At 42.8% G+C, this 288,358-nt stretch overlaps 2 protein-coding genes across 11 annotated transcripts; both read right to left on the reverse strand.

Moving 5' to 3' along the window:
- Positions 1–15,682: 15,682 nt before the first annotated feature.
- Positions 15,683–229,662, reverse strand: LOC109868451 (voltage-dependent N-type calcium channel subunit alpha-1B). Of its 2 annotated transcripts, XM_031802801.1 has the most exons (52): positions 229,486–229,662; positions 226,852–226,938; positions 225,467–225,767; positions 220,236–220,514; positions 218,603–218,708; positions 213,950–214,089; positions 143,361–143,452; positions 142,983–143,135; positions 141,854–142,041; positions 105,859–105,962; positions 104,036–104,151; positions 102,960–103,016; positions 94,001–94,090; positions 91,039–91,257; positions 90,771–90,883; positions 88,275–88,387; positions 87,804–87,935; positions 80,803–80,875; positions 80,359–80,476; positions 79,968–80,035; positions 79,754–79,860; positions 77,551–77,613; positions 71,889–72,602; positions 71,568–71,770; positions 70,346–70,472; positions 70,060–70,189; positions 69,325–69,384; positions 67,016–67,122; positions 57,787–57,883; positions 56,696–56,856; positions 54,468–54,605; positions 52,967–53,168; positions 51,985–52,149; positions 49,168–49,278; positions 46,134–46,217; positions 44,104–44,106; positions 43,788–43,904; positions 42,916–42,981; positions 37,770–37,861; positions 37,386–37,536; positions 37,142–37,269; positions 35,331–35,427; positions 33,006–33,111; positions 32,426–32,533; positions 30,268–30,428; positions 29,692–29,855; positions 29,358–29,487; positions 29,122–29,232; positions 27,841–27,879; positions 23,847–24,105; positions 19,096–19,319; positions 15,683–18,962 (listed from the first exon to the last, which is right to left on the reverse strand). In XM_031802801.1, the coding sequence occupies exons 2-52, from the start codon at positions 226,910–226,912 to the stop codon at positions 18,474–18,476; spliced, it is 7,437 nt and encodes a 2,478-aa protein (XP_031658661.1). In that variant the 5' UTR covers positions 226,913–226,938; positions 229,486–229,662; the 3' UTR covers positions 15,683–18,473. The 2 variants fall into 2 exon arrangements, with proteins under 2 accessions (XP_031658661.1, XP_020313616.1); XM_020458027.2 differs by lacking the exons at positions 225,467–225,767; positions 226,852–226,938; positions 229,486–229,662 and adding an exon at positions 221,026–221,189 and having other exon boundaries at positions 18,474–18,962.
- A 4,334-nt stretch (positions 229,663–233,996) lies between these two features.
- LOC109868032 (histone-lysine N-methyltransferase EHMT1-like) lies at positions 233,997–259,844 on the reverse strand. 9 transcript variants are annotated; one of them, XM_031802552.1, is made up of 28 exons: positions 259,705–259,755; positions 255,765–255,941; positions 249,188–249,269; positions 248,089–248,627; positions 247,750–247,906; positions 247,400–247,524; positions 247,135–247,293; positions 246,857–246,934; positions 246,519–246,630; positions 246,302–246,409; positions 244,374–244,510; positions 244,044–244,187; positions 243,523–243,758; positions 242,556–242,765; positions 242,223–242,305; positions 241,953–242,059; positions 241,555–241,677; positions 241,197–241,298; positions 240,241–240,345; positions 239,946–240,100; positions 239,611–239,772; positions 239,260–239,404; positions 238,803–238,880; positions 238,608–238,723; positions 238,260–238,346; positions 238,031–238,109; positions 237,621–237,796; positions 234,085–235,833 (listed from the first exon to the last, which is right to left on the reverse strand). In XM_031802552.1, exons 3-28 carry the CDS (start codon positions 249,231–249,233, stop codon positions 235,656–235,658), a joined length of 3,747 nt encoding a protein of 1,248 aa, XP_031658412.1. In that variant the 5' UTR covers positions 249,234–249,269; positions 255,765–255,941; positions 259,705–259,755; the 3' UTR covers positions 234,085–235,655. The 9 variants fall into 9 exon arrangements, with proteins under 9 accessions (XP_020312993.1, XP_031658412.1, XP_020312994.1 ...); XM_020457404.2 differs by lacking the exons at positions 255,765–255,941; positions 259,705–259,755 and adding an exon at positions 252,910–253,123 and having other exon boundaries at positions 233,997–235,833; XM_020457405.2 differs by lacking the exons at positions 255,765–255,941; positions 259,705–259,755 and adding an exon at positions 259,760–259,844.
- Positions 259,845–288,358: the final 28,514 nt, after the last annotated feature.

The raw sequence follows: 288,358 nt of genomic DNA on the forward strand, positions 1-288,358 counted from the left end.
TGCTGGGGGTATTCTCCACAGAGCTAGTGGTTATCAGTGGTAACCACAGGGGAAGCTATTAGTCATTAACCCTAAGTCTTAAATAAACCTTCACCTCCGCACTCCCTGGTCTGGACCACCTCCAGACTCCCTAATCAGGGGAAGTGGAGCCGCCTGCCGCGTCAGCCTTCCCTGGGATCACATTAATGTAATAGGCCGGGATGGGCCAGCGGATACCCCAATTACTCTAGTCCAATTACTGGCCTCTGCCAGGGAAGGAAGGAGCCTTAATAGGAACATGATTAAAGACTTCCAACTGGCCCAATGAAAAAGCAGCGGACTGACCGGCAGAGATAAATGGAGAAAGCAAGAGAGAAAGAAGAGAGGAGGACATTTCTCTATTCTCTTCTCCAGATCATCCACTTCCCCTTTGGATGTTAAGCTGACCTGAATGGTATGACAGACACATTTAGGGTTCGCCTGCAGATTTGGAAGAATGTACAGCACAAGCAAGAAACACTCACATGTACAGTATAAGCAATAATGTTTTAAAGCCAACAGATATCTGAAAGACAAATGACATTCATTGATCAGGTGTAAATAAAGTCATTGAAAGGTGAAAGAATGGGAATGTCCTTTTAGAGATCAACACATTTGGCAAACTTCTCTGACATCCTTGTTAACTGTTTAACTGGGGCTGCATTCAGTGAGGACCCCGACTGGGATTTGAATGGACTGAATGGGTATAACAGCAGTGTTACAGACCCACCCTGCAGACTCATAAGGAACCAGCCCCACAGCCCACAGGCCAGCTTGTGGCTTGGCAGAAAAAGACAGATCTGTACTTCTAATAATGTAGCAAATAGCAAAGAATGATGTTGGGTTGACATTCTGCAATGTGCAGTGCCATTCACCCTGATATTGTGGACAGTAATCCTCCCCTGTGTCTTGGTTGTCTTGTGGCTGATTCGGTCTAACAACCCAGACTCCAGGCCCTGCATAATTTCCCTATTTAATGGCCAATTAAGCCTCCCTCCCAGCATATGCTGTTCTTATCCAGAGGGGCTAATCACAGTTAGGAGGGTTAGGGTGGGCATAAAAACTTCCTGCACTGTTTTCCTCTCACTTAATGGTGGGTTTAATCCGTCACAGTTGAACAAAGAACACTGTAATCCCTCATCGGCAAAATATGGGATATACATGAGGGGGTTGAAAGCAGATTCAATAACTACAGCCTCTGTGCACACGTGCATGTCCCTGTACAGTGCTTACTGCTCACTGCAGCACAGCATGCCCTCCATCTGCAGGTTTCCAAATCAACTCTGACGGCTGCATTTATATCCCGTAGACTAAAGGCAATTGTTGGCAACAATGTGATCTAAAGTAACCATTAATAGCGTGGTTCATATGGAATGTATACCAGGCCTAACGTCAGATAATGTATTTCTGGTTATTTGATAGCTTGTGCTCTATTACTTTAGAGGAAAACCATCAGATCTATATTAAACACACTGCCCTGTCCCAACACAGTGGAAAATTGTATCTGTCTCACTCTATACCAACCGCCTCAATCATGACAGGCTGACAGAGCCACGACACTCAGAGCAGGTCTTCTCATTTAGAACAAAGGGAGTTTTAGGAATAAGTGACTCAATTCCTGATGCAAAGTTTCAGCAAAGACTTATTGTAATTTAATCAAGCTCCATAGGTCAATTGCCCTTGGATCAAATTAGGCAGATTGACGGTATTAGGCAAACAACCTGCAAATACAAAAGTATTATTCTCCATCTGACCAGTACATGATCAGCCTTGAGCAAAAACACATTAAAACCTAGCTGATGTAGTCAATGGACCCTGGGACTAAAGTGGTAAGGGTGGTAAGGGTAGGTAATAACACATCCGCCACGCTGATTCTCAACACAGGGGCCCCTCAGGGCTGCGTGCGCAGTCCCCTGCTGTACTCCCTGTTCACTCATGACTGCACGACCAGGCACGTCTCCAACACCATCATTAAGCTCGCCAATGACACAACAGTGGTAGGCCTGATCACCAACAAGACAGCCTATAGGGAGGAGGTCAGAGACCTGGCAGTGGTGCCAGGATAACAACCTCTCCCTCAACCTGATCAAGACAAAGGAGATGATCGTGGACTACAGGGAAAAGAGGACCGAGTACGTCCCCATTCTCATCGATGGGGCTGTAGTGGAGCAGTTTAAGAGCCTTAAGTTCCTTGGTGTCCACATCACCAACAAACTATCATGGTCCAAGCACACAAAGTGTTGTGAAGAGGGCACAACAAAACCTATTCCCCCTCAGGAGACTGAAAAAATTTGGCATGGGTCCTCAGATCCTAAAAGGTTCTACAGCTGCAACATCGAGGGCATACTGACTGGTTGCATCACTGCCTGGTATGGCAACTGCTCGGCCTCTGACTGCAAGGCACTACAGTGGGTAGTGCGTACTGCCCAGTACATCACTGGGGCCAAGCTTCCTGCCATCCAGGACCTCTATACCAGGCGGTGTCAGAGGAAGGCCCTAAAAATTGTCAAAGACTCCAGCCACCCTAGTCATAGACTGTTCTCTCTGCTACCACCCAGCAAGCAGTACCGGAGCGCCAAGTCTAGGTCCAAGAGGCTTCTAAACAGCTTCTACCCACCCCTAAGCCATAAGACTCCTAAACATCTAATCAAATGGCCACCCAGACTATTTGCATTGCCCCCCCCCCCCCTCTGTTGTTATCATCTATGCACAGGCAATTTAATAACTCTACCTACATGTACATATTACCTCAACTAACCGGTGCCCCCACACATTGACTCTGTACCGGTACCCCCTGTGTGTAGTCTCACTATTGTTATTTCACTGCTGCTCTTTAACTACTTGTTACTTTTATTTCTTACTCATATTTTTTTTAACTGCATTGTTGGTTAGGGGCTCGTAAGTAATCATTTCACTGTAAGGCTTATACCTGTTGGTTAGGGGCTCGTAAGTAAGCATTTCACTGTAAGGCTTATACCTGTTGGTTAGGGGCTCGTAAGTAAGCATTTCACTGTAAGGCTTATACCTGTTGGTTAGGGGCTCGTAAGTAATCATTTCACTGTAAGGTGAATACCTGTAGTATCCAGCGCATGTGACTAATACAATTTCATTTGATTTGACTGCACTAGTATTGGGTTATCTCATGGTCTATACAGCTCAGGTCATGATTGCAGCCACAGGTACCAGCAGGTGTCTTTGAATTTACAACCACTGATTAGCACTCCTCCCCTTCTGTACTTTCCCTGAAATATCCTTTGTTACGCTATCCTTCAACTTGCATTTGTCAATTGCACCATTTGCTAAAACCATCCACAGCTGAGTACCTGTTTTATTCCTGAGATAAAATGAGCCAATGTCTAAGGCCAACTGTATAAGGGTGCTACTGTACATTTATAAACTTACCGTTTGGTAAAAATCTAAAGGGATTTGGGTTGGGATTAGGGGAGAAAAGAGGGAAAACATTTAAAAGGCAGAGCCAAAGGAGGAGACGTGTAAAGTATTTTCTCAAAAGACAGAGAGGAGCATTTCTCTTGGCCATGGACAAGATCCCAGGTTATAAAAGCTGAAATGCCTGTGCTTTGCTTTACCGCTTGACTTGAAGCAGGATATCTCACAATAATCAGGAGCGTTTAATGATGGCAGAGACTCTGGAGGCCGTGAGACAGAGACCGTACAGAACTTCCCCATCCTAAACATTAAAGACCCTATCGACAAATAAACTTAGTAGCCAATAACGAGACACTTCATAGGGCAGCGGCCAATTGGACATGGCTGTTGAGTAGTGATGGTGGGAGAAGAAAAAAAACCTGATAAAGTTACATATCAGGATATTATCTGACGATATATCATATCGTTTTGACAAGATTGCAATATTATTTTTGTTCTAGTTGGTTGTACCTGCACCAAAGCTATTTTTCCTTCATAGCGTGTTCTCCGTGTTCTTTTTAAATAGGGAGACAATCTAATTTTAGCACTTTTATTTCTATGACTGGACAAAACTTTTCTAACGCCTTTCTACTGTCCCTCTGAAGCAAACGTACGTATGGTGAGCAATATGTTTGGAACAGCGAATAGCAATAAAATCACAACACATACTGTATCGTATCGGCACCTGTATTGTGATAATATCGTATTTTGAGGTTCCCTGGAAATTGCCAGCCCTACTGTTGAATGAGGTTAACTACCAGGCCAGCTCTGACTGAAAAGTGGGCTCTGAACAACAAACTCATATTTTATAGGAATTTAAGTAGGGATGCAGCGACATGACATTTTTGGCCGATACCGATATGCACTATTTTCCCTTTAAAAAAAAAACCGATACCGATATTTAACATTTTAGCGTTAGTACAGTTGAAACACACACACACCAGTCTAAAGTCACACCAGTCAACACTTGCCCGGGTCTGCATCTGAACTCAACCTTTTGGATATACAACAAGTAGATAGAGAAAGGAAAGTGGCTTCAGGTCACATTCTCTCCAGTTTTGGCACAGGAATGAATAGGCCTAATTACAAGGTTATGAACATCTATACCTGGGGGGCAACACTGTACACCGTAACAATGCAGAGGTGGTGTCATGGTATTCTCCAATATTCATCTCTTTTTAGCTCCAAGAGTCATCAGAGCAGGGGAGAAAGTTAATTATATGGGCATCCTGCCTGCAGCTTGAATACTACACTAACTGCACTTGGGTAGTCAGTCAACTGTTTTGAAAAGTCCTTTTTGACAATCAAATAAATGGTTCCAATTTTTCAATGTGAAGCATGATAATGACAAAAACATACAGCAAAACCAGGGAATGGTCTGCATGGTCTAAGTAAATGAATCGGCTGCAGAACAGATGTGAGGGGTCAGAGGCCGCATCCCATCTGGAGATGTCACAGGTAGTTCTCAAAGTTGGGTTCTAGCCACATGAACAGCACCTGTGGAAGTCTAAAAATACCAAGTCCAGGAAACAATTAAAAACAGCACTTCAACCCAGGCACTCATTCCTGGTATTTGTATAATTTTGAAGCTTGTCTGCGAAGCTCTAAACTATTGAGGTCCAGGAATGCATTGAGCAAGCAACGGTTTGTGACGACATTCATTAACACCAACTATTTTATTGTTTTTCCTTCTCCATCTGTCTTTCGGTTCCAAGGAACACAGGGCAAGATAAAATATGGGGAGAAATGAACGTGCAAACAGATGGTGCAAAACATACCTGTTAGTGTCTAACATACCAGGACAGGGTAGGAGTGTTTTGGTGTTTAACATCAGATGAGAGGGACAGTGGAACTGCCATGGGAGTTGGTCTCCACAGTAATGAGTGTATTGGAACCTAGAAAGATAAACACTTCAGAAGTAGACTGGGTGGGTGTGGCAGAGACGGGCAGGGCTGTGTATTAGACTGCACACAGACCAAAATAAATCAGTATACAAGAAGTATTTCAGGCTTTCAACAAAAAAGCTAAATATTTCAAAGAAAGATAAAAGAAACCATTGCCCTAGCAAACATTAAGGGACCTTTATTTAATCATAGAGGGTTTCACCAGTAAAATGTCTATTTCGTTTTACTGAGAGCCTCTTTATGGTTTATTGATTTATTATCACAGCTTGTTTACTGTGAAATGCATACCTGAAATAAATCAAAACAGAGTGCAGATTCTGTAATATTCAGTAATATTATCACTTGGTTTCCCCTTACACATTCACAGGAATCAGTCTGTGTTGAGAGACTACGGTGTCTTAATTTCTAATCTGAACATGAGTGTGTTTCTGAATAGGACAGTCTGAGGAAACCCATGAGTGCACTCTAGGAATGATGCCATGCCGTTGATACAGTATCGTTGTCTCAGACACAGGTTGCTGCTCCAGTCAATATAACACTCACCGTACTGTAGTATACTGTACTGTAGATACTGTTCAACATAAGAAGAGAGGAACAAAACCACCAACTGATTTTAAGTGTCTTTCACTACTCTGTTACTGAATGTTGACATTTCAGGGCATTCTCTCAGGTTTTATCCCAGTACAAGACCTTTTCATCTCCCCTGAAATCCCAGTGACCATCATAATGGTTGACCATGTCTTGTTAAAGTCATTGTTATCATGTAGGGCAATGTGTAAAGGGCAAGACAACACCAGAGTTGCACTGACTAGGCCCTTTAAGTGCTTGGAAAAAACTTGAGATTTTTGCAGAGCTTGGTCTACGCTGGCCATCGGCTGAAGGCTGTCATGATGCTGACCACAGAAGCATGTTAATTTTAGTGTGTTGCTCTTCGGGGACCTAGTAAAACCATGACCACTGGCAGACAGGCCGTACCAGTCCAGGGGGCCTATGCCATACTGTGTGACAGCATATCCCCTCCCTCACACTCCCGTCGGTGTCCCCTTCAGTTGCTCTTCGTACTGTCAGGTCAGTATAAAGACATTTCCCTCAACTTAACCACAAACTACTCAGATTGTTGCAAATCTATTAAGAATAATAAACAGAAATAATAATAAACAGAGATCCTTTGCTATGAGACTCCAAATTGAGCTCAGGTGCATCCTGTTTCCATTGATCATCCTTGAGATGTTTCTACAACTTGTTTGGAGTCCACCAGTGGTAAATTCAATTGATTGGACACTATTTGGAAAGGCACACACCTGTCTATATAAGTATGTCAGAGCCAAAAACCAAGCTATGAGGTCAAAGGAATTGTTTGTAGAGCTCTGAGACAGTATTCTGTCGAGGCACAATTTCTTCAGCATTGAAAATCCCCAAGAACACAGTAGCCTCAATCATTCTTAAATGGAAGAAGCTTGGAACCATCAAGACTATTCCTAGAGCTGGCCCCCCCGGCCAAATTGAGCAATCGGGGGAGAAGGAGCTTGGTCAGGGAGGTAACCAAGCACCCGATGGTCCCTCTGCAGAGCTCCAGAGTTCTTCTGTGCAGATGGGGGAGCCTTCCAGAAGGACAACCATCTCTGCAGCACTCCACCAATCAGGCCTTTATGGTAGAATGGCCAGATGGAAGCCACTTCTCAGTAAAAAGGCACATAACAGCCGACTTGGAGTTTGCCAAAAGGCACCTAAAGGACTCTGACTATAAGAAACAAGATTATCTGGTCTAATGAAACTAAGATTGAACTCTTTGGCCTGAATGCCAAAGCATCACGTCTGGAGAAAACCTGGCACCATCCCTAAGGTGAAGCGTGGTGGTGGCAGCAGCATGCTGTGGGGATGTTTTTCAGCAGCGGGGACTGGAAGACTAGTCAGTATTGAGGTAAAGATGAACAGAGAAAAATACAGAGAGAGCGCGGACCTCAGACTGTAGCAAAGGTTCACCTTTCATAAGGAGAACGACCCTAAGCACACAGCCAAGACAACGCAGGAGTGGCTTTGGGACAAGTCTCTGAATGTCCTTCAGTGGTCCAGCCAGAGCCCGGACTTGAACCCGATCAAACATCTCTGGAGAGACCTGAAAATAGTTGTGCTGTGACGCTCCCCATTCAACCTGACAGAGCTGAGAGGATTTGCAGAGAAAAATGGGAGAAACTCCTCAAATACAGGTGTGCCACACTTGTAGTGTCATACCCAAGAAGAATTGAGGCTGTAAGAATTGGCTGCCAAAGGTGATTCAACAAAGTACTGACTAAAGGGTCTGAATACGTATGCAAATGTGATATATTTTTTATTTATTAATGTGGAACAATTCAAAACACCTGTTTTTGCTTTGTCATTATGGAGTTTGTAGATTGATGACAAAAAAAAGTTTTAAAATCTATTTTAGAATAAGGCTTTAACAGAACAAAATGTGGAAAAAATCAAGGGGTCTGAATACTTTCCGAATGCACTGTATGTGAATGACAGGGGTGGTGACATGAGGTCATGGCACATACAGAATTCACACGGGCCAACTATCAATTGCGAAGGGAGATAACCATTCACAGTCTGAATGATTGTCTGGGCTGAAGGTGGCAATGAGGACGCAGTTGGCCGTCAGGGTGTGTAGCCTTTGAACAGGTTACATCTTAATGAAAGGGTAATGGGCCCTTGTAGAGGAGCCATTTGGTATGTCCAGCCTAAATGACTTTAGAGAGAGCTCCAGCAGAGCTTCAGCAAAACAAGCAAAGCGTCTCAGTGATGCAGTTTATCACCTCCGTACATCCTCACAGAACCCCATGTCACAAACACACACAGTTCTACACACAGACACACACACTCGAACTTGCGCACACACAAACACCCAAGCATGTAGTAAAAAACCCTTGTTAAAATTCCTTGTTGGGGGGACTGTTATGATTAAAATTACACAGTGCCGGTCTACACCATGAAAAGGGACCAGTCAATGATGAAGCCCCCCCACAAGCCAAAACACCTCCAGGGCCTTTAACAGTCCTTCAGCTGCTGGCCGCTTTGCTATTCCCTGCCTGTCATGACCCCACTGAGAGCACGTGACATGCAGAACTGAGCAGGGACTTCAACACAATCAATCAGCCTCAAGTAAAAAGGAGCTTAGGGGGTTTAACGTGTTCTGGCAGAGACAAGGGAGGAATTTCCGAGCTAGGACATGGTTCACTTGAGGAAACTGAAGAAGGAAAAACAATGCCAAGATGTACTTGTGCTGCTCCCTCTGGCTGTCCACCATTGGAGTGAAGTTCCGTTTGTCATAACAGTCTTTAACCGCAGGTCCTTCATCAATCAAGATCAGTCAAAAGCAGTAAAGATAGTGATCAGCACATGTACATCTGAGTGAAGGACACTTATGAACATGTTGCAAGTCGTTCATTTTATCTTATTAACAAACTAGCATGTTGAATGTACATTTCGGCAACCACGCAACACCTTGCTGGTCAACCCCGGTTATACCTCACTTTGAATAAGAAATGAATAATCAGAATATCACTGGAACCTTTGATTATTTGCAGTCAAAACTTCTGAAGATTATATGTACTGCTAAATGCCTTGCTAGTGATAGAATAAAGATAAATAATATGTTTCTGAATCATAGTTTAGGATGACACTTGTAAAGATGTCACAGCTGAAAACTCTGTAGAATGTTAGCTGATCCCACCTGTAGTCCCATCCAATAATATACTTGGGGCAGACTAAAGAGGAGCATGAATGGCATGATTAACCCTAAAGGGGCAAGGGGGAGTGGCAAGGGGGAGTGGTGTGTTTATTTGACCATTTAGTGCACAATGCTGTCACATAATGGTCACTGAGAAGGCAGCTGGACAATGGACCTGAGTGTATGTCGGGAGAAAAAGTTTTGTGCTGTTGTACTATGGGTCAAAACAGGAATGTGTGTATGAGAGAATCTAGGGGCATATGTGTTTAACCAGCATGAAACAACATTGCGTCATCTGGCATCTATTTTGCAGCACACAAGCAGCACATTAGAGCAGTTACGCATGTCACAGCTGCTCTAGTTAAAACCAGCCTCCTGGCCCCCAATTGACTTTTTGTCAATTATGAATTACAATATATTGATAGTTTTAGGAACTCCCAGAGGGCATAGTGGTGCCAAGTATTAGGCACAAATCTGCAGTAGGCTTGGCTCTGTCAGCCTGCCAGAGCTGGAGCACCTCACCAAACTCTAGCCAAGTGTTTTTCTTGGACACCTGGGCTGGGCTCCCCCTTATTGACTGTATTCACAGTGTGGCTATTCTCTCAAGTAGCCAACTCCTTGAGAGAGAAAGAGAGAAAAGGAGAAGCAAGAAGAGAAAGTTTCCATGTGAATGTGAAATTGAAAGATCAAAAGACTAGAAGGAAATAAAGTAAATATTGGAACACACAGACACAGGGAGAGACAGTCCGAGACTGTAGAGTGCATCACCTGAGACAGCAGGTGCATTTCCCCTTTACATTTTTTCCCAGAGCATTGTTACCGAGTTATGGCTTTGGTTGCTACCACACTGTTTGGAATCAACAAGAACTGGGTGGACCTCTGAATTGGCAGGTGTGTAACATTTACAAGTCTGCAAAATAACTCAAAGATATTAGAAGGGATAAATGGACACAATAGCAGCATGTCAACACTTCCATCACGGCAGAACCGCAAACAAAAGGTTAAGACTATTATGGCATCATTGAATCACCCTTATCACATTGCTCACCTCTTTTATGTTACCATCTGGGATGTGTTTTGTGGGCTGCACATTGATGTGGTGGCAACAAACATGGCCTCAGGAACGAACCCTGTGGTGCACCCTCTAATTCTCCAACAGCACACCAACCATTTGAAAAAATTATTGCCCTGTACAGAATCATCCCACACAATCTAGCATCTCTTTCCATTACTCGTGTACAAAGATAATGGCCCAGGTTCTGGTCCAGCATATGGCTTGTGCCCATTGGACTACTCCTGATTGTGTTCACACAGGGTTGACATCAGCAGTGATCCAGTGTGTTCACGCTGGTGAAGTGTGTTAGGGGTGTGTGCCTCCGATCGGCTCAGCTGGTAATAGGCTCCAGACACACTCTCAACAAAGCTGCAGCTTGGATCATGTTTCATTGGATGCAGCTGCGCGGTTATGTATCTAGCATTATATTGGCAATGACATAAGCTCGACCTGCCGGCAAAGTGTGAGACGTGGTCGGTGCCGCTCCTCTGATCTGGTAGTCTGTGGCGACATGGAGATGACTATGCGCTAGACAAGTGCTGAAAGCGTGCGGACTGGATGGGATCACAAAGTCTTCAGATCATGCAGGCCAATGCACTCACACAGACGGCGCTAAGTGGAGGAAAAAACTATATCCTCCTCTTTGAGGAACAGCTTGCAAACATTTTCCCTCGCTAACTTTGCCAGACAGAAAACATTGTGAGTGTGAGACCAAACACTGCTGTATACTGCAGAATCCAGACTTTCAGTTTATGGAGGGTGCACAGGTTCTGGTCTGATAATCTCATAATGACGTTGGGTGTGCTGTTCTAAGGGGAAGTTTTGGGTGGGGGGGGGTTAATGTGAAAGTCAGGGCATCCTGTCTGAAAGGTAATTGTGTGTTACAAAGGGCTATAGATAGAGCTGGTAGCTCATAATGCACATGGGGCTGCCCTGCCCATTGTGTTAACACACACCAGCCGCCAGAGAAAGTCCTGGCCCTCTCACTGGCTGGGCTCCATTAATAACACACTAAATCAGAGAGGCCAGAAGGTCAGTCAAAGGTTTCCACCTCTAAAGTGGAGGTGATGGTAAGGGTGCACGGGGCCTTTCTAGGAATGAAAGGGTATTGCCCCAATGAAGAAGATTGAATGATGCTCTATTGCTAATGTTGACGGAGTGAATACAATCTTATATTTTTCAACAACAGATGTTCTACATTCTGAGCATTGCAGTATGCTCTTATGATAAATATCGCTGAGGTTCAAAGTAATGGAGCGAGGGTGCTGGTATTCCAGACACAGTAATGGGGCGAGGGTGCTGGTATTCCAGACACAGTAATGGGGTGAGGGTGCTGGTATTCCAGACACAGTAATGGGGTGAGGGTGCTGGTATTCCAGACACAGTAATGGGGCGAAGGTGTTGGTATTCCAGACACAGTAATGGGGCGAGGTTGCTGGTATTCCAGACACAGTAATGGGGCGAAGGTGTTGGTATTCCAGACACAGTAATGGGGCGAAGATGTTGGTATTCCAGACACAGTAATGGGGCAAGGGTGCTGGTATTCCAGACACAGTAATGGGGCGAGGGTGCTGGTATTCCAGACACAGTAATGGGGCGAAGGTGTTGGTATTCCAGACACAGTAATGGAGCGAGGGTGCTGGTATTCCAGACACAGTAATGGGGCGAGGGTGCTGGTATTCCAGACACAGTAATCGGGCGAGGGTGTTGGTATCCCAGACACATTAATGCGGCGAAGGTGTTGGTATTCCAGACACAGTAATGGGGCGAAGGTGTTGGTATTCCAGTCACAGTAATGGGGCGAGGGTGCTGGTATTCCAGACACGATGAGGAGTCATATATCACAGCTTGAAACTGGCTAGATACAGGCCCCGAGTCGTGTCAGAGATAACAGCCAGTTTTTTATAGTTTATTCCTCAGATTGAGCGACTACACTGTTCCTCTTTGATCTACCCTGTCAAGCCAAACCAGGGCTGGCCACTTTAGGAACTTTGATTTAAAAGCCATCAAATAAATGAAGGCAATTTATCAACCCCGGTCGAACAGAATGCATTCGTGTAATTTATCATAGTTGGAGAGAGTTCAAATATGCTGGGGATGATGTATTGTATCTCCCTGCACACTATAGCGACGTCTCATTGGTGCTGTCGCCACCAAAGTTCAACACAACCAACGCAATTACAGTGCAGACGGCACTATGACGTCACCGCTACCGCAAGCGCATTGCTGTGGGTTTAGTCACTTTTACAATGTCAAAGGCTATGAAAATAACTCCTCAGCCCCCCCCCCCCCGCCCCCCCTTTATTCGTGCGGGATAAACTTACATTAGGTCATTGAGCTCAACTAGTGTTTAGGCTTTCTCTGATACTTTTATTGGGCTGGTCGTCATTCTTAGTATCAACAGAATTAACAAAGCCCCAGGTGAGCAAAGGTATTTTTATTACAGGGTATAATAGTAATAAAATCTAAATAACTGAGTAACCACCTCACAAGGCTTGATTATGCAGCTGCCGAGAGGACTATTATCTTAACATTACATAATCACCAGTCTATTCAATGAAAATCGTCACTGTTTAAAGAAGGCTTTCACGCTCTGCCGTCCACAACGACTCCAGGGACTCAAAACATACAGTGAAAACATTCAACTCTGAACATGAGGCTGGATTCAATCAACACACCCCAGGATTTGTCTGTCACTATGAGACTCTACTTTGAGGCCTTAGCTTGGTCTCCTTTCTCAGACAACTCTTTTTGGTACCTTATGTGGCTACAGACCTAAACTGAGGAAATGTGATAATAGTGAATTTGGAAAACAATCCTATAGAATCCAGACGTGACATGTTTGATCATTTGGCCAATCCCAGAGTACCTCATCTGTTAACTGGACAAAAACAGATTGAACATGGTTAGAATGAAAACCTGTAAAATATCTCAAACTGATTTAAAGGACCACAATGGGAGAAACACCAATGAATCTCCAATATGAACTATGGGTAGTACTGTCACTGATATTGGAGATTATTTCAACAGATTTCTAGAGCCCCAACTGTCAACGACCTCTGATCCCCAGGGAGTGCTCTAATAATACAGTACTACTCAGATCCTCTGACTCTACAGCACCATTAGTATTATGGTCATTGCTGAGAGAGCAAATAAACAGTTACAGTATCACAAAGCTATGCCAATGTGTATAAGGTCAAGATAGAAAAGTGACACATTGAGCCTGCCCTATGTCACTCACGGTAGGCTGTGGTTTATCAACATTAAGCCTCAGAGTGGATTCCAGGCAAATTCCCAAGGGATTTTCCTCATTGCCAGTGAGCAAGTACGATTTGCCCCACCAAACACCTGTGGACGTGTTCTACAGATGTAAGTTCAAACACTAACTGAATAAATGAAAATCCCTTGTTTGCTTGAATGCAATCATCATGTGTCAAAGATGTTGAAACAGCATGTACCTCATCATGCACATGGTGGAAAGCAGTTACATCCCTGTGCTTTGTGTTGAGTCTCCATGTGAGGTTGCCAACCACATTCAGTGCGGTGACTGTTGACAAGTGTCTTGAATTCACCCTGTGCCACGAGCTCTTAAAATGGAGGTTGAAGTTGAGCACAAGCACATGATTCAAGCGAGAGGTTACACCAAAGACAATAAGAGATAGGGGGAGGACCGTTGACAATGATAAATGAAAAACTCTCAATTTACTTTCAATCAACCCCATTCTGCATTATTTATTAGACAGCCTCCTCGCTTACGGTAATAAATAAGACTGATAGTGGAGTTGTGGTGTGCAAGAAGTTCACATTCACAAGATAATCTATTAGGGCCAGGATCTATTAATCTATCTGGACTGACCAGTTGATGGACAGGCTCAAATTGGATGCTGTCATTGGTATGGGTAGGCTACTTCAGATTCAGAAGGCATCTAATAACATCATTTTGAAAGATAATGCTGTCAACAAAGTATAGTGTGGGGCAGGCCATTAGCTAGAAGTAAGCATATCAGATAAAATGGTGCCAGCCAGGGAATCAGTCCAAGGATGGTTCATTATTGTTGCCAATTAATCTGGCACATTAGCAGTGAGTGTGCTCACATCTGCTCTGGCTCTAAAGCTGCGTTTACCCAGGCAGACCCAATTCGGATATTTATTCCACTCATTGGTGTTTTGACCAATCACATGAGATAATTTCACATCAGATCTTTTTCTGAGCTGATCTGATTGGTCAAAAGACCAATTAGTGAAACAAATATCAGCCTTTGTAAACGCAGCCTAAGAAGCATCTATGCTGAAGGCAGCACATAATAGATGGAGACCAGTAGCTCTGTTACTTCAAGACATGTAGTGCTGGTCAGGGATGTTTCAGAAATAGTACAGTACATCTGACTCGTGGAATAATTTAGAGTAGAAGATTTACTTTAATACAATTGTTCCGTGAAAGAAAATCACGTAACATAAAGGAAAAGCACCCGCATCAGAAAATTAATTAAACAACAGCGGCTCCACGAGGCGAATAGTTTAGATGACAAGCTTGTCGAATTGACTCAACCTATTTCGTTGAATATAATTGCATAATTGTGAAATCAATGTAATGGCATACAATAGGCTAGGTGATAGACTCAGTTGATTTAGCAGCAGGAGTGCGAATTAAATATCAAAAGCATATAGACATAATGGCTTTATGGCCAGGTTTACAGATGCACTCAATACACATTATTTCAGCAAGTCACCGTTCGTTCCTTACCTGTTAGCATTCCCGACCCTGACTCGCCCGCAGAGTCTGTCCATTCATCATCAACGGAAGCAGCGCTGATATTGAAGAGCCCCAATAGATAACATGCCCACTTTATCACCCTGGGTAACATTGTCCTTCAATATCAAAAAGTCTTAAAATGTTCAAAACAATTAACGTTGAACAATAATAGTAATGAAATGCGTCCTCAAGTGGATGGGATGCGGAGACAGCAACACCCAAACGCACTATGCATATTTGGTAAAGTCAACTTTTTCCGCTCACTCAAAACTTCTCACTTATAAATCAGTGAAGATATTATAACTTCAGTTAAGACACAAATAGGTATTTTCCATGAATAGAACATTAGCTGACTTGTTTTGAAGATCTCTCTCCATAAGCATCTGTGTGTGGCAATTGCAACCTCTCCACCGTCTCTTTCAGGACCAACTCACCGCAAGTTCTCCACAGCTCCCCGCCCACCCCTGAGATCCGAGCCAATGAAACCCCTCTTTGGTTCACACTTCACAAACTGTCTATAGCTGTGACAACAGACTCACTAGGCTACTGGGAGACAGACAGCTCCTCTGGCTAGTTTGTCAGGCAGAATTCAGATACACTTGGGGCAGGTGGTCAATGGGGGCAGGTGATTAATGAGGCTCAGACACTTCTGAGAATGACAGCAAAGGCTTGATGAAAATACAGATGTATTCAAATCTAATTATGAACTAATAAGCAAGCCCCTGCATCTGCCACTCTTACAATAAAGACATCCCCAACAAAACAGATCACCATCAAGCAGGTGATTATATCACCAAGAAATATGCCAACTCATTGGCTTCAATCATGTTCATATATCTTTATTCAAGGACTTCTATTCATACAAAATGTAATGGTAGAAACAACTGTAGGATTGACAGTCATAGGCCTATAACATATCAGGCAGCAAAGGACCCAGTTGCTCCAGACCAGAACCTTCAAATATAGTTCAATACTTCCGTTGAAATGTAATTCAAGCTCTTTGACTTTCCAAAAACGCATTAAAGATCTTCAGAAAATACAACCAGTGAACAGATTGTAGTGTATGAAGATAAACATTCTGTATACAATGTCTTTGTTTTGCACATGCACATATGTTTCATAACATACAAACATGACATGTCCAGGGAATATAGCCACAGGGAAACCTGGATGAGGTATGCCGAGACAAACCGGTGTGGTTTTAAAATTGGCGACCTATTTACTGGGAGGGTGGGGTTAGTGAGGTTTAAAACATGATGGGTGTGTTCACAGATCTAGGGGTACACACTCATTATATCCCCCACTATGACACCATATTGGCACACAGAGGTCAAAGGAAGATTCCTGCAATCCTACAAATAGCCATGTTCACATTTAATACCTTCAATTCAAAGTCTAATATTTCACCTTTGACGATCCATCAAATAGATTGCACGATATATCTGACTCTAGAAAACTAAATAAATGCTATTTCTGATTTAGTACAATAAAAACAAACATTTGTCCATCTGGGTGGTTCTATCAGAGTACATGCAAATCGACTTGCTGAACTCAAAATGCCCTGTTTGACATAATTCCATTTATAACCATTGTGCCTTCATTAATGCATTTTCAACGTACATTATATACTACATTTACATTTTACAAATCTTTGTTAATAAATCCTATGTAAAATTTGGTAAAAAGTCATGCTAAACCCTGAACCTGGAGACCCCAGAGGGTAAAGCTACAGCGCAGATGAGAATCCGTCCCAAAGTGTCATCTTGTTGCATAGCCCTACTTTAAAGAGTCAACACTCAACACAACCCTTCAATACCTGTGAACACACAAGGTTGTAGGCTATATATCAGTTAGTGAAACCCTTCACACGACCCTGCTTTCAGGAGAAATATATTTGGAATGAAAACAAACCCTTGAGATATTGGCAAAAGTGGCAGAATTCATGAGCGCACTGTACATTTACTCTACTTTATCTAAAAGATATGGAGGCATACATTTGAATATATTGTTGATATCGATAAGAACATGTCAAGTGAAACTTTCCTTGTTGGAAGGAATCACAAAGGGCACTTTTTCCCCTGGAACCACTTTTCCATTCATCTCACTCTGGCAGTGCTGTCTATTTTTGGAAGAGAAAGGCAAAAGCTCTGTATACACCCTTAAGCAAAAGTACAAAGTTCAAGACCCTGGCATGCATTACATTGCATTACATTTCTTTGGATCTGTAGTTCTGACCTACTTATAACTTCTATATTGTACATAATCATGTTGTACATAATTACCAAAAACCTTTCCCTCCTTGGAGAATCAAAGAAAAGACTTTGTTCATTCCAAACCAGCAATTCATACTGTAGTCCTTAAATTACGTAAACATCTCTTTGCTTTTCAACTATATACATTTCTACTCATATGCATAACCAGTTATTATATACATCATATACTGTATACCTCATATCATACGTTCCACCCTCTCCTCTCCAGTGTTGATACATCAAAAGTCAGGCTGCATTATAGCTTTACAATAACACATCTTTAATGATAGGCACTTGGTATTCAGCCACTAGAGCAATACGTTAGAAACAGCTGACCTACCCAACTACACTCATCACTTACACTAGGTACAACTCACAAAATAATCAACATCCTGAAAAGATATTCCATCTAATGTTATAGTTCCATAGAAAATATATTAGAATCTTCAGTCCTGTGTTTTTGTTGTTGTTGAGAACTGGTTCAACATGCCATGGTTTACATGGAAAAACAGCAGCAATACTAGACCTACTTATACTATCCTATACTATCCTTATGTATGTTTCTGTAATACCGAAAGCTTGTGTAAAAAGAGTAAAAGAGATACTAGATTTTTTGCAGAGAGGGAGGGGATTGGTGGTAATGCATTTTTATCACCACTTGTGCCTCCTGGTTCCTCTCATTTTACTTCCAGACCCAGCAGACACATGAAAGGAAAACACACACCATAAACAGTAGATCACCTGCTGGGTGTCAAAGAACATTGGCTATTCATTGTGTAGAAAATGGCGGCTGATGGTCTGTGGTCAGAGGCGATAGACCACCAGCTGCTTTTAGTCGTATGACAGCACAGTGTGTTTTGTCCTTTAGACAGCAATAGTATGTAGCCCCTGTAATATAGGGTGAAAAAGATTTTTCTGCTCAATCCTGCAGAGAAACACTGTTTAAAGTCTTAGTTGTTTTCCCCCACAGACAGTAGGAAGACATTTTGGCTTTTTTTTCTTCATCTAATAAAAGAAAAAGGTCAAATACTCAAGAGGGATTTCACATGTCCTCTGGACTATGCACACTATTGAAATAAGCTTTCATTTCAGTGCAAGAAAGGAATTGAGAAAATGTCATAGCAGGTGTCCTTTGTCCTTTAGTGTCCTTTGTGTAGAAAAGAGAAAACATCACAAAAAACGGGAACCTTTTTCAATGTTTTACACATCTTTGAACATACCCCACACCCGTGGCCACCTAAGAGCACACAGGAAACAACAAAACTGTACTGTCATCTGTACAAAAGATGAGCGAGTTCATCAACGTTCCAGCTAAAACGCTTCCAGATATGTGGAGGGGGATGTTAGCTATGCTACACTAGCACCAGTCATCCTCTTCCTTCTCATGAAAACTCCCAGTCCCTCTGGGGCTGGAGCTTGAAACGGCATTGACCCCAAGAGTGAAGTGGTACCCGTTTGGGATCCCAGCCCCATGGGAGGCTGAGGCAATGATCCTAGGGGAGTGGCTCCCTCCATGGTCGCTCACAGCATCCTGGAAGTCGTCAGGCTCCTCAGGGAGTCTGCATGGTGGGGTGTTCCGCGGACAGGGGCTCAGGTTTGGGTCTAAGCCAATGAGGGTGACGGGTATGGGGGGTGACTCCAGCAGGGCGTTACGCTCCGAGAGTCCACGACCGAGAAAGGACTGGTGCCCTGTGGAACCAAACTGCATGGGCAAGGAGTTTCCAGTCTTGTAGGCCACGGCGGGGCGGGGGGTCAGGGGGGTCTGGGGGAGCTGTCTGCGCCCACGGCAGGATGGGCTAGATCCAAAGGTTAGGACCACTTGGCTGCCTTTACTCATCCTGATACTCTACAGGAGACGGAAAACAAAGCAGAGAGTCGTAGAGATGAAGCGATGGACAGGATATCGCCCCCCCCCTTAACCTAAATCATCTCACCCTAAAGCATCTCTCCCTCAACCCCCAAGCTCCAGGGCCACTCACCTGCTTCAAGAGGCCTAGGTCGTGGGTCTCTCCAGGGGAGGTGGAGCGGCTGGGGCCAGCTGACTTGGTGTGGCAGTGCTCCCTGCCTACGTAGCGCTCACAGGAGTAGTAACGCTTCGTCTCCCCGGCTGCAGAGTGGTGCCTCTTCTCATGAGGCCGGCCGCGGTCACGCTCCCTCGCCCGCTCCCTGGTCAAGCCCTCCACAAGGGGGTCAACAGACGAACCTGTGGCACACACACACAATATTAGGGACTTATGTAACATACAGGCATGTGAGGTATGTGCATGTGTATCCCTCAGACCAAATTAAAAGGTATAAAGACAAAACATCAGAAAATAATTCCTGCGGACCAATTTTCTTTCAAAATCCAATGTCTGAAGAAAACCACAATGACAGAACAGAAAAGCTTCAAGTGGCTGTTTTTCACTCTTCATGTGTCAGAGCCCTGTCCTGGTGTGTCTGTCCCAGAGGAATGTATCGCTTTCTCTGCATCTCCCTCCCTCTCTGTCTTCATCTCAACCTCCCTCCTTCCCTGTCCTCTCTCCCTCCCCTCTCTGCCCTGCCAAAAGGTGTCCATAAATCCCCCTGACTGGGCCTGCCCAATAAAGCCCAGCTGCTGCTGGCCTCTAACGCTAACACAAAACCACCCTGCGCCCCTGGCACTACCCTCCACCTACACTACACCATGACCACAGACTGATCTCTATTGCAGATCACCTCCGTGTCATTATCAGTGGATGGCTGACCAGCCAGCCCACCAGTTCCATGGATCATGTTTCTGCTTCTTGGAGGTCATGGCTAGGTTCCAATTAGCACCCCATTCTCTGTGTATTGCACTACTGTTAACCATAGGTCCCTATGGGAGCTGGTCAAAAGTAGTGCACTATATGGTGATTAGGATGCAATTTCAGATGTCATACAGCGCAAACAGGGACTTAGGGGTGCCATCATAGTCTCTGAGCCATGTGAAATGGTACGGTATATGTGTGGTTGTCTATCAATTAGGTCAGTATGGGTTTGAGTGTGTATTGATGACCTTTGACCTATGTGAGAAAACATGGACTACACTGTCATACTATCCAGGTCTGTGCCCAAACAATTTGAGCTTTTACTTTTAAAAATCCACCTTTCCAGAAACAAGTCTTTCACTGTTGCCACTTGCTATAGACCACCTTCTGCCCCCAGCTGTGCCCTGGACACCATATGTGAATTGATTGCCCCCCATCTATCTTCAGAGCTCGTGCTGTTAGGAGACCTAAACTGGAACATGCTTATCACCCCGGCCATCCTACAATCTTAGCTTGATGCCCTCAATCTCACACAAATTATCAATGAACCTACGAGGTACAATCCCAAATCTGTAAAAACTGGCACATATCATCCTAACCAACCTGCCCTCCAAATACACCTCTGCTGTCTTCAACCAGGATCTCAGCGATCACTGCCTCATTGCTTGCGTCCGTAATGGGTCTGCGGTCAAACGACCAGCCCTCATCACTGTCAAACGCTCCTTAAAACACTTCAGCGAGCAGGCCTTTCTAATCGACCTGGCCCGGGTATCCTGGAAGGATATTGACCTCATTCCGTCAGTAGAAGATGCCTGGTTACTATTTAAAAGTACATTCCTCACAGTCTTAAATAAGCATGCCCCATTCAAAAAATGTAGAACCCAGAACAGATATAGCCCGTGGTTCACTCCAGAGCTGACTGCCCTTGACCAGCACAAATACATCCTGTGGTGTACTGCATTAGCATCGAATAGTACCGCAATATGCAACTTTTCAGGGAAGTCAGGAACCAATATACACAGGCAGTTAGGAAAGCAAAGTCTAGCTTTTTCAAACAGAAATTTGCATCCTGCAGCACAAACTTCAAAAGGTTATGGGACACTGTAAAGTCCATGGAGAATAAGAGCACCTCCTCCCAGCTGCCCACTGCACTGAGGCTAGGAAACACTGTCACCACCAATAAATCCACGAATTGAGAATTTCTATAAGCATTTTTCTACGGCTGGCCATGTTTTCCACCTGGCCACCCCTACCCTGGTCAACAGCCCTACACCCCCCATAGCAACTTGCCCAAGCCCCCCCATTTCTCCTTCACCCAAATCCACATAGCTGATGTTCTGAAAGAGTTGCAAAATCTGGACCCCTCCAAATCAACTGGGCTATACAATCTGGACCGTCTCTTCCTAAAATGATCAGCTGAAATTGATGCAACCCATTATTACTAGCCTGTTCTACCTGGATTTCGTATCGTCTGAGATCCCCAAAGATCGGAAATCGGCCGCGGTCATCCACCTCTTCAAAGGGGGAGACACTCTAGAGCCAAACTGCTACAGACCTATATCTATCCTACCCTGCCTTTCTAAGGTCTTCGAAAGCCAAGTTAACGAACAGATCACTGACCATTTTGAATCCCACCGTACCTTCTTCGCTATGTAATCTGGTTTCCGAGCTGGTCACGGGTGCACCTCAGCCACGCTCAAGGTCCTAAATGATATCATAACCTCCATCGATAAGAGACAATACTGTAAACTGTATTCATCGATCTGGCCAAGGATTTTGACTCTTGTCAATCACCACATTCTTATTGGCAGACTCAACAGCCTCGGTTTCTGAAATGACTGCCTCGCCTGGTTCACCAACTACCTCTCAGACAGGGTTCAGTGTGTCTTTGCACTTTGAGATATCAGCTGATGTAATAAGGGCTTTATAAATACATTTGATTTGAAACTATCCTTCTGTGGCCTCCAACTGCTCTCAAATGCAAGTAAAACTAAATGCATGCTCTTCAACCGATCGCTACCAGCACCTGCCCACCCGTCAAGCATCACTACTCTGGACGGTTCTGACTTAGAATATGTGGACATTTACAAATACCTAGGTGTCTGGTTAGACAGTAAACTCTCCTTCCAGACTCACATTAGTAATCTCCAATCCAAAATGAAATCTAGAATCGGCTTCCTACTTTGGCGATGTCATTTACAAAATAGCCTCCAACACTCTACTCAGCAAATTGGATGCAGTCTATCACAGTGCCATCTGTTTTGTCACCAAAGCTCCAGTTACTACTCACCACTGCGACCTGTATGCTCTCATTGGCTGGCCCTCGCTTCATATTCATCGGCAAACCCACTGGCTCCAGGTCATCTATAAGTCTTTGCTAGGTAAAGCCCCACCTTATCTCAGCTCACTGGTCACCATAGCAGCACCCACCCGTAGCACGCGCTCCAGCAGGTATATTTCATTGGTCACCCTCAAAGCCAATTTCTCATCTGTTCGCCTTTCCTTTCAGTTCTCTGCTGCCAATGACTGGAATGATTTGCAAAAATCACTGAAGCTGGAGACTCATATCTCCCTCACTAGCTTTAAGCACCAGCTGTCAGAGCAGCTCACAGATCACTGCACCTGTACATAGCTCATCTGTAAATAGCCCATCCAACTACCTCATCCCCATACTGTTTTTTTTTTTTTTTTGGGGGGGGGGGGGGTTGCTCCTTTGCAGCCCAGTATCTCTACTTGCACATTCATCTTCTGCACATCTATCACTCCAGTGTTTAATTGCTAAATTGTAATTATTTTGCCACTATGGCCTATTTATTGCCTTACCTCCCTTATCTACCCTCATTTGCACACACTGTATATATACTTTTCTCTTGTGTTATTGACTGTATGTTTGTTTATTCCATCTGTAACTCTGTGTTGTTGTTTGTGTCACACTGCTTTGCTCTATCTTGGCCAGGTCGCAGTTGTAAATGAGAACTTGTTCTTAACTGGCCTACCTGGTTAAATAAAGGTGTTCTCAACTGGCCTACATGGTTAAATAAAGGTGTTCTCAACTGGCCTACCTGGTTAAATAAAGGTGTTCTTAACTGGCCTACCTGGTTAAATAAAGGTGTTCTCAACTGGCCTACCTGGTTAAATAAAGGTGTTCTCAACTGGCCTACCTGGTTAAATAAAGGTGTTCTCAACTAGCCTACCTGGTTAAATAAAGGTGTTCTCAACTAGCCTACCTGGTTAAATAAAGGTGTTCTTAACTGGCCTACCTGGTTAAATACAGGTGAAATAAAGAAATACAAAAAAAAACTATTGGCTGCTGAGGCCCATGTTCTGTGGGGCCCAGGCTGCCAGAGACATTCTCCACTAGAAAGTTTATTTTAGCCTCACTCAGTCACAGCCTGTACATGAGACGTGCTAATTTCACATCGTACACAGTTTGTAGAGCGGCCGCCCCGTCGCCCCTAAGGGGAGCTACTACTGGAGCAGCTTAGCCAACATTTTATAACTACCGTTTTTGAGGCCATAGAACAAAGAAGAACGGCAAATACAAATCAAAAATCTAATCCACACAAAGCAGATTTTCCTCGGGGAGCTCATAAGTCTCTTTGCTAGTCAGATGGAAAACTTGACACACAAAATCGCTGGCTCAAGTCCTTTGGGAATCGCAACAGAGAAAACCCGTTCCTTCATAACCCGATCAGGGCCTTAATCCGATAAGGAATTTATGCCACTATGCAAAGGCGTCCTAGCGATTTGGAACAAGAGCAAAGGGCTCTGTCACTGCTTCTGAGAATGAACGTTTTCCTTACTCCATTTCTGTATGAATTCATAGTTCAACAACTTGGACGGCATGGGTTCCACAGTGAGTGAGATATCTTCGCAAGTGTGTATGTTGCTGCATGACCATGTGAAACAAGTCTGTGTGTGTATGTGTGCACATGCATGCATCATGTGGGTACCCCTCTCACATGCTGTACTAGAAGGCTGAACGCTGGTTGCCCTGTCAAGCGACTTCTGCTTCTTGTCCCTGTCCTTGTCCCTGCGTCTGTGACAGCGGTGGTGGTGATGGTGGTGGGGCCTGTCCTGGGCTTGACCTGGGGCTGAGGAGGCCTGGGCTTGGGCCTGGCTGGGCCGCCCCAGGGTGTAGTCTCTCAGACTCATCTCCCGGTGGCACTGGGAAGCCAACGTGGACGCCGACCGCCTGATAGGACTGATGTCAGCAATAGGCTGAGAGGAGCGAGCAAAGAGGAAGAACAGTGAGAGGAGGAATACAAGATGGAGGGCTAGCTACCATAGTAGTGTAGCGTTAGAGTGTTATTTTATACAGCACAACCAAAGCACTACTGGACTGGAGCACCAAGCACCAAACTGTTCACTAGACACAGTACAGACAAGAAAGTACGATCGACCAGTGGACACCACTCTCTGGGCTTGAGACCGACGTTCAACCTCTTCAGAAACAGATGTTGAGGAGACATTTCTGACTGAAACACTCCGCGATTTCCACTCACTATATTTAATCTTGAACACATCACTAATGATTGGTGTAGCACCCTTCGAATCCCAAATCAACCCCTTTGCCCCTATCCCTAGGCACATGATATAGATCTGAAAGGATACGGTAGGTATAATCAAAATGATAATGGTATGTAATGACTCTACCTTGCCCCTGGCCCCTGGCTAGCTCAGGTCCAGGGCATTATGTGAGGCTTGCTGACATTGTAGGAAGGCTCAGCATCAGCAACCCGCATGTAATGCCCTGGACCAGAGCTATAGGTCTTTGGCACACTAAGTGGCAACATACTGGCACCATACCATATTCACCATGCTACCTAAATCTATCACATTTTTGGGATACACACAGGTGCATAGGGGGTAAGCAGTAGGGTGTGATTTGGGGTTGGGCGTACATAATGTTTGGCCCATGTTGTTAAAACTTGTCATATGCTATCAGGAGACACTGCTAGTGACGAATAAGCAGGGTGTTGACATTTCCCATGACATATTTCACACCTTGACAAGCTCTGATTTTTCTGTGTTTGAAAGAAGCTTGATTAACATGGCAAAAGACAACATGATGAACTTTAAGAGTGCTGGAAATTCATGAACAGCTTCTATCAATGTGGTCCATTAGTAGTAAGTACATGACAACAGTTATTTCTAAAACATTTCAATACTGAACATCAGGGTGATACTGTAGTTGCTTAATAGGAAATGTCACCACCCTGCCAGATTCTTCTCTGACCGAATAGCTCTGCCTGGACTGGAGATACACAGTAACTGAGCTGATAGGCTGGAACACTAACTACGTTATCACCCCCTCTGTTGGTCACAGCCTGGGTGACACCCTGCCATAGTTGACCCATAACACTGAGTAGTCTCCTGGAAAAAGCATGGGAGTATTCCCAATATAAAAGTCCTATTCAAATTCCAGTTCTAAGTTGAGTTCTTACTTCATTGTTGAATCGGTCTCGCCACAAGTCAACTGACAAATATTATAGATCATAACCAAATTGATTATTGAGGTATACACTCTGTTGTGCTTGTTCCAAGAGTTCCTATCACACAGTCCTGCCCAGTAGCTTCAGTCAGTGGATTGTACAACAACAACAACATATGGAAATAAAGAGAGAACAGTACAGTTATGTCAGTAGGAAAATAGCAGTCGCTGCTTACATTAAAACATTAACACACCACCCACTGAAACAACACAAACACTAATTCTCACAAATATCATATGTCACTTAATGGCAAGGAAGCAGAAAATGGCATACCATGTATGTATGTGGGGAACTTTCAAAGTACTAAAACACTGAACAATAGTTCTACTGTGGGTGACGTGGCTCTCGAATACTCACACCAATATGGACTTTAACTAATGTCTAAAGAGTGTCAGACAGATAGTGATCAATGTTCCCTCAAAAAAATGTAGGCACGGTGCAAATTTCAGGACCTGCTGAGCGCAAACTTTGTGAAAACATTGTGAAATTGTGAAAATTCCTTTGCAACTTCCGGCGTGTGTTTACTGTGAACACTGAGGTTGTACCCGCTTTAAGTTACAGTTTTAACAGTGGCCAAGTAGGCTACTGTGGCTATTTTATCATAATGTCGGCCTACCAGAGTGGCCTACCATCAAAAACATTGGAGAAAATGCATCCCATAACATGTTAACATGGAAATAAATAGCTGTTATATTTCAGCCTACAGCAGCAGCCACGGTGTGGTGTTCAATGTAGGAGTTTTGAAAAAAAAACACACGCAGTGCTAGACATTAACCTGTTTATCCACTTATCCTTCAGACAAGGAGGTGACTGAAAATGTTGTGTTGTTAAAAAAAAAACGCATCTACTCACTGTAAACACAGTCCAGTTCAATGTAAATGGCACAGATCCATATATGGCAATGGTATATTTGCATATAGACCTACTGCAGCTCTGATTGGTTTTGTCACACTGGTCTGTGTAGAGTATGGGCTGAGTCGTGCATGTCAATGCGTTCTGCCTACAACAAAAGCTCTTGCATAGTTTGTTTTGTTTCGATATGTTGCATTAAAAGTGGCTAATATTGCGTTGATTCGATCACAATTGCCACAGTAAAGAGAAATGTTGATAGTGTTAACTGTGAAAACTCTAGAACAGTGGTCACCAACCTTTTCTGAGTCAAGATCACATTCTGTGTCAAAATGCAAGCTGAGATCTACCACTCAGATGGTTTTTACATGAATTGCCCTGCCAGTGCATTGTTGTTCGGGACATTTAAATTAAAAAAAATCAACATTTAAGGTAGGCTATATGATCCCACCGGTAATAGATCCGTTGTTGTATTACTTGTGATGAGTGAGCATACATTTAAATAATTCGCTTTTTATTTTACTGGGCTGATGGTGGCTGCATCTGATGGTCAGTCTCAGAGGAAGGAGAGAGCAGAAGACTGAGGGTCCACCTCTCAACATCCCTCATCTCTCCCTTCCCTCCACTGACACTGACCAAAAAGGGAACCAACCGTTCCAGCTGATGGCGAATCTCAAGTCGCACCACATTATTTCTGCCTCATGCACAAATTCATGTTGTTACTCCTATGAACAGAGAAAGTAAAATATTCCTCGATATTAAAAAAGACCCAAGCCGCTAATAATAACACCTATAGATCCACTTTCCTACTCATTCATTACTGCTGCAGTGCTTGTTGCAGCGCTGAGTGGAAATAGGAAGAACATGCATTTTATGGGTTATAACAGTGTTGAATACAGTGTTGACAGTGCTGAGTAAGAACTTAAACATGAATTAAGTCATACAAACAGCAGTTCTTTGCTGTATTCATTGACAGTCTCTCTCTAGTTATGGTTTTAAACGTTTTGAAATCTCACAGTATCAACTTTTCTGCTACTTTATTGCAGACACGGTAAACTGAGCCATTCGATTGGCCAGCGGTAAGCCTATAGGGCACTTGATTTGATCTCTGGGCCCGCCGGAAAGGCAGAGTTTGCACCTTCAATCACATGAAATGGTTCAAAATGGCAACAGTTCGCCTACCCGGAGCGCAGGGCAGCTGAATCGGGTGCACCTAACGCCAACAGCTCCAGTCGAATGGGAAAAAAAATAGGAACACAAGGCTTTATCATTTTTTTTTACAGAAATGTTTGGAGATCGACTAGGAATGCCTTAGAGATGGTGATCGACTGGTTGGTGACCACTGCTCTAAAAAGTTGAGTGAAGTTCAAACTCCTGCTTCTCTCAGTGGGCTGATATTTTCTTCTGCACGGCAGACCTGGGGGAGCTCTGCGCACGCAGCTTAGAGGGAACATTGATGCTGAGAGTGTGTGAACTCTGGAATGGAGGGACCACAGAGGCAAACAGAGTTGGAAAAAGAGGAATGGGAGAGAGAAAGGGAAAGAGAGAGATATATAGAAAGCGATATATACAAAGAGAGAGAGAGAAAGAGAGGCGGAACAGGTGTACATACTGCCAGGTAGGTCCCAGGTAGGTGACGAGGGTGGTTCCGCTATCAGACACAGGAGGGAGGTGGGCACAACATTAGCCATGGGAGTCAAGAGGAGAAGAGGATGGAAGGAATGGGACTGGATGGAGAGACAGGAAGACAGACTGACAGCAAAGCGAGACAGACAGGATTCATTTGGTTAGACGTGTGAACCAATCACACAGCTGGAAAGAAGGGTCCGGAAAAAGTAATCAAGAGGGAAGAAACCAAGACTCCATTTACCACAGGAGCTGGGAGAAAAATATACAAATAAAAAGACAGAAAATGAATGTCAGTAAAACAAATTTGGGACATTAACTATATCCATAATGGATATAATAACATTTGTGTGAAAAACCAAATTAGGCAAATGGGTCAAAAAAATATGTGGAAATGGATGTCAACATTTATAAACAGCAAGGTGATGATGGGGCATAGTTGAAATACGGGTTTATGCAATTCCCCACAGACTTTTCCACCTGAACTTTTCGGGGAGAGAGATATTTGCATATTACATTATTGCGTAAATTATATTACACAATGTGACCATCAGATTATCATCACTTGTTTAAAACATGAATCTTTTATCTTGTGTAGAATGCCAAATACTCGTTCACTGTGTTGCTGGGGACATGGCTCTACATTCAGATTGGTTGAGGAAATATTATTGTGAGATATCACATAAGGTCTACATAACAAATGGCACCCTATTCCCTATATAGTGCACTAGTTTTGACCAGAGTCATATGGGCCCTGGTCAAAAGTGGTCTACTGTATAGGGAATAGGGTGCCATTTGGGATTCACACAAGGTCAGCAGGATGACTTGATGGGCACTGACAGACAGCGTCTCTGCTTTAGGTAGCCTGTGGCTGCTTTCACTAATTCATTTCTACCTACCTTTATCTTGTTTCCTTCTTCTACTCTCTTTCTCTATCCTACTGTATGTTCCCTTTCACTTCTACTACTTCCCTCACTCCCTTCCTCTCTGACTATGTATCCTTGTAATATCATCATCAAGTCCTACTGACTGTATGACAAAGAATTATTTCATACCGCCAACTGAGTATTAACTGTGTTGTACGAACCCTAACCTGTATAATGTTTACTACTGTACAACTAGAATTGCCCTAATGTTTACATTGTCCTATTTGTAGAATCAATGCCCTTTGAGTTGTGCAGGCACCATGTTGGCAGCCCTGGCGGGTCTTGGCGGGGTCCTATGTGAGAGAGTATAGGGGTAAGGCAGTGAGTGATGAAGGACTTACATTGTACTGGGAGTCCAGTCTTGGCATGGAGGCTGCTCTGCCATGGTCATCCAGACCAGAGTAGCCCCCTATATCAGCACCGTTCTCCACCTGCCTCATCTCCACTGATTCCTGAAACAACACACAGTAGGCAATTTAGGAAAAGTTTGCAACCACTAGTTGTGTGTACCAGAGGTTTAAGAGTGAATGGTTGCTTGCATATTTCCCATCTTTGGTATAATATATGTACTAAGTACCTGAGGTTTGTTGGAGTAGGGCACGTCCTCTGACTGGCCTCTCTGTAGAATCCTTTTTCTACTGCTGGTCCGTTGGCCCTCCTGAGACAGTTGCTCTCCTGACTCTTTTATGGGACTTCTAGTGCTTGGTCTGAGGTTAAACACACACACACACACACACACACACACACACACACACACACACACACACACACACACACACGCACATTAGATTACATTATTAGTCAACATGATGTGCTACGTCTACCTGCTTTACTACATGGGTACAGTATTTGAATGTTAATCCATTGATATTCATGACTCTGCTAAGAAAACCCCATGGATGGGCACTCACACTGCTTCCCCATTGGTTAGAGAGGTGGTGGATGGCGTGGGCTCTGCCTGAGACTCTGGTTCAGGTTGGGAGGATGGCAGGGGATTGGCTCTGGAGACTGTTGTCCCCTCCTCCTGCATATGGTTCATGGGCATGGGGCAGAAGAAGGCTGGGCCCTTTTTATTCTGCAGGAGATACAGAGAGAGGAGAATGTAATATGGTGACGTTATGAATGCATTAAATTCCATCCCATTTCTAGTCCTTCATCAGTCACAGTAGTGACAAATTCAATGGATTTGGAGCATAAAACTCACTAATAATTTGGCCCCAAAAGAACACCATAGGACCCAATGCCTTTTCGTCTGTATGGGAAGATTTATCTCAGGAACATCCATGAGAGTCAGTCCCATGCATGAGTGCAGTTTTAAGATCCATAGATGTGGATAGAGGGCTCACTTGCTACAAAGCCTGTTTTAGCATGGGAAGCGCCATTGACAACTTTTACTATTTTGAAGAAGTTTAGATAGCCCTCAATGGCACTGCCCATGCTGTCATAGCAGCAATTATGGCAAAGATGAGCTGTCTATACAATCCTACCTTAATTGTCCCTGTGAAGTCCAGTCCCAGTTGCTGTTCCAGTCTCTTGGCCCGGTTCTGCTTGTAGTAGTCAAAGATCATGAGGGCAGCGTAGACCTTCCCCACTGTCAGCTCTCGGTTTACAACCGCAAAGGGGCAAAGTAGCTCATTGAACTCATCATCTGAAAGGAGAGAAGGAAGAAGGTGAGAAGGAAGAATGTGAGAAGGAAGGAGGAGAGAAGGAAGAAGGTGAGAAGGAAGGAGGAGAGAAGGAAGAAGGTGAGAAGGAAGGAGGAGAGAAGGAAGAAGGTGAGAAGGAAGGAGGAGAGAAGGAAGAAGGTGAGAAGGAAGGAGGAGAGAAGGAAGAAGGTGAGAAGGAAGGAGGAGAGAAGGAAGAAGGTGAGAAGGAAGGAGGAGAGAAGGAAGAATGTGAGAAGGAAGGAGGAGAGAAGGAAGAATGTGAGAAGGAAGGAGGAGAGAATGAAGAAGTTGAGAAGGAAGGAGGAGAGAAGGAAGGAGGAGAGAAGGAAGAATGTGAGAAGGAAGGAGGAGAGAAGGAAGAAGGTGAGAAGGAAGGAGGAGAGAAGGAAGAAGGTGAGAAGGAAGGAGGAGAGAAGGAAGAATGTGAGAAGGAAGGAGGAGAGAAGGAAGAAGGTGAGAAGGAATAAGGAGAAGTAAGAAGGTGAGAAGGAATAAGGAGAGAAGGAAGGAGGAGTGAAGGAATAAGGAGAGAAGGAAGGAGGAGATAAAGAAGAAGGAATGAAGGAAGGAGGAGATAAAGAAGAAGGAATGAAGGAAGGAGGAGATTTTAATTTAATTTTACCTTTATTTTACTAGGCAAGTCAGTTAAGAACAAATTCTTATTTTCAATGACGGCCTAGGAACAGTGGGTTAACTGCCTGTTCAGGGGCAGAACGACAGATTTGTACCTTGTCTGCTCGGGGATTTGAACTTGCAACCTTCCGGTTACTAGTCCAACGCTCTAACCACTAGGAATGAAGGAAGGAGGAGATAAAGAAGAAGGAATGAAAGAAGGAGGAGATAAAGAAGAAGGAATGAAGGAAGGAGGAGATAAAGAAGAAGGAATGAAGGAAGGAGGAGATAAAGAAGAAGGAATGAAGGAAGGAGGAGATAAAGAAGAAGGAATGAAGGAAGGAGGAGATAAAGAAGAAGGAATGAAGGAAGGAGGAGATAAAGAAGAAGGAATGAAGGAAGGAGAGAGCAGTGGAGAAAAGTTGAAGCACTAGTTGTCTTCTCTCCACTACCAGTAGATGGCATCGGAGGAGACAGAATGAGGGCGAGTGTACTGTTGTGAAGCCGCGCGTGTGTGTGTGTGTATATGTGTGTGTAAACATAGCTCCCACATACAGAATAGACAGAACAAGCAGTCAAAAGAGAGAGTAGAAATTAGCAGAAAGCCTGGCAGTTGAGCCAACACACCCCTGGAGAGATGACTGGTCTTTGGTGAAGCTCAGTGCTCTGAAGATTATTTCCTGTATTTTCTGTCTCTCTAAGTTCTTTCTTACTTCTTTCTCTCTATTGCTCTGCATTTCAGTTTCTCACTCACACCCTTTAACACAAACACACACACACACACACTCACACCCTTTAACACAAACACACACACACACTCACACCCTTTAACACAAACACACACACACACTCACACCCTTTAACACAAACACACACACACACTCACACCCTTTAACACAAACACACACACACACTCACACCCTTTAACACAAACACACACACACACACTCACACCCTTTAACACAAACACACACACACACTCACACCCTTTAACACAAACACACACACACTCACACCCTTTAACACAAACACACACACACTCACACCCTTTAACACAAACACACACACACACTCACACCCTTTAACACAAACACACACACACACTCACACCCTTTAACACAAATACACACACACACTCACACCCTTTAACACAAACACACACACACACTCACACCCTTTAACACAAACACACACACACACTCACACCCTTTAACACAAACACACACACTCACACCCTTTAACACAAACACACACACACTCACACCCTTTAACACAAATAAACACACACTCACACCCTTTAACACAAACACACACTCACACCCTTTAACACAAACACACACACACTCACACCACCAGCGTGGCTTACTTTTATATGGTGTGACCAGCAGGTCGATAGTCTTCGGAGGCAGGTTGGGCCAGACTCTGGAGATCTCTTTCCTCAGGTCAGAGTCACACAGACGCTGGGCCAGGACTCCTGTTGAGAGACAAACGCCTAGGTCACATCACATACATCCTTACTCATTCATCAGCACCAGAAACTAATGTCCCACACATTGTATCACATGTATCAAGCACCTCAGAGTAGAGTGCTGATCTAGGATCAGGTCCCCCCCTGTCCATGTAAGTTCATACATTTTATCTAAAAGGCTTAACTGATCCAAAGTCAGCATTCCTACTGTTGATGCTTGATACATATGGCCCTAGACCGAGCAGGACGGATTTATTAGGCCACCACCCTCTTCTTTGAATGATGACACAATATTATTGTGATTTCTGTAAGTAAACAACTTTTATACTTTTGTACTTTTATTTATATATATATCCTTTAAACTGTTTTTTTTACTTGATTTATGTTTTGTATTTATTCGTATTTGCCATATTCCCATTCTACTACTGTGGTTGGAGTGTGTTTTTGTGTAGAGGTGGTTAGGTTAAAGGTCACTGACCAGACGCCAGTTTGATCTCCAGAGCAGTGCGGATGAGCGCCATCAGAGTGGACGTGAAGTGCACCGTGTTGTCATCAGCAATGGGCATGTTCATCTTAACCAATCGCTAAGGAGAATAGAAACCATGGTGAGGGCCCATTAGAACACCCACGTTAGGATCAATAGGCCTTTAGGGAGGTTCTGTGTGCTGGCTGTAGAATCTGAAACTGTCCTAATATGGACACCATAAATGCTAAATGAATTGATATGTTTCACTTGAGAGCGAGTGTGGACTTCTAACAGCCAGTGGCTTCACTTAGTTTCAGTCCAGCACACAGAATCGCTTTCAAGGAACACAACAACACAAGACATCCCAGAGAGGAAAGAGAACATTCAGAGCAACACTCCATGCAAATAACGTGAGAGTGAGACTATGGGTCAATGTTTGAGATGGACATTGAGGGGGACATGCCCAATAAATCAATGCAATGTGTATTAGTACTCCTCAGAGAAATGCATGGTGAGTTCATCATCTTATGGATGATGACAAGTGACTGAAAAGTGACTTAATAGCAATTTAATAGAAACTATGAGTGGTGTGGATGAAGTGGAGTGTAGTCCTTTTCTGAATTCAGCAACCACAACATGATAGAACCAGTTCACATGTCAGCATGAATCCAAGGCAAGCCCTGGAGTAGTATGTTTTAGTGCTGCTATGAAAGGATGAATGAAGCCATGTCTGTGTTATGGGGCCACACTCCACCTAGCCTCCTTTCATTGTGAGAAGGCTAGCAGAGTAGAGAGATAGGTTGCATCCCAAAAGGCACACTACTCCCTATATAGTGCACTACTTTTGACTAGGGCCCATAGGGCTCTGGGCAAAACGAGTACAATATATAGGGAATAGTCTTCCAATTGAGACTCAGACATAGTGACATACATGCATGTAGAGCTTGATGCAGGGCTAATGGGGAGGCAGAATGAGGATGCACACAAAAACATGCAGAGACTGGGAAGGACAGATCCTATTGTCTTCAAGCCAAGCGGAGGGGAATTGCAGATGAGACGTGTTTGTGTGTGTGTGTGCGCGTGCAAGCAAGCCTCCCTTGAGCTCAAGAGAGCGTACTTCCATGCGGGAGCTGTTACAATACAGAAGGAGAAGAGGAGAGGTGGAAGAGGAGGAAGAGGTGTGGAGGGCCTGACATGTCATGTAGTGCCCACTAGAGAGACAGGAAAACCACAGACTTGTGAGACCATCACCCAAACATACAAATACTGTATATACACATAAAGGTACACACATACTGTCAAAAACACATGAACGCACGCACACGCACACACACACACAAACAAAGTGGAGTTAGGTAGATGAGAGAAATCCCAATACGGAGGACAAGAAAGGTAATTTAGCAGGGATTGTGAAGCTCCGCTCAGATCCTGAGGGGGACAGAGATACACAGGTACCTCTGTTCATTAGGGAGGGAGTTGAGTGAGATGCATTTTCCACAACAGCAAAGAAAGGGAGGAATCATTTTAAAAGGCTAGCCTCGCTCCAGTGTGCCATGTCTCCCTCTCATTTCTCCCTATTGATTCATCTCTCAAAAGCAGGAGTTACATTTGGAGAAGCCACACATGTCAGACCCAACTAGTCGCTTGGCAGATGCTTTTATCCAGGGTACGGCTAGGTCTGTTTTAACAATGATTCATCTAGACAGCTGTGTACATGCTGGAACCACTGACAGTGGCAAACACCTGAGTACTGAACAATCGTACCTTGGTCCACAATACAAGCTCTCTAAATGCTGCCACACAACACAGAACAGCCCATAGAGTATAGACTCAGGGAGAATGGAGAAGACTAGAGGGGAAAGGTTGTGTTTTTAATTGTATTACTCTTCTATAGGACTAATTAAAGGGGAATTCCACCACTTTTTAACCTCGTATTTATTATCTCATTTTATGTGAAACGGCACATTTGTTATACAGTGAATTTTCAAAACCTGCAATGAGTTTCTAGATAAATTCATGTTAATAGTGTGGCTTGTGTTCACTGTCAGTCTTCATTTCTTCTCAGGTGAACAGATCGAAAACCTAGTTTAAAAACAAAACAAGTCTAAATGGCCAGACGGAAAAGTGAGCACAGTAAACACCAAACGCCGAGAGAGGGCAGAAGAGAACATCAACAACAGACAGAAAGAGCAACAACAAGTACACTACAAGAGCACAGCAGGAAGTGGCTGTGACAGACTGATAGAAGCCGGGAGAGATACAGGGCAGGTGGGAGTGAGTGACAGGCGTGAGAGGAAGACTGCTGGGGGAAGAGGAGGAGGGGGGGGGGGGGTCTACCTTGTAGGCGATTCTGGGCGGGCATTTCTTTCCCAAACCTAGTGGAGGGGACATGTGACGGAGCATCTCGTACATATCGAGGTAGGTCATACGGCCACTTCACAGGGGGAGAAGTCACAGGAGGAGATCACAGGGGTCAGAGAGAGGGTTGGAGGAATCCAGGTAAGGTAGGAGGAGGGGGCAGGGGGAGTTAGAAATTACCAAAAGAAGATGGTTAAACAAAAGAGAAAATGATAACAACAGAAATCTGTGTTATTTTAGATTTCCAGGGCAGTGGATTCCGGGGCGGGATGCCAACCCTGTCCTGCTTGAGACTGGGATGGATCACAGGGTTGGACAGGAAGAGGGTGGGGTGTTTTTGGGGAATTGAGATGGCAAAATCATGAGGTTGGATTGATCATGATGTGTATGTAGTATGTACATGTATATGTATGTATGCTCAGGGCAAGGTTGCAGCTTCACTGTTCAGATGTCTTCTGTTCCTGCATGCTCCGAGACATCAGCGGTAACCAAATTGAGCAGTCTCCCGGGCCTACTCTGAGAAAACCATATAGGCCTACTGCATACTGCATTCAGTATGGTGAAAACAGAGATGATGATGAAGCCTGGTCAGTATACTGTAATGAGGCTTACATTGTGGCATTGTTTTCCATTAGTTGCCATGGTTACCCACCAGCTGGTTAGTATGAGAGGTATGTGTGTGTGGGTGTGTGTGTGTGTGTGTGTGTGTGTGTGTGGTTGAATCTCTGGCACTAGGAGTCATTCACATTCATTCACTCAACCTCATCCCTTCATGATTAAGGGGTGTGTGGGGTTGCAAACCTTGTAGGCCACCCTATTAGGACACTTCTTCCCTAAGCCGAGAGGAGGCGAGATAAAACGCAACAATTTGTACATATCCTGATAGCATATCCTTTCGCTGTAAAAGACAAGACAGGTTAGAGGAGGTTAGGACACAAACACAACAATTTCCAATGACTTAACATGTATATCCTCCATTGTGTGCAGTCATGGTCATTGAATAAAGCCCACCTGTAGATATGGTGCAGATATACACAGAGTATAGAAAACATTAACAACTCTTTCCATGACATACACTGACCAGGTGAATCCAGGGGGTGAAACTCAATATTAGGAAGGTGCTCCTAATGTTTGGTATACTCAGTATATAAATAACATGCTTGTTTATCTATAGTCATACTTGACTACAGGGTTACTGTGAGGTTATAAGTCTGTGTCCCAAATGAAACCCTATAGCCTATAAAGTCCAAGGGCACATAGTGAATAGAGTGGCATTGGGGACATTTAGGACTTCTCACCCTGCTGCATCTCAGCCTAACTTCCTATTTTTGAGCTAGTGCTGATTGTTCCAGTATTTCTCAATGGGTCTGATAAATACTTTGGAAAGCAGCTGAGATGTGTTGGGTGATTGAAATAGTTTCTTCTCCCACCACAATGACAGAATGAGAGGAGCTTCAGGGTCGTCAGGAGAGCCTAGCGGATATCGAGCAGAGTTGAGCGGAGCGGAACCATGGATTTACATCAGTCTGCCTCTGAGGCCCTAGTTGGCACTCCAGGCGCCGGCTTAACGTCACTCAGCCCCACTAAAACGGGATCCCTCCCTGCCCGTCAATCGTTGTCAAACGTCACAGAGTCATCCCACTGGAAATTAGAACCATCTTTGATTTGTCACCGACTATTTGCTATACACTTCACTATGACACTTAATGTCCCTCCCTTCACCTAAAACTGACGCTGTCTTGACTCAGGGGAAAAAAATTATCACCTGGAGGAGGATTAAAGACACCTACCAGGCAGCAGGGTCGTACTCGGCCCAAACACGGACGAATTCGTCCAGGTGGTGAGGCCCCAGGATAGAGGCGTCTCTGGTCAGGTACTCAAAGTTGTCCATGATGACCGCCACAAACAGATTGAGCATCTGGAGGAAGGGACAGGGAGGTGGAGAGGTGAATGGTCCTTTCTTGCTGATCATTGGTCAATCATTGGACATTGGTCATCCTAATTGGTCATTCATTTGTGATGGCCCATACTGACCAGGAAGGAGCAGAGGAAGATGAAGGAGACAAAGTAGAAATAAGCAAAGTCACTGCCGCACTCCTTCCCTCCGGACCCTGACAGCTTATCACACGGACGGTTACTCAGACACGACAGCATGATCTCATGCCACGCCTCACCTGTTGCACTCCTGCAAAGGGACACACACACACACACACACACATTGTAGATACACACATATACACAAACAAACACATGCAATATAAGCACTGTATATCCATCATTGGACACTGTATATCTACCACAAACACCACCATGAGCATAAGGAAATACATGGTTATTGTATTACATTATACTGCAATAGCAATAATAGAAAGATATGTGAAAAAAGGCCTAAAATGGAGAATGTGGAGACATGGTCACCTGAACAGAAGCATCAGAGCCTGGAAGAAGGTCTGGAAGTTGTTGTGGTGATTGATGGCTGATTCCTCATTCAGCTCAATGTTTCCAAACACCTGTAGGAATCAGAAATGGCCAGCATGGCAGTTAGAGGGATTCCCTGTATGTTATCTATAGGTATGTCCTATACAGGGAACTATACAGGGAACCCCATTCCCTGTATAGTACACTACTTTTGACCAGAGTCCTATGGGTTCTGGTCAAAAGTAGTGCACTATGTAGGGAATAGGGTGTCATTTGAGACACACCCGTGCGAGTTAGAAATAGGGAAGTGATTTGTATAAGAAAGTGATCCCAGGAGCTAGTGCTGATTGTATCAGCCTTTGCAGGATTTGATACGATGCAATGTAATGCTATCTCCAAAAAATACATTAGCCACGATGTCACGGAGTTAAAGCAGTTATGCATGGAAGAGTGAGACAATATTCCTCCACAGCAATGTGAGCAACTACACACAGCAATGTGAGCAACTACAGGAAGCATTTGGTTGCAGTCTTTGCAGCTAAAGGTGGCACAACCAATTATTGAGTGTAAGGGGGCAATTACTTTTTCACACAGATGCTTTGGGTGTTGCGTAACTTTGTTTATAAAATAAATGTATTCATTATCAACATTTTGTATTATTTGTTCACTCAGGTTCCCTTTATCTAATATTTGGTTTTGGTTGAAGATCTATTAACGTTAAGAGTAAAAAATATGCAAAAATAGAGAAAATCAGAAAGGGGGCAAATACTTGTACAGTACCAGTCAAAAGTTTGGACACACCTACTCATTCATAATCTGAAACACAATCAAAACAAACAGCAAATGCATACAACAAAAAGTCACAAGCTTGATGTAGTATTGTGTGCTATGAAAATGGGACCAAATACTTAACATTTTACTACTTTAATACACATACAGTTGAAGCCGGAAGTTTACATACACCTTAGCCAAATACATTTAAACTCAGTTTTTCACAATCCCTGACATTTAATCCTAGTAAAAATTCCCTATTTTAGGTCAGTCAGGATTACACTTTATTTTAAGAATGTGAAATGTCAGAATAATAGTAGAGAGAAAGATTTATTCCAGCTTTTATTTCTTTCATCACATTCAGAAGTTTACATACACTCAATTAGTATTTGGTATCATTGCCTTAAAATTGTTGGACTTCGGGTAGCCTTCCACTGTCACGTTCTGACCCTAGTTCTTGTGTTATTTGTTTGTTTTAGTTGGTCAGGACGTGAGTTGGGTGGGTATTCTATGTTTTGTGTTTCTAGGTTGGGTTTCTTGTTTGGCCTGATATGGTTCTCAATCAGAGGCAGGTGTTAGTCATTGTCTCTGATTGGGAACCATATTTAGGTAGCCTGTTTTCTGTTGGGGTTTGTGGGTGGTTATTTTCATTCTTTGTGTGTCTGCACCAGATAGAACTGTTTCGGTTGTCACTTTGTTCTTTTGTGTTTTTTAAGTGTTTAGTTTTCCATTAAAAAGAAGAACACTAACCACGCTGCGCTTTGGTACTCTCTATCTCCAGACGACAACCGTTACAGAACCACCAACCAAAAAAGGACCAAGCAGCGTGGTAACAGGCAGCGGCAGCAGCAGCAGCGCAAGGAGGAGGAAAGGACATGGGAGGACGAGTTGGAAGGCAAAGGACCCTGGGCAGAGCCAGGGGAATATCGCCGCCCCAAAGCAGAGCTTGAGGCAGCAAAAGCAGAGAGGCGGCATTATGAGGAGCTAGCACGGCAGAGCGGCTGGAAGCCCGAGAGGCAGCCCCAAAAATGTATTGGGGGGTAGCACATGGGGGTGGTGGCGAGTTCAGGTAGGAGATAAGGAGCCGAGGATGGAATCAGAGCAGTCGGCGAAGTTGAGGTGTGAGTCCGAGAATGTTGAGGAGTTATTGGACAAATTGGAGGAGAGTGAATGGAGGAGAGATTATGAGACATTCGACGAGTTGTTGATAAAATTGGAGGAGAGTGAAGAGAGAGCGCTGTTGGTTTGGCATATTATGCATGGCATTCACCCTGAGCAGCGTGTTAGCTGTCTGATGCCACGTGTCAGATCCTAGTACTCATCCCGAAACGTGTTAAAGTTCCGGAACAATTGATGCCAGCTATACACACCAGGTCTCCAGAGTACCTTCACAACCCGGGGTGTTCTGTTCCTTCTCCCCGCACTCGCCCTGAGATGCGTGTCTCCAGCCTGGTATCACCAGTGCCGGCACCACGCACCAGGACACCAGTGCACCTCCAGGGTCCAGTATTCCCTGTTCCTGCTCCACGCACTTGCCCTGAGGTGCGTGTCCCCAGCCCGGTACCACCAGTGCCGGCACCACGCACCAGGCCTACAGTACGCCTCGTCTGTCCAGAGCCGCCAGAGTCTCCCGTCTGTCCTGAGCCGCCAGAGTCTCCCGTCTGTCCTGAGCCACCAGAGTCTCCCGTCTGTCCTGAGCCGCCAGAGTGTCCCGTCTGTCCTGAGCCGCCAGAGCCGCCAGTCTGTCCTGAGCCGCCAGAGTCTCCCGTCTGTCCTGAGCCACCAGAGCCGCCAGTCTGTCCTGAGCCGCCAGAGCCGCCAGTCTGTCCTGAGCCGCCAGAGTCACCAGTCTGTCCCGAGCCGCTAGAGCCGCCAGACTGTAATGAGCCGCCAGTCTGTCCTGAGCCGCCAGAGTTGCCAGTCTGTCCTGAGCCGCCAGAGTCGCCAGTCTGTAATGAGCCGCCAGTCTGTCCTGAGCCGCTAAAGCCGCCAGTCTGTCCTGAGCCGCCAGTCAGCCAGGAGCCGCCAGTCAGCCAGGAGCCTCCAGAGCCGCCAGTCAGCCAGGAGCTTCCAGAGCCGCCAGCCAGCCAGGAGCTTCCAGAGCCGCCAGCCAGCCAGGAGCTTCCAGAGTCGCCAGCCAGCCAGGAGCTGCCAGAGCCGCCCGCCAGCCAGCCAGGAGCTTCCAGAGCCGCCAGTCAGCCAGGAGCTGCCAGAGCCGTCAGTCAGCCAGGACATGCCAGAGCAGTCAGTCAGCCAGGAGCTGCTGGATGCCGGAATTGCTTTTCAGTCCGGAGCGGTCCTTCAGTCCGGAGCGGTCCTTCAGTCCGGAGCTGCCCCTCATTCCGGAGCTGCCCCTCAGTTCGGAGCTGCCCCTCAGTCCGGAGCTGCCCCTCAGTCCGGAGCTGCCCCTCAGTCTGGAGGAGTTTGTTCAGTCCAGAGGCGTCCTTCAGTCCAGAAGCGTCCTTCAGTCCAGAAGCGTCCTTCAGTCCAGAGGTGTCCCTCAGTCCTGTGGGCCCATTTATTAGGGTTCCCAGGCCAGGGTCGGCGGCAAGGGTCGCCGTTCTTAGAAGGCCACAGAAGCTGTCTAAGACTATGGTGGAGTGGGGTTCACGTCCAGCGCCAGAGCCGCCACCGCGGACAGATGCCCACCCAGACCCTCCCCTATAGGTTCAGGTGTTGCGGCCTCCTTGCTAGCACACGCTTTTTCAGTTCTGCCCACACATTTTCTATGGGATTGAGGTCAGGGCTTTGTGATGGCCACTCCAATACCTTGACTTTGTTGTCCTTAAACCATTTTGCCACAACTTTGGAAGTATGTTTGGGGTCATTGTCCATTTGGAAGACCCATTTGCGCCCAAGCTTTAACTTCCTGACTGACGTCTTGAGATGTTGCTTCAATATATCCACATCATTTTCCTCCTCATGATGCCATCTATTTTGTAAAGTGCACCAGTCCCTCCTGCAGTCCCTCCTACCAAAATACGTTAATCTCTAGGAGACAGATCTCCTTCCTGAGCGGTATAACGGTTGTGTGGTCCCATGGTGTTTATTCTTGCATACTATTGTTTGTACAGATGAGCGTGGTACCTTCAGGCATTCGGAAATTGCTCCCAAGAATGAACCAGTCTATAATTCTTTTTCTGAGGTCTTGGCTGATTTATTTTGATTTTCCCATGATGTCAAGCAAAGAAGCACTGAGTTTGAAGGTAGGCCTTGAAATGCATCCACAGGTACACCTCCAATTGACTCAAATTATGTCAATTAGCCTATCAGAAGCTTCTAAATCCCTGATGTTCTGGAATTTTCCAAGCTGTTTAAAGGCACAGTCAACTTAGTGTATGTAACCTTCTGACCCACTGGAATTGTGATAGTGAATTAGATGTGAAATAATCTGTCTGTAAACAATTCTTGGAAAAATTACTTTTGTCATGCACAAAGTAGATGTCCTATCCGACTTGCCAAAACTATAGTTTGTTATTAACAAGAAATTTGTGGAGTGGTTGAAAAACGAGTTTTAATGACTCCAACCTAAGTGTATGTAAACTTCCGACTTCAACTGTAAGTAAATTTGTCCCAATACTTTTGGTCCCTAAAATGGGGGACTTTAAACAAAATGTACTGTAATTTCTAAACGGTTCACCCGATATGGATGAAAATACCCTCGAATTAAAGCTGACAGTCTGCTCCACGTCCAAACTGCTGGAGTACAGAGCTAAAAACAAAAATAGTTCACTGTCCTAATACTTTTGGAGTTCACTGTAGCTATCTAGAAATCTTTATAATCTAATAACAATAGAATTGAAGGACATGGTGAGACCCTGTATTCTGCCCAAGTTCACACGTATAGGGTACATCCAAATGGCACACAAATGTTGATATTCCCTATATAGTGCACTACTTTTGAAAAAGGGCACTATATGGGGATAGCGTGCCATTTGGGACACACAGATAGTCCTGATGATAACAAAGAGCCAGATAAGCTTATTTTGGCTCCCTGTTTAATTGGGATATGAAGTTTGTCACTCATGGTGGGGTGTCCTGATCCACCCCTCCCTCTGGGTGCCCTTTTGTCATTATACAGCATCTCATTATACAGCATCGATGATTAAATGACGGCTCTTTTACGAGAAGACACAATTACCATTGATTTATAATGCAATGCTAATCTAGTGGATGGCAAGCACCTCCATTGTGCATACAATTGATCAGATTTGCTGCCACATAGGCTTCCTTTTAAATGAGCAATCGACTTTAAAGATTGGAACCATCTGTTTAACCATCTCCCATAGAGGATAAGCTGTTGACATTATCTTTATGATATATAACATAGTATAGCATAGTTATTGTCACTGGACGTGTGTGTGGTATGACTCACCTGCATGCCGATGATGGCGTAGATGAAGAAGAGCATAGCGATGAGGAGGCAGACGTAAGGTAGGGCCTGGAAATAGAAAATATACACACGCACCGAGAAGTTAACAGCACAGTAAGGTTTAATAGTCTTATTTATGGAGCAGAGCAGCCAACGTGACCCGCGGGGTTGATTTCCTTAATCACATATATCCCAGACAAGGGAAGGGTACACATTAATCAGAAATAATGAGCTACCTTTTAACATTCTGCAGCAACTATCCATTTTCATTGGGGCTTAAAAGCTCTCACCACCCCACATTTAACCTGCTATCAAATTAACTATTCTTGGCAATGTCCTTGTTCTCTCTACGACGAAAGCTCCACAGAACAAACCACTTCTCTAAGACTCCAAATAAACATCAATATCACTTCAAATGCCATTAAAGGGATACTTTGGGATTTTGGCTTGCGTTAGCACAATGGCTGGAAGCCTATGGGTGCTAGCAGATACCTGTAGACTTCCAGTCATTGTGCTAATGCTAGTTAGCATTGGCTCCCGAAACTACCTCTAACTTCCTTCATACTGGACACAGACACATGTAATGGTATCTACGAGTTCATCTGATGAAGTAGATATAGGGCCTCATTGCCAAAATCTCTAAGTATCCCTTTAAGTATACAAAATGAAAGATGTCCTCATTTTATTTCCTTATCTCCCCTTACAGTTCAATCTATATGCTTACAGTTATTACAAAATAATGAATCAGCCTACATTCATTAAATTCACTACTGATCAGATGAATACCATGTAACTCTCAAATCAAGAGTCCATGTTGAGTAGGCAGGGGTCAAACCTCAGGGTCAAGGGTTAGAGGTGAGGGGTCAGTGAATCACCTTGAAGGACTGGACAAAGGTCCATAGCAGGATGCGAATGGTGTAGCCCTGCCTCAGCAGCTTGATGAGCCTGGCCGCCCTGAACAGCCTCAAGAAACTCAGATTGATCAGCTTGTCCTGCAGGAGGAGACACACTGGAATTCAAACAACTGTTCTTGGATCAGATTTGGGTTACACTCAGAATGGTTTAGGTTAACAAGTGGGCTCAGTGAAGCAGTCGTACCATTTCAGTGGAGAGTATCTACCTATCCATTTATGTATGATTTAGACTGGCCGCCAAGGGAATGGTCAAAAGCAACGGGAACAAGACACTTACCGTCTAGAGAGGGTCCATAGTGTCACAGAGGGAGCATAGGCACCAGCAAAGAAATAACAGAAGATGGAAACACAGTGAGAGAAAGATAGAAAACCAGAGAGAGAGAGAAGAAAAAGACTGTCACGGGGAGAGAAATCCCACACAAAGGGAAATTTCGTCCACAAAGACATTAAATAGTAAACGGACTACTCCAACCGTGGACTACTCCAGTGGTACTGTGCTGCAATCTGCACAGAGGCTTTTCCTGATCCCCCTTTCAAACTCCGCCTCCCACTCCGGTCTGTCCCCCAGCTCCATACTAATCTATCCAAAAGGAGAGAGAGCTCTCAGCCATCCCCAGCAGCTCTCTAAAGCAGAAGGATATGCTGGTGGCTTCTTCTGATTACCTCACCAACAGTAATGTAACTTGGTTAAACCTCATGAAAACATCCTCATTCAAGGAGTAAATGTAGTATGAGTGAAGACATACAGGCACGACTGCATATAGGAGAATCGCTATGTGCCGATGCAATTGCCATATAAAGTCAGCAAAAAAAGAAACGTCCCTTTTTCAGGACCCTGTCTTTCAAAGATACTTAGTAAAAATCCAAATAACTTCACAGATCTTCATTGTAAAGGGTTTAAACACTGTTTTCCATGCATGGTCAATGAACCATAAACAATTAATGAACATGCACCTGTGGAACGGTCGTTAAGACACTAACAGCTTACAGACGGTAGGCAATTAAGTTCACAGTTATGAAAACTTAGGAAACTAAAGAGGCCTTTCTACTGACTCTGAAAAACACCAAAAGAAAGATGCCCAGGGTCCCTGCTCATCTGCGTGAACGTGCCTTTGGCATGCTGCTTGGAGGCATGAGGACTGCTAATGTTGTCAGGGCAATAAATTGCAATGTCCGTACTGTGAGACGCCTAAGACAGCGCTACAGGGAGAGAGGATGGATAGCTGATTGTCCTCGCAGTGGCAGACCAAGTGTAACACCTGCACAGGATCGGTACATCCGAACATCACACCTGTGAGTCAGGTACAGGATGGCAACAACAACTGCCCGAGTTACACCAGGAACCACCACAATCCCTCCATCAGTGCTCAGACTGTCCGCAATAGGCTGAGAGGCTGGACTGAGGGCTTGTAGACCTGTTGTAAGACAGGTCCTCACCAGACATCACCGGCAACAACGTCGCCTATGGGCACAAACCCACCATCACTGACCAGACAGGACTGGAAAAAAGTGCTCTTCACTGACGAGTCGCGGTTTTGTCTCACCAGGGGTGATGGTCATATTCACGTTTATCGTCGAAGGAATAAGCGTTACACCGAGACATGTACTCTGGAGAGGGATCGATTTGGAGGTGGAGGGTCCATCATGGTCTGGGTTGGTGTGTCACAGCATCATCGAACTGAGCTTGTTGTCATTGCAGGCAATCTCAACGCTGTGCGTTACAGGGAAGACATCCTCCTCCCTCATGTGGTACCCTTCCTGCAGGCTCATCCTGACATGACCCTTCAGCATGATAATGCCACCAGCCATACTGCTCGTTCTGTGCATGGTTTCCTGCAAGACAGGAATGTCAGTGTTCTGCCATGGCCAGCGAAGAGCCCGGATCTCAATCCCATTGAGCAAGTCTGGGACCTGTTGGATTAGAGGGTGAGGGCTAGGGCCATTCCCCCCAGGTGCCTTAGTGGAAGAGTGGGGTAACATCTCAGAGCAAGAACTGGCAAATCTGGTGCAGTCCATGAGGAGGAGATGCATTGCAGTACTTAATGCAGCTGGTGGCCACAACAAATACTGACTGTTACTTTTGATTTTGACCCCCCCTTTGTTCAGTTTCTGTTAGTCACATGTCTGTGGAACTTGTTCAGTTTATGTCTCAGTTGTTGAATCTTGTTATGTTCATACACATATTTACACATGTTAAGTTTGTTGAAAATAAATGCAGTTGACAGTGAGAGGACATTTCTTTTTTTCTGAGTTTATATTTGCCATAAAATAAGTTGTATGGGCACACTGTAATGAAGCAGCACTTACCTTAATCTCTGTGACCAAGATGTCAGTGATACTCCCCAATACTGTCACAAAGTCAAACACGTTCCAAGCTGCCTTCAAGTAATTCTGCAACAGAGAAAGAGAGAGGAAGAAAAAGAGAGAAATAGAGGGAGAGCGGGTGAGAGAGGGGGAGGGAGAGGGATAGAGGTTTTATTGTGATTGGTACCAAACCCTTGCTCTTTAAATGCTTTCCTCAGGCCACACTCTACAGAGCATGTCTTCTAAGCTCCTCAAATGAGGCAGCTTTTAATGAGTTGCTTTGAGTTTCATTAAAAGGCCATCCAATATATAGCCTACAGAGTGTCACTCACTCCCAGACACACACACACAGAGATTCTAAACAGCGGCATAGACCTAAGACAGACAGGTGAATCTGTCAGGTGGCATGGCAGTGAGCATACGCTCCTCCTGGGGAGCATGGCAATTTGAAACTACATAGGCGCCCAGAGAGAGAGGGAGCAAGAGAGAGCGAGTGCGAGAGAGCGAGAGGCCCATCCATCTGGGCTAAGTGCTGAACAGGTGGAGGTAATTGGCGTGTGAAAAAAGCCATTTGACAAATGAGCCTAGGGATGAACTGTGAATGAATCTGGAGATGAAGGGCCGCGCAGAGGGGCCAGGTGGCCCGGCGCTGCCTGGGAGATGTATTCCTCCATCCTTCAATCCCACTGCTTTACCCTCCCACCCTCATCCCCTCAACTTAAGCTGTTGTATCATCCCCAACACACACCTCGCCTCCCCGGTGGCTCTTGCTGAAGGCTTGTCAGCATACCCTCATCCAAACTACCCCTGGCCATACATTAACCTTCCAATGTTTTCACAAAGGCTCTTTATCAGTCTCTGTCCTGATATCCCACTTTCTCTATCTCTGCCTCAGTTTCTCTGTCTCTCTTCCCCACCCTGGTACACAGTCATCTACAGTTGAAGTCTGAAGTTTACATACACATTAGCCAAATACATTTAAACTCCGTTTTTAGCAATTTCTGACATTTAATCCTAGCAAAAAATTTATTGGCACAAGCTATATTCACAAAAAAACACTCCAACTGCAAACATCTCATTTTCACATGTGAAAAGATGGTGTTAACATTTTGCAGTAGCAATGTTCCACTGAGGGAATTAAGGCGACCACATCTAAAAAGCCCAAATGCGAGACGGGAACGATTTTGCGGGACATTCGTGGAAGAGTAGACAGAATAAATGGGGCAGGTTAATGGTTAATGTTCAAATGGAGACAGTTCTGCTGTATGATGGTCACTGCCTTTTAAAGGGGAAATCCTTAGTTGCTACATAGATTTATGGACTTATAAATGAAGCATACGAATCCATATACAGTTGAAGTCAGAAGTTTACGTACACCTTAGCCAAATACATTTAAAATCAGTTTTTCACAATTCTTGACATTTAATGCTTGTAAATGCCATGTCTTAGGTCAGTTAGGATCACCACTTTATTTGAAGAGTGTGAAAAGTCAGAATAATAATTGATAGAATGATTTATTTAAACTTTTATTTCTTTCATCACATTCCCTTATGGGTCAGAAGTTAACATACACTCAATTAGTATTTGGTAGCATTGGCATTAAATTGTTTAACTTGGGTCAAACAATTCGGGTAGCCTTCCTCAAGCTTCCCACAATAAGTTGGGAGTATTTTGGCCCATTCCTCCTGACAGAGCTGGTGTAACTGAGTCAGGTTAGTAGGCCTCCTTGCTCGCATATGCTTTTTCAGTTCCTCTCACAAATGTTCTATAGGATTGAGATCAGGGCTTTGTGATGGCCACTCCAATACCTTGACTTTGTTGTCCTTAAGCCATTTTGCCACAACATTAGAACTTCCTGACTGACATCTTGAGATGTTGCTTCAATATGTCCACATCATTTTCCTCCTTCAAGATGCCATCTATTTTGTGAAGTGCACCAGTCCCTCCTGCAGCAAAGCACCCCCACAACATGAGGCTTCCACCCCCGTGCTAGACGGTTTCGTTGGTTTTCTTCGACTTGCAAGCCTCCCCCTTTTTCCTCCAAACATAACGATGGTCATTATGGCCAAACAGATCTATTTTTGTTTCATCAGACCAGAGGACATTTCTCCAAAAGGTACGGTCTTTGTCCCATGTGCAGTTGCAAACCGTAGTCTGGCTTTTTATGGGGGTTTTCGAGCCGTGGCTTCATCCTTGCTGAGCGGCCTTTCAGGTTGTCGATATAGGACTCGTTTTACTGTGGATATAGATACCTTTGTGCCCGTTTCCTCCAGCATCTTCACAAGGTCCTTTGCTGTTGTTCTGGGATTGATTTGCACTTTTCGCACCAACGCACATTCATCTCTAGGAGACAGAACGCGTCTCCTTCCTGAGCGGTATGACGGCTGCGTCATCCCATGGTGTTTATACTTGCGTACTATTGTTTGTACAGATGAACGTGGTACCTCCAGGTGTTTGGAAATTGCTCCCAAGGATGAACCAGACTTGTGGAGGTCTACACATTTTTTCTGAGGTATTGGCTGATTTGTTTTGATTTTCCCATGATGTCAAGCAAAGAGGCACTGAGTTTGAAGATAGACCTTGAAATAATCCACAGGTACACCTCCAATTGACTCAGATTATGTCAATTAGCCTATCAGAAGCTTCTGAAGCCATGACATCATTTTCTGGAATTTCCCAAGCTGTTTAAAGGCACAGTCAACTTACTGTTTGTAAACTTCTGACCCACTGGAATTGTGATACAGTGAATTAGAAGTGAAATAATCTGTCTGTAAACAATTGTTGGAAAAGGTACTTGTGTCATGCATACAGTAGATTTCCTAACCGACTTGCCAAAACTATAGTTTGTTAACAAGAAATTTGTGGAGTGGTTGAAAAACAAGTTTTAATGACTCCAACCTAAGTGTATGTAAACTTCTGACTTCAACTATATTTTCCCCAAAAAGACAACTCGAGTTAATCCAAAATTAGTCTATAGTCTATTTTCCTAAATGCTTAGATAGATAGTGACCATGTGCTGTAATGTATGGAGACTCACCAGTGGTCCGAAAGCGATGATCTTGAGGATGCACTCTAGTGTGAAGAGAGCTGTGAACACAATGTTCAGGTGCTTCAGCATGGCCTCATACAGCTCCGGAGCACCGTGAAACTGAAGGCAGAGGTCAGAAGTCAGGCAAAGGTTGGGAAGATGTCAGAGGTCAACATTCATTCCCACAGAACTTGAGGAAATGATAAATCGGCATGTCCATTTCCAATGTCAGACTGACAGACCATTGTAATACTTGTTAAAGTTATCCTTCCCCTCTTTTTTCGTCCATCCGTCCGTGTGTGTGTGTGTAAAACACCCCGTCCCTAATTAATTGACCTGTAATTAACGAACACATTTAGTATCTCCAGGCCTCCACGCATACCAGCTGCATACCAGCTGCATACCAGCTGCATACAAGCCACTGATGTGCGCCTTTGGAACATCTACATTTTAAAACGTATAATAAATCAATTGAACATACACCACGATAAATCCATTATTTATTTTAATCAGGTCTAAAGAAACATTATATGAAGAAAATGTATTTCAGAAGAACAGAATATGAGTTGGCCTACTGTACGTTATCTGGCTGTTATGTGACAAGATATGCTTATAAGTCCTGTGCCATTATTTTATATTCCGTGATTTTATAGTAAGAAGAATATCATTGAACTTAAACTTGAAACTTGAAGTTGTGCGCAAAAGCCCATTATGAAATGGGTAGGAACAGGGCCAGGGGAAAAGGCATGTCATCTGTATGCACTTGAATAGGGAATGGAGCACTTTCCCCTTCAATCAATGAACCAACATCATCGCCTAGGGCTCTCACCCAGACTCATGGATAGAACGTTTGGAGTATAACATAAGGTAACCAGTCCATCCAGTATGCATAATAATACAGTCTACACTCAAAGGCTATTACTCAAATGTGTTTCATTTTGGGGTATAGTCTAGACCAATTATGCACCAGACATCTTAAATCAGTTTTGTGTTGTGTTTTCTGCCATGGGGAATATGTGATAGGCTATGTATAGTATAACGGCACAATCATCATTTTCATTCAGATTTTTTCATCATAAGCCTATGCATAAGCTCTTATATGTGTACGGGTGTTTTGAATGAATCATCACCTTAGAAACCGTTGTCCATTTCGTTGTGTTAGGCTTTGAAACAACATCCACAACAACCATGTTTTACACTCAGTCGCAACCTGCTGTTGAACTTCTTTCTCCAAATTGATCATCACAGTGAGGTTTTAAAAGCACTACACCGTTTTGATGAAAAGTGTTTGTGATTTTCCATTGCATTTCCATTGACATCAGAATGGTTAGAGAGACAACAGAGCCCTGACTACCAGGCCATTAGGACCTGATGGAGAAACGACAGAGCCCTGACTACCAGGCCATTAGGACCTGATGGAGAAACGATAGAGCCCTGACTACCAGGCCATTAGGACCTGATGGAGAAACGATAGAGCCCTGACTACCAGGCCATTAAGACCTGATGGAGAAACGATAGAGCCCTGACTACCAGGCCATTAGGACCTGATGGAGAAACGACAGAGCCCTGACTACCAGGCCATTAGGACCTGATGGAGAAACGACAGAGCCCTGACTACCAGGCCATTAGGACCTGATGGAGAAACGATAGAGCCCTGACTAGCAGGCCATTAGGACCTGATGGAGAAACGATAGAGCCCTGACTACCAGACCATTAGGACCTGATGGAGAAACGATAGAGCCCTGACTACCAGGCCATTAGGACCTGATGGAGAAACGATAGAGCCCTGACTAGCAGGCCATTAGGACCTAATGGAGAAACGACAGAGCCCTGACTTCCAGGCCATTAGGACCTGATGGAGAAACGATAGAGCCCTGACTACCAGACCATTAGAACCTGATGGAGAAACGATAGAGCCCTGACTACCAGGCCATTAGGACCTGATGGAGAAACAACAGAGCCCTGAAGCCATTAGGACCTGATGGAGAAACGATAGAGCCCTGACTACCAGGCCATTAGGACCTGATGGAGAAACGATAGAGCCCTGACTTCCAGGCCATTAGGACCTGATGGAGAAACAACAGAGCCCTGAGGCCATTAGGACCTGATGGAGAAACGACAGAGCCCTGACTACCAGGCCATTAGGACCTGATAGAGAGATGATAGAGCCCTGACTATCAGGCCATTAGGCCCTGATGGCCTGGTAGTCTGTGGATTTTTACTGTGGTCATGACTCATGGCTGCCAGTATGGTGGTAATACGGACACCGCAATAGCCCTATCCCTCAGTCTGACAGACCTGTAAAGGTCAATACCTGGAGATAAGCCAAATGGATCAACCATGTGGTTAAGGTCAAAGCAACAGAGAGGCTGCTTATACATCAACAACGGATACGTTCAATGTATCCATCCAAATTATACTGATTACCTGTGCCAAAACCCTGTCCCAATGTTATCCCACTCAAGGTAGAAATTCCCCTTATAACAGATCTAGGATCAGATTTCCCAACCCCCAAATCATTAATTGGAGTTATGACAAATGCTCTGACCCTGCGTCAGTGATCAAGGGCAACTTGCAATACTTATATCCAGTTATAGGTTGCGTTGCAGGCTGCCTTCATAGCAGACGATAAAATTGCATCAACCAATGGTTGTGTGCCACATTATTGACTGTGCAGAGGGGCATCCAATTGCAATATCATTTGATGTGTACAGTTATCCAGGCATTCTGAGATCTGGCATGCGTCTATAATGTATACAGCCTGGAACGGGACCATTGTTTCTACAATGGACACATTGCCGATGGTGTGTGGGAAGCATCACTGACCTTCATCATCAGCACCACAGTGTTGAGTGCGATCATGGTCATGATGGAGTACTCAAAGGGCGGCGACACCACAAACTGCCACATCTTATACTGGAACGACTGCTTGTCTGCTGGCATGTAGCGCGTCAGAGGCTTGGCGTTGATGGCAAAGTCGATACAAGCTCTCTGTGTTGGAGGAGGGGGAGGTAGGGAGGGAGGGAAGGGAGAGAAAGAGGGATGAGGTGAGAGTTTGTGAAACTCACTCACTCATCCCCCTAATCATATCTGATATTGTTCAAACACTGATTATAAACATAAAAAAGGACCAATGTACAATCAAATGAAAAATATCAAAGGCTGAACTAACGTCTGATAAGTGCTGGCATGCAACTAACAGTTTCCAGGAGTGTTTAATATTCCCTACATAGTGCACTGCTTTTGAGCCCATAGGGCTCTGGTCGAAAGTAGCGCGCCATAAAAGGGAATAGGGTGCCATTTGGGACATACTGTAGAGTGAACCTCAGTGATGTAGGAAATTAAGATACAGCTGGATGGACTACACTGGGCTGGTTGCTTCTCCTGAGGGTTGCTGTTCTTTTGTGTTGATGCCTTCTGAGGGAAACAACAGGCTAGCAAGGATATCAACTGAAATATATGAAAAGTGTTGAGAGATCCAACACTGGGACAGTTTCAACAGAGGAGAGGCAGAAATGACTTGGCCTTGTATTAATAATTGTTGGTGCACGTGAGTTACCTTCTACTGGGTGCCAGACAACTAGGTGAGAGTGTGTCTGTTCTCTGTGTATGTGTGTATTTGTCTCTCTGCTTGTGTATGTGTGAGGGTGTGTTTGTGTGCGTGTGTATCTCTCTATCTCTGTGGTCCAGCGTGTGTTCAGACAGCATACTGTACCTCGTTCTTCTCCAGTCTACAATCTGACATGGCCTCGTCTCCCGGCTCTTGGAAGGTTTGTGTGTGTGTGTGTGTTTGTGTGTGTTTGTGTACCTCGTTCTTCTCCAGACTACACTCTGACATGGCCTTGTCTCCCTGCTCCTGGAAGGTGATGATGATCAAAGCCACAAAGATGTTGACAAAGAAGAAGGGAAAGACCACAAAGTAGACCACATAGAAGATAGAGGTCTCCATACGGAAGCCTGGGCTGGGACCCTCATCCTCATAGGTGGCATCCACAGAATGCTTTAGGACCCTGGAGAAAACAGGTAAACACAGAGGGTCAGTTTTGCATTTTTCAAATGAATGATTAAAGTAAGGATTTGGGTAGGGGAAGCTGATTCTAGATCTGTACCTAGAGGAAACTATCCTAATACTATCTAAGCCTAACTAGCTTAATTGTTTTAACCTATACATACACCACTAGGCAGCCATGGCAGGGAGGACACACAAGAATATGTGATGTACAAGCAGGCTGTGGGGAAAAAAGCAATACATTTACTGGAACAAAATATGTCCAATATTCATCTTTCATAACTGAGTACAGCAGGGAATAATATTATGAAGCAGGGAATATATGAATGTTTACCAGGTTGCATAACAACAACAAAAAAGGAGTTTTTTGAATATGATTAAAACAGATATGCAGCAAATGTGTAAATAAAACTAAAAACACTGATGTTTTGAAGATATTCTGCTTTATATTCATTTCTGAGAATACCAAAAAGAGCTGTAGTACCCCTTGTCAGGCCCTATTCGCTGAGTCACAGGGAATAGAGACATTTTGATTTAAAGATTAATCTAACGCTAGTTAGCTCTTTTACATTTTATTGTGTAGCCCTTGTTAAACCCTGTACTTGGGGTAATGATTTCCCTGAGGAAGGAGATGTGGAGAGAGACAGAGAGAGAAGATGAATGACTGACTAGCTGAGGAGAGCACTCAACTCCAACCCTGGTCAGGTTCTACATGCCATATATTAGTGCAAATGATGAAGGCCATCATACTGACTAGCGCTGTCTACTCCTGAACATTACCTCAGCACACGCACACCATTACGCACACACACCTCTCCCACTGGATTTCACCCCACCTAGTCTCACCCCGAGAGCATTTATTTCCCCCACATCATTGGCACTTTGTCCTTTGGAATGGATGTCAAATGGGATGCTCGTCTTGTTGAGGACACTGTGTACATTCAATAGGGGTCAATGGACCCGATAGGAACCCTCTAGTCTGCCTGGAATTATTTGGGAAGCTAATTAGCTAGCCGGTTGTTATGTGAATAGGTGATGTGTAGGTGATTGAGTGGCCTGTGGTTATGTGTGTAGGCCATTGCCAGTGACTGGCTAGTCGGTAGTAATGTAAGTAGGCCACATGTAGGGGATTGGCTGGTCTGTATTTCTCTTCACAGTTGATTGGCTACCTAGTCTGTGGTTATGTGAGTAGCTCATTACCAATGATGTGCTAGCCTGTAGTTATGTGACAAGGTCCTTACAGGTAATTGGCTGGCCTGAGCTTCTCTCTACAGCTGATTGGCTGGTATGGGCTACTCACATTGGCCAGCCCTCCCCGGTGGAGACGGTGAATAGGGTGAGGAAGGCCCACAGCACATTGTCATAATGGAACTCATACTTCTTCCACTCACGATCCTGGGCCGCCACTTCATCACCGTCATAGTCCAGAAACTTACCCCTGATGAATGATGGAAAGAGGGGGAGAGAGAGGACAAAGAGAGACAGACAAAGAGAGAAAGAATGAAAAAGAGAAAGAGAATAGCACAGTATTGTATTGTTATCTTGTAGGTAAATTGGCACAAGCTATATTCACAAAAAACACTCCAACTGCAAACATCTAATTTTCACATGTGAAAAGATGGTGTTAACATTTTGCAGTAGCAATGTTCCACTGAGGGAATTAAGGCGACCACATCTAAAAAGCCCAAATGCGAGACGGGAACGATTTTGCGGGACATTCGTGGAAGAGTAGACAGAATAAATGGGGCAGGTTAATGGTTAATGTTCAAATGGAGACAGTTCTGCTGTATGATGGTCACTGCCTTTTAAAGGGGAAATCCTTAGTTGCTACATAGATTTATGGACTTATAAATGAAGCATACGAATCCATATACAGTTGAAGTCAGAAGTTTACGTACACCTTAGCCAAATACATTTAAAATCAGTTTTTCACAATTCTTGACATTTAATGCTTGTAAAAATGCCATGTCTTAGGTCAGTTAGGATCACCACTTTATTTGAAGAGTGTGAAAAGTCAGAATAATAGTTGATAGAATGATTTATTTAAACTTTTATTTCTTTCATCACATTCCCTTATGGGTCAGAAGTTTACATACACTCAATTAGTATTTGATGGCGTTGCCTTTAAATTGCTAAACTTGGGTCAAACGTTTCGGGTAGCCTTCCACAAGCTTCCCACAATAAGTTGGGTGAATTTTGGCCCATTCCTCATGACAGAGCTGGTGTAACAGGTTTGTAAGCCTCCTTGCTCGGAAACGCTTTTTCAGTTCTGCCCTATAGGATTGAGGTCAGGGCTTTGTGATGGCCACTCCAATACCTTGACTTTGTTGTCCTTGAACCATTTTGCCACAATTTTGAAAGTATGCTTGGGGTCATTGTCCATTTGGAAGACCCATTTGTGACCAAGATTTAACTTCCTGACTGATGTCTTGAGATGTTGCTTCAACATATCCACTTAATTTACTTCTCATGATACCATCTATTTTGTGAAGTGCACCAGTCCCTCCTGCAGCAAAGCACCTTAACAACATGATGCTGCCACCCCCGTGCCTCACGGTTGGGATGGTGTTCTTCGGCTTGCAAGTCTCCCCCGTTTTTCCTCCAAACATAACGATGGTCATTATGGCCAAACAGTTATATTTTGGTTTCATCAGATCAGAGGACATTTCTCCAAAAAGTATGATCTTTGTCCCCATGTGCAGTTGCAAACCGTAGTCTGACTTTTTTAAAGTGGTTTTGGAACAGTGGCTTCTTCCTTGCTGAGTGGCCTTTGCTGTTGTTCTGGGATTGATTTGCACTTTTCGCACCAAAGTACGTTCATCTCTAGGAGACAGAACGTGTCTTCTTCCTGAGCGGTATGACGGTTGCGTGGTCCCATGGTGTTTATACTTGTGTACAGATGAACTTGGTACCTTCAGGTGTTTGGAAATTGCTCCCAAGGATGAACCAGACTTGTGGTGGTCTACAAATATTTTTTTTAAGTCTTGGCTGATTTCTTTGATTTTCCCAAGATGTCAAGTAAAGAGGCACTGAGTTTGAAGGTAGGCCTTGAAATATATCCACAGGTACACCTCCAATTGACTCAAATTATGTCAATTAGCCTATCAGAAGTTTCTAAAGCCATGACATCATTTTCTGGGATTTCCCAAGCTGTTTAAAGGCACAGTCAACTTACTGTTTGTAAACCTCTGACCCACTGGAATTGTGATACAGTGAATTAGAAGTGAAATAATCTGTCTGTAAACAACTGTTGGAAAAAGTACTTGTGTCATGCACACAGTAGATGTGCTAACTGACTTGCCAAAACTATAATTTGTTAACAAGACATTTGTGGAGTCGTTGATAAATGAGTAAATGAGTGACTCCAATCTAAGTGTATGTAAACTTCTGACTTCAACTATATATTATATAAAAAATATGTATTCACATTTTTCAGGTGATTTGTTCTCTCGTGACTTTGTCATGTTTCTTTTTTGTAAGGGCATATCCAATACCAGTCAGTGTCAATGGTGTGAGTGTGTACTGTACCTGCAGTCCTTCTCCAGACCTTTAGACTCGTCGGTGCAGTAGAAGAACTTGCCCTTGAACAGCTGCACAGCGATCACAGCGAAGATGAACATGAAGAGCATGTAGACAATGAGGATGTTGAGCACGTTCTTCAGAGAGTTGACCACACAGTCAAACACGGCCTGGAGGACACACACCAATAAATAGAGGTACACACAATCACTCAAACACGTTACCATGGGAACACCCATCTAGACACATGCACACAGTCTCTACGCAGCACTCTGTTGATCAATTTGTGGTTTGAATGACTGTCTACCTGTCATGGCATGTTTTGAAATCTTCCCAATTAATATGTATCTGCAGGGATGAATGAGACAGTAACTCACAGAGCTGCTCCCTGAAGTAAGTTATTTTTTATGTCACTCAGTACAAATAGCTAACTGTATGAGAGTGATTAGCTCTAGTCCCGTGTGTTACGTGCAGCTTGCTGTCACTGAGCCTTCAGCCTCAGCAAGCAGCATGTAACGCCCTGGACCAGAGGTAGGGAGTAGAAGGGCTTACCTCCCTACTAATCTTGATCTATCTCAATCAACCCATCAATTACTTCAACAGGATGTGCTGCTATCTTTGGTCTGATCAACTACCTTTCCACATATCAATTACTTTGGTCTAGTCCTTATGAGACAAGATCAGAGCTGGGGTCCTGAAAAGAGTGAGACAGATTAGCATTTTTCCCCATTTGTCACCGGGCAGAGGATGATTAACTGGTATATGAAGATAGACACTGTGGATATCAGTCATTACATCTCACCCTCCTCTTCTCTCCCACTGATGTGATTAATTTATTAGTTTATATCTCATACAAATCACTTGGGAGTTATTCATCCACTGGCTGCTGCTGCAATTTCTGTGTGTGTGTGTTGCAGAGGCACAGGTCTGTGTGTGTGTGTGTGTGTGTGTGTGTGTGTGTGTGTGTGTGTGTGTGTGTGTGTGTGTGTGTGTGTACGTTCGTGAGTGCATCCGTATGTGTTTGTTTGACTTGTAACTGGCCATGGAAGTGGCTTTTCTGTTGTGTCAGAGCGGAGCGAACAGGTAACAGATGTAGCTACCTTGAGTTTTGGCAGGCGTTTGATGGTCTTCAGAGGTCTTAGAACTCGCAGCACCCTGAGAGACTTGATGGTGTTGATGTCCTTGCCTTTAGTTCCTCTGCACAGAGCAAGCCCACAGTTAGTGACTATAGACCAAACAAAAGGAGAATAGGCATTATGCTGTGGCCCACAGGCTCTCACCACTACCTTACCTTCTGACCTGTCTCACGAGCACACGCACACACACACACACGAGGAGGCTGGTGGGAGGAGCTATAGGAGGACGGGCTCATTGTTGGAATGGAATAAATGGAACGGAGTAAAACATGTGGTTTCCATATATTTGATACCATACCAGTCATTCCATTCCAGCCATTACAATGAGCCCATCCTCCTATAGCTTCTCCCACCAGCCTCCTTTGGCATACACAGTATTCATTAAACTCTCTCTCTTTAAGGCACACATGTATAAATCAAATACCCCCCATTCTTGCAGTTACAAGTTCTAGTAGGTATATTCAGCAGTTAGTAGAGTACAGTAGAGTAGAGTACAGTAGAATACAATAGAGTACAGTAGAATTGGTAGAGTACAATAGAGTTGGTAGAGTACAGTAGAGTACAATATTGTACAGTAGAGTTAGTAGAGTACAATATAGTTGGTAGAGTACAACAGAGTTGGTAGAGTACAATATAGTTGGTAGAGTACAATAGAGTTGGTAGAGTACAGTAGAGTACAATAGAGTTGGTAGAGTACAATAGAGTTGGTAGAGTACAATAGAGTTGGTAGAGTACAATATAGTTGGTAGAGTACAGTAGAGTACAATATTGTACAATAGAGTACAATAGAGTTGGTAGAGTACAGCAGAGTACAATAGAGTCGGTAGAGTACAATAGAGTCGGTAGAGTACAATAGAGTTGGTAGAGTACAATAGAGTTAGTAGAGTACAATAGAGTACAGCAGAGTACAATAGATTTGGTAGAGTACAATATAGTTGGTAGAGTACAATAGAGTTGGTAGAGTACAATAGAGTTGGTAGAGTACAATAGAGTTAGTAGAGTACAATAGATTTAGTAGAGTACATGCATGTGAGTTGATGGGTTATTGTACAGAAACATACCTACACAGAGCAATAGAGCTATTGAATCATATTTTAAGAGCAATACAGGGAGCAATCACATAATAGGACAAAGGACTACAATACACTATCCACTGGTATTTCTGTAGAATAACAGACATACACAGTGGTAGAAAAAGATACAAAGAAACCAGCCCTGAGTCAGGGACGAGCTTCTTTGCAGGAACCACTGATGTTCTTGCCACAATGGCGGGTTACAAAACAATCATTTAGAACCTGTTAGCGACAATATACAGTACCGTCCTCAGGAGCCAGATGGACAGTGTGGTGTCAATACAATAATCTACAAGTCACATTTACACACTGTGGCTGTCCATATACTCTCACCATCGTATATTCTGTGTGTTTATTATGAGTTGACATACTTTAGTGTGTGTGTATGAGTGTGTGTGTGAGCATGTCTAGTGTGGACGTGGGGACCAGCAGTCTAGTAGTCCCAACAAGTGCTATTTCTAGGGGGGTTAGAGTTAAGGTTAGGTTTCCGGGTTAAGGTTAGGATAAGGGTTAGGGAAAATTGCACAAGACTGCGTTTGTGTGTGTGTGTGTGTGTGTGTGTGTGTGTGGTCACAGCTCCTCGGCAGGTTGATAATGCCTGCGGCTCCATATTCATCTGTAGAGAACTCTCTAGGGTGCATATCTCCCCTCTTACACAGGCAGAAATCAGTCAGTCCTCTCTGTCCATCAATATAGATGGGGCTGGAGCTCCTAAATTCAGTGTGAAATAAGGCCCAGACAGCCAGTGGAGGAGGACTAGGAGGCTCCAAAGAAGAAGTGACTATAGGAAGCTGTAACCCATCCATGATTCTGCTAGAGGGGATGAGAGAGCAACCCTGCCTTTCCACTCTCAGTGGAGCACCGTGCAATGTACTGCACTATACAGTTTGAAATCATGACTTGAGGTGCATACTGAACTGAAGTACACACCTCATACTTTGGAATAAATCTCACACTGCCGTCAATGGAAGATTGGCACGTAAACTGGAGCTATACAATATGTGTTGTGCACCCATCTCAAGGACTGAACCCATAATGAGTTACTCTAGGTGTATTCAGTGGAGACAACTACCTCAATAACTAGAGAAAACAGAAGCATGGTTCCACACAGAATGGCCGTGTTGACTTTTTCTTACCCAATGGGAGCTTTAGGTCTAATACACTGGCATGCAACAGTCATGCATGCACTGAAGATCTGGTTACCCCAGCATGCAATCCGGTAAGTCAACCCCCGCCCGTATCAATCCAGGGTCTCAACACATCTAGATGGCGAGTGAACCATTCCTCAATAGCTTTCAGAAGAGCTGTAGGCAGGAAGAATAGATGTGTGTGTGTGTTCACATTAAGTAGCTCAGATCAGCTCTGATATGCCTTGTGTGTGCAGCTGCAGCAGCCAGATGCGAGGAGGTTATACTCGGTCACCATGACTACAGCCTTATTGGTTGCCCCTTTCCGAGAGAGAGAGCACAGCATTTCCTGTTTACAATAATCTGCCTCCCAGTAGAACATGAGCATTATTCCGAACCTTCTGCTCTCTCAACCCAGAAACATGATTCACTCTCCCTGATCTGCCCTTCTCGCTAACTCCTTCACTATTTATACAGTGGATTCCCGAAAGTATTCAGACCCCTTGACTTTTTCCACATCTCGTTATGTTACAACCAAGATGGAGGAGCAGTCCCAGATCTATTACGTTACAGACCCCCCAATCAATCTATATACAATACCCCATAATGACAAAGCGAAAACAGGTTTTTAGAACATTTTGCTAATGTATAAATAAAATGAAAAAAGAAATACCTTATCTGCTTAAGTATTCAGACCCTTTGCTATGAGACTCAAAATTGAGCTCAGGTGCATCCTGTTTCCATTGATCATCCTTGAGATGTTTCAACAACTTGATTGGAGTGCACCTGTGTTAAATGCATGATTGGACATGATTTGGAAATGCACACACCTGTCTATATAAGGTCCCACAGTTGACAGTGCATGTCAGAGCAAAAACAAAGCCACGAGGTGGAAGGAATTGTCTGTAGAGCTCCGAGACAGGATTGTGTCGAGGCACAGATCTGGGAAAGGGTAGCAAAACATTGCACAAGAACACAGTGGCCTCCATCATTCATAAATGGAATAAGTTAACCACCAAGACTCTTCCTAGAGCCGGCCGGCCAAACTGAGCAATCGGGCCTTGGGTTGGGAGGTGCCCAAGAACCCGATGATCTCCAGAGTTCCTGAGTAAGAGGACAAGTACATTAGAGTGTCTAGTTTGAGAAACCGACGCCTCACAAGTCATCAACTGGCAGCTTCATTAATTAGTACCCGCAAAACACCAGTCTCAATGCCAACAGTGAAGATGTGACTCGGGGATGCTGGCCTTCTAGGCAGAGTTCCTCTGTCCAGTGTCTGTGTTCTTTTGCCCGTCTTAATCTTTTATTATTATTGGCCAGTCTAAGATATGGCTTTTTCTTTGCAACTCTGCCTAGAAGGCCAGCATCCCAGAGTCGCCTCTTCACTGTTGATGTTGAGACTGGTGTTTTCCGGGTACTATTTAATGAAGCTGCCAGTTGAGGACTTGTGAGGCGTCCGTTTCTCAAACTAGACACTCTAATGTACTTGTATCGGATGACGCATGACTTTCAACCTTTGTCTCTCCCGAGCCCGTACGGGAGTTGTAGCGATGAGACAAGATAGTAGCTACCAACAATTGGATACCACGAAATTGGGAGAAAACAGGGGAAAATAAAAAATCACATCAATTTCTTTCAAAAACAAGGACATTTCTAAGTGACCACAAATTTTTGAATGGTAGTGTACATTTGCAAACATTTCTAAAAACCTGTTGTTGCTTTGTTACTATGGGGTATTGTGTGTAGATATACGAGGGGAAAAAAACTATTTAATCCATTTTAGAATAAGGCTGTAACGTAACAATATGTGGAAGAAGCGAAGTGGTCTAAATTCTTTCCGAATGCACTATAAATATATTAGTATTAATTTGATATACTTTCATTCTAATTCCAACTGTAAATGTTGGCATTGTACAACTGTCCTTTGCTTTGGCATGTTGGCACACAATGGCAACAAGGGACAGAGATGAATCTGATCAGTGATTGTCTTCTGAAAGCTACTGGATCTCCAATAGTTCCTCATTGGGACTGGGATTAGTTCATTGAGAGCGTAAGAGGTGGAATGGGTATCCAGCAGAGGAAGTGAAAGTTTTGGAATGCGATGGAGGAGGTTGATAGGGGAACGTTTTTGGGGTCAGGGGTCAATGACAGAGAGAGGGTAGGTCCCCACCTGGCCACGCTTTGTTGCGATCTGATGAAGAAAAGCAATGATAAACAGGACACACGCAAACAAACACATGTCACGAATCACAGAGAACAAACCCAAAGCACATAAGATATTAAGGCTGCTTCATAGAGACAACGAAAAAGGCAGAAATATACAGAAACACTGAGCAAAATAAACACTTTAAGCCAATAATACTACTATTACTACCACTACTACTGTTGAATAGGCATGGAGATACTGTGGTGCTAGTTATCCTTAAGACTTAATAAGAACATCAAAACACAGCAGAAAGAAACCGATAATGACAAGCACACGGAAGGATTTTACTAAGTTCAAGTGAAAAAAAGAGCAGAAACCTAACAGACTGAAAAAAATAGTAAAAGGACAGTTTTAGCTGTCCATCTCCTGTTTCTGAGAATGAGTTCCAAATGACACCCTGTTCCCTACAGAGTGCATTAGTTTTGACCAGAGCCATATTGGGCCTGGTCAAAATAAGTGCACTACATTGGTAAATGGGATGCCATTTGGTACTCAGGCCTCATTTTCTGACAGGAGGTTTATCCAGTAAGATGGCATTAAGGAGGACAAGACATGACGTTCGACAAGAGACACAGTTCTGTCTGTCTGTTTGTCTGTCTGTGATGTGAGCAGCTAGGGAGAGGAAGTTTATCCTCCAGATAACCTCCCTATCAGCATCCCACAGCACCAGGAGAGGAACAAACATACATACCCTACTGAGACAGCATTATGGGACAACTACCACAAACACGCATGCATGCACGCACTTACACGCACAGACACACTCACACACATGCACATGTGCACGCACACACAAGGATGTATGTGCATATAGACAGCCATTCACACGCACACAGTGAAGAGGCACACACACTCACACACCTCAAACGCACCTACATCAAATCAAACTACTGTTACATGCAAAAACACCTTCTCAGTAATGAGTGAGTGTGAATTTTCAATGGAAGAGTAAATAAGTGAACATAGAAAAATGGTCAGAATAACAGGAAACTATTTATTTGGACAGTCCCATTTAGATGGTTTGTAGATGTTCAATAACATTCAACAACACCATCCACCATCCATCCACTAAACCGAACCCTAAATCTAACCATAACCCTTATCCTAACCCTAAACTTAATCCTAATCTTAACCCCTACCCTAACTCTTATTCTACAGCTAACCCTAACCATAACCCTTATCCTAACCCTAAACTTAATCCTAATCTTAACCCCTACCCTAACTCTTATTCTACAGCTAACCCTAACCCTAACCATAACCCTTATCCTAACCCTAAACTTACTCCTAATCTTAACCCCTACCCTAACTCTTATTCTACAGCTAACCCTAACCATAACCCTTATCCTAACCCTAAACTTAATCCTAATCTTAACCCCTACCCTAACTCTTATTCTACAGCTAACCCTAACCCTAACCATAACCCTTATCCTAACCCTAAACTTAATCCTAATCTTAACCCCTACCCTAACTCTTATTCTACAGCTAACCCTAACCATAACCCTTATCCTAACCCTAAACTTAATCCTAATCTTAACCCCTACCCTAACTCTTATTCTACAGCTGACCCTAACCCTAACCATAACCCTTATCCTAACCCTAAACTTAATCCTAATCTTAACCCCTACCCTAACTCTTATTCTACAGCTAACCCTAACCCTAACCATAACCCTTATCCTAACCCTAAACTTAATCCTAATCTTAACCCCTACCCTAACTCTTATTCTACAGCTAACCCTAACTGTAACCTTAGCAAGCAGTTGCTTTTCAACAGATAGTATGATGACCATCTGTAGAGCATCTATATGGGACTATCCAAATGGAATGTGACCCAATAATCTACAGTAATATAATGAGGGTGAATCTATAGATGCGTAGCTATACAGGCTAGAGGTCGACCGATTTAATTGGAATGGCCGATTAATTTGGGCCGATTTCAAGTTTTCATAACAATCGGAAATCGGTATTGATTTACCGATTTGGCAGATTTAATTATTATTATTTTTTACACCTTTATTTCATCTTTATTTAACTTGGCAAGTCAGTTAAGAACACATTCTTATTTTCAATGACGGCCTAGGAACGGTGGATCAACTGCCTTGTTCAGGGACAGATCGACAGATTTTCACCTTGTCAGCTCGGTGGATTCAATCTTGCAACCTTACAGTTAACTAGTCCAACGCTCTAACCACCTGCCTCTCTTTGCACTCCACGAGGAGACTGCCTGTTACGTGAATGCAGTATGTCAAGGTAAGTTGCTAGCTAGCATTAAACAATCAATCAATCAATCATAATCACTAGTTAACTACACATGGTTGATGATATTACTAGTTTATCTAGCATGTCCTGCGTTGCATATAATCGATGCGGTGCGTATCGTTGCTCCAACGTGTACCTAACCATGAACATCAATGCCTTTCTTAAAATCAATACACAGAAGTATATATTTTTAAACCAGCATATTTAGCTAAAAGAAATCCAGCTTAGCAGGCAATATTAACCAGGTGAAATTGTGTCACTTCTCTTGCGTTCATTGCACGCAGAGTCAGTGTATATGCAACAGTTTAGGACGCCTAATTTGGGCCGCCTAATTTGCCAGAATTTTACATAATTACGACATAACATTGAAGGTTGTGCAATGTAACAGGAATATTTAGACTAATGGATGCCACCCCTTAGATAAAATATGGAATGGTTCCGTATTTCACTGAAAGAATGTTTTTGAGGTGATAGTTTCCGGATTCGACCATATTAATGACCTAAGGCTCGTATTTCTGTGTGTTATTATGTTATAACTAAGTCTATGATTTGATAGAGCAGTCTGACTGAGCGGTGGTAGGCAGCAGCAGGCTCGTAAGCATTCATTCAAACAGCACTTTTGTGCGTTTTGCCAGCAGCTCTTCGTTGTGCGTCAAGCATTGCGCTGTTTATGACTTTATCACCTCACGAGATGAGGCTGGTGTAACCAATGTGAAATGGCTAGCTAGTTAGCGGGGTACGCGCTAATAGCGTTTCAAACGTCACTCGCTCTGAGACTTGGAGTAGTTGTTCCCCTTACTCTGCATGGGTAACGCTGCTTCAAGGGTGGCTGTTGTCGTTGTGCTCCTGGTTCGAGCCCAGGGAGGAGCGAGGAGAGGGACGGAAGCTATACTGTTACACTGGCAATAGTAAAGTGCCTATAAGAACATCCAATAGTCAAAGGTTAATGAAATACAAATGGTATAGAGAGAAATAGTCCTATAATTCCTATAATAACTATAACCTAAAACTTCTTACCTGGGAATATTGAAGACTCATGTTAAAAGGAACCACCAGCTTTCATATGTTCTCATGTTCTGATGTTCTTAAACGTTAGCTTTCTTACATGGCACATATTGCACTTTTACTTTCTTCTCCAACACTTTGTTTTTGCATTATTTAAAACAAATTGAACACGTTTCATTATTTATTTGAGGCTAACTTGATTTTATTGATGTATTATATTAAGTTAAAATAAGTGTTCATTCAGTATTGTTGTAATTGTCATTATTACAAATAAATGTAAAGAATCGGCCGAATAATCGGTATCGGCTTTTTTTGGTCCTCCAATAATAAAAATCATAATTGGTCGACCTCTAATACAGGCTAACTAATCAAAAAGCTTGAGAAATGAGCGTGAGGCTGCTGGCTACATGTTGGGTATAGGCTCTGTTGACTAGGATGGACAGAGAAACAGACAGAGAGACAGACCGTACGAGAGACAGAGAGAGAGAGAGAGACAGAGAGATAAACTGTCAAGAAAGACAAAAGAGACAAAGGGAAAAAAGCAGGCAAACAAAGGCATTACCCCATGAAGCTCCTGAAAGCAATCCAAGCCACAAAAGAGAAAGGTGGAGGGACAGAATTAAATGAGAAAGAGACAGTCAGCGACACAGAAAACCATCCATATACAATAGGCTACAGTTCAGAAAAAAGAGAGAAGAGTAAGATAGACAACAGCAATACAAATGTGGTACAATAGACTACATCCCAGGTTATTACACATTAGCCCCACCATGACACCACTGGGGTGCAAAATAACTGACTGAGCTGGTTGTGGGAGAGAATACACCATTTCCTTTTACTGGTTGGAAAGACTGGATTTCACCTCCCTTTATTGTCTTTGTGTGTGTGTGCATGTCTGAGACGGTGTGTGTTACTTGCCATAGAAGCACCTGATAACATTTCCCTCTCAGTACCAGGGAGAGAACAACTGCTGTACATTAGCACTAAGACGAAGCCCCTGCCCACCTCCCCAGCTTAACCTCACGCTCATTAACCAAATCTCACACACCCTATTACACAGATGGGAGGGGTGTTAAAAGAAGAGTTTGAGCAACAACCCATTTTGGCAAATAACCACAGGCAAAGTGGTTTAGAGCCCCTCAGAGCTGTACAGAGAGGTTGATTTGGGGGAATGTTTTGGGCTGTGGCGGGTGAGTGAGTGCACCACCCAGACTGGCATATTTGTAGATGCGCCAGCTGGAGAGTCAGTGTGTTGACTGTGAAGTGACAACCTACGGGAGAGGTGCTGTTGGCTGAAAAAGGATTTGAAACAGTATTAATACTGAAATCAATTTAAAGGGGCAATCTGGGATTGGAACATACATTTTTGGACTTAAGTTTCTCAATTTCTCCAGCTCATTCCTCAGCTTTTTACCAAAACAAATGGTGAGGTGCCTGCTTTGTTTGGTTTTTCAAATCCCAGATTGCCCCTTTAACCCCACCTACAGCTGGCACAAGAACAAACAGTATCTCAAGTGTTTACTTACGAGCAGGCGAACGCCACCAGAGCTCCACTGACCACAATAAAGTCCAGGATGTTCCACAGGTCCCGGAAGTAAGAACCAGGATGAAGGAGCAGTCCCAGGTCTATCATCTACACACAGAGTTAAAGTCATAAGGAAGATGATCAACATTATTTGATTTGATTTGATTTGATTAGGATATCTTTTAGTCCCCATTTGGACTAATCTTCCAAGAGTCCTTAACATTAAAATACAATTTATAATACAAACACACTTTCACATATAACACACTATTACAAACATACATAATACACTAGCATAATGACCCAATAAATACTCAATCTAAAAAATTTATTTAAAAAATATATAATAATAAAAAAATATATATATATATTGATTCTTCATCTACTATAGTCCCACAACATTTCTATATACTATATTTAAATTGTTTTTAAATAATGTTTAAACTTATATATTGAAAGGTTTCTAGTTTGCTCAGTTACTTATTCAATTTCTTTTTTGCTCTAAATCGAAATGTTCTTTTGCCCATTTCTTTTTTCTGTCTGGATAACGCATAGATGGTGGACAATCTATTCCTAGTATTTACGGAAAGTCTGTCTCTTACCAACTGAATACCGTTGTGAACAGAACTTTGCCGTTTTAAATGATGTATATTATAAAATAAGCACGTTTTTTTCAATTATCTTGTCGATTGATGACCAACCAAGAACACTGCGCATGACTGCAACAGAAGAACCATATCTCCGCCTTAAAACAATCCTTGCTGCTTTATTCTGTGCATTCTGCAGCCTCCTAACTTCACTAGATGATGCATTTCCCCAGACCACCGAACAATAGTTCACTTGACTCTCAACCAATGCCTGTGTTATTTGCTGAAGGATTTTCCCTGGTAAATATTTAGCTATCCTTCTGATTATGCATGCTGTTTTAATATTTTTTTTACATTTTACATAGATTAGTTATTTGAGACGACCATGATAAGCAGTTGTCTAGCTGCACTCCCAGTAGTTTGGTTTCTGCCACTTCTTCAATTTGTACTCCTCCCATACTTAATTGTATCCCATGCTGTTTTGGCCTTTTCCTAGTTGAACAGACCAACATAACTTTGGTTTTCTTGGTGTTTAAAGCAAGTTTGTTTTGGCAAACCCATTTCCTGATAATCTCCAAATCTCCTTGCAAAGCTTGCTGTACCTGTTGAACCGATTGTCTTGCTGCATAAATTGTAGTATCATCTGCAAATATAGTAGCTTGAGTTTCAACCAAGGCATAGGGAAGGTCGTTGGTGTATATTAAGTAGAGAAGTGGCCCAAGGCAGCTGCCCTGCGGTATTCCACAGTTTAACACATTAGGGGAAGAAAATGAACCATTGATATAGGTGGACTGTTTCCTGTCAGTTAGATATGACGGTACCCAATTCAATGCTACCTCCTAAAAACAATAATGCATTAATTTTGTCAAAATAATTTCATGATCCACTAAATCAAATGCTGCACTAAAATCTAAAAATAGTACACCTACAAACCTGCCATTATCCATAGCATTGAGCCACTGGTCAGTCATGTCAACCAATGCAGTGGTAGTGGAATGGTTTTTGCGATAAGCATGCTGATTGGCTGTAATCAGATCATTCTTTTCCATATACTCCCACATTTGTCTACTCACAATACCCTCCAATATCTTACTGAGTGTAGGGAGTAGACTAATTGGTCGACTATTGGCAGGAGTAATGGGTTCTTTGCAGTCTTTCGGAATAGGACACAGTTTCGCATGCTTCCATACATTTGCAAACAACCCCTTTTCCAGTGACCAATTAAATATGTATCTCAGTGGAACTGCAATCTGGGGAGCAGCACAGCGAAGCAAAAAATTGTCCATAAGACCATAACCTGTAGATTTACCATCAGGTAGTGACTTCAATAGGTTTAACACCTCCTCCACTGACACCGTTTGTAAACTAAAAGAGCAGATCTTATTGCTCATAATACGATCATCAATCCATTGGACAATAGCTTGTTTGGAAGAATTTATGTCTACATTGTTGCTTAGTAATTTAATTTTCTGTGTAAAAAAATCTGCAAAATGATTGGCAATATCAACTGGTTTTGTTATTATTATTATATATTGTGAATGTTAATGGATGAATGTTACCACTTCAGCAAGGAGCCCTGGTCTTGGATATACTGTAATACCAGTGCTACCGCATTACAGTGGAGCTAATTCTAGCTGCAGCCTAAGAGAGTACCTCTGTGTGTTCAAACTGAGGAAACTGTTGTATGTCTATTTCCAACCATTTCACCAGTATGACCTCTCACCTTAATCACCATCTCAAAGGTGAACACTCCTGTGAAGACGTAGTCCAGATACTTGAGTACCTGCAAATGATTGAATGTTCAGTCAGATGTCACACTTCCGTCTTCTTTCCTCTTCCTCAAGACACACAGCAGGCAATCACCTTAGCAGCACTCAGCTCATATTTATTACTATTTTTGTTTCTGTAGCACTCTCACAAAGTATAACTTTCAGGTGATCTTAGCAGACATTCTAGAAGCTTCTGGCAGCTCAATCAGGCCTAATGAATCAGCTAGTCAGTCAGTCGGACTGAGGGGGTTCTGACCGTGCTGCTGCTCCAGTTTCAACTGTTCTGCCTTATTATTATACGACCATGCTGGTCATTTATGAACATTTGAACATCTTGGCCATGTTCTGTTATAATCTCCACCCGGCACAGCCAGAAGAGGACTGGCCACCCCACATAGCCTGGTTCCTCTCTAGGTTTCTTCCTAGGTTTTGGCCTTTCTATTGAGTTTTTCATAGCCACCGTGCTTCTACACCTGCATTGCTTGCTGTTTGGGGTTTTAGGCTGGGTTTCTGTATAGCACTTTGAGATATCAGCTGATGTACAAAGGGCTATATAAATACATTTGATTTGATTTGGTTCTGGGATTTGGAGGCAATTCCTTTAGCGCTAGTAGGAACTGCTCCTCAGGCCTCCATACCCAAAAAGCCAACAATATGTGTGTGTGTGTGTGTACTCTTGCAGGACTCACGTTGTTGCGTGGTGCATTGGCCTGCACAGGGTCTTCAGCAGCCAGGGCTATGCTGCTCATGGTGATGACCGACAGGATACACATCTCAAAGTAACGAAGGTTCACCACATAGTGGCACAGCCGACGCACCCTGAACAGCACAGGTAATCTCACTGAGTGCACTCAACATACCCTCTCAAAACGCTGACATAATACTGAGTGGCACCCAATATAGAAATGCAGAAACAGTTTGAGCCCAGTCTAGTCTTACTAGCCAACAGGTTCCCTGTCTCAGGACATGACTTACGGGTTGGTCTGTCCAAACACAAACATGGAGCTGTAGGGGAGAATGTGTTTGGGGCCGTTCTTCAGCTCCTCCTCCAAGTCCTTCTTCTCCTCGTTCCGGGGGAGGCTCTCACAGTCTATGTTATCCACTATCAAAGAGAGAGTGAGTGAGAGAGATTACACTCAGAAAGAACTCATGATAGACCTTCACTACAACATAACCAACACACAGCTGATCAGGCACTGATCAGTCATACTAACCTAATGTTACACAAGTGTTTCCCCTGCAGCCTATGGCTAAGAGGAACATAACACAGTGGGGAACTGACTGAGGTATTGATAAAGGCAGGGGTTTTCAAACTAGGGTCCGTGGCCCCCTAGGGGTTGTGGGGATTTCTTTTCCACCATTATTATGTCACTGCGTCCAGCATGAAGGAAGTTAGAGGTTGTTTCACTAGCCCATGCTAACTGGGCTTAGTGCAATGACTGGAAGCCTACAGGAACAGTTAGCATGCAAACTGTTCCTGTTCATCCGACTCTAGGGAAATAGATAAATGGCTGCATTGCCAAAATCTTGAACTATCCCTGTAATATGGAGACAATTCTTAAGCAGGCCATTTAAGTGGCAATTTACGGGATGGAAAAACTATTTCAGTGTCAACTTTAAAGACCAAAAACAGACAGAAAGCACACAAAAAATATTAAACTTTATTTTTTCATAATATCCTCTTTGAGAACTAACAATCAAATAAAAGCTAGACAGTCAGGGAGAATTATAAAAATAAATGTCCATTAAAATTGTTCTAATGTTTGAGCAGAGGAACACAGCATTATCCATGGCAAAATAGAATTGGCAAAGTTGTCTCAGCTCTATGCCAAAGTGTGTAGAATTTCTGAAATTTGGCTTCAAAATTTTCAATGAGTTCAATGAGAACATTTGAAGAATTGCTGAAAATGTGCTTTACAACAGCAACACTTTCTCTACACCGCGAAGATGCCTTTCTAGGTAATAGACTATGTTAGAGTTTACACTTCCTCTTCCAATGAACTGTGAGGTGGTCAGAAAAATGAAACTGCTTATCATTATTAAATGTTAATTACTTCTACTTGCCGTTATCATTCACAATTTGTTTTGCTAACATATGATGGGGGGATCCCTGGGTCGCTGGTTTGCCTTGGCGGTGGGTCCCTGGGCAAGAAAAGTTAGAAAACTCCTGGACTAAGATAGAGACTAGGGTACTGACTGGGTATGATGGTGGTCTCTCTGGATGGGGCGGTGATGGTGACAGGGATGTGGACAGTGTTGCTGTTCAGGCCTGCCTGGCTGGCTCTGTGTCTGTTCTTCTGGTTGTCAGCATCCTCTTGCTTCTCTCCAGCCTGCAGACCTGTAGGAGGCTGCACAGGACTGGTGGCCAAGCTCTCCCCTTGAGAGTCGGTCTGCCTGTCCCTGCAAAACATTCAAAACACAGCCTGTGCACATCAGTGAAGCTCTGCGGTGATAACTTAGTAAAAAGAGGTCATTAAAGCACATTGAGAATGTGTTGGTCAGTCAGCACTGGTCTCACCTGTGTCCTTGGTCCCTGTCTCCATTTCTCTCTCCGTTCTCTCTGCACTCGTCTCCATCCAGTGTTGACTGGGCCCTGACTCTGCGTGAGCGGTGCTTCCTCCTTTCTCCGTTCTCCTCCCTGTGGCCCCGGCCCCTGCTCTCCAGTCTGTCCCTGGTAGCCAGGGCCCCGTTCCCCTGTCTGTCGGAGTGGTGGTGGCGGTCTTCCCTTCCCTCTCCCCCTCCGTTAACCCCCTCCTCTGGGGATCCAGCCTGGTGATGGTGCCTGCGGCCCTTCCCCCCCTCTGGACTATGGTTCCTCTCCACCTTGCCCTCTTTGGACCGGGGCCCGTCTGGGTGGTAGTGGTCCCTACTGCGGCTGTGGTGGGTGTGATGCCTGCTCTCCCCATGCTCCCCGTTCCTCTCCCGGTGACGGTAGTGCTTGCGTGGCTGTGGAACGTGGGGGTCTCCTCCCTCTTGCTGGGGGTCTGCTCCGTCTCTGTCCTCCTCGGGGGGTCGGGGATTGTCCCCGTTACCTGGCTCCACCACTAGGGGGCGGTCGTTGTGCGTCTTCATGTCGGAGCGCAGGTGGAGGGCGGAGGAGACCCGCAGACGCTCCTCTGGGTCCAGCTCGTTGAACAGAGCCTCGGAGCTGGCTCTCAGGTTGTTTCGACGCAGTTGGTTGGTGCGCTGCTCCCACACTGACATTATCTTATTGGCTCTCTGCTGCTCCTTACTGCAGGACCAATGGACAGGTGAGGGGAACAGATATGAGGGGTGAGAGGGATACAGGGTGTTAGAGTGAAGTAGCAGCTCACCTGTAGCTCTCCTATTTTGGCATTAATGGTGTTTAAGAAAACCCTGTCATCCATAGCACAAGCATATCAACCCATGAGCATCTGAGCTTCACAACTTGCACACAAAACAAATCGCTAATTTCTCCCATATGGTCTGAGTTGCTGTACAAACAACAGTGGGACTTTGCTGGCTGGAGACACAAGATGGTCTTTATGGATGTGCCAACACAAATACTCCCCATAGTAAACTTGTCATTTAACACGCTTGGGTTTAAAACATGCTCACCCAAACCCTCTACAGATTCACACATGGGCTGCATCTGAAATGGCACCATATGCCCTATATAGTTCACTACTTATGACCAGAGCCCTGGTCAAAAGTAGTGTACTATGGAATAGGGTGGTGCCATTTGGGATGCACACTGGCCATGTTTGGACCAGAGGCACCACGGTTCCCTGTGAGGTCTAAGAGGCATGTGAGAACATGTGATGGTTGCATTAAATCAAATCAAATGTTATTGGTCACATACACATATTTAGCAGATGTTATTGTGGGTGTAGCAAACTGCTTGTGTTCAAAGCTCCAACAGTGCAGTACTATCTAACAATTCACAACAATACACACAAGTCTAAAATTAAAAGAATGGAATTAAGAAATATATAAATATTAGGACGAGCAATTTTGGAGTGGCATTGACTAAAATACAGTAGAATAGAATAGAGTATATATATATGAGACGAGTAAAGCAGTATGTAAAAATGATTAAAGTGACCAGTGATTCCATGTCTATGTATATAGAGCAGCAGCCTCTAAGGTGCAGGGTTGAGTAACCGGGTGGTAGCCGGCTAGTGATGGCTATTTAACAGTCTGATGGCCTTGAGATATAAACTGTTTTCCAGTCTGTCAGTCCCAGCTTTGATGCACCTGTACTGATCTCGCCTTCTGGATGATAGCAGGGTGAACAGGCCGTGGCTCGGGTGGTTGATGTCCTTGTTGATCCTTTGGCCTTCCTGTGACATTGGATGCTGTAGGTCTACTGTTGTGTCGTCTGCAAACTTGATGATTGAGTTGGAGGAGTTCGTGGCCACGCAGTCATGGGTGAACAGGGAGTACAGGAGGGGACTAAGCACACACCCTTGTGGGGCCCCTGTGTTGAGGATCAGTGAAGTGGAGGTGTTGTTTCGTTAGGGATGTAATTTTCTCCTTGCTTATGCTTCCTGTTTCATCTGAGTTAGTACTGTAGATGACAACAGTTGATAATTCTCCAGTATTGTGAGCAGCCAGTCCTGACCTGCATAATGGGGGAAGCCAGCTTTCATCTCCATCCCCTCATACCAGCAGCTGAAAATACCTCACGTTGATCTCCTAGTTCCTTTACTCTCTTAATGGTAAGCTAACATGCCTGACAAACTAGAACACTTGAATAAACACAGAACAGGAAAAATGGGTCTGGATTCAGACAAAGGCTAGGTTTTACATTAACTTCATACCAAGGCTAAAATCTAGTGGATTAGTATGAAGATGGGAGGGAAATACAGATTTCAAGGCAAGTAACCCTTTGTTCTTCCTGCTTTCTGATATGGTATATATTTTTTAAATGTACCCCCTTTTTCTCTCAAATTTCGTGATATCCAAATACGATCCTGTCTCATCGCTGCAACTCTCCAATAGGTTCAGGAGAGGCGAAGGTCGAGTCATGCGTCCTCCGAAACATGACCCGCCATGCCGCACTTCTTAACACCTGCTCGCTTAACCAGGAAGCCAGCCGCACCAATGTGTCAGAGGAAACGCTGTTCAACTGATGACCAAAGACAGCCTGCAGGAGCCCGGCCCGCCACAAGGAGTCGCTAGAGCGCGATGAGCCAAGTAAAGCCCCCCTGGCCAAACCCTCCCCTAACCCGGACAACGCTGGGCCAACTCCCTGTCTTAGGTCAGATAGGATCACCAATTTATTTTAAGAATGTGAAAATGTCAGAATAATAGTTGATAGAATGATTTATTTCAACTTGAATTTCTTTCATCACATTCCCAGTGGGTCAGAAGTTTACATACACTCAATTAGCATTTGGTAGCATTGCCTTTAAATTGTTTAACTTGGGTCAAACGTTTCGGGTAGCCTTCCACAAGCTTCCCACAATAAGTTGGGTGAATTTTGGCCCATTCCTCATGACAGTGTAACTGAGTCAGGTTTGTAGGCCTCCTTGCTCGCGCAAGCTTTTTCAGTTCTGCGCACAAATTTTCCATAGGATTGAGATCGGGGTTTTGTGATGGCCACTCCAATACCTTCACTTTGTTGTCCTTAAGCCCTTTTGCCACAACTTTGGAAGTATGCTTGGGATCATTGTCCATTTGGAAGACCCATTTGTGACCAAGCTTTAACTTCCTGACTGATGTCTTGAGATATTGCTTCGATATATCCACGTAATTTTCCTCCTTCATGATGCCATCTATTTTGTGAAGTGCACCAGTCCCTCCTGCAGCAAAGCACCCCCACAACATGATGCTGCCACCCCCGTGCTTCATGGTTGGGATGTTGTTCTTCGGCTTGCAAGTCTCCCCCCTTTTTCCTCCAAACATAACGATGGTAATTTTTGGCCAAATAGTTATATTTTTGTTTCATCAGACCAGAGGACATTTCTCCAAAAAGTACGATCTTTGTCCGCATGTGCAGTTGCAAACTGTAGTCTGGCTTTTCTATGGTGGTTTTGGAGCAGTGACTTCTTCCTTGCTGAGCGGCCTTTAAGGTTATGTCGATATAGGACTCGTTTTACTGTGGATATAGATACTTTTGTACCTGTTTCCTCCAGCATCTTTACAAGGTCCTTTTGCTGTTATTCTGGGATTGATTTGCACCTTTCGCACCAAAGTACGTTCATCTCTAGGAGACAGAACGTGTCTCCTTCCTGAGCGGTATGACAGCTGCGTGGTCCCATGGTGTTTACACTTGCGTACTATTGTTTGTACAAATGAGCATGGTACCTTCAGGCATTTGGAAATTGCTCCCAAAGGATCAACCAGACTTGTGGAGATCTACAATTTTTTTCTGAGGTCTTGGCTGATTTCTTTTGATTTTCTAATGATGTCAAGCAAAGAAGCACTGAGTTTGAAGGTAGGCCTTGAAATACATCCACAGGTACACCTCCAATTGACTCAAATTATGTCAATTAGCCTATCAGAAGTTTCTAAAGCCATGACATCATTTTCTGAGATTTTCCGAGCTGTTTAAAGGCACAGTCAACTTAGTGTATGTAAACATCTGACCCACTGGAATTGTGATACAGTGAATTAAAAGTGAAATAATCTGTCTGTAAACAATTGCTGGAAAAATTACTTGTGTCATGCACAAGTAGATGTCCTAACCGACTTGCCAAAACTATAGTTTGTTAACAAGAAATTTGTGGAGTGGTTGAAAAACAAGTCTTAATGACTCCAATCTGAGTGTATGTAAACTTCTGACTTCAACTGTATGTATGTATGACTAGTAAAGTTGCATTCTTTGTGTCACCTGTAACTCAAGACTCGACGGGCAGGGGAATAGATAAAACAGACAACAAAAGCAATAGACAGACAGACAAACAAGTATGCAAGGCATAGACAAATAATGTATGCTGTGATTTTGGTATGAGAGAGAGATTACAGTGGACAAGATAGAAACATACACACAGATTAGCAACAACAACACCACAACGTTTAGAAATGAGAGTTGTTACTAATTGGCAAAAATTATTAAGCCAAATTCATGTAATTTCAAAGAGGTCAGAGGTTAAATTAACGTAATGCTATGTTTCACTTTATTTGATTTGTCTAGTATGGCATACTACCCCTTGGCTACTGTACTATAATTCGTTTGGTCCTCACCCAGTGTGTTGAAGAAGTGAAACCCCGGGGTATAAAAAACACAAGCTGTAAAACTGACAAAATGTCTTGGGAATTGACCGTGCTCCAAGGCATTTAATATTTATATAGCAATTATTCACAAAAGCTCAGGTTAAACTATCATCATTTCAGACGTCAACACAGTGGATACGAAAGCTGGTGCTATGCACAATGAAATATTCAGTATTCAGAAACACACACAGACTCAGTCACGCTCACACACATTTACACACATGCATGCATTTACGTACATGCATTTACGAACATGCATTTACACTCACGCACACACACAGTTGCCTTAACTTCAGTAAATAAGACAAGTATTATTATTTGAAATCTCAATCTATAATGAGAGCCACCACTGGGTTCTCCAGTTTCAAGCGTACCTCAACACTCTGGGAAGACTGGAAGGATCACAAGAATGGAGAGAGTGATTTAATAGAGGGATTGGAAGGATAGGTGGAAGAGGAGGGGAAAGAAGAGATGGAGAAGTGGATGGGGCGAGGAAGAGGGGGGAAAGGAGAGGTGGAGAAGTGGATGGGGCGAGGAAGAGGGGGGAAAGGAGAGGAGGAACAAGGTGAAAGGGGAAGCAGGAGGAGGCAGGTATGGGTGAGGAAGAGGGGGGAAAGGAGAGGAGGAACAAGGTGAAAGGGGAAGCAGGAGGAGGCAGGTATGGGTGAGGAAGAGGGGGGAAAGGAGAGGAGGAACAAGGTGAAAGGGGAAGCAGGAGGAGGCAGGTATGGGTGAGGAAGAGGGGGGAAAGGAGAGGAGGAACAAGGTGAAAGGGGAAGCAGGAGGAGGCAGGTATGGGCGAGAAGACGGGGAAAGGAGAGGAGGAACAAGGTGAAAGGGGAAGCAGGAGGAGGCAGGTATGGGCGAGAAGACGGGGAAGGAGAGGAGGAACAAGGTGAAAGGGGAAGCAGGAGGAGGCAGGTATGGGCGAGAAGACGGGGAAGGAGAGGAGAGGGCGTAAAAATATTGTAACATTGTAACAGAGAGCAAAAACTCACGGTGAATGCACGCTGGAGACGGACGAGCTGCGAGAGAGTGCATCTCGATTTTGCTTTACAAAACTGCACATTCAGAACAAAAACAATAAAAACAAAAAGAAAGAAAGGATGAGACACAAACCAAAAGGATGTGGTGGGGAGGGGTGGACTCCATAAAGTGTCTGTCTGCCTGCCTGTCTGTCCACCTGTCCCCTCCACGAACAAGAAGGACTAGTCCAACAGAGCAACAACTACAATAGTGGTTAACACTTCAGCAGTAGGGGTAGTGTACACTATACAGTATAGATAGTTTGTAGTACTGTACTTTGTAGTGCTGTACACCACACACTGTTACATACTGTGGTCAAGTGACTACGAGGGGTGCAAATATTTATTGATACTAAACCCCTTCACTGAAGTGTTACCAAAGACATAAAACTGAAAACTTTCAGAAGAAATAACACTCAAGTCAATGTAATTAAAGAAATGGTATCAAAGTGGATTTGCAAAGTTCAATACACAATGGGTTTACAAAGCCTTTCAAACGTAAGAGTGACGTTTTCAATCAAACAGACAATGGTCTTCGTTTAAAAAACATCATGATTACTTTTGTGAATAAAAGACGATTATGGATTCCCTTAATCAAAAGTAAAAAGCCTTGTAAAACTGCACATTATGCAGATATCTAAAAATGAAACATTTCCTCAAAAATGGCCTGGATCAACATAGCTTTGAAATAGACTGACAAATGAACCTCATTAAGGTTTAATCATTCTATGTTAAAAAGATAAAATTCAGATAAAAACACTGTCACGCCCTGACCTTAGAGAGCCTTTTTTTATTCTCTATTTGGTTAGGTCAGGGTGTGACTTGGGTGGGCAAATCTATGTGTTCTATTTCTTTGTTGGCCGGGTATGATTCCCAATCAGAGGCAGCTGTCTATCGTTGTCTCTGATTGGGGATCATACTTAGGCAGCCTGTTTTCCACCTGAGTTTGTGGGATCTTGTTTTTGTACAGTTACTGTGTAGCCTGCAGAATGGTACGTTCGTGTATCTTTTTTTATATTTTTGGTGTTCATCAAAATAAAGAAAGATGCACGCTTACCACGCTGCGACTTGGTCTCATTCCAACGGACGTAACAAGCACAGATAAAACGGCTATTTATGGCAAATCCATCTTCAAAAGCAATCATCAGGATTGATGCAGTAGGCTACTGTCAATCTAAAATGTGTTTATTCATTATTCATCTTGGTTGAATAAGAACTCAAATAGTGTGTAATTTGGTCATCTGTCCATGAGAGATGAATTCATTTTTTCAAAGATTTGTTTTCTGAAACTAACCACCATTCTGACCTAGACCCATATCCACAAAGCATCTCAAAGTAGGAGTGCTGATCTTGGACCAGGTCCCTCCTATCCATATTATCTTATTCATTATGGTGGTAAAGGCTAAGACTCTGAGGGTCTTTTTCAATACGTGCCCGGGTCATTAGGCTCACAGTCAGGACACAGAGGACATGTCATAAACATCTAATAGATGATGTGTCCCACATGGGCTGAGAATGACATTACCGATGCATTGTCATGTACAAACCAATGACTTATTGACTGTCAAAATGTTTTGTCAATATTCTTTATAGAGTACTGTTGTCAATAGAGCTCATCTTTACCTAGTACATAATGACATCCCTAATGCTGAAAATGACACAATTCAAGAATTAGTCCTAAAGCCAATTCCAGTGGGGAGAGGGCATGGCTGCTTGGTTAGATACAGTAAATAGGTTATAGGAGATTGCTGATGTTGACAATGTTCTGATTGACTCCATCAGACTCTAATGCATGAATCAGTTGTATTGATGATCACGAAATAAGACTGAAAGGCCAATCAGAGAAACTGCTGCTGACTGGAGATCTGTTTCAGATCAATCATCTACTCCTGTCAGAAAGAGAAGGATCATCATCAAAGCACACACACATTGACAGAAACATGCCAGACATGTCAATTGTGTAGTTAGGAGAATGCAAATGGACAGAGGCGATAATCACAACAGAGACACATTGAGAGACAGTGATCAGAGCCAAGACACCAACAGCACATTGACCATGTGCAGAACCAGCTATAACTGATACTTGACAATATAGCGACAGGCTGGTGTCAGAATGGGTGTGGACACAGGAAAGACCACGTTTAGAGAACATGGGGGTGGGGGGTGGGCGACTTACGCAGCGATAGAGATGTTGGCTGCTGACATGGGGCTGACCTCCTTCACCTCCATGGCTTTCTGCAGGGCCAGCTTCTTATTGGCTTCTTCCTCCTGCTTCTCCTCATCCTGGACCAATAAACCATAAGGGATGGGTTACCAGGGGTAATTTTATTCAGAATTGTTCTTTAAAGTTCCCTGGGTAGAATGTGGTTCTTTTGGTTCATCAGACTTACCTTGGTGAGCTCCTGTGCATTGGCGAGGTTGTCGACGGCGATAGCTAAGAAGACATTCAGGAGCGTGTCTGGTTGGAACTAAGCTCAGGAAAAACTTTAACACAATTTTAGTGGATTTCACGGCTGAGCCGTGGTGCATTGCAACCAAGCATGAGCAACAGACCGGATGTGGTGGAAATGTGCGAGGTTGAAATGGACAGAATTCACTGGGGGAACCCTCCTAAGGGGGTCCAGGAGCATGCCCCCCCCCACGGGAATAATTTGTCAAAGTTTGCAGCTCTCATTGCAGCACTTGACATGAGATATTTATATTTAACTATATGAATATTTCATGCAGATGAAATCTCTGATATCCATGCAGTGGCACGACTCGGAGAGTCAGAGAGGATACAGTTTCCAAAGAGTGTGAGGACGATGAAGTAGACCGAGGAGAACATCCCTCGCCGTACGCCCCCCTGGGACTCAATACCATGATACATCACTGCATTCCAATCCTCGCCAGTCAAAATCTGCCGTTGAGATAGAATAGAACATTTAGTTTTTGGGGGATTTGTAGAGTGTATGAAATGAAGAATACAAAATATTTAGTTATAATGTAGGGTCAACATTTCAACAATTAATACTTTAAGTAAAAGTATAACACAGGCTAACAGAAAGATGAGTAATTTGGAGACAGAGACAAAAAGTAGTTAGACCAACAAATTCCACTAATTGCAAATTATCTTAGTTCAAAACACAATTATTTAATCTAGTCCAACATTCCGAAGGATAGAGCTCCAGAGTGAAAAGCCAAATGAGTTGGTTCATTAAATGGAGAGAAGAAGAGACCGAGTACCTGGAAGACGGTGAGAATGGCCGCCGGGAAAGTGTCGAAGTTGGTCGTCGGCGTCTCCTCTTCAAAATTAAACCTTGGAGAAAGAACAATGGACAGATTGAGTCAAATAGAAGACGTTTGGCCTGAGAGAGGACAGGCAGGATGTTCAGAATCAGATACATGGGTTTCCATCTACATGTAGGTTTGAGCGGAGTCCCTTCATGGTGCACTACTTTTGACTAGGGCCCATAGGGCTCTGGTCAATAGTAGCACACTATAAAGGCAACAGGGTGCCATTTGGGATGCAGCCAGAGAATGAGGACATGTAGAAGAGACCTGAACATCAGAGGTAGCTGTGTGTCTGTAGCTGTGACAATATTTATTACACAAAACAAGACAGGTCAAAATCCTCCATTATAGTCAATACAAAGCTCAGCGGAAAAGAGGTTAAAAACAGATACTTTTAAAATGACTAAATAAATAATTATGGGCTGTAAGCAATAAGACATGCCCAAGTATTATCCAGGTCATTTGTATGACCTTACCAATCACACACACACACAGAGAGGAAATGCTGCTCAAGTTGTCAAGAACCCCCACCCCATCTTAAAATGACCTCCTCCATTTTGAGGAACACAAACACACACACAGACACAGAGGAAATGCTGCTCAAGTTGTCAAGAACCCCCACCCCATCTTAAAATGACCTCCTCCATTTTGAGGAACAAACCTGCCAAAACCTGAGTCTGCAGTCTTGAAACTGGAGAAGATGTGAAGAAGTGAGAGAATGAAATAAAGATGCAATGGAGGGATGTACGGTCATCCCACAGAACAAGCACAAACCCCATGTTATAGATACATGTTACCTATGATGATACTTCAATTCTAACACGGTCAAATGCTTACCGTCCCCTGCAACCAACTGATCATTTGTTTTCTACACTTCATACAGTGTTCAGAGAAGATGCACATTTTCATAAGAGCACTTTTTTTCATGCAGTTTTGTCAATTGTTGAACAATATCAATATCCATCAAAACAATGTTGATGGACTTACCTTAGCATTTGCAATAGCAGTTACATAGAGTCCTACACTGAGTATAACAAACATTTGGAACACCTTCCTAATATTGCGTTGCACCCCCCCACTCCCCTTTTGCCCTCAATTCATTGTGGAATGACAAGGTGTCAAAAGTGTTCCACAGGGGTGTTGGCCCATGTTGCCTCCAATGCTTCCCACAGTTGTGTACAGTTGGCTGGATGTCCTCTGGGTGGTGGACCATTCTTTTTGTTATTATATATAATTATTTATTACAAAAAACACAAGGAAGGGGTGACATTAAAGTATTAGAACATGAAGGACAAACAATATAGCATCAAGACACTATCAAACATGTATCAGTCTATCCGCAACAGAGCCATCCTTATGTGTGAGGGTGTGTGTGTGTGCATGATAGTGATATGAAATATATGTCATAATTTCCTTTTTCATGATCAATCCCTCCAAGAACCCCCCACAGTTCCCCAACAGCTGTCCCTCAACCATTCGAGACCTCTCCCACAGACCTCTCCATTCCCCACCCCCACAACCAAGAGAATGAACTAAAGAGAAAAAAGGAAAAGACAGAAGAAAACAGCAAACAACAATGCAAAAACATCTGAAATCATAACAGCAATGCCAACTTTAAATGTTTGTGTGCATGTCTGGCACTATTACATGTATGTGTGTGTTCTTGTATGTGTGTATTTGAATGAGAGTGTGTGTATATGCATGTGTACAAACACCTGCACGGCATCAGCCTCAGGCAAACCAGCATTAGTTGTAAAAACACTGCCACTTAGTGTCATTCAAATGTCCTTTTATTATGTTTCATTTAGACTTTTTCCCCTTTATCTTTTGACCATCAATCTCTCTCACACAGCAACTCCACTCCAACTTGTCTCCAATTCCACATACCAACCCTCAGACCATCCCATCTATCTCTGCTGGGACACCCACTTCGTGTTTCTACACAACACCTATCTTTCAATTATGCTATGATGTTTAATGTACAATTTCAATCTATCTAATCGAATAGAATCTACAGATTGCGTGTTGAAGATAAATACTTTTAGTAAGAGTATTAGTATATTAGTAATTGACTGACCAGGTCTCTCCAGATCTCCTAACAGTACTATTTCTAGGGTCAATTTTAGATCAATGCATTTTCAGCCATTCTTGAACCTGAGACCAGAAACAGGCTACCTGAGGACAATACCAAAATAAATGGTCTATTGATTCTGTATCCTCACAACAAGAATGGTGGACCATTCTTGATACACCAAGCAGTGTTGCAGTTCTTGACATAAACCGGTGCGCCTGGCACCTACTACCATACCCCATTCAAAGGCACTCTTAAGGATCGTACCCTTTTTTTTTTAATGTTCACCGGCAGCGTAGCCTAGTGGTTAGAGCATTGGACTAGTAACCGGAAGGTTGCGAGTTCAAACCCCCGAGCTGACACGGTACAAATCTGTCGTTCTGCCCCTGAACAGGCAGTTAACCCACTGTTCCCAGGCCGTCATTGAAAATAAGAATGTGTTCTTAACTGACTTGCCTGGTTAAATAAAGGTTAAATAAAAAAATAAAATAAAAAAATTACATATCCAAATCGAACTGCCTGTAGTTCAGGACCTGAAGCAAATATATGCATATTCTTGATACTATTTGAAAGGAAACACTTTGAAGTTTGTGGAAATGTGAAATGAATGTAGGAGAATATAACATATTAGATCTGGTAAAAGATAATACAAACAAAAAAACATGCACTTATTTATGTTCCAACATCTTTGAAATGCAAGAGAAAGGCCATACTTTCAGATAGGAGTCTAGGTGTCATTTAGATTTTGGTCACCAGATGGCAGCAGTGTGTGTGCAAAGTTTCAGACTGATCCAGTGAAGAATTACATTACTGCACAATATTTTGTATCAAGTCTGCCAGGAGCTTGCCCAAATGTGCTGAATTGGTCAATTTAAACATGTTCAAGTACATGCTATGGTAAAAAAAATGTCAGGATGTCAGGATCAGGATGGAAGTGATGGGGACGTGTAAGGAGAAGAGCATCAGGATGGAAGTGATGGGGATGTGAGAGGACAAAGTGTGAGCAGAAGTGATGGGGTCGTGTGAGGAGAAGAGCATCAGAGGAAGTGATGGGGATGTGAGAGCACAATGTGTGAGCAGAAGTGATGGGGTAGTGTGAGAAGAAGAGCATCAGAGGAAGTGATGGGGTCGTGTGAGAAGAAGAGCATCAGAGGAAGTGATGGGGTAGTGTGTGGAGAAGAGCATCAGAGGAAGTGATGGGGTCGTGTGAGGAGAAGAGCATCAGAGGAAGTGATGGGGTCGTGTGAGAAGAAGAGCATCAGAGGAAGTGATGGGGTCGTGTGAGGAGAAGAGCTTCAGAGGAAGGAAGGGATGGGGTGGTTGGATGGGGAGGAGGGCACCTAGGGTTACCACAGCAACCAGCTCTATAAACAACTCATGTACCCTGCTTGAGAGCCATTGGTGGTGGTGGTGTGTGTGAGAGAGATATTAAGCATGGGTGTGGTAAATTGTAGATTGTCCACCTGCAGATATGCAGCCTTTTCCCTCGTTCCCTTTCTCTTTCTAGGTTGGCACATTGGTGGCAGTGGTGGCCGCATGCTCTGATGCCACTGTGCAGAACTCCAGTGTTTACTCTGATAATAGGGATTGGATGTTGTTGTTTCGCCCCCCAAGGCATCTACAGAGACGTCATTAAATCAATCCTCAAACAGAGGCTTGTGAGAGGAGGCTCTGATACACTGCGATGGATTCTGCCACCCAACCCCCTCCTCCACCCCCCACCGCCTGAGACAATAGCTCTGCTCAGTGGAGAATGGGAGGTATATGCTCTAGTTAACAACGAGAAGGGAACGCAGGCGTTGGATCCGCTTCCACTAAATTCGAGTTTTGAGAGGTTCCCTGAAACACGTGAGGGATTCAATACAAAGCACACCTATAAAACACCATCTCTATCTAATAGAGTAAGTAATAATCAAATGTTTATATCTAACATGAAAACCACAAAATATCCTATATAACCAATGAGAATGAAGTTAAGACAAAAGGGCCTACCACTGGGAAAAAAATTGGTTGGATCTAAAAAACAAATCCCTTGTTATTTCAGCTTACTTTATCAATGGAATCAAGTTGCATCAACTTGGCAGGTTTCAACAAGTGAATAAAAATGAATACTAAACACAATCCCCCCCAAAAATAATTCCTACTGCATTATCTTTCCATCCTCCCCATTGTTCGTATAACCATTTGGTTTGAGCATTTGATTTCCAAGATGGCGTAGCAGTCAGATGTGTGTTTATCTTTGTCTTATCCCGTGTCCTATCCCGTGTCCTATCCCGTGTAAATAGCAGTTTTTTTCTTATATATTTTAATCTCAATTTCTATCTACTAACTAAATATACTTTCCTGTAACCCACCTCACCCAATGTGGTACAGATCTGTTATCTTTATTCCATTCTCTCCACCACGTCACCGGATTTCTGCCGCTCTGGATCATTACACCGGATCATCGCAGCTAGTTCCTCTGTCCCGAAGCAAGCACCAAGTAGCCTTGAGCTAGCCTCAAGCTAGGCCCATATACCAGCTGATTCTAGGGCTACAATACCTATTTTGCCAACTGGCCTGGACCCTTTACTGTTGACAAGGAACCCCGCCGATCCATCACGACTGGTCTACCGAAGTAATCGCCCGATGTGTTCTCAACATGCTATTCCGTTACGATGTCGCCGAAGAACCACCTGATAGCCCCAACCCGCTAGCTTTTCTGAACACCGTGTCCCTCGCTTGTCTAGCGTAGTAGTGACTACCGAACGGCCCCCTGGCTCACCTATTGCTGTTCATTGGACCCTATGATCACTCGGCTACACAGCTGATGCCCCCTGGACTGTTTCAATAACACGGTACCTCATTTTGTTTATCTGTCGGCTCCAGCCTCGAACTCAGGCCCTATATGTACCTAACTGACCCGCTCTGCCCATTCATCGCCATTTACCCGTTGTCTTAGCTCTCCCGACCAACACCTGTGATTACTTTATGCCTCTCTCTAATGTCGATATGCCTTGTCTACTGCTGTCTCGGCCAGATCTTCTTCAATGTAGAGCCCTCAATCCCGATCAACATGCCTTAGATAGCTATTTTGTCCCACTACACACACATGCGGAGACCTCTCCTGGCTCAACTGGTGCCTCCAGAGACAAAACCTCTCTCATCGTCACTCAATGCCTAGGTTTACCTCCACCGTATTCACATCCTACCATACCCTTGTCTGTACATTATGCCCTGAATCTATTATACCACGCCCAGAAATTTGCTCCTTTAATTCTCTGTTCCCAAAGCACTAGACGCTGAAGCTGGAGAATTATATCTCCCTCACTAACTTTAAGCATCAGCTGTCAGAGCAGCTTACTGATCATTGCACCTGTACATAGCTCATCTGTAAATAGCCCACCCAACTACCTCATCCCCATATTGTTATTTATTTTTGCTCTTTTACACCCCAGTATCTCTACTTGCACCATCTGCACATCTATCATTCCAGTGTTAATGCCAATTTCTAATAATGTCGCCTCTTTGGCCCATTTATTACCGTACCTCCCTAATCTTACTACATTTGCACACACTGTTAATCCCATATGTAACTCTGTTGTTTTTGTCACACTGCTTTGCTTTATCTTGGCACGGTCGCAGTTGTAAATGAGAACTTGTTCTCAACTGGCCTACCTGGTGAAATAAAGGTGAAATAAAAAATATGAGCAATTTATTTGAGCTTTTCACAAATCTCCTGCAGGCAATTAAATCCTGCAGACATTCAAATCCCCGTGGAGCAGGAGACTGCTCTCTCAAACCGTTTACGTTCCCTACCTCCCTGGATTTTAATGAGACATTTGTCTGAGGCTGGCTGATAGGGATGCAACCTCTGCAGTGTATAATCAACTCAATCATTAACTGTCTGAGCTCAAATATAGAAGTCTATTAATGCCTTTTCTCTGTCTCCCATGTCCATTCATAAGGAGTCGGAACATAGGTGATTATAGGAAAATGGATTCAGACTCATCACGATAGGCATGTGGCCCAACAGCTGAGCACCATGTGCATGTCAGTGTGTTTTCACACATATCCATCAGCCTAGACTAACGTGGCAATTATGACAGGACAGCCAGTTTAAAATGAGCATGAGACCATGGCAACCATCTCTCTTTCTCCCTCCAAATAGCCCAGTTGGAGCGCAGCACCCGCCAATGCCGTCATTCTGGAAGACAGGTGAGAATATGACACAGGAGTTTCCCTCAAGAGCTCTAACCTCTTACCTGCTACAATGTTGAGGATATAATGGGAAAGGTAGCTTATTTTGACTCAGTGCGCTGAGGTAAAAATCTAACAACAACATAAACTGTGTAAACCAGACTAAACAATGAGGAAGGTATTTTGGCTGGCCTCCGGTCTAAATGATAAACAGTGTCCCACCAGATGGTGTGTTTGTGGCTGTCGGCAGGCAGAGCTGGGTTAGAGCCAGGCCTTTCATTAACACATCGTAGCACAGATCAGGAGGTTTTACACAGTCCGGTTTTAAAGCTACTGGATCAGGGGTTAGAGACAGAGAGAGAGAGACAGAGAGAGAGACAGAGAGAGACAGAGAGAGGCAGAGAGACACAGAGAGAGAGAGAGAGAGACACAGAGAGAGAGAGAGAGAGAGAGAGAGAGAGAGAGAGAGAGACACAGAGAGAGAGACACAGAGAGAGAGAGAGAGACAGAGAGACAGAGAGAGAGAGAGAGAGAGACAGAGAGACAGAGAGAGAGAGAGAGAGAGAGAAAGAGAGAGAGAGAAAGAGAGAGAGGCGATCAGGTAGGTAGGTAGGTGTGGTGTGTAGGATCAGAGAGGAGACAGGGGTGAAAAGTTAGGGGTCAAGGGTCAGGTTCCATGGAGGAGTGTGTAGGGAATACTCACTGTCCTCCGAAGAGCTGCATGCCCAGCAGGGCAAAGACAACGATGAAGAGGAAGAGGAGGAAGAGCAAGCTGATAATGGACTTCATTGAGTTGAGAAGAGACACTACCAGGTTCCTCAGGGAGTTCCAGTACCTGGGAAAAGCAGAGAGAAGAGAAAGGAGGAAGAGAGAGAGAAAGAGATGGGGATAGTGGTGAATGGACAAGGAGAATATAGGGAGGAAAGGATGGTGGGAGGGTTGATTGTGGTACTACCGGTAAATAGATCCACATTTTCCATTTTTGTTGTGAATCACATGACTATTGACTAATCTAGTGAGTATAAAATGATTGCAATCTAACTTTAATAGGATTATAGACTGACAGAGTGGGACAATGCTAAACATTGCTCTGAGGAAAAATGATTAATATTGTCAACACATTTGATTCTGAATGTATGTTGATATCTTGTATGAGAAATGTGTGTTCACTCACTTGGTAAATTTGAATAACCTGAGCAGACGAAGAGCCCTCAGCACACTAATGCCATAGGATGCCCCTGGTTTGATCATAGACCACACCACCTCAAGTATACTCCCTATTATCACCTGTGGAGAAGAGGACAGGAGAAAAGGCGAAAGAGCTACTGTAACAAAGTAGCTACTACTTGCTACTCAGCAGCTAATCACTGTCACCGATGACACACTACCAGTCAAAAGTTTGGACACACCTACTCATTCAATGGTTTTTCTTAATTTGACTATTTTCTACATTGTAGAATAATTGCGAAGACATCAAAACCATGAAATAACACATGGAATCATGCAGTAAAAATTGATAAACAAATCAAAATATATTTTATATTTGAGATTCTTCAAAGTGGCCACCGTTTGCCTTGGTGCCAGCTTTGCAGACTATTGGCATTCTCTCAACCAGCTTCATGAGGTAGTCACCTGGAATGCATTTCAATTAACAGTTGTGCTTTGTTAAAAGTTAATTTGTGGAATTTATTTCCATCTTTCCATCTCCATCTTTCCATCAGTTGTGTCAGTTATTCTACTATGTGGAAAATAGTAAAACAACTAAGAAAAACCCTGGAATGAGTAGGTGTGTCCAAACGTTTGACTGGTACTGTATACATACACACACTCCTTTCAGAAAGTTTTCAGACCCCTCAACTTTTTTCACATTTGGGTAAGTTACAGCCTTATTCTAAAATGTTAAAGATGACTTTTTCCCCCTATCAATCTACATACAATACCCCATAAAGACTAAGCAAAAACAATATTGAATACATTTTTTGCTAATTTATTAAACATTTCAAACGGAAATATCACTTTTACATAAGTACTCAGACCCTTTACTCAGTACTTTGTTGAAGCACCTTTGGCAGTGATTACAGCCTCGAGGCTTCTTGGGTATGACGCTACAAGCTTGGCACACCAGTATTTGGGGATTATCTCCTATTCTTCCCTGCAGATCCTCTCAAGCTTTGTCAGGTTGGATGGGGAGTGTCGCTGCACAGCTATTTTCAGGTCTCACCAGAGATGTTCGATTGAGTTCAAGTCTGGGATCTGCCTGGGCAACTCAAAGACATTTAGAGACTTGTCCCGAAGCCACTCCTGTGTTGTCTCTGCTGTGTGCTTAAGGCTGTTGTCCGGTTGGAAGGTAAACCTTCGCCCCAGTCTGAGGTCCTGAGCAATGTGGAGCAGGTTTTCATCAAGGAGCTCTCTGAACTTTGCTCCGTTCATCTTTGCTTCGATCCTGACTAGTCTCCCAGTCCCTGCTGCTGAAAAACATCCACACAGCATGCTGCTGCCACCACCATGCTTCACCATAGGGATTGTGCCAGGTTCCCTTCAGAAGTGATGCTTGGCATTCAGGCCAAAGAGTTCAATCTTGGTTTCATCAGAGAGAGTCTTTAGGTGAGAGTCTTTAGGTGCCTTTTGGCAAACTCCAAGCGGGCTGTCATATGCCTTTTACAGAGTAGTGGCTTCCGTCTGGCTACTCTACCATAAAGACCTGATTGGTGGAGTGCTGCAGAGATGGTAGTCCTTCTGGAAGGTCCTCCTATCTCCACAGAGGAACTCTGAAGCTCTGTCAGAGTGACCATCGGGTCCTTGGTCACCTCCCTGACCAAGGCCCTTCTCCCCCGATTGCTCAGTTTGGCCGGGACTTACAAACGTCTTCCATTTAAGAATGATGGAGGCCACTGTGTTCTTGGGGACCTTTAATATTGCAGAAATGTTTTGGTACCGTTCCGCAGATCTGTGCCTCGACACAATCCTGTCTCGGAGCTCTACGGACAATTCCTTCGACCTCATGGCTTGGTTTTTTGATCAACATTATACAGATAGGTGTGTGCCTTTCCAAATCATGTACAATCAATTGAATTTACCAAAGGTGGACTCCAATCAAGTTGTAGAACCATCAAGGATAATCCATGGAAACAGGATGCACCTGAGCTCAATTTCGAGTCTCATAGCAAAGGGTCTGAATACTTATGTCAATAAGTTATGTTTTTTGTTTTTAATACATTTGCAATAAAAATTAAGAACCTGTTTTTAATGGGGTATTATGGGGTATTGTGTGTAGATTGCTGAGGATTTGTATTTATTTCATCAATTTTAGCATAAGGCTGTAACGTAACAAAATGTGGTAAAAGTCAAGGGGTCTAAATACTTTTTAGCAGACGCTTTGATCCCAAGCAACTTACAGTCATGAGTGCATTCATTTTATGTATGGGTGGTCCGGAGAATCAAACTCACTATCCTGGCATTACAAGCACCATGCTCTACCAACTGAGCTACAGAGGACCAATCAATTCAATCAATTGATTCAATTCAACATTTAACATCAAACAATTCAACATTTAATTATCATATAAAAAATGTATCCAGTTGCCATGTAAGTCAAATTAAGTAAGCATCTGTATCTGAGACAGATGAATTAGCTCTTAAAGGTATTGCACAGGCATTTAGGGTGACTTACACTAAAGTCGAAGCAGTTGAAAGAGGAATGGAAGTAGTTCCTGGCTCCCAGGCCATACATCTTCAGGCTCATCTCAGAGAGGAACAGACCCAGGAACACAAACTCTGCCAGGTCTGGGGTTCCAGGGGGATGGAGAACCATCAATGACTAAATGCATCAGCTACTAATAATCATCCATTTGATTGTGAATGTGTGTGTATTTGTGCATGTGTGTGTAGGCATCTGTGTGTGTGCACGTGCCTGTTGTGCATACACGTGTGTGACTTACAGAGGGCAGTGGTGAGCCACTCAGGCTGGTCGTAGTGGACGATGGCCACACACAGTGTGTTGAGGCCCACCAGACATAGTACTATCCAGTAGAAGCTCTGGGCTTTGACCATGCGACGGATGAAGAAACGCATTCTCCTCTCCTTGCGGCGGAAGTAGGACGAGCTCTCCAGCTTACTGCTCTTCACGCTGGCCCGGCCAAACGGAGAGCCTGGGGGGGCTAGGGAAAGTAGGGAAGTCAGCTCAGAAAGGTGTATCATGCCATACATCACGTCACATTCCCTAAAGGGATTTACTGTTCATCATTATCAAGTCATCATAAGTCTAGGGTGATTTGAACATTATATTACATGTTCTAATAGTTTACAAAGAAAACTATTGGCATCCAGCATTACAGTGCCTTACGAAAGTATTCGGCCCCCTTGAACTTTGCGACTTTTTGCCACATTTCAGGCTTCAAACAAAGATATAAAACTGTATTTTTTTGTGAAGAATCAACAACAAGTGGGACACAATCATGAAGTGGAACGACATTTATTGGATATTTCAAACTTTTTTAACAAATCAAAAACTGAAAAATTGGGCGTACAAAATTATTCAGCCCCCTTAAGTTAATACTTTGTAGCGCCACCTTTTGCTGCGATTACAGCTGTAAGTCGCTTGGAGTATGTCTCTATCAGTTTTGCACATCGAGAGACTGACATTTTTTCCCATTCCTCCTTGCAAAACAGCTCGAGCTCAGTGAGGTTGGATGGAGAGCATTTGTGAACAGCAGTTTTCAGTTCTTTCCATAGATTCTCGATTGGATTCAGGTCTGGACTTTGACTTGGCCATTCTAACACCTGGATATGTTTATTTTTGAACCATTCCATTGTAGATTTTGCTTTATGTTTTGGATCATTGTCTTGTTGGAAGACAAATCTCCGTCCCAGTCTCAGGTCTTTTGCAGACTCCATCAGGTTTTCTTCCAGAATGGTCCTGTATTTGGCTCCATCCATCTTCCCATCAATTTTAACCATCTTCCCTGTCCCTGCTGAGGAAAAGCAGGCCCAAACCATGATGCTGCCACCACCATGTTTGACAGTGGGGATGTTGTGTTCAGGGTGATGAGCTGTGTTGCTTTTACGCCAAACATAACGTTTTGCATTGTTGCCAAAAAGTTCAATTTTGGTTTCATCTGACCAGAGCACCTTCTTCTACATGTTTGGTGTGTCTCCCAGGTGGCTTGTGGCAAACTTTAAAGAACACTTTTTATGGATATCTTTAAGAAATGGCTTTCTTTTTGCCACTCTTCCATAAAGGCCAGATTTGTGCAATATACGACTGATTGTTGTCCTATGGACAGAGTCTCCCACCTCAGCTGTAGATCTCTGCAGTTCATCCAGAGTGATCATGGGCCTCTTGGCTGCATCTCTGATCAGTCTTCTCCTTGTATGAGCTGAAAGTTTAGAGGGACGGCCAGGTCTTGGTAGATTTGCAGTGGTCTGATACTCCTTCCATTTCAATATTATCGCTTGCACAGTGCTCCTTGGGATGTTTAAAGTTTGGGAAATCTTTTTGTATCCAAATCCGGCTTTAAACTTCTTCACAACAGTATATCGGACCTGCCTGGTGTGTTCCTTGTTCTTCATGATGCTCTCTGCGCTTTTAACGGACCTCTGAGACTATCACAGTGCAGGTGCATTTATACGGAGACTTGATTACACACAGGTGGATTGTATTTATCATCATTAGTCATTTAGGTCAACATTGGATCATTCAGAGATCCTCACTGAACTTCTGGAGAGAGTTTGCTGCACTGAAAGTAAAGGGGCTGAATAATTTTGCACGCCCAATTTTTCAGTTTTTGAATTGTTAAAAAAGTTTGAAATATCCAATAAATGTCGTTCCACTTCATGATTGTGTCCCACTTGTTGTTGATTCTTCACAAAAAAATACAGTTTTATATCTTTGTTTGAAGCCTGAAATGTGGCAAAAGGTCGCAAAGTTCAAGGGTGCCGAATACTTTCGCAAGGCACTGTAAGTCTGTATTTCTGAATCTGAGGGGGAACAGTATAAGAGTATTGAGGCTACTTCAGGCTGTAATCAACCGCACTAGAAGCTCCATATTTAGACTCTCGCGCTACATTCCACCTGAATAAATCCAAGCTTCTTTGCTAATTGAAAGACCTTCACGACTAAGACTAAAATGGATAAGACGCAAATGACTAAGGCAAAAATGTATCCTCAATTCTCACTTTCCACTCTGAAAATGTGCAATTTTTTGCATTAAAAGGTTATGTAATCTGCCTCAATGAGAGTGAAATTGGATCTTTAGTCTAGAACAGGAAAAATGTAGATATAAGATTTGACTGTGTAAAGGCTGTATCCCCATGACATTCATTTAGATGTAAAACAGCCACTGGAGGTTATCATGTGAGGAATCCAGCTGGTGCTTTTAATGTGAATGCACTAAATCATTTCAATTATCATGGTTATGAGGATTTCCCCCAAAGACAAGCAATTACAGATTTTTTTGTGAAGCAAACTGAATTTCATTAATATTAAAACTCTAATTCCATTATCCTGGAGTTATAGTTATAGTTTGTTTATAATAAGACAATTAAATGAACCTAACCTCTGGGTGACTGTGTAAAGCCTGCATCCCCATGACACTTTTACTTTTAGGTATGTGTGTATTATGTGTATTATGTGTATTGTTGTGAATTGTTAGATATTACGGCACTGTTGGAGCTAGAAACACAAGCATTTCACTACACCCGCTAAACATGCGTATGTGACCAATACAATTTGATTTGATACAAAGAATCAGTAAAACAAGCAGAACCTCTGACTATGATACTGTGAGTAGAGTTTCCTTGTACAACAAGTGTTGTTATTTGTGTTTACATACCAGAGACAACAGTTAAGTACATCGAGGCATTAAAAAGATGAATGAGAATAGGAAAACGGTTGAGTCTTACCAACAGAGGACATGTCAGTGAAGTGATCCTCTCCCTCCTCAGCACCAATCAGGTCATTCTTACTCTTCTTTACCTTGCCTCGTTTCAACACTGCACACACACAGCACAGAAGAGAGGCAGGAGTAAGGATATGTACACACACATGGACATTTACATACACACATATGCATGTGCTGCCAAGCGCACGCATGCACGCACGCACACACCCACCATACCCCTCCCCCATATGTGTGGGCTAATTGGATGCAATGAATAGTGGGCATCAATCAAATGCTTCATTCACCGATTCTAGCTTCCGCTTCAAGTCAGCCTTGAAATGAAAAACTGCGGTGCATGAATGTGATCGTCACATGACCATCAATGTCACAAAAGCTCTTACAACCCTTCTAGAATCTAGAGTACCTCTTCAATGCTCTGCTCAGAGGCAAAATGAGCTCTGCTTATGTTCTCTATGAATGAGGATCGGAGCAACATCTTAATTCTCTGGAGAGTTATGAGTAAATGGTGAAATAGCGAGAACGATAAGGTGTTTAATAGAACGACAGAGAGATTGACAACGCTCCAGCATTTGGATCTTTACCTATAAATCTGTTCTTTCATTTCTCTCCATCCCTTCCAGCAACTGTATCTTTGCTCGGTCAGCAATGTTTGGCATTTGCACAATGCAGTCACCTGCACTCCATGCAGCAAGTAGTCTAGTGGTTAGAGCAGAGTTCCTGTGACCGAACGATTGCTAGTTCAACTCTCGAAGCTGACAAGGAGAGTCTGTCGATGTGCCCTTGAGGAAGGCACATAACCCCAAAGTGCAAAGTCACTTGATAAGATGGATGTCCTCCAATTGCGGATTTGCTATCAACGTGACGCTCGTAACTACAATTTCCTCTGTTTTACTGAAAAATGTCATTTGTACAAGATAATCATCGAGGGGACAGGACATCGGATTCAGGGACAACCAGAGGGAGACGGATATGTCTCTTCATCAACAAACTGGTGTTCTGACTCTAGCGATAGTCTCAACCTATTGTTCACCCGTCTTGGAATACCTGATTGTCATGTGCCAACCCTTCTACCTCCCGAGAGAGTTTTCATCTGTTATCGTAACTGCTGTATACATTCCACCTCAGGAAAACAACAAAAAGCTGGCACTTGACAAACTGTACAAGGCTATAAACCTGCAGGAAACCATGCACCCAAAGCTTGCTTTTCTTGATGCAAATAATATTAATTCCGCATCACTAAAACAAGTGATGCCCAACTTCTAACAACAATTCTCCTTTGCCACTCGGGGTAATAAAGTCCTGGACCACTTTTACTCACAAGCAAGCACACAAGGCCCTCCCTCGTCCCCCTTCGGCAAATCTGATAACGACTCTATACTCCTGCTCCCCCCTTTTCAGACAAAAGCTCAAAATAGGAGGTAAACGGGACGCACTCCATTGAAAAAGGATTGTTCGAATAGATGGCAATGCTACAGGACTGCTTTGCTAGCGCTGACAGGAACATGTTCCGGGACTCCACCGATAGCATTGTCGATCTAACCACCCTCGTCACCGGCTTCATCATGAAATGCATTGCCAACATCGGCCCCACAGTGAAGGTCAGATGCTTCTCCAATCAAAAGTCCTGGATTCCCTGCGAAGTGTGTCAATGATGGCGGATTGACTGACTTCCAAATACTTAGTATACGTTTTTCAAGATGAGTGATGAGAAAAGAATTGTCCAGGCCATTGAGTATCTCACTACAGCCCCATATGCCATGTCTTGAAATATGCAGAGAGACAGATTAAATGTAAGTTTACATTGTAATCATTCTGACAGCCAACTTTTTAGGTCTGCCCACAACTTCTGGACTATATAGCATTCCCAGAAAGCATGGATTATTGAGGTATTATTAGTTGTACACTTGAGACATGACTCTGCCATTGTGCTGTAGAATTTGTGAATATTGTCCTTGTATGATATACAGAACCAGCCTGGAGGTTTGGACACGCCTACTCATTCAAGGGTTTTTCTTTATTTTTACTATTTTCTACATTGTAGAACAATAGTGAAGACATCAAAACAATGAAATAACACATGGATTCATGTAGTAACCAAAAAATACATTTTATATTGAGATTATTCAAAGTAGCCACCCTTTGCCTTGATGCCAGCTTTGAACACTCTTGGCATTCTCTCAACCAGCTTCATGATTGAAAAACGTATACTAAGTACCTGGAACTAATTTCAATTAACAGGTGTGCAAAGTTAAAAGTTAATTTGTGGAATTCCTGTCCTTCTTAATGCGTTTCAGACAATCAGTTGTGCTGTGACAAGGTAGGGGTGGTATACAGAAGATAGCCCTATTTAGTAAAAGACCATGTCCATATTATGGCAAGAACAGCTCAAATAAGCAAAGAGAAATGACAGTCCATCATTACTTTAAGACATGAAGGTCAGTCGATGCGGAAAACTAAAATAACTTTTAAAGTTTCTTCAAATCAAATCAAAATGCATTGGTCACATACAAGCGATTAGCAGATGTTATTGCCGGTGTAGCAAAATGCTTGTGCTTCTAGCTCCGACAGAGCAGTAATTACTAACAAGTAATATCTAAGAAATTACACAACATATACCCAATACACACAAATCTAAGTAGGAATGAATTAAGACTACATTGACGATCGATGTCCGAGCGAACGGACTACGATACAGTAGAATAGTATAGAAAACAGTATATACAGTTGAAGTCGGAAGTTTACATACACTTAGGTTGGAGTCATTAAAACTCGTTTTTCATCCACTCCACAAGTTTCTTGTTAACAAACTATAGTTTTGGCAAGTCAGTTAGGACATCTACTTTGTGCATAACTCACTGTATCACAATGGAGGTGTACCTGTGGATGTATTTCAAGGCCTACCTTCAAACACAGTGCCTCTTTGCTTGACATCATGGGAAAATCAAAAGAAATCAGCCAAGACCTCAGAAAAAAAATTTGTAGACCTCCACAAGTCTGGTTCATCCTTGGGAGCAATTTCCAAACTCCTGAAGAAACCGCGTTCATCTATACAAACAATAGTACGCAAGTATAAACACCATGGGACCACACAGCCATCATACTGCTCAGGAAGGAGACGCGTTCTGTCTTCTAGAGATGAGCATACTTTGGTGAGAAAAGTGCAGAACAGCAGCAAAGGTCCTTGTGAAAATGCTGGAGGAAACCGGTACAAAAGTATCTATACCCACGGTAAAACGAGTCCTATATCGACATAACCTGAAAGGCCGCTCAGCAAGGAAGAAGCCACGGCTCCAAAACCACCATAAAAAAGCCAGACTACTGTTTGCAACTGCACATGCAGACAAAGATCGTACTTTTTGGAGAAATGTCCTCTGGTCTGATGAAACAAAAATATAACTGTTTGGCCATAATGACCATCATTATGATTGAAGGAAAAAGGGGGAGGCTTGCAAGCTGAAGAACACCATCCCAACCGTGAAGCACGGGGGTGGCAGCATCATGTTGTGGGGGTGCTTTGCTGCAGGAGGGACTGGTGCACTTCACAAAATAGATCAAATCATGAGGATGGAAAATTATGTGGATATATTGAAGCAACATCTCAAGACATCAGTCAGGAAGTTAAAGCTTGGTCACAAATGGGTATTCAAAATGGACAATGACCCCAAGCATACTGCCAAAGTTGGACAACAAAGTCAAGGTATTGGAATGGCCATCACAAATACCTGACCTCAATCCTATAGAGAATTTGTGGTCAGAACTGAAAAAGCGTGTGCAAGTAAGGATGCCCACAAACCTGACTCAGTTACACCAGCTCTGTCAGGAGGAATGGGCCAAAATTCACCCACCATGTTGTGGGAAGCTTGTGGAAGGCTACCCAAAATGGTTGACTCAAGTTAAACAATTTAAAAGCAATGCTACCAAATACTAATTGAGTATGTAAACTTCTGACCCATGGGGAATGTGATGAAAGAAATAACAGCTGATTATTGTGACATTTCACATTCTTAAAATAAAGTGTGATCCTAACTGACCTAAGACAGGGAATTTAAATGTATTTGGCTAAGGTGTATGCAAACTTCCGACATCAACTGTACATATCATACATACATATCATAGATGAGTAATGCCAGATATGTAAACATTATTAAGTGACTAAGATACCATATAATCGTATAAATACAGTATAGATGAGATGAGTGATGTGTGATACGTAAACATTACTAAAATGACTAGTGTTCCATTCCTTAAAGTAGCCAGTGATTTCTAGTCTGTATCTATAGGCAGCAGCCTCTAATATGCTAGTGATGGCTGTTTAACTAGTTGGATATAGGGGGCGCTCTTTTAATTTTTGGATGAAAAACGTTCCCGTTTTAAACAAGATATTTTGTCACGGAAAGATGCTCGACTATGCATATAATTGACAGCTTGGGAAAGAAAACACTCTGACGTTTCCAAAACTGCAAAGATATTGTCTGTGAGTGCCACAGAACTGATGTTACAGGCGAAACCCAGATAAAAATCCAATCAGGAAGTGCCGCATTTTTTAAAACCGCCTCATGCCAATGACTCCTTATATGGCTGTGAAGGAGCTAGGAGTCAGCTTACGTTTTCCCCAAGGTGTCTCGTCAGCATTGTGACGTCTTTTTAGGCATTTCCATTGGAGAATGGCTGTAAGAGACCATATAGGGCGAGTGGTCACATGGTGTCTCCCGGGGGAAAACCTTGCGTAAAATACTGAGGTAGCCATTTTTCCAATCGTTTCTTATGAGAAAACAACTGCCTCGACGGATATATTAATGAATACATATGTTAAAAACACCTTGAGGATGGATCCTAAACAACGTTTGCCGTGTTTCTGTCGATATTATGGAGCAAATTTTGAAAAGAGTTTGGCGTTATAGTATTTTCCGGTCGATTTCTCAGCCAAGCATGATGAAGAAACGGGAGCTATTTCGCCTACAAAAATAATATTTTTGGGAAAAAGGAACATTTGCTATCTAACTGGGAGTCTCCTGAGTGAAAGCATCTGAAGTTCTTCAAAGGTAAATGATTTAATTTGGTTGCTTTTCTTATTTTTGTGAAAATGTTGCCTGCTGCCAGCAGAGCTAGCATAGCATTATGCCATGATAAACTTACACAAATGCTTGTCTAGCGTTGGCTGTAACGCATATTTTGAAAATCTGAGATGACAGTGTTGTTAACAAAAGGCTAAGCTTGTGTTTGAATATATTTATTTCATTTCATTTGCGATTTTCATGAATAGGAAAAGGTGCGTTATGGTAATGCGCTTGAGGCTATGATTACGCTCCCGGATACGGGATTGCTCGTCGCTAGAGGTTAACAGTCTGATGGCCTTGAGATAGAAGCTGTTTTTCAGTCTCTCGGTCCCAGCTTTGATGCACCTGTACTGACCTCACCTTCTGGATGATAACGGGATAAACAAGCAGTGGCTCGGGAGGTTGATGTCTTTTGTTTTTTGGCCTTCCTGTGACATCGGGTGCTATTGGTGTCCTGGAGGGTGGGTAGTTTGCCCCCGGTAATGCGTTGGGCAGACCGCACCACCCTCTGGAAAGCCTTATGGTTGCGGGTGGTGCAGTTGCCGTACCAGGCGGTGATACAGCCCGACAGGATGCTTTCAATTGTTCATCTGTAAAAATGTGTGAGGGCTTTAGGTGACAAGCCAAATTTCTTTAGCCTCCTGAGGTTGAAGAGGCTCTTTTGCACCTTCTTCATCACATTGTCTGTGTGGGAGTTCCATTTCAGTTTGTCAGTGATGTGTACACCAAGGAACTTGAAACTTTCCACCTTCTCCACTGTGGTCCCATTGATGTAGACAGGGGGGTGCACCCTCTACTGTTTCCTTACCTCCATGATCATCTCCTTCGTTTTGTTGACCTTGAGTGAGATTGTTTTCCAGGCACCACACTCCCAGAGCCCTCACCTCCTCCCTGTAGGCTGTCTCGTCATCTTTGGTAATCAAGCCTACTACTGTTGTCTCATCTGCAAACTTAATGATTGAGTTGGAGGCGTTCATGGCCATGCAGTCATGGGTGAACAGGGAGTACAGGAGGGGGCTGAGCACGTACCCTTGTGGTGCCCTAGTGTTGAGGATCAGCGGAGTGGAGGTGATGTTTCCTACCTTCACCACCTGGGGGGCGGCCCGTCAGGATGTCCAGGACCTCTTGTCCAGATGGGAGAGGACAGTGTGCAGAGTGATGGCAATTGCATCGTCTGTGGATCTATTGGCCGGTAAGCAATTGAAGTCGGTTTAGGGTGGTAGGCAAGGTAGAGGTGATATGAACCTTGACTAGTCTCTCAAAGCACTTCATGGTACCAGAGGTGAGTGCTACGGGGCGATATTCATTAACTTCAGTTACCTTTGCCTTCTTGGATACAGGAACAATGGTGGCCATCTTGAAGCATGTAGGGACAGCAGGCTGGGATAGGGAGAGATTGAATATGCCCGTAAACTCACCAGCCAGCTGGTCTGCGCATGCTCTGAGGACGCGGCTTCTGATGCAGTCAAAGCCGGCAGCCTTGCGAGGGTTAACATGTTTAAATGTTTTACTCACGTCGGCCACAGAGAAGGAGAGCCCACAGTCCTTGGCAGCAGGCCGCGTCGGTGGTAGTGTTATTCTCAAAGGATGCGAAGAATGTGTTTTGCCTGTCCGGAAGCAAGACATCGGTCTCGGCAACTTGTCTGGTTTTCCTTTTGTAGTCCGTTTTTGTCTGTAGTCCCTGCCACATACGTCTCGTGTCTGAGCCGTTGAATTGAGACCCCACTTTCTCTCTATACTGACATTTATCTTGTTTGATTGCCTTGCGGGGTGAATAACTACATTGCTTATATTCTGCCATATTACCAGTCGCCTTGCCATCGTTAAATGCGATGGTTCGTTTCAGTTTCGCGCGAATGCTACCATCTATTCACAGTTTCTGGTTAGGGTAGGTTTTAATAGACACAGTGGGTACTACATTTCCTACACACTTCCTTATGAACTCAGTCACCGTATATGTCTAAATTATTTTTGCATTATTTTCTCAAGGATAAGTGGTTTCCAGTTTGCATAATGTCCAGTGAAGTTTGTTGAGGGACAATGACACAAAACACACCTTCAGCCTGTGTAAGGGCTATTTGACCAAGAAGGAGAGTAATGGAGTGCTGCATCAGATGACCTGGTCTCCAAAATCACCTGACCTCAACCCAATTGAGATGGCTTGGGATGAGTTGGACCGCAGAGTGAAGGAAAAGCAGCCAACAAGTGCTCAGCATATGTGGGAACTCCTTCATGACTGTTGGAAAAGCATTCCACACGAAGCTGGTTGAGAGAATGCCAAGAGTGTACAAAGCTGTCAAAGGCAAAGGGTGGCTACTTTGAAGAACCTCAAATAAATATATATTTACATTTATTTAACACTTTTTTGATTTGTTTAACATGACATGTTTCCATATCTGTTCTTTCATAGTTTTGATGTCTTCAAACCCTTGAATGAGTATGTGTCCAAACTTTTGACTGGTACTGTATATATTACCACTAGTATATTACTAGTATACAAAACCCTTCCGGCTAGCGTTAAGGCGGTGCTAGTGTCAAACGCACATTATTTTGCAAATTTGTCATGTAAAAACAGGGACACTGGCATTTTCCAGCCCTAACGTCAGGTTCGGCAATTTACCTGTCTTATATTAGCTCGCTTGCACTCAGATGGGCGAGGTGGAAACATGACATATCTACTTCATATACTCCAGTATTCCTGCACATTGTAAAAACATTTAAAACGTTTCTTATTTCTCATGTTTTCTTTATTATATAAATGTGTTATTTTATGAATTGTACTATTTTGACATTGATTAGTGCCTGTTGTGTAGATCTTACAAGTTGAGCATTTGACTGTACTTGTGCATGTGTCAATAGAACTTGAACCTGCCATTCAATATCCCTTGGCCAAGTCGACATGTTCAACTTTAACAATATTATTCAGTGGCATAATAATCTGCATCATGTAATTAAGTTATTAAACAAAGAAAGATGTAGACAAAATACGTAGACAAGCCATCAGTTCTGTCATCTAACCTGAGAAATGTGTGTGAGTGTGTGTGTAGATTTGTGCTTGTGTGTTTGTGTGTGCGCGTATGTTTCGTACAGCCCTAATCCAATTAAGTAATCTCTCTAAATCCCCCTAATTAACCCTGGCTCCCACACCAGACCTAATTGGCTGAGAGTATGGACATAACACAACATGCGGCTGCAGGGGGCTGGGGGGGGGAGTAACAGCTGGGACATGACTGGACTCCAGATGGAGCAGGAAGAACCGTCCATGTCGGAGAGAAGAGGAAAGAGAAAGAGAAGAGAGAGGAGGGGGAGTGAGAGAGAAGGGGAGAGGGAGAAAGAAGAGGGAAGGAGAGAAGAGAGAGAGGTGAAGAGAGAGAGAGGGGGTAGTGATAGAGAACAAGAAGAGAACCGCCCACAACAGAGAAGATGAAAAAAGAAGAGAGGGCAAGAAGAGTGGAGTGAAGGGGAATACATAGATGGAAAGTTGAAGAAATAAAGGATAGAAATAGAGGGCGAGAAAAAACGAATAGAGAGAGAATGAGACAAGCATCTCATTACAGCAGTCTCCCTGGATCTTAGTAATCACTCATTGATACTCTATCACATTGTAATAGTGTATTAATCCCTATAACCCAGGTGAAAGAGAACCAGGCCACATTCATGGAACCCTGAATATGGCATGAATCGAATTGAGCGATTTATATACCATAGAATGACATGGTGCAACATAGTCTGAATCTGAAAATGGGCGAGGCTAATTCATGAGAATGGTTAATAGTATCTAACTGTGCCTGTTTTACCATAAGGTACCATGGTAGTCCAGTAGGTTACCATGGTAAAGGCCACAGCGTGGACCTCTAGCCCTCTTTTCACCTGGGAGGTTATGTTTCCTCTTGTACCACGCACCGTCCAGAGGGGACTTCTCCTCCGCGTTCTCATCCTCCTCCTCCAGCAGCACCTCCTCTGGAACAGGAGAGGACAGGGTTATATACCACGTCACACACACACATACTCACATGCTCACACATACTCACACACATACTCATATACTCACACACATACTCACACGCGCTCTCACACACACACACACACACACACACACAAACTGTACACTCTTAGAAAAAAGGGTTCCAAAAGGGTTTTTCTGCTGTCCCCATGAGAGAACCCTTCTGGGTTTTTCTTTGGAAGAGGCTCTACATGGAACCGAAAATAGTTCTACCTGGAACAACAGGGTTTTACCTGGAACCAAAAATGGTTCTTCAAAGGGTTTTACTATGGCGACAGTAAGCCTTTTAGGTTCTAGGTAGGGCCCTTTTTTCTAAGACTCTACATACCCATGTACAGTGCATACACATCACCATCATTTAAAGTAACAATGCACACATGCCTTGCAAAAGTATTCAGACCCCTTGGATTCCTTCACATTTTATTGTGTTACAAAGTGGGATTAAAACGGTAGTCCCATAGGGTTGTGCACAATCGTCCCAGCGTCATCCAGGTTAGGGGAGGGTTTGACCAGGGGGGTCTTTACTTGGCTCATAGCGACTACTCGTAGCGGGCCGGGTGCCTGTAGGCTGACCTCGGTCGGCAGTTGAATGTTGTTTCCTCCAAAACATTGGTGTAGCTAGCTTCCGGGTTAAACGGGCGGGTGTTAAGAAGCGAAGTTTGGCGGGTTTGGAGCAAGACTCGACCTTCGCCTCCCGAGCCCATTGGGGAGTTACAGCGATGAGACAAGATCGACATTTTTTATAATCACAAAGAAGTGTATAACTAAAAAAAAGCAAACTCTTTCTCTGTCCCCATACACATACATCTGAAATGTCACTCAATATACACTAAAAACCTGTTTTCGCTTTGTCATTATGGGGTATTGTATGTAGATTGTTGAGGGAAATGTTTTAATCCATTTTAGAATAAGGCTGTAATGTAACAAAATGTGGAAAACACACACACGGAGTAGAAAAAGTGGAGGTGAGCCTGACCTGCCTTGCATATCCACTCCAGGTATCCTGTCAGCTCTCTCTCTATCTGCTGCTGTCTGCGCAGCTTTAGAAAGTCCTGCCTCTTCTCCACACGCTCTCTTTCTTTGGCAAACTCCCTGTGAACACACACACACACATATATATGGACACACACACACGGACCCACACACTTTAAACTCCTATTGGAATATACAGGTTCATTTCTATGGCATTTCAGCCTCTATGTGTGTTCCACTCTTCCTCTCCTCTCTGGGAGGAATGGATCATGAAAGTGCTCTTTGAAGGGCCAAACTCAGAGAGAAACAGACATGGATGAATGTCTTCTTCCCTGTTTCTCTCTCTTTAGTCTCTTTTAATATGGGATGCATTATTCACCCACGCACAAACACACAGGCATACAATGTCTCCGATCAGCCCTACAAGGAGACATCCTTGTAGGGATGTAGTAATGAGAGTAATGAGTAATGTAGTATGGCTACATGTTTCTGGTCAGGTGCTATGTTTACATTTTCTGGGAAGCCTAATCTCCTACTCAGTGAATGACTAGCTCTCCTCTGTTTTGTGTTTTGTGTGTGTGTGTGTGTGCATTGTGTGTGCGTGCGTCCTCCATATCTTCTGTCCTTCCTGAACCCAAAGGCATGCTTCCCATCTGAAACAATTTGGAACAGTTTGTGCATGTATTATGATGTCATTTTGTGACGCTTTTGTTCGTTTTGGTCTTCGGGGGGGTTTTCGGCTGTTCGTACAAATCCCCAAATTCTCGAGGCAAGCCGAAACTCGGAGCCAAAATCTACACCCCTTCGTCGTCATTGGTCAACAGTAGGGATTCTTCAGCTAAGTGTTTGTTGTCATTCAGCGACAGACAAATTGTTTTCATGCTACTTTTTTCACTTGAGAAATACTGCACCAAACAGCTTAGTTAGATGTAAAATTGTGCAACTAAGATCTCATTTATTCTCAGTATTTTTGGTTACAACGTCTCAAGATGGACAAACAGTACTATTGCTGCTTTTTCTTGTTTTTCAAGCGAAGGTGTTTTAAGGGAGTATGCGAGCTGGACGCCAGCTGAACCAAAGTATGCGGACGCCTTTAGCCTCAAGATCCATGGCCATCTTGTAGAGCCTCCCTTCTCACATTCCACAGCTTACCACAATAGAAACTCAGCCATCACTCCAGTGGTTGAGGTAACAAAGAGATGGCACTGAGAAGACAGTGTCACTTTTGGGTAACATAAAATTACACTGATGATACCGCATTCATTTTGAATTCCTCCAACTGACAGGAAATGCATCTCAACTGAAATGACACTGAAAAGAGCTAAAATGAGTCATCTCCCTCTCCTTCTCTCCCTCCCTCCCCCGACTTGCTCTCTTTATCTCCCTCTCTCTCTCTTCTCACTCTCTCGCTCTCTCTCCTGTGTTTTAAAATGGCCAGGTCTTTAATCTTAATGGTGTCCCTTGCTCTTCTCTTTGAACTCAGTGGTGTCGGTCTCATTGTCTCTGACAGTGAGAAACACTCCTCTACACACACTGGGTCCGTCTCAACAGGGCTCATTCCATATACATTGTCATTAGTCTAGAAAGAACTGGGTTCCTATGGGGAAGCAGAACTTTATCTGGGCCTAAGGAAAGAGTTGGTGTGTGTGCATGTGTGAATGCATGCATAGGTGTGTGCATGTGAGCAACCCTTTACAACCCTTTTATCTGTGAGCTGACCTCATCCACACCATACCTTAGCAGTGGGAGACAGGGCTCCGTCCGTCCGTCTGTGTGTGTGTGTGTATGTGTGTGTGTGTGTGTGTGTATATGTTTGGTCAGACTTACCCTGATAAGACACCCAGGACCAAGTTGAGCATGAAGAAGGATCCGATGATGATCAGGGGGATGAAGTAGAGCCAGTTCCAGGTGTTCCCTGAGGCATCGTTAGCCTGCACGCACGCACGCACACACGCACACGCACACACACACACACACACACACACACACACACACACACACACACACACACACACAGAGTGGGAAAGAAAGACAAAGAAAAAGGTGTATGAGTATTACGTATCCTCTTAATGTTTGCAGTTGGTCAATGTACAACATCTGCATAACATCTATATCTGACATGTTTGCTGTACTTGCATGTACACAAAAACGTCAATATACGCTACTTAACACTAAAATAAATGTATTCTTACCGGTAAACACACTCCCACACAGTCAGTCAACCAACCACCAAATCAGATCCACCAGGTACCATGTGCAGAACAGAGAGACCTTGGGGCTTCTATCACTGTATAACAACTGTGTAATACAACACTAAACTACTGTTTCTAAACAGCCAATTGGAAAAAATTGTGGAAAGCCAAACTAGCTTGACAAGCCAATCCCCTGCTGGGAGAGACACAGGCTGAGGTCTGGCCTATATAATGGTCTGGAGCTGTCTGCCTGCCTGTCTACAGTGGCTTGCGAAAGTATTCACCACCTGTGGCATATTTTTCTATTTTATTGACTCACAACCTGGAAATAAAATTTATTTTTACACAACATGCCTACCACTTTTAAGATGCAAAATATTTTTTCTTGTGAAACAAACAAGAAATAAGACAAAAAAACAGAAAACTTGATCGTGCATAACTATTCACCCCCCCAAAGTCAATACTTTGTAGAGCCACCTTTTGCAGCAATTACAGCTGCAAGTCTCTTGGGGTATGTCTCTATCAGCATGGCACATCTAGCCACAGGGATTTTTGCCCATTCTTCAAGGCAAAACTGCTCCAGCTCCTTGAAGTTGGATGGGTTCCGCTGGTGTACAGCAATCTTTAAGTCATACCACAGATTCTCAATTGGTCTGAGGTCTGGGCCATTCCAAGACATTTAAATGTTTCCCCTTAAACCATTCGAGTGAAGCTTTAGCAGTATGCTTAGGGTCATTGTCCTGCTGGAAGGTGAACCTCCGTCCCAGTCTCAAATCTCTGGAAGACCGAAACAGGTTTCCCTCAAGAATTTCCCTGTATTCAGCTCCATCCATAATTCCTTCAATTCTGACTAGTTTCCCAGTCCCTGCCGATGAAAAACATCCCCACAGCAATCTAACTAATTATGTGACTTCTGAAGGAAATCGGTTGCACCAGATCTTATTTAGGGGCTTCATATCAAAGGGTGTTAATACATATGCATGCACCACTTTACAGTTTAAATTTTTTTGGAATTGTTTGAAACAAGTCATTTGGACTATTTTGTGTATGTCCATTACATGAAATCCAAATAAAAATCCATTTAAATTACAGGTTGTAATGCAACAAAATAGGAAAAATGCCAAGGGGGATGAATATTTCTGCAAGGCACTGTATCGGCCTGTCTGCCTGACTAGTTTCCCAGTACACTGAGAAAAAAGGGTTCCAAACGGGTTCCTTGGCTGTCCCCATAGAACAAAGATTTTTGGTTGCAGGTAGAATTATTTTGGGTTCTATGTAGAACTCTGGTTCTACCTGCAACCAAAAATAGTTCTTTAAAGGGTTCTCCTATGGGGACAGTCGCACCTTTTTTTACAGTGGGGAGAACTAGTATTTGATACACTGCCAATTTTGCAGGTTTTCCTACTTACAAAGCATGTAGAGGTCTGTAATTTTTTTGATTGAGTGTGTGGACAGGTGTCTTTTATACAGATAACAAGTTCAAACAGGTGCAGTTAATACAGGTAATGAGTGGAGAACAGGAGGGCTTCTTAAAGAAAAACTAACAGGTCTGTGAGAGCTGGAATTCTTACTGGTTGGTAGGTGATCAAATACTTATGCAATACTCATGCAATAAAATGCTAATTAATTACTTAAAAATCATACAATGTGATTATCTGGATTTTTGTTTTAGATTCCGTCTCTCACGGTTGAAGTGTACGTATGATAAAAAATTACAGACCTCTACATGCTTTGTAAGTAGAAAAACTTGCAAAATTGGCAGTGTATCAAATACTTGTTCTCCCCACTGTATATATTGGTACGATATGCTCCAGTGGATTATTGGACTCTAATCCAGCTAGGTCTGCTGTAATGTTACACACTTCTCTTATTCCATGTTGATTTATATTCACGTTTTTATTGTCACGTGCACAAGTACAGTGAACTGCCTTTCTTGCTTACTCTTTCCCAACAATGCAGTAATCAATATCAGTAATACTATAAAAAATGTATTGAACAAAAACATGAGAAAAGAAAAGTGTGTGTGCTAATGTGTGTGTGTGTGCATAGAGACACGGCAAAAATAAACATAAAAAAGAAAGGTTAATGCAGATCGGAAGTGTACTGTATCTGCAAGAACCTGTCATTTGAACTACCCATGAGCTCTCCATTAAAAAACTGCATCATAATTTTTTCAGTGTGCATCCCAAATGACACCCAATTCACAATATAAAAAGTGGTCCCTAATGTCGAACACTATATTGGGAAGACAGTGTGCCATTTGGGACAAGACCTCAGATTGTGATTGTGGCAGAGAATATTAATAATGCAGTGGGTAGCCTGTAGCATTTATTTTGGCCTGAGATTTGATTATACAGGCGTTATTATCAATCACTCCAGTTTAGGTGCCCTCTCTACCCTCCTAAAACTTCCTGGATCAATCTTACTCTCCAGAGTTGGCCATAGGGTGAGGATTCCATTGTTTAGATAAGACCTACACTAAGACCTCTTGACCAATGGCTTGTACTGGGCAATTAAGGGAAGGTGGCAGGGGGAAGATATTGGCTTAACAAGGGTAATTAACAGCTCAGTCATTAACCCATAGGGACCTGGTTTGTCACCTAATCAGAACACATTCATGTATGCTAACGATCAATAGTGCAGTAACAGATGTGAATACACTACATGGCCAAAAGTATGTGGACCCCTGCTCGGCGACTACCTCCTTCCAAAACCCTGGGCATTAATATGGACTCGGTCACTCCTTTGCTGCCATAACAGCCCCTATAAATATTCTGGAAAGGCTTTCCACTAGATGTTGTAACATTTCTGCAGGGACTTGATACCATTCAGCCACAAGAGCATTAGTGAGCTTGGCCACTGATGTTGGGAGATTAGGCCTGGCTCGCAGTCGGCGTTCCAATTCATTCCAAAGGTGTTCGATGGGGTTGAGGTCAGGGCTCTGTGCAGGCCAGTCAAGTTCTTCCACACTGATCTCGACTAACCATTTCTGTATGGACCTCGCTTTCCCATCACTGAAACTAAGAGGCTCACACACGAGAACGAGTATACACTGCTCCAGAGTCCAATGACGCCGAGCTTTACACCATTCCAGCCGATGCTTGGCATCGTGGGCATCGTGTGCGGCTGCTTGGCCATGGAAACCCATTTCATGACGCTCCCGACTAACAGTTCTTGTGCTGACGTTGCTTCCAGGGGCTGTTTAGAAATCGAGAGTGAGTGTTGCAATGGACAGACAATTTTTACGTGCCGACCTCTTCAGCACTCAGTGGTCCCGTTTTGTGAGCTTGTGTGGCCTACCATTTCATGGTTGAGCCGGTGTTGCCCCTAGACGTTTCAAATCAAAATCAAATCAAATGTTATTGGTCACACGTGGTTAGCAGATGTTAATGCGAGTGTAGCGAAATGCTTGTGCTTCTAGTTGCAGTAATATCTAACAAGTAATTGTATAATTCCCCAACAACTACCTAATACACACAAATCTGAAGGCGTGAATGAGAATATGTACATATGGATGAGCGATGGCCGAGCGGCATAGGCAAGGTGCAATAGATGGCATAAAATACAGTATATGCATATGAGTAATGTAAGATATGCAAACATTATTAAAGTGCCATTGTTTAAAGTGGCATTGTTTAAAGTGACTAGTGATCCATTTATTAAAGCAGCCAGGGATTGGGTCTCAATGCAAGCAGCAGCCTCTGAGTTAGTGATTGCTGTTTAGCAGTCTGATGGCCTTGAGATAGAAGCTGTTTTTCAGACTCTCGGTCCCAGCTTTGATGCACCTGTACTGACCTCGGTGTGACAGGCAGTGGCTTGGGTGGTTGTTGTCCTTGATCTTTTTGGCCTTCCTGTGACATTGGGTGCTGTAGGTGTCATGGAGGGCAGGTAGTTTGCCCCCAGTGATGTGGTGCAGACCACACCATCTTCTGGAGAGCCTTGTGGTTGAGGGAGGTGCAGTTGCCGTACCAGGCTGTGTTACAGCCCGACAGGATGCTCTCGATTGATGCTCTCGCATCTGTAAAAGTGTATCAGGTGTTTGGGTGACAAGCCAAATTTCTTCAACCTCCTGAGGTTGAAGAGGCGGTGTTGCACCTTCTATACCACCCTGTCTGTGTGGGTGGACCATTTCAGTTTGTCTGTGATGTGTACGCAGAGGAATTTTTAAAGACTCCACTGCTGTCCTTTCGATGTGGATAGTGGGGTACTCCTGCTGTTTCCTGAAGTCCACAATCATCTCCTTTGTTTTGTTGACATGGAGTAAGAGGTTGTTTTCCTGACACCCCACTCCGGATGCCCTCACCTCCTCCCTGTAGGCTGTCTCGTCGTTGTTGGTAATCAAGCCCACGACTGTTGTCTCGTCTGCAAACGTGATGATTGAGTTGGAGGCATGCACGGCCACGCAGTTGTGGGCCCCCAGTATTGAGGATCAGCGAAGTGGAGATGTTGTTTCCTACCTTCACCACCTGGGGGGTGGCCCATCAGAAAGTCCAGGACCCAATTGCACAGGGCGGAGTTGAGACTCAGGGCCTCCAGCTTGCTGATGAGCTTGGCGGGTACTATGGTGTTGAATGCTGAGCTGTAGTCAATGACCAGCATTCTTACATAGGTATTCCTCTTGTACAGATGGGATAGGGCAGTGTGCAGAGAGATGGCGATTGTATCGTCTGTGGACCTGTTGGCGCGGCATGCAAACTGAAGTGGGTCTAGGGTGGCCGATAAGGTGGAGGTGATATGATCCTTGACTTGTCTCTCAAAGCACTTCATGATGACTTCATGATGTGCAGTAGTCATTTAGTTCAGTTACCTTTGCTTTCTTGGGTACTGGAACAATGGTGGCCATCATGAAGCATGTGGGGACAGGAGACTGGGATAGGGAGATATTTAATATGTCCGTAAACACATCAGTCAGCTTGTCTGCGCATGCTCTGAGGACATGGCTGGTGATACCGTCTGGGCCAGCAGCCTTGCGAGGGTTAACACGTTTAAATGTTTTACTCACGTCGGCCACGTCGCAAGAGAGGGGGTTGGGGGGGAGTCGCAGTCTTTGTTAGTGGGCCTACTGACATTGTATTATCCTCAAAGAAGGCAAAGAAGGTGTTTAGTTTGTCTGGAAGTGTGACGTCAGTGTCCGTGACTGGTTTTCTTTTTGTGGTCCGTGATTTCCTGTAGACCTTGCCACATACATCTCGTGTCTGATTCGTTAAATTGCGACTCCACTTTGTCCCTGTACCAACATCTTTTTTGTTTGATTGCCTTGCGGAGGGAATATCTTCACTGTTAATATTCAGGCATATTCCCAGACCTCTTTCCATGGTTAAATGCGGTCCATCACGGTTTCTGGTTAGGGTAGGTTTTAATAGTCACAATGGGTACAATCTCCAATGTACTTCTTTATAAACTCAGTCACCGAGTCAGCGTATAGATTGATGTTATCTGAGGCTGACCGGAACATATCCCAGTCCGCGTGATCAAAACAATCTTGAAGCGTGGATTCCGATTGGTCAGACTATCATTGAATGGTTCTAGTCACTGGTACATATCCTGTTTGAGTTTCTGCATATAAGACAGTAAGAGCAAGATGGCGTCGTGGTCGGATTTGCCTAAGGGAGGGCGGGGGAGGGCTTTGTTTGCATCGCGGAAGTTAGAGTAGCAGTGATCGAGTGTATTACACCCATGCGTAGTGCAATCAATATGCTGATAGAATTTAGGTAGCCTTGTTATCAAATTTGCTTTGTTACAATCCCCAGCTACAATAACTGCAGCCTCATGATATATGGTTTCCAGTTTAAATAGAGTCCAATGAAGTTCCTTGAGGGCTGTCTTGGTGTCTGCATGAGGGGGAATTTACACCGCTGTGACAATAACTGATGAGAATTCTCTTGGGAGAATTTGGCCGGCATTTGATTGTAAGTAATTCTAGGTCAGGTGGGCTGAAGGACTTTAGTTCCTGTATGTTCTTATGATTACACCATGAGTCGTTAATCATGAAGCATACATCCCCGCCCTTCCTCTTCCCAGAGAGGAGTTTATCTCTGTCAGCGCGATGCATGAAAAAAACTAAATAATACATAGTTTCCAAAGAACTCAAAGTTAGGCGGCCATCTTGCATTCACTTCACAAGCACTTACAGTTGACCTGAGAAGCTCGAGCAGGGCGGAAATGTGACGAACTGACTTGTTGGAAAGGTGGCATCCTATGACAGTGCCACGTTGAAAGTCACTGAGCTCTTCTGTAAGGTCATTCTATTGCCACTGTTTGTCTATGGAGATTGCATTCCTGTGTGCTTGATTTTATACACTTGTCAGCAAATGGTTTGGCTGAAATAGCCAAAGCCACTCATTTGAAGGGGTGTCCACATACTTTGTATATATAGTGTATCTCCCACCATTCCACTAACTTAGCACACCATAATTGGACTCTCCATCTCTCCCTGTACACTCTTTGCTTTGGGCCCCACTTGTGTTTTTATCTGGTTACTCTAACTGGCCCAGGGCTGTTTTGGTCACTGTGCTCATATTGTGAAGAGTAGGATAGAGTTATGGAAGATCTGATACAGAATCAGTTCTCTTGGGCAGCAGGCCAAGAGAACCCATACCAGAGGGTGTGTTTACATGAGCCTCTAATCCCAGAGAAGCAGTGTGCTAACAGCATGGACCCAGGGACTGATGGTTTTATGAAGCATGGTGACATTGTGCAGACGCTCGTGTCGGAGCGCTGCCACATGATGGGTGTAATTGATGGGTGGGTTCAAGGCAGCTGATTCGGTAAGCTGGTTAACACACACACAGGTGCATGAGCGCGCAAACACACACACACAGGCGCACAAATACAGACACACATGTTCAAATCAAACTTTATTTGTGACAAGTGTAGACCTTACGGTGAAATGCTTACTTACAAGCCCTTAACCAACAGAGCAGTTCAAGAAGAGTTAAGAAAATATTTACCAAATAAACTAAAGTAAAAAATTATAAAAAGTAACACAATAAAATAACAATAATGAGGCTATATACAGGGGGTACAGGTACCGAGTCAATGTGTGAGGGTACAGGATAGCCGAGATAATTTGTACATGTAGGTAGGGATGAAGTGACTATGCATAGATAATAAACAGCGAGCAGCAGCAGTGTACATAACAAATGGAGGAGGGGGGGGGGTGTCAAGGTAAATAGTCCGGTGGCTATTTAATTAATTGTTCAGCCTTCTTATGGCTTTGAGGTAGAAGCTTTTAAGGAGCCTTATGGTCCTAGAAATGGCGTTTCCGGTACAGCTTGCAGTGAGGTAGTAGAGAGAACAGACTATGACTTGGGTGACTGGAGTCTGACAATTTTTAGGGCTTTCCTCTGACAACGCCTATATAGGTCCTGGATGGCAGGAGGCTTGGCCTCAGTGATGTACTGGGCCATACACGCTACACTCTGTAGCAGCTTACGGTAAGATGCCGAGCAATTTCCATACCAGTGGGTGATGAAACCGATCAGGATGCTCTCGATGGTGCAGCTGCAGAATTTGAGGATGGGGGGAATCCATGCCAAATCTTTTCAGTCTCCTGAGAGGTAAAAGGTGTTGTAGTGCCCTCTTAATGACTGTTTTGGTGTGTTTGGACCATGATAGTTCATTGGTGATGTGGACACCAAGGAACTTGAAACTCAATGTTAATGGGGGCCTGATCGGCCTGGAACTTTTCCTGTAGTCCACGATCAGCTCCTTTGTCATGCTGGGCAATAATCATTTGGGCAGGTTACCTTCGTCTCCTTGGACACAGGGACTATGTTGGTCTGCTTGAAACATGTAGGTATTATAGACTTGGTCAAGGAGAGGCTGAAGACACTTGCCTGTTGGTCTCCTCGAATGTTTTGAGTACACGTCCTGGTAATTCGTCTGGCCCCGTGGCTTTGTGAATGATAACTGTTTAAAGGTCTTGCTCACATTGGCTACCGAGATCGCTATCACACAGTCGTCCAGAACAGCTGGCACTCTAGTGCATGCCTCAGTGTTGCTTGCCTCGAAGCGAGCATAAAAGGCATTTAGCTCATCTGGTAGGCATGCGTCACTGGGCAGCTAGTGTCTGAGTTTCCCTTTGTAGTCTGTAATAGTTTTCAAGCCAAGCCACATCTTTTAAAGCCCAGCCACCAATTACAACATTTTCAGTCAAGACAGAAATGCTAAAGAGGGTGGAATTGCAATCTACTGTAGAGATAGCCTGCAGAGTTCTGTCATACTATCCAGGTTTACACCCAAACAGTTCGAGCTTCTACTTTTAAAGATCCACCTCTCCAGAAAAAAATCCCTCACTGTTGCCACTTGTTATAGACCCCCCTCAGCTCCCAGCTGTGCCCTGCACACCATATGTGAATTGTTTGCCCCATCTATCATCAGAGTTCGTACTGCTAGGTGACCTAAACTGGGATATGCTTAACACCCCGACCATCCTACAATCTAACCTAGATGCCCTCAAGCTCACAAAAATTATCAAGGAACCTACCAGGTACAACCCCATATCCGTAAACATTGGCACCCTCATAGATATCATCCTGACCAACTTGCCCTCTAAATACACCTCTGCTGTCTTCAATCAGGATCTCAGCGATCATTGCCTGGGTCCGTGGTCAAACGACCACCCATCATCACTGTCAAACGCTCCCTAAAACACTTCTGCGAGCAGGCCTTTCTAATCGACCTGGCCCGGGTATCCTGGAAGGATATTGACCTCATCCTGTCAGTAGAGGATGCCTTCTTATTCTTTAAAAGTGCTTTCCTCACCATCTTAAATAAGCATGCCCCATTCAAAAAATGTGGAACTAAGAACAGATATAGCCCTTGGTTCACGCCAGACTTGACAGCCCTTGACCAGCACAAAAACACCCTGTAGCGTACTGCACAAGCTTCGAATAGTCCCCGCGATATGCAACTTTTCAGGGAAAATATGCACACAGTCAGTTAGGAAAGCAAAGGCTAGCTTTTTGAAAAACAAATGTGCATCCTGCAGCACTAATTCCAAAAAGTTTATGGACACTAAAGTACATGGAGAATAGGAGCACCTTCTCACAGCTGCCCATTGCACTGATACTAGGAAACACTGTCACCACTGATATATCCACGATAATTGAGAATTTCAACAAGCATTTCTCTACAGCTGTCCATGCTTTCCACCTGGCTACCCCAACCCCGGCTAACAACTCTGCACCCCCCGCAGCAACTGGCCAAAGCCCCCCCCCACCACCCAAATACAGACAGCTGATGTTCTGAAAAGGGTCAAAAAATCTGGACCTACAAATCAGCTGGGCTAGACAATCTGGACCCTTTCTTCCTAAAAATGATCCGCCGCCATTGTTGCAACCCCTATTACTAGTCTGTTCAACCTCTCTTTCGTATTGTCTGAGCTTCTTAAAGATTGGAAAGCAGCCACGGTCATCCCCCTCTTCAAACAAAACAAAGCCTCCTTCACTCATGGTGCCAAACATACCCTTGTAAAACTGACAATCCTACCGATCCTTGACTTCGGCGATATCATTTACAAAATTGCCTCCAACACTCTACTCAGCAAATTGGATGTAGTCTATCACAGAGCCATCCATTTTGTCACCAAAGCCTCATATACTACCCACCACTGCGACCTGTATGCTCTCGTTGGCTGGCCCTCACTACAAATTCATCGCAAAACCCCCTGGCTCCAGGTCATCTATAAGTCTTTGCTAGGTAAAGCTCCACCTTATCTCAGCTCACTGGTCACCATGGTCAGCACGCGCTCCAAGCAGGTATATTTCACTGGTCATCCCCAAAGCCAACACCTCCTTTGGCCGCCTTTCCTTCCAGTTATCTGCTGCCAATGACTGGAACGAATTGCAAAAATCATTGAAGTCGGAGACATATCTCCCTCATTAACTTTAAGCGTCAGCTGTCAGAACAGCTTACCGATCGCTGCAGCTGTACACAGCCAATCCAACCAACTACCTACCTCATCCCCATATTTCGTTTTAGTTTTTCTGCTATTTTGCACACCAGTATTTCTACTTGCACATCCTCATCTGCACATACAGTATATCACTCCAGTGTAAATTGCTAAATTGTAATTACTTCGCCACTATTGGCCTATTTATTGCCTTACCTCTTTACTTCATTTGCACACATTGCATACAGATTTTTCTATTGTGTTATTGACTGTACATGTGTTTGTCCCATGTGTAACTCCGTGTTGTTGTTGTTTTTGTCGCACTGCTTTGCTTTATCTTGGCCAGGTCACAGTTGTAAATGAAAACTTGTTCTCAACTAGCCTACCTGGTTAAATAAAGGTGAAAAAAAAAAATAAAAATAAAAAAAAACATCTGACGAGTGTCAGAGCCAGTGTAGTATGATTAAATCTTAATCCAAAGCTGACGCATTGCTTGTTTGATGGTTCGTCTGAGGGCATAGCAGGATTTCTTATAAGTGTCCGGATTAGTGTCCCATTCCTTGAAAGCAGCAGCTCTAGCCTTTAGCTCGATGCGGATGTTGCCTGTAATCCATGGCTTCTGGTTGGGATATATACGTATGGTCACTGTGGGAATGACGTCATTGATGCACTTATTGATGAAGCCGGTGACTGAGGTGGTTTACTCCTCAATGCCACTCGATGAATCCCGGAACATATTCCAGTCTGTGCTAGAAAAACAGTTCTGTAGCGTAGCATTCGCCTCATTCGCGTGACCACTTCTGTATTGAGTGAGTCACGGGTACTTTCTGCTTTCGTTTTTGCTTGTAAGCAGGAATCATGAGGATATAATTATGGTCAGATTTGCCAAATGGGGGGCGGGGAGAGCTTTGTATACATCTCTGTGTGTAGAGTAAAGGTGGGCTAGAGATTTTTTCCTCTGGTTGCACATGTGACATGCTGGTAGAAATGAGGTAAAACGGATTTAAGTTTGCCTGATTTAAAGTCCCTGGCCACTAGGAGCGCCGCTTCTGGATAAGCATTTTCTTGTTTGCTTATGGCCTTATAGAGTTGGTTGATTGCGGTCTTAGTGCCAGCATCGGTCTGTGGTGGTAAATGGATACGAATTATATAGATGAGAACTCTCTTGGTAGATAGTGTGGTCTACAGTTTATCATAACGTACTCTACCTCAGGCGAGCAATACCTCGAGACTTCTTTAATATTAGACATTGTTACTTACAAATAGACACACACCCCCACCCCTCGTCTAACCAGACATAGCTTCTCTGTTCTGCCGGTGCATTGAAACTCCCGCCAGCTCTATATTATCCGTGTCGTCGTTCAGCCATGACTCAGTGAAACATAAGATATTACAGTTTTTAATGTCCCGTTGGTAGGATAATCTTGATCGTATTTAATCAATTTAATTTTCCAATGATTGCACGTTGGCCAATAGAATGGATGGCAGTGGGAGTTTACTCGCTCGCTAACAAATTCTCAGAAGGCAGCCCGACCTCCACACCCTTTTTCTCTGTCTTTTCCTCACGCAAATTACGGGGATTTGGGCATGTTCCCGGAAAAGCAGTTTATCCTTCTCGTCGGACTCATTAAAGGAAAAAGCTTCTTCCAGTTCGAGGTGAGTAATCGCTATTGATGTACAGAAGTTATTTTTCGGTCATAAGAGACGGTAGCAGAAACATTATGTACAAATTAAGTTTAAAAAATAAGTTAAAAACAACGCAAAAAAATTAACAAAATACCAGTTGGTTAGGAGCATGTAAAACGTCAACCATCCTTCTCCAGCGCCATTGATGATTTTTTGCCCATGGACTATCTAGCTAAATCTTCTTGTCCATGGTCCCTGACAAAAAAACAAAGTGTTTGTGTGTGAGCACACACATACTCATCCCATCTTACCATCTGTCTCTCAGCTGTCACTTTCTCGGCCCACACACAGGATGAATGTCCAGCATCAGCCTCTCTGTTTCACTTCATCATCCATTACTCTTGCCTTTGTCTCTTTATCTCTATAACTTCGCTCTCATTCTCTGTAGTTTATCATTCTCTCTCCCAATATCTGACTGACTGTCTCCCCCAGCCTCTCTGGGGACAGTAGATGGATAACTGTAAAGAGAAAATAAAGTGAAAAGATAAACTGTTGTGTCAGCTTCGCTATTGATTTTAAATAAGGCACTGATACATATTTTGAAATGAAAGTCTAAAATCAATAGTTCCTCCAGTCAATGAGCAATGTATTGGGCAATGGCTCACCAGCAGTACCAAATAGAAAACATTGTTCAAACTTTAACCGACCACTTTTACTGTAGTAACCTATCAAAGCAAAGCCAAGCATCTTTAAGGAAAGACAGTTGAAGTGACTTTTCATTCACTACTGTATTTCTATTTCATAAACACACACACACACACACACACACACACACACACACACACACACACACACGCACATGAATATGTGAACACACACACACAAACACGCACAAACAACTGTTGTTGACAGTCTCATTTGTTAAGGTGAGAGCAGGTATTACACCCAAACCAAACATGTCGTGTGCACACAGCTTGCTTGCATAAACGTGCGTCTGTGTAGCCAAGCGTTAAAATAGAACTTGGTTCTTCACGTGCTGCAAGTCCCCACCTTATTGAATATCAGGAAGATACAAACCCACATGGATGATTGAAAGACAAGCGAGGACAGATTAATAATAATATACAGTGCCTTGCGAAAGTATTGGGCCCCTTGAACTTTGCGACCTTTTGCCACATTTCAGGCTTCAAACATAAAGATATAAAACAGTATTTTTTTGTGAAGAATCAACAACAAGTGGGACACAATCATGAAGTGGAACGACATTTATTGGATATTTCAAACTTTTTTAACAAATCAAAAACTGAAAAATTGGGCGTGCAAAATTATTCAGCCCCTTTACTTTCACTGCAGCAAACTCTCTCCAGAAGTTCAGTGAGGATCTCTGAATGATCCAATGTTGACCTAAATGACTAATGATGATAAATACAATCCACCTGTGTGTAATCAAGTCTCCGTATAAATGCACCTGCACTGTGATAGTCTCAGTTTTATATCTTTATGTTTGAAGCCTGAAATGTGGCAAAAGGTCGCAAAGTTCAAGGGGGCCGAATACTTTCGCAAGGCACTGTATATATATATATATATATATATATATATATATATATATATATATATATATATGCACACATACACAGTACCAGTCCAAAGTTTGGACACCCCTACTCATTCAAGGGTATTTCTTTATTTTAACTATTTTCTACATTGTAGAATAAGAATGAACATAAAAACTATGACATAACAGATATGGAATCATGTAGTAACCAAAAAAGTGTTAAATCAAAATATATTTGATATTTTTCAAAGTAGCCACCCTTTGCCTTGATGACATCTTTGCACACTCTTGGCATTCTCTCAACCAGCTTCATGATGTAGTCACCTGGAATGCATTTCAATTAACAGGTGTGTCTTGTTAAAATATAATTTGTGGAATGTCTTTCCTTCTTAATGCATTTGAGCCAATCAGTTGTGTTGTGACGAGCTTTACAAAGGTAAATGACAGTCTATTATTAATTTAAAGACATGAATATCAGTCAATTCTGAACGTTTCTTCAAGTAGTCGCAAAAACCATTAAGCGCTATGCTGAAACTGGCTCTCATGAGGACCGCCACAAGAAAGGAAGACACAGAGATACCTCTGTGGCAGAGGATAAGTTCATTAGCATTACCAGCCTCAGAAATTGCAACCCATATAAATGCTTCACAGAGTTCAAGTAACAGACACATCTCAATATCAACTGGTCATAGGAAACTACGTGAATCAGGCCTTTATTTAACCAGGCATTGTAAATTCTTATTTACAATGACGGCCTACACCGGCCAAACCCAGACGACGCGGGCCAATTGTGCTCCGCCCTATGGGACTCCCAATCACGGCCGGATGTGATACAGCCTGGATTCAAACCAGGGTGTCTGTAGTGATGCCTCTAGCACTGAGATGCCTTAGAGCGCTGGGCCACTCGGGAGCCCAAAAGGCTCTAAAGGATACCATTAAGAAGAAAATATTTGCATGGGCCAAGAAACATGAGCAATGGATATTAGACAGGTGGAAATCTGTCCTTTGGTCTGATGAGTTCAAATTGGGGATTTTTGGTTCCAACCGTCATGTCTTTGTGAAACACAGAGTAGGTGAATGGATGATCTCCGCATGTGTGGTTCCCACCGTAAAGCATGGAGGAGGTGGCGTGATGGTGGGGGAATGATTTGCTGATGACACTGGAAGTGATTTATTTAGAATTCAAGGCACATTTAACCAGCATGGCTCTCACAGCATTCTACAGTAAAATGCCATCCCAGCTGGTTTGCGCTTAGTGAGACTATAATTTCTTTTTCAACAGGAAAATGACCCAAAACACACCTCCAGGCTGTGTAAGGGCTATTTTACCAAGACGCAGCGTGATGGAGTGCTGCATCAGATGATCTGGCCTCCACAATCACTCGACCTCAACCCAATTCGATGGTTTGGGATGAGTTGGACTGCAGAGTGAAGCAAAAGCAGCTAACAAGTGCTCAGCATATGTGGGAACTCCTTCAAGACTGTTAAGAAAGCATTTCAGGTGAAGCTGGTTGAGAGAATGCCAAGAGTGTGCAAAGCTGTCATCAAGTTAAAGAGTGGCTACTTTGAAGAATCTCAAATATATTTTGATTGTTTAATACTTTTTTGGTTACTACATGATTCCATGTGTTATTTCATAGTTTTGTTGTCTTCACTATTATTCTACAATTTAGAAAATAGTAAAAATAAAGAAAAACCCTTGAATGAGTGAATGTGTGTGTGTGTGTGTGTGTGTGTGTGTGTGTGTGTGTGTGTGTGTGTGTGTGTGTGTGTGTGTGTGTGTGTGTGTGTGTGTGTGTGTGTATATATATATATATACAGTTGATGTTGGAAGTTTGCATACACATTAGCCAAATACATGTAAACTCAGTTTTTCACAATTCCTGACATTTAATCCTAGTAAACATTCCCTGTCTAAGGTCAGTTAGGATCACCACTTTATTTTAAGAATGTGAAATGTCAGAATAATAGTAGAGAGAATGATTTATTTCAGCTTTTATTTCTTTCATTACATTCCCAGTGGATCAGAAGTTTACATACTCAATTAGTATTTGGTAGCATTGCCATTAAATTTGGGTCAAACGTTTCGGGTAGCCTTCCACAAGCTTCCCACAATAAGTTGGGTGAAATTTGGCCCATTCCTAATGATAGAGCTGGTGTAACAGGTATGTAAGCCTCCCCACAAATGTTCTATAGCATTGAGGTCAGGGCTTTGTGAAGGCCACTCCAATACCTTGACTTTGTTGTCCAACTGTGGAAGTATGCTGGGGGTCATTGTCCATTTTGAATACCCATTTGCGACCAAGCTTTAACTTCCTGACTGATGTCTTGAGATGTTGCTTCAATATATCCACATAATTTTCCTGCCTCTTGATGCCATCTATTTTGTGAAGTGCACCAGTCTCTCCTGTAGCAAAGCACACCCACAACATTATGCTGCTCTTCGGCTTGCAAGCCTAACCCTTTTTCCTCCAAACATAAACATCGTCATTTAGGGCCAAACAGTTATATTTTTGTTTCATCAGACCAGAGGACATTTCTTCCAAAAGTACGATCTTTGTCCCCATGTGCAGTTGCAAACCGTGGTGTGGCTTTTTTATGGCGGTTTTCAAGCAGTGGCTTCTTCCTTGTTATGTTGATATAGGACTCTTGTTAATGTGGATATAGATACTTTTGTACCTGTTTTTCCTTCAGCATCTTCTTCACAATGTCCTTTGCTGTTGTTCCTGGATTGATTTGCACTTTTGGAACCAAAGTACGTTCATCTCTAGTACCGCTCCTTCTGGAGGCAGCGTGGTACCATGGTGTTTATACTTGCGTACTATTGTTTGTACAGATGAACATGGTACCTTCAGGCGTTTGGAAATTGCTCCCAAAGGAGGTCTACAATTTTATTTCTGAGGTCTTGGCTGATTTCCTTTGATTTTCCCATGGTGTCAAGCACAGAGGCACTGAGTTTGAAGGTAGGCCTTGAAATACATCCACAGGTACACCTCCAATTGACTCAAATGAAGTCAATTAGCCTATCAGAAGCTTCTAAAGCCATGACATAATTTTCTGGAATTTTCCAAGCTGTTTAAAGACACAGTCAACTTAGTGTATGTAAACTTCTGACCCACTGGAATTGTGATACAGTGAATTATAAGTTAAATAATCGGTCTGTAAACAATTGTTGGAAAAATTACTTGTGTCATGCACAAAGTAGATGTCCTAATTGACTTGCCAAAACAATAGTTTGTTAACAATAAATATTTTTTTATGGAATATCTACATAGGTGTACAGAGGCCAATTATCAGCAACCATCACTCCTGTGTTCCAATGGCACATTGTGTTAGCTAATCCAAGTTTATCATTTACAAAGCCTAATTGATCATTAGAAAACCCTTTTGCAATAATGTTAGCACAGCTGAAAACTGTTGTTCTGATTAAAGAAGCAATAAAACTGGCCTTTAGACTAGTTGAGTATCTGAGCATCAGCATTTATTTGTATGTTTGATTCCAGGCTCAAATGCCAAAATGGCTCAAAAGACCTTTCTTCTGAAACTAGTCAGTCTATTCTTGTTCTGAGAAATGAAGGCTATTCCATGCGAGAAATTGCCAAGAAACTGAAGATCTCATACAACGCTGTGTCCTACTCCCTTCACAGAACAGTGCAAACTGGCACTAATGAGAATAGAAAGAGGAGTGGGAGGCCCCTGTGAACAACCGAGCAAGAAGACAAGTACATTAGAGTGTCTAGTTTGAGAAATAGACACTTCAACAATTTATTTTCCCTGAAGACAAATAATATATACGAAACGCTTCAGTCTGGTTTTAGACAATATCATAGCACTGAGACTGTACTCGTGAAGGTGGTAAATTACCTTTTAATGGTGTCAGACCATTTTTCCACCAGAAGGCTCTGCATCGGTCCTTGTGCTCCTAGACCTTAGTGCTTTTGACACCATCAATCACCACATTCTTTTGGAGAGATTAGAAACCCTAATTGGTCTACACAGACAAGTTCTTGCCTGGTTAAGATCTTGTCTGTCGGAAAGATCATTTAGTCTCTGTGGAAGATTTGTCCTCTGACAAATCAATTGTAAGTTTCGGTGTTCCTCAAGGTTCCGTTTTAGGACCACTATTGTTTTCACTATATATTCCACCTCTTGTGGATGTCATTCGGAAACAGAATGTTATTTCACTGCTATGCAGACAACACACAGCTGTACATTTCGAATAAACACGGTGAAGCCCCAGATTACAGGCACTGGTTACAGTGAGAAGCTTCCTCTTGAGTGGACAGCTTGATGAAAACCAGTCAATAATCAGATCCCAGAGAAAGTAGACCTCTCTGTTTACATCACATGCACTATCAAGCATTCCACACGCATTATTTCGATTGTTAGCACTTGGTGGCCTTTAGAAACACCCCAAAGGAATAGGCTTTAGATGCAGGTGAACCTGCAACCACAGCACTTTAATACAACTTGGTAGCTAGTTATGAGGTTGGGAGAATGGCTCTGACAGTGCACAGGGAAACAGATTCACGCCCAAACCCATTCCTACCCCTCGAAGATTCCACAGGGTTGCATTACTGGAGGAGGAAAAGTGCTGTAGAGGCACAATGATGGGAGAGATAAACACACACACCAGCAGATCTGGAGAGCTACAAAAAGGCCACCGTGCTAGACGAATGGTAAAAGATTACACTGGGGTTGCATCCCAAATGGCACCTCATTCTCTCTATATAGTGCATAACAGAGCCCTATGGGCCATGGTCAAAAGTAGTGCACTAAATAGGCACTCAGAATCCGTTTTGGAGCTCCTTTAAGAGTGCAGACACAGGGAGAGCGAGGTACAAACTGGTGGGAACAATGGGGGAAACACAAGGAACAAGGGCCTTGAGAGAATTCTGAAAAGGAAAGCATTTTCTTTGCGGTTCTAGGTGATGTTAAGTGCACTACTCTCTGGTTATCATCTTGGTTTTGTTCATGAGATGAACACTGGAATATTATTACGGTGTAAAACGGGAAGAAACTATGTCTCTCTCAATATCTCTCTATCAGCCCTATGTATCTCATTTACACACTCACTGCCCTTGCCTCTCAATTTGTCCTTCTCTCTTTTTCACTTTCTCTCCATCTCACTGCACATAGAGCTTACGGATGCCTCTGGAATGTGTAGCCAGCCGTCTGGTCTCAGTAAAGATACACACGCACACATGCACACACAGAGACATGAGCCCAGTCCCTTCCACTCCCCTCATGTTTTACTGCCGATCCAACAAGCTACAACCAAAACGGGATGATTCACTGACAACAGACAAACACAGATCATATTAGTCTCAACGTAGCTCCTCTCATTCCGCGCTGTCCGCCTGCCCCTGCTCCTCACTCCCCTTCTATTTTTAAGTGTTTAATGAGCGATGTGATCGTTGTGACAGTGCAGGATACCATGGAAACAGGGTCAAGGTGAGCCCAGACTACAGTGACTCAGATGGCTCTAATGAGGTGAGAGACACGGGTAACACTGACCACAACCATTGGTGAAACTACGACCACAAGGACTACTGTGACTTTGAAGCTAGGTCCACAACCACTACTGTGATTGTGAAACTACAGTAAGACCCCAAAGACTACTGTGACAAGACAAATGACACACCTTATAGGGGGCACTATGACCACAAGAGGGCCACACAGGCAATCCACCACAATAAACATTTAGATAGCCATGACCACATTAAGAGTCACAATAATAATCAATTAAACCTTTCCCTGCAGTCAATGACCAAAAGTTCCCTCTAGTAGCTTCATGTGTGGAAAGTTATATTTTTCATAATTAACGTTATTTCTAAACTACCGCTGAAAAGAGTGTTTTTGTGGCAAATGGGCCCCAGCCAGCCAAATCACTAACACAATGTCATAAATCACCAGCTGCCCACTATTCCCAGTCTCCCTGACACCTACAGTTGAAGTCGGAAGTTAACATTCACTTAGGTTGGAGTCATTAAAACTCGTTTTTCAACCACTCCACACATTTCTTGTTAACAAACTATTGTTTTGGCAAGTCGGTTAGGACATCGACTTTGTGCATGATGCAACTAATCTTTCCAACAATTGTTTACAGACAGATTATTTCACTGTATCACAATTCCAGTGGGTCAGAAGTTTACATACACTAAGTTGACTGTGCCTTTAAACAGCTTGGAGGATGTCATGGCATTAGAAGCTTCTGATAGGCTAATTGACATCATTTGAGTCAATTGGAGGTGTACCCGTGGATGTATTTCAAGGCTTACCTTCAAACTCAGTGCCTCTTTGCTTGACATCAATGGGAAAATCAAAAGAAATCAGCCAAGACCTCAGAAAAAATTGTAGACCTCCAGAAGTCTGGTTCATCCATGGGAGCAATATCCAAATGCCTGAAAGTACCACGTTCATCTGTACAAACAATAGTACCCAAGTATAAACACCATGGGACCACGCAGCCGTCATACCGCCCAGGAAGTAGACGTGTTCTGTCTCCTAGAGTTGAATGTACTTTGGTGCGAAAAGTGCAAATCAATCCCAGAACAACAGCAAAGGACTTTGTGAAGATGCTGGAGGAAACTGATACAAAAGTATATATATCCACAGTAAAACGAGTACTATATCAACATAACCTGTAAGGCCGCTCAACAAGGAAGAAGCCACTGCTCCAAAACTGCCATAAAAAAAGCCAGACTACGGTTTCCAACTGCACATGGGGACAATTCTTTTTCTGAGGTCTTGGCTGATTTCTTTTGATTTTCCCATGATGTCAAGCAAAGAGGCACTGGTGGAAAAATATGGCTGGCAACAACACCTGACTCTGTACTTCAGGCCGCTGCCATAGATCAAGCAATACCAGCACGTCAGGTGAATATTATTTTCATTGCATTATAGGAGGATATTCTTCTTATCTAAACATGGAAGGTGAATTGATGTTGTAATGGCTTCTACCTTTTTTTGTTATTTCCTGTTTTACAGCTTCGATGTTCTGGAGCCTGATGTTGTCGCCAAGGAGCGTTCGGACTCAATCGGTACCAGGTAGCAGCTTCCTCCCATAGATTGTCTGCCTGTACAAGCATCACCTGGACTGGACAGAGCTAGACAAACGTATTTTTTTTGAGGAGAAAGGGGAGTTTTGCGACAAAGAGGCTATGGCCATCACATGCCCTTCACCAAAGTCAAACAGGCTTTCTGAATATAGATTCCCTTGTTCATGCGTGATTTGGACGGACCAGTCAACAGCACTATCTGCAGTGCCTCTATTCACATGACTACTAACACACACGCCATACGTTGCTGCTACTGTTCATTTTTATCCCACTGCTCAGCAACTTTACCCCTGATTGTATACATACTACTACCTCGTCTATCACTGACATTGTTCTTGTACATACTGTATATTTGATTTATATCGACTCTATATCTGATATTGCTACTATGCAAGTAACCATTTGGCTGTACCGTTTCCACCTCCTGTAGAGACCCTTCCACAAGATGTGGCTGGTGGTTAGGGCATTTCCTTCACATGACCCATCAATTTAGACCAGTGTGTCTTTGTGAGCGTTATCTAATATTTATAAATGACTTCTATCTGGACACTTTCTGTTTACCTGAAATTTTCCCTTATTGTAGAATACTACTTTTACCACTTTTAGTCTTAATCTTACAAAATGCAGTGTGTGATATACCATTTTGTAGTGTTTTTGCTTTTATCCAATGTAAAAAACACAATTTCACATTTTTGCTACATAAGAATGAATCAAGGTGGTCGGTCACATTTGTACATTGTTACAACACTGCATATAGCCATATGATATTTCAAGTGCCTCTATTCCTTTTGAATGTTAGTGTGTACATGTTTACTGTTTATTTGTATTTTTTTAATCACTTTGGTTTACTATTTCACTAGCTTTGGCAATGTAAACATATGTTTCCCATGCCAATAGAGCCATTTTAATTGAATTGTGACATGAGACAGTAAGAGGCCCTACTTGTAAGATATTTTGTGCTAAACATACCTCTATTTGAAGAGGTTTTTGACCTTTCAGGGACCTAATCTCAAACACTCATGAAAACATTGTCTTCACTAAAGAATGTGAATTTGGTCATAAAAACACTATTTGATAAGTTATATGCATGAAAATAAAGAATTTTCAAAAATATTTTTTGTCGTTGTTGATTTTTGGACACTGACCAACTGTACATCTCTGAACAGTCACGCCAGTGTACAGCTCAAACACACTAGGAGATTTGCTATATTTCAGTCTTCTGTGATGTATATAAAGTATAATATTGTGATGCAAACTTAACATTTAAAATAACCATGTGTGTGAGGTGTATAATTTTGTTTCAAATTAGATTTGATTAAGACTACCATGAAACGGGGAGTTAGGAAATGGCTGCCTAGTTTTTCGTACTGCACATCGGTTGGGTATTCCCCCCCTAAATTCAAGTATTTACTCTGAGCATTATAATGGAAAAGGGGAAAAAAGGAACAGGTCGCGGAGCAACAACAACAGCCCTGAAATAAGATAGCAGCAGCAAAAGGACCCTCATTACGTGAGGTAATGGAGGAATTGCACGAGGCGCTCACAGGCTTACGAGAGGAACTTCGAGAAGATGTAAGAAAATAGCTAAATGAGTTCAAGAAGGACATTAACCAGAAACTGGAAGAAAACAAATGAGAACTTCACAGCATATCTACAAGAATGGGGGACTCAGAACAGCGCATTGGGGAAACGGACACATGGAACTCAGCAGTCAAGGAAATACTTGAACAGTCACTGAAAAGCCAACACGCACTACAGACAAACGTGACAGAAATCGAAGGTTTCTCACGTCGAAACAACATTAGACTTTATAACGTAGTAGAGGATGCAAAAAATACTCTATGCCCAACTTCCTGGAGGGTCTATTCAAGGGCATACTTGAAGACGACAGTGACCTGGGAATCGGGAGAGCACACCGAGCTCTGGCCTCAAAACCCCCCAGCGGCGCCCCACCAAGATCCATAGTAGTACAGTGCCTAAAATTCTCAGTCAAAGAGAAAGTCTTACATGCAACCTGGAAAACGCCTGCTAACTTCCAAGGCCAACAAGTGTTCTTTGATCATGACTACATGGGAGAGATACTGAAAGGAAGGAAAGAACACACCCCCATTAAGAAAGCACTTAAAGAGAAGGGTATTCGCTTCCAAACACCATACCCGGCCAAAATGCGGGTATTTCTGGAAAATGGCCCGGTTACATACGAGCATGCAGACGAGGCGGCTGAGGACCTGAAGTCGAGTGGCTTCCCAGTGGAGTATACCGCCAGGAGAAAGGCGACATCACCAGTGGAAAGACTCGAGCAGGCTCTCCCATGGATCATTGTTGACAAGCAGGGTCATGGAGAAAGAGGGAAACCATTTCGGCGAGAGGACGTTCACATCCGAAAGAGACTCAGGCATTTCCAACGGGAAGATGTAAGACACTGAACCCGGATTTAACAGAATGAATAGTTACCGCTGTTAAGACTTTGGGTTGTTACGGTTGACATTGCAATAGGTCAAATATCTCCCCTATTTTCCCCCAATGCAGAACAATGGTGAGTAGCCAAAAGCATGTGTTCTTTACGAACACACTAAGAAGCGTCACGTTAATAACATATATATTAGCTAAGGATTAATGACACATTGACAACAGGGCGACAGAAGGGCATATCAAGGGGAGGATTCATGATATGCAAGCATGACCGATATAGTTTTCACTTGTAATTAACCGATGTGTATACGCGACGAAATAGGCACCCTTATTATTTTCGGTTCCACCAGGTCTTGTTTGTGACTACGTCACGCATTTTCATATCTGAGCGAGGGGCCCATCTTGCGGACAGGCTCATCCCCTCAAACCCCAGAGGCAAGAGACAGTCCTCTGACATGGGAGTCCAAATACCAAAGTATTTTCCCACTTTGGTTTACTTTATTATCGTTCTAGATTTTTCGTTCATTTTTAGGTTCATGATAAGCAGGCAGACATGGTGCACAGGGTTTTCTATTTATATCGATGCATCATGGGGAATTTAAGGTCATACGTCTCAATGTAAACAGACTGGAGAGTGCCATCAAGAGAAGTAAGGTAATACGTCTCAATGTAAACAGACTGGGGAGTGCCATCAAGAGAAGTAAGGTAATACGTCTCAATGTAAACAGACTGGGGAGTGCCATCAAGAGAAGTAAGGTAATACGTCTCAATGTAAACAGACTGGGGAGTGCCATCAAGAGAAGTAAGGTAATAAGTCTCAATGTAAACGGACTGGGGAGTGCCATCAAGAGAAGTAAGGTAATAAGTCTCAATGTAAACGGACTGGGGAGTGCCATCAAGAGAAGTAAGGTAATAAGTCTCAATGTAAACGGACTGGGGAGTGCCATCAAGAGAAGTAAGGTAATAAGTCTCAATGTAAACAGACTGGAGAGTGCCATCAAGAGAAGTAAGGTAATAAGTCTCAATGTAAACGGACTGGGGAGTGCCATCAAGAGAAGTAAGGTAATAAGTCTCAATGTAAACGGACTGGGGAGTGCCATCAAGAGAAGTAAGGTAATAAGTCTCAATGTAAACAGACTGGAGAGTGCCATCAAGAGAAGTAAGGTAATAGCAAAGATGAAACGGGAGAGATTTGACATACTATTCTGTCAGGAAACTCACTTACCCACACCTGAACACGAGAAACTCCCTTATCCACACCTGAACACGAGATAACACAATTCTAAACTCAAAATTGGACAGCACAAACCAAAATAGGAAAATGAGCCTAGTTGTCAAAAAGATCAATAGGAAACTGCAGGATCTAGGACTGGTCGATGTATGGCGTGACACCCACAAGACCGATAAGGAAAATACTTTTTACTCAGCCCGCCACACTGAATTCTCCAGGTTAGACTACTTTTTTATGTACAATGCAGATAGACACAGGCTTAAGGATTGTAGGATCGGGCAGAGCGACTTATCAGATCATAATGGACTTTACCTTCCTCTACACCTTGAGACTTAACACAAGCATGCTGAATGATCCAGCATTCAAGGAATCAATAAAGACAGAATTGAACATCTATCTGGAGAATAATGAAAATGGGCAAGTATCTCCTGCTATATTGTGGGATGCAGCTAAGGCGGTTATTAGAGGGAAGATCATAGCTACATCATCTCTCAAGAAAAAGATTAAAGCACAGAAACTGATGAAATTACAGGAAACACTAAGAAACTTAGAACGATCTCATAGTCAATACAAAGACCCTCTTGTATTACGAGAGATTCAACAGGTAAAACAGGAAATTGACCAGATTTATAGAGAAGAAGTAGAGAAAAAACGTAGGTTCCTGAAACAACGATATTATGAAGCAGGCTCAAAGGCAACCAAATTACTAGCATGGAGACTCCGGAAACAACAAGCACAGAATACCATTTTCAAAATAAAAGACCCCAAAACAAAAAGATCACATGCAAATGAGATGAAATACAGAATGCATTGGAATCATATTACACAAATCTGTACAAGCAACCAGAGAAGGCAGATGCACAGACAATAGAGCACTTTTTGAACTCACTTGATCTCCCCTCAATTGGGACAGAGCAAAATGATAGACTAACTTTAGAAATATCCACTGAAGAAATTAATAAAGCAATATCTCAACAAAAAGTCAGCAAGTCTCCAGGCACTGATGGCTTCCCTTCAGAATGGTTCAAGACCTTCAGAGAACAATTAGCATCTCTACTTAAGGCCTGTTTTAACTGGACTCTGAGGGAGGGGGTCTCCCACCGTCATGGAGAGAGGCCCTCATATCAGTAATCCCAAAAGAGGGTAAAGATAAGAAAGAATGCAGTTCATATCGACCTATCGCAATTCTTAACACAGATTATAAACTATATGCATCAATAATAGCCAAAAGAATGGAGAACATAATCCCAGAATTGATTTGACGGAGATCAAACTGGTTTCATACAAAATAGGCAGACACAGGACAATATAAGGAGAACACTACATGTCATGGACCACATTACTCAGAATAAGACAAGTGCAATATTAATCAGCCTAGATGCAGAACAAGCATTTGATTCAGTGGGATGGGATTACCTATTCCAAGTTATGGAAAGATTTGGTTTCAACAGAGAAGTGATACAGTGCATCAAAACACTGTATTCATGTCCGACCGCTAGAATAAAGATAAATGGAAATTTGACACGAACGATAAAATTAGAGCGAGGGGCAAGACAAGGCTGTAATCTATCACCCACGCTCTTCTCCTTGTACCTCGAACCATTAGCACAGGCAATAAGACAGGACCCAACCTTAGAGGGAATAACAATAAGAGGCAGTGAACATAAGACATGCATGTATGCTGATGACGTTCTGTTATTCCTTAAAGACCCAGGCTCAAGTGTACCTAGATTGATGGATGTTTTACAAACATTTGGAACATATTCAGAGTATGTGCTTAACGTACACAAGACCCAAGCCCTAGTATATAATTATACCCCACAGGAAGAGCTGAAGAGTAGGTATAACTTCACCTGGACCTCTTCATCCATTAAATATCTGGTAGTAAATTTACCAAAAGATACACCCAAACCTTATTGCATGAATTACGATCACATTGACAAGAAAATATATGATGACCTAGACAGGTGGAATTCACTTCCCTTAGATCTTAGTATTAGAAAAGTAGAACAATCAAAATGAACTGCCAAAGTTACTGTATTTGTTCCAATCACTGCCCATAGAAATCCCGCCTAAACAGTTTAGGGAATGGGATAAACAGATATCAAGGTTTATCTGGAACAGTAAGAGACCAACATTACAGTTACCAAAAAACTGTGGGGGTATGGCCTTACCAAACCTAAAATATTATTATGTGTCAGCCCAATTACGACCTCTGGTGTGTTGGTGCAATTCAGAATACGAATCCAAATGGAAAGACATGGAGACTACTCTGACAGAGATACCCATACAGTCAGTACTGGGAAAAAAGGAGATGGTAAAATAAATATACAATAGACAAAATCATTGGATTAATTTCTCTCTGAAGACATGGTTTAGGGTAGTTAATTTAGACAGAGAGATCAAACTGCTGAGTTGGCCTGCATACGACCCCAGCTTCATCCCTGCAACTCAGGACAGCAGGTTTAAACAATGGACGCAGAAAGGCATCACATCATTCAGTACAATTATAAGGAATGTGAACCTAGATAACTTCCAGGAACTAGGTAAAAAACATGGCTTGGATCAACAACATTTTTACAGATACCTACAAGTTCGACACTATTTCTTAAGGAAGATAAAAGTGACTGACCCTCGAGCACCTCCAAAATGAATCCAAGTATTCACTAACGCATACAACTTGGGGAGTAACAAAAAAACTATTTCAAATCTCTACTTGGGTATTCAATCCTCAAAGAAACATTCTACAAACTATATTTTAAAAAATGGGAGCTTAACAATGAAATAACTGATGAAACATGGTTGAACATATTAGAGACTCAACAAAGCTCCACCAACTCAAGGTCATGGAGAGAATTCTGTTGGAAGAATGTTATACGTTTCTTCATAACACCTAAATTGAAATCAAAACAGACTGGCTCACTACACCCTTGTTGGAGAGAATGCGGTCTATTGAGGGCGGACCACTCTCATATCTTTTGGACTTGCCCCGCAATCGAAACTTACTGGGGAGAAATAAGATCTAACATTGGAAAAATAATGGGATTTAACATAGAACAAACATTAATTTCTTTGTACATGGGTGAAATACCTGATAACTAACACAATAGAGAAAAGTACCTCTTGAAGGTCCTACTGGCAGTCAGTAAAAAGGTTGTCACTAGGAAAAGTCTGTCACTTGGAAGGTTGTGGGTTTGATTCCTCAGGTGAGTTCTACCTAAAACTGTACAAATGGGACCTGATATCTCTCTGATTGGCACTCAGCATTAAGGAAATGTATTGGGGGTAAGACCCTGCGACAGACTATGAACCTGTCCTGGGGAAGTACATCAAGCTGCCTCACGCCACAGAAACAGGAGATTCCTGCACTATTCTGGCTCATTCTGACAAGACCACTTACTTAATGCCATTTATCAGAGGCTTTTAGCCAACGCTAGATCACACTACATTGAGACAAAGATCCCATCAGTTGAAGGGAGATAAAGCCTTCTATACAGAGCGAGAGAGGCTTTTGTGCAGTAGTCTTTCCATGTGGTCAGGGAGACTGCTGTGCCAAGGAGGATTGTGGGGGACATAAAGCTAAACATTTCACAGCAGAGGTGATTATAGATTGTTCTAATTAGCCAGCAGTCATTAGGTTGCTTAGAAAGAGAGAGAGAACGAGATAAATAAAATCAACAAGCATGAAATTAAAATTGCCACATTATTAACGCTTGGAACCACCCCGCTCACTGAGATCTAACAGTAGCATCTAGCTAGCCTGACAGGGTAGCATCCCAAATGGCACCCAATTAACTCTGTATAGTGCACAAATTTTAAATCAGGGCACATTGCTGCTCCGATCCCAGTAGCAGTCAGCAAGAAACAGAAAGAAATATACAGAGAGAAACAGAAGCTAGGTTTCCATTCAATCAGCGACAGATTGTTGCGGATAAAAATGAGTGCGTGATGACAGTGCACAAAAAGAAAATGTAACTTAGGTTTTCATGCACTGAATATAAATCTAAAGTTCAATGTGTTTTCTTATCCAACAACAGCTCACAGTCTACATGATGAGATTGTTATGGATAAGAGTGAGAATATTTGTATTTGTCAAACAGCAGTCAAGCATTGATCATCATGTCCCCAGAAGAAGACTCTCCATATTTGATTGGAAAGCAGCATCAAGCTCATAGTGTGCACTTTCATCATAACTTATTTCAGCTGTAGCCTAATAAGCTGCATGGTTTTGCAAGTCGTAGTGGAAGGACCACACACCATAACATTGCGTGACTCCAAGCTTACTTTGATATGATAGTTATTATATCAATATTTGCACATAAAAGTGTGTCCACCGCCATTTTTCGCACAATTCACTTTACCGACACAAAAAGATCGCACCATGTCGAATGAACAATTCTAACAATTCCATTACAGTTGTTGTGATTTTTTATTTTATATGGTATGAAGTTACTCGCATAAAAACAGTGGATAGAAACGTGGTTAGAGAGACAGAGAGAGAACGAGACACTGAACAATAGAGAGCAAATGAGAGAGTTATTTAAAAAAATATATATATTTAACCTTTATTTATCTTGCCAAGTCAGTTAAGAACAAATACTTATTTACAATGACGGCCTAACCCGGCCAAACCCTAACCCGTACGACGTTGGGCCAATTGTGCGCCGCCCTATGGGACTCCCAATTACGGCTGGTTGAAATACAGCCTGGAATTGAACCAGGGACTGTAGTGACACCTCTAGCACTGAGATGCAGTGCCTTAGACCGCTGTGCCATTCAGGAGCCCCACAAAGTTATAGTGTGTGATTCTGTAATTTTCAATCCATTTACCCTCCGTGAGTAGTTGAACAGTTTAATATGTATTCCTCAGCAATACAGCCCCACAATGTTCCATGATAGACCATGCGTGTGTCCTTAATGGCATCCTACTCCCTACATAGTGCACTACCCTATGGGCCATTTGGGACACAGTCCATCTCTATTCTGTTCATCCTCTCTCTGTGTTTGGCTTCTAGACTAAGATGACACTGGGAAGTTGCCTCCCAGTCTGCCTATACTCTCTCGCTGAGATTTTATTATTATTATTTTTTTAACCTTAATTTAACTATGCAAGTCAGTTAAGAACAAATTCTTATTTTCAATGACGGCCTAGGAACAGTGGGTTAACTGCCTGTTCAAGGGCAGAACGACAGATTTGTACCTTGTCAGCTCGGGGGTTTGAACTTGCAACCTTCCGGTTACTAGTCCAACACTCTAACCACTAGACTACCCTGACAACATTATCAAAATTAGCATAAGATCCTATCATTCTTCATTTGGAGTATTTTCCCATGATTAAAACATCAAGATTGTGTGCTCGCACTACTGCCCTCTCCTCTGGGAGTGTCTCACTCACCCACGGAGGGCAAGAAACCTCTCTCTCTGCTTGGTGACATCCTTCCATCCACTCTGATGCTATAATGACTCGATTGGAGATATATTTGCTCAGCTGATAGTGCTAATGTGTGGTGATATTAATGTATTGTTGACCTGGCCTGAGCCAAGTCACTTCCTTATCATCCCCTCTGGGCACAGGATAGCACAGACACTCCATTCCAGAACATCAGCTTCCTCTGAGAGCAAAGGATTGGGGCAGAGGAGAGACAAGGGGAGGAGGGAGAGGCAGATTAGCGCTCACTGCACCATTAATGAGTATCCCAGCATTCCCTTGGGGCTGTGGAGAGGAGACAGTCCATCAATCCACAAGGTTAACGCTGGGTAACGGGAACACACAATGTACAGAATGGAGAGGGGCTTGTGTTCTTATTTCATTATGCTACTGTATTGTTCCTTCCCTTGCATCTGTGCTAAGTACACACACACACAAACACACTGACATGTGCGCACACACACACACACACACAGATAGATACAGTCTCCTCACAGTGCCTTCAGCATGATGTGCAAATATTACTGGAAGTGACTCAGAGGCCCAGGCTGAATGTGTGAGCATAACATAAGCAAGGTTTCAAAACCATCCCATAGCTCTTATGAGGCCCGCTTTACAATTGTCATGTGTTCACAAACGCATCACTTCCAAGAAAATATATCCAGGATGTCTTCCAGGATCTGTGTGTGTGTTTGTGTGTACACATACCCTGATGAAGACAGCTTGGCTGTCGAAACGTTGGTAATGACATTTTTGCATCTGAGCTCCTAGAGTGTGCGGCTCTCTTTTATTTTCAAGTTTTCTACTCCGCTAGCCAGCACCTCGTCTTAATAGGTGTTCTACTCCGCTAGCCAGCACCTCGTCTTAATAGGTGTTCTACTCCGCTAGCCAGCACCTCGCCTAATAGGTGTTCTACTCCGCTAGCCAGCACCTCGTCTTAATAGGTGTTCTACTCCGCTAGCCAGCACCTCGTCTTAATAGGTGTTCTACTCCGCTAGCCAGCACCTCGTCTTAATAGGTGTTCTACTCCGCTAGCCAGCACCTCGTCTTAATAGGTGTTCTACTCCGCTAGCCAGCACCTCGTCTTAATAGGTGTTCTACTCCGCTAGCCAGCACCTCGTCTTAATAGGTGTTCTACTCCGCTAGCCAGCACCTCGTCTTAATAGGTGTTCTACTCCGCTAGCCAGCACCTCGTCTTAATAGGTGTTCTACTCCGCTAGCCAGCACCTCGTCTTAATAGGTGTTCTACTCCGCTAGCCAGCACCTCGTCTTAATAGGTGTTCTACTCCGCTAGCCAGCACCTCGTCTTAATAGGTGTTCTACTCCGCTAGCCAGCACCTCGTCTTAATAGGGTGTTCTACTCCGCTAGCCAGCACCTCGTCTTAATAGGTGTTCTACTCCGCTAGCCAGCACCTCGTCTTAATAGGTGTTCTACTCCGCTAGCCAGCACCTCGTCTTAATAGGTGTTCTACTCCGCTAGCCAGCACCTCGTCTTAATAGGTGTTCTACTCCGCTAGCCAGCACCTCGTCTTAATAGGTGTTCTACTCCGCTAGCCAGCACCTCGTCTTAATAGGTGTTCTACTCCGCTAGCCAGCACCTCGTCTTAATAGGTGTTCTACTCCGCTAGCCAGCACCTCGTCTTAATAGGTGTTCTACTCCGCTAGCCAGCACCTCGTCTTAATAGGTGTTCTACTCCGCTAGCCAGCACCTCGTCTTAATAGGTGTTCTACTCCGCTAGCCAGCACCTCGTCTTAATAGGTGTTCTACTCCGCTAGCCAGCACCTCGTCTTAATAGGTGTTCTACTCCGCTAGCCAGCACCTCGTCTTAATAGGTGTTCTACTCCGCTAGCCAGCACCTCGTCTTAATAGGTGTTCTACTCCGCTAGCCAGCACCTCGTCTTAATAGGTGTTCTACTCCGCTAGCCAGCACCTCGTCTTAATAGGTGTTCTACTCCGCTAGCCAGCACCTCGTCTTAATAGGTGTTCTACTCCGCTAGCCAGCACCTCGTCTTAATAGGTGTTCTACTCCGCTAGCCAGCACCTCGTCTTAATAGGTGTTCTACTCCGCTAGCCAGCACCTCGTCTTAATAGGTGTTCTACTCCGCTAGCCAGCACCTCGTCTTAATAGGTGTGCGTTTCTTTTTCTTCTAGATATGTGTGTACACATGTACCAGTTCAATCCACTTAACCAGATTCGAGGAGGACGAGCCAACAGGATTGATCTGATAGGAGGAAGGCAAACAGTATGTTTACAAGTTCCATGAGGCCTTGTGAAAAGAGTCTGTCCTACTTAGAGGGAACACTCCTCACCCTGTGTGAAGGCAGCCTTGCCAGGAACACAGCAGGGGGCATAAGAGAGAGAGAGACATAGAGAGGGGAGAGAGAAATAGACAGATCGGGAAAAAGGTGAGAGAAATAGAGAGAGGGAGGAAGAGAAGGGGAAGAGGGAGAGGTAGAGACGGAAACAGAGAGAGAGAAGAGAGATAAATAAATGGGGAGAGAGACAAAGGGATAGAGTGTGACAGGTGCACTAAAAGCCCAGTGAGTCGGTTCCCAGCAGCATGTAGCCACACAGGAGAGGAGCTTGCTAGCATAACGAGAAAGCAGGCAACAGGAGAGGTTTTATAAAGAGGGAAAACATGAGGATAGAGAGAAGAGGGAGAGGTGTTGGAAGTTGTAGCAGTTGCAAATGCTGCTATCCTGCCACGTTGCTGGCAGCTCAGCCTACCTAAAGACAAGGTGGCAGGATTTGGGGGGAAAAAGAGGAAGCCAGAATCCACACAGGGCTCCAGAACCCAGCAGGGAGTAATCTAAACTGCTGTCTGCTAGTCCTTGTTCTCACATACCAGCTGGTCTTTATTCAAACTGTCTGCTAGTCCTTGTTCTCACATACCAGCTGGTCTTTATTCAAACTGTCTGTTAGTACTTGTTCTCACATACCAGCTGGTCTTTATTCAAACTGTCTGCTAGTCCTTGTTCTCACATACCAGCTGATCTTTATTCAAACTGTCTGTTAGTCCTTGTTCTCACATACCAGCTGGTCTTTATTCAAACTGTCTGCTAGTCCTTGTTCTCACATACCAGCTGGTCTTTATTCAAACTGTCTGTTAGTCCTTGTTCTCACATACCAGCTGGTCTTTATTCAACCTGTCTGCTAGTCCTTGTTCTCACATACCAGCTGGTCTTTATTCAAACTGTCTGTTAGTCCTTGTTCTCACATACCAGCTGGTCTTTATTCAAACTGTCTGCTAGTCCTTGTTCTCACATACCAGCTGGTCTTTATTCAAACTGTCTGCTAGTCCTTGTTCTCACATACCAGCTGGTCTTTATTCAAACTGTCTGCTAGTCCTGGTTCTCCAATACCAGCTGCACTTCATTCAAACTGTCTGTTAGTCCTGGTTCTCCAATACCAGGTGCTCTTCATTCAAACTGTCTGTTAGCCCTGGTTCTCCAATACCAGGTGCTCTTCATTCAAACTGTCTGTTAGTCCTGGTTCTCCAATACCAGGTGCTCTTCATTCAAACTGTCTGTTAGTCCTGGTTCTCCAATACCAGGTGCTCTTCATTCAAACTGTCTGTTAGTCCTGGTTCTCCAATACCAGGTGCTCTTCATTCAAACTGTCTTTTAGTCCTGGTTCTCCAATACCAGGTGCTCTTCATTCAAACTGTCTGTTAGTCCTGGTTCTCCAATACCAGGTGCTCTTCATTCAAACTGCTAACTGAACACACCTTTGGGTGCACACTGGCTGACCTCCAGGACACCTACAACACCAGGTGTCGCAGGAAGGCCAAGAAGATAATCAGGGACCCCAGCCACCTGATTCATGGCCTGTGCTTCCCGTTTCGATCACTCAGACGCAGGCAGTATAGGAGCATCATGACAAAAATTGTAAGACTGGCCTATAGTTTTTACCCCCAGAGCCACCACTAGTCAGCTACCTGCTCCCCCCTTGCCCACTTGGACTTCCTACCCACCACCTCCTCAACGGACATTTTTACACTGCCTCCAACTAAAATGGACATTTTATCATGCTGAACAACTAGCACTAGTCAGGCACCTGCTCGCACTGTCCCCCCTTCCTACTCCCCTGGTATTCCTACCCCCCATCCCCTCCTCCCCTGCTGCTCCAACACCCCTTAATATATATTATTACTATCTATTTTTATGTCCCTTTGTCCTGCATTGTTGGTTGGAATTGTCACTGTAATTACATCTGCAACCCTGTACATGTGACTATTAAACTCTCTAATTTAAACACACACACAAACGTACGTAATGGAAACACACGGTTCCAAGTTTTAGGCCTCCCTTACTTGTCTACATTTTGATAGCCTTTTATAGACAGATTTTGATAGATCACCTCTCAAGGTTGGATAAATAAGTGTCTCTCAATAAGGAGTTGATGGAGCTGAAATAGATAGATATTCTCCCACTGGAGTCAATGTGTTGATGTGGAGGTGAACATGGATCTGATAGAAAACAGTTCCTGTATGCATACTTTATGCCATCAGTGTCAATGGAGGGTGTGAGTTGATCATAGTGTTGACGGCTCTACCAGCTGGAGGTTGTGTGTGTGTGTGTGTTTGACCCTCTGTGTGGTGGTGGTGTGAGAGGTCTTGACAGCCTGCTAATGTATGTGTGTGTGTGTGTGTACATGTGAGTTATTTTAGTAAAGAACAGAGGGGTAACAAATCAGCTCAAGGCACTGGTAACATCTCCCCAGCTGTAGGTAGGTTTGTTTGTGTGTGAGAGATTCTGTGCACATACACACACAGCAGCACAGCAGACACGTACGCTACCTCCAGATCCTCAGTTCTGTTCAAATTAAATGTTATTTGTCATATGTGCTTACTTACAAGACCTTAACCAACAATGTAGTTTGAAGAAGAATAAGTGTTTACTAAAATAAACTGAAGTCAGAGTGAATGTGCGGGGGAACAGGTTAGTCAAGGTAATTGAGGTAACATGTACATTGTAGGTAGAGGTAAAGTAACTATGCATAGAAAATAAACAGTAGCAGCAGTGTAAAAATGGGGGTGGGGGGGGGGGTCAATGCAAATAGTACCGGTAGCTATTAGGTTAGCTGTTCAGGAGTCTTATGGCTTGGGGGTAGAAGCTGTAAAGAAGCCTCTTGGACCTATATGGCTATATAAATACATTTGATTTGATTTGAATTTGATGACTAGGGTGGCTAGAGTCTTTGACAGTTTTTAGGGCCTTCATCTAACACCACCTGGTATAGAGGTCCTGGATGGCAGGAAGCTTGGCCCCAATGATGTACTGGGCAATACAAACTACCCTCTGTAGTGCCTTGTGGTCGGAGGCCAAGCAGTTGCCATACCAGGCGGTGATGCAACCAGTCAGCCATGCAACCATGCTCTCGATGGTGCAGCTGTAGAACTTTTTGAGGATCTGAGGGCCCATGCCAAATCTTTTCAGTCTCCTGAGGGGGAATAGGTGTTGTCGTGCCCTCTTCACGACTGTCTTGGTGTGTTTAGACCATGTTAGTTTGTTGGTGATGTGGACACCAAGGAACTTGAACCTCTTAACCTGCTCCACTACAGCCCCGTCGATGAGACTGGGGGCGTGCTCGGTCATCCTTTTCCTGTAGTCCACAATCATCTCCTTTGTCTTGATCACGTTGAGGGAGAGGTTGTTATCCTGGCACCACACTGCCAGGTCTCTGACCTCTTCACTATTGGCTGTCTCCTCGTTGTCGGTGATCAGGCCTACTACTGTTGTGTCGTCGGCAAACTTAATGTTGTTGGGAGTCGTGCTTGGCCATGCAGTCATTGGTGAACAGGGAGTACAGGGAGACTGAGCACGCACCTGAGGGTCCCCCGTGTTGAGGATCAGCGTGGCAGATGTGTTGTTACCTACCCTTACCACCTGGGGGCGGCCCATCAGGAAGTACAGGACCGAATTGCAGAGGGCTTAGTGATGAGGTTTGAGGACACTATGGTGTTGAACGCTGAGCTGTAGTCAATGATTAGCATTCTCACGTTTGCTACTCAGTCAAATAAACCTCTAGTAGCTCTCTTTCTCTCCATGTTTTCTATACACAGACATGCACTCACTATATACCCAATAGAATATAGGGAGAGAAACCGTGAGAGAGAAGGAAAGTGTGGGATGTGTTAGCTCTTAGTTTACAATAAGTGGAAAAGTAATGTGTGTGTAGGGTTGCAAAATTCCAGTATCTTTCCCAAGTGTGCCAGTTTTCCAGAAAATCTGGTTGAAACATTCAAAGAATCAGGCAGGATATCCAGAATTCTCCAACCAGGATTTCTGAAAAACCTGAGAATTTTGGGAGAGCTGACTGAATTTTGTAACCCTATAGAGGTGACATTGTTCTTGGAGAAAGCGTAAAAGAGAGACAAATGGAGAGAGAGAACAAAATAATGAAAGACAGAGGTCTTACATTGTAGAGGATGTCCACCCATCCCTCCATGGTGATGCACTGGAAGACGGTGAGCACGGCAAACAGGATGTTGTCAAAGTTGGTGATGCCGTAGTTGGGGCCGATCCAGTACTCTGTACACTCTGTACCATTAGGACACATCCTGGCTGGGGCCTCCGTACCACAGGGGAACGCTGCTGCTCGCTCACCTGGATGGGGGGAGAAGAGAAAGAAGGGAGAGAGAGGGGAGAGTGGGGGTGGGGAGAGAGAGGAGGAGGGAGGGGGAGTGGTAGAGACAGAGGGATAGAAAAAGAACAGGGAGAGATGGGGTGAGGGAGGGAGGAGGGGGGACACAGGGGAGAGGGGGAGGGAGAGAGTGAGTTACTGTAATTACAACACATACAGTAAAACAAACACCCTGGCAGATTAAGTGAGCTTAAAATATGGTACACACACACACACACACACACACACACACACACTCACTAACATGCACTCAGTGCACACCTGCTGATGAATCACACACACAGCAACGTGCAGCTGGGAAGATGTTACCAGTGCCTTGAGCTGATTTGTTACCCCACTGTTCTTTACTAAAATAACTCACATGTACACACACACACACATACATTAGCAGGCTGTCAAGACCTCTCACACCACCACCACACGAGAGGGTCAAACACACACACACACAACCTCCAGCTGGTAGAGCCGTCAACACTATGATCAACTCACACCCTCCATTGACACTGATGGCATAAAGTATGCATACAGGAACTGTTTTCTATCAGATCCATGTTCACCTCCACATCAACACATTGACTCCAGTGGGAGAATATCTATCTATTTCAGCTCCATCAACTCCTTATTGAGAGACACTTATTTATCCAACCTTGAGAGGTGATCTATCAAAATCTGTCTATAAAAGGCTATCAAAATGTAGACAAGTAAGGGAGGCCTAAAACTTGGTACTGTGTGTTGTGTTTCCATAACCTACTGTGTCTGTTTGTCTGTGTGTGTGTGTGTGTGTGTGTGTGTGTGTGTGTGTGTGTGTGTGTGTGTGTGTGTGTGTGTGTGTGTGTGTGTGAGCATACTACTACTGTGTACAGTACTGTGTGCAGTATGTGTGTGTAATCCATTCAGCACTCACCAGTGTCGACAGTGAAGCAGGTGGAGTGGAACTTGCCCATGTAGAACTCCACTCCGATAATGGCAAACATGAGTATGGCGAAGAAGAGCAGCATGCCTATCTGGAGCAGAGGCACCATGGCCTTCATGATAGACTTCAAAACCACCTGAAGACCTGTGGAGAGAGATAGATTGGGAAGGAAGAGAGATGGGGGGGTGAAGGGAGAGAAAGGTGCCATATGTTGACCATGTAAGATAAGATATGTCATACTTAATAAGTCAGTTTGTGTTTGTGTGTTTAGAAATGTATGATCTGTATACAAATCTTCCATATGTTATTCATGCTACAGTAATGTGATGGTGCACACTAAGTAACCTGTTGTTGATGTCAGTGACTTACTGGGGATGCCAGACACCAGTTTGAGTGGTCTCAGTACTCTCACCGCTCGCAGAGTCCTCAGGTCAAAGTCTGAGCCCACCGTGGCCAGGATCCTAGAGACACATACATGACAACGAGAGGAGAGTCAGGTGGGTGCATTCATAAGAGGCACGTAAAACAGTACACTCAGGGCAAGATATCTTCACCACTTTCTCTCTCTGTCAGTAAGGACAGTAGAGCAGCAGCAGGTCCTTAAATTGATGGGGTATTTGCCAGCTCATGCTTTTCACTACAATAATATGACATCAATACATACTGTATGTGAGGTTGATGCCAATCATATGGGTTGGTCTTGCCTGTGGTTCAGTACCAGCTGGTGAGATGCATCGTTTCATATTGGTTTCCCATCAGTGGGAGTGTGTGTGAAGCAGGTGTGTGTGGATGATAACTCAAGCTAAAGAGATAGACTGTAAGGATTAAAATAGTTGTGTGTGTGTGTGTGTGTGTGTGTGGTGTGTAGCTCTCAGTCACAGAGCCACAGCTGGCTGGCTGCATTATAAGCAGAAGCACATGGATGGGGGGGACAACTAAGTGCTGCACTAAAACCTACTGAAAAACATCACACACTGCGAGAGAGAGACAGAAATACAGTCAGGTCCAGAATTATTGGCACCATTGACAAAGATGAGCAAAAAAGACTGAATAAAATAAATAATAATACTGAGCTATACTGTATGCTCCCCCAAAAATTGGGAAATGATATGATCTTATGCTAATACAATTGCTCAGAGAAAGATATTTTGTTCAACAAGTATTATAAAATAAAACATTTAAAAGTTCATTACTGGCACCGGTTGCAAGGATAATAATGATGCTTTTTCTAGAATGTTTTATGAGATTGTAGTACACGTTGGGAGGGATCCTAATACAGAATCTTTACAGATCCTTGATATCCTTCGTCTAAAGACTGACCTCTTCAATTCAAACCACAGGTTTTAAATGGGTTTCATGTTGGCAGACTGAGATGGCCTTCTGCTTTCAATGCCAAATCCACCACTGGTGTGCAAGCTCTTTTTCATGTCATCTGACCATAGCAACGGTTCCAATCCAAGTGCCAATGCTGTTTATCAAACAGAACTCCAGGCTGTGTTATGGTCAGATGACATGAAACTAGATTTCTTTGGCCACACACACACCACTGTTGAGTTCAGCATTTAAAAAACAAAAGCATATGCAGAAAAGTACATCATACCTCTGATAAAATATGGTGGTGGATCTTTAATGTTATGGGGATATTTTGCTTCCACTGGACATGGAGCCCTTGTTAAGGTCCACAGCATCATGAACTTTAACAAGTACCTAGGACATTTTCGCCAAATACCTTTTTGCCTCTACCAGGAGGCTGACACTAGGCCGCAGGTGGATCTTCAAGCAAGACAGTAACCCCAAGCATGAACCAAAATCCACAAAGAAATTGTTAATTCACCACAAAAATAAACATTTTGGAATGGCCATCTCAGTCTCTGGACTAGAACACCAATTAATATACGTGGTTTGAATTGATGGGGGCAGTCCATAAGAGCAGACAAAGCATATCAAGGATCTGGTAAGCTTCTGTATGGCGGAATGGTCTAAGATCCTTCCCAATGTCTTCTCCAATCTCATGAAACAAAAGGCTCAGTGTTGTTATCCTCGCAAGGGTAGGTTGCAAGAGTATTGGTCACAGGGGTGGCAATAATGTTTTTGATTATTTTTAATTACAAAATATTTTTCTCAAAGCAATTGCATTAGTATAAAATAATATTTCACATTTTTAGCATACAATATATTGTATTTTTTGCTCATCTTTACCAAGGATGCCAATAATAGAGGTCGACCGATTATGATTTTTCAACACCGATACCGATTAATCGGACGATTTTAAAAATGTTTTATTTGTAATAATGACAATTACAACAATACTGAATGAACACTTATTTTAACGTAATATAATACATCAATAAAATCAATTTAGCCTCAAATAAATAATTAAACATGTTCAATTTGGTTTAAATAACGCAAAAACAAAGTGTTGGAGAAGAAAGTAAAAGTGCAATATGTGCCATGTAAGAAAGCTAATGTTTCAGTTCCTTGCTCAGATCATGAGAACATATGAAAGCTGGTGGTTCCTTTTAACATGAGTCTTCAATATTCCCAGGTAAGAAGTTTTAGGATGTAGTTATTATAGGAATTATAGGACTATTTCTCTATACCATTTGTATTTCACATACCTTTGGATGTTCTTATAAGCACTTTAGTATTGCCAGTGTAACAGTATAGCTTCCGTCCCTCTCCTCGCCCCTACCTGGGCTCGAACCAGGAACACATCGACAACAGTCACCCTCGAAGCAGCGTTACCCATGCAGAGCAAGGGGAATAACTACTCCAAGTCTCAGAGCAAGTGACGTTTGAAACGCTATTAGCACGCACCTCGCTAACTAGCTAGCCATTTCACATCGGTTACACCAGCCTAATCTCAGGAGTTGATGGGCTTGAAATCATAAACAGCGCAATGCTTGAAGCACAGCAAAGAACTGCTGGCAAAACACACGAAAGTGCTATTTGAATGAATGCTTACAAGCCTGCTGCTGCCTACCATCGCTTAGTCAGACTGCTCTATCAAATCATAGACTTAGTTATAACATAATAACACACAGAAATACGAATCTGGAAACTATCATCTCGAAAACAAGACATTTATTCTTTCCGTGAAATACGGAACCGTTCCGTATTTTATCTAATGGGTGGCATCCATAAGTCTAAATATTCCTGTTACATTGCATAATCTTCAATGTTATGTTATAATTACGTAAAATTCTGGCAAATTAGGCGGCCCAAACTGTTGCTTATACCCTGACTCTGCGTGCAATGAACGCAAGAGAATTGACACAATTTCACCTGGTTAATATTGCCTGCTAACCTGGATTTCATTTAGCTAAATATGCAGGTTTAAAAATATATACTTCTGTGTATTGATTTTAAGAAAATAATTTATGTTTATGGTTAGGTACACATTGGAGCAAGGACAGTCCTTTTTCGCGAATACGCACCACATCGATTATATGCAACGCAGGACACGCTATATAAACTAGTAATATCACCAACCATGTGTAGTTAACTAGTGATTATGATTGATTGATTGATTGTTTTTATAAGATAAGTTTAATGCTAGCTAGTAACTTACCTTGGCTTTCTGCATTCGCATAACAGGCAGGCTCCTCGTGGAGTGCAATGAGAGGCAGGTGGTTAGAGCGTTGGACTAGTTAACTGTAATGTTGCAAGATTGACTCCCTGAGCTGACAAGGTAAAAATCTGTCGTACTGCCCCTGAACAAGGCAGTTAACCCACCGTTCCTAGGCTGTCATTGAAAATAAGAATGTGTTCTTTAACTGACTTGCCTAATTAAATGAAGATTAAATAAAGGTGTAAAAAAAAAATCGGGCAAATCGGTTTCCAAAAATACCAATTTGAATCTAATCTAATAATCTAATTTACATAAGTATTCACACCTCTTTGCTGCATCCAATTTCCTTTGATCATCCTTGAGAAGTCACTGCAACTTGATTGGAGTCCATCTGTGGCCAATTCAATTGTTTGGACATGTTCCACAGTTGGCAGTGCATGTCAGAGCAGAAACTATACCATACAGTCCAAGGAAATGTCTGTAGATCTCAGATAAAGAATTGTGATGAGGCATATATCTGGGGAAGAGAATAAAACCATTTCTAGGTTGTTGAAAGTTTCCAAAAGCACAATGGTCTCCATCATTGGGAAATTCAAAAAATATGGAGCTCTGTGGACAACTCCTTTGACGTCATAGTTTGGTTTTTGCTCTGACATGCACTGTCACCTGTGGGACCTTATATAGACAGGTGTGTGCCTTTCCAAATCATGTCCAATCAATTGAATTTACCGCAAGTGAACTTCAATCAAGTTGTAGAAACAATTCAAAGATGATCAATGGAAACATGATGCATCTGAGCTCAATTTTGAGTCTCATTGCAAAGGGTCTGAATACTTATGTAAATAAGGTTGCTGTTTTTTAATTTGTACAAATTTGCAAAAAAATCTAAACCTGTTTTCACTTTGTCATTATGGGGTACTGTGTGAAGATTGAGGGAAAAAAATAGGTTATCAATTTTAGATTAAGGCTGTAACTTAACAAAATTTGGAAAAAGTCAAGGGGTCTGAATACTTTCCGAATGCACTGTAAATGCAGAATTTCCAGACCCACATACAGTATGTACACTACGAACCCTTTGTCTGTATATTCTGTTTATCGTCTGTATATTCTGTTTATTGTGGCAGCACCATTTCAGAGTCAAAATCCTGTACATGCAAATGTATATGGCGAATAAAGCTGATTCTGACACGTTAACCTGAGTTTAGCTGGTTTATCATATGTCAGTTTACAATTATTATTTGGGATTGGTTATGTACTGGATAAACTGTAGCACGTAGCAGATTATCCCTTAATTCAAAATCCCCATGTGCTGTGTGTGTGTGTGTGTGTGTGTGTGTGTGTGTGTGTGTGTGTGTCCTAAATATTCGATCCTGCCTCTAATTAGCTGACTCGGTTTACGGTGTTTGCTAGAACTGACTCTGCTATTCGTTTTACAGACAAACGTTGCTGGCAAGTTAGCTAGCTAACTTTACCAAGTAGATTCTACAAGGTATAGTATACCTATTAGGTTTTATTTCCCAATTCATTTGGTTATCATGCTGCTGGGTTTCCAAACAGACGCCTCTGCAATGCATTGCAAGCAGAATGCTCGTAATAGCCAATCACAACACTGGACTGCCCAAGGGCATGAATTTGTTAGTTCTTCCATCACTCCAGTGACCAATCTAAGGTCTCTAGACACGCACCTATCGTTAACTTTGCCCCCCACCAGTCTGAAATCCAAACCCAAAGTTGCCCAGACATGAGAGAGAACAATTGAAGAAATTGTGAGTGAAAACTTGACATTGACAAGTGACTATTGCTGGTGGACGATTCAAGCGTCCCAAAAACCTTTTTACACATTTTAATCATGTTTCTTTGCTTACAGTTCAATCTATACGTACTGTTGAATATTTTTGGGGGCGTTGATCTGTGCAAATGATGTTTTGCTGCTTAAAGTCACACTTGCAAACTCTAAAGTTTAAATTTCACTCTTGACTGGCCTGTGCACTCGCGGGACCCATCCTCTGCTTGCTCAACCACATTTTTTTTCGCACATAACTAATTCAGTGTTTGCTGAGTCATCTTAAAGTATGACTCAGAAATACAAAACAGGCTTAATTAGCTACCTTGCAATGCCACACTTATGAGCCCCGAAATACAGAATGAGTTGCTTGAGTGTGCAGCATCATTGTTACTGTGGAGGATAAAAGATGAAGTTCATTCTGCTCCTTCCACATATTTTTCCATACTAGCAGATTAATATAAAGATCAATCTAAACGAGAATTTATTGCTGTGTGCATTCGATACATTCATGCTGGAATTATTTTTTTTTTATTTCACGTTTATGTAACCAGGTAGGCCAGTTGAGAACAAGTTCTCAAAAAAATATAAAGTAAAGCAAAGCAGTGCGACACAAACAACAACACAGAGTTACACATGGAATAAACAAACATACAGTCAATAACACAATAGTCTATATACAATGTGTGCAAATGAAGTAGGATAAGGGAGGTAAGGCAATAAATAGGCCATAGTGGAGAAAAAAATTACAATATAGCAATTAAAAACACTGGAGTGATAGATGTGCAGGAGATGAATGTACAAGTAGAGATACTGGGGTGCAAAGGAGCAAAATACATAAATAAATAACAGTATGGGGATGAGGTAGTTGGATGGGCTATTTACAGATGGGCTATGTACAGGTGCAGTGATCAGTGAGCTACTCTGACAGCTTGTGCTTAAAGTTAATGAGGGAGATATGAGTCTCTAGCTTCAGTGATTTTTTCAGTTCATTCCAGTCATTGGCAGCAGAGAACTGGAAGGAAAGGCGGCAAAATTAGGAATTGGCTTTGGGGGTGACCAGTGAAATATATCTGCTGGAGAGCGTGCTACGGGTGGGTGCTGCTATGGTGACCAGTGAGCTGAGATAAGGCGAGGCTTTACCGAGCAAAGACTTATAGATGACCTGGAGCCAGTGGGTTCGGCGACGAATATGAAGTGAGTGGCAGCCAGAGAGAGCATACAGGTCGCAGTGGTGGGTAGTATATGGGGCTTTGGTGACAAAACGGATGGCACTGTGATAGCCTCCAACACTCTACTCAGCAAATTGGATGCAGTCTATGTTGTAAATGACATTGCCGAAGTCAAGGATCGCTAGGATAGTCAGTTTTACGAGGGTATGTTTGGCAGCATGAGTGAAGGATGCCTTGTTGCGAAATAGGAAGCCGATTCTAGATTTAATTTTGGATTGGAGATGCTTAATGTGAGTCTGGAAGGAGAGTTTACAGTCTAACCAGACACCTAGGTATTTGTAGTTGTCCACATATTTGAAGTCAGAACCGTCCAGAGTAGTGATACTGGACGGGCGGGCAGGTGTGGGCAGCGATCGGTTGAAGAGCATGCATTTAGTTTTACTTGCATTTCTGAGCTTTTGGAGGCCACAGAAGGAGAGTTGTATGGCATTGAAGCTCGTCTGGAGGTTGGTTAACACAGTGTCCAAAGAAGGGCCAGAAGTATACAGAATGGTGTCGTCTGCGTAGAGGTGGATCAGAGAATCACCAGAAGCAAGAGCGATATCATTGATGTATACAGAGAAGAGAGTCGGCCCGAGAATTGAACCCTATGGCACCCCCATAGAGATTGCCAGAGGTCCAGAAAACAGGCCCTCTGATTTGACACACTGAACTCTGTCTGAGAAGTAGCTGGTGAACCAGGCGTGGCAGTCATTTGAGAAACCAAGGCTGTTGAGTCTGCTGATAAGAATTTGGTGATTGACAGAGTCAAAAGCCTTGGCCAGGCCGATGAATACAGCTGCACAGTATTGTCTCTTATCGATGGCGGTTATAATATCGTTTAGGACCTTGAGCGTGGCTGAGGTGCACCCATGACCAGCTCGGAAACCAGATTGCATAGCAGAGAAAGTACGCTGGGATTCAAAATGGTTGGTGATCTGTTTGTTAACTTGGCTTTCGAAGACCTTAGAAAGGCATGGTAGGATAGATATAGGTCTGTAGCAGTTTGGGTCTAGAGTGTCTCCCCCTTTGAAGAGGGGGGTGACCGTGGCCGCTTTCTAATCTTTGGGCGATACGAAAGAGATGTTGAACAGGCTAGTAATAGGGGTTGCAACAATTGTGGTGGATAATTTTAGAAAAGAGAGGGTCCAGATTGTCTTGCCCAGCTGATTTGTAGGGGTCCAGAATTTGCAGCTCTTTCAGAACATCAGCTATCTGGATTTGGGTGAAGGAGAAATGGGGGAGGTTTGGGAAAGTTGCTGTGGGGGGTGCAGAGCTGTTGACCAGGGTAGGGGTTAAAAAAGTTTGAAATATCCAATAAATGTCGTTCCACTTCATGATTGTGTCCCACTTGTTGTTGATTCTTCACAAAAAAATACAGTTTTATATCTTTATGTTTGAAGCCTGAAATGTGGCAAAAGGTCGCAAAGTTCAAGGGGGCCGAATACTTTCGCAAGGCACTGTATATACATGGGACATGACAAGATGAAGACAAAGACGTCTGACTGCTATACTATCTTGGACTTGATTAAAGAAAGAGCTGTTGGGTTTATGGAAACTGCTGACTTGTCTGCACAAGGAATTTCTCAGAAAATACTTGAAGTGTTATAACCCCTGGAGTTGGATCCCACTCTGTGTGAGGGTTTTTGTTTCGATGGCGCTTCAGTCATATCGGGGAACAGACGAGGGGTAGAAGTCCTACTAAAGCAAATATTTAAGCAAGCGGTATATGTGCATTGCAACTCCCACCATCTGAATTTGGTTCTGTGCACCGCGACAAAAAGTGTCGGGACATGTCAGTACTTTTTTTGACACAGTAAACTAGTTACACACGTTTATGAGTGGATCCCACAGACATGCTGGATTCATAGAAGTACAGAAAGAGTTGCATCCCGATAGACCGTGTATCGAGCTAGAAAGATCCACGGATGTACATTGGAGTTCAAAATCAGGGTCTGTGAGTAAAGTGCTGTTACTGCTATATGACATTTTAGAGGTTCTTGCAGATTTTCCAGAGGCTTGTGGACAAACCAAATTAGAAGCCGATGCCCTCTTACAACAAATCCAGAAAAATGTTAGTCACATTTAGTCAATTGTTTGACACTAGTGATTTTAAAGCTCTACCTTGTCTGTGACGGACTGTATTGGTTTAATTGAAATCCTCCAAAGCAGCTTTTCTACGTTCAGAGAGAACTCAGGCGGAGACTTTGATAAAATTCTCAAGCTAACTGAAGAGATGATGATTAAGCATGATATTAGTAATTGGGATGTGAGCGCATCACGGCAGCAAAAAATGCCTGTAAAATTGGCAGTGTAGTCAGAACTTCCTTAGGGAAAACATCCAACATCAAGAGTGACAGTGACCTGAGGCAACTTTGGAACAATATTCTAGACAGACAGATTACTGAGTTGAACTCAAGATTTCAAGAAGACACAGACTCATGCAAGCTGCTGCCTCCTTTTCCAAAGAATCCCAAACCTGCGGCCTTAAAGAGCAGCTGAAGACCACATGCGACCTTAATACGATATCAATTGAGGATGCTGAATTCACTGTTTTTATTCAGCAGTTGAGTCGCAAAATGAACATGGGAAAGAGTGAGTTTTCCTCCATAATGAGTGTACTTGACAGCTGCCCTGATGATATTTTCCCTAATATAAACTCTCTGTTAAGGATCACTGTCACACTTCAATGACATCATGCAGTGTAGAGAGACTTTTCTCAACAACAACTAGGATAAAAGAAATCGTCTTCGCACATCAATGACAAGGGCCCGGCTGAACCTCTTCAGTTTGCTGTCTTTTGAGCGTCAACTGACAGATACATTGGATTATGATGAAATCATCACCATATTCAACTCAAAGCCTCGACGTCTGTGCCTTATGATGTAAGTCACGCCTTATGTATGGTACGTCTACGAAAGGAAAGTTACCATTTTATAGTAATAATGCCCACCATGGTATAAATTGAATCATCAAATATAAGCTTGCTTGCCCATCGAGATTAAAGTGAGTCTGAAGATGAGTTTTATATTACTGGGAAGTTGGCAACTGGTCTAAAGTTACTGCCTTTTTTAATGTGCTGGGATAGGTAATTATTTGTATACAGTTGAAGTCGGAAGTTTACATACACCTTAGCCAAGTACAGTTTTTCACAATTCCTGACATTTAATCCTAGTAAAAACTCCTTGTTTAAGGTCAGTTAGGATCACCACTTTATTTTAGGAATGTGAAATGTCAGAATAATAGTAGAGAGAATTATTAATTTCAGCTTTTATTTCTTTCATCATATTCCCAGTAGGTCAGAAGTTTACATACACTTAATTAGTATTTGGTAGCATTGCCTTTATATTGTTTAACTTGGGTCAAACATTTCGGGTAGCCTTCCACAAGCTTCCCACAATAAGTTGGGTGAATTTTGGCCCATTCCTCCTGACAGAGCTGGTGTAACAGTCAGGTTTGAAGGCCTCCTTGCTCGCACATGCTTTTTCATTTCTGCCCATAATCGTTCTATAGGATTGAGGTCAGGGCTTTGTGATGGCCACTCCAATACTTTTACTTTGTTGTCCTTAAGCCATTTTGCCACAACTTTGGAAGTATGCTGAGGGTCATGTCCATTTGGAAGACCCATTTGCGACCAAGCTTTAACTTCCTGCCTGATGTCTTGAGATGTTGCTTCAATATATGCACATCATTTTTCTTCCACATAATGCCATCTATTTTGTGAAGTGCACCAGTCCCTCCTACAGCAAAGCACCCCCACAACATGATGCTGCCACCCCCGTGCTTCACGGTTGGGATGGTGTTCTTCAGCTTGCAAGCCTCCCCCTTTTTCCTCCAAACATAACAATGGTCATTATGGATAAAAAATTATATTTCTGTTTCATGAGACTAGTGGACATTTCTCCAAAAAGTACAATCTTTGTCCCCATGTGCAGCTGCAAACTGTATTCTGGCTTTTTTATGGAGGTTTTGAAGCAGTGGCTTCTTCCTTGCTGAGCGGCCTTTCAGTTTCTGTCGATATAGGACTCGTTTTACTGTTGATGTAGATACTTTTGTACCTGTTTTCTCCAGCATCTTCACAAGGTCCTTTGCTGTTGTTCTGGGATTGATGGTCCCATGGTGTTTATACTTGCGTACTATTGTTTGTACAGATGAACGTGGTACCTTCAGGCATTTGGAAATTGCTCCCACGGATGAACCAGACTTGTGGAGGTCTACAATTTATTTCTGAGGTCATGGCTGATTTCCTTTGATTTTCCCATGATGTCAAGCAATGAGGCCCTGAGTTTGAAGGTAGGCCTTGAAATATATTCACAGTTACACCTCCAATTGACTCAAATGGTGTCAATTAGCTTATCAGAAGCTTCTAAAACCATGACATAATTTTCTGGAATTTGCCAAGCTGTTTAAAGGCACAGTCAATTATGTATGTATGTAAACTTCTGACCCACTGGAATTGTAATACAGTGAATTATAAGTGAAATATTCTGTCTGTAAATAATTGTTTTAAAAATTACTTGTGTCATTCACAAAGTAGATTTCTTAACCGACTTGCCAAAACGATAGTTTGTTAAAACAAGAAATTTGTGGAGTGGTTGAAAAACTAGTTTCAATGAATCCAACCCTAAGTGTATGTAAACTTCCAACTTCAACTGTATGTAATGAGGTTGCTCCAAGTACTATGCACTAGTATGAAACGATTGTATTACGAAATAATATACAGTGCACACCGCAAATTAAATAAATAAGTAGAAAAAATGGCAATCCAAATTTTTCTAGGCCTACCCCAAATCAATCATTCTGGCTATACTCCTGGCTATACGTGCCGTATTTGTGAGTGCAGTCATTTCTGAGTATTGATTATTTATCCTTTATTTTACCAGGTAAGTTGACTGAGAACACGTTCTCATTTGCAGCAACGACCTGGGGAATAGTTACAGGGGAGAGGAGGGGGATGAATGAGCCAATTGTAAACTGGGGATTATTAGGTGATGGTTTGAGGGGCAGATTGGGAATTTAGCCAGGACACTGGGGTTAACACCCCTACTCTTATGATAAGTGCCATTCGCTCTTTAATGACCTCAAAGAGTCAGGACACCCATTTAACGTCCCACCCGAAAGACAGCACCCTACACAGGGCAGTGTCCCCAATCACATATATTTTTTTTTAGACCAGAGGAAAGAATGCCTCCTACTGGCCCTCCAACACCACTTCCAGCAGCATCTGGTCTCCCATCCAGGAACTGACCAGGACCAACCCTGCTTAGCTTCAGAAGCAAGCCAGCAGTGATATGCAGGGTGGTAGGCACAGTAGTAAGTATTTCTTCAGGTGAACAAAAATCTCTCCTCTTAAATTAATTTACTGCATGCGGAAATGCCTTTCTGCTTGATCTAAGTCAGACTCGCAAGCTCTCAAGTTTAATTTGCGTTCAACGACACTGGCCTGCACTCGCGGCACCCGTCCTCTGCTCGCTCGACCACAGATCTTCTCCCTCGACTCAAGTGTTTGCTTGTGCAATGATGTTTCATCTTGCTCGCGTCCGTTCGACTGTTGAATCGGAATTGACACCATATCAGCCCGAATCAATGATGAAACCTTGTGTGTGTGTGTGTGTGTGTGTGTACGTGTGTGTGTGTGAGTGAGATGGGGACAGGAGGGCATGGTTTTATGTCTGAGGAGCAGACAGGCAGCTGGGAGTTGAAGAGGAGTGGGTTTTATTATCTCTTTATCATCACCACAATATATCTATGTGGGCGCCAGGCGATGCCACGGGAAATATAAAGGGTGATTCTATCAGCCATCAGTCACACACTCGGCGCCTGCTAGCCACACACAGTCAGACGGCGGGTGTGTATGCATTTCACAAAGACACACAGAAAATGTTTTATCTTGTGGGTCCTTGGTGATGTTTCCCTATCCTGTGAGTCACCCCTTATCAGTATACCAAAACATAGCATATGGCAGAAATCTTAAGCATATATTGTGGAGAGCATTCACCTGTATGAACCTTTGGACTGAGCCCACTCTCTGGGGGGGTGGGGCTTTTTCAATATATCTATATTTTTTTCAGTAAAAAAATGGATGTAGTAATGGCAGAATGTCCCTTTAACCCTAAAATCAACAACACACAGGTAACTGCCAAAATAAAGGAAACACAAAATAAGGGAAATAAGGGATACAAGTACATTATTTATAACCTTAAAAGTGCCAATTAAACATTTCACAGTATCAAGCTGTAACACTTTATTTTATTAATGTTATGTAACAAGTAAATTGTTTAAATCTCTCCAAATAAGCATATCTTTTACACATTTTACATACCAGTCAAATTTGATGTTTAGAAATATGTTTTTATGCTTTGAACAGTTATTTTGATCAATTTCATCCATAGCAACTTGTCATGTACATGTTACTGTTATTCATTAAAAGTGTTTCTGTGATGTTTAGAAATTGGCGATTGAGCTAATCTGACATACCAGTACAACTAAAGACTTTCAGCATGCTTAGGAATGCTATGGGCTATCAACTCAGTTCCAATTGCATCTGAAAGATGATACTCTCAACTTGGTAAAGAGACATTGACAGAAAGCTAATTATGTTTTTATATTTTTTGTGTTATAGTGGCTGCCACGCCCTCCAGGGGCCAAATCTAGGGTGGCTCCATATCGATATATCTACCTTTGTGATAAATGTGATGCTTTTACCATTAAGTGCATGATTGAGTCACATTTAAAAAATGTAATTCCTCCAGAAATCATGGTAAGTGGTGTATTTTGGTCGGTGACTAGCTGCTTGACAGTCTTCAAATTTGGTGCTTCGAAGGTTAAGCGTATATTGTGGAGAGCATTCAACTGTATATGGACTGAGCCCACTCACTGGGGCTATATTAATGATATATTCTAGTTGGTCTACAGCTCTGTTCCTAGAAGCTAACAGGCAGACCTGTGGCAGGCAGAGACTCCACACCAAACCACACACCAAGCCAAGGTACCAGGCAGAAACACCATTACTACTACACTGAGCAAAAATAAAAAGATCCCAGAAATGTTCCATATGCACAAGAAACGTATTTCTTTTTTTGTGCACAAATTTGTTTACATTCCTGTTAGTGAGCATTTCTACTTTCTCAAGATAATCCATCCACCTGACATGTGTGGCATATCAAGAAGCTGATTAAAACCTCTTCTGGATAGGACCCTTCATCTCAATTTCAACCTAAAATGACATACCCAAATCTAACTGCCTGTAACTCAGGACCCGCAGCAAGGATTTGTATATTCTTAATACTATTTGAATGGAAAAACTATGAAGTTTGTGGAGATGTGAAATTAATGTAGGAGAATATAAAACAATACATCTGGGAAAAGATAAAAACAAAAAAAACATGTGTTTTCTATTTTATCATCTTTGATATGCAAAAGAAAGGCCATACATTGAGATAGGAAGCTGGGGATAATTTAGATGTTGTCCACATTCAAGAATGAGAGAGCTACATAATATTTAGAATGAAGTCTCTCAGGTGTCCCTCACAAGTTTGCCCAAATGTACCCAAGTGGCCGAATTAATAAATGTATACATTTTCAAGTATATAACTATAGAGAACATACAAAAATGCTATGGTAATAAAACATTTAAGTTTACACACTCCCAGGAATGTCATACATGATGGATCATTAGCTTCCCTACATAAAAGGTACATAAAAGGTACTAACGCGACGAGAACGCTGATCCAATGCCTCCCAACACAAACGTTAACTATTTAAGATAAGGGCCAAGTTAGCAACCAACACTGATCTAATAGCATACTGTAAGTACACACAGCACAAACAATGTGAAAAAAAAATGTACACACTATTTTTATTTATCCTTAATTGTATCAGGGGGTGAGCCCTGCATCAATACATCAAATACACAACACATATCTAGAAACATATATATTATATAGAGTATGGGGAACACCATCACTATAATGAAATATGAAGATCAATAGGCAATAAGATACTCAAACCACAGCATGTCATAGCCAATATAACATACACATAGGCTATGCTAATACATTGTATGTCTCAGGAATATATATAAACTCAGCAAAAAAAGAAAAGTCCCCTTTTCAGGACCCTGTCTTTCAAAGATAATTCGTAAAAATCCAAATCCAGATCTGTGAAGTTAAGGGTTTAAACACTGTTTCACATGCATGTTCAGTGAACCATAAACAATTAACATGCACCTGTGTAACGGTCATTAAGACAGTAATAACTGACAGACGGTAGGCAATTATGGTCACAGTTATGAAAACTTAGGACACTAAAGCAGCCTTTCTACTGACTCTGAAAAACACCAAAAGAAATATGCCCAGGATCCCTGTTCATCTGGTTTAACATGCCTGAGGCATGCTGCAAGGAGGCATGAGGCCTGCAGATGTGGCCAGGGCAATAAATTGCAATATCCGTACTGTGAGACGCCTAAGACAGCGTTACAGGGAGACAGAACAGACAGCTGATCGTCCTCGCAGTGGTAGACCACGTGTAACAACACCTGCACAGGATCGGTACATCCGAACATCACACCTGCGGGACAGGTACAGGATGGCAACAACAACTGCCCGAGTTACACCAGGAACGCACAATCCCTCAATCAGTGCTCAGACTGTCCGCAATAGGCTGAGAGAGACTGGACGGAGGGCTTGCAGGCCTGTTATAAGGCAGATCCTCACCAGACCGGTACAAAGGGAATTCACATACTACTGGAAAGCCCAGCTCATTGGATATCCAGCTAGCTATGTTTTAAAACAATAGGTGGTCATTGGACCAAGACACTGTAATTCAAGTGAGCACCGCTTGTCTCATTGGTGCGTAATGATGTCTGACCTTCATGGGCTAATTGTCATGTTGTGTAGGCAATACATAATGTAGAAAGATGAAACACGTTTGCTTGCCTTCTAGAGTGTCTGAGGATTGCACAGAAACCAAACTTGACCGGGTTAAACAACGTTTTGCCGAATAGATATAATAAATTGTTTTCATTCATGCAAAGCGCAGTATACAACATGGACAGTGTAGGATTTGAAAATAGACTTTATCAAACAAAATAATGCTACATTTTATCTCTGGGACCCTCAGGAAGACCAGTCAGAGCAAGATTCTTGAATGACAGTACATTATTTACTGTCAGAGGTGAATGTATCAAACTAGTTGCCTTGATAAAAGTGTTGTTGTCGTGCACTATCCTCAAACAATGGCATGATATTTTTTCACTGTAATAGCTACTGTAAATTGCAGTTAGGTTAACAATCATTTAAGCTTTCTGACGATATAAGACATGTCTATGTCCCGGAAAGTTGGCTGTTGCTTACAACACCATTCTAGTCACATATCGCATATTGAGCAGCAACTGTCCCAATTTCGGGACATTGATTCTGTAGAGATTTTAAACAGCATGATCATTACACAGGTGCATCTTGTGCTGGGGCCAATAAAAAGGCACTCTAAAATGTGCAGTTTTGTCATACAACACAATGCCACAGACAATGCCATTGGCATGCTGATTGCAGGAATGTCCACCAGAGCTGTTGCCAGAGAATTTAATGTTCATTTTTCGACCATAGTCCAGAGCGGTTTTAGAGAATTTAGCAGTATGTTCAACCGGCCTCACAACCACAGACCATGTATATGGTGTCGTGTGGGTGAGCGGTTTGCTTGTGTCAACGTTGTGAACAGAGTGCCACATGGTGACGGTGGGTATGGGTTATGGTATGGGCAGGCATAAGCTACGGACAACAAACATAATTGCATTTAATCGATGGCAATTTGAATTCACAGAGGCCCATTGTCATGCCATTCATCCACCCCCATCACGTTTCAGCATAATAACGCACGGCCCCATGTCACAAGGATCTGTACACAATTCCTGGAGACTGAAAATGTCCCAGTTTCTCCATAGCCTGCATACTCACCAGACATGTCACGCATTGAGCAGGTTTGGGATGCTCTGGATCAACGTGTACAACAGCGTGTTCCAGTTCCCGCAAATATCCAGCAACTTCGTACAGTCCCAGAAGAGGAGTGGGACAACATTCCACAGGAAACAATCAACAGCCTGATCAACTCTATACGAAGGAGATGTGTCACACTGCTTGAGGCAAATGGTGTTCATGCAGATTTTTTATTTTATTTAACTAGGCAAGTCAGTTAAGAACAAATTCTTATTTACAATGACGGCCTACCAAAAGGCAAAAGGCCTCCTGCGGGGACGGGGGCTGGGATTAAAACTAAAAATCTAGGACCAAACACACATCACGACAAGAGAGATACCACAACACTACATAAAGAGAGACCTAAGACAACAACATAACATGGCAGCAACACAACATGACAACAACATGCTAGCAAGCACAAAACTAGCAGCACAAAACATAGTACAAACATTATTGGGCACAGAAAACAGCACAAAGGTCAAGAAGGTAGAGACAACAATATCTCACGGGAAGCAGGTACAACTGTCAGTAAGAGTGTCAATGATTGAGTCTTTGAATGAAGAGACAGAGATAAAACTGTCCAGTTTGAGTGTTTTTTGCAGCTCGTTCCAGTCGCTAGCTGCAGCGAACTGAAAAGAGGAGCGACCCAGGGATGATTTGACTGATTTTCTTATATGAACTGTAACTCAGTAAAATCTTTAAAATTTCTGTGCATTTCATCCTGTTACATTAGGATGCCTCAGTAGCTCTGGAGCCTGTGTGTGAATACAGCTCATCATTCCTTCCTCCAGATCCACCCGCGCAGAGAGAGAAAAAGGTTTCCTGCCCTCTGCGGGTGAGTGAGACACTTTAATTACTGAAACACAGCCAGTCTGGGGGCAACGATTGAGTTCTTCACACGTCCTGACTAAAGGAGACGCAATGTGCACTCCCAGAGGAGAAGGCAGTAGTGTGAGCACAGTGAGGGGAGTAGTGCGAGCACAAAAGCGTCTGCCTGACTGTCTACCTGATCCTCTGTGTCTGTCGGTCTGTCTCGATAGGCCAACAGCTTAATTCCAGACCTATGCCATGATACAGGCAGACAGAACGCCTTGCTTTCTTTATAGTTGTCTTTCTTAAAGGAAATGTACCCCCATGTTGAATGTTATATTGTTTTTGTGCATCTGAGAGATGTTCTATCAATTCCCTGGGTCAATAACTCATCTGAGTTATTGGTGTTCTAATTAGGTGTTCAAACTAGCAGACTATCGACCTATCGCGTTCATGTTGTCATGCTGCGTCACGCGGTTGCCAAGCTAAATCATCACATTGTGGATTTTGTAGGCGACTTGAGCTGCAACAGATTTTTGCTACCAACCTTATAATGCCAAAATTAAACATTAGTTCACCAAACATATTTTTCTCTCATATTAGTGTTATTTAACACTGTAAATTAAATTCATGAGTAGTTTTGGGTGGATTTGTCCATTAATGTCTCTAAATGCAAACACAAACATACAGAAATGACACACACCCTATGAACTGGCCATTAGACAAAGCCCATTTCTTGCCAATTAAAATTCATTTCTGCCATCTCTTCTAATAGAAAGGGACATCAGTCAAGTCCACCAATTACGTAGCGGCAGTCTTCACGTGTCATATCCTGTTAGTCTGCTAGGCGGGGGTCAACTCGTCAGTGAAGCTTTGACCACAGCCTCCCGCCACCATGTGATTTGAGAGGACAGCCGTGCCGAGACAGAAACGGAGAGAGGCATTTTCAACAATGCCCCATAAGGACGGGTCTAATGAATTCATTGTGCCTGCCAGGCCTCCTTTTGATCAAATATGGGCACCTTTGGCAGTCGCATTGACTGTGATGAACAGGGCGTCAACATGAGGAGTGATGAGACATTTTCAGATTAGAGCCATGAACATCTCAGACATCAAAGATCAGGACAGAAAAGTCAGACAAAACAAACTGTCCATCCCACGTCAACAATACGTCTTTCCCACGTCTTTTTCCTAGTCTCACGTAGCCAGAATTCATATTTTCGGGGTTGGCATGCATCCCATGAACCTGGAGAACCTAGAAACCTGATGCGTGCGGCTGTCTTTCTCCTAGTTCTATTACTGTCATTATGGGCAGATACAGTCTTTTAGAAATAATATTCTCTGAGTGTTGAACAGAGTAGCTTGAGCACTGATGTCACAGCAATCAGGCAGGGTACAACATGTTCTCCTTAGGGGTCCTCCTGTACTGTAGAAGTTGAAATCTGAGCCAGTCTCTTGCCTATTCCCACCTCAGTCAATTAACACAGCAGAGAAGGGAGGGGAGATGTTAGTTTTGCCACATTACTCACCCGTCCTCCCCCTCTCCTCCCCCGCCTCCTCCCCCCTCAGAACGTTAATTAATGCCAGTCCACTAATGTGTCCCAAGCTGATCCTGCACTAATTGCAGAAAAACAAAAAGAAAAGAGAAAAAATTGACTGAGTCATGTGTTTTCATTCCCTCTTCACACCCAATAGGATGCTCTTAGCCATTGCCAGATTTGGTAAATAAGGAAAGAAAAAAGTGTGGCTGTTGGGTTTTATCAAACTGACTGGCTGACTTGATGACAAAGCTATGGCAAGTCTCCGTGCCCTCCCTGCCCCTGCCACTAATTCAGCTAGAGGGGATGAAGGCTTTCTACCAAAACATTTAAATCACTCAATTATTCATTCTCACAATTTCCCCATAAGACAAAACAAAATAGTACACAAATCCTTAATTTTGGTAAATATTGAATAAATAGTGTGAAAATAGAAAGAAGCGGTGGCAGGCAGCCATTGTTGGAGTGAGTAATGCTCTGCTTCCTTCCCTGGTGGTAGCTGCATTGAGTGACGCTGGTTGTTAGAGACCAGAGCCTGCCGTGGCCTTGGGGGACAGAGAGAGAGAGAGAGGCTGACATCATGGTCTTATTATAGGCCCGTCCACCAAGGAACTCTGGAAGACCCAGCGCCAGATAATGAAAGGGGTCAGCTGACTGTGTCAGAGTCCCACTGCTGCCCACAGTACAGTACACCAGTGGTTCTCAGACTGGAGTGTCAGGAGAAGGATTTGTGGGGTCACGAGTGTGAAAAAGAATGGGAAAATATATATATATATTTTTTTATAGTTAGCTAGCTATGTTCCTTCAGCTGCATTGCAAGGCAAGCTTACACAACTGTACATTACATTTTTAAGTAAATGCTTTAGCTAGCTAGATTCTTTACATCCACAAGACGACAGCCTGGTTTGCTGGTTCTCAGGAGTCCCTAAAACATTCAACACAAATGACATATTCATTCTCCTAACACCAGCTAGTTGGCTAATGTTAGCATGTCAGATAACTTGCTCAATAGCGATTTTTGTAAATGAACTTTACGACAAACAAAAAAATATGCACAAGCTTTTGTCTGTAACATATTCCTCTCAATTGTACATACATTTTGCTTCAGTTGTTATGACGTTATAACTACTTACCTTTGCTTCCACCGTAATGTTTTGTCAGTCATCTTTGTTGAAGAACGCCACCAGGCACGGGTGGCTCGCGTCAAAATTCGTCATTGGAACCACTTGATATGATTGGTCATATAAAAACCTTGGGACCCAAATGCATAATGAGTGCTCTAACTCCCCCTTGTGGTGGTCTGGGATAATGAAGCCGTGATGCTGGGTACCTCTAAGTCCCACGGTGCAAGCTCGCAAATTTTAAAGGAGAAACAACTAATTGCAAAAGGGTTTTCAAATGATCAGTTAGCCTTTTAAAATGATAAACTTGGATTAGCTAACACAACGTGCCATTGGAACACAGGAGTGATGGTTGCTGATAATGGGCCTCTGTACGCCTATGTAGATATTCCATAAAATAAAAAGACGTTTCCAGCTACAATAGTTATTTACAACATTAACAATGTCTACACTGTATTTCTGATCAATTTGATGTTATTTTAAATGGACAGAAAATGTGCTTTTCTTTCAAAAACAAGAACATTTCTAAGTGACAGCAAACTTTTGAACGGTAGTGTACACACACAAACACATACACTCTTAGAAAAAAGGGTTCCAAAAGGGTTATTCGGCTGTCCCCATATGAGTACCCTTTCTGGTTACAGGTAGAACCCTTTTGGGTTCCATGTAGAACCCAAAAGGGTTCTACCTGGAACCAAAAAAGGTTATTCAAAAGGGTTATCCTATGGGGACAGCCAAATAACCATTATTAGGTTCTAGATACACTCTTAGAAAAAGAAGTCGACCCAGAACGCACATCCCACTGGGCACACAATGGTTGAATAAATGTTGTTTCCAAGTAATTTCAATAAAATTACATTGAATGTGGAATAGATGTTTAGTTGACGTCTGTGCCCAGTGGGATCACAGGCCTCTCCATAGAGATCCTATAATTAAAATGTATTCTATAAGTAACTCTATGGCACTGTCACTCAAAGCTAAGGAATAGGAGACTGCTGAACCAGAGTGATGTTAGCAGTAGAGGAGACATGGCAGAGAAGGGAGACGTTGAAAACAGATAACCAAAGGAATTGGTAATAAAGGATTTATAGTCAAAGATTAATCCTGTGCACATTTTGATTCAAAGCACTAAATGAGAGTAATTTAGTACGTTGATGTAAATATTCCAACAGATGAGGGCTGAGGTTTGAGAGTAGTTGACTATGGAAGGCAGATTCTAGTAGCCTTGAGGAAAGACAGAGAGATTAGAGCAGAGGGCAAATCATTGCGATATTCAACAGCAGTGATCCATTTGGAGGGAGCTATTTTCTCGTCCTTTTTTCATTAATATTAACAAATTGTGTATTAGTTGGCGCATCCTGCTCCGTTTGATTCAGAGGGTTTGTCACAACCTCTGCACTACCTCATTAAGACGTCTAGAGGTGGATCATCAAAATCATGGGATTAGTCTCAATTGTATTCCCTTGATTCCTCACATCCACCCTCCTGGCCTCAGATCTTCTGCTCCAATGTGCTTTGAGAAGGAGATGAGGAGGGAGGACATGAGGAATCAAGAATTCACTCCTGCTCTCCATTGCCACCTATGAAAAGGAATCATAGAAAACCACTACTGTACCTCAGAGCAGATTTCTATGACCCTCAACATTCACAAAAGGTTGACCCTTCTACAGTGAAGAAGAACAAACCTATGACATTGAAAATGCATGCTGTATTTCACTAATGCAATATTTCTACTCCGCTTCTACACTTCGCAAACTACTGATAATCACCTCATCTTCCAAAGCCAGACAATCTCTGATTGGTGCTTTCTGTAGCTGAGAGAGAGCGAGAGAGAGACACTGGGACACACATTAGCCAGAGACTTGAAACCATTTGCATTCACATTCATTTAGTCTAATTGGGCTGCATGTGTAAGAGGAAAGTAGAAAAGAGACAACAACCTTGCCCCAACCCGGTCCGCCCACTCTCATTTGCTGACTAATCGCCTAGATAAACACATTAGTAGTGAGCGTACAATGAGGGGACTGGGAGGGCATGTGAGTCCAAGGCTCCAGAAAAACAAGCTTATAGCCTCTATAACAAATATTACGATTGTATGTGGGTGGAGTCCTGACATCACCCTGATATTGTAGAACAAGAGACCGAATAGAGGATGATTACAACAAGTTGTTTTTCTTGAATTATAAATGATTGATCTTTCCAAGTAACAATATGGTAATAAAACAAATGACAGCTAAAAGGATGTGTTGAAAGAGAAATGGATGTCAGGGCCTAATAAAGTGAGACCCGGCCAGGTCTCCGGCCTCCTCCCTATAGGCCGTCTCGTCGTTGTCGGTGATCAGATCACTGTTATGTCGTCTGCAAACTTAATGATGGTGTTGGAGTCGTGCCTGGCCATGCAGACATGGATGAACAGGGAGTACAGGAGGGGACTGAGCACACACCCCTGGGGGGCTCCAGTGTTGAGGATCAGCGTGGCAGATTTGTTGCTACCTACCCTTACCACCTGGGGGTGGCCCGTCAGGAAGTCCAGGATCCAGTTGCAGAGGGAGGTGTTTAGTCCCAGGATCCTTAGCTTAGTGATGAGCTTTGAAGGTACTATGGTGTTGAATGCTGAGCTGTAGTCAATGAATAGCATTCTCACATAAGTGTTCCTTTTGTCCAGGTGGGAAAGGGCAGTGTGGAGTGCAATAGAGATGTCATCATCTGTGGATCTGTTGGGGCGGTATGCAAATTGGAGCCTTTCAAAGCACTTCATGGCTACAGACGTGAGTGCTACGGGTCTGTAGTCATTTAGGCAGGTTGCCTTTATGTTCTTGGGCACAGGGACTATGGTGGTCTGCTTGAAACATGTTGGTATTACAGACTCAAATCAGGGTTGAACATTTTGAAAATGTCAGTGAAGACACCTGCCAGTTGGTCAGCACATGCCCGGAGCACACGTCCTGATAATCCTTCTGGCCCGCAGACTTGTGTATGTTGACCTATTTAAAGGTCTTACTCACGTCGGCTACGGAGAGCGTGATCACACAGTCGTCCAGAACAGCTGATGTTCTCATGCATGCCTCAGTGTTGCTTGCCTCGAAGTGAGCATAGAAGTGATTTAGCTCATCTGGTAGGCTCGTGTCACTGGGCAGCTCGCGGCTGTGCTTCCCTTTGTAGTCTGTAATAGTTTGCAAGCCCTGCCACATAAGATGAGAGTCGGAGCTGGTGTTATATGATTCAATCTTAGCCCTGTATTGACGCTTTGCCTGTTTGATGGGCATAGCAAGATTTCTTGTAAGCTTCCGGGCTAGAGTCCCACACATTGAAAGCGGCAGCTCTGCCCTTTAGCTTAGTGCGAATGTTGCCTGTAATCCATGGTTTCTGGTTGGGGTATGTACGTACAGTCACTGTTGGGACAACGTCTTTACCGGAGTGTGCCGTTCTAGCTTGCCGATGCAGCGTATATCCTGCTAGCTTAATATTCATGTCGTCATTCAGCCACGATTCCGTGAAACATAGGATATTACAGTTTTTGATGCCCCATTGATAGAATATTAGTGATCGTACCTCGTCTAATTTATTGTCCAATGACGAGTAATATTGACAGTAACGACAGCTTGCCCACTCGCCTTCTGCGGGTCCTCACGAGGCATCCCGCTCTGTGTCCCCTGTGCCTGCATTTCTTCCTCTTGCAAATAATGGGGATATTGGCCCTGTCGGGTGTTTGGAGAATGTCCTGTGCGTCTTGCTTGTTGATGAAAAAATCTTAAGATACGTAAGATACGGTTGCAGAAACATAATGTACAAAAAAAGTTACAAATAAATGGGAAAAAAACCCACATAATAGCACAACTGGTTGGGCACCGGTAAAACTGCTGCCATTTCTTTCCGGCGCCATTTTTATTAAATTGTATGCTGTTAAGATTTCCCTTCACTGGAACTATGGGGCCTAGTCCGAACCATGAAAAACAGCCCCAGACCCTTATTCCTCCACCACCGACCTAGCACTATGCATTGGGGCAGGTAGCATTCTCCTGGCATCCGCCAAACCCAGATTTGTCCGTCGGACTGCCAGCTGGTGAAGCGTGATTCATCACTCCAGAGAATGCGTTTCCACTGCTCCAGAGTCCAATGGTGGAATGCTTCACACCACTCCAGCCGGCGCTTGGCATTGTGCATGGTGATCTTAGGCTTGTGTATGGTGATCTTAGGCTTGTGTATGGTGATCTTAGGCTTGTGTGCGGCCATGGAAACCTATTTCATGAAGCTCCCGACAAACAGTTATTGTGCTGACTTTGCTTCCAGATGCAGTTTGGAACTTGGTAGTGAGTGTTGCAACCGAGGACAGACAATTTTTACGCGTTACGTGCTTCAGCACTCTGCGTCCCGTTCTGTGAGCTTGTGTGGCCTACCATTTCGCAGCTGAGCCGTTGCTGCTCCTAGACGTTTCCACTTCACAATAACAGCACTTACAGTTGACCGGGCCAGCCCTAGCAGGGCCGAAATAATGCGAACTGACTTGTTGGAAAGGTGGCATCCTATGATGGTGCCACAGTGAAAGTCACTGAGCTCTTCAGTAAGGCCAATGTTTGTCTATGGAGATCGCATGGCTGTGTGCTCAGTTTTATACACTTGTCAGCAAAGGGTGTGGCTGAAATAGATGAATCCACTAATTTGAAGGGATGTCCACATACTTTTGTATATACTGTATAGTGTAGGAACACAGCCAACTGATGTACCAGATAATTATCACAAAACAGACGCATGCACACACGTACACAAACATAACTTAAAAGGAACAATTTATATTGGGCGGCAGAGTAGCCTAGTGGTTAGAGTGTTGGACTAGTAACCGGAAGGTTGCAAGTTCAAACCCCCGAGCTGACAAGGTACAAATCTGTCGTTCTGCCCCTGAACAGGCAGTTAACCCAATGTTCCTAGGCCGTCATTGAAAATAAGAATTTGTTCTTAACTGACTTGCCTTTTACATTTTTTTAAAGAATTTAAAATAAATATCTTTGAGGGTGAATTATTTTATGTTCAGACGAAAGCAGACTGAACTTCCTTTGAGTGTCTCTCATCAGCCAAAATAATGATTTCAGCAAACAAACAAGAAACAGCGTGTCCCCCGCTCGCTCAGTGACTACAGGGCTCTCAGGGAGAAAGAGAGCAGCAATTGACTGCTACACATGGCCTGTCTTTCTGTCTGAGAAACTCTCCTCCTCCCCCTTGGGCATATGTTACATCACTCACTCCCATAACAATAATTAATTCTTCCCTCAGTATACAGCAAATAGTGTTAGCTAAATATAACCACACCTGGCATACTTCCAGACTGTATGAGCACATCAAGTAGTGTCGATTTCTCAATAAAAAGCTACCGATGGCTACTTAAAGCACACAGATAATGATGTTAAAAACCAAGTGAGTTTGGTTTAATTTCCCATTGTGTAGGAAAATAAGAACAAAGGACCAAATAAGAACAAAGTGTGCAATCAAATGGCGAGAACAGAGGTAGAAGAAGCTGCGAACCAGACCCAGAAATCGTTACTGTCCTCAGTGCGCCCATATCAGATGAGGTAGTGCTTACATTACACCTTCTCGAACAGGCACAATAGAATTTCAGATCAATGACTTATTGACTCCATGAAAAGACTGCGTCCCGCACTGGGGCCATTGCATATTACAACCTAATGAAAATAATTATTCTTGGATGGCGACAGATCAGAATGTATTTATGTGAACAGTAGATGATGTGAAAGGGGTGAAAGAAGAAAAGCCATTTTCTTTTTCCTATGACGGTCCTTGTTAGCGAGAGACCAAATCAATCTCCAAATGGATGTTCAAATCACACCAGGGAGATGGAATAGCAAGACCCTTTTGCAGACACAACACATGTATGTCACCTTCTGTCAATGGTAATCCATCCCAAGGAGGTGCACCCTCACACATTCTCTTCTGCTGGGTCCTCAGCTTGGCATGTATATAGTTTGTCTTTTAGCCAATGTCTTCATCCCAAATGTTTAGGGCTGTGCACATACCTTTTGGAGGGAGGGGGGTGCGTGTGCCCAAACCAAAACAAGGGCAACTTTTTTAATCATCTTTTCATTGTTGTGATTCAAAATATTTTCATGTGCAACCTAATACAGGGATTGTCATGTATTTTGGTTTAACAAATATGCTATTGTTAGATTTTACTGTTAATATAGGACTCCAGAATGTCATTTTTTTATATGTGAATTTATGTGCAATAAAATCATAGGCTAATTTATTTGGGACTAATTCACCACCTGCGTTGAAGTGGAAACTCATAACAAGATTGCTGACTCTAAATATACCTCCCTAATCTTACTACTACTCCCTAATCTTACTACTACACCCTAATCTTACTACTACTCCCTAATTTTACTACTTCTCCCTGATCATACGACTACTCCCTAATCTTACTACTATTCCCTAATCTTACTACATTTGCACACACTGTACATAGATTATTCTATTGTGTTATTGACTGTACGTTTGTTTATGTTTAACTCTGTTGTTGTCACACTGCTTTGCTTTATCTTCACCAGGTTGCAGTTGTAAATGAGAACTTGTTCTCAACTGGCCTACCTGGTTAAATAAAGGTTAAGGAAAAAATATAATACCCACTGCTAATAGCCATGTATTAATCTAATAGTAAATGTTATGTCCCCAAAAACATTACAGTTGTATATCGTCCAATGAGGCCTACACAATCGCAATGGCCAATGAGAATTTCGCTCACTCCGTATCTCAATGCCATATCAAATATCTCAGTTGTAAAATAGTCCTCCATAATCACCTGACCTCAACCCAATTGAGATGGTTTGGTATGAGTTGGACCGCAGAGTGAAGGAAAAGCAGCCAACAAGTGCTCAGCATATGTGGGAACTCCTTCAAGACTGTAAGAAAAGCATTACAGATGAGGCTAGTTGAGAGAATTCCAAGAGTGTGCAAAGATGTCATCAAGGCAAAGGGTTGCTATTTAGAAGAATTTCAAATATATTTGAGTAGGTGTGTCCAAACTTGACTCTCTCTCTCTCTCTCTCTGTGTGTATATATATCTGAAGAATAAGTGGATAGAGTAGTACATGTACAGCAACAGTTGAAAAGGATTGACTTGACCAGAATACAGTTTACTGTCTGTATATTTGGTTGATTGAGCTCTGGCTGGACAAGTGGAAGTGGTAACTCATTTACTCGTTTGCTCATCTATCACTGCAGAAACATTTAGCATGCAATAACGTAGCCTAAATCAAGTGTATTAGTTATCTATTGACTCACGTCAATTGAGCCTAGGCTATATTCCTATCGTCCCAATCCCACTGAAACGCAAAATCCTTTTCTTGTCTTGCATGAAAATTCCTAACTTTATTAGTTAATCCATTAGTTGCATTATCAATGCAATGCCTATGCATGTCAAAATACCGCTATAACATTTGCCCGCTTTTCTGCGCTGTCTCATATTGCTGCCCATATGAGAGTTTCAGTAGAGAATGTGTGATCAACAAACAGTATGAGAGTAGATATGGATATTTTTTTAAACAGAGTTGGCCCCTGTTAAGATGTCTTGATATTTAAACCATTTCCTCTCTTCATGTCCCTGTTATTTATGAGCTGATCTGGTATCTCTATAATTATCAACTTGACTTTGGCAAATATGGTGATATTCTGATATTCCCAGTACTGAAACTTCGGGAAAATATATAATATATATTTTCGGGAAAATATTAACCCTTATGAAAAAAGATTGCAGTCAGATTGCAGTAAACTGCAGTACAGCGTAGTATAACCGTAGTTATACTGCATTATAATTGCAGTATGCTGCAAATACTCCAAAATAACACATTTTTATTGACTGCAGTAATTTTGCAGTGTAACTGCAGTTACAGTGAGGTAAAACTGCATTTCAACTGCAGTACACTATAGTTATTCTGCAATCTGTCACGGTTTAGGTGAAATACAAAAACAATAAACGTAACAGGAAAACCCAAACAGCCTAATACTGGTGCAAAGTGACACAGAGACAGGAACAAGGACAATCACCCACAAAACCCAACACCAAACAGGCTACCTAAATATGGTTCCCAATCAGAGACAATGACGAACACCTGCCTCTGATTGAGAACCATATCAGGCCAAACATAGAACTAGACAAACTAGACATGTAACATAGAATGCCCACTCAGCTCACACCCTGACCAACCAAAACGTAGAAACATACAAAGCAAAACATGGTCAGGGTGTGACACAATCACTGTGTCCAAAATACCACAGTCGACTGCAGTTACTGCACTTTTACTGCAGTTTCAAAACGGCAATCTTTTTTGTAAGGAAATCCCTAGGATTGACTGCATCAAAACAAGAGAAGCTAGTTACTCGAGCTAGGCTAATTGAGATTACATAACTTTAACTATGCACTTTTTCCACTTCCAAATCCTACAGTAAATATTAGGGAACGCAATTATAGTGATTATATTTCTGTGGTCGATACTGTAGCTCTGATACATAGCCAGAAGGTCCACGTTTCAAGTTATTGTCAGGTGCACTAGTACAGTGAAATGCATTTCTTGCTTGCTCTTTCAACAATGTACTATAATGAATCATGTATATAAAGGTCTTCACACAATCACAGTGGTCGAGTGGGCACAAACCCTTGGATGAGGCCAGTGGTAAATTAGCTGATTTGGCTGGAAGGGGTCAGAGATTCACACCTTTGCCAGCTCATACAGTACACCCCTCAGCCTGGACAGCTGTCTCCACCCAGGGGCCAGGGAGAGGAGCAAACCCCCTCCACACACACACACACACACACACACACACACACACACACACAAACACACTTCAACCCCCTTGACATGCAACCATTTTCTCTTACGTTCACAGCAGAGAGTAGGACGGAGAGAGAGAGAAATAAAGAAAGGAATCAAATAAAAATGGATTCGAAAAAGAGAAATATAGAGTAAACTACAGCACGCTGGCAGCTATACCTGTCAACTCTCTCATTGTCATGCAAAGTATCATCCTCCCACACATGCTGTCACTGTCTTATTATATGGGGTATAATATAATTATGACAAAAATAAAGAGTCGCACACACTATATGTACGCTTCCAGTAATTTGTTGGGACAAATATATATATATAAAAGGTTTCAGCCACTCTGCCTTGCTTCTTCAGGCTGGAGAAGCACAGTGATGCCGAAACTTGTGTTTACCCAACATATTACTTAGATATAGAGTGTGCCACTCTCTATTTTTATAGCCTACAGTTCACTCACCTTTAGTCAGCACCTCCACTAAATTGATGGGGTATTTGCCAGCTCATGCTTTTCACTACAATAATATGACATCAATACATACTGTATGTGAGGTTGATGCCAATCACATGGGTTAGTCTTGCCTGTGGTTCAGTACCAGCTGGTGAAATGCATCGTTTCATATTGGTTTCCCATCAGTGGGAGTGTGTGTGAAGCAGGTGTGTGTGGATGATAACTCAAGCTAAAGAGATAGAACTATGTAATCCTTACAGTCTATGTGTGTGTGTGTGTGTGTGTGTGTGTGTGTGTGTGTGTGTGTGTGTGTGTGCACGTTGTGGGATAAAGGGAGAGACCGAGAGGGTTAGAGAAGGAACCTCCTGTGCCTCCTGCCTAAGTGTGTCTGCGTGCGTGAATGTTCATGAATGTTAGATGGCATGTGAAAGGTCATGATTGAAAGGGTCAATGAGTGTGTGTGTGCCTGCATGATGTGCATAAGCATTAGTGTTCATGTGTTTGTGAGAATACTGAGACTGAGCCACACTGACCATAGATTGCACCCTGTCACCATAGAAACAGGAAGGTGAGATGACAACAGCTCCATCGGGTTTGTGGGAGTAGCACAGCATTAGATGGAGCGAGAGAGTTTTTCCTAACGTCACACTGCAAAGGGGCACACGCAGGAATATGGACAAGACTAATGACAATATTAATTGAGACTGAATTCCTCCATGTCAACTAAAATATCCTCCATAAAGATTCATATACCTACTATGATTAGTAGGTGTGACGCCAGAGTGCACGCAAAACACATGCACACACACACTTTGATAAGTAAAAGCCATGCATACGTAGATAGCAATGGAAAGAAAAAATATGATTCTGTGCTGAGAGGAGCACAGCCTTCCTTCAGTTCGTGGGCAGAGAGAGGGAGAGGCACAGAGAGAAAAAGAGGAAAGGAGAGAGAGGGGAGGAAAAGAGATTAAATGAAGGGATGGCTGTCTGCAACATACAGACAGAGCTAACAACAAAACAAGGCTGGCATTATCACATACAGAGCTGATCACGAACACATAGGGTTATCAGAGTCAGGGACAGATACGCAGGGGACATAAGGACAAGGATAAACACAAAGAGCCAGAACAAAGAGCCAGAAGTAGATAAAGACATAACAAGATCACAGGTCTTCAGGTTGAGGGCAACAACAATAGAAAATACACAAAAAACTTCCACGCAGGGACAAAGACATCCACACAGTGACAAAGACAAACACAGGGGGCATGAGGGGACAGTGGGAATTGACACTGTGCATCATGGGGGGTTTACTGAGATCTAAGGCTGTGTTAACATTTAAATGTCAGGTGGAGGGATGGAGAGACTTGTTGGCAGTGCAGGGCCCAGGGCTGAATCGAGAAAGGCAGAAAGAAGAGAAAAAAGAGAGGGAGAGATAACAGGGGTAGCAGAGACAGAGAATTAGGGAGGTAGCTGAAGCTCTATGTGCATTAATCCAGCCTAAGAGCAACATGGAGGACAGTATTTTTAATGAAACAGAGAGATGATTGTGGGAAATTTTTCCCGAAGGACCCATTCTGACAAGGTGCACTGTGATGTAAGCTTGCGAGTGCGATTAACCCGATCTAGCAAGTTTAAGCCTTGTGCTGAAAAGCCATGTGCAGCCTACTGGGGCCACCCATACGTGGGTATGATGCTACACCTGTACACCTTGGCAAACCTGTATTTGGGGAGTTTCTCCCATTCCTCTCTGCAGATCCTCTCAAACTTTGTCAGGTTGTATGTGGAGCATTGCTGCACAGCTATTTGCAGGTCTCTCCAGAGATGTTTGATTATAAAAAACAGTTTTTGCTTTGTTATTATGGTGTATTGTGTAGATTGATGAGGGATTCGGAGCCCTTGAATTTTACCACATTTTGTTACATTACAGCCTTATTCTAAATATATTAAATTATAGGGTATAATTACTAGAAGCTATACTGTAAGACAAACTCCCACTAAAAAGGGCATTGAATATATTGCTGCTGGCAACCCAGCAGAACCACTTCTCCCACACTAGAAGCTAACTTTCCCTCCTCTCTGATGGGTGTTGAAATCAATAGCATAACTACAGGTAACTGCCAAAGTAAAGAATACACCAACATAATGACTTAATAGCGCGTTGGGCTACCATGAGCCAGAACGGCTTCAATATGCCTCGTCATTAGGTCTACATAGTGTCTGGAACGTCTTGCTTCCGGATAAGCTAAAACACCTTTCTTGCTTTGAGGATAACAGTGTCGCAGACGCGGCCAGCTACCAAGGACTGTGGGCTCTCCTTCTCCGTGGCTGACATGAGAAGGACATTTAAGCGTGTTAACCCTCGCAGGGCTGCCGGCCCACACGGCATCTTTAGCCACATCTTCAGAGCATGCGCAGACACGCTGGCTGGAGTGTTTACGGACATATTCAATCTCTCCCTATCCCAGTCTGCTGTCCCCACTTGCTTCAAGAAGTCCACCATTGTTCCTGTACTCAAGAAAGCAAAGGTAACTGAACTAAATGACTATCACCCTGTAGCACTCACTTCTGTCATAATGAAGTGCTTTGAAAGACTAGTCAAGGATCAGATCACCTCTACCTTACCTGAGACCTTAGACCCACTTCAATTTGCTTACTGCCCCAATAGATCCAGAGATAACGCAATCGCCATCACACTGCCCTAACCCATCTGGACAAGAGGAATACCTATGTAAGAATGCTGTTCATTGATTATAGCTCAGCATTCAACAGCATAGTACCCTCCAAGCTCATCATTAAGATCGGGACCGTGGGTCTGAATCCCGCCATGCGTAACTGGTTCCTGGACTTTGACAGGCTGTCCCCCAGGTTGTGAAGGTAGGAAACAACACCTCCACGTCCGTGATCCTGAACACAGGGTCCCCACAAGGGAGCGTGTTCAGCACCCTCCTGTACTCCCTGTTCACCCATGACTGCGTGGACATGCACGCCTTCAACTCATTCATTAAGTTTGTAGACGACACAACAGTATTTGCCCTGATTACCAACAATGACGAGACAGTCTACAGGGAGGAGGTGAGGGCCATGGGAGTGTGGTGCCAGGAAAATAACCTCACCCAACGTCAGCAAAACAAAGGAGCTGATCGTGGACTTCAGGAAACAGCAGAGGGAGCACCCCCCTATCCACATCGTCGGGACTGCAGTGGAGAAGGTAGAAAGCTTCAAGGTCCTCTGCGTACACATCACAGACAAACTGAAATGGACCACCCACACAGACAGTGTGGTGAATTAGGCACAAAAGCACCTCTTCAACCTCAGGAACCTAAAATCCTCACAAACCTTTGAGATGCACAATTGAGAGCATCCTGTCGGGCTGTATCATCGCCTGGTATGGCAACTGCACCGCCCTCAACCGCAGGGCTCTCCAGAGGGTGGTGCGGTCTGCCCAACGCATCACCGGGGGGGCAAACTACCTGCCCTCCAGGACCACGTACAGCACCAGATGTTACAGGAAGGCCAAAAAAATCATCAAGGACAACAACCACCCGAGCCACTGCCTGTTCACTCCACTATCATCCAGAAGGCGAGCTCAGAACAGGTGCATCAAAGCTGTGACCGAGAGACTGCAAAACAGCTTCTACCTCAAGACCAGCAGACTTAAATAGCCATCACTAGCACCTGAGAGTCTGCTGCCCTATACACTTGAAATCACTGGCCACTTTAATAAATGTTTACATATTTTGCATTACTCATCTCATATGTATATACTGTATTCTATTCTACTGTATTTTAGTTTATGCCGCTCCGTTATTGCTCAACCAAATATGTACAGTAGGGCAAAAAAGTATTTAGTCAGCCACCAATTGTGCAAGTTCTCCCACTTAAAAAGATGAGAGAGGCCTGTAATTTTCATCAGGTACACTTCAACTATGACAGACAAAATTAGAAGGAAAAAAAAAAAATCAAGTAAATCACATTGTAGGATTTTTAATGAATTCATTTGCAAATTATGGTGGAAAATAAGTATTTGGTCAATAACAAAAGTTTCTCAATACTTTGTTATATGCCCTTTGTTGGCAATGACAGAGGTCAAACGTTTTCTGTCTTCACAAGGTTTTCACACACTGTTGCTGGTATTTTGGCCCATTCCTCCATGAAGATCTCCTCTAGAGCAGTGATGTTTTGGGGCTGATGCTGGGCAACACGGACTTTCAACTCCCTCCAAAGATTTTCTATGGGGTTGAGATCTGGAGACTGGCTAGGACACTCCAGGACCTTGAAATGCTTCTTACGAAGCCACTCCTTCGTTGCCTGGGCGGTGTGTTTGGGATCATTGTCATGCTGAAAGACCCAGCCACGTTTCATCTTCAATGCCCTTGATTGCCAGGTCACACACAATTGTAAATGAGAACTTGTTCTCAACTTGCCTACCTGGTTAAATAAAGGTGAAATAAAAAATAAATAAAAAATGATGGAAGGAGGTTTTCACTCAAAATCTCACGATACATGGCCCCATTCATTTTTTTCCTTTACACGGATCAGTCGTCCTGGTCCCTTTGCAGAAAAACAGCCCCAAAGCATGATGTTTCCACCCCCATGCTTCACAGTAGGTATGGTGTTATTTTGGATGCAACTCAGCATTCTTTGTCCTCCAAACACGACGAGTTGAGTTTTTACCAAAAAGTTCTATTTTGGTTTCATCTGACCATATGACATTCTCCCAATCTTCTTCTGGATCATCCAAATGCTCTCTAGCAAACTTCAGACGGGCCTGGACATGTACTGGCTTAAGCAGGGGGACACGTCTGGCACTGCAGGATTTGAGTCCCTGGAGACGTAGTGTGTTACTGATGGTAGGCTTTGTTACTTTGGTCCCAGCTCTCTGCAGATCATTCACTAGGTCCCCCCGTGTGGTTCTGGGATTTTTGCTCATCGTTCTTGTGATCCTTTTGACCCCACGGGTGAGATCTTGCGTTGAGCCCCAGATCGAGGGAGATTATCAGTGGTCTTGTATGTCTTCCATTTCCTAATAATTGCTTCCACAGTTGATTTCTTCAAACCAAGCTGCTTACCTATTGCAGATTCAGTCTTCCCAGCCTGGTGCAGGTCTACAATTTTGTTTCTGGTGTTCTTTGACAGCTCTTTGGTCTTGGCCATAGTGGAGTTTGGAGTGTGACTGTTTGAACAGGTGCCATTAATACAGGTAACGAGTGGACAGAGGAGCCTCTTAAAGAAGAAATTACAGGTCTGTGAGAGACAGAAATCTTGCTTGTTTGTAGGTGACCAAATACTTATTTTCCACCATAATTTGCAAATAAATTCATAAAAAATCCTACAATGTGATTTTCTGGATTTTTTTCCACATTTTATCTGTCATAGTTGCAGTGTACCTATGATGAAAATTACAGGCCTCATCTTTTTAAGTGGGAGAACTTTTGCACAATTGGTGGCTGACTAAATACTTTTTTGCCCCACTGTATATATTCTTAATTCTATTACTTTAGATGTGTGTATTGTTGTGAAATTGTTGCACTGTGGAGATGTAAACACAAGCATTTCACTACACCCACAATAACATCTGCTAAACATGCATCTGTGACCAATAAAATTTGATGTGCTGGAAAACAGCATCTCAGGGGCCACTCCAGAATCTCCCATAATTGTTCAATTGGGTTGAGATCTGGTAACAGACTTCCATGGCATATGGTTTACATTGTTTTCATTCTCATCAAACCATTCAGTGACCTGTGGTTGGGGGCATTGGCATGGTAGCCAGAACAACGGGCAACTGGCCCTGTCCATCATTTTTTTACATTACCCTAAGCATGATGGGATGTCGATTGCTTCGGATTTACTCAGGAACCACCTGGTTTCGATATAATTTGCATCTCTCACTTACTCAAATGTTTCCTTTATTTTGGCAGTTACCGGTACATTTGATTCAGCCCTGGTCTTTTTCCCTGTCCCTCACTTTTTTATGCAGAACGGATATACAGTAGTAAATCAATTGCCATGGCGACTAAAAGGCTCCTCGGTGTTTCGGGTGCTATTCCCCCAAAATGTTGCAATCCCAGAAAGAGGGCAAGAGGAAGGGAAAGACAGGGAGGAAAGCAGGGGGAAAACATGGTTGAACATAACCAAATATCACCACCACAAGGGGCAATGAAATACTCACTGCACAAAAATATAAAAGCAACATGTAAAGTGTTGGTCCCATGTTTCATGAGCTGAAAATAAATAAATCCCAGAAATGCTCCATACGCAGGGACTAATTAATTTATTTCATTTGACTTATTTCCTTATATGAACTGTAACTCAGTAAAAACGTTAATTGTTGCGTTTATATTTTTGTTCAGTATAGATGGGTGCTCATACTTAATTATTTATTTGGCTTTCAACAAGGTTGAAAAGCAAGACATAAATAAAAAGTGTATATTATCACAAATTCATGTTTTCTTGAAGAAAGCACACCAACATAACTAAACGCTCCTTAATCATCATCACGTACGTGCACACACAGACACACAGTGTGGTGAATGGCAGGCAGCGCCTAGTGGCGAAGGGCAGGCAGTGGAGGCAGGGTCTCAAATGGGTCAGCCGCTCTGCTCCTGTTTCCATTCACACCCTTGGATTAGACTGGCTCTCCTGAGATGCCCTCCGGTGCGTGAGCGCCAGACAGTTCATCTAAAGGCCGTCTCAATCTTCTTGCTCTCTGCCTGCGTCCCAAAGAGCATCCTCTTTCTCTGCTCTGGACACTGACTGCCTGGGGTTCAGTTTCAGACAATAACTGGCACTTGTGTGCGTGTATATTTCTCTAGACACTCTATTCATAAGTGGATTGCCTGTAAAGGAATATGAGCATTCATGTGTAAAATCTATGCATGCGTGCTCATGTGTTATTCCTGCAGTGAGGGGAGAGTTTTCCAGAAGAGCAATCCAGCCAGGGCAGTGAGTTGTGAAGGACAAACAAGGGTCCAGTGATCGATCAGAGCGGCACATCTCAGAATGATAACAGCCTTGTTTGGCTGGCCTAGATTGTGGACTGGCCATTTAGTGGGATGGTGTGTCACTAACAAGGAGATAACGCTTCGCTGATCCCAAGGCAGACAATCTCTGCAACTCATCCCCCTCCCGCTAAAGGCTCTAGTCAATATTGACTTATAGTGGATTGGTTAAATGTCAGATAGCAACACGTTATTTCAATCGAGGTGTTTGGTTAAGAGACTGTATTTAGTTTAATTTGTGTTTTTTAGATCATGTTTAAGACTTGGATGATGATCCATTTAATAGCTGAAAAACACCATACTGACCGTATGGAAGGGGCTGACCGTATCAATAGTCTCCACTGCTAGGGATCAATATCTCATGAGCATATCAAGCAAACACAGACAGATGCATGCACTGACCACAGGGTTGGACGGCTGGATCCTCCCCTCGCCCCCACAGCCCCTCTTTGTCTTGCTCATACTTACCTTGAGCTTAATTGCCTCATCCACAGTCTCTCACTTTCTCCCTCCTTCTCTTGCGCTCTGTGACACGTTTACCTTACCGTCTTACTCTACCCCTCCTCTCTGTATACAAGTTATGCTCCCTCTCGCTTTCTCTGTCAGATATGCCACAGAAAAAGGGCAAATACAGAGCGGCGCTGAGTGAACAAACAGAGCGTTTCTACACTAAAGCGAGACGAGACGATAGGAGGCGAGCTCTTCAGCACCGAGCGAGCCAGCCTCCTGGTAGATGTAATGAGACAAAAGGGGAACTGGAGGAGGAAGGATATTCTCTAAACGCACGAAGCAAACTCTCCCCTCACTCACCCTCTGTTCTATGGAACTGAAGGGAGGCAGACACAAAGCTTTCTCTACAACCATCCCCTCCATTACACTGCTGTTTGGGAGAATGGACAAGTCGCAAAAAGCAATTTTTCTCCCTTTTACAGGCTTTAAAAGGAGCTGTAGAGAACCAATACTGCTAGTCAACAGCCCATTACAACACAGCCATGTGATGTGGGTTATATTTTGTTGACCTACACCCTTGGAGGAGCACTCAGGGAGAATGAAGAGGAGGCTGGCTGGCGTACACCAATAGGAGATGGTTGCATCATTCATTATTCACACGGTCGGTGGTTTCACTTCCTCCACATTCGTAAGTCTTGAGGGACACGTTATGAGAGTGCTATGGTACCATCTATGTTCAGATGTATTTGGACAACAGAAACAGTGGGTGGGGTTTGAGGGAGACATTTTATTGCAGACATTTTGGGTACACAGAAACAACACAAATACACTATATCTCGATCTTGAGAGCAGACTGAGATGAGCAAGTAGCCAGGGCCCTATGTGCCTTGACCTTAAAGCCAACCTGATCATTTGGCCGATCCTTTGGCAAACCTTCCTTGACAGGCCTTCTTATGGATTCTATTTGTTTGCAGCTTGGAGCCAAGATGTTATGATGGGTGAAGAGACGTTAGCAGTGGGCAGCCATGAATGATAAGCAGCATTTCCACATTCAGGTCTCTGTCAAAAGCCTGACGAATCATCACAGTTCCCTGGCCAAAACAGTCTGTTAAGAGTTCTAATGCAGTGATGAGACTTCCTGGCTCAGAGAGGACCTTTTCAAACACTTCCTCCGTACATACACTGCTGTCAGTCTGGGATTGGCTGCACAAGGCTGCCATCAGGGGAAGGGTGGGAGGACTCCATCTTGGCTCCAGGCTCCTTAGGCAGACTGATTGACAGCTTTTCGTCAAATCATAATAGCCAATGATCTTTCCATCAAGCTTGTTGGCATACAGGTAGGACCTTCTAAATCTCAATTTCCAACACAGACAGATGTGCACAAATTCAACCCAATCCCACTTCAGAGGAGTCGTTTTACCACTACAGAGACACAGAGAAAGTCATGACCATGTGAAGGGAGTGGCCCAGCCAAAAGCTGAACCTATCCAAGGGAGATGGCCACCCCGCAGGCTACTACAGAAAAGAGAGATGACGCTAATGTCACCACTTCTTGCTTTATTCCCTCTCTCTTACAGTCTCCTCTCTCTCAGCACAAACCTCTGCCTCCACCAAAAGTGACATAACCATCAGATGACAAAGCAGATCTCAGGTTCAGATATATCAATAATGATGAGACGCATCCTTACAATCACTGTAATCATTACATCAAAGGTCATATTTTAATTTGCTCAACTGTGATGGGTGGCAGAATTTAATTTAATTTTAGGAAATGTGGTCATTAGGCGACCTGGGTAATCGCTGCTGTAAAAAAATAAAAAAGCTATGTGTGAAGAGACGTCAGCTGTGGCTTTCTCTAGTTCATCTGCTCACAGGAAAATTAACAACCACCACTCAACAATGCATGAATGCACTACTGCCAGCAAAACCACACAGATATGGTGTGTGTGTGTGTGGTGTGTGCAGAAAGCTCTGAACTGAAGAAGTGCACTGATTCACAAGCTATTAACATCTGCCTGGGGTTGGTGCCACTGCTACAGCAGGTGGCGTAACTCTTGACCCCTCCAACAGGAAAGTGGCATATACATATACTGTATGTCATCATGATTGTCAGGGGATGGAAGAATCCCTCGAAACCAATACACCCACCACTCTCATGCAGTGAGTCAGTCTAAACCATCCAGACCATTGATTTCTACTTGATGCAACTCGAGTAGATAAAGTTCTGAACAAGACATTGTTTATGTTGTTAAGGGTTCACATAAAAGGAACCAATAGTCTCTTAATCTCAATCGGTTTTTTTCTAACACTGACACCACACCATAGAGACCTGTGCATGGTCACATAGGCACGAAGGCACCTAACATGGTCCACACACACCCGCACAGTCGTGAAGAGGGCACGACCGAGCCTCTTCCCCCTCTGGAGGCTGCAAAGATTTTGCATGGGTCCTCGGATCCTCAAAGTTCAACCGCTACACCATCTTGACTGGATGCATCACTGCTTGGTATGGCAAATTTATGCACCACCTTTGACCACAAAGCGGTACAGAGTGTGGTATGGACAGCCCAGTCCATCATCGGTGCCGAGCTCCCTGCCATCCAAGACTTCTATATCAGGAGGTGTCAGAGGAAGGCCCAAAAAATTGTCAAAGACTCCAACCACCCACGCCATAGACTGTTCACTCTGCTACCGTCCGGCAAACGGAACAGGGGCATCGGCTCTCGGACCAACATGCTCGAGACAGCTTCTACACCCAAGCCATAAGACTGCTGAAGATACAGACTGCTAAATAATCAATTAATGGTAACCTAACTATCTGCCCTGACTATTTCTTGCACTGCCCCTTTACGCACACTCCCTAGACACACACACACACACAACCATTCAAACGTTTGGGATCACTTAGAAATATTATTGTTTTTGAAAATAAAAGCACATTTTTCATTGATTAAAATAACATAAACTTGATCAGAAATACAGTGTAGACATTAATGTTGTAATTGAAGATTGTAGCTGGAAACGGCAGATTTTTAATGGAATATCTACATAGGCGTACAGAGGCCCATTATCAGCAACCATCACTCCTGTGTTCCAATGTCACGTTGTGTTAGCTAATCCAAGTTTATCATTTAAAAAAAGCTAACTGATCATTAGAAAATCCTTTTGCAATTATGTTAGCACAGCTGAAAACTGTTGTTCTGATTAAAGAAGCAATAAAACTGGCCTTCTTTAGACTAGCTGAGAATCTACAGCGTCAGCATTTGTGGGTTCGATTACAGGCTCAAAATGAGGGGGAAGCCACTAGCTATACACAAAAGGGGCCACGTCATGACAGTACGATCTTTGTCCCCATGTGCAGTTGCAAACCGTAGTCTGGCTTTTTTATGGCAGTTTTGAAGCAGTGGCTTCTTCCTTGCTGAGCGGCCTTTCAGGTCATGTTGATACAGGACACATTTTACTGTGGATATAGATACTTTTGTACCTCTTTCCTCCAGCATCTTCACAAGGTCCTTTGCTGTTGTTCTGGGATTGATTTGCACTTTTCGCACCAAAATACTTTCATCTCTAGGAGACAGAACTCCTTCCTGAGCGGTATGACAGCTGCATGGTCCCATGGTGTTTATACTTGTGTACTATTGATTGTACAGATGAACATGGTACCTTCAGGCATTTGGAAATTGCTCCCAATGATGAACCAGACTTGTGGAGGTCTACAATTTATTTTCTGAGGTCTTGGCTGATTTCTTTTGATTTTCCCATGATGTCAAGCAAAGAGGCACTGAGTTTGAAGGTAGGCCTTGAAATACATCCACAGGTACACCTCCAATTGACTCAAATTATCAGAAGCTTCTAAAGCCATGAAATTATTTTCTGGAATTATTTTTTTGTGTATGTAAACTTCTGACCCGCTGGAATTGTGATACAGAGAATTATAAAGTGAAATAATCTGTCTGTAAACAATTGTTGGAATAATTACTTGTCATGCACAAAGTAAATGTCCTAACCCACTTGCCAAAACTATAGTTTGTTAACAAGAAGTTTGTGGAGTGGTTGAAAAAGTAGTTAATGACTCCAACCTAAGTTTATGTAAACGTACAACTTCAACTTGGTGTGCACACACACACACATTTTAACTCATAATTTGCTGCTGCTACTCCGTTCTTTGTTTTACTGTTGTTATTATCTATCCTAAATGCCGAGTGACTTTACCCTGCCTTTATGTACATATAGTATCTACCTCAAATACTAAGTACCTCTGCACACTGATCTGGTATATAGTTCCATTCTAGTGTATTTTATTTATAAACTGCATCGTTGAGAATGGCTCATAAGCAAGCATTTCAAAGTCACATCTACACCAGTTGAGTTTGGCATGTGACAAATAAAATGTGATGTGTGTGAGAAAAAGTGTTCAGTTGGCACGACAGCTGGCCAGGGATGAGTGATGGATGGGAGGTGGTACCTCATACGTGGCACCTCATGGTCCACCCCTTCCTTTGTTTCCCCAGTGCTACGCCTGCTCTCACACAGGTGCCAAAGAAGTGTGTGCTAAGTTCATGTTTTAAGTATCCCTATATTATTAAAGGTGCTATCACTCTCATTAGTACGCCTGCGCGTTAGTCTCACTGGTGATGGACCTGGCCTGAGAACAATTGCAATCATGTATTCCTACCAATGTGCCACCTCGGTTCGACGACCAGAGGTCGTATGAAAATAGGAAAAAATAACTTGGAATCTGGACACGGGTTACTAATCTGGATGAGATAAAGCACGCACTTGTGGTGGTATTATCACTCGAGACACGGGTTACTAATCTGGATGAGATAAAGCATGCACTTGTGGTGGTATTATCACTCGAGACACGGGTTACTAATCTGGATGAGATAAAGCATGCACTTGTGGTGTTATTATCACTCGAGACACGGGTTACTAATCTGGATGAGATAAAGCATGCACTTGTGGTGGCATTATCAGTCGAGACACGGGTTACTAATCTGGATGAGATAATACCACCACCAGTGCATGCTTTATCACTCGAGGGAAGAGCGAGAGATACAGCACAGGAAATATCCCTGGAGGATTTGAACAAGGATGATGGTATGGGAACTTAAAATCAGAGCACTTGATTCTGTGTGTCTTAAAGAAGAGAGACCGTGCCTACGAGACATTTTGGTTGCAATGACGGACTACATAATTGATTTCGGACAGAGGTAAAACAGGATGCACAAGTACGACATGGTTCTCCTGAATGCAGTGTTAGCGTTCAAGTTGCAGGATGGCGCCAACAGAGATGGTCGCCTCGCTTCGAGTCCTTAGGAAACCTTTTTTATGTATTATTTCTTACATTGTTACCCCAGAAAATCTTGAGTGTTATTAAAATACAACCGGGGAGAACTATTGGATAAAAGATAACTATTGGATAAATGTCAATTTACCAACTTTATGACCAGGAATACTACTTTCCCAAACTGGATCCTTGGACCACCAGCCAGGACAGTGGATCTAATTCCTGAAGCCGACGCCGCAGAAGTGGCAGACGGAGCAGCCTCCTGGTCAGGCTCCGTAGGCGTGCACACCGCCCACCGCTTCAGAGTATACTACTCGCCAATGTCCAGTCTCTTGACAACAAGGTAGACGAAATTAGAGTAAGGGTTTCCTTCCAGAGAGATATCAGGAGATAGTACCCCAGTACCCCACTCCTCCACCAAGGCACCTGCAAGTTCCTGGACATTTCTGGGGGGGAATGGCCCTAACCCTCACCCTACGATCCAACAGATCCCAGACGTGCTCAATGGGATTGAGATTCAGGCTCTTCGCTGGCCATGGCAGAACTCTGACATTCCTGTCTTGCAGGAAATCATGCACAGAACGAGCAGTATGGCTGGTGGCATTGTCATGCTGGAGGGTCATGTCAGGATGAGCCTGCAGGAAGGGTACCACATGAGGGAGGAGGATGTCTTCCCTGTAACACACAGCGTTGAGATTGCCTGCAATGATAACAAGCTCAGTCCGATGATGCTGTGACACACCGCACCAGACCATGATGGACCCTCCACCTCCAAATTGATCCCGTCCAGAGTACAGGCCTCTGTGTAACGCTCATTCCTTCAACGATAAACGGCACAAATCCACTGGACAGGTATGGAAGGAGATCAAAATGTGCTATTCGTCAAAGCACTTACAATTGGGTTAAAGACTGTCCTCATAAAAATGAACAAGTTAAACTAAGAGAGGAAAATGTAAAACACGGAGAGAGCAGTGTAACTTTACACTGTTTTCAAACAAATCTGTTTCTGATATTGAGATCTTTATAGTTGAATCCTTAGGATCTGCTGTGATTGATATGGCATGTGCACAGTGTGTGTGGTGCAAAATGGCTTGATAGCTATGTCATTTAACTAAATATGAAAGAAAAACTAAATATGATTGACACACCAAGCAACTGAGCTTTCAAATTTGGAGATGGGAGAATCGTCCATTCTACCAAGAGAGTCAAGATACCAGCAAAAATGTGTCAGACTAAGTGTTACATTGAAACAGAAGTGGTCCCTACAGGTATCCCCGTACTATTAAGCAAAGCTTCCCTCAAGAAGGCAGGGGCTGTATTAGACATAAAAAAATGACAAGGCAGTGATGTTTAAAAAAACATTGACGTTTGAACTTACTACCTCAGGCCACTATTGTGTAAACATTTTAGACAAAGACATCACACAGAGTCCATGTAATAATTCTGATGCATACAGAGCACATGGAGATTCTGACAGTCACAGAGAACATGAACACAAAGGAAAAACACAAAGTATTGTTACAACTTCAAACAGTTTGGACATGCTACAGTTGACAGACTTCAGAAATGACTCAGCAGTTCTGGGAATAATGATGAGAATATTTCCATTCTACAGCAGATAGTTAACAGTTGTGAGACATGTCAGAAATACAGCAAACTTAATCCCAGACCAGCTGTTGGTTTGCCACTGGCTTCCAAGTACAATGAAACATTGGCTGTAGATCTACATGAGCTAGGACCAAGTGTGTGGTACCTTCACATAGTCAACCACTTCACACACTTTAGTGCTGGAAGCATTGTGAAAACAAAGAAACCCAGTGAAATCATCAAGCACTTCATTCATTCCTGGATAAGTGTGCATGTCCCGCCCCAGAATTTGTAGTGACAATGGAGGAGAATTTAATAATAATGAAATAAGAGAAATGGCTGACAAATTCAACATGGAAGTAAAGACAACTGCTACATATAGTCCATGGAGCAATGGACTTCTGGAGAGACATAATCAAACACTCACAGGAGATGCTGAAAGTGAAGAAAGACAATGGATGTGACTGGAAAACAGCCCTGAATTGGGCTTTGTTGGCAAAAAAAAAAAGCATAATGTTCATGGCTACAGCCCATACCAACTAGTGTTCGGGCAGAACCCTAATCTTCCCTCTGTACTGGTTGACAAGCCACCAGCACTAGAAGGGACCAGTGTGATTGAATGGGTGGGACAGCACCTTTAAGCACTACATGCAGCGAGAAAACCTTCACTGAAGCAGAGTATTCAAAGAGAATTCGCAGGGCTCTGCGTAACCAGCTTCGACCCACCGATGAGAAATACGAGACTGGTAACAAAGTGTACTACAAACGAGTTGACTGTCAAGAGTGGAAAAGGACTGGGAGTAGTCATTGGCCAAGATGGTGTGGTGATATTTGAGGCACGGAGGCACCATTGTCAAGGTGCATCACTCAAGATTGAGGAAAGTAAATGATCAACAAGATGGAGGGGCTGTTGCTGAGAATCAACCTCCTAATGAAAATGACAAAAATGACACATTAAGAGACAAATCTACCAGATGTCGCATCCAATGATATAGACACTGAAACAGGAAATGGAGCAGAGACCTTCAACCATACCACAGGTAATACTGTTGAGCGTTCAACTGAGGAAATGTTCAACAATAGCCACGTATTAAGACAACATGGTTGTTCCAATATGAAGCTGGACAAACTTAAATACATGGACAGAGAAACACACAGCAACAGTCATTGAACGAGCAGGAAAAGCCAAAGGAAAAGACCAGAACTGGTACAACTTGCATTTCTCTGAACCAGCTACACTTTCTGGTACAACAGGGTCAGCTGACCTGTCACGTGTTTTGGTTCCTGAGTGGCGCAGGGAAATGCTGTAGGAATGCTCAACCAGTGTAGCTCATTCAGCCGACAGAAACTTTCAACCGGTTCTCCCCATTAAGCAGCAAGTCGGAGTCAGAGGCCGAGCCTTCTCTGGCCTCTACTCCTCCCGTTACGGGGTCTGAGATGCCGAAGCCTCCCACCATTAGCTCTGACAAATTGAACCCCCTAGTCATTGGCGACTCCATTAACCGCAGTATTAGACTTAAAACGAATCATCCAGCGATCATACACTGTTTACCAGGGGCAGGGCTACCTACATTAAGGCTAATCTGAAGATGGTTCTGGCTAAAGCTAAAACTGGTGAGTGTAGGGAGTATAGGGATATTGTTATCCATGTCGGCACCAACGATGTTAGGATGAAACAGTCAGAGGTCACCAAGCGCAACATAGCTTCAGCGTGTAAATCAGCAAGAAAGATGTGTCAGCATCAAGTAATTGTCTCTGGCCCCCTCCCAGTTAGGGGGAGTGATGAGCTCTACAGCAGAGTCTCACAACTCAATCACTGGTTGAAAACTGTTTTCTACCCCTCCCAAAAGATAGAATTAGTAGATAATTGGCCCTCTTTCTGGGACTCACCCACAAACAGGACCAAGCCTAGCCTGCTGAGGAGTGACGGACTCCATCCTAGCTGGAGGGGTGCTCTCATCTTATCTATGAACATAGACAGGGCTCTAACTCCCCTAGCTCCACAATGAAATAAGGTGCAGGGCAGGCAGCAGGCTGTTAGCCAGCCTGCCAGCTTAGTGGAGTCTGCCACTAGCAGCTCAGCTATTCCCATTGAGACCGCGTCTGTGCCTCGACCTAGGTTGGGCAAATGCGAAACATGGCAGTGTTCGCCTTAGCAATCTCACTAGAATAAAGACCTCCTCCATTCCTGCCATTATTGAAAGAGATTGTGATACCTCACATCTCAAAATAGGGCTACTTAATGTTAGATCCCCCACTTCCAAGGCAGTTATAATCAATGAACGAATCACTGATCATGATCTTGATGTGATTGGTCTGACTGAAACATGGTTTCAGCCTGATAAATGTACTGTGTTAAATGAGGCCTCACCTCCTGATTACACTAGTGACCATATCCCCCGTGCATCCCGCAAAGGCGGAGGTGTTGCTGACATTTACGATAGCAAATTTCAATTTACAAAAAAAAAACTGATGTTTTCCTCTATGCAGCCTACTAAATCACTTTTTATAGCTACTGTTTACAGGCCTCCTGGGCCATATACAGCGTTCCTCACTGAGTTCCTATCGGATCTTGTAGTCATAGCAGATAATATTAAAATTTTTGCTGACTTTAATAATCACATGGAAAAGTCCACAGACCCACTCCAAAAGGCTTTCAGAGCCATCATCGACTCAATGGGTTTTGTTCAACATGTCTCCGGACCTACTCACTGCCACAGTCATACACTGGACCTAGTTTTGTCCCATGGAATAAATATTATGGATATTATGGATCCTCATTTTCCTCATAATACTGGACTATCGGACCACCATTTTATTATGTTTGCAATCGCAACAAATAATCTGCTCAGACTCCAACCAAGGAGCATCAAAAGTCGTGCTATAAATTCTCAGACAACCCAAAGATTCCTTGATGCCCTTCCAGACTCCCTCTGCCAGGACGTCAGAGGACAAAACTCAGTTAACCACCTAACTGAGGAACTCAATTTAATCTTGCGCAATACACTAGATGCAGTTGCACCCCTAAAAACTAAAAACATTTGTCATAAGAAACTAGCTCCCTGGTATACAGAAAATTGGAAAGGAAATGGCGCCACACCAAACTGGAAGTCTTCCGACTAGCTTGGAAAGACAGTACCGTGCAGTATCGAAGAGCTCTCACTGCTGCTCGATCATCCTGTTTTTCCAACAAAATTGAGAAAATAAGATAGTCGCAAAGCTAACTAAAAAGCAGCATTCTCCAAGAGAGGATGGCTTTCTCTTCAGCAGTAATAAATCCCTGAACTTCTTTGAGGAAAAGATCAATCATTAGAAAGCAAATCGGAGTATTCCTCCAAAGCTCAGTTGTCCTCAGTCTGCACAACTATGCCAGGATCTAGGATCAAGTGTTTTAATAATATATCTCTTGACACAATGATGAAAATAATAATGGCTTCTAAACCTTCGAGCTGCATACTGGACCCTATTCCAACTAAACTACTGAAAGAGCTGCTTCCTGTGCTTGGCCCTCCTATGTGGAACATAATAAACGGCTCTCTATCCACCTGATGTGTACCAATCTCACTAAAAGTGGCAGTAATAAAGCCTCTCTTGAAAAAGCTAAACCTTGACCCAGAAAATATGAAAAACTAATCGGCCTATATCGAATCTCCCATTCCTCTCAAACATTTTAGAAAAATCTGTTGTGCAGCAACTCACTGCCTTCCTGAAGACAAACAATGTATACGAAATGCTTCAGTCTACTTTTAGACCCCATCCTAGCACTGAGACTGCGCTTGTGAAGGTGGCAAATGACATTTTAATAGCATCAGACCTCGTGCTCCTAGACCTTATTGCTGCTTTTGATACCATCGATCACCACATTCTTTTGGAGAGATTGGAAACCCAAATTGGTCTACGCAGACAAGTTCTGGCCTGGTTTAGATCTTATCTGTCGGAAAGATATCAGTTTGTCTCTGTGAATGGTTTGTCCTCTGACAAATCAACTGTAAATTTCGGTGGTCCTCAAGGTTCCATTTTAGGACCACTATTATTTTCGCTATATATTTTACCTCTTGGGAATGTCATTTGAAAACATAATGTTAACATTCACTGCTATGCCGATGACACACAGCTGTACATTTCAATGAAACATGGTGAAGCCCCAAAATTGCCCTCGCTGGAAGCCTGTCTTTCAGACATAAGGAAGTGGATGGCTGCAAACGTTCTACTTCTAAACTTGGACAAAACAGAGATGCTTGTTCTCGGTCCCAAGAAACAAAGAGATCTTCTGTTGAATCTGACAATTAATCTTGATGGTTGTACAATTGTCTCAAATAAAACTGTGAAGGACCTCGGCGTTACTCTGGACCATGATCTCTATTTTTATGAACATATCAAGTCTGTTTCAAGAAAAAAAAAATCCACCTACGTAACACTGCAAAAATCTGACATTTTCAGTCCAAAAATGATGCAGAAAAATGTATCCATGCTTCTTTTACTTCAAGGTTAGACTACTGCAATGCTCTACTTTCCGGCTACCCAGATAAAGCACTAAATAAACTTCAGTTGGTGCTAAATACGGCTGCTAGACCAGACCCAAATAATTTGATCATATTACTCCAGTGCTAGCCTCCCAACACTGGCTTCCTGTTAAGGCAAGGGCTGATTTTGAGGTTTTACTGATAACCTACAAAGCATTACATGGGCTTGCTCCTACCCATCTTTCCGATTTGGTCCTGCCATACATACCAACACGTACACTACGGTCACAAGACGCAGGCCTCCTAATTGTCCTTATCATTTCTAAGCAAACAGCTGGAGGCAGGACTTTAACCTATAGAACAAAATTTTTATGGAATGGTTTGCCTACCCATGTGAGAGACGCAGACTCGGTCTCAACCGTTTAAGTCTTTACTATAGACTCATCTCTTCAGTAGGTCCTATGATTGAGTGTAGTCTGGCCCAGGAGTGTGAAGTTGAATGGAAAGGCTCTGGAGCAACGAACTGCCCTTGCTGTCTCTGCCTGGCCAGTTCCCCTCTCTCCACTGGGATTCTCTGCCTCTAACCCTATTACAGGGGCTGAGTCACTGGCTTACTGGTGCTCTTCCATGCCATCCCTAGGAGGGGTGCGTCACTTGAGTGGGTTGAGTCACTGACATGATCTTCCTGTCTGGGTTGGCACCCCGCCTTGGGTTGTGCCGTGGCGGAGATCTTTGTGGGCTATACTCGGCCTTGTCTCAGGATTGTAAGTTGGTGGTTGACGATATCCCTCTAGTGGTGTGGGGGCTGTGCTTTGGCAAAGTGGGTGGGGTTATATCCTGCCTGTTTGGCCCTGTCCAGGGGTATTGTCGGACTGGGCCACAGTGTCTCTGGACCCCTCCTGTCTCAGCCTCCAGTATTTATGCTGCAGTAGTTTGTGTCGGGGGGCTGGGGTCGGTCTGTTATATCTGGAGTATTATATCTCCTGTCTTATCCGGTGTCCTGTGTGAATTTAAGTATGCTCTCTCTAATTCTCTCTTTCTTTCTCTCTCTCTCAGAGGACCTGAGCCCTAGGACCATGCCTCAGGACTACCTGGCATGGTGACTCCTTGCTGTCCCCAGTCCACCTGGCGGTGCTGCTGCTCCAGTTTCAACTGTTCTGCCTGCGGCTATGGAATCCTGACCTGTTCACCGGACGTGCTACCTGTCCCAGACCTCTAACTCTCTAGAGACAGCAGGAGCGGTAGAGGTGCTGACCTTTTGCACCCTCGACAACTACGGTGATTATTATTATTTGACCATGCTGGTCATTTATGAACATTTGAACATCTTGGCCATGTTCTGTTATAATCTCCACCTGGCACAGCCAGAAGAGGACTGGCCACCCGTCATAGCCTGGTTCCTCTCTAGGTTTATTCCTGGGTTTTGGCCTTTCTAGGTAGTTTTTCCTAGCCACCGTGCTTCTACACCGGCATTGCTTGCTGTTTGGGGTTTTAGGCTGGGTTTCTGTACAACACTTTGAGATATCAGCTGATCTAAGAAGGGCTATATAAATACATTTGATTTGATCTGATCTAAGGCACTGCATTTCAGTGCTAGAGGTGTCACTACAGACACCCTGGGCGGCGTACAATTGGCCCAGCGTCATCCGGGTTTGGCCGTCATCGTAAAGAATTAGTTCTTAACTGATTTGCCTAGTTAAATAAAAGGTAAAAACAAATAAAATAAAACAAAAAAATTAGATAAATCCCAGGATCTAACCAATGGAAAATCAAGACAAACACAATGACATTCAAAATGATGATGTACTTGAAACCAAGAACGTGTCATTTGACTCCGCTAAACTAAATGATCTCAGTAGTTGCAGGAACTCACAGTGAGGAGGGAAAGATGTGGGCAGGAACAAAGACCCACCTGCAGCTGGTGTTGATTGGTATGCCAGCAGATATTGTTGCTGTGCAGCTGAACGGTAACCAGTTCATCAGATAAAAGGGCCTCTTCTTTTAGGTTACACAGTAACCGACAGAGGTGGGCTGCGTCTGAAATGACACCCTATTTCCCTATGGGCCCTGGTCAAATGTAGTGCACTAAATAGGGAATAGGGTGCCATTTCGGACACAGTCACATTATGTGTTCAGTCATTCATTAAGATTTTTTTTTATTTTAACCTTTATTTTACTAGGCAAGTCAGTTAAGAACAAATTCTTATTTTCAATGACGGCCTAGGAACAGTGAGTTAACTGCCTGTTCAAGGGCAGAACGACAGATTTGTACCTTGTCAGCTCGGGGATTTGAACTTGCAACCTTTCGGTTACTAGTCCAATGCTCTAACCACTAGGCTACACTGCCGCCGATCATTAGTAGCCTACCAAAAGATTGAGTGTGTACTTATTTAACCTTTATTTAACCAGGCAAGTCAATTAAGAACACATTCTTATTTACAATGACGGACAGGCAAGAGGCAAAGGGTACTGGGGCTTAAAAATACATTAAAATAAGACAAAAACAGACAGAAGACACAGGCAACAGCACAAATACAACAGAAAACAAATGATGGATGTATGTGTGTCCATGCAGGCATGTGTGTGGTGTGTGTGTGTGTGTGAGGTAAAACAACATGCTTCCTTACATAAGGCAACGCAAACTCGAAACATTGGGTGACAACTAGAAACAACCCACCTGGGCACACACAGGTTGAATCAACATTGTCTTCACATAATTTCAATAAAATTACATTAAAACCAGAGGGAACGTTGAATTGACATGTGCCCATGTGCCCAGTCGGACATGTTTCAACAACCTGTAAACTTGTCCTGCAGGGACACCAGGTCATGGAGTTTTGGTTGGCTTGGAGGAAATTCCAAGTGATGAAAGGACCTTTTTCCATGCTCGGATCTAATTTTCAGGATTGTGCCACGTGAGTCTGGGCATGTGTGCTCTGCTTTGTTTTCAGGGTAGCCTAGTGGTTAGAGCGTTGGAGCGTTGGACTAGTAACCGAAAGGTTGCAAGTTTGAATCCCCGAGCTGACAAGGTACAAATCTGTCGTTCTGCCCCTGAACAGGCAGTTAACCCACTGTTCCTAGGCCGTCATTGAAAATAACAATTTGTTCTTAACTGACTTGCCTAGTAAAATAAAAGGTAAAAAAATTAATAAATAAAAATGTCCGGATGATATTGTGAACAAATAAACCCCAGCCACAGGCTGGAGGGCCCCAGATGAATCACTGCTGTCAGACAGTAGGACACACACACACCTGGGGAGGTGCAAATAGAACAGGGAGACAGTCTTAACTAATACAACCTGTCCACTTTGATGCAAGTCCCTTGACTAAAAACAACATGGTAGAAGTGGAGGAAACTCCCCATATAGCCGGATGATGGAGAGTAAAACAAGCTCTCGCAGTGGATATGGTCAGAGGCCTTGCCAAAATAAGTACAGCACTAGCATAAAACATAACACTTTATTATTTCAGGAGTTCAGTCTCTAGCTGCTATGTGATCATTATTACCAAAAATGTAGGTGAGTTTAGGGCTGTTACGGTGACTGTATTCCCTCCACACAGGCGGTCATGAGTCATGACTGCAGTCAAATTCCACGTAACCGTTTAGTCACGGTAACTAGGCTTCTCCAAGAGCTGATGCTGCTGGCTGATCATTAGTAGCCTACCAAACTTGCTAAATGCCTGGTACTCAGCACTCCATTGTCCCTCTAATCACTCTGACGTCAATGCAAATGTAATCAAAAATCTAATCAAAACACTTCATGAGAGCCCATGAGCTCGTTGCGCAACATTTCTATAGGCTATGCAACTGCGTGAGAAAACAGAATTTTGATGGCCTCTTATATAGGATCCCATCAGCTTTCTTCTATAGGCTAGGCCTATTATATTTATTTCTCAACATCCCTAATATTAAGCACATTGCTTCTCTTTACAACAGGAGTATATCCTACCTAGCCTACCTGGCCAATTAACCATGGGAAAAGTGTCCCGGTTTCAAGACAGGTGCATGATACTGGTCAATTGTAAATGAAAACAAACTGCATCATGCAGACTAACCCATAGGCCTATATGTTTTAATAAGGTTTGTATCACAACTAAAGTGGCCAAATTAACTTCTTAAAATTGAGCACATTAATCTGGTTTACAACTGGTGTTGAGCCTAACTGGCATACATAGGCAGTGCAGTAAATGTGGACAGTTCTTCCAACATCTTCAATATGCGCCTTTGAATTCTATAAGGACTCATTTGCGTCCCCAATTTATCGGTCTTCACTTGTAGACTGAGAAGGACCTGATCACGTGACGGACATTGGATATTAAGAATTGAGATATCTGAGAGAGCCATGTGAGTGAGAGGTGCTTTGGAGCACGCAGCCAGGAGAAGGGAATTATAATTATTATATTCAGCCCAAGGGCACAACACTGGCAGCTAAGGCATGGATTTCTTAAGGGGGCATTACATCCACAAAAAAGGGATGCTGCTGTGAAATTTGAGGCATTATCAAGTGCTTGTCAAATTGTGAATGAGAGACTGATGGTGTGTAGAATGTGCAAAAAAATAAAGCAGAGCTCATGCCTTTCATGTGACTTTTTTTCAAATCATAATTTGAGTCGCTTAATGCAGCCTTAGAATGTATTAAAAATCCAAACATATAGCCCAACATTTTGATTACAATTAAAGTTGCATAAATAACACTAAATGAAGCATATAGCAGGATATGTTTGTTAACTGCTCAACACAGAATAGCTGTGTGTGCACACTCCCTCAAATCATTGAGAAATTATATATTTTATTCAGCTATGTTCAGTTGTATTCTTCATACTATGAAATTATATAAAATAATGCCACGGAATTCTAAGCAAATGTTGTCTGCTTAATGAACTAGTGTAGCCCACAGCCATTTGGCTTAGCCAGATCAGGACCTAACATAAGGACAACTTAGAGTATGCCCAAATAGACTACATTTTCTTCACATCATGTTTTTTTAGACCTGCCTAAAATAACTGGATGGTGTAGGCTATATTAAATGGATTTATTAGACTTTTAAAAATGTAGATGTTCCAAAGCTCTGCATCAGTGGCTTTCAGGCTATGCGTAGAAGCCAGGAGATACTAAATGCAAGTTATTCGCTTGACAATCACCGGCTGACAAAATGTCATGACCGCCACAGCCCTAGGTGAGACACTGGATATAAAATGCAGTGTACAAGATGCTCATATTTGGGTTTATTTATTATAACAACCAACACAACCTTTATTTCCATATCAATGACCTAAATCTGTCCTGTTTAAAATGCTGACGATGTAAAACACATTTCATTTTACAGCCCTATTTACAAGCCTGTGCTTTTTATAGGATGCCTGAGATTTGATGAGGTGCTGAGAGCACGGGGAAATTTCACAGTGTCACCGTTTAGCAGTGCTCTTCTCCTGTAACTCTGACGGCACTACTCTGGAAGCAACAGTCATAGAAATGTATCCTTCAGGTGACAAAGATGTCATTTAATTAATTAAAATTGATATGAGGGAGGTGAAATGAACAGCGGAAAGACGACTGAGCAGAAACAGAATGAGAATGTGTGTAAGTGTCAACACGTGTGTGTAAGACAGAAAAAAATAGGGAGATGAGAGAAAGAGATGAGTAAGAAAAACAAAAGAGAAAGAGATGTGTAGATCCCCTGGAGCACATTGGCCAGCTGACAGGGAGAGGAGCTGGTATCAGTCTGTTACAATGTGGGGAACGGCATTCCGCACTAGCATTTACAAACCACTTCAGCAAAAAACACTAAGCCTTCTGAAGACTGGCTGTACCAGGCAGACAGGCATGAGAGTCCCACAGTCAACAGCTAACCAACCCAGCTCAGACCCCTGCCCATGTCTAAGCATACATAGGGCTGTGGCGATCACAACATTTCATCAGCCGGTGATTGTCATCCAAATAACTGTCGGTCTAACGGTAATTGACCGCCACAGCCCTATGTATGCCTAATAATAAATCCATGTAATATAGGCTACACCTTCACAAATCCATAATTTATTTTAGACAGTTCTAAAGAAGCAAGATATTCAGGAAATGTAGTTTATAATAATAGCATACTCTTGAGTTGTCCTTATGCTAGGTCCTGATGTGTCTAGGCCAAATGGCAATGGGCTACACTGGTTCATTTAAGAGACAAGATTTGCTTATCATTCCGTGGCATTATTTTATAGTATGAAGAATATAATTGAACAAAGCAGAATAAAACAAATATTTTCTCCAAATGATTTGAGGGAGTGCGCACATGCAGCTATTCTGTGTTGAGCGGTTAACAAAGAAATGAGGTACTCCTATATACTTCATTTAGAGTTAATGCCACTTTAGTTGGGCTATATGTTTTGATGTTTAATACATTGTAAGGCTGCATGATGAGACTAATGATGATTTGAAAGAAGTTGCTTGAAAGGCATGAGCTCCGCTTAGTTGTTTGCGCAGGCTGCACACACTCCAATAGTCTCTCATTTACAATTTGACAAGCACTTGATAATGCCTCGAATTTCACAGGGGCATCCCCTTCATGGCCATAATGCACCCTAAAAAATCCATGCCTTTTGCAGCCCGGAGTGCCGAAGCGTCTCTCACTCACATGCCTCGGTCATGTGATCGGGTCTTTCTCACAGGCTACATACAAGCGAAGACTGACACATCCGGGAAACAACTGCATCCTTATCCAATTCCAAGGTGCATATTGAAGATATTGAAAGAACGTTCCACGTTTACTTTTCGCCAGCCAACAAGATGAGTAGGCAAAAGCACTAGCCTATGTCAATCTACTATCCCCCATAGTACCAAAGTCAACCTATCGTATTCTGTGCGAGAAATAAAAAAATCCAAACAGTCTGGGACAATTGTGGGATGCTATAGATCAAATTAATACAACCACTAGCGTCAAAAAAAAGGTACGTTGCTTAAAATGTTGATACACTGAGGTCATTTCTTCACATAAGCGCAGCAATGCGCACATGGTAGTAGGCTATTTTATTTTTATTTACAGTTATTTTACTAGGCAAGTCAGTTAAGAACAAATTCTTATTTTCAATGACGGCCTAGGAACAGTGGGTTAACTGCCTGTTCAGGGGCAGAACGACAGATTTTGTACCTTGTCAGCTCGGGGATTTGAACTTGCAACCTTTCTGTTACTAGTCCAATGCTCTAACCACTAGGCTACCCTGCCGCCCCAATTCCGCTATAAGTGGAATGTTCCATTAAAGGGAAAACGCCATTATCAAAAGTGACCACAAATGCAATTATGCATGTCATGCTTTTATTATAAAAGGTGCATTTTTATGGTGAAAATTATCTTCCCCAAACTTGAAACTCACTTGCTGCTTATGCCAGTTAGGCACTACACCAAATCTAAAGCAGATTAATGTACTTCATTTTAAGAAGTTCATTTTGCCACTTTAGTTATGATACAAACCTTTTAAAACATATAGGTTAGGCTACAAGAGGTGCACGACTATGATTAGAAAAAGTCGTCAAAAAAGGCATTGTTTCTTATGCTGGTCATCAATCACAAGTTATAATATATAATTGATAGGCTAATATTATCACCCAGACTATTCTTCATTCAATCTTGTCTTTACATATACCAAATAATATATGTGTGACATTTGTTTGTGATTTAGAATGGACATTTAGAATGCACCGGTGTCGAAAACGGGGCAGCGGGAAAACCTGTTATCTATGCACTTAAATGGGGAATGGAGAACGCTTTTCCCCGTGGTTCATTTACATGCCAGCCAGGTAGATTATTCTCCTGTTGTAAATATAAGAAATGTGCTTAATATTAGGAAAGTTGAGAAATAAATATAGTAGGCCTAGCCTACAGAAAGCTGATGCGATCCTCATCTTTTTATTAGCAGCCATCACTGTTTTCTCCCAAAATTGCATAGGCTGTAGAAATGTTGCCCTCATGAAGTATTTGAAATAGATTTTCAAAGACATTTGCATTGATGTCAGAGTGATTAGAGGGACAATGGAGTGCTGACTACCAGGCAATTAGCAAGTTTGATAGGCTACTAATGACCATCAGCAGCATCAGAGCTTGGAGAAGCCTAATTACAGTGACTAAACGGTCGCATGGAATTTGACTGCCATCATGACTCGTGACCAGTCACCGCCACAGTCACGGTGACTGGTCACCGCAACAGCCCTAGGCATACTGCAGTCAGCAGGTAGAGGGAAATCACATCAATGTGAGAAAAAGCCAAACTATAAGGAACATAGTTCTTATCACAGATATCCTACTCTTTGTGGATGTGGGAAATATTTAACTGGAAAAGGACTTCCTGAATGTTCTTATGAGGCAGCTGAGGTCAAACAGACGCGTTTCGGGAACAACCTTGGTCAGTGTTTCAATATTCAACTCGCATCAAATTTGATCATGCTTTCCGGCATGTTTGAAAGGTGAATTCCTGCAGTCAAATATAGGGCAACCAAGTCCTAATCTAATCAAATCAAATTGTATTTGTCACATACACATGGTTAGCAGATGTTAATGCAAGTGTAGCGAAATGCTTGTGCTTCTAGTTCCGACAATGCAGTAATAACCAACAAGTAATCTAGCTAACAATTCCAAAACTACTACCTTATAGACACAAGTGTAAGGGGATAAAGAATATGTACATAAAGATATATGAATGAGTGATGGTACAGAGCGGCATAGGCAAGATACAGTAAATGGTATTGAGTACAGTATATACATATGAGATGAGTATGTAAACAAAGTGGCATAGTTAAAGTGGCTAGTAATACATGTATTACATAAAGATGCAGTAGGTGATATTAGAGTACAGTATACATATGAGATGAATAATGCAGGGTATGTAAACATTATATTAGGTAGCATTGTTTAAAGTGGCTAGTGATATATTTTACATCATTTCCCATCAATTCCCAATATTAAAGTGGCTGGAGTTGAGTCAGTGTGTTGGCAGCAGCCACTCAATGTTAGTGGTGGCTGTTTAACAGTCTGATGGCCTTGAGATAGAAGCTGTTTTTCAGTCTCTCGGTCCCAGCTTTGATGCACCTGTACTGACCTCGCCTTCTGGATGATAGCGGGGTGAACAGGCAGTGGCTCAGGTGGTTGTTGTCCTTGATGATCTTTATGGCCTTCCTGTGACATCGGGTGGTGTAGGTGTCCTGGAGGGCAGGTAGTTTGCCCCCGGTGATGCGTTGTGCAGACCTCACTACCCTCTGGAGAGCCTTACGGTTGTGGGCGGAGCAGTTGCCGTAACAGGCGGTGATACAGCCCGACAGGATGCTCTCGATTGTGCATCTGTAGAAGTTTGTGAGTGTTTTTGGTGACAAGCCGAATTTCTTCAGCCTCCTGAGGTTGAAGAGGCGCTGCTGCACCTTCTTCACGATGCTGTCTGTGTGGGTGGACCAATTCAGTTTGTCCGTGATGTGTACGCCGAGGAACTTAAAACGTACTACCCTCTCCACTACTGTTCCATCGATGTGGATAGGGGTGTGTTCCCTCTGCTGTTTCCTGAAGTCCACAATCATCTCCTTGGTTTTGTTGACGTTGAGTGTGAGGTTATTTTCCTGACACCACACTCCGAGGGCCCTCACCTCCTCCCTGTAGGCCGTCTCGTCGTTGTTGGTAATCAAGCCTACCACTGTAGTGTCGTCCGCAAACTTGATGATTGAGTTGGAGGCGTGCGTGGCCACGCAGTCGTGGGTGAACAGGGAGTACAGGAGAGAGCTCAGAACGCACCCTTGTGGGGCCCCAGTGTTGAGGATCAGCGGGGTGGAGATGTTGTTGCCTACCCTCACCACCTGGGGGCGGCCCGTCAGGAAGTCCAGTACCCAGTTGCACAGGCGGGGTCGAGACCCAGGATCTCGAGCTTGATGACGAGCTTGGAGGGCACTATGGTGTTAAATGCTGAGCTGTAGTCGATGAACAGCATTCTCACATAGGTATTCCTCTTGTCCAGATGGGTTAGGGCAGTGTGCAGTGTGGTTGAGATTGCATCGTCTGTGGACCTATTTGGGCAGTAAGCAAATTGGAGTGGGTCTAGGGTGTCAGGTAGGGTGGAGGTGATATGGTCCTTGACTAGTCTCTCAAAGCACTTCATGATGACGGAAGTGAGTGCTACGGGGCGGTAGTCGTTTAGCTCAGTTACCTTAGCTTTCTTGGGAACAGGAACAATGGTGGCCCTCTTGAAGCATGTGGGAACAGCAGACTGGGAATGGGATTGATTGAATATGTCAGTAAACACACCAGCCAGCTGGTCTGCGCATGCTCTGAGGGCGCGGCTGGGGATGCCGTCTGGGCCTGCAGCCTTGCGAGGGTTGACACGTTTAAATGTTTTCCTCACGTCGGCTGCAGTGAAGGAGAGTCTGCATGTTTTGGTTGCGGGCCGTGTCAGTGGCACTGTATTGTGGCACTGTATTGTCCTCAAAGCGGGCAAAAAAGTGATTTAGTCTGCCTGGGAGCAAGACATCCTGGTCCGTGACGGGGCTGGTTTTCTTTTTGTAATCCATGATTGACTGTAGACCCTGCCAGATACCTCGTGTCTGAGCCGTTGAATTGCGATTCTACTTTGTCTCTATACTGACGCTTAGCTTGTTTGATTGCCTTGCGGAGGGAATAGCTACACTGTTTGTATTCGGTCATGTTTCCGGTCACCTTGCCCTGATTAAAAGCAGTGGTTCACGCTTTCAGTTTCACGCGAATGCTGCCATCAATCCACGGTTTCTGGTTTGGGAATGTTTTAATCGTTGCTATGGGAACGACATCTTCAACGCACGTTCTAATGAACTCACTCACCGAATCAGCGTATTCGTCAATGTTGTTGTTTGATGCAATACGAAACATATCCCATAATCAATATTAATCTTATGGACTAACCCTAATGGACTAACAGAAACAGGGAAGCGAGACGTGGGTTTGTTTTCCTAGCTATCATTTAGCATTTGCATCACTGAGACCCCTATTAGCATTCTCTAAATAGCATACTGAATCACCTCCAAGTGACTTCAAATCAGCAGCGTCAGATACATAATATTAGAGGCTAGTATTACAATATTTTCCCAAGTGGTGAAAAAACTCCGGAAGGTTTTTGACATACTACACTATGGAGAACCTGGTAGAAAAACATATCAGATACTCCATCAGTACTGACAAGGTGTCTAAGTACTACACAATTAATAAACAAAGTGAAAGAATACTACCTCTCTTAAGGATGAAAAAAGACAAGATCAAGATAGAAACAGGAAACAGGAAGGGAGGTGTAGTGATAGAGATGTGAGTGGGTGTGTAAATAAGGCTCCTATCTGTACATTTCAAATGGGATTTTGATGCACTGACCAGGAGGGGTGACACGGAGACTGTCGTTTTAGTGTCACTTTGCATCAGGCAGTGACAGCGCAGCACGCCCATTCCAAACGACACCATATGGTTCATTCATACTATCATGTCTTATTCAGCAGAGCCCCAAGGTCTGGCAACATACAGATGACACACACACACACATTTGTTTTACTATCCTTGCGGCGACCCAAAAATGTATTCCCATTCAAAATCCTATTTTCTCTAACCCCTAACACTAAAAGTAAACATAACCCCTAAGCCTAAAAATAGCTTTTTTTCCTTGTGGGGACCGGCGAAATGTCTCCACTTGTCTGAATTCTCCTTGTTTTACTATCCGTGTGACGACTTCTGGTACCCACAAGGATAGTCAAATCAAACCACACACACATATAATCTCAAGCACACATCACCTGTAGAGCTTTGTGAGAGCAAAACAGTTACACAAGTACCAGACATACAGTAGCAGTTTGGCAAAGGTTCAAAGGGACTGAAACAGACAGGACTGACCCAAGCACGCTTCCCTCTTCTGCCACTTTGAAGCCCACGATTGTTGGTCCGACCATATTACATGAAAAAGGCACATGAAAGGGTGAAGGATTGAAAGCAGTACTTTGAAGTCAGCAATGGCCATCTCATATCCATAACACTTAGAGGTCCGACTTGATCATCAAGCCCAAACGCAGATGACAAACAACACTACTGCCAATGTTTTGTCTGCATGTAGTTTACAGTTAGCAGAGAGTGAAGTCTTTGACCTCACCGCCAGAACATTTGATTGTGGTTGCCATGCTGTTGCTAAGGGCTTTACAAGGCCAACTGAGGCCTTGATCAATAAAAGTGATGCCTGGATGTCTACAAGCATGAACAATGAGAGGGGCTGGCGCTCTAACCACAGGAGCACGGTGGAGCACAGACCTGGCAAGCTCTCGGAGGGAAACAAAACACAGCCGATTATAGATCTCTCAGTCAACACATACACATCTCACATAACTCTCCTGTGATTAAAAGCTGGCCATCAATCAAATGCATGGGCTAAGAAAATGGGAAGCAGCTCTCCTCCTTTTCACCGTGCTTCAGCACATACTGTAACTGATTAATTACTCTGTTATAAATTCAATAGACCAAGGGGCCTTTTCAATCAAAACGGTGAACCAGGTTTCTAAATTAAGTAATCAGATGTTCCTGTGTAGCTAGTTAAATGAATAATAATACAACGAACACAACATCCAATATTGCAGCGCCAGAAGATTTGTACTCCTCTCTGAAAATGTGGTTACTGAGTTAAAATTGAATGGAACCCGTGAATTTGACGGGCGGTAACACACTGGGCAGCAGGTAGCCTATCGGTCAAAAGCATTGGGCCAGTTACCGAAAGGTTGATGGTTTGAATCCCTGAGCAGACTAGGTGAAAAATCTGTTGATGTGCCCTTGAGTAAGGCACTTAACCCTAATTGCTCCTGTGAGTCGCTCTGGTTAAGAGCGTCTGTTAAATGACAAAAAATATATATATATATTTCACCTTTATTTAACCAGGTAGGCTAGTTGAGAACAAGTTCTCATTTGCAACTGCGACCTGGCCAAGATAAAGCATAGCAGTGTGAGCATACAACAAAGAGTTACACATGGAGTAAACAATTAACAAGTCAATAACACAGTAGAAAACAAAGGGGGGGTCTATATACAATGTGTGCAAAAGGCATGAGGAGGTTTAAAGCAAGAAAAGCAAGAAAATACCCGTTCTTCAACATGTCATGGATACTCTCAGGTCCACAGTTGTGGTTGGCTGTTTTGGCTCCAGGTCAGTTTTTATTTTACCTTTATTTAACCAGGAAGGGCTCATTGAGATTAAAATCTCTTTTTCAAGAGCGCCCTGGCCAAGATAGGCAGCACCAAGTCATTACAAAAAAATTACAGACAGACAACATGAAAAACTACAAGTAATCTAGTAAAAACCATTGAATTCACAAGAGTATAAAACAGCAAATTAAAAACATTGACAGGTCAGGGAATCAGCCTCAAAATCCTTCATCAGTGATTTAAAAACACCAAATCGGGACAAGTTCTTCCAGTTTAAAAGTTATTTGTAAGGTGTTCCAAGACGATGGCGCAGAGTACATAAAAGCCCGTTTACCAAATTCAGTTCAGATATTTGGAACAGTTAGCAGGATAAAGTCCAGCGAACGAAGAGAGTACCCACCACATTTCTGAACAATAAAAATGCACAAATAAAAAGGTAGTAAACCCAAAATGGCTTTGTAAATAAAAGTATACCAGTGACTGAGCCTACGAGTGACTATAGAAGGCCAGCCAACCCTGGTATACAAAGTGCAAATCAAATCAAATTTTATTTGTCACATACACATGGTTAGCAGATGTTAATGCGAGTGTAGCGAAATGCAGTGGTGCGTAAGGGTTTTGCAACAAATGGTTGTTTATCTGGTGGTTGCAATGTATCTATCACTGTCATCAAACATTCACCTGAGCATTCTCATAAAAAGGTCTGCGGGAGAAGCGTTTGGTATAAGGTCAGACAACATTTTTACATTAAAATCTGATTGGATACAGTGTTTGAATAATGAAATATCTGACTCAATTTAACTGTATTGCTTTTCTGACTTTCGTGACCAATCTACTTTGCTGCTAGCAGTTTGTAATATTTTGTCTGCTGAGAGAGATGTCCTAACATAAACACTTGGATAGCTTTTTCTGCAGAGCTTTTTAAAAATCTGACACGCCAGGTGGATTAACAACAAGCTAAGATGTGTTTTGCTATATTGCGCTTGTGATTTCATGAAAATGTTATATGTTTAGTGTTGCATCCAACAGCATAGGCTACCAAACTTGGGTGATTCTAAAATTACTAGATAGAAATGGATAACCCCTCCCAGTCTGCGTTATAATGAATAACAGTATTTGAAAGATCGTTTTCAATAAATCGTCACAATAAGGTGTAGAGCATTTGATTTGCCTGCTGGTGGACAAGAGTATGTGAGCAAAGCTGTGAAGGCAGAAATCCCGCTCATGGAGCGGTGCATTCATTAACCTGTTGAGTGTAGGGAGCAGTATTTCGATGTTCGGATGAAAAACGTACCCAAATGAAACTGCCTATTTCTCAGGCCCAGAATCTAGAATATGCATATAATTGTCAGATTAGGATAGAAAACACTCTAAAACTTCCAAAACGGTCAAAATATTGTCTGTGAGTATAACAGAACTGATATTGCAGGCGAAAACCTGAGGAAAATCCAACAAGGAAGTGCCTAAGAGAAACAAATCTCCCTGTTCCATTGCATGCCTTCCCTCCATTTAAAGGGATATCAACCAGATTCATTTTCCTATGGCTTCCACATGGTGTGAACAGTCTTTAGACATAGTTTCAGGCTTTTATTCTGAAAAATGAGAGAGAAGGATCACATCGTGTCAGTGGATGGCTGGGTGCCAGCAGAGTTTTGCATGCGCAACAGCTTGGAGCAGACATTTTCTCTCTCTCCTATTGAAAAAGCTATGGTCCGGTTGAAATATTATCAATTATTTATTGTTAAAACAACCTGAGGATTGATTATAAAAAACATATGACATGTTTCTACGAACTTGACGGATACTATTTGGAATTTTTGTCTGCCCCGTCGTGACCGCTCGAGCCTGTGGATTTCTGAACAAAACGTGCCAACCAAATGGAGGTATTTTGGATATAAAATCATCTTTATGGAACAAAGGGAACATTCATTGTTTAACTCGGAGTCTCGTGAGTGCAAATTAATTGTATTGCTTTTCTGACTTTCGTGACAAATCTACTTTGCTGCTAGCAGTTTGTAATATTTTGTCTGCTGAGAGAGATGTCCTAACATAAACACTTGGATAGCTTTTTCTGCAGAGCTTTTTAAAAATCTGACACGCCAGGTGGATTAACAACAAGCTAAGATGTGTTTTGCTATATTGCGCTTGTGATTTCATGAAAATGTAATATTTTTGTAATTTAATTTGAATTTGGCGGTCGGCAATTCAGCGGATGTTGACAAATGATCCCGCTAACGGGATGGGTTGCGCCAAGAAGTTAAATTCACCATTTAATCAACACCCATCTATTTTTGTGACTACCTGGACCTACCATTTGTTTTTGAAGTATTGAAACCAAACGATTTGAATTAAAAATATTTTAATAAACAACAGGAGAAGGTGACTAAGTAGCTCTCATTTCAAATAGGCTACATGTAGTGTTAAACAGCATTAGAACACTAAATAGGTCAGGAGCCAGACAGGTTGCCTAAATAAAATCATTATTTAGGCAAAAGCATGCAAATAAATAAATTGTGATGCATTTGCGAGTGACACTAGGCTGGCAGGGACATTAAGCGCTCAGCATTCAAACAACATTTTGTTTTATTAAATCATTATAGTCTATAAATTGCACATATAAGTTATGACTTACTTAGAATTCATTACAAATTAAACGAAAAATGCCTTAGGCTCCATTACAGTGCCTTTGAATACATTTTTGGAAACATGAGTTTGGCCAGAGTCTCTTGCTTCAGGCTCATGGAGAGCAGTGGAGAATACCTGGGCAGGGATGCGTAGTTATTCATTTAAACAATTTCTGTAGGTAGGCCTAAAGAGTTTAGGCAAAATAACCCTACCAAAAAAGGAAAGCTCATTGAAAGAGGCAATATGCCAGCACTATTGGGCCAAAATCACTGATGGCCTATTGTACAGATTACAGAATGAAAATGAACGAAACTTAAGAGATCTGATTTTTTGTTTATAAATACTTTGCTACAATGACACACTTAGCTAGCTACCCACTTCGTTCCTTTTTGTTAGCATGTGCAAGTTCTTTCGGGATACCCGTCTTTTCAGATTCCACAATGACTCTTTAGTTGTGGACACATCACCGCACTGCGTCTCTTGCTCCTCCTCATCTTTGCGAGTTACCTTGATTTTTCATCTGTGCGTTTAATCAGATTCTTCATGAAAATATATTGCATACTAGATGACAGTAGCTAAAGTAAGGGGTTATAGCGGCACACAACTAGACTACAAATGCATGCTGGCCTGGGCATGCCCTGAGCTCGTGAAGTGAGCGCTACTGGATGCGAAATTGGGGAGGACGGCGCTCCACCCTTTGGGAAACTCACTTTACTCTCCAGTCAAATTGAGCAAGCTCCACTCCACGCTCCAGCTCTGCTCCAATCACAACTGCGTTAACTTTAAAAGGGATTGTTAAAACTATATTGAACATAAAAATAAACGCCAAAATGTCTATGATTTTACTGAATTACAGTTCATAGAAGGAAAGCAGTCAATTTAAATAAATATATTAGGCCCTAATTTATGGATTTCACATAACTGGGCAGGGGCATAGACCCATCTACTCGGGAGCCAGGGCCAGCCAAACAGAAATAGTTTTTACCCACAATCTTGGCAAAGGAGAAAACCTTCACTAACAGGGATTTAAACTTTTTTTTTTGCACAATATAAGACAAATAAGCTGTGTGTGTGTATATGGAACATTTCTGGAATCTTTTATTTTAGCTAATGCCCCTCCTGTACTCCCTATTCACTCATGACTTCATGGCCAGGCATGACTCCAATGCCGTCATTCAGTTTGCCGTTGACAGCAGTGGTAGGCCTGATCACCGACAGCGATGAGACAGCCTATAGGGAGAAGGTCAGAGACCTGGCCTTGTGGTGCCAGGATACCAACTCTCCCTCAGCGTGATCAAGACAATGAAGATGATTGTGGACTAGAGGAAAAGGAGGACCGAGCACTCCCCCATTCTCATCGCAAGGGCTGTAGTGGAGCAGGTTGAGAGCTTCAAGTTCCTTGGTGTCCACATCAACAACAAACTAACATGGTCCAAACACACCAAGACAGTCATGAAGAGGGCACGACAAAGCTGATTTCCCCTCAGGAGACTGAAAAGAATTTGCTCAGATCCTCAAAAATATCTACAGCTGCACCATCGAGAGCATGACTGGTTGCATCACTGCCTGGTATGGCAACTGCTCAACCTCCGACTGCAAGGAACTACCGAGGGTAGTGCGTACGGCCCAGTACATCACTGGGGCCAAGCTTCCTGCCATCCAGGACCTCTATACCAAGCGGTGCCAGAGGAAAGCCCTAAAAATTGTCAGCGACTCCAGCCGCCCTAGTCATAGACTGTTCTCTCTGCTACCGCATGGCAAGCAGTACCGGAGTGCCAAGTCTAGGTACAGAACCAGTACCCCCTGTATATAGCCTCACCATTGTTATTTTACTGCTGTGCTTTAATTATGTTACTTTTGTATTTTTTTTTATTTAAGAATTTTACTTAATTTATACTTAAAAACTTATTTTTCTTACAACAGCATTGTTGGTTAAGTGCTTGTAAGTAAGCATTTCACTAAGGTTGTATTAGACGCATGTGACAAATAAAATGTTATTTGAAACATAGGCCCAACACTTTACATGTGTTTATATTTTTGTTCAGTATATTTTGTTATCAAAGCTGCCGACTCTCATGCACTGGCATGAAACACACATTTGACCTCATATCTCATGAATTGAAAAGTACTGATTTAATTATCTAAATTTGTCCATTGTATAGTCAGCATGTTAATTTGATGGGCCACCAGAGATCCTGGTTCGAGGCCCTGTCGCAGCCGGCTGCGACTGAGTAGCACTGTTTTGTCAACAAAATTAGATTGCGGTTACTCCCATCCCTATCGCAGAATGCAGCCTTTTGACAGCATGTACTAAAGTCGATTTAATCCACACTTGCATTAGTCGCCTCGTTTGGTGATTAGCATTTAGGCTGTGACAACGACAAGGCAGCAGACACATCTACAGTATGTTTTAGCAGGGAATTTTGGTAGGGTGTCCTGATTTGAAACTATGAAACAGTTTGTACGATTTATTCTGGGGGGGGGGGGGGCAATAAATAAAACCATTTGGTTACGGTGTAGGGGAAGATTTATGTAATCTTGTCTTCAGGATATTTTATTATCTGTTACATTGCATTTATTCTTATCAGTGGAACAATTCTCATTCTTAGCAAATCTCTCACCAAGCTTTCTTCAAAAGTTGGCAGCCCAGTCACCTCTTGAAGAGCATAGTCAGACCTACAAATGTCCAATTATTCCATGCAAGACAATTGTGCACATGTTTAGAGTTACACAGCAAGTAACTGCATGCTTTTTATGATCAGTAAGCATCAATGATCATGTAATTTCAGATATGTGACGGTACCTTATCCATTTGGCATGTAGCTAGCTAATCAAACATCATTTAGCTTGCTTCAGAGATTAGGCTTTTGGAAAGAGCTTGACATCCTGGTAAAGTTGTCAGTCGGACTACTATCATCACCACTCTATGTAGATAGCAAGCAAATCAAACAATATTTGGATATAATCATCTAGTTTATCCCCTGAAAGTTTGCTTTTTACCTAGCCATATTTACGTGATCTGTTATTAGCTAGCTATCCAATTTGAAGTGGTCCTTCAATCATTCAATGTAGCCTATATGTCTGTCAGCAGCAATCATAATAAAAAATGTACAAACAATGTTGAAAAGGGATCATGTTAGCTAACTTTGCTAGGTAGGCCTACATTGGTTGGAGGGAAAAAAAAGTACATTTAGGTCTGTACAACATGTTACTGGTAGCTTGCAAAGTAAACATTATCGGCTAACAGTATCATGTAAAATGCGCTCTTCTGCTGCTTGACAGGCAGAACCCTCAAAAAATGGGAAATTAACATAAACCATTCAGGTATTGTTCACTTTTATATCGCTTAAATATCCAATAAATGTTGGCCAATATTGAGAGATATTGTGAGGCTACCCTATGTATCTGAAATGACATGATCAATTGATGTTTACTGATCATGAAAAGCATGCGGTTACTTGCTGTATAACTGACAGAGCTAAATGTGCGCAATTGCTTTGCATGGAATATTCTGAAATTCATAGGTCTGACTATGCTCTTCAAGAGGTGATGATATTACAACCAAATAGTTAACATTTATTTTCTTCATCCTTACTTCATTTGCACACACTGTATACAGATTTTTCTATTGTGTTATTGACCACGTTTGTTTATCCCATGAGAGAGGCCTACAAGTCACAGTGTCTCGCACCCACTGTGAAATTTAGTGGAGGATCGGTGATGATCTGGGGGTGCTTCAGCAAGGCTGGAATCGGGCAGATTTGCCTTTGTGAAGGACGCATGAATCAAGCTACGAACAAGGTTGTCCTGGACGAAAACTAGCTTCCTTCTGCTCTGACAATGTTCCCAAACTCTGATGATTGGTTTTTCCAGCAGGACAATGCTCCATGCCACACAGCCAGGGCAATCAAGGTGTGGATAGAGGAACACCAGTTCAAGACCCTGTAATTGCCAGCCCTATCTCCAGACCTGAACCCCATTGAAAATCTCGAATGTGATCAAGAGGAAGATAGATCGTCACAAGCCATCAAACAAAGCCGAGCTGCTTGAATTTTTGCGCCAGGAGTGGCATAAAGTCACCCAACATCAATGTGAAAGACTGGTGGAGAGCATGCAAAGATGCATGAAAGCTGTGATTGAAAATCAGGGTTATTCCACCAAATATTGATTTCTGAACTCTTCCTAAGTTACACATTAGTACTGTGTTGTGTTGGGGAATAATCAGAATTAGTTGGTAACATAGGTAATATGTTTTATATTCATCATATGTTTATAAGTTACTTCTCATCAGAATGTTTATTTTTGTATAATACTGTGGCCGGGTTGCAGTCATCTGTTCTCTGTCAGGACTAAATGACTTGGGCCGCAGAGAGGGGAGAGGTCAAGCGTGTATCTCTTGGCTGCACAATGTCTGTGTGCCAGTCAATGTGTCTCTGTGATCTTGTCAAGGAGGGGGCATTTGATATATGCCTGTTGATATGAGGATTTGTTTTATGGTTCTGAGTTTGAGAAAAGGACATAGTTTAGGAGACAAAGCTGAACGATAAATTATGGCCAATGCTGTCTGGCTATGTGTGTCTTTGCTATAAAGGATCTCAGTTGCAATGTGTAAGGACTCTCAGAGAATTCATTTATAGACACTGAATTGATCTGAGAGTCACAGGGTTGTGATGGAGCTCATATAATTAAAGATGGACTTTATGATAACTCTGTCTTGTGTGTGGTTTGCTCTCATGATTTGGTAAATACAGGAAATTTCCACGACAGTTGTTTAAAAATGAAAATGAACTTACTTTCTTTGCATTATTCGAGGTCTGCCAACACTGCATATTTTTTGTTATTTTGACCAGTTTGCATTTTCTGCAAATAAATGCTCTAAATGACAATATTTCTATTCGGAATTTGGGAAAAATGTTGTCAGTAGGAAGAATAAAACACATTTTCATTTTACCCAAACACATACCTATAAATAGTAAAACCAGAGAAACTGATCATTTTGCAGTGGTCTCTTCATTTTTTACAGAGCTGTATACTGAACAAAAATGAAACACAACATGCAAAAGATGTACAGTTCATAAGGAAATCAGTAAATTGAAACAAATTCTTTAGGCCCTAATCTGTGGATTTCACATGACTGGGAATACAAATATGCATCTGTTGGTCACAAATACCTTTAAAAAAAAGGTAGGGGTGTGGATCAGAAAACCAGCCAGTATCTGGTGAGACCACCATTTGCCCCATGCAGCGCAACACATCTCCTTCGCATAGAGTTGATCATGCTGTTGATTGTGGGCTATGGAATGTTTCCCCACTCCTCTTTAATGGCTGTGTGAAGTTGCTGGATATTGGCGGGAACTGGAACACGCTGTCATACACGTCGATCCAGAGCGTCACAAACAATGGGTGACATGTCTGGTGAGTATGCAGGCCATGGAAGAACTGGGAAATTTTCAGCTTCCAGGAATTGTGTCCAGATCCTTACACAATGGAGCGGTGCATTATCATGCTGAAACATGAGATGATGGCAGAGGATGAATGACAATGGGAATCAGGATCTTGTCATGGTATCTCTGCATTCAAATTGCCATCAATAAAATGCAATTGTGTTCGTTGTCTGTAGCTTATGGCTGCCCATACCGTAACCCTACCGCCACCATGGGGCACTCTGTTTACAACGTTGACACCAGCTAACCGCTCACCTACAATCTACATACACGTGGTGTGCAGTTGTGAGGCCGGTTGGACGTACTGCTACATTTTCTAAAATTATGTTAGAGGCAGCTTATGGTAGTGAAATGGTCAATTCTCGGGCAACATCTCGTGGACATTCCTGCAAATTTTAGAGTGTAAATCTATTGTTCCCAGCACAAGCAGCACAACATTGTAGAAAAATTTACTTTTTGTGCACATGGAAAATGTCTGGGATCTTGTATTTCAGCTCGTGAAACATGGGACTAAAACTGAACATGTTTTTACATTTTTATTCATTGTAGTTCAATGCCATTGCTTGTTTGTTTTTGCTATAAAGACAGCTGGGCTGCCTAAGATAAGATATTTCACATTGTACATGCGCTCTAAAATAAAATAACGCTACTGATGACTTATGAGAGGTGTGTGTGTAGGGGAGGGGGACAAGACGAAGACTACATTAACAGCCAAACTGTTTCTCTCACTCCCTTCCCCACTCTCTCACTCTTCATTACTTACCAGCTTCAGTATCCAGCTTGATTCATTTGTTTATCGACTTTCCGGAATGGCCATTATTTAGACCATAAATCTTATCCAAACTACTTATAACAAGCTGGCACAATACCTTGCTACTCATAAATTGAACAAAGCAAGGCAACGTTTACCACCGGCAAGAGTAACAGAGAAATAGAAGCAGTAACAGAGTGACTGTGTTGCATTTGTAGGCCCGAGCCTGGCTCCCTATAGCAGTGGAGTATGATACACCCTGAGAGGAGGTGATTCTAGCTGATGACCTGGCTGGTCCACTTCTCAGAGGTGATTATACTGTGTTGGTACCGCATCACTGCTCCAAATAGTTACAGTAGCATTACCCTCTCACCCATCTGGAGTCAATCAGAGGCCGAGCCATTACTGCTCTCCAAAGTCCTCTGACTGGCTAGTGTCACCTTGCCAGCCAAAACCTCTCTCAGCACAGCCGGACTAAGAGCCGAGACCAGACTTTGAACTTATGGCACACAGAGCATCCATCCAAAACTGTGCTGTCTCACTGAAGTTCTACTCATTTTTACCTTTGGCTGAGTTAGCCTATTACCTCAAGCTTCCACTGAGCCCTTGCATCATAAAGGGAGAGTCAAAACAAAGACTCATGAGCAAATTTCATGAGCAATATTAGACAATAAATTGGTATAACAATGTATTTTTTTTTATTTAAACGTCACTTTCGGTTGCTTTGCATTAATATTCTTTGTTGAACAGTGTTAATTATTAAGTATAGCGCAATAATGGAAAAGGCAAATTCCAGGCAAATGCACCGCTAAGAAATGTACCCCATACACATTCATAAAACGCATACAAATAAGCATGGACATGAACAAATCTACACACACACACACACACGGCAGGCCAAGGACTCACCCAGTGAGGACGACCACAAAGTCCATTACGTTCCAGCCGTTGCGGAGGTACGAGCCTTTGTGAAATGCAAAGCCCAAGGCGATAATCTTAATGCCAGCCTCGAAACAGAATATTCCAATAAAGTAGGGCTCTGTGTCATCCTGCAGAGAGACAGGGAACAAGGGAGAGGGAAATGAAGCATGGCAGAAGAGAGACAGGGAACAAGGGAGAGGGAAATGAAGCATGGCAGAAGAGAGGCAGAGTACAAGGGAGAGGGAAATGAAGCATGGCAGAAGAGAGGCAGAGAACAAGGGAGAGGGAAATGAAGCATGGCAGAAGAGAGGCAGAGAACAAGGGAGAGGGAAATGAAGCATGGCAGAAGAGAGGCAGAGAACAAGGGAGAGGGAAATGAAGCATGGCAGAAGAGAGGCAGAGTACAAGGGAGAGGGAAATGAAGCATGGCAGAAGAGAGGCAGAGTACAAGGGAGAGGGAAATGAAGCATGGCAGAAGAGAGACAGGGAACAAGGGAGAGGGAAATGAAGCATGGCAGAAGAGAGGCAGGGAACAAGGGAGAGGGAAATGAAGCATGGCAGAAGAGAGGCAGAGTACAAGGGAGAGGGAAATGAAGCATGGCAGAAGAGAGGCAGAGTACAAGGGAGAGGGAAATGAAGCATGGCAGAAGAGAGGCAGAGTACAAGGGAGAGGGAAATGAAGCATGGCAGAAGAGAGACAGGGAACAAGGGAGAGGGAAATGAAGCATGGCAGAAGAGAGGCAGGGAACAAGGGAGAGGGAAATTAAGCATGGCAGAAGAGAGGCAGAGTACAAGGGAGAGGGAAATGAAGCATGGCAGAAGAGAGGCAGAGTACAAGGGAGAGGGAAATGAAGCATGGCAGAAGAGAGGCAGAGTACAAGGGAGAGGGAAATGAAGCATGGCAGAAGAGAGAGGGGGAAAGAGAAGGGGGATTGTTTCTTTTACTTTTCTACTAGCATGTGGAGAATGGGTCAAGGAATGGAACCCTCTCTTCATGGATGAAAAGAGGAGAAGGAGAGAGGGGAAGTGAAAACATAGCCTACACCAGAAGACCAACTGGAATCTTGGACACCATTTTCAATCAGTGAGATTAACACATTCATCCTAACATGTTATCACCTGCATAAGATAAAAGCTTACATTTTACTATTTTTACTCTTAACTCACTTTTTACTATTTTACTCATTTTACTCTTAACAAATAATACTAATTGACAGCAAATGAGTATGATTACAAATTACACAGCTATAAGTTGATGAAGCTATTTGGTCTCCAATAGGGCTATTAGTGATTGGCTTCCTGCTAAATATATTTAACAAAACATTAAAACAATTAAACCATTTGAGTGGCATGAAGATCTTTAACAACAAAAAACATTTTCAGATAGGATGACCCTTGCTCTTGTTCAAAGAAGTACTGGATCAGACACATATCACATGTCACTTAACTCCCGAGGCACCAGCAGAGGATATTACACGCCTTACAGTAACTTCCCTCTTTCTCTCTCCACAGCTCTATGAACTCAACCGCCAATGCAAATAATCACAAATGAGTTTGACAGGCTAAAGGGTATGTGAGCTTTTCACTAACTGTACGGTAAGAACTAACAACAATCAAACTAGTAAAATAATAGACATGTTTTATTAACGTCACTGTAACAGAATGGTACGGCAAATTAAAGTGTTTTAAATAACTGGTTTGTTGTTCAGCCAGTGAAGTGATTCTGGGCCTCCCGCTGACTATGAAGACAACACACAGGGCTGAGGCTCTCAGAGCTTTAATGTAAGGAAAGACACTAATGAAGAGCATTAAGACTGACATCTATGCATCTCTGTCTGCTATAAAAGAGATAGCAGACAAAACAATGCTATGCCAAGCCTTATAAACTCAACAAAAAAAGAAATGTCCTCTCACTGTCAACTGCATTTATTTTCAGCAAACTTAACATGTGTAAATATTTGTATGAACATAACAATATTCAACAGACAAACTGAACAAGTTCCACAGACATGTGACTAACAGAAATTGAATAGTGTGTCCCTAAACAAAGGGGGGGTCAAATTCAAAAGTCAGTATCTGTGGTGGCCACCAGCTGCATTAAGTATTGCAGTGCATCTCCTCCTCATGGACTGCACCAGATTTGCCTGTTCTTGCTGTGAGATGTTACCCCACTTCCACCAATGCACCTGTAAGTTCCTGGACATTTCTGGGGGGAATGGCCCTAGCCATCACCCTCCGATCCAACAGGTCCCAGACGTGTTCAATGGGATTGAGATTAGGGCTCTTTGCTGGCCATGGTAGAACACTGTAATTCCTGTCTTGTAGGAAATCACGCACAGAACGAGCAGTATGGCTGGTGGCATTGTCATGCTGGAGGGCCATGTCAGGATGAGCCTGCGGGAAGGAGGTCTTCCCTGTAACGCACAGTGTTGAGATTGCCTGCAATGACAACAGGCTCAGTTTGATGATGCGTGACACACCGCCCCAGACCATGACGGACCCTCCCCCTCCAAATCGATCCTGCTCCAGAGTACAGGCCTCATTCCTTCGATGATAAACGTGATTCCGACCATCACCCCTGATGAGACAAAACCACGACTCGTCAGTGAAGAACACTTTTTTCTAGTCCTGTCTGGTCCAGCGACGGTGGGTTTGTGCCCATAGGTGACGCTGTTGCCAGTGATGTCTGGTGAGGACCTGCCTTACAACAGGCCTACAAGCCCTCAGTTCAGCCTCTCTCAGCCTAATGCGGTCAGTCTGAGCACTGATGGAGGGATTGTGCCTTCCTGGTGTAAATTGGGAAGTTGTTGTTGCCATCCTGTATCTGTCCCGCAGGTGTGATGTTTGAATGTACCGATCCTGTGCAGGTGTTGTTACACGTGGTCTGCCACTGCGAGGACCATCAGCTGTCCATCCTGTCTCCCCGTAGCACTGTCTTAGGTGTCACACAGTACAGACATTGCAATTTATTTCCCTGGCCACATCTGCAGTCCACATGCCTCCTTGCAGCATGCCTAAGGCACATTCACACAGATGAGCAGGGACACTGGGCATCTTTCTTTTGGTGTTTTTCAGAGTCAGTAGAAAGGCCTCTTTAGCGTCCTAAGTTTTCATAACTGTGACCTTAATTGCCTACCGTCTGTAAGCTGTTAGTGTCTTAACAACCGTTCCACAGGTGCATGTTCATTAATTGTTTATGGTTCATTGAACAAGCATGGGAAACACTGTTTAAACCCTTTACAATGAAGATCTGTGAAGTTATTTGGATTTTTACTAATTATCTTTGAAAGACAGGGTCCTGACAAGGGGACATTTATTTTTTCGCTGAGTTTATAATGGCTAGGCTGGAGGGTCCATCCATAAAAGCATTATGTAGTACAGTAGACCATTTGTTAACATAAGGTATAGATGTCAAATGTTCATGAATAATGAACACTCCATCTAAAGTAAATGCATCTGGAGGGGCAGAGGGGAAAACACAGGGGACCATGAGGGTAAAACCATGCCTGTTGACAATGTTCTATTATCATGAGCTCCACAGAACAGACACACCTCAATCTATTCACCCTGGACCATAAAAGATGCTGGTATTCCATGTTTCTTCTTGAGGGGAAGGAGGGAGAAAGGAAGAGGGGAGTTGTATATTCTCTCTCAAACACTAATCAGTTTCTCAGGTGTCGAGTACCTTGTGTTTTCTTGTGCCACTACGCCACTGCTGATGTTGCATCACAATTACAGAGATAATTGAGAACAGGAGCAGGTGACTACATTTGAGGGGAGTCATTAACCTTATCTCGCCAAGCTGTTGCAGCAGAGCCTTTTAAGCCTTTTCCTCTATTTTATACAGACTCCCAGGAGTCAAAACATCCTTAAGACCGATCTGTGAGCTAAGTGCTGAACAATGTAATGCTATTCTATGCGTGTCCTGACTGAAGATGCTGTGTTGGAGGATTGTGGTGCTGTTTCTCTAATGGCTACGTGGCAGCCCCTCCGGCTTCATTCTTTCACAGCTTAAAGTGAAAAGATACCATTTAAGCTTTTTACAGTTTAAACGGCATTGGTTTAATGACTCAACTGGCAGAGTTCAAACAGGGTTTAAGCTACGCGTGTGAGCAGGTGGGGGAACAAGGGGCCTGTGGAGGAGAAGGGGGGGATCAAAGCCTGCTCAGTGTGAGGCTCAACTGACTTACAGAATGATAGCTGGGAGGAGGGGAGACACACACATCTCCATGCTTCCAGAAACTAATAAGGAAGGGGTGCTGCTCTCCCATGTACTGGAGGTGTGTCTGAGACTCAGGGCCCTCTGGGAGGTGTTGTTAGGGCTGACTGGACTGCCTCATCACAGAGTTCAAGTGGTGGAAAGCTCAAAATGAGCAAAAAGAACAAACATTCCACACTTTTACAGCAAACAAACGGAAGACAAAACTGAATAAGTATATAAATTGTAGCACTAAGTAAAGTTATAGAAAGGTATAGTTATCATAGGCTGTGTCGCAAATGGAATCCTATTCCTTACATTGTCCACTCTGGCTCCTGCGTGTCGTGTTAAAATGCAACACCATCTGACGGAAGACAATGGGGAATAGGGTGCCATTTGGTACACACCCATCCATTTGGGACTCAGTGTGAGGAGTGTCTTACCAGACGTTCTGACATGGGGGTCTTGTCATTGGCTGGTAGGTGCTGCTCCAGGGCCAGTACGATGCAGTTGGCGATGATGGTGGCCAGGATCAAATACTCAAACGGAGTGTGCAGGTTAAGGAACACAAGCCATGACAAAGAATTGCATGCACGGTAAAAAAAATTAAAAATACTAACTCCGACATGTAAGTTTATTAGTCTTAACCCATAGCGGTAAATATCTCTGTATTGACATAGAATAACCTAGATTTTTTAAAAGATAGGCAAATACCCAAATTGTGTAAAGGCTGGTGAGAGTTGCCTCAACAGTGTTTATGTACAATGAGCATCACTAAAACGGTCTCACTGCCACCACCCACCTGAGGTGCCACAGAACAGATTGATCTATTTGGATGAGCAGAGCAGAACATATATTCAGCTTTAGGAAGTCACTGACTCATTGAGCTCAGTTAACCAATTAATGACATTGACTGAATAGGCGTCCAATTGATATCCTAATTCACACATCATGGCTACACATGGACAGAAATAAAAGATGGTAGGCTAATCCCACACACTACAACAATAGACCATACTCTGCCCATGCAGGGTTGCTAAGAGCCTGGGCTGTAGAGCTATGCTTGGGTTACCATTTCAATCCGTTTTCTATGGTTGAATCATTCTACAATTTTTTTCTGATCATTCGCCGCGGGGGGAGGCCTTTGTGGAATAGCGAGTCGGGGAGGAATGGGAAGGTTTTACTGACCCATCGACATATCACCCTAGAATCGTGTGCCCAGGGCCCGCCAGAAGCCTAACACTGCACTTTGCCCTTGCAAACAGGCCATAACGAGCCTTACTCGACTGAGTGGACAAATACGAAAAATTAATGGTGGAATCTGCCCTTTAGGCGAGGCGTTTTACAACATCAGAGCCAGCGGTCTCCAACTCACTGGGCGCTCACCTTACCATGGAAACGGACAAATCGGTGAACAGCAACAGTTGAAATGACACTGCTAACAAACAGGCAATGTGCAAACGAGACAGGTGCCTTAAAAAACGAACCCTAATAATCCAAGAGAAGCAAGCGCTGAGACTAAAAACATACATACACATTGCAGAGATTAAACTCGCTCATTTACAATTGTAACTGAAAACTGAATCTAGCGAATATGTAGTTGGCAATTGCGAATCACAACCAAATATGTTTGAAGTAAAAAGCAGTTGTGCATAATTCGTGAGTGTGTACACGTACCGTGTATAGGACATTTTGCCAAGTCATTAAACTGTATATGCTAACACTATTATTGGATGAAAATCCCCTTTCTCGTGTCCAATCAGGCAGAACACTGAGTGACAGGTGTACCAGAGGTTAAGCAAAAGGTTTAATGAACTAATAATTTACACCAGAATAGGCTTACTTCCTATAATGTAATAATCGATTGAGTACACTTACAGATGAGCTTCGAAATGGTAACAAAGGGCATACATTTGTCATGTTCAGTAAAATCTGACATATTGAAATCAAATAAAAGCGCTTCACTCCCTGTGTCATGTTTCTTAATGAAAATCTACCAATGCGTGTTTGTCAAATAAGGATATGTGCGTTATACAAATACCAATGTGTAACCTGGTTTTGGGTAGGAAAGGATATGGCCATTCGGTTATTCGCTTAGCATACTTCCTAATGAGATTGTCCTCTCGAAAGATGAACAAGGATCGGTTGACAGTGAAGCAGTTCTGTTTGACAGGGTTAGGGTTGTATATGGCCATTGTCCTGGCTCTCTGAGCCATCGACTGCTTGTACATCCTTTGGCCGCCTGGAGGACCACCAGCCCGGGCGCCCCCTCTGCCTGCGCCGGGCGCACCTCTGCCTCCTCCACCTGCTCCAGCTCCAAAGCGGGTGGGTAGACCTTCTGCGAAGCGAGCCATTCTGGAAACGCACAGATCCAACAATAAAAATCCAAACTGGTGTCAGTGGAAATGGAGGGCAGAAGCATTACAACAAACACACTTAGCCAGACCACAGGTTTGCATTAGTGTATGGCTTGTGTTTTAAGAAAATACATCGATTTTCTTTGGGTAAATCCTTTCCTTTTTGTCCATTCTCAAAGAAATTCGAAATATAATTAAATAAAGTTTGCATTCAATCGCAATATGTGCCAAATGCACTTCAACCTATCGAATGATATATTCTCCAATTCATTCCACATATCACATCCATGTCAGCCTGCTCCCACTAAATAGATAATGCAGCCACGACAGGAAAAATGCCGAAATGAAACACACACGTGTATCTTTTCGGTAGTGACATCTTGTCAATGTTGAAAGACCCCAGAAAAAGTATTTTGAGTCTCCAGAAGAAAAGAAAAGTACACAAAACAGTTATGTTTTGTCTGCAAGTGTCAATTATCGATTCCAATAGCATAGCAATGAACCATTACGGGGTTGTTTCCTCCTGATTCTCACTTGATCGCTCGCTGTCTGTACAACGCGACCAATTCAGTAGACTCCGATCCAATGATTTACTGGTCCCTAACTATCAGCGCATGTGACCAAAATTAGCCTATCGGTACTCGACCAGTTCAGGAGCGCTCTGCGGATGGAGCTGGATGGATGTGAGTGACTGGCTGGATGTGTGACAGAGTTTCTAATAATTATTTACTCAGGACGCACCAAGAGCCTATATTTAATGTGTTTATAATGTATTCGATTAAACATTAAGCCTACATGAAACATGTATAATACGTTAGGATTTGTTGGTAGGCTAAACGCGCTAAACATATAAAATCATACTGTCATGTAGTTTACTGGGTTTGACACCAGTGGGCATCCTTGATGTATGACGTCACTACTTGAAGTGAAAATCGTTGTATCTAAGTGGCCTGAAAAGAGTGCCCCTTGTAGGCTATTGTGGCACTACTGATTATAGAAAAGGTCCACATTGTGTGCAACTGTCAACGCAGGAGAGCTCTATTTTTTCTGGACCGGATGATGCGGATTATGGAGCTGCGATCAGAGCATTGCATCTTCTTCATTCCACAAGTTAACACAGCATTTGCCTGCCAAACATTTCAGAAAATTGCACAAAGGGAAGGTGAGACTGTACAACAATTTAGCACTCACCTTAGGCAGGGTGCAAGAGAGAGATTTTTCCGCTGATACTGAGAATCAGATCAGGAATGCTATTCTTAGCTAATGTAGCCTATGCACAAAGTTACTGGAGGAAGGCGCAAAGCTAACGCTAGCCCGCATGTTGGAACTATTTTCTCAGTCTGAGAGAATCGAGGACCCGATGTCAGCCATGTCAATGACCGTTAAGCTGCAATATGTAAATTGTTTTATTATTTGTTTATGTTCAAAAGCACTAATAAGTCACCATAGGTCATCCAATGTGATTCAAACGTTACAATATCGCACCTCCAGTCTGCCTGAACCTCTATTCAATTTCCCTGTCTGGTCCGAGTTTGCAGCCATATTTACAGCGGCATAATGAATGGACAGTTTCTGGAGGCAGTGCCAGCTCAGACAGATTTGAATGGATATGAATGGGATATCGATGCCCATATAGCAGATAAGGGTAGCACACAACCTGAACAAGCAGCTCGGACCCCATCTAACCCAAATAAATGGGAACTGGAGGGCCAACGGGGGAAAACGATAGATATAAGCCAGATAGCTGCCAAAAGTTTGAACGTATGTATCATTAAACTCGTAAGAAAATCCATACATAAATTGTTAGGATTGTAAGAAAAGCCATGCGTGAAACATGAAAAGTAACCGTTAAAATAGATACGTAAACGACTATGAATCAAAATATAATCGTTTAATTCTTACTTACGTCTCGCTTTACTCGGATACAGATCTTTTGTTTATAAGTACGAACTTTTGTCAGGAATGTGGCATCGGCAAAGGACATGAAACAAACTTAGCTAGTCGAAGTTAGTTAGTCAATCAAGCAACTTCTAAGCCAGATGATAGTTGCTTTGCATCTTCTGGTTTAATGATCAAAATAAAAGTCAAGAGCTTGTTTTAGAACGGCATTCGATAAAGACGTTATACCAGTAGATGACGTGGTATAGGCTTGGGCCTTCAGCAAATTACTATTGTGAGAATGATTCAATAAAGACAGAGAAGAGCCTTGTCTAGAATAACGGCCTGAGCTGCAAAATAGAAAGTAAATCAGATTTAGGCTAGGCCTATTCCACTATCTTAATATGCCATGCTGTTGTGTGTTATTTAATGGCTATATAATTGCATAATTTATTTTTATAGTCGGTGGGGCTGTGGTGATCATGTAACCTAATTAATCACTTTTTCAGTATTTAGGAGCATGGACTGTAGGTCTTATATTAGGCATTTTGACTGCTGTATTAGCGAATTCCACTCTGTATGTAGGCTTGTTATAGCCATTTGCATTGCACAACCCCATCAAGCAGAGGCTATATTCATATCAATAGGGGTGGCAGCGTAGCCTAGTGGTTAGAGCGTTGGACTAGTAACCGGAAGGTTGCGAGTTCAAACCCCCGAGCTGACAAGGTACAAATCTGTCGTTCTGCTCCTAAACAGGCAGTTAACCCACTGTTCCCAGGCCGTCATTGAAAATAAGAATGTGTTCTTAACTGACTTGCCTGGTTAAATAAAGGTTAAAAAAAACCTATCATGAGTGAAATAGCCAAGGAGTCCCAAATGGTCTAGGCTATAAATGTTTATTTTTTATTAACCCATCCACCACCCCCACTCTACGGAGGACAACTATATTTTTAGTTTTTTTACAGCTTTTCTGACACATATATACATACAGTGGGGCAAAAGTATTTAGTCAGCCACCAATTGTGCAAGTTCTCCCACTTAAAAAGATGAGAGGCCTGTAATTTTCATCATAGGTACACTTCAACCTTGACAGACAAAATGAGGAAAACAAATCCAGAAAATCACATTGTAGGATTTTTAATGAATTTATTTGCATATTATGGTGGAAAAAATAAGTATTTGGTCAATAACAAAAGTTTATCTCAATACTTTGTTATGTACCCTTTGTTGGCAATTACAGAGGTCAAACGTTTTCTGTAAGTCTTCACAAGGTTTTCACACACTTGCTGGTATTTTGGCCCATTCCTCCATGCAGATCTCCTCTAGAGCAGTGATGTTTTGGGGCTGTTGCTGGGCAACACGGACTTTCAACTCCCTCCAAAGATTTTCTATGGGGTTGAGATCTGGAGACCGGCTAAGCCACTCCAGGACTGAATGGAGATGAGCCTCCCCCACCAGCTCACTGCTGAAGATATTCCCTAGGAAGTCGTCCTGTGTTTCCCAACTAGGGACTGTGGGTGGGATGGCAGTGGCCTGGCGGGTCTTTCTGTGCAACCATGGTCGGTCTGTCCCCCTGAGCCAAAGACCCTGTTTGAGCTGCTTGGATGCCCCCTGGTTTAGGAGCTTATCTCCCTCTGTGCCGGCTTGGCATCACTGTCACTTACTATCCTCAAGGACCACTGGAATTCAGGTTTTCATAGCCTATACATCAGACTGGTGGGAGAAGCTATAGGAGGACGTAATGGAATAAATGGAAAGGTATCAAACATGGAAACCACAGGTTTGACACCGTTCCAGTAATTACATTCCAATGAGCCCATCCTCCTATAGCTCCTCCCACCAGCCTCTACTATACATTTATTGAATGTGTTTAATTGACCTCATCTATGTAAGAGAGCTATTGATGGTATGGTATAAGCTCAATGTTGCAATCAATCCAACAGAACAGCCTCTTAGGTTGATAGAAAGAAACTTTGAGAAATGCCTGTGCGTAATAGTGCCTAATAACTCATGGCCTGTGTTTGATTTGTAGATATCTAGAGGAGTTGAGTAAGGTTTTAATCCCTCTGTTGGCTGCAATTATGTATTGCAACAGAATGAAAATGCAAATTAATAAGTAACCGTTTCAGTGATATTAGAGACCAAATATCCCTTGCACAAACGCTACTGGGAAGAAAGCCTCTATATCAAAGTTGTCAAAAGTGTTAATCTTCCTCAGGTCATTGCGCTAGCCTAGCCTGAGAATACCATTACTGGGTCATTCGACTTGTTCTATCAATTCGTTTCATTTTGAGATGTTTAACTTGGTGGCAAATACTTTATTTAATCTAATTTTAACATTTTGTCATAAAGAGCTCATGTTTAACTTGATAAAAAACACGTTTATTACTATTACTATTAAAGTGCCTATTAAGTGGAAAATAAACTAACAGGGTTGACAGCTGTAACAGGGTGGATGATTCATCTTAAATCAGGCAGAAATCCCCTTGTGACAGGGGAAATGGAAGCTTGTAGTGTGCAACAGAGTGGCAATTGAATTTGTTAAACATTTCTAGCCTGTCTATCAAGGTTGATGTGTTATGCTCGACTCACTCAGTTTTCCACCACAAAACACTAGAAAATTGCCAAAAAATAGTAGAACTATCTCAACTGCTTTTACACTATGATTTGAAGTATTAATGTTCAATGTTTTTTTTATTTATTATTATTTAAAAAGGAATCGTTTCACCATATTAAAACGAACGGAATGATCAACATTATTATTATTAAAATTGTTTATGAATCACTAATTACATGAAACAATCTTCAGAAATAGCTAGTGCTTTACAATGATGGTTAAAACGTTGAGAAATGTTGTGGTTACTTGGGTTAAAATGTTCCTGGAAGTCACAGAGGGACATGTCAAAATGCTGAATTTTGGCACTTTAGCAAATCTGTATTCATATAACAAATCTGATTTATTGAATTCTCTATGTGGTCTATATTAAAGGGAACTTCATTGAATATCACAGGCATTTAAATGTCAATATTGGTGCAGAATTTCTACTTAAAATATCAAACTATCAACTTTACCTGTTAGACTTGGACCATGGCGTGCTATTGAGGGCTTCGTGTGTACGAATGATGTTATGACTACCACGACTCCCTCCTGAAGCTGCTCTCTCGTCAAGGTGCAGGATGGCATCATACTGTTGAGGAACGTCCATCTGCTGCTCTCTCCATGACGGGTCAATGTCGATGCTGTCCGTTTCTTCAGCATTCTCGCTTATCACTGCCTGTCGTTGACGAAGGCTTTCAGGAGACTGGGCCCATGAGCTGTATTCCGTGCCCAAAGTCAGCATCCTCCACGAGCCGAATGTGGCAGAGCGCATTGCTTGTGGGGTTAACAAAATAAAATCAAGCATAACATCACCTTATGGTTTTTACAAGTATAAAAGTATTCTAGCTATGATTGTAGGCTACAGTAGGCATATTGGCTAGTTTACATATTGCCTGGGACTCTAATTGAACTGGGATTTTTTTTTACTGCTTATTTGTTTTTAATGAGATATGGCCTACAGATACTTGTTGCATCATATCTGGTCTTGTAGCTGTTTTTTCTTGGCCTGTCCTATTACTAATTTGAGTCAATCCCATGCAAACTTGCCACAAACCAGCAAAATAAAAGGCAACTCTAATCCACTATGCCTGCTTGTGCATTTTACTCAATTGAATTCAATGTTAGCCTAATATTGGTTAAAGGCCCAGTGCAGTTAAAATTAGTTTGTGTTTTGTATTATATAGTTGAACAGCTGATGAAATTAACGCTGTAAAAGTGTGTTATATCCTGATAGTTGCTGGTTGAAAATACTATCTACACAGGACCTTCTAATCAGCAGGATTTTTGCATGTCATGGGGCAGGTTTTGGCATGCCTCATGACATCATCAGGTGGTAAATTAGTTAATGAACCAATAACAAAGAGAGTTACAAACATCTCTGCCAATAATGGCAATTTTTCCATTTTCCCCTATCCACTCAGACCACTCCCAGACAGTCCAAGCTAAATTCTTACTTCTGGAATAGTTTTTTGATAAAATGCTGTTGTTTATTTTTGACAATTTTAATAGAAAACTATTACAATAAGGTACTTAAAAACTGCTGCATTGGGCCTTTAATAGTGGTTAAATGAGAATGCACACAATGTACTGGCCAAATGTGAGGTGTCAATACATGCTGTAGTGTCCAAATAAATATTTAAAGTACTAAACCAAGTTTTATTTAATAATAAATAATAGAAGGAACCACAAACAGGGTTGAAAAAAAGTGACTCATTGACTCAAGCAAGTGGAGTATCACTGTTGCGATGTTGAGGAGTGAGTGAGGAAGGCAGCCAGAAAAGGAAGAAGCACCATAAACCAAGTCCCATCATGGATGCACCTTCGAGGGAAGCTTTGCAATTTAAGAATCCTCACCTACCATAAACCACAGTGGATCGCCTTTCCGCCCATTTGGAGTAGTTTGGGGCCCTCCTCTCCATGACTGCTCCCTTACTAACTGCTGTGTCTGTAATCCAAGGGGGAAAAAAATGAAATGGCTACAAAAGCAAGCCAACTAACATTTCACTTCTACTGTGTATATGCCTGCTTACAGGGACTTCTCTACGTGGCACAAGGACTGGGGGCACAAAAGGTTTTGCCCCCATGGAATGCGGAAAGGCTGTTTCCTGTTCTGCTAGTTAAGAGCTTTGTTATCAGCCCAAATGTCTTCAGTTCTGAAGGAGAAAATTATCTTCTGATTCAATGATCAACGCTTCTTTCTCCCTCTTTCTCTGTAATCAGGAAGGGAGCAATCATCGTCTAGTTTATGAGACCTAAAAGGACTGCTGATTCACAATCAAAGTCACTTCCTGATGTGTTCTCGTTGCTTGGTTTCTTCTGGGGACATTTTGAGTTCAAGCATCAGAGGCCTTTCTAAGCCATCAACCAATGTCTATCTCTGAATGCAAAGATATCAGAGAGATAAACAACTGTTTGAGTTCAATGGGATCAACCGTCCAGCCTGGTCTCATAGATTAGACATAGCATAGTAAATGTAAATCTGGAACACCAAAGGAATATGATATGTAAGATTTGGTATGGTTACATAATACAGATGGTTACTTCAGGCAAAAACGAAAGGATTGGGTGGATGGGTGGGCATATAACGTGAACACCTATCAACCCAAAGGTTGCGAGTTTAAATTTCATCATGGACAACTTTAGCATTTTAGCTAATTAGAAACTTTTTAACTACTTACTACTTTTGAGCTACTTTGCAACTACTTAGCATGTTACTAACCCTTCCCCTAACCTTAACCCTTTAACCTAATTCCTAAACTTAACCTAAACCCCTAGCCTAGCTAACATTAGCTAGCTAGCTAACATTACCAACCTAGCCACCTCGCTAGAATTCGTAACATATAAGTTTGCAAAACATATCATACGAAATGGGTGATTGATATCCACAAATCAATACATACCATACGAACCATATCATACTAAATTAAGTGTCTCGGATTCACCTGCAGAATAATATGAAAATGAGACCAGGTTGCAGCATCAGGTCCTGGCCTATATGCCATCCTAGAATCCTATCCTAAAATATTGCAACCTCCTATCCCGTAAAGTAGAATAGAAGCCTAGGCTATACAGTGAATTCTTCTTGTCTCAACATTTCTAATTATACTCAAGACTTGCTGACTTCCCAACGAGGCATAGGCCTATGCTCTTGTAATTTGAAACAATCCGCAGCACGAGTAATTAGATAATTTTGACAAATGTATTTCAAACGCACCACCTAGTCTATTGTATCTGATATTCAGAGCTTGAATAGCCAAAATGATTAATCTTAAATCATTGTCAGGTATCAGGCCTATAAAGCCAATGCAACTACAAACCACATGTATAGGCATTCCCAATAAGTGCATTGCAGGCCGACACTGAAGAAGGGGAGGGGTGGGTGGCGAAGATATAGGCGCATCTCTCCAGAATGCGCTCAGCTGTCTCCCACCAATTATTGCTGCATTAATTGTATCATTGTGTGTATTGCTTGCCCTTTGATTGTTTATTTTTTTATCAATTCTCCGTTGCATATGTCACCAGTAGCCTAGTAAATGTACCGTTAATCACCTCATTTGGTTAACAAAAGTTAATGCATGTATTAATCACATGTACCATTCTCCAGTCGTGTGAAGTACTTAAGTCGCTTTTTGAGGTATATGTACTTCACTGTACTATTTATATTTTTAACAACCTTTACTCCACTACATTACTAAAATGACAAATAAACTATGTACGTTTTAATCCATACAATTACCCTCACACCCAAAACTACTCGTAATGGTTAGCAGGACAGGAAAATGGTCCAATTCACACATTTATCAAGAAAACATCCCTGGTCATCCCTACTGCCTCTGATCTGGCATTACTCAAACGAATTGCTTCGTTTGTAAATTATGTCTGAGTGTTGGCTATCCGTAAATAAATAAAAACAAGAAAATTGTGCTGTCTGGTTTGCTTAATATATGGAGTGTCGAATGATTTATACTTGTACTTTTACTTTTGATTATTCACCCTCCTGTTGTGTTCGTTTCATGTTAATGATTTCTGTGTTCCCTGTCCAAAATGACTGCCTCATTATAGCTGATTATAAATCCATAATACATATATTATCACCTAATATTGTTAGATCTTTTTATCATCTTAAGTTCTTGTGAACATTACACGTTTTGAATTTATGACCTGTAGGCCTCATTGACCTGAGCTCATACAACTCGTTTTTGAGAAAATAAATAATAATGTATGTATTATTTTTACTATAACAAATAGTCAGATGAAACATATTGTGCTATATTTATCACAGACTACTTTGTGTCAAAGTTTAACAAGGACTCTCCTCAACAGTGTCATGATCAAGATATGATCAAGAGCCTCACATATATTTCTAACCTTTCAATGTCTTTCTTGCCCTACTACAGCCTTGTGCATGGCCATTTTGCATCTTCAAAGCGGTCTGTCTGACATGTATTATCTATCTATACCACAGAGGAATGATCTTTAATGGTAAACTCACCGCAGATGTTGAGATGAGCGTGGTGAAAGGACTGCTCTCAAGAGTATCTTGAGCATGTGCACAGGTGCGCTTCAAGCTGCTACGAAATGGAAGCTACAGGACCAAAACAGAAGTTTTCCTTCCTATCGTTTGGTCATTGTGCTGCCACATAATTAATTGTGAGCAAGGCCTCAAAAAAGCTTTATATGCCAAAGCTGCGAGAAAAGTTCTATATGTTATTGAAACAATGTTGCGATTGTTTGTGAGAATGCCAACAGGTGTGGTTCCCGTGGGGGTTGCCATGGAATCCAGGAAGGGGAGTGAGGTGTGTGCTCAAACACATGCATGTGGGGGTCTGGGAGAGGAAGTGTGTCCATCTGATGAATGGGCTTGTGCCTGAACTCAATTTTATACACTAAGTGTAGTCTCACCCATTCATGTCTAATGAACCGTCATTTTTGACCGGGGTACACCACAGGTGTACAAAAGTTCAACAAAACACCGAAAATGTAATGTAATGCAAATGTATTTCTGTTCAGATGCCCTGTGCGGACAAAGTCATGGAACCTTATGACAATCAGATGAAGTGAACTACATTTTTCAGAGAGAAAACTTGTAAATCGGTCCAAATCGACTGGAACACAGCAGGAGGGTTAAGTAATTACATTTACTTTTGATACTTACGTATATTTAAAACCAAATACTTTTAGACTTTACTTAAGTAGTATTTTACTGGGTGACTTAGACTTTGACTTGAGTCAATTTCTATAAAGGTATCTTTACTTTTACTAAAGTATGACAATTGGGTACTTTTTCCACCACTGCCGTTCTCATTCTCGGAGAGGAAACATTGCAAAGTTCACAACCTACTACACTTGTGAGGAACACGTTTTGCTTTATTTCATACCATCGTATAAGCCCTACGAGTTTTGTACATTTTTTAATGATCTTATGTTAGGAGATCTCCATCTCCATGTGAGCATATGTCTGGTCTGGTTTATTTCTCTGTCCTGTTAATGTTGACGTAGTGCGCACACCTGAGCACGATAATGTAGGCTTGCTGCGCACAAATGTTGGAAAGTGCACATTTGTGGATGTCTGATTTCTCACAACCACTAATAATCTGAAATGTTTAGTAATTTTTTCTTCACCTCATACAGTATGTCAACATAAAAACATCAATTGCGAATGTTAGGCTAATAGGCATAGTTCCTCGAAGTATTTAAAAGAAAAAAAACATTTCCAACACTCCCCCTCGATAATAACCAAGCCTCGGTGTGAAAGAGCAAAATGTTATGCTCTGATGATCCCACATATCCAGTAGAAACTTCAAAAATGCCTGAACACTTTTCCCTATGAGGGCCCGGAATAGGCTAGTTGATACAATGTTGCAAGCTGGCTAGCAACGAGCTTCAGGATAGGCCAGGTTGATTGATTTGATACAATGTTGCACTTCACTAGCCATAGCTCAAGTCGAGACAGGTAAAGAGAGGCAGACAGGCTGAGTTGATAGATGTATGTGATTGAAAGAACCTGCATTTTCATCAGGATATTTTCTACAGTTTTTATTTTTGAAGTTTATGTATTTTCACTTAGTTGACAATGGCCTACTGCTGAATTGTCCAATTGTGCCTATAGGCTATCTCTGAGTTCCATGTGCTCATTTCTTTAGCCGCCTGGCTCACCTTGTAGGCCTATTAATGTGTCAATAATGGCAGAGGCTGGTAGGACTACTCTCGCATTAGCTGAGTGTTAACTTTGAGATTTTTACCATTTTAATTAAGATTTTTATTATTAACCACGTGACAATGATGTTGAGAAACGGAAACGTTATTATTGAAATTAAACTGTTCCACGATAATGCGAATACGAACATCATAATTGAAGCAGATTGGTAGAAATGGTAGGACACATTATTTTAGCTTCCCCAAACATGAATCTCACGCGTTGTGCCGCCTATGACTCCTATAAGCCTACCTACCAAAGTTTATCAGGAGTTGCGTTATCTTGGATAATGCAGTTCTTATTTTCTGCTTTGCCATGATCAGGTCAGAAATTGTGGAATAGGCCTACACACTTTAAATCGCAAATTATCATACAAATTTAGCCCACTGAGTGAAACTCCCAGACAGCAGTTGTGAGTAGCCTAAATTCAGTGCATAGGCTATTGTCCATTTTACTTTGGTATCGTGTGTTTGTTAACATGTTAATTCATATTCACATCGAAGCCATTTGTTTTATTTGATAGAGTGCCCTTTAGGCTATTTCATCCGAGACACGCATGCTGTAAAAAGTGTCTGTGACAATGTGAGAAATTAAATTCGGTCGCCATGTAGACTACAGAAAAGGAAAAAATTGCCACAGTGCCTTCAGAAAGTACTCATACCCCTTCACTTATTCCACATTTTGTTGTGTTATAGCCTGTATTCAAAATGGACACACAATACCTATAATGACAAAGTGAAAACATGTTTTTAGACATTTTAGCAAATTTATTGAAAATGAAACACAGAAATACCTTATTTACGAAAAATTATTTCAGCCCTGAGTCAATACTAGAATCCCCGTTGGCAGCAATTACAGCTGTGAGTCTTTCTGGGTAAGTCTCTAAGAGCTTTACACGCCTATTTTTTTTCTTCAAACTCTGTCAAATTGGTTGTTGTCATTGCTCGACAGCAACTGTAACTAGGCCACTTTGGAACATTCAATGTCTTCTTGGTATGCCCCTACAGTGTATATTTGGCCTTGTGTTTCAGGTTATTGTCCTGGCCCTGCTGAAAGGTGAATTTGTCTAAGCAGACTGAACCAGATTTTCCTTAAGGATTTTGCCTGTGCTTAGCTATATTCTGTTTCTTTTTATAGTAAAAAAAACACCTTAGTCCTTGCAGATGACAAGCATACCCATAACATGTTGCAGCCACCACCATGTTTGAAAATATGAAGTGGTACTCAGTGATGTGTTGTGTTGGATTTGCCCCAAACACAACACTTTGTATTCAGGACATGAAGTTAATTTCTTTGGCATTTTCTTTGCAGTTTTAGGATGCATGTTTTGGAATATTTTTATTCTGTACAGGCTTCCTTCTTTTCACTCTGAAATTAGGTTAGCATTGTGGAGTAACTACAATGTTGTTTATCCATCCTCAGTTTTCTCCTGTCACAGCCACTAAACTCTAACAATTTAAAGTCAACTGAGTTAGGAAGTACACCTGTATTTTACTCATGACTGGGTGTATTGATACACCATCCAAGGTGTAATTTATAACTTCACCATGCTCCAAGGATAGGAAGGACGCCTGTATCTTTGTAGAGACTGGGTGTAATAAATAACTTCACCATGCTCAAAGGGATATTCAATGTCTGCCTTTTTCTATTTTTACCCATCTATGCTGGGGTTAAAGAAAAAAAAATCCCATGACTGAAACTTATAATTGTTCTCAGACCGATTGTCTAGGGCTAAATTAACCTCCCCTTTCATTTAAGTCATGACCATCATGCTTTTATGTGAAAGACGATACTTTTTGTTACAAGTATTAAACAGCAAGTTTGCCAATTCCAGTAACCTTGCTTAGGGGGTCCGGGGTCCTCCCCAGGAGAATTGGACACAACACCCTGATTGTTATTGTTAATTATTATTTTATAAATAAACAATTATTAATTCGAAGGAAAAAAGTAATTACAAGGTGTGTCATTGCCCTTAAGACAATATTGCACCTTTTAAGAGCTGTTTAGTACCTGCGCCTAAACCATGCTTGAAGCTCCCGTTGCAAAACTGCATTTGTGAAGCAGTAGAAAATGGTGGTTAAACGTGGTTGCAATGCAAAACCGGGGCCGCCCCTAATTCGACACTTTAATTGACCTCCATATAAAAAGTCCTTGCTTGGTGGGAAAAAACGCCACCTGCTGGAGACAGATTTTCCGTCGAGTTGGGCCTCAATTCAATTTCAAATCATTTTGAGGGCTTTATTGGCATGGGAAAAATGTTAACGTTGCCTAAACAAGTGACGCAGATAAACAAAGGTGAAATAAACAGTAAACATTATTTTGGAACTTCTGTGAGTAAAGACATTTCAAATGTCATAGTGTTGTAATGACATGCAAATAGTTAAAGCACAAAAGGGAACATAAATATGTTGTATTTACAATGGTGTTTGTCTTCACTAGCAACTGAGCATATTTATGCTTGCAATAACAGTGGTTGAATACTTGACAAGATATTTAGTCTTTTCAGTTAATTCATTTGTAAACATTTCTAAAAACATATTTCCACTGACACGGGATATTGGGTGTAGGCCAGTGACAAAAAAAAATCTAAATGAATTTAAAATGTATTAAAGACTAACACAACAAAATGTGGGAAAAGTTCAAGCAGTGGGAATACATTCCGAAGGCACCATCTGCCTCAAGCTTCTGTCTCCAGGTGTTTCTCAGGTTCTCTTAAATCTTCTCTTCCGAAAATCCTCATCCCCCGGAACCTGTCTGGTTGTGGCCCACCGCACTCATTATGCTCATAATAAAACCTGGCAGCCATATCCATTAGTAGTACATTTATTGAAAAAGAAAGATTACAACCAATTAGATGGATGTTGCACGGTCCAGAAATATGTAACAGAAAGTAAATAATTTTGTATAACCTTTTTATATTCATACCTTTGAAAATGTGCACAAGAGTCACTACTGTACTAACCACATTAAATACATAGGAATAATGTGTAGGTTTCCATCAACATGAAATGGTGTAACAAAATTGAAACAGGCTAAACTACAGTAACTACAGATACAAAACTCAAGTTAAAATGGAAAAAGAATAATTTGCTTAATTTTACAATGCAAAATCAACAAAAGGAAAACATTGGCAGCAGAATTTGCTTGCATCTCACCCCATTAACAGTCAACCCCAATGCAGTCCCTCCAGAATTGTGTAAAATGTAATTAAAACTTATTATTCAAGGTGTCAGCCTTAAACATGCTTAAAAATCCTGCAGATAAAAAATAAAAATCCACCCGCTTTAATTTTGTAGGTACAGTATAGTACATAACTGTACAGCTTAGTCAACTCCCACTTCAACCCTTTTGCAATCTTAACACCCTTACAGTTGGGCAATTTGATGTCACACCACCTTTCATATATGCACATACCGTTTCCAGAAGAAAAGTATTTAATAGAAAAGGACCAGTGTGTTGAAGAGGAATTCATGCCAGAACTGACAGAATCTGCCACTCCTTTGGTCAAAACAGATTGCACCTGCCTTTTACTGGTCAGTGTCAACTTTACTTCGCGAAACAGAACAGTGAGATGATTGGTTAGTATTCTCATTGACTTCAAATGTTGTACTCATGATCATTATCAAAAGGTCTTTCCATAACCTGATTCTGCATACAATACACTTGACTAAATGTAACAGAATATAATATTAGATTTCAAATTAGATTTGAATATAAAGTGAATTCAAAAGTATTTTTTGTTTTCATAATTGATATCTAGCACTGACAATTATTTTCCTGTAGAAATGCTCAGTAGAAACATACATGATTGTGACTTAAGTCCTCTGTCCCCTTTGCAATCAAACTATAGCATGAGGTAAATACATCAAACGTCTCAAATTGTGCATGAACATTTCTCATTTCTATGGTATCATGTGAGAGGGTAAGGGCACTCCTATGCTACAAATGCCTTTCGCACAGTGGAAATATTTTTCATGGATAGATATACATTGTTGCTTAGTACAAACTTAATTCAGACCAAGGGCCAGGAAACACCATTACCCAGAACTGAGCACAAAGCCGGTTTGAGAATGACAATGGGAAACAAAACAAGAGCCAGGCTCATAGTAGTGTTTTTTTTCTTCTCATAAAAGTTGTTCATAGTGCATCGGACACACGTCAACAAACAGACTGGCTTCCTGTCCAATACGTCCTGCACTGAGGGTGAGTTTTAGCAGAAGTTCAGAGTTTGTGCTGGTAAGGAGGTGATGTTAGAGCTGGTTCAAACATGAAGCAGGTGGGTTTCTGTGGGGTTGATTTTAGGTCTCAGTGATGGGCTCCACAGGCCTGAAGGTGATGATTCAACTGGGGATGGAGGTGGGGCGTCTGGGGACGTACGGCCTAGGGGTGGAGGTTGCTCTTTGGGGGGAATGGAGACATATCTCCACTGGTCTGGAAGTCCTTTTTGTGGGGGTGTCAGAGGAGGCTCAGAAAGGGGTGGTGGAGGAGCTGGTGTCAGGGAGGGCGCTGGACTGCTGGTCCAGGGGTGAGCTGTCTGCCTGGCGCAGGGCGATGGTCGCTGCAGAGTGCTTGCACTTGGGAGAGCCGCACTCACAGCTAAAGTGCTTTCCCTTGATTTCCCAGAAATTGTCACCGTAGTCAAACCTGAGAGATGAGGGGTTGGAGAGAAATCTTAAATCAAGCAACCTAATCTTGATTTTAGGGGGAACAAAATTATTAAAGGCCCAAAAAAACAAAAGAAAACAGAATTCAACTTAAATATGCGTACAGGGTAATAACTTGACTGTGTGCCAAGTAAAACATTAAAGTGCCTTCAGAAAGTATTCACAAAGTGGGATTAAAATGGATTTAATTGTCATGTTTTGTCAACGATATACACAAAATACTCTAATGACAAAATGGAAAACTTCAAAAAACTAATCCTTTTACACCCATTAAACCCTAACTGTTTTAAAGTCACTATTGGCCTCATTGTGAAATTGCTGAGGAAAGACGCCTGTATCTTTGGAGTGACTGGGTGTATTGCTACACCATCCAAAGTGTAATGAATAACTTTACCATGCTCACAGGGATATTCACAGTACCCTTCTTTGCGAGGCATTGGAAAACCTCCCGGGTCTTTGTGGTTTAAGCTGTGTTTGAAATTCACTGATCAACTGAGGGACCTTACAGATAATTGTATATGTGGGGTACAGAGATGACATTGTTGAATTACTATCATGTTAAAAACCTTTTTGGGATAGATGTGCCGCTAGCACCCCACCTCGACAACATCCGGTGAAATTGCAGAGCGCAAAATTCAAAATTTGTAATATTAAACATTCATGAAAATACAAGTGTCTTACATTGTTTAAAAGCTTAATTTCTTGTTAATCCAGCCACTCTGTCAGATTTCAAAAAAGGCTTTACGGCGAAAGCACACCATGCGATTATCTGAGGAAAGCACCACACACACACAAAAGCATTACATACATTTTCCAACCAAGCAGAGGCGAAAGTCAGAAATAACAATAAAATAAAATCACTTACCTTTGAAGATCTTCCTCTGGTTGCAATCACAAGGGTCCCAACTACATAACAAAATGGTCCTTTTGTTCAATAAAGTCCTTTATATCCCATAAAAGTCAGTTTAGTTGGCGCGCTTGACTCAGTAATCCACCGGTTTTCCTCATTCAAAATGCATACAAACAAATCCCGAAAGTTACTAATGAACTTCATCCAAACAAGTCAAACAATGTTTCTAATCAATCCTCAGGTACCCTAATATGTAAATAAACGATAGAATAGTATGTTCATTACCGGAGATAAATAATGAAGTGCGTGCCCTCACTGACACGCACCACAACACTACAGCCAAAGTGAGAGCCACTTAGAAAAACGACAAATTCCAGCTAATTTTCATAAAACAAGCCTGAAACCTTCTAAAGACGGACATCTACTGGAAGCCCTAGGAACTGCAATCTGGGAGGTATTACATTCGAGTCTCATAGCAAAGGGTCTTAACACTTATGTAAAATAGAGGTTTTGTTTCACTGTCCTACACACAATACCCCAAAATGTTAAAGTGGATTTATGTTTTTTGAAATTTGTACAAATTCATAAATGAAAGGCTGAAATCTCTTGACTCAATAAGTATTCAACCCCTTTGTTATGACAAGCCTAAGTAAGCACATTTTTACTCCTGAACAGAGGTGCCCAATGTAAACTGCCTGTTACTCAGGCCCAGAAGCTAGGATATGCATATAATTGCTAGTATTGGATAGAAAACACTAAAGTTTCCAACTGTTAAAATAATGTCTGTGAGTATAACAAAACTGATATAGCAGGTGAAAACCCGAGGAGAATCCATCCAGGAAATGTTGAGGTCACCACTCATTATAATGGCTGTCTATGGGAATATGAATGTAAAATGCATTGTACATGACCCTTACCCTAGCTCTTCCCCAGCCTTGATAGTCTCGCAGGCAAAGAAGGCGATATGGGGGAAGCGCAGGTCCTGGTGTGCCGTGAACACCCGGCAGGAGAATAGGTTCGGCTCGCACATATGGTTGATGAACCGGCTGATGTTGCCATAGAAACGGGCATCTATGCAGTACACGTCACCCACCTGCGACCAAAGAATACCCATAAATGGATAATAATGAATAAAGCAGGATCTGCTGTGGTAGAGATATCAAAGAGAATAACAAAGACAATTATCAGAAGAATAGAGTGTTTTAGAAACCCCACAAGGATAGGCCTCAAGTGACAGGAATAAAATTCATTTTTGATCACTGGGTAACAGATTGAGTTGAGATAACTAGTTACATTTAGGATTTGTCCTAGTAGCACTGATCCCTACCTTGCTATCCAGGTTGAACAGATAGGAGTCGTTTTCCCTGACATCTGCCTCTGCATCAGAGATGATCTCCCCCACGTACCTGTGGACAAGAAGTGGGGCCCGGACCCACCAACACCACAAATATCAATGCAGCACCACACACAGATGACATTGCATGGGAAATCATTAAGAACTTGCAGCAAAATAAAGCTGAACTATGCATTGTGAAAGGGGTACGTCTGGGACTCACTCGCACACAAATGTCCCCTGAGGAATTTCCTGCAGTGTCCGGACCCCCCAGCCCATCCGACTTGTCCGGAACAGCTGGAGCCGGACCCTGAGAAAAACAAACCTTTTCAGCATTGATGTTCTTACAACACACTCATCTCCCAAACATCATCCTCACATTGATTTGGGAAGTCAAATCCATGAAAACTTTCCCATGAAGGACTGCTGATTGACTGTCATTAAAATATTTTTATTTTATTTAGATGTTCTTATCAATAGGGTTGACAAGTGTTTACTTGGTTTCAGAAATATGTATAGACAGGAAATTTGTCCGTCAGTGTGGCCATGTAAGGCGGTCTTGGTACGGTACCTCAGTCCGTTCTGGACCACACGGTTCTTGCAGGTTCTCCAGCAGGAGCAGGCGTGGTTACACTCGAAGATAAGGGGCGGTTCCTCACGATAGAACTCGGGGAGCAGACGACCATTCTGAGAACAGTCATGGAACAGACATGACGATCATGCAAGATCATCACTTTGTCAACAATAGTGAAGTACTCGGCCTTACCTTGTCATACCAACAGCGTAGGCTGAGCTGGCCACACATGCAGCTGCTTGAGGAGCAGTTGTCTTTACACACACAGTACTGTGGACAGCAGGGACGAAAGGAGACGGTCATTGAATCTTTCATGACATGCTATCCCAGGGGTGGGCAGTAAACATTGTCTTGAGCGCCACTTTGGGATTTCAAAATTCAGCAGTAGGCCGCAAATATTTCTTCAAAAAGATTTGTTTGTCAAAAGCAATTTGCGGGCCAGAAAAAAAAGGCTGTCATTTAAAAGTATTGGTTCCTTATAATTCGACATACTTAATCTAGTTATAGACAGGCACATTTTTTTTTTTTGCCATTTACTTAGTTTACCCAAACCTCCCACAGGACAGATTGAATGGGTATGTTGCCCACCACGGTGCTAGCCTGTAAGCATGATCAACTATATGATGGTCTATCCAGCAACATTACCCACCTGTAAGTGTGTGATGTTCTTGTCTATGTTCATGGGGGAGGTGACACAGTTGTCTGGCACGTATTTATAGTTGTCCGGACAGGGCTCACTATCCACCGAGTTGACACAGGGGACTGGAACTCTCTCATACCCCCGGGCTATGTCTCTGTAGTGTGGAGGGAGATGGAGGCTCAGCTCCCAGTGGACTCAGTGTTAGACTATCAATGCATTATTATCAAATTATTAAATCAAAAGGAGGTAGCGACAAGTGAAGGAGAGATAAAAGGAGAAGGGTACCATGCATTGCCGACAAAATAAAAATCATGTCTAAGAGCTTAATGCAGGAGATTGTGAGAGAACAAGGGATTCTACCTGTTGAGGACCTTCTCCCCCTTGGTGCTGCTCCTGGCCTCCCTAATCCTCCTGTTTGTTTGAAGGGTGAGCCACACCCTGGAGCTGCGGCTGCAGCAGTCCGGCGGGGTCTCCCCCTCGCGGTTCTTCAAGTTGACATCCACCCCACGAGACAGCAAGAGTCTGAGGGACCACAGACTTCACCACATCACTTAAGTGTACTAGATGGAATAGTCCTGATATGGCTACAGCCTTGGTTATAATAATGGAGGCTACATCCATACCAGTGCTGTAGATGGCAATTTTATTACTTATTGCTGAATCACCAGAGCCATTTCCCCTCAACCTTTACTCACGTGACACATTCAAGCCTGTTCTCCCGCGCGGCGATGTGCAGAGGGGAGTCTCCATGGATGTTGACAGCGTGGAGATCACACTTGGCCTCTAGGAGGAGCTCAGCAATCTCCACACTGCCAGAGAACGCAGCCCAGTGGAGACAGATGTTCTCCTCCTTCAAAACGACAACAAACAGCAGCAAATTCACAAGTCAGACAAAACAAAGCCATAGACATAACAGTCAGACACAAAGCCATTGAAACAATTTGGCTTGGGGGAGGTCATGAGGACCTTCAGTTGCACATGGTTACTGACCTTGTCCCTGATGTTGATGTCAGCCCCTTTAATGAGAAGCAGCTTCACCTGGTTTAGGTGCTTATACTCCGTTGCCCAGATCATGGCCGTCCAACCGCCATCGTCCTAGAGAGTAGCAACATCATAGCTTTAAGAATGGGCCTCTACAGTACAGGATTGGTTTAAATATCCTGGATATAACAATGAGCAAGTTCACTAACCTTCTCCAAGAGATTGTATTATAAGAGGGTGAGGATGTATTTCTATTCAAGAGCTCAGAGACCAAGCTTAGGTGGCAGGGTTACCACCACAAGGACAAAGAATGCCTTAATCGCGCAATACCTGTAGCAAGGTCAATCACTTCAAATACCACACTGGGGTTCTAAACTGTGCAGTCCCACAGGCATATGGCATCAGAGGGCCTTTGATGGTGGCATACAAAGGACAAAATATATCTCCTTTTGAAATGCTAAAGCATCCCTGCCACACGTCATTGATATGAGATACATTTTTAGAGGCAAACAACCGTTTTAGAGAGATGGCCAGAATAGAGGTCAAAGGCAACTTACTCAGCAGTGTATAGCTTTACACAATTAAATAGGTTATCACACAGCAGGGGAGCTGCAATGCTAACTAATGCATACTGGGAAAGAGCTGATAATTCCGCAGTGGCTGCAAAGTAAGAGAATACCATTAGGGACCCATGTCGAGTGGATGGGGGCAGCACACCCACCGGGAGGAGAATCAGACCTCTACAGAAAGGCCACTAGTGAGAGGATGACACACAGGCCAGAGGAAAATAGAACTGGATCAACATGAAAGCATTCTTGGTTCTGGTTGACTTCAGTGGTACAACCAACATGTGCCATCCTAAGCCATAACCTTCTTCAGGGGCTAAACTTGATTGTGCAGAATTACAGTTATGCTCAAATAAACTTGTATTTCACTGGTTTATGACTGAAAAGGACAGAACTCACCTGACAGTTGATGTCTATGAGTCCTGTGGAGAGGAGATGCTCCACGATGTTGTAATGGCCAATCTTAGCAGCTAGGTGGAGACACGTGAACCCCTCCACATCCTGGAGAACAGAGGGAAGTCAACACACATTGCTCCTGTCATAAGATTAGCACTGTAATACAATGCAACCATCTAATAACCAACCAACAGTGCTTGCTTGCTATCAAAATACCCTTACCTCAGCCTAAAACAAGAGTGGCACTTACATACAGCAGCATTAAATCCACTACGCCCATGGAGCTATACATCAATAAAACAACTTTGGAGGATGATGTGGAAGTGATATCGTGGTGGAAAGAGGGGGTTGGTTAACCCACCTTGTGGCTGGCGATGGCTCCTGCACTCAGTAGGTAGCGGACTGTCTCCAGGTGGTTGTTCTCACAGGCCTCCATCAGGGGTGTACGCTGGTCCCCATCACAGATGTCCAGGTTAGCACCAGACTGGTAGGTAGGGAGGGACATCAAAACTGGATCAATCTACTCATCAATACTATGGACATGTCCTTCTACAATGTCAAAATATGAAAATATTGTCTGATCAAAATTAACACGAGTCCATTATAAGATGTCAATCCATGTTCAACATGATAAGCTGGTGAGTCACATGACAGATACCAGTGAACCTATTCTGAAAAGCTCTATTCTGCATGCCCAAGTAATGCATTGTCTACCCCATCACTCATCCACTGCCAGGGGGAACTATAGCCAACCATCACCTGAACCAGCAGGTGACAGATCTCCTGGTGGCCTGCCGCAGCTGCTACATGGAGGGGGGTGCGTCTGCTCTGGCTCTCCATCTTAAAGTTAGGGTCCATCCCATCCGCTAGTGGACAGAGATGCAGAAATATTTTTATTTATTTATTTATCACAAAATCCCAACCACAGAACCAGTTATAAAGAATGAATGGCCAGATAATGACTTTTGTTAATTGATTAATATAAACATTCTGGCCCACTGAGGTTTTACTGAAGGCATCTCCCCTCACCCAGCATGAGAAGGACCTTCTGTAGCTCGCCCTGTTTGGCAGAGATGAACAGCTGCTTGGGGTGAAACCGCAGCTTCTTGGGTCTGATGCACGACACATGGAGAAAGTCAGTCAAAAGGAATACACACCCTCACAATAACAGGAAAATCTTGATAGAAAACAGATAGATAATTGAATGTGCATAAACATGAGCAAAGCACACAAGAACGTCAAAAGAATGTACTGTACAATGCACTTTTCACAATACTAATAACAATCTGAAACAATTTAGCCTAACGAGTGCACAGTAGAGCAGCATTCTTCTCTCAACCCTGAGTGTTGGTAGTGTCTTACTTCTCTGTGTCCAGTGCCAGCAGGATGCTCTCCAAGGTCTCTTTAGGGGTGGTGCCCACTCCTATGCCCATCCCAATCCCCACCGCAGGAGGCAGTACTCCGGTCCTGGAGCCCCCAGGGAAGGAGGTGTCCAGTGTGTGCCCAGGGGGGATGGTGAGAGAGCTGTCTGCTCGGCCACTTATATCACCTCCCACAGAGAAACAGGATAGACTGAAACACACACAGAATGCCTGACTACTACAACAGAAGAGTGATACGGTTCAAAGTACCAGTGACCTCTTCCCAGACTGAAAGGGAGGTGTAATAGGAAACCCCCTCTTTCCACCACTATATCACTTCATCATCCTCCAAAGATGTTTTATTGATGTATTGCTCCATGGGCATAGTGGCTTTAATGCTGCTGTATTGAAGTGCCACTCTTGTTTTAGGCTGAGGTAAGGGTATTTTGACAGCATGCAAGCCTTCTTGGGCCACAACAGCTTCAATGGACCTTGGCATATATTCTACAAGTGTCTGGAACTCTATTGGAGGGATGCGACACCATTCTTCAATGAGAATTTCCATAATTTTGTGTTTTGTTAGAGGTGGTGGAAACCGCTGTCTCAGGTGCTGCTCCAGAATCTCCCTTAAATTGTTCATTTGGGTTGAGATCTGGTGACAGACGGCCATGGCATATGGTTTACATCGTTTTCATGCTCATCAAACCAATCAGGAACACTCATGCCATGTGTTGGGGGCATAGCCATGGTAGCCAAAATAATGGCCTGCCCAGCATTTTTATAAATGACTAAGCATGATGCCATGTTAATTGCTGAATTAACTCAGCACCTGCTTTCAGTATACATTGTATCCCTCATTTACTCAAGTGTTTCCTTTATTTTGACAGTGGTATGTATTGACAAAAATGCTATAGACTGCAAAGGATCTCCCCCCCCCCCCATTACTCCCAACAGTGCTGTGAACCTACCCCCCAGTGGTGGTGTCTGCCCTGTCCTCTGTAGCCCCGGGGGTGGCAGGGCCGTGTGCAGCATGTGTGGCGGGCATGGTGGAGGTGGTGTCGGCCTTGGCAATGGTGACCTCCTTGGCCTTGCTGGCCTCCTCTCCACAGTGTGGACAGAAGGTTTGGCCCTTCAGCACCGAGGCACAGGCCCGGTGGAAACGGTGGGAGATGTTGACATCCAATTGGCACTCCATGAAGGTCCCCTACAACCCACAGCTAGGTCAGTTTGACTACAGCTGGAAAATCCCAGTATAACTGTTATGTTTAGGAACTTGGATGACAAAATTAAGCCCATCGATAGTTCAGTGGTTTACTTGGGCCAGGGGTTTTTCCTAAACACAGGACATGACCAGGAAAACATATTGGTGCCCTAACAAGAACCATCACTATAACTAGGACCCAAAGCTTTTACTGGCTTACTACAAGACACTTTCTACTAACTAGATGGTGTTTTCCCATTCCCACCCCAGGGAGGTTCCAGTACTTACAGCCCTGCAGAAGAAGCCACACCCGGGGCAGCACTGGTGTTTGACCATGCCGGCCCGGTGGTCCTCACACAGCACCAGCAGCTGCACCGAGTTCGAAGGACGCATCATCTCATGCTTTAGAACCGCACTCTGACATCTGCTTAGCTGTGGGGAGAAGGAATGAGATTTGAGTGAGAAACAAAGGCTGCATCCCAATTTCCCATCATTTTCCCAGTGTAGAAAATAATGGAGAACCAGGAGGCAGCCAAAGATACAGGGAGAGAATGTGATAAGTGAAGATACGGAATGGAATAAGTATAAAAATAGGATGAGGCCAAGCGTCAGGCTCACCTGTCGGTCAAAGCTCTCCGTGGCCATGCATTTCCTGTCGGCCAGTGTGAGGATCTCCCGGCTCTTGGGTGTCTCCATGCGACAGCTGCAGAGGGGTAGCTCCTGCACCATGTCTTCCTCCACACCCCCAGTAACTCCTGCACAGAGGACCATCAACTCAGCTCAGCTCATCCAACAGATGTCGATGTGACCCTTCCTAGACACAGGTTTCCTGCTCTTTCCAAGAGTTTATAGAGATTCATTTGAAAAGACAAATATACCGTAAAGAGCAAAACTCAGCAAAAAAAGAAACGTCCCTTTTTCAGGACCCTGTCTTTCAAAGATAATTCCTAAAAATCCAAATAACTTCACAGATCTTCATTGTAAAGGGTTTAAACATTGTTTCCCATGCTTGTTCAATGAACCATAAACAATTAATGAACATGCACCCGTGGAACGGTCGTTAAGACACTAACAGCTTACAGACGGTAGGCAATTAAGGTCACAGTTATGAAAACTTAGGACGCTAAAGAGGCCTTTCTACGGACTCTGAAAAACACCAAAAGAAAGATGCCCAGGAACCCTGCTCATCTGCGTGAACGTGCCTTAGGCATGCTGCAAGGAGGCATGAGGACTGCAGATGTGGCCAGGGCAATAAATTGCAATGTCCGTACTGTGAGACGCCTAAGACAGCGCTACAGGGAGACAGGATAGACAGCTGATGGTCCTCGCAGTTGCAGACCACGTGTAACAACACCTGCACATATGAATAGCACAGGTACAGGATGGCAACAACAATTGCCCAAGTCACACCAGGAATGCACATTCCCTCCATCAGTGCTTAGACTGTCCGCAATAGGCTGAGAGAGGCTGGACTGAGGGCTTGTAGGCCTGTAAACCCACCCACAAACCCACCATCGCTGGACAAGACAGGACTGGAAAAAAGTGCTCTTCACTGACGAGTCGTGGTTTTGTCTCACCTGGGGTGATGGCCGGATTAGCATTTATCGTCGAAGGAATGAGCGTTACACAGAGGCCTGTACTGTGGAGCGGGATCGATTTGGAGATGGAGAGTCCGTCATGGTCTGGGGCGGTGTGTCACAGCATCATCGGACTAAGCTTGTTGTCATTGCAGGCAATCTCAAGGCTGTGCATGACAGGGAAGACATCCTCCTCCCTCATGTGGTACCCTTCCTGCAGGCTCATCCTGACATGATCCTCCAGCATGATAATGCCACCAGCCATACTGCTCGTTGTGTGATTTCCTTCAATACAGGAATGTCCGTGTCCTGCCATGGCCAGCGAAGAGCCCGGGTCTCAATTCCATTGAGCACCTCTGGGACCTGTTGGATCGGAGGGTGAGGGCTAGGGCCATTCCCCCCAGAAATGTCCAGGAACTTGCAGGTGCCTTGGTGGAAGAGTGGGGTAACATCTCACAGCAAGAACTGGTACATCTGCTGCAGTCCATGAGGATGAGATGCACTGCAGTACTTAATGCAGCTAGTGGCCACACCAGATACTGACTGTTACTTTTGATTTTCACCCCCCTTTGTTCAGGGACACATTATTCCATTTCTGTTTGTCACGTGTGGAACTTGTTCAGTTTATGACTTGAATATTGTTATGTTCATACAAATATTTACACATGTTAAGATTGTTGAAAATAAACGCAGTTGACAGTGAGGACGTTTCTTTTTTTGCTGAGTTTACAATAGTTTTACAGTTCCAGACTCTACTATCTCGTCACATATTTTGTATTTCTATGACAGACATCACCAGCAGGGGGGGGGGCTCAGCACTGCTCTGATGAGTCATCTGGCCCAGTGAGGGAGGAGAGGCCTTGTCCCTTAACATAAATAGAAACTCTCTTACCAACAGGCAGTTCTCAACTATACCACTACCTACTTCTCTTACTCCCCCATCACCAACTCCTATAAGGCCTAACTCACCTGTGTGCTGTGGGGAGAGCAGCATTTCCTTGGCTTTAAGGTTGAGTGAGTGGAGGGGAACCTCTGTGTAGTCCTTACTCAGGCCTGCCTGGCCCTGGGGCCCTGTGCCTGAAAGGGGAGGAGAGTTAGCTAACACAGGGAGCAGAAAGTCAGGGGTAAGAGATACCTCCAAGTCTTTATTATAGTCCTCATAAGGCAGAAAGATGGGTTTCTGTACCAGGGAGTCCCTCAGTCTTGGGCTTCCTATTCCGTTTCCTGGATGGCCGGAGCAAGAAGTAGTCTCCCTTTGATTTCTTTTTCAACCTCTTCTTCACGCTGGATTCCGAGCTCTGTGTGAAAGCAAATCAATTGAGATATGTAAAGTTCTATTCTCTCCCATGACCATCAATATATTCCTCACTCTGATGGTGAAACAGATGATGGTGGAACAGACAGAGAAAATGACTGTGCATTGATAATGTTTGGGTTCAGAAAAACACTCCTTCATGCCATTGGATGGTCTAATCAGCGGACTCAAATAAGGTTAAATTGTTGTCAATGATTGTGTGTACTTACCAAGTCTGACTCATTCCCCTCTTCTTCACCTTCATCCTCAGCTGATTCCTCAGAGTCCGGCTCCTCTCCCAGCTCCCCCTGAACAGACAAGTATCACAACACACAATGTCAAAGAGGTTTGGCCATTTGGAAAGGGGGGTGGGGGATTTAACAGTCTACATTATTTGTGATTCGATGCCTGTGATACCTATGAATGTAATAGGAGCATCATTTTATCAAAGTTATCAGCTGGGGTCCAGGTAAAGCAAACTAAGATAATGAAGTCAATAGGTTCCCACCTGATGGGCAGGGCCTGATGTTTGACTCTTCTCCAGGGCTGTGGGGACACCTTCCTCTCCACCCTGCTCCACCTCTTCCTCCCACTCTCCATCCTCCCACCCTTCCTCCTCTGACTCGTTCTCCACCCTTTCCCCGTTCACGTGTGATACCTCTTTAGACTACGAGGAGGAGCAGAGTAATATTACAACATGACACTTATAGCTAAATCTCATAATTACAATACATTTATTCTAAAACAGTTAAGATAGTCTACGGAAGTGAGACCTGTGCACTTTGAGTTGATTGAAGTTGACTAAACATCTGCAGCACCGTCCCCTGCCTCAGCACTTTCGTTTTCTTCCTGGGGACCAGACTGTATGTTCCCATCTTACGTTTCTTCTTCCTCGATGCTGGAAGAGAGCGTTCAATTCAGCTCAAGGAGCCATGAACCTCTTTACAGAAGCTCTCATTCATACTCCTCTGACTTTTGCAGCCTTGAAACAAGTAAATAGCCTTCAGTAAGCAAAGTCCTGCCATTATATAACTGCATTTCCATTGTTGTGTGTGGACTGTGATGATTATTTCGCTTATACCCCTGTCCCTCCCCTTCCAGGGCCCAGTGCGGTCTGTCTGACCTGTCTGGGACTTGGCCGTTGCTGCAGCAGGCACAACGCTTTGGCTCGGAGGTAACTGGTTCTGGGAGGGGGACGTCTGCTGGGACTTCTCCTCCTCCGGTCCATTCTGAGACTCCTCATCTGCACCGTTTGGTTCTGTTAATTTCCTGTTTAGAAGCTATGGGGATAAAAGAAACAGCAGTGAATCAAGTGGTGGCGATGCTTGATATTGTTGTTGCGCTTCCCTCACCAGTTGCAGAACCAATAAAACATGCAAATCACTGTCCAATGTGGACTATGTCTCATTCAAAGACGAAAACAATTAATGGACTACCTCTTTACTAGGCTAAAGTTAGTTACCTTTAGTGTCTGGTTGGATGCTGGCATGGACATGGTTTTGCGTGCTCGGTGTATGGCGATGGACTGCGGGGAAGGGGCGGGGGAGTCGTTAGCGGACGGGCCGTTTTTAGTCTCTGAGTCTGAGGTCCCCTGTCCCGACGGGGACCCGGCATGCTGGGTATCAGTCCTTATTGCACCCAGACTGTGGTCGCACCCGGCTGCCAAAGACGGGAAAGTTTTGGTGGCGTGTCCAATCATGGTGGTGCCTGAGGGCAACCAGCTAGTCCTGTGTGGGGCAGCCGTCAAGCCCGTCGAAGACCCCCCCTCCTGCTGCTTGCTGAGGATGTATCCGTTACTACCGGTGGTGGAGCCGTGAGGCAGGTCCGTCTCCATCATCCCATTCTCTGTAGCCGCCTGTGACCCGTTGGCCTGGGAGACCAGGGGGGTGGGGTTCTTGTGTCTGTTCCCCAACTCTGCACTCTCATAGGTCCCATTTAGCTCTGCCTCTGCTCTGGGACTGGACTGCAGTCTGGCAGCTACCTCCTCGTCTCTTGATGCATCTATAATAGTAGATATCAGTCACTCACAGTATGGCCTTATGTTAGTTCAAGAGAGGACATACAGGTAACTGCCAAAATAATGAAAACACTTAAGTGAATGAGGGATACAATGTGTATTGAAAACAGGTGCTTAGGTGTGGTTCCTGACTTAATTCAGCAATTCAAATCACATCACGCTTAGGGTATAACATTGCTGGACATCCCATTATTTTGGCTACCACGGCTATGCCCCCCATAGGTTGACAACGTCCCCACCCACAGGGCATGAGTGATCATGATCACGTCACAGTCACCAGATCAACCCAACTGAACACATGGGAGATTCCAGAGCAGCACCTGAGTGTTTTCCACCACCATCAACAACAAAAAAACTAATTATGGAATTTCAAGGAAGAATGGTGTCGCATCCCTCCAATAGAGTTCCAGACACTTGTTGAATCTATGCCCAGGTGCATTGAAGCTGTTCTGACTTGTGGTGGGCCCTATTAAGACACTTTATGCTTCCTTTATTTTGGCCGAGTACACCTTGCCATGTTTAGCTGTGATGACTTAAAACTCACCTCCCTCCTCCGCTCGGTCCCCAGGTGACTCCATCCCATCCTCCATGGACTCCCCTTTAACCACTCTGGCCAGACCTGTAGGCTGACAGCACACATATACACTTAACGCCATACACAGCGTCAAGAACACAACGATGGTCAGAGAACGTCCTATACAGCAGCATGCTGGAAAATAAGCAGCCCTGCTATGCACTAACAGAGCCTGTCTCCATATACACAAGTTACAGACTATCATAATGCACTCATTAACCTAACTAGCCAGTCCTTCACAATTTCAACAGATTTTTTTTAACTTAGCCTGAACATTTCAAAGAATGCAGTAGGTTGAAGTATTATTGGAAGTGTATGATCCCCATGGCTGAAATAGCATACAGCAGTAGGACATTCATCAAACAGTGTCTCCACCTCCAGAGAGGTGCATTCTGAAAAGCTTTACCTACAATGTCTCAAACCTCCAGAAGAGGAATCTCATGCTCAAACAACTTATCGGAGACCTAAGACAATGTGATTGGTAAGGTTAGCACCAGGACCACACATCAACTATGACGGTTATGGTAAAGACCTATTCAGGGAAAACTATCCATCTTCTGTTCTTGTTTGCCTTGCATCATTCTGCCTCATTTCACTGATGCACCTGGCCTCTCTTTCAATACAAGGTAATGCAATCTTCCAGCAGCACCAGAAAACAACAATGGAAGGAAATTCACCATCTTCCCCTTCCCCGTGACAACCCAGGCCGGCCCCCAGACGGCATTGGCCGTGGAGCATTTATGGTGATAGGGCCTCTGCAGAAGTCAGGGCATTCTTGCGCTTCATGGAGCAGCGCAGAACTGTTGTGAAGGAAGTGAGTTTGTGTTTATACAGGACCTCCTGCCGACACCTACCGTCAACCAATCATGTCAATGCAGAGTTATAAGGAGCCCTCCGCAATGTTACAGAATTTGAGAGGCGCACAGTGATGCGCTACAGAGTTCATTTTGGTCTCTGCATGCCTCTGGAGGCTCTGCAATTGCGTCACACCATCCATATGGCGCCTCCGACCACATTTTCAGATCAACCATGAATTGGCTTTAAAACCACTACAAAATGTCTACTCTTAAAGCACCCTTCTCTCAGTCTCCAGCAGGGGAGCCACTACACAGAGTCTTATATTAGCTCAAGTTTGTGCTTTGGTTTTGGAGGATATAGCCTAGCATTAGCCTTCTTCATCAGCTGTCCATGGCCACCTTCCCCCAGTCACCTCAGCCACAGAACGGCCCCCACCTTTTGGCACACAGCTATCATCAAAAGCTGACGAGGACTGGATCTATTGGATCAGTTACAGAGGCCTCTCGTTTCAATGTGTCCTTCAGGATTAGCCTGGCCAATGCCTGTCAGAATAAAAAAAAGACACCTCAGCCTAGCTGCTAGATTTGAGGGAAGAGGTTTTTGCCATGAGACCCTGCTCTCGTGACCTGGATTCATCTCTAGAATCTACAGGGAGCATCACCTGACAGAGAACATGGTGCTAAGGCTGATAATTCACCTTAGAAATATCAAGCAATATAATTTTTGAAGGTAACCCAACCAATAGGCTAATTTCTTAAGTCTGAGCAAAGGGATATGTGAATTGCCTATGACCACTGACACTCCAGTGGTCAAAGACACTGGTGTCCTTTGCCAGGTTTTTGACAATGTAGTGATCTGTCTGTAGAGCAACATTTGTAACTCAGTGGTTCTACAGACAAATCTATTAATATTCGGAGCATTCTCTAACTTGTATTATCTGGGTTATGAGAGAAATGCAATGAAGAAATGAAGAGATGCTCTTTGACTTAGATGTTTTATGAAAAATCACAACCATAAAAACTAAGTCTTCCGACATTAAACAGATGTACATTTTGCTTTTTCAACAGTTACAGGGTAAATGTGTCTTACTCTTCTGAGTGGCTAGCAGCACCCAAGAGCAATCTGATAACTGTCAGGCTGAGGCACCCAAAGAAGAAGGATCTCCAAGGTGTTCAAGGAGTTCCAAGGTGTGTGGTTCGACACACATCTATATGGGAGGAGGAAAACCCTTTAGTTTTCCTTCACGGTATCAAGAAACCTTCTCTAACCGTGCTTCTCCATGTCCTTAGTCCTCCCCCTAGTGGGTAAAAAGGGAACGTGCCCATTGGAGGGAGAAGAGAGGGGGAGGGGAGAGCTGTCTGCAGAGCTCCGCCATTTCCTAACCAGATTGTTTACTGACACAACGTGGCCAACGCTGCATTTTTCCACTAGGTGGGGGACATAGTCAGGATTTGCGTGGGTGGGGGGGGGGGGGAATGGGAGCTCAAAGGCAGATCCACCTATGGGTACCAAAATAATTAGCGCACATTAGAAAAGACAGATCAGAATCATTACAAATGTAGGCTACATAATAAAATCCTGTACAAAAATATATAACTAAAACCCCAATTCTTTATTTTTATTTTTTTAAGACAGGCTTTTAAAAATGTTGATATCAGAGTCAGACACTGTCATTTAAACATGACTGTGCATCTATCTGCCAAGTATTTCTTGCCAAAAATCTATCTAATTGCAGTCAGGTCAGCGCAGCCTAGAGGCCTAGCTATCTTGGGTTGTTTCTGAATTAGGCTCGTCTAGCTAATGAAAGGTGGTGAACGAATAGAAAACATCTACTAACACAGTCCAGCATAGTAAACAACAATTAAGCCTTCTCCTATTGCAGGTGTTAGACTGCCCATGAGAGCAACACCCTAAAGGAAAGTTGGTAGCATGAACAAACAGTGATGAGTTTGGATTTACACCGAACTGAAAAATCAACTATTGTTACAAAGCCATTTTGAGTGTAAAATGCAGGCACCATCACACTGGAGAGTGAACATGGTACGGGACACCACTGAGGCTAGGCTATTATAAACACCTGGGTCCCGAGGCTGTCTATTGCACAGAATTATCCTGAAGTCATTCCTCTTTCTTCTGTTTCTATCCAATGTCTTTGACCATATGGGACATTTTCCCTGCAGTACCTTATTGGCCCGTTCCTGAAGGAGAGGGTAAGGCTGCAGAGGGAGAAAGAGAGGATTGAAAAGAGGATGGGTCTCAGTCCTAGAGTGCCTGCCTGGCAGGAAGGAGAACCATTCGAGATTACCAGGAAGTCCGTTCTCTGCCCTGCACGCAGTCATCTCCAGCCTACTGTAGCCTGCTCCTTTCCCTTGTGTCAATGATCCAAGCACAGCTAATGAGTCCCTTTCGCACAATACGCAATCAATCCATGGAGATTTCTCAAACAGCAGGATCGGCGAAACACCTCGGTGAGACAAAAAATACATTTTTCTAACCCCTGACCCAGGTGAACACAGTGCGTTACTAACCATTTCACCACAGGGTAGTAGAGGTTTGCTTCCATATGCAATGTTGCAATCAAAGATCACATAAGGCTGAAAATTCCTTGATTACTGATCAAGCGCTCTGTTCAAGCCCTCTGTCATGGACTCTGGCTGCACCTCCCAGGGGCCAAAGAACTGCCTCCTTTGAGCAAAGACCAGACCAAGCAACCAATGACAGATTAGCAGCCTAAATGTCAATGGCAGAGACGACAAAGCCACAAAAAAATACATGGAAATACAGAGCAAGTTCAATGTGTCTCGATAGAGGACGATTCAAAAGCAACCAAGGGGAAAGTGTAGGCTAACGTCTCCTTCCCTGTGGTAAATATGCGCTTGCAGCAAGCATCATACCTGCTTTCTCCAGATGGGCTCCATTGAGGAGAGTGGTTGAGAGGGACAGAGAGAGCGAGCAAGAGAGAGAGAGCGGGAGTCTCGAACGGATTATTCCTCTTTTTCTTGTCCTCCCCACTTGCACACATTAATCTTGTTGGTCATGTGACCCAGCAGCTCCCTCTGTTGGTCTCTCTCTTAAGAGGGCTTCCACAGAGCATGCTCAGTCAGTTCAAATTTCAGTGGCTCTTTTTTCCCCCCGTCTCTCTCGCTCGCAACCTGTTTGCTAATGAATGCGCGCAGCCATTTCAAGAACAGCAACAAAAAAATTAGGAAAGGTAGCTAGGCAAGGGGCCAAAGAGGAGAGCTGCATGAGAGTCAGAACCCTAAATACCCAACATATGCTCTCCTTCACAAGGACAAAGAGCCCCAAATGTAACCAACATGGGAGCGACTTTCAACCATCTTACTTCTGTCAAGGCATTGGTCTCCACAGAGCCTCAGGGCAGGAAAAGATAATACACAATGATATCAGGCCTAACCAACTACTGTAATGCACCTGTGAAATAGCCTAATGATGCCCACTTCACTGTATAGGCTAGGAGAGGACAGAAAAGGCCTCCAGCTCCCACTGTTCTCTGACATGAATCAGACAGATCTCATGTTAATTCTATTGAACAAAATAATTGAGCAATGATCAGGGGCAATAACAGAATGACCATAACCCCCCCCCCAAAAAAAATCTGTCCCCTGGGAGGTGCAGCACTGCCGATGATCTGCCGATGATCTGTTGCTACCTTGCGGAGTTTGTGTATAATGCATAACACCAAAGCTTATTCTAGGATCTACTCCAATCCCATTGATTCACACTGCTGGGTAACTGGTCCACCTCTCGAGAGGTGAAATGCATTATGCGTGCATAGTCAGGATCTCTCCCTCTTCCTACTCTTGCTTCCTCTCCATCTCTAAAGGGTGGGAGGAATCAACACTTCCTCTCTGACTACAGAATTTATTTCTTATCTTCAGGCTGAAAACCACAAGGCAACACCACACAATACCTCCCAGAAGAGCTGGGGAAACTAGCACATATCACAGGGTCTTCTTCTGATTTCATATGCACATTTGTTTTCCCAATCCTCTTTTTGACCTCTCCACAGTAACGTCTTTTCATTTGTTGTGGTAAATGAAAACACCAAAACGAATTGTTTCCCGCCAAGCTGATGTGAAGTGGAAAGTATTTCAAGGGAGGATAATATGGAAATATCCCTTTTCTCAGAGATAGTTTGATAAGGACACTCAAGATCTGGCACACGGGCCTAGTCTTTCAGAATGTCTAATGGCTATTCTGGGATTCCCTGTTATGAGTGGAGTGGTTGGAATTTTTCCAAAAAACTTGACTAATAACAAACCTTTCTCCAGAACATGAAGATGATTAGCCTAGATAGGCTGGGAAGTCAACGGTGCTCAACGCTTCTGCCCTCTGTGTTCATGCTGCTCTATTTCCATGGCGGTTTCAGGCTGTCAACATGGCACCACAAAGCAGAGTGAGAGTCAGTCTACTGCGCATGCTCAGTAGAAGGCATGTCAGCCATTTTGAAGCTATGAACTAGCCAAGTGGCAAGCGGTGGAATAGGATCTGATAAACCCTGGCAGTCCCTTCTCTCAAAATAGTCCATCTTTACACATTGCTGAACAAACAAAAAAATCTGTTTCCGTTTTCAGTTGACAGGAATCAACTTGTTTTCTTCTGCCTCGATAGAGCCGACACAGGAAGAGAGCAAGAGGGAGAGAGAGAGAGAAAGAGTACATGAATGAGAGCAAGAGCGTGATGGAGAGAAAGAGGGAGCGAGAGAGAGAGAGAACGAAAGAGTTGTTACAGGAGCTCTGGCCAGGATAGGATCTCTGTCAGTCTACTAGCAGCAGTGTATGCTACCACACCCCCACAGAAAGCAGGGGGCCCACTGCCAATGAGACATTTAGTCCTTAGCTCTTCTGGCTAAAGCCACTACAATGAATAGAACCTATGCACATGCATGGCAATTGAGGCTACCAGACATCACTAGTACACGAAAATAAACTATGCTTAAAAGCCTTGAAGAAAAGGACTTGACAATTACTCTTCTACATTCGGACAGTTTCTACTGTACTCGTCTGCCATCACACAAGTTATCATATTTTAAACACCCCATCTGCAATAAAATATAGCACCATTAGTTGCAAAGGTGGGAGGATTCTCAGGATTACATTAAATGTTTATAGGAGAGCATACAAATCAGCTAGATTTGGAAACATCAATGCTGTTCATTGGGAACAAAGTCCTTTCCCAGATCAGCCCCCATTAATTAAATCAATGAGTCAGAGTGGAACACAGGACTTCTGCTAACCTGTCCCTGCTGAGCTGAGCTCCTGGGGTGGATGTGGATTTCAGGCCCCTCTACATGGAGCGTTCAGATGATAGTCCCTCAGTCTTTACCACAGGAATGTGGCTTAGCAATAGCCACATACTAGGCTAAAGGCAGCTGATCAAGTCTTGCTGGTGATCTGGTTCCCGTGATTGATACTAGAGCATGTTTGGTCTACAGGTAAAATATATGGCCCAGTCTGGAAAGTTGACAGAATTACATCGATTAGCCTAATTAGCCAATTAAATATTCCATTCGTCCATCATGAGTTTTCACTTAAAAACAAAAAGACAAAGGAAGGATATTCAATTCCCAAACTGGTTGCAGAGAATACTTAAAAAGGACAGAAGTCAGGCAGTGAAAGACAACACGATCCATGTGAGCAAGCTCCATTTGAAGATACTTGAAAATGGAGATTGTTATAATGCTGTCCTTTTTTCTTTAAGTTGAGCCCCCAGGCAACCATTGAAGTACCTGGATAAAGCAGTGAGTGTCCAATAATGGGGGAGGAAGAGGGCGAGAGTTGAGCTCCACACTCCAACATCTAGCGTCCCACACATGCAGCGTCCCAGCTCAGGTCACATGACCAACTCTCAATAGAAAGCTCTGCCATGGCCCTTACTGGGCATGCTCAGATGGAGCCCTGCTGTTCTTCATGGAGAAGGAAGAAAAGGAAAAAAATCATTGCAGCCATTTCGTGAAACAATATCAAGAGACAATGGGTAAACTGTCATGGGGTCTAACACTTCAGAATGTTCATGTCTAGTCATGAAATCATACATTTTTTATGCAATCAATCGGTGACACGCAATCCAAAAATATTATTTTCTGTTAATAATCACATCAACAATATTTTCCAGAGGATTTAGGATTAGGATGGCCGGAAAAGTTTTTGGGGTTGAATATCAGGGTAACATCTGACCAAGTCCTTCCTACTAGATCTAGCATACATTTGCAGAGAGAGAATAGCCTCTGAAATAGCCTAAATCTAGTTCACTTACCTAAAAGAAAGATCTTCTTGGAAGTGTACCATACTGTAAGAGTAGGATATCACCTTAATGGAAACAAGGACTTTAACAATGCACGTCTAAAAATACGAATTATACTGCCCTACGTCTATCTACCCTATTACACTACCCGACGTAGCCTAACGCAATAATCACTTTCCAGTCACAAACTTGGACCCCTCCAGGGGCCAAGAAGTTCACAATTCTTTATCTGGATAAACTATACTGAGGTAGGCCTAAAACGAAGAGTCCAGATGAGTCATTGTCCGCTGTTTTTTACAGATGAACACTAACAGGATATATCGCCCAACAACCTGAATGGTGTTGATAACTGCCTTATGATTAGTTGACAGCATCTAGAATTACATTGATTAAATTGCAATGCAAATTATCTGTATAACACAGCTATACTCACTTTACATTAAATCATTGTACCGCTGCTGGGTTTATTTAATCAAAAAGTAGCCTGAACAAAAAAATAGGCCTCCCCATTAAATAAATGTTTCATCGAAAAGAGGCATTGCATATTTTCCATTTAAGAGTAGGATCTGTGTAGATGATAAGCTGCATGCTCTACCATGACCCAAAAAACAGGAATAGGAGGCTTTTTCCATCACAGAGTCTTCAATCCAAGCAAGATCGATAAGATGCATCCCAAAAAAATCACCCAATTCACCCACTACTTTTGCCACTTCAGATATCAGTGGAAGGCACTTCAGCCACTGCGCCGGAATTAGCTAAACCCACACACATCCTACCTGCACATCACAGGCTACAATAGGTTTAGGCTACATACAGCTTGTGGCCTGATTGCTAAAACAATGATTTATCAGTTACCTGACAAATATATAAGATATAAGGAAATAGTGTGATAACCACAACATGAGTGAATATTTTGAGAAATAAAGACCAATAATGTCCCCATTCCACCAAAACTGAAGACTCCCAGTATAAGGTTGCAGTAATATAGAATGTTTACACCCCACCAGCCCAGCCCACCCCACCCCACAGTGCACCATACCTTTTTCTGTCAGCAACAGAGGCCGTGCCTTCAAGGAGCTGAGCTGACGCCATAAGAGTGGGTCGTTCCTGTGAAGGCCAAAGAGGCCAGGTTGTCTGCTCTAATCAGTACCCCCTCTATACAGCAGGAGCAGCAGAGCTCAACTCAGTGCTGAGCATGCTCACTGATGCCCAACATCTGTCAGTCAGAGGGAAAGGGAAGGCTGCAGGGAAGAACTAGCTTTCCTGGCTAACAATGAGCAAAACTCTCCAGCGGCGTCCCTGTTTACCCACACCACCACCAGTCTGACTTTCTTGTATAATCAATACACTTCTCTTTAGCAAATGTTTTAAGTCTGTAAATAAATCATTTGTTGAATAATCATTTTAAGATTAATCCCTCGACTAATGTTTTTTAATGCTCTCATCCAAAATGCCGGCAAATGGCCGAAACATTTAGCCAAGTTAGGTCAGGCTCTCTCTCTTTGACAGTCTTTGCTCAATAGAGATCTTTGTCAAACAACAAAGAAGCCTCCAGGGCCCTTCTTTTAGAGAGCCACCACCAGGGCCTTTAATGAGAATTTAAGCCTACACACTAACCTTCAAAGCCAGGTAGGATAAGGAAACATGTCAGTAAACCATCAAATGTCTTCTCGATTCACAGAGAAACCAGTCTAAACAACATCCACTCCTCTGTATTCCCTGCCAAAACCGTCTCTATGGGCATGGCGTGTGGTTATTACTGGCATGTGTAGGATATTGTATGCATGAAAAAAAACGTGTTGCCTATGTGGCTCTGGACCAATAATGAATGGATTTTTGGGTGCAGAAGACAACTGAGGATTTAGAAGATTAATCCCTTTAAACAAGCTAGATGCACGTTGTCCCTCACAAAACTGACATTCAAGTTCTCAAACAGATGAAGACGGTACACAGGGCTGCCCCTGTCAATGGAAGGAAGCTGTCAGGTGCTGGGGCAGACTGTACCCGAGTGACACGTCATTCGAGCTCCCTCTGTCGGATAACAGCGGATTATGACAAAATTGCAAATGTACATGAGAGTTTGAGTAGACGTCACCCAAGTCTGTTGACATATTGATCATATTACTTTTGTACGGCCCATATCAGCTGAGCATTCGACATTGTTAGTTAATAAGTCAACACAACACAGGGTGGTGGAAAGTGCGTGCAAGCTAGCTATCTACAGTAATCACGTCTGGCTACACTTTTGCGATCTAACAAATCCCCATGCTTCCCTGTGCATACAAGCTTTGCTATTCTGAAGCGTTAGCGATTCTTTTAAAAAAGTCAACAGTTTACTATCTTGTGTTATATTGATCTCAAAATGTTTCGTTACTAACCCCCACAGTTAGCTAGCGAGTAGGAGTTCCACGCTAGATGGCTAGCTATATTCTACATGCTCAATATGTAACTTTTGAGGTCTCGTGCAGCGAACACCAGCAATACTACTGGAAGTTTGATTTGAGAGGAAACATGGCTTTATTCGATGTTCTTAGGTACAGAATACACTGACCAGAATAATGTCGCTTGCTACCTACCAAACATACGTGAAAAACCGTAGCTAAGTTATATAAATTGTGGTTAACTACATCCTTTACCGAAAGCCTTGCTTGGACCCAATATACCGATGACTGTACACATCCTACATAACTACTACAGTACAGTACACATTTTATACTCATATACTGTCTATACATAACATAATATACATAGCTATACATTTATTTTCCGAACTCTGACATTGCTCGTTCTGATATTTCTTAGTTCCTTTATATTGTTAGGTTTGGTATTACTGCACTGTTGGAGGTAGGAACATAAGCATTTCGCTGCACCTGCGATAACAGCTCCAAAATGTGTACGTGACCAATCAAAATTGATGTATAGTTATTTCCAGCCATGGCTACTCAGGTTCGCTAACATTAAAACCAACGTTAGCTAGCTTGCTAAGCGAATCTGCTGTCTAGCAGGTCCCAGCATGTGCGCCAGCGTAGAAACAGACTGCTCTTGCAATAGCATATGCAAAAAAATAAGTTGAAATACATTGCAAGAGTTACATTACATTATTGTAATTAGTTTATGTGTTTTGCACAGGCAAACCAGACGCGAAGAGACGGATAGTAATAAAGCCCTGACAATTGTATGACTGATACCACAACGACAGCGCTGGATACATCAACTTGCACAATTCAGATTCAAGGGCCGCGCATCCTCCCAACGACACAAGTGCATTCAATCGCCATACCAACACAAAAGCTCAGGATAGAGCCGGGCGGGCAGTTTGAAATTGACTGCAAGCATAGGTCTCACTACAGTTACCCAAGTTCCGCTTTCTTTCCCTAAAACGATTACATTTGTTGCTACGGGCAAGCCCACATATTCATACAAACCCCCACTCCTCATCTGATGGAAATCAATCTTGATGTAAATGTATCTCTCGCTTACCTCGGCTGGCACGGAAGCCATGGCTCTTTTTGCCTAAACAGTCTCCGCCCACTTTACTCTATACGTCATCACATTCGTTTCCCTGACGTGCAGAGGAGGGTAATGGTTAGAAGGGATACAGCTTTTGTCAAATTATTAACGTAAAAAATATACATTTGGGGAATTTTAGCTTACTCTAATCCTTTTCCTAACCTTAACCTAATTATCCTAACCTGCTACGTTAATTCTCCTAACCTGCTACGAATTAAAATATGACGTAAATTAATATATATATAAAAAAAATGTTTACCCCTTTTTCTCCCCAATTTCGTGGTATCCAATTGGTAGTTACAGTCTTGTCTCATCACTGCAACTCCCATACATACTTGGGCGAGGCAAAGGTCGAGAGCCGGGCATCCTCCAAAAAACAACCCAACCAAGCCGCACTGCTTCTTGACACAATGTCTGCTTAACCCGCAAGCCAGCCACACCAATGTGTCAAAGGAAACACTGTACACCTGGCAACCGTGTCAGTGTGCATGCACCCGGCTCGTCACAGGAGTCGCTAGAGCGCGATGGGACAAGGACATCCCTGCCGGCCAAACCTTCTAACTCGGACGACGTTGGCCCAATTGTGCGCTGCCTCATGGGTCTCCCAGTCGTGGCTGGCTGTGACAGAGCCTGAACTCAAACCAGGATTTCTAGTGGCACAGCTAGCACTGTGATGCAGTGCCTCAGATCTCTGCGCCACCCAAATCTGAATCTTAATTTGACAAAAGCTGGATCCCGTCTAGCCAGGGCACTCAAGAGTCGTCTGCCACAGAGAGGGTGGAGAGAGATGGATTTTGGCCCCTTCACACTGCCCTTTCCCAATTGGACAAGAGGGGAAGGTGAGAGGTGTGGTGCACACTAAGAGGTGTGGTGCTTAGTCCCCTCCTGTACTCCCTGTTCACCCACAACTGCATGGGTGCGCACGACTCCAACACCATCATCAAGCTTGCTGACAACACTATGGTGGTAGGCCTGATCACCTATGGCGATGAGTCAGCCTACAGGGAGGAGGTCAGAGACTTAGCAGTGTGGTGCCGGGACAACAACCTCTCCCTTAATGTCAGTAAGACCAAGAAGCTCATCGTGGACTGTAGGAAAAAGAGTGGATAGCACGCCCCATCCACATTGATTGGCGTCCACATCACCAAGAACTTAACACCCTCAGGAGGCTGAAAAGATTTTGCATGGGCCCTCAGATCCTCAAAAAGTTAAAAGTCCTCAAATATAGCTGCACCATTGAGAGCATCTTGACTGGCTGCATCACCACTTGGTATGGCAATTGCACCTCCCTTGACCGCAAAGCACTACAAAGGGTGGCAAGGACAGCCCAGTTTAACCTTTATTTAACTAGGCAAGTCAGTTAAGAAATAATTCTTATTTACAATGACAGTCTACCCCAGACAACACTGAGCCAATTGTGCACTGCCCCATGGGACTCAGCCTGGAATTGAACCAGGGACTGTAGTGACACCTCTTCCATTGAGATGTAGTGCCATAGACCGCTGCGCCACATCTAGGACCTCTATATCAGGCGGTGTCAGAGGAAGGTTTGAAAAATTGACAAAGCCATAGACTGTTCACTCTGCTACCGTCTGGCAAAAGGTACTGGAGCATCAGCTCTCGAACCAATAAGCTCCAAGACAGCTTCTACCCCCAAGCCGTAAATCTTCTAAATGGTCAATTAGGGGCACCCAAACTATCTGCACGGACTCTATCTTGCACTGACCCTGCGCACACTCACTATACTTTATATACACACCATACACTCACTCACACACACTACACTTTCAATCCCACACAAATCCATCACACATTAAAACACTACATGCACACAACACACACACGCATACCGACACAACACAAACACTTTTACACTCATAATTTGTTGGTGCTACTCTGAACTTTATTTTACTCTTGTTATCTATCATGACGCCTAGTCACTTAACTTAACTTGTGGAAACTCCTTAAAGACTGTTAGAAAAGCCTTCCAGGTGAAGCTGGTTGAGAGAATGTCAAGAGTGTGCAAAGCTCTCATCAAGGCAAAGGGTGGCTAATTTGAATATAAATAAATATATATTATTTATATATAATATAAATAAATATATTTTAAATTGGACACTTTTGGTTACTACATTATTCATTATGTGTTATTTCATAGTTTTGGTTTCTGCACTATAACTCTACAATGTAGAAAATAGTAAAAATAAAGAAAAAGCCTTGAATGAGTAGATGTATCCAAACTTTTGACTGATACTGTAGATTCGAGCCAATGTCTTAAGTAGTTGAACATGTTATTACTCCAACATCGTGAAAGTGACACGTTAGATTTTTAGTCAAAAAGAACTTTATATAGAAGGAGTACCTTTGATTTGACGGCCTGCACATGTGTAGTTCAGCAAGAGACGACCAATAGACCCGATGACGTGTTTCTACGCATGAGCTTTGCTAGCCAACATCACCATGATGCCATCGCCTACAAGTGTGATCGGGTAGTTTTAGCCTAATGTTTTCACACTTTTACAGTGTTAGTTTCATCAGCTGTCGTAGAGTATGATACAAAATACAGGAAAACAGCATTTTGACTGCACTGGACTTTTAAGCGACTATGTTCCGAACCCGCTACTGTGCTTTGGGTGCCAAGGATTCAGACATGTTGCAGTATTGTGTAGAAGGGAGATCCCGTGATCTGAGAAATGTGCAGGAGAGCAGTCAGAGGAAGTGTAAAGTTGGGATAGAGAAAGGACTGTGTGAGAGAGACAGATTGAGATTGCCATAGTTCGAATGGGGCAGAACGTTTCCTGTGCTGAGGCGGTGAAGAGAGTAAAGGATAGCGCAAAGGTGAGTGAATTGACTGGGAGCCCCACAGTGAGCAGGCTTAGGCCTGAAGAGAGAGCCAGAGATGATGATATTTTAGTAAGGTAGGATTTCTTTGTTTAGTGCTGTGGTCATTAATTGTACCACACAGATGGAACGGGAATCCCAGAAGATTGATTTGGTGGTAGCAGCAGCAGATATGTTTTTGGGTGTCAGAGCTTTGAGAGAAGGGGTTTGCCTGGTGTAGGATCTGTTAGGGACAAAGTAGTGGGAAGGGGGTGGTGGGTTTGTTGGGGATAGTGGCTGATAGGCTATGTACTGTAGGGTTAGATCCCCTTTTTCCTTTTTTCTGAACAATGTGCAATTCACATTCTGACCTGTGAAAAGCAGCAATACACAAACAAAGCGTTGTGTCTGCCAGAAAACCACATGAAGAAGAAGAAGCAGACGCAAACATTTGTAGAACTAACCCATGATAGACCATAGTTGTTTTCAATGGGAACAAATTAGTAATGGCGGGCAGAACAAGCAAGGAGGAGAGCCAAGCACGAGCTCGTGAGATCCTACTGGTTCGTTCTAGCAGGATTTGCATATATCTCTGTCCAGTGTCTGTGTACTTTTGCCCATTTGAATCTTTTATTTTTATTGGCCAGTCTGAGATATGGCTTTTTCTTTGCAACTCTGCATAGAAGGCCAGCATCCCGGAGTCGCCTCTTCACTGTTGACACATTGAGACGGGTGTTTTGCGGGTACTATTTAATAAACCTGCCAGTTGAGGATTTGTGAGGCGTCTGCTTCTCAAACTAGATACTAATGTACTTGTCCTCTTGCTCAGGGCCTCCCAGTCCTCTTTCTATTCTGGTTAGAGACAGTTTGCGCTGTTCTGTGAAGGGAGTAGTACACAGCATTGTACGAGATCTTCAGTTTCTTGGTAGTTCCTCGCATGGAATAGCCTTCATTTCTTAGAACAAGAATAGACTGATGAGTTTCAGAAGAAAGTTCTTTGTTTCTGGCCATTTTGAGCCTGTAATCGAACCCAGAAATGCTGATGCTCCAGATACTCAACTAGTCTATAGAAGGCCAGTTTTCTTGCTTCTTTAATCAGGACAACAGTTTTCAGCTGTGCTAACATAATAGCAAAAAGTGTTTTTCTAATGATTAATTAGCCTTTTAAAATGATAAACTTGGATTAGCTAACACAACGTGCCATTGGAACACAGGAGTGATGGTTGCTGATAATGGGCCTCTGTACGCCTATGTAGATATTCCATTAAATAATCAGCCATTTCCAGCTACAATAGTCATTTACAACATTAACAATGTCTACACTGTATTTCTGATCAATTTGATGTTATTTTAATGGACAGAAAATGTGCTTTTCTTTCAAAAACAAGGACTTTTCTAACTGACCCCAAACTTTAGAACGGTAGTGTATATATATCTTTGGGTACAAAAAAATGTGTCTCAAAGCAGGTGGGGCTCTGCCACTGTATATTGCCAACACACCATAGCCAAGGCTTGCATCCAGTCACTCCGAGTTGTGTCATGCATCATAACAGCCCCAGCCACAGCATATTTGTCACACCGCTTAAATATATAATATTACCTCTCGCTTAGGGAAGTGCTTCTATAAGCCAGTTATTGTGTTGGTTCTACCGTTAACTTTAATCAGTTATCCCAGTGTTTACCAGCTTGCCAGACACTAATAGAGACAACAACCCTGTTGACAAGACCCAATCCATTTTTCCCAGTGTGTTTAGGAACATTTTTAAAATGTAAAAGGATAATGACACCAATTACTTTAGAAACGTACAGGCCTTCCAAGCCCTACATTATATATATATTCATATTTATTAAGTTTTATCTTAGAAGTTAATTGTTCCGATTCACATCTGGGAACAAGGGGCACACTATATAACAGCTTTTAAGTCATAATATACCCGGCCTCTACAATTAGGACATATCATATTTCTAATGTACTACTGTGCAATATGCATATTAACTAAACAATCAAAAATAAAAAAGGTCAGCCCGACCAATCTTCTCCTTTCCCCTAAATCAAAACCTGATTGTAAGTCCATCTAGTCCAAAGTTCCATATTGCCAATGTTTATCATACCCAATTTATTCATCATACACAATTTATTTATCATACCCAACCTTAATTTATGTAGTCCAGGGTTCTATATTGCATTGTAAAAAACAAATGAATCTATAATTATACTGTGTAATGCGTTGCAAATGTGTATCGGGGACTACTCCAGATGGATGTAGCTATCATTCACAGCCACGTTGTAATCTTCGAGTCTCTTGAACATTTGGTTGTTTACATACAATTTATAGACCACTAGACAAATATTCTGTTTCTCTGCTCGGACCCTTTTGAAAGTAGGGTACAGGGCACGTCGTCTCTCCACTACTTCATGGGGAAATTGTTCCTTAATAGAGAACGGGGTGCTCTTTTTCTATTAGAAGTTAGTAGGGCTCTTTTTATTTTCTCTGGAGTACGGAGTTAGGAAGTTGTTGTAGGCACGTTATTGGGGACATGAACAGAACTTCAGAAGGGGAAAATGGAGTCCATAGAGAAAGCAAGTACAAGATGGGTGTCAGGGAAGGAGTGGCAGTATTATCATAAGGAGACGTGCACTTGGAAAACGGAGGAGGAATGAAGGGAAAAAGAGAGGGAGAAGTGGTCTAAGAGAGTGAGGAAAGAAGAGGGTGAGCTTGAGTCGGATAAAAAAAGGTGGATAAAAGGGAGATGGTTTCAAAGAAGAATGGTAGAAAGTGTAAGCAGAGGGAGCTGAAGACAGGAGGAGAAATGGAAGTGAATGAGGGTGAAGTATCGGAGGTGGTAGGTGTGGTGAAGTTATCGGGGACCGAGGTATGCACCGAGGATCAGGATGAAGAAGAGTCTGTGACAGTAGGAGTGAAGTTTATAGAAAAAGTGGCCTTTTGGCTGATCCATTTGTGGTTTCATGGTGAGTGAAAAAATAGTTGGGTCATGTGGAATCGGTGAGGGTAACTAAAAGTGGTCTAGTGATAATTGTTTGTGTTTCTGTTGGGCAGAGGAAGAATGCGCTTGAAGTAAAATGATTGGGGACAAACAAAGTGAATTGTTTTGTTCTCAAAAAAAGGCACCAATTTATTTTACTAGGCAAGTCAGTTAAGAACAAATTCTTATTTTCAGTGATGGCCTAGGAACAGTGAGTTAACTGCCTTATTCAAGGGCATAATGACAGATTTTTACCTTGTCAGCTCAGGGGATATGATCTTGCAGCCTTTCGGGTATTAGTCCAATGCGCTAACCACTAGGCTACCTGCCACCTCTCCTGCACCAATGAAAGGAGTGATAACTGGGGTAGCAGTAGATATAAACGTTGACCAGCTGAGGGCAAAGATTCCCGGTACATGTGATGCTCGATGCAGACAGGGTGGCGAGAGTGGGGAAACAGAAGAGTCATTGTCTGTTCTTTTGAGTTTTGAAATTGTGTCTGTGCCTGACAAAGTGAAGTTAGGATATATAAGTTATCCTGTACGAGCGTATGTGCCGAATGCATTAAGATGTAACAGGTGTCAAGCTTATGGGCATGTGGCAGCAGTGTGTAGGAGGGAGGGCCCAAGGTGTGAGAAAGGGCATGAGACAAAGGAATGTGTAGTATTGGGGAAAGTAGTGGAATGTGTTAATTGTAGGGGTGGCCATGGAGCTGGGGATCAGACATGTCCCGTGCTAGAAAGGCAGGTTGAGGTTTCCAGGGTTAGAGTAGAGCAGTAGAGCAGAAGTTGTCATATGCTGAGGCAGTGACGAAAGTATTGGAAGATGGGTTAAGCAGTAGGAGTGGTCAGAGTAGTAGAAATATACCAGTACAGAGGGACAGGCCAAAAATCGAAATACGTTTCTGTAAGATTGGATTTGTAGCAGTCTCAGAAAATGGAGGTTGTGGTGACAGCTGCAGAGAGGTACTTGGGTGTGTGAGACTTGACAGCAGAAGAGTTACAGGATATGTTAAGTTGTGATGTCCCATCCTTTCAGGGTGATGGCATAAGGTAGGAATAAATACATTTAATTAGTGGAGTAGGGGGGTGTTAATTTTATTTTATATAATTTTGAAATTAGTGAGTATAGTGTGTAGGGTATTTATTTAGTACATTTTTATTTTTCAAGTAAAGTATAAGTGAGTTGTACTCCAGTCTAGTAGGTAGCAGTAATGTAACAAATTGGCTGCCAACTGCGTTAAACCTCATACAAGGGCAACACTGGCAGACAAGTTGGTCTCAAATGTTTCTTCCATTAGAACATATTCAACAATGTATAGCTTTTGCATATGGACATGAAAACAAAATCAGCAAACAACACTCATACCAGCATAGGATAAGCTATTCTGCAGTGATAATGCATATATTGTGATGTTGCCTTTTCTATACTTTGTCTATGGCTGCAAAGTAAAGATACACGTTTAATAGTCAAACCATGTAATTGACATAGGGTCGGCTTGCTTTTAGTCTTGTAGAAATAGTTTTGAAGCCTATTTTCTTTTATGTCAAAGTGAGTGATTAATTTGGCATGTGTCAATATTGGGCGGCGCTATAAATCCGCTCACAGCGTGTCATCATAGTGCAATGCCTGCATGAGTTGGTCTCTTCCTGATACTGTCGCCGACCGAGAATAGTGACGACCCTCTGATGTCCCACGGACCTAAGAAAGAAATATTCCACTATTAACTTCTCAAATATTTTATTAATTTCTTTATCATTTATAGCCTAGTTAGCTAACTGGTAGGTTACTGTTGCCAGTGGTGTGTGTCTTTTACGCATCTGTATCATAGGATTTGACATAGTTGTGTTCACATAGTCGGCAATTACAATGTTTTGCCAAAGTCAGGTGTCAAGAACCACGGTAGCAAAGGGGGCGGCACAGGATCTCGAAATACGACGATGGGGACATTTCAACAGTCTTATCGACACGGTACAGTTGAGTGGAGGGTAACATTTCGCTGCACAAAGCGCTCCTCCCGTCCAGTGAGCACGGTTACATGCCCAGTCACGTTAATATAATAGTTCGTTTAAAATATTTACATAATTTGCAAGAAGAACGATTTCCTTAATAGACCTGTTTACATGGACACATTTGAAATCATGCTCCTAATGGGTCTTTTGATAAATGCAGAAAATCGCCAGTCAAAATAAAGTTTGTATTAGAAAACTATTTATACGTGTGAGTACAGTTCGTTTAGTGCTGTTGAGGCTGTTCGCTCTTAATGGTAAAAGGGATCCCATAATAAGGCCATTGTAAAGTACTCTACATTACCAAAAGTATGTGGACACCTGAACATCGCATTCCAAAATCATGGGCATTAATATGGAGTTGGTTCCCCCTTTGCTGCTATAACAGCCTCCACTCTTCTGGGAAGGCTTTCTACTAGATGTTGGAACATTGCTGCTGGGACTTGCTTCCATTCCATAAATCACAGAAAGACATGTGTCACAAAACAAACAATACCTCACAGTGATGGGGTGCGAAGAACTAAACTAAATAGTGTGTGATAGTGACATACAGGTGTGTGAACAGGTGATTAGAATTCAGGTGATTGGGATCTGGAGAGTGAGCTCCGTTCAGGGGATGTAGGTGTTAGAGAGTGTGAGCTGGAAGCAGACATTACAAGATCATCTGGAGGTGAATTTAAGAAAGAAGGAAGGGAAAGAGGAGGGATAGAAGGGAGACAGACACACACACACACACAAACCTGACCTAAGGCCAGGGAGTGGGAGGAGAGCAGATCAGACTGTGACTATCATTACTCAAGTGCAATAAGTCCAGACAGTTCCAGTGTGGAGGATTGCTACTGTGAGTTAGTCATCCAGAACATGTCTATAACTATGAGATCAGACTCAAACAATGGCTGATCTGAGGGCAGCTTCGTGTTTTCCTTTTGAATCATGCTGATCAGTTTGTCCTAGCCTGCAGTAAGTGAGGCTGCCATTGGTGAAACCACCTTTTGTAATAATATTGACACGATCATTTATGTCAATGTGTGATGTTCACTAGTTGGTTCCAGGCTCAATTCCTTTTGGGTCATGGCTTAAGACATGGGTCTTGGATAAAAACCTTGGTTGGTTATAAATATAACTGAAAAGTAGAAACATAGGACAAAACATATTGGAACAACTCATCCAGAGGGTTATCATGGGTCATAGATACTCTCTGACCTGTCCTTCTGTGCAGTGGACTGACCTTAGATCAGTAGGCCAGAGTTAACTAGCTAGCTCTACAGCCCATTGTTGAAGGTCTGTATAGTGCTGTAGGGGAGAGATCCTTGTCAATACTGTGTCTTCTCCCAACACCAGACTGGACCGCATTCCATTGTCGTTTTATTGACTACTGATCCACTAGACAGTCCAAACCCTTTATAAAATATTGGCCCCAACACTCCCCCTCAGGAGCTGAATGGATTTGACAATGCTGTCACCCTCTGCATGGTCAGTGTCTGAGGTCTGCAACCATACACTCAATGAACTACGATGTGTAAGAAAGGCTGTTGGATGTAGTAAAAAATACATCCAGGAGAGGGCACTGTTGTCACAAATGTGCTTGTATGAGTATTATAGTACAGCAGGGGTCCCCAATTACATTCAGCTGGGGCCAATAAAAATTAAATAAGACCATTACATAAAATAAATAAAAATAATATTCATAATACGTGTGTGCTTTACATTTTGGAATGGATGGTCAGGGTGCTGGATCATAATTAAGTAATAAGGAGCAACGCAGAGTTCTTGGAAACAGCCCTTACATGCTGCCCCTGTCGCATGTGTGAGTATTGCCCCAAAAAATTACACATACATGTTATTCAATCTGCACGCGAGTGTCGCTAAAATAGAAGTTGGTTTTATTTTTGATGCACTGCAAGTCCTGTCTCTCCCATATCCTCATTGTTTTTTAGGAGCATATACCACGTGGTTGATTGAAAGATGAACTGAGGTCCACACTTCAGTCCAGTTTGTGGTGGTAATGCACCACAGAAAACTGAAGGAGGAGAGATTACTAGAAACAAACTAGGTTTGACCTTTTATCTGTGGATTAATTTTTGGAGTAGAGAACACATGATTTTGTGTGACTCAAAATTCTAACAAGATCCAGAAAAAAAGACCCTTTGCATTCAGATAAAATAACAACCTAATGTTTATATCCAAGGACAAATGACGCCAGTGAAAGTGGCCCGATATCCCGACTTGCAATTCCAAGTTGGATGACCATTCATATATAAGATAAACAGAGAGTAGCAGCATTGTAAAAGAGGGGCTGGGGGAGGCACACAATGCAAATAGTCTGGATAACCATTCGGTTACCTGTTCAGGAGTTTTATGACTTGGGGGTAAAAACTGTTAAGAAGAGGATTAACGGTCAATTACTGTTAGAACGGCAGTTATTTTCTTGACGATTATGCATGACAACATTTCATGACAGCCACAGCCCTAGTTCAGAGTTCGTTTTGATACTTCAACCTTCATGTCCTGTTCACATCTGGTGTGGATGGATAAAATCAACATACTTGCGATGGCACACCCGCGCGCTTGGTCTTGTCAGCATTGGTATATTTGCCATATACCGGAAACCGCTGAGGGGCCTTATTGCTATTATAAACTGGTTACCAACGTAATTAAAAAGTAATTAAGTAATTTTGCATCATACCTGTGGTATATTGTCTCATATCAGCATCCGGGACTCAAACTAGCCGGTTTATAATTATGAATAATTTGTACACTGAACATTTTTATACAAGAAACCAAAAAGATATAATATTGGACATGTTTACAGAATGTGTCATTTTACCTATAAAACACAAATCAATGTTTAAAGTGAGAATTAGGCAGGTCTTTTGCTGAAAATGAAAGGAAATGATTGCCTACTTTATCCGTGTGTGTGTGTGTGTGTGTGTGTGTGTGTGTGTGTGTGTATACAGGACCAGTCAAAAGTTTTTTTCCCAGGGTTTTTCTTTATTTTTACTATTTTCTACATTGTAGAGTAATAGTGAAGATATCAAAACTATGAAATAACACATGGAATCATGTAGTCACCAAAAAAGTGTTAAAGAAATACAAATATATTTGAGATTCTTTTAAGTAGACACCCTTTGCCTTGATGACAGCTTTGCACTCTCTTGACATTCTCTAAACCAGCTTCACCTGGAATGCTTCTCCAACAGTCTTACAGGAGTTCCCACATATGCTGTGGTAGCCATGCAGGTTAAGTGTGCCTTGAATTCTAAATAAATCACTGACAGTGTCCCCAGCAAAGTACCCCCGCACCATCATACCTCCCCCATGCTTCACGGTGGGAACCACATATGCAGAGATTATCCGTTCACCTACTCTGCGCCTCACAAAGACACGGCAGTTGGAACCAAAAATCTCACATTTGGACCCATCAGACCAAAGGACAGAATTCCACCAGTCTAATGTCCATTGCTCGTCCATTGCTACATGATTCCATACGTGTTATTTCATAGTTTTGATGTCTTCATTATTAGAAAATAGTAAAACTGTTCGAAAAACACTGTGCGTGTGTGTGTGTGTGTGTGTGTGTGTGTGCGTGCGTGTGTGTGTGCGTGTACACCCCTTCAAATGAGTGGATTTGGCTATTCACCCCACACCTTTTGCTGACCGGTGTATAAAATCGAGTACACAGCCATGCAATCTCCATAGACAAATATTGGCGGTAGAATGGCCTTACTGAGGAGCTCAGTGACTTTCAATGTGGCACCGTCATAGGATGCCACCTTTCCAACAAGTCAGTTTGTCAATTTATGCCCTGCTAGAGCTGCCCTGTTCAACTGTAAGTGTTGTTACTGTGAAGTGGAAACGTAGGCCCCACAAACTCAAAGAACGGGACCGCTGAAGCACGTAGTGTGTAAAAATCATCCATCCTTGGTTCCAAACTTGTATTTTTTTTTAAGTATAATAATTTAACTTGGCAAGTCAGTTAAGAACAAATTCTTCTTTACAATGACGGCATTCTTCACAAAATACAAGACAAAACACCCATCACGACAAGAGAGACAACACTACATAAAGAGAGACCTAAGACAACAACATAGCATGGCAGAAACACATGAAAACACAGCATGGTAACAACACATGACAACATCATGGTAGCAACACAACATGGCAGCAGCACAAACATGGTACAAACAATATTGGGCTTCTGGAAGCAATGTCAGCACAAGAACTGTTAGTCGGGAGCTTCATGAAATGGGTTTCAATGGCCAAGCAGCCTCACACACAAGCCTAAGATCACAATGCCAAGTGTCGGCTGGAGTGGTGTAAAGCTCACCGCCATTGGACTCTGGAGAAGTGGAAACGCGTTCTCTTGAGTGATCACGCTGGGAGGAGGAATAATGGTCTGTTCAGGGCTAGGCCCATTAGTTCCAGTGAAGGGAGATCTTAATGCTACAGCATACAATGACATTCTAGATAATTATGTGCTTCCAACAAGTGTGGGGAAGGCCCTTCCCTGTTTCAGCATAACAATGCCCCCGTGCACAAAGCAAGGTTCATACATAAATGGTTTGTCGAGATTGGTGTGGAAGAACTTGACTAGCCTGCACAGAGCCCTGACCTCAATTACATCGAACACCTTTGGGATGAATTGGAACACCAACTGCAAGCCAGGCCTAATGGCACAACATCAGTGCCTGATCTCACTAATGCTGTTGTGGCTGAATGGAAGCAAGTCCCTACAGCAATGTTCCAACACCTAGTGGAAAGCCTTCCCATAAGAATGGAGGCTGTTATAGCAACAAAGGGGAACCAACTCCATATTATTGCCCATTACTTTGGAATGAGATGTTCGATGAGCGAGCAGGTGTCCACCTACTTTTGGTCATGTAGTGTATCTAAAAGGGAAAGGGGGATACCTAGTCAGTTGTCCAGTTGAATGTATTCAACTTAAATGCGTCTTCTGAATCAGAGAGGTGTGGGGGGCTGCCTTAATGACATCCAAAGTAATTTTCTCTGATGAATCCCCTTTCCGATTGTTTGGGGGATCCGGAAAAAAGTTTGTCCGGAGAAGACAAGGTGAATGCTACCATCAATCATGTGTCATGCCAACCGTAAAGCATCCTGAGACCATTCATGTGTGGGGTTGCTTCTCAGCTAAGGGAGTGGGGTTGCTTCTCAGCTAAGGGAGTGGGCTCACTCACAATTTTGCCTAAGAACACAGCCATGAATAAAGAATGGTACCAACACATCCTCCGACAGCAACTTCTCCCCACCATCCAGGAACAGTTTGGTGACCAACAATGCCTTTTCCAGCATGATGGAGCACCTTGCCATAAGGCAAAAGTGATAACTAAGTGGCTAGGGGAATAAAACATTGATATTTTGGGTCCATGGCCAGGAAACTCCCCAGACCTTGATCCCATTGAGAACTTGTGGTCAATCCTCAAGAGGCTGGTGGACAAACAAAACCCCACAAATTCTGACAAGCTCCAATGATTGTTTATGCAAGAATGGGCTGCCATCAGTCAGGATGTGGCCCAGAAGTTAATTGACAGCATGCCAGGGCGGATTGCAGAGGTCTTGAAAAAGAAGCGTCAACACTGCAAATATTGACTCTTTGCATCAACTTCATGTAATTGTCAATAAAAGCCTTTAACACTCATGAAATGCTTATAATTATACTTCAGAATTCCATAGTAACATCTGACAAAAATATCTAAAGGCACTGAAGCAGCAAACTTTGTGGAAATTAATATTTCTGTCATTCTCAAAACTTTTAGCCACGACTGTAGATCCCCTGAAAGCAGCTCACTTTCCAGCCCCCTTTCCATCTCACACTCTCAAATACATAGATCCCCTGAATGCAGCTCACTTTCCAGATCCCAATCACCTGATTTATGATCACCTGTTCACACCTGTATGTCATTATCATACACTATTTAGTTCAGTTCTTTGCACCCCATCATTGTGAGGTATAGTTTGTTTTGTGACACACTTCTATTTGGAGTGCTGTTTTTCCCATAATTTAATCCTCCCGTGAATGATAGTTTTTGCCTGCCTCACTAACGTCACCTTTTGCCTATTCCCTGCCTGTACTGTAGCCTATCGGATTTCCTGTTATCAACCTATTGCTTGACCTCCTGGACGATGTTACTAGCCTTTTCCCTGCCTGTACTGTTGCCTTTTTGGACCCCCTGTGTATGACCTCCTGCCCCTGGACCCAGCTACCTGCCTCCTCTTGTGGTCCTTTACAAATAAACACCTGCTGTGCTCTGTGCTTGAAACCAGCTCTCTGTCTCCCATCGTGTTCATTACAAAGCCAAACAGAGCATTCGTTTTTTTGTACGTTTTTCTAATAATAGTTGCACACCTCATGTAGCCTAGCCCAAAGGCCTATATATTTTGATAAAGTGGCCTAATAACTTTTTTTTAAATTAAGCACATTAATCTGCTTTACAATGTGTGTAGAGGCTAACTGGCATACAGCGGTGGAGTTTAATGTTTGGGGAAGATAATTTTCACCATAAAAATGCACCTTGATAATAAAATGTTACATGCATAATCGCATTTGTGGTCACTTTTGAGAATGGTGTTTTCCTGCTAATGGAACATTTGCGCTTATAGCCTACTGCCATGTTTGCATTGCTGCGCTTATAATGTGAAGAAACAGACTAATAGTTTCTCAACATTTTAAGCTGAACATTCTCATCTGTTGCATCAGGCTCATTGCTTAAAACAGTTTTTTTATGTCAGTGGTTTTATTTATTTGGGATCTATCGCATCCCACAATTGTTCCAGACCTTTTCTGTTCATTAGGCCTACTCATCTTGTTGGCTGACGAAAAGTAAATGTGGACAGTTCTTACAATATCTTCAATATGCTCCTCGGAATTGAATAAGGAGGCGCGCAGTTGCGTCCCCGATGTGTCTGTCTTCACTTGTAGCCTGTGAGAAAGACCCGATCACTTGATTGACTGCCATGTGAGTGAGAGGTGCTTCGGCACACAGCGGGGAGAAGGGAATTATAGTTATTATTTTCAACCCAAGGGCATAACGGCTACTGGCCGCAAAAGGCATGGATTGTTTTAGGGGGATTATGGTCACACAAAGGGGATGCAGCCGGGAATTTTGAGGCATTATCAAAAGCTTGTCAAATTGTGAATGACAGACTGATGAAGTGTGTACAGCCTGCGCAAAAAAAACAAAGCAGAGCTCATGCCCTTCATGCAACTGTTTTAAACTTTTTTCAAATCATCATTATTCGCATCATGCACCCTTAGAATGTATTAGAAGCATATAGCCCAAGATTTCTTTCATAATTAAAGTTACATAACTCTAAATTAAGCATATAAATTCAGCAAAAAAAAAGAAACGTCCTGTCACTGTCAACTGCGTTTATTTTCAGCAAACGTAACATGTGTAAATATTTGTATGAACATAACAATATTCAACAGACATGTGACTAACATAAATGGAATAATGTGTCCCTGAACAAAGGGGAGGTCGGGTCAAAAGTAACAGTTCGTGTCTGGTGTGGCCACCAGCTGCATTTAGTACTGCAGTGCATTTACACCTCATGGACTGCACCAGATTTGCCAGTTCTTGCTGAGAGATGTTACCCCACTCCTCCACCAAGGCACCTGCAAGTTCCCAGACATTTCTGGGGGGAATGGCCCTAGCCCTCACCCTCCGATCCATCAGGCCCAAACGTGCTCAATGGGATTGAGATCCGGGCGCTTCGCTGGCAATGGCAGAACACTGACATTCCTGTCTTGCAGGAAATCACGTACAGAACGAGCAGTATGGGTGGTAGCATTGTCATGCTGGAGGGTCATGTCAGGATGAGCCTGCAGGAAGGGTAACACATGAGGGAGAAGGATGTCTTCCCTGTAACGCACGGCATTGAGATTGCCCGCAATGACAACAAGCTCAGTCCGATGATGCTGTGATACACCGCCCCAGACCATGATGGACCCTCCCCCTCCAAATCGATCCCTCTCCAGAGTACAGGCCTCGGTGTAACGCGCATTCCTTCTACGATAAACTGCAATCCGACCATCATCCCTGGTGAGACAAAACCTCGACTCGTCAGTGAAGAGCACGTTTTGCCAGTCCTGTCTGGCCCAGCAATGGTGTGTTTGTGCCCATAGGCAACGTTGTACATTGTAATTTATTGCCTGGCCACATCTGCAGTCCTCATGCCTCCTTGCAGCATGCCTAAGGCACGTTCACACAGGTGAGCAGGGACTCTGGGCATCTTTCTTTTGGTGTTTTTCAGAGTCAGTAGAAAGGCCTCTTTAGTGTCCTAAGTTTTCATAACTGTGACCTTAGTTGCCTACCGTCTGTAAGTTGCTGTTAGTTGCTTAACGACTGTTCCACAGATGCATGTTCATTAATTGTTTAGGGTTCATTGGACAAGCATGGGAAACAGCGTTTAAACCCTTTACAATGAAGATCTGTGAAGTTATTTCGGATTTTTACGAATTATCTTTGAAAGACAGGGTCCTGAAAAAGGACCGTTTCTTTTTTTGCTGAGTTTAGGAGTGAGTACCTGTTTCATTGTTAACTGTTCAACACAGAATAGCCACATGTGTGCACTCCCTCAAATCGTTTGGAGAAAATATCCTTTATATTTTACTCAGCTACGTTCAATTGTATTCTTCATACTATAAAATAATTCTATGTAATTCTAAGCAAATCTTGTCTCCTAAATTAAATCATGTAGCCCACAGCCATATCGCATAGCCAGATCAGGGCCTAACATAAGGACAACGCAGAGTCTGCTATTCTGTGGTTCTGAAATAGACTACACTTTCTTCCTATCATGTTTCTTTAGACCTGTCTAAAATAATGAATTGATTTATTGTGATGGTGTAGGCTATATTACATGGATTTGACTTTCTTTTTTTTTACATGTAGATGTTCCAACGATATTCATCAGTGGCTTGTAAGCTAAGCGTGGAAGACAGGAGATGCTAAATGTGTTGCTGTTAATTTAACTGTCAATTAAAGTGAGACCGGCAGTTATTTGCTTGACAATCTCCGAATGGCAGAATGTAATGACTGCCACAGCCCTAGTATTGATACACCATCCAAAGTTTAATGAATAACTTCAGCATGCTCAAATGGATATTCAGTGTCTATTAGGTGCCCTTCCTTGAAGGTTTTCCAATGCCTCGCATGGTCTTTGGTTAAAATTGTTTTAAGATTCACTGCTCGAATGAGGGAACTTACAGATCATTGTATGGGTGGGATACAGAGGTGAGGTAGTCATTCAACAATTATGTTAAACATTATTGCACACTGAGTGAGTCCATGCAACTTATTATGTGACTTCTTACGAACATTTTTACAAGTGTTGAATACTTGTTGACTCAAGACAGTTCAGCTTTTCATTTGTCATTTGTTATTAATTAGTCAAATGTAAAAAAATGGCGTATTGTGGAATTAGACTCCTTTTTACAGATGCACCATTAAAAGTATTCTGTCGGGCTGCATCACCAACCAAATGGCTCTCCAGAGGGTGGTGCAGTCAGCCCAAAGCATCACTGGGGGCACGCTGCCTGCCCTCCAGGACACTTACAGCACACTCAAAGAAAGCCCCCAAAAATATAATATCACGGTTTGTTCACTCTGCTACCATCTCTCAGACAGAGACAGTACAGGTGCATCAAAGCTGGGACCAAAAGACTGAAAAACTGTTTATATCGCCAGGCCAACAGACTGTTGAACACCCATCACACAATCTCCTGTAGTACGAGACTTACTTCTGGGTGTAGATTGTGGCTTCCCCCTCTCTCTCTCTCTCTCTCTCTCTCTCCTAAACCCAGGTTTTATTGCCCATGTCATAAATTGCTTGCAGAGACTCTCTCACCCTGGTCATGCAGAGAGAGGATGAGGATGGCGCCGACAGAGATGGTCGCATCGCTACGCGTTCTTAGGAAACTATGCAGTATTTTGTTTTTTTTATGTGTTATTTTTTACACTGTTAGCCCAGGAAATCTTAAGTCTTATTACATACAGCCGGGAAGAACTATTGGATATAAGAGCAACGACTTTCCCGAAGCGGATCCTCTGTTTGGACCACCACCCAGGACAATGGATCGGATCCCAGTAGGTGACCCAAACTACGGCACCGCAGAAGGGGCAGACGAGCGGTCTTCTTGTCAGGCTCCGTAGACGGGCACATCGCTCCCGAGTATACTACTCGCTAATGTCCAGTCACTTGACAAAAAGGCAGATGAAATTCAACCAAGGTTTGCCTTCCAGAGATTGTAACATTCTCTGTTTCAGGGAAACATGGCTCACCTGACATATTTTTACCTTCATTTAACTAGGCATGTCAGTTAAGAACAAACTCTTATTTTCAATGACGGTCCAGGAACAGTGGGTTAACTGCCTGTTCAGGGGGAGAACGACAGATTTGTACCTTGTCAGCTGGGGGATTTGAACATGCAACCTTCCGGTTATTAGTCCAACACTCTAACCACTAGGCTACCCTGCCGCCCCGGGGTACAGACAGACACTGCCGCTGATAATGCTACAACCATGAAAGACATTGTGATTTCTGGGGAAGTGACCAGAGACTCTCTGATGAACTGAGTCTCCAGCAGATGGACTGACGATTCCAACAGCGAAGACGACAACGACATAAGGGCGTAAATGTATTTATTGCAATTATTCCCAAATGAGTTCATGTGCAAAGGATTAGCATTTCAATGAATACAATTACCCACTGTGTGTGGTGAATCCATTTTGTCTTTATCGGTCCACACCCACTTTCCTTTTCCCACCAAGCCGTCATATCATTTTGTCCCACTAGGGAATCTTCTTCTTCTTCTTCTTTGCTTATGCATTTCTGTGATTAGTTAGTAAATAAATGATGAAGCCAATTGGTGTATAGATGATTCATGGTTTAGGCTGGGTTCATGCAGATAACCAAGAATTCTACAATGTTTGAAATGAGGCTGTAAGGTAAAGAATAATTCATTAATAGAAGACTAATTGATCAGATATTAAAAAATCTTTAGTTATATTTGGACAATTATAAATGTGTAATCTGAAGATTTTTCATGGTTCCCTGACTTCCCACTTAATTAAATTGACATGATTAGTTTAATTACATAATAATAACTAGAGAATTGATTTGATAAAATAAGTATTCACATTTCATGATAGCCAACGACACGACACTAGCTAGCTAACAAGCTTGGGTTTGCAGAGCGGCATCTGCATTAAAAACACATATGACCTTTTTTGTTGTTAATAACCATTGAAAAAGTGAATCCATTCTTCTCCAATAAAAAATCTCTCCCCCCATCTTCTGAATCACACTTGTAACGTCAGTAGGCTACAGCTATGCTTCGGAGGATGAGGGGCAGGTAGCCTACATGCGCGTGCACACACACTGGTAAAGATTCTCAGCTGGCAGGCAGACGCTGGAAGAAGTTTCTGATTGACAGAGGAAGGGCTTTGTTTGTATAGGTGATTTGTTGCAATTTATTTTTTTGTGGGACTGGTAAAAACTACATGCAAAGTAAAATAACGTTAACTGCTTCCTGTGCTTTTAAAGTAACTGTTCTGTTCCGCCACCAAATACAATAGATCACTTTTGTTCTGGGTTTTGATTCTGTTTCTTGAAAGATTTTGTTATTTTCTGGTTTTCGGTTCTGTTACCTGAACTGGTTCCAACCACTTCTGCCAAGATTATATTTTATACTTATTCATTGGTCTGCGTATGTTTTTCCACAGCTCAACCTTTATGCTAGGTCACGACTCAAAAGATGTGTCTATTGGTGGGTCACGAAGCAAAAAGGTTTGCGATTCTATGGGCTAGAGGATGATTGACTGACACTCTGCACATAGTTAATTGATAGTTGAGGAAGAGGAGTGACAGGGCATTGTTTTGAACATAACATTATGAGGTTCCCGCTGTGCCTATGATAAAGGAAGCAATGTGAATATGATGTACTGCTGAACCAAAGTTAATGTAAGATGGGACTTTCAGACCAGTCTTACTGATTGAACTTACGTTAACTACATTTAGTTAGAGCTGTGGTACTGACAAATTTATTTTCTTTAAAGGGGCAATCTGCAGTTCCTACATCCATTTTTGGACTTGTAAATGAATGATCCTGTATAGACCCATTGATTCCTGAAGAATATAACTTTTATAAATGTGTTTGAAATGCTTTTGGCAGGTCCCAATCGCTCAAAGGCCCTAGAATACAGGTGGCCAGAGGTGGTCAGCCAGTCACTGGGACGACAATCCAACTTGGGATGGGGAGAGGTTTTAGCAGGTAGAATAGTGGAAAACAATTGGAGGTTTACTCAGAGCAGTGCACATACCATGTTACAGCTATATGGACACTCAATCATTATGATATTTTTTAATGGTAAGTTTAGAAACATACAGTGCCTTCGGGAAGTTTTCAGACCCCTTCACTTACTCCAAATTTTGTTACATTAAAGCTTTATTCTAAAATTGATTTATATATAAAAAGAAATCCTCAGCAATCTACACACAATACCCCATTAATGATAAAGCGAAAAACAGGCTTTAGAAATTGTAGCAAATTTATTAAAAATCAAAAACAGAAATACCTTATTTACATAAGTATTCAGACCCTTTGCTATGAGACTTGTAATTTAGCTCCAGTGCATCCGGTTCCCATTGATCATCCTTTAGATGTCTCTACAACTTTATTGGAATCCACCTGTGCTAAATTCAATTGATTGGATATGATTTGGAAAGGCACACAACTGTCTATGTAAGGTCCCACAGTTGATAGTGCATGTCAGAGCAAAAACCAAGCCATGACTTGTCCGTAGAGCTCCAAGACAAGATTGTGTCGAGGCACAGATCTGGGGAAGGGTACCAAAAATCCATTCTTAAATGTTAGAAGTTTGGAACCACCAAGTCTCTTCCTAGAGCTGGCCGCCCGGCCAAACTTAGCAATCGGGGGGGAGGGCCTTGGTCAGGGAGGTGACCAATAACCCAATGGTCACTTTGACAGTGCTCCAGAGTTTCTCTGTGGAGATGGGAGAACCTTCTAAGGACATCTTTGCAGCACTCCACCAGTCAGACCTTTTATGGTAGAGTTTCCAGATGGAAGCCACACCTCAGTAAAAGGCACATGATAGCCCGCTTGGAGTTTGCTAAAATGCACCTAAATGATTCTTAGACCATGACAAACAAGAATCTTTGGTCTGATGAAACCAAGATTTAACTATTTGGCCTGAATTCCAAGCTTAACATCTGGTGGAAACCTGTCACCATCCCTACGGTGAAGCATGGTGGTGGCAGCATCATGCTGCAGAGATAATTTTCAGCAGCAGGGACTGGGAGACCAGTCAGGCTTGAGGGGGAAAATGAACAGAGCAAAGTACAAAGAGATCCTTGATGTAAACTTGCTTCAGAATGCTCAGAACCTCAGACTGGGGCAAAGGTTCACCTTCCAACAGGACAACGGAAGCCAGTCTTCAATTACAACGACCCTAAGCACACAGCCAAGACAATGCAGGAGTGGCTTCGGCACAAGTCTCTGAATATCCTTGAGTGGCCCAGCCAAAGCCCGGACTTGAACCCGATCAAACATCTCTGGAGAGACCTGAAAATAGCTGTGCAGCGACGCTCCCTATCCAACCTGGCAGAGCTTGGGGGCAATTTAATAAATTTTTGAATAATGCTGTAACGTTTCAAAATGTGAAAAAAGTCGAGGGGTTTGAATACTTTCTGAATGCACTGTATATTAGAATGAGGTGTGTTTGTGTGTACGTACGTGTTTAACTATACTTGTAGGGACTAGACATTTTGTTTGTCCCTCCACGAAAAAGGCTATTTCTTGGAAGTTTAGGGTTAAGGTTATAGTGTTAGGGTTCAAATTCAGGTTAGGTGTTAGGGTTAGGGGTCAAAGAAAATACGATTTTGAAAGGGAATCAATTGTGTGTGTCCACAAGGTTATTTAAACACGTGCCTATTTGTGTGTGTGAGAGAGAGTGAGAGTCCGTGTTGATAAGACTAATTCATGTCATCTAAAGGAAGCTGCTGAACCCTGCATAGTGACAGTTGCTATTTATGACATCTGTGAGATGAGTATCCCTTTGTGGAATGGCATACTACCACAATGGAATGCAGCCTTTTCATATTTCCCACATGTAATGTATATGGGCTGGTTTAACCTTATGGGCTTGGTTTAGCCTTATGCTTTTTGTAAATGAGAACTTGTTCTCAACTGGCCTACCTGGTTAAATAAAGGTGAAAAAATAAACACAACTATTTTACTATCTGGCATATCATACCAGGTTAAATAAAGGTGAAAAAATAAACACAACTATTTTACTATCTGGCATATCATACCAGGTTAAATAAAGGTGAAATTTAAAAAAGAAAGTGAAATAGTTATGTTTATTTCTATCTGGCACATCATACATACTGTAACTGTCGACTAATTCAGCTTTTTGATGCGTCCATTTTTACTTTACACTGAGATAAATTAAGACTTGAAACAATGCATGTACCCTCGTGCCTCTTTGAATATGTTCAGGTCTTAAAGCTGTTGATGACAAATTGGCTTTGAGAATTAAAAAATGTTCTTTCAGATCCATGGCAGGACGTGTGGAATTGCAGGAGATTAGCTTTGAAAAGTCAAAATTGTCTCTATGCTGACAAGATGTACATATTTTTTACTTATTCTTTGTATGGGGTCAATTTCACGTCATGTGTATTTTAATTCAAAATAAAATAAATCGTGAACATAAAGTTGAGAATGTAAACATTATATTTTTGAGGACGGGTGAAATAATGGATGTTGATATCAAAAACCAAACAATTGAAAGCAAAATGTATAGAATTGTAAACACATAAGACATCAAAAGCAAAACTCCAAAATTTGTAAGCAAATCATTTTCAAGCGAGAGCAATCTAATAATGACAAACCATCTATCTACTTAGGTAAACATATTAATTATCTGTTGCACAACGCTCAGTACAGGTGTATGGCGAATCAGTCACCAACACCTGCACCGAACGTTGTGCAACAGGTAATTAATTTTACCTAAGTTTACCTAAGTATTCAATAGGATTGGTTGCTGGGAAAGTTTAACCGAAAACTATTTTTGCATTTGTTTAAAAATATAAAATAAAATCAATTGTCATAGACTTTTGCTCTCGCTTGAAAATTATTTGATTACAAATGTTTGGGTTTTGCTTTTGATGTCTTTTATTTTTGTTTACAATTCTATACATTTTGCTATCAGTTGTTTGGTTTTTGATTTCAACATCCATTATTTCACCCGTCCTCGAAAATATAATGTTTACATTCTGAACTTTATTTTTCCTAAGAATGATTTTGTATTCAATACATATGGCGTGAAATTGGCCCCATATCTTTGGTCCGTGTATGTTTTTTCACTGCTCTACCATTAAGGTGGGTTGCGACTCAAGACAACTCACTTGGTGGTTGACAAAGCAAAACAGTTTGGGAGGATGATTGACTGACACTCTCCTAATTGATAGTAGAGTAGAAGGAGTGACAGGGGATTGTGTTGTTGATGAAACCAATTGTGAACATGATAGTATAAAGTTCCCTCTGTGCCTGTTAACTACATTTAGTTAGAGCTGTGGTATTGACTCATTTATTTTCTTTAAAGGGGAAATCTACAGTTGCTACATCCATTTTGGACTTAATGAATACATTAATGATATATATATATATATATATATATATATATATATATATACCCATTGATTCTTTAAGAATATAACTTAGAAATGTCTCATGAGCTTAGTTTAACTGTCAAACCCCATCAGAACCCAATTATATAAGATTGTAGTAAAACAATGTAAATGTAAACAAACACTGGATAGCCTCAAAACATGACTAAAAAATATAATGTTGAAATCCTGGATGGTCAGTTGTTGCATCCATGGCTCTGTCTGAATTTGAGTGTGGTTACATTTCTCCAACCCCATCCCTGAGCTTTTTATATCACACAACATGGTACAAAAATGTGCAGTACATATTGTTATTTTCTCTTTTCTATAGCGCGTGCAATGATGTCTTTGGGGGAAAACAGTTTGTCATTTTCTGTAACTTCTTTGTTGTTCTAATATCACAAACTGATGTGTCAATTTCACCATTAAGGATTCCAGCTTTAAATGACACCACAGTCCTCACAACAATTTGTACCTTTTTTGATAACTTTAATGGTTTTAAGTGACTTACGAACTTCAGTATCACTGCAATATTGTATTGAGCAAAGGTTTGTGGTCGTGTAGGCATTTTAATTATAGGTGTGGTTGGGCCTGTCTGTCGGATGTCTGTCTGTCCTCAGGTATTCCTCCTTATTGTCTGACGCTGAAATACTTGTTTTGGACATGAATGGTGTCTTTTCTGAATGACCGGCATGGTTAGAAGACTGAGAGTAGGGCTCAGATATAGGGAAGAGAGAGCATTCTTCTGTGACTTAGTTTTTAAAGGGACAATCTACAGTTCAAACAGTTTTGATAAACTGGTGAGGGATGGGGCTCATGAGGCATTTATAAGTTATATTCTACAAGAATCAGTGTCTATATAATATTATTAACTTAAGTTTAAAAAATTGTGCCGATTGCAGGTTGCCCCTTTAACCCAAGGTCCTATTTCTGACAGGGTCTTACGGGTTTCCTCCCTGCGTTCCTTCTCAACAATGTTTTTTCTTTTAAGAACAGGATACCAGTGAAAACAGGAACATAGCTATGATGCCTGAAGGCTCTGAAGAGTGCAGGGTCGTACAAAAACCCTGGTGATGTTCTTATTTATGTTGTGGCTGTGAAAAATCTATAAAAATGTAAATCATAAAAAAGCAACCTTTATCACCTCAATCATTCTGGAGCTGGGCATTCTTCTTCTTCATACACCTGCTCTCCTCCTTTAGAAACAGTGCTATTCAGTTGGAGGGTGTTATTAAAGACACTGAATTCTCTGCTACATGTATAATGACAGGTGTTGAGGTTTGTGTCTTAATGTGCTGACAGAGGTCTGACATCTGGAATACATCTACTGATTTATGACCAAGGGGTAACGCATGTATAAGGCCATGACAATGCACATTAAGTAGAAGAACCTGGTTTCTACTGAAATTAATCTCCTTGTCATACTACTTACTCTTTTGTATTTAAATTGGGTGAGGGGTACATTTCACCAAGATGATGAACTGAATATATGCAAAACAAATTATAATAGTAACATTTCAATTAAATACATTTTACAACGACATGTCTACTTCGCATTGCAGGTCAGTGGAAGCAGTTTTGTGATGACCTGATAAAGATCAAGGTGCCCTCACCCAGGAAATCAAATTTGGTCACAGCAAAGCAGGGATTCGCTTTACCACAAAATAGGTAATTACTCAATAACACACACTCCCATCACATATTTCTACACACTCACCTACACCGTTTGAATTAGTTGAATATAAGCCTGCAGACCTGCTATAATCTTCTCTAAATTCTTAAACAAATTGGATGCTTACGCAACCGTGGGAAACAAAAGATTGCTCTCAAAATATTTTTTTGTAAATCTATCTTTTGTGAATCTTCTGAACTAACTTCCCCACACATTATAAAGAAGTGAAAATACATTACCACTAGTTCTGGCTACAAGATTAAGCGAGGCATAAAATAAGTATAAAAAGGAGGATGGACTGAAAGAAACCTGCTCTGATGGAGCCTGGGAGATTAAACCTGTTTCAAGAGCAACAGCGATATAAAAAAAAGGTGTAATTTTATTACTTAACCTGAGACAACAGCATATCGAAGCACAATGGCTGCATTATCTACAACACCTGTTATGTATACCACAATGACTCAGATTTAAGGCTCTATTCAACTCTAGTTTCTGTAATATGTACCTTTGCAGCCAAGGGAAACCAGAATACAATACCTATCATGTGGTTAGGGAACTGTGGCAAGACCGCTCTTTGAAGAAACATTCCAAACGTTCAGGAATGAGAGCGAGAGAGACAGAATGTCTGATGGACTCAAGATGAGTAGAGGAGAGGAATCAGGCGTGAAAGAAGAATGGAGAAAGGAGGCATAAAGGAAATGGTATAAGAAAATGGAACCCGAATTTCCCCCCATTGTCCCTCCCTCATGCCTGAATCGACCAGCAGAATGTGATCATATGTTTCAGGCTATGTTAAGAGATTCACTGGAGCATCTGTACGTAATGTGTAGGAACTACATAAAAAGAAATCTTTCTTCACCTCTTTCCACCTACCCCATTCTCTCTCCTCCTTCATTATTCTCCCTTCCTCCTCAATTATCCATCTATCATATTGTCCATGTTCATACATCTCTATTATACCTCTCTAAACACATCCACTCTACTTATCTTCACTCTCCCCTCTTCTTCATCTACTCCTCCTCAGTCACTCCATATTCCCCAGGTGAGGTTGTGGTGATTCAGGATAACTCTGCTCTCATCCTACAATAACAGGTAAAGTATCACCAACTGTGCCAGCATCACACACACACACAACACAACACAAAAGCCCATAGACATCAACTTCACAATATAGTGTTAGTGTAAATAATGTGCTGCCAACAATACACAACTTTCCTCTGCCATGCCATCTATGGCAACCACAGACTTACTAGATTCGAACCACAAATGGGTGATTATAGTTGGGAGTTGTGCTCATATGGAAGTGTATTAAGGTAGGGGAAACCTGTCACGACAGAGCTACATTACAACACTCCATTGACTCAGACATCCACAAACATATTGATATGAATACATTTTTATAAACCCTGCTGATCTACAGTATCAGCCTAGTTAACTCACACTAATACTCCATGATCTGCAGAATCAGGTGGTATAGAACATTGACTGTTAAATGCCGTACAATTTTGATCACAGTGGCCAGGACAGTAGTGGTTGTGGTTTCCCATGAGTCATGTAAAAATAACCATAGCTGTACTTAATAACAAAATTATAAATACAACATGTAAAGTGTTGGTCCCATGTTTCATAAGCTGAAATAAAAGATCCCAGAAATCTTCCATATGCACAAAAAGCTTATTTCTCTCAAATTTTGAGCACAAATGAATTTACATCCCTGTTGGTGAACATTTTTCCTTTACCAAAATAATCCATCCACCTAACAGGTGTGGCATATCAAGAAGCTGATTAAACGCCATGATCATTTCACAGGTGCACTTTGTGGTGGGAACAATAAAAGGCCAATCTAAAATGTGCAGTTTTGTCACACAATACAATGCCACAGATGTCTCAAGTTGAGGGAGCGTGCACTTCTTGAATGTCCACCAGAGCTGCTGCCAGATAATTTAATGGTTCTCTACCATAAGCCACCTCCAACGTAATTTTAGAGAATTTGGCAGTTCTTCCAACCTGCCACACAACCACAGACCACGTGTAACCACGCCAGCCCAGGCACTCCAAATCTGGCTTCTTCACCTGTGAGATCGTCAGAGACGAGCCGTCCGGACAGCTTATGAAACTGAGGAGTTTTTCTGTCGCTAATAAAGCCCTTTTGTGGGGAAAAAAATATTTGAATTGCCTGGGCCTGGCTCCCCAGTGGGTGCTCCTGGGTCCCAAGTGGGTGGGCCTATGCCCTGCCCAATCATGAGAAATTGATAGATTAGGGCCTAATGAATTGATTTAAATTGACTTATTTCCTCATATGAACTGTAACATCAATTAAATTGTTGCATTTATTTTTGTTCAGTATAACAGCTCTACAGTCAACAAGCCTGAGACACACTGTCCCTGAGAGACAACGTACAACATCAAACACTTACTGTACTGTTCTGTGTTTTACTGACTCAGTCATGACAAACACAGGCTAAACCAGGGTTTAGTCTAAGTCAATGTGCCAAATGCTACAAATATCTCAGTGAAACTAATGGATAACTGATGGATGTTTTCTAGAGAAAGGCCAGGGATGGGTCAACATGGTGTTACCAGGTCTAAATTGAGACAGGTTCTGCCATAGTCATCGTATCTGTTGGGTTGGCATATAAAACAGTAAGTAGCTAGGTGATGTAATGCATATGAATCGGGTATAACAATGGACAACGGATGGCTGTGTGCTGGCTCTGCATTCTTTATATTGTATCATGGATTTCAACAGTGTAATATAGCACCTTATAATTATTATGGATTAGGAACATATAAAAATATTGGAACCAACAATAACCTTAATTCATTAATCCTGATCTAATCATATTGACTTTAGTTCAGGGGTGGATGGCAGTTTGGCAGCTTCCTGAAATCAGTTAAAACCCGAACTGTATTAACAATCCTGTGGTGGCAAGGGGGGGGGGGAGACAAAGGAATGCTGCTGATCTGAAATCTTAAACCGGTGGCACTTGTGTATTGCACCATGCCCACAGAGCCATTTGGCAAGGTGTGTGTGGGGAGGAATGGGGTGTTGGGGGAGTTCCTTGTGCTACTTAAAATGGGAGTGTTTAGGGAGCTCTTTTTTTCTTCTATCATATGACCTTTCACAATGCCTTTGGAAAGTATTCAGACGACTTGACTTTTTACCAATTTTGTTACGTTATTGCCTCATTTTAAAATGGATTTAAAAAAAACGTCAGCTCACAATACACAGTAGCCCATAATGACATTTTTGTAAATTTATGAAAATAAAAAATAGAAATACCTTATTTACGTAAGTATTCTGACCCATTGCTATGAGACTCAAAATTGAGCACAGGTGCATCCTGTTTCTATTGATCATCCTTGAGATGTTTC

This window comes from Oncorhynchus kisutch, linkage group LG23, assembly GCF_002021735.2.
Source record: "Oncorhynchus kisutch isolate 150728-3 linkage group LG23, Okis_V2, whole genome shotgun sequence".
Taxonomy (NCBI): domain Eukaryota; kingdom Metazoa; phylum Chordata; class Actinopteri; order Salmoniformes; family Salmonidae; genus Oncorhynchus; species Oncorhynchus kisutch.

Coding starts and splice junctions, on each gene's coding strand:
- LOC109868032 (XM_020457404.2), bottom strand. CDS start 252,933: ATGGAGCCCATCTGGAGAAAGCAG. Junction 242,060..242,222: donor GAAGGTCCTTCTCATGCTGG/GTGAGGGGAGAT, acceptor TCTGTCCACTAG/CGGATGGGATGGACCCTAAC. Junction 238,347..238,607: donor GTGGTCCAGAACGGACTGAG/GTACCGTACCAA, acceptor TGTTTTTCTCAG/GGTCCGGCTCCAGCTGTTCC.
- LOC109868451 (XM_031802801.1), bottom strand. CDS start 226,912: ATGGAGAGGAGGGCCCCAAACTACTCCAAATGGGCGGAAAGGCGATCC. Junction 70,190..70,345: donor GTGTTTGGACAGACCAACCC/GTAAGTCATGTC, acceptor TGTGCTGTTCAG/GGTGCGTCGGCTGTGCCACT. Junction 33,112..35,330: donor CGCCCAGAATCGCCTACAAG/GTAGACCCCCCC, acceptor TATTCTCCTTAG/CGATTGGTTAAGATGAACAT.